A 288358-nucleotide genomic window follows, 5' to 3' on the forward strand; every position below is an offset into this window, starting at 1 on the left:
GATAGGAGATTCTATTATTTCCTCGTGATCTCAAAACTAAACCAGTGAAATCAGATTTTCATTTTTCCTATTAAGAATTGGCTACTTACCTAAAATAGATGTGCAACAAATGACCTTATTTGTTGGCAGTGGTTGCCCATAATTTATTCTCCTTAGCAGTGAATTGGCAGAATATTAAAAGAATTTATGCATACAATGTGTTTAGATCAGTGACTGGCAGAAAGAGAAAATCCAGAAATAGTGATCATTATATGACATTTGATTTGAAATGAAAAGACTCCTTGCCCTTAAGTGCATCAACAGTTCTGGATACATCCCCATATTTTCCAATGTAGCCCTTGGAATTCTCTTCACTTTACATTACCATTAAAGATACTTTTAAAAAGATATCTCATATATATATTTGTAGATCTCCTTTGGTAACAGTTTCTGACAAATTTTTATTTTAAAAACCAAAAATGGCAAACTAATGTTTTTTTGTACATTTATATTCATTTGATTATGTAAATGATTTTACATTTTTGATATTTTGAATTGTGCTTTAAAAGTATAATTTGACATTAAACTATTTATTATTAATGTTATGTGCTTTCATAAGTTTGAAAATGGTGCACTCAGTCTAATGCATTCGACTCCCTAGAGAATTAAAAAAATATATTTTTATTTTCTTTTTAACTGATATCTTAGTGTCATAAGTAAAAGAAATGCATTTTTGTTGACTGATGGTAGAAGTCTTAAGAACACATCCTATATATAATACTCTAATGACATGTAAAGCAACAACACAAGATATTTATAAGTCCCCAACACTCTCAAAAATCAATGTTAAAAATTATGCTTAATCTGAACAACCTTCTGAACAACAGCATGCCCTATTGTTCCTCCACAGTTATTTTGCACACAGCAGCCAGAATAATCCTTTTAAGATTTATGTTAGGACCATTTTTTTTTTCCTGCTCTAAACTCTCCAGTAACTTCTCTTATAAATAAATAAAATTCCAAGTCCTTTTTATGGTCTGTGACACATCATCTGACTCCCAGTTACCATTTCCAATTTATCTTTTACTATGCACTCCCCTCTTCATTCCACTCTAGATTTTCTGAGTCCTTGAACTTAGATGAAGTTGATGAGTAAGCTCTCATCTTCAAGTGCAAGCACCTGATGCATATTTTGCCTGATCCACTTTTCTCACATCTGTATGGTTCTTTCTCTCTCTTCATTCAAGTACGAGGTAGCCTTTGATCAGAAAACGGTGTATCTAAAACAGCAGCTACTATTACTCCCTGTCATTAACTCTTCATTGCGCCTATCACCTAGCCATGCCTATATGTAAATATATATAGTACATATGTAAATATATATGTATACACAAATATTTGTTCATTGTCTGTCTCTCTTATAAAACACAAGCTTTATGAGGGAATGAGATTTGTTTCATTCATTCCTATCTCCATAGCTCTGAAAAAACGTGCCTAGGCCCAGTATTAAGTAGGTACCCAATATAATTTTGTGAAGGAAAAGAATGAATGAAGGAAGGAAGGATAGAAGGAAAGAACAAATAAAATAAGGAAAGAAAAGGAGAAGGCAGAACTTGCTAGTGGCACAGAGTTCTCCAGAGAAATAGAACCAATAGAATACATAGGAGATATATGCCATGTATCATATATATTTAGATATACGTACTTCTATATAAAAAGATTTACGACAAGAAATTGGCTCATGCACTTGCGGAGGCTGGGAAGTCCCACAATCTGTTTTGGTAAGCTGGAGACTCAGGAAAGCCGGTGGCACATATTTGGTCAGAATCCAGAGGCCTGAGAACCAGGAGAGCCAATTATGTGAATTCTAGCTTAAATCCAAAGGACTGAAAACTGGAGGGCCAAAAGTGAAAGTCCTAATCTTAGGACAGGAGAAGACTGATTATCCAGCTGAAACATTTAGACAGAGAGAGAGAATTCTCCCTTCCTCAACCTTTCTGTTTTATTCAGGCCCTTAATGATTGGGGTGACCCACCCACACTGGAGAGGATCATCTACTTCACTGGGTTAAACCTCTTCTGGAAACAACCTCACTGACACACCCAGAAATAATGATTAAACAAGTATTTGGGGATCTGCTGGCTCAGACAAGTCAACACATAAAATCAACCATCACACACTCTCTAACAAAATTTCAATTGTTCTCTACTCTTTCCACTGTGTTTGCCTAACAAAACATATTCAACAATAAACACTCACTCCAGAACACATCTGCATCACCAGTAATTTCATAAACTCTTTCACTTTTACTCTATGTTGTGTGAATTATTTATTCTGATACATTATCAGTGAACTAGTGACCATTTATTTCAAATCTGTTATCATATTTATATAGTCACATTATTTTAAAAATCCCAATTCCACTTTTAATTATTGCGATTCAGCCGGTCTAACTACTATGCATATTTAATATAATTTTAGGTAATAGTGCAGTATTTGTATAACATTTTAAATTATAATGTAAATTTCATATGTGTTATTTTAGTTAAATTTTATAATTACCATTGCAGGAGATAGTATCTTAATGAATAACAGAAATGAAGTGTATAAAAAATAACATTTACATGGCAGACAAAAGACTTGAGTTTGTTATAGTAAAAGTTTAATTAAACATAAAACATGAGTAAAACATGAGTAGGGCAGATCCTTCTATACTGGGAATGTAAAAGAGTAAGTCAGTTAGGTTCCTGATCTCAAGAGAATTGTATCCTAATATGGGGAGAAAAATAGCAAGTTTAAAATAGCAACAAAAACAATAACACTATAAAATAAAGGTTCCCAACCTCTATGTTAGTATATCATGACTTATCCTGCTGTTACACTTGGTTGAAAGTGAAGCTGAACCTTCCATATAAACCCTCCTAAATATTTGCAAGCGGGATTCAGAGAATTCTTGTAGTTACAATAGGCCACTTCTATGCAGAGAGAAGCAAATATGAGAGACTATTTAATCTAAGAGAAATACAAAGAGCAGTTACCTCTGAAATCTACTGTATTTCCTGCCATTGGCTATTCATTTCTGTTAGCATACTCTAATGGGACAGTAAAAGAAAAATACCTTTACTTAGGCTAGAAAGAGAGTCTATCCTATGCAACTAAATGATCCCTAACTAAGAAGTGAATATCTCAACAGAGATACCCATAGTTTTAAAATTTATTTTAAAATTTCATAATTTGCCTTTGTCATTAGAAAAATAATATAAAACTTGTATGGCAATAAATAATCTATTATTTTCATATTCAAATTATGCTCTAAACTATGGAGATATCATATGCTATAGGCTGGACACTTGCATTCTTCTAAAGCATAATTAAACGAAAATATAATTGTGTTTAGAGATAAGGTTTTTGAGAGGTGATCATGTTGTGAGGGTGGAGCCCCCAAGAATGAGATTAGTAAGAATGAAAACCCAGAGAGATCTCTTGCCCCTTTCCACCATGTGAGGTTAAAGTGAAAAGATGGTCACCTATGAACCAGGAAGTGGGCTGTCACCAAGCACCAAATCTGTAGGTGTCTTGATCTAGGATTTCCCGGTCTCCAGAACTGTGACAAATAAATTTGTGTTGTTTGTAAGCCACCCAGTCTATGGTATTTTTTTATAGAAGCCTGAACAAATTATGACACCATAATTTATGTAACCCTATATTGTTGGTTATCTTCTTTTATCAAAATAATTACAGACATTCTGCTTTCTGCTCTGCTAAAGATGAAGAAAGTAACAACATAATGTCATTGCTACTTCAGCAACAGGAAAGACGGATAATTTATAAAACTAAAATTTATTTTTGTTTTTGTTTTAAACCCATTAGCAATTTGAGAACAAAAAGAAATTAAAACAAATTACAATATAGAAAAGGACAAGCCCTCTTGGGTGAAAAGAGACTTACAGTGGTTTTCATTTCAGATAGAGAAGCAAGAGGATGGGAAAGCAACTATTAGTAGAGGTAAAAGGAGAGTGGCTGAATTTTTAACAAATTTTTTGGCCATGACTTGACTGGTAAAATACTTCAGAAAACTTGGCAGTCCCAATCACAAAAAGATTCTGCACCTACCCACTAGCTTTCTCATAGGTCATCACTGAATGTTCACATGATGGATTTGGAGCAGGGAGTAAGAGATGGGAGAGATGACTGCAAAGGTACATCCTACAAGGTCAGTTGAAGTCAGATGATAGAACAGAACTGAGAAGTAGGCAGCAGCTGCCATTACCCATTAAGAGAAGGACTGGGGTCCTGAGATCAACCCTCCATAACTGCTCTCTACCTTCACTGTACACACTGCAAAAGTCTTCCAAGACTGTCTGCAAAAAAAGCAGGATATGAAATAGCTCCTATGGGACAGAAAGCTAGGAACAAGACTGGAGAACAAAGAGAAATCCCCAGCAAATTGAAACACCAAACAAAAAACCTGGAAAGCTAGGGCATATATAAATCAAGAATGACATCACAAGCAGTTTGGAAATTGGTGACTGGAGTGTCAATCACAAAATTGCTGAATCTTTCTGGTATTCTAATACCAAGACAATGGAAGGTCTTGATCACGTATTCAAATATTTAAAGTCAATGATAAACTGAATATAACCAAAGGAACATCAAAACCAGCTAAGCTACAGGTTAGAATGAATTGATGGCTAGCAGCTTACAGATGAAAAAGAATGCCCTTTTCGGGACAACAATTAATTTAGTTGCTACTATTCTTCTACATACAACATTAAGCATGCAATCAAAATTGATAAGTGTAGCAAAAAAATGTTACCCATTATGAAGAACAAAATCAGTCAATAAAAATAGAGCTAGTAATGGTTCAGGTATTGCTTCCTTGAGATGAATTTCAGAATTATCTTATGAATTCCCCTTAAAATATCTCTTTGGCTTTTTGAATTTTGAATTTTGATGAAAATAAGTATTCAGATATATCTGGGGAAAGTATTAAAAATAAGATATCTTCCTTTCCACTAGGATTTTGCCACACTGTATGATACCGTGTGACATGGTTTGGTTGTGTCCCCACCTAAATCTCATCTTTAATTCCTATGTGTTGTGAGAGGGATCCAGTGGGAAGTGATTGAAATATGGGGGTGTGTCTTTCCTGCACTGTTCTCATGTTAGTGATTGAGTCTTATGAGATCTGATGGTTTTAAAAACGGGAGTTTCTTTGTACAAGCTCTTTTTGCCTGCCACCATCCGTGTAAGATGTGACTTGTTCCTCCTTGCCTTCTGCCATCATTGTGAGGCCTCCCCAGCCATGTGGAACTGTGAGTCCAATTAAACCTCTTTCTTTTGTAAATTGCCCAGTCTCAGGTATGTCTTTATCAGCAGCGTGAAAACAGACTAATACACAGTGGAATACTAACAAAGCTAGCAGCATAAAACATATGGTTCTTTTTTTTTTTTTTTTTTTTTTTTGAGACAGAGTCTCACTGTGTCTCCCAGGCTGGAGTACAGTGGCGTGATCTCGGCTCACTGCAAGCTCCGCCTCCCGGGTTCACGCCATTCTCCCGCCTCAGCCTCCCAAGTAGCTGGGACTACAGGCGCCCGCCACCGTGCCCGGCTAATTTTTTGTATTTTTAGTAGAGACGGGGTTTCACCATGTTAGCCAGGATAGTCTCGATCTCCTGACCTGGTGATCCACCCGCCTCGGCCTCCCAAAGTGCTGGGATTACAGGCTTGAGCCACCGCGCCCGGCCAAACATATGGTTCTTGGAATAGTATGAGGAATATGTAAATATTTTATTAAACAGAAGTACTATTATATGATAATACTGCCCAAATGTTTACACTTTAATACTAACAAAATGAAAAAGACATTTTTATGTGATATTCTCAAGACTTTTAGTATCTTTATTTCATTTTTATGAAGTTGGACAATATACTAACTCTATCTTGACAAAAGACCATGTTGTAGTTTATTGAATTATGTTGTTTACATGCAGTTTTTACCTCAGGCAATCCTATTCCATCCCTTTTCTTTACATAGGGCTGTAGTGCAGCAGATTACAACATAGCCTTTATATATGTGCTCACATGTAACTTATATAGTACTTCTCCATTTGGGCAAATAATAATGTTTCCTGTTGTTCAACCAGTTGGTGAAATTGAACTTCATAAGAAGGCAAAGTCTAATCGTTTTATTAACTTTAAATAATTCAATGAGTAAAAGTGTTAATTTTTTCCATATTGTTCTTTAAATTTACACTATGCTTATTAGCTGAATTTTTCCTTATTTTTTGCTAATTATAGTCCCTAACAATATCATTATTTCCCTCACTATTATTTTTTACCTCATGGGATTAAATGAATTAGTACATTTTCAACACTCAATTATCTTTATTGTACAAAAATATTGTGCAGCTAATGAAAACATTTAGCTAGCTTTGTTACATAATCAAATCATTATGTTCTGCATTACATTTTTCAGTGCATTTTGCATAATAAGGGTTAGAATCAACTAGGGAACATACATTCCAATGCCATTTTAGAAAATGTTTGATTATGCATTGTGCTAAAATATTTTACTCCAACCCAACAGGCCAGTTTCCAAATTCATTTAACCTTAGCATCTATAAAAAGGCTTCCTGAAGCTATGCCGTTGAATATCAAAAGCAGGGTCATTCTTGCTTTGTGCATGTGAATGCTTCTTGACAAGGAAAAGAGATTGAGACAGACCTCTATTTCATAATTTCCACTGAAGTGCTTTCAGATGTTAACAATTATGTTTCCACAACTTCGATTTGAACTAATGACCTTGGTGTTGATGTTTCTATAACCCAATTAATTACTGATTCCTGATTTCTTGAGTTTTAATCTGCCCTTTAAATACTCAGTATAATAGCTCCAGGTAGTAAAATTAAAAGTGTTTCTTACTGATTTCAATGAGAATGCCTTACTCTGGAGATTGCTTCCTGTTGCAGGATTTGTAACCAATCAATCCAAAATAAAAGCTTTCCATGGAGATGATTAAGGAGTTTGAATTGCTTGTTGATCTAAGCAACTTACATTAGAATTTACTTTTAGACATTGAAGAGTTATACTATTCACTTTCTATTCAGAATAAAACCCAAAGTACCTACAATGCCTCTTCCCCTTACTATGCCCTTCAGACCCAATATGACCCTGGACCTTCTATCCTTGATTTAATTTCCTATTACATGCCCAGTCACTCTGTCTCAGTCACATTCAACACCTCACTGCTCTTGGAACGAAGGAGAACTTTTCCCATTCACAGCCTTTGCACAAGCTGTTCTCTTTCTCTAAAATGTCCTTCCTCTATAAATCCTCACTCTCAGTCCTTTCCTTCAAGCTTTTGCTCCATTGTCACATATATAAAATAATATATTGTAAACTAACGATGATCCTCAAACACTTATCAGCATTACTATGCCCTTTTTTTGGTATATTTTTCTTCATAAACATAATTATATTTTATCATGCCATGTATTAACATTCATTCTGTATTGTCTTTCTCTTAATAAAATGAAGTTCCATGAAAGGGGGTATGAGAGAGGGAAGGGTTTTTTCTGCAAGCAGTTGTTCTTGATAAAGAAAAGAATATGTTCATATATAATAAGAATTAAATAATTATTAGTTAAGCAAATTAATGAAGAATTAATAATAGTCTAAATGAAGTACTCAAAGATTTCCTATTTTTCTTTTTCCTTCTTTCTCTCCCTAAGTTTTTTATCTCCAGATGGAGGGTCACAGGATGATAGAAGTACAAAATAGAATCAATTAAGTTTTGCTCATAAATATTTCTGTTGCTTTTCACTCTAAACTTTGAGCTTAGAAAATGGAGGACACATATGAGACAGGTCTTGATTATGTCACTTTTCTGCACAAACTTTTCTCTCAGCTTTTCTAAAGCACAACGCCTTAAGATGAATAAGATCATCCTTTTGTCTGGATTTAACAGGAATTTTTGAAAAACTTCTAGCACATAATCATATCATTCTATAATCATTTATTTATTCACTGATATTAATCATTATTTTAGTAAATTATTGAGGAAGAGATTCATACTTAACCTATCTCTATTATATCTATATATCTTAGCCAAAAAAAATATGAATACTGAGCATGCCTGTCAATTCTATTGGTCTTAATGCCACATGCAAACTGCCCAGACAGTTCCTTAAATAGAGAAACTCTTGGAAAATTGATTTAGATACATGAGGCACTGTGAAGAGGAAGCAAATATGAGAGACTGTTTCATCTAAGCGATACAAAGAGCAGTTACCTGTGAAATCTACTGTATTCCTTGCCACTGGCTTTTAGCTCCTATGGGAATACACTAATTTGACATTAGAAGAAAATTACCTTTACTTAAGCTAGAAAGAGAGGGATTCTATCCCATGCAACTAAATGATCTCTACATAAGAAGTGTATAGAATCATCAGTGATAACTGTAATTTAAAAATTCATTGACCAAAATTTCATAATCTGAATTTTTTAATTAAAAACATAATAAAAACCTTGACAATAAATAATTTTCTATGTGGTTTTCATGTTTCAATAATGTTCCAGTCTATAGAATTGAATTGGAGCCTTAAAGCTCCAATCTACAGAAATATCATAGGCTAACACTAAATGTTTGTTTCCAAAATTCATTTGTTGAAGCTTAACACTAATTTCTTATTAGACCCTAATAAGAGTGTCTACTGAGTTTTCCAAAAGTAGTTCTTTCCCTTTGGTGAGTCTCTATGCTGGGAATTACACTGAATTTGAAACTTATGAATGATCTAGTCCTGAAAATCTCTCCATACCCATATTTTGTTGTTTGTTTGCTTGCTTGTTTCTTAATCGTTTCTCCCAGGGATATACTTGGCGAGGAATATAAAGATAGAATTCACGAATGTGATATTCTGAATCTTTATTCAAGATAAAGAAGTGCATTATTTCATTTCACCCTTTCAACTCCAAATAGCCCTCAGGACAAGGCAGAAATGACAACCCTGGGCTGGATGCACAGAGCACCTGTAATCTAAGTTGCTTTGTTTTTATGGAGCTTATTCCTCTAATCAGGAGCTGATTCTACTTTTACTATCTCATACTGAAAACCAAAATCTTCATTCCTTTCAAAAAAGAAATGAGAGAAAAGCTTTCCCTTCACCATTGAAGTCTACTATAACTCCACATCATCTCCAGTCTCTTCATTCACCATCACCAGCCTCCACCCAGATACACATGCTTCCTCACTAATAAGTTTGTGAAGTCCAACTATCGATTTATTTTCTCTTTTTCCATCAAGGAGAGAGAGAACAGTTTTTTGTAGTGTGTTTCTTTTTTCTGTTGAGTCACACACCCAGGATTGTCCAATAATTTCCTTAGTTTTGGATTTTTCATGTGGTACCTAAGAGTTAGCAGCTTTTACCACTTTGTGTTAGGAAGCACCTGTTGTGCCATCCATAGAGCAGAGTGGAAAAGACCATTTTTGTCCTGTTCTGATTGATTATTTCATTATTCTTGATGCCTTGAATTCCTCAGTTTGATGACTGGGAAACTTATCAGTAAATCATCTTAATCTCAACTATCTAATATTTCACTCTCTCCTATTAATTGGGAGGTAGGGGGCACCACTGCCTTTCAAAACCTTTTGCTCCTTCTCAGTATGTTGGGGTGTTATAACAGGATACCATAGACTGGGTGACTTAACATAAACGACAGTTCATGTATCGCAGTTCTAGAGGCAGGGAGCTTTAAGATCAAAGTATTTGAACAATTGAATGTCTGGTGAGGGTTTGCTTTCTGGCTCATAGTTGGCCATCTTTTCCCTTCTTTCACATATGGCAGAAGAGGAAAGAGTTTTTGAGGTATCTTTTTTAGAACAGTAATCCCACTCATGAGGGCTCCTCTCTTGTGACATGATCACTTCCTAATGGCCCCATCTCCTAATATCATCACTTTGAGGGTTAGAATTTCAACATAAAAATTTTGAGAGGACATGAACATTCAGTCTATAACATCTCCTAAGAGTGGAGATCTTGGTGCTTCAGTCTGTAAAAAACAGCCTGAGTCACCTTCAAGGTCAAGTGGATAGGCAACAGAACATTGTGTCTAAGGGTGTACCCAGGCTCTAAATCAGGCAGACTGAGTCCAAATTTTAGTTGTCACTCACAAACTGTGTGGCTGCAGAATTGTTACTTAATCTTTCTAATCCTCACATTTTCCCTTTGAAAACTGGGGAAAATAATACACCTATTTCAAAGGGTATTTCTACTACAAAATGTGATCTCAATTTTTAGGTATTATTATTTCTAATATTTCTATTATATGAATCTGCCCAGATTAATCAAGATTCCCTTCAATCATTTATTCATTGATGTGGTGGGAAAGGGGAAGACAATCAGTCAGATCTCATGGCAGAAATGTGTTTTATTTAAATATTAACCTTTTAAACTCATGAACACCTTGGCAATCTGATGAGTTGCCAATGCTCCTCATAAGCTTACACCATAAAATTGAATATAAATTTAGTATGATCCTGTATCTCCTGAAGCTCATCCATTGATTATTTACTCTTAATAACTCTTCATTTATATCCATAAGAAACCTGAACCACCAAACTAAGGCAGATCATTTGGTTTTATATTTTCAAATTATTTTAAAGGTCTCAACAAATTATTATTATGAAATGGGATTTAACTCTGAAAGTAGATAACCAATTTGTGTTACATTTGATGGATTTTACTGGATGCTGTAGTTAAAATGGTTAGTTCAGAATCTTCGTATGCGATTGAAATGACTTTCAAAAAAGCAATAAGCACCTAGTGGTCATAGTTGGCCATCTTTTCCTGATTATATTAGGAGGTGGGACCATTAGAAGGTGATCACGTCATGCCAGAGGAACCCTCATGAATGGGATTAGTGTTCTCAAAAAGATACCTCAAAGAACTCCCTTGAATCTTCTGCCATGTCAGGATGCAGGGGAAAGATGGCCAACTATGAGCCAAAAAATATGTATGTTGAATGGGAGGAAAAAAGTCTGAAAAATAAATAAAAGCAAATAATTAACATAAACTTTGGCAGTGGTCTTAATAAGTACTGTTTAAGATGGCAAATAGTAGAGTATATTTTTTAATAGTTACTTCTATTCACATGCAGTTTACTCTAAGCTTCCCATTAGCCTCACTTCATATGCCACATAATCGGGTCACAGCCCCAAGTGCAAGAAATTCTTATCTGATTTATAATTGTGTGAAAAATGGAGCAATTATGATGTAGAGACATTCAGAATTTACTGTAATTATCAATTTATTACCAGAAACATTTCCATTAGTTGTACAATCACCATTCAACTAGACTTTAATATTTGATAGTTCATAAAAGAAAAATCCAAAGATACTTGATCAGGAGGTTAAAATGGGTATATTTTATGGTATTTGGCTTTGGTCTTGGGATACAACTCCAGGAATGGAACTTATTAATTGTTTATAGCCATGAGTCTGTTAGAAACATAAGATAACAAGGCCTATATACAGACCTCTTCTCCCCTTTCCCCATGAGTATATATAACCACCTAACTCTGAAACAAAACCTTTCCCCATGAGTATATGTAACCATCTAACCTTGAAATTGCTGTTGTATGGTGAGGAAGAAGGATATAGTATCCATGTTCTCCATGCAAGTCATTACTTTTCTATAAAATATGAAGTGTTTTTCTGCTTTAAACATTCCCATCTCTTCTTTTAACAATTTTCTTGGTAGAGTATCCTATTACTTAAGGTTCTCTAGAGAAACAGAACCAAGAGGATGTTTATATATATGGTATATATGTATTAGTCAAAGTTCTTCAGAGAAACAAAACCAATAAGATATATATATATGTATACATATATGTATGTATGTACATTTACACACACAACATGCATACACGCATACACACACTATACACACACACACACACACACACATATATATATATAAACAAATTTATCATAAGGAATAAGAGAGTGGTATGTCCCAGATTCTGGAGGGTGAGTTGACAAGCTAGAGACTGAGACTAACTCATGGTGTATTTCCAGTCTGATTGTGAAGGGCTGAGAATCAAGAGAGTTGATGGTGTAGTTCTAGTCTGATTTGGAAGGGCTGATAATCAAGAGAGCTGGTGGTGTAGTTCCAGTCCAGAAGCCAACAGGACTGAGACCCAGCAAGAGGTAATGTTTGCTTTTTGAGTCACAAAGCAGGAAAAAGCCAGTGTTCCAGTTTGAAGGCTATCAGGCAGTAAGAATTCTCTCTTACTCAGGGGGGTCAGTCTTTTTTGTTCTATGCAGGCCTTCAACAGACTGGATAATGCCCACCCACATTATGGAAGGCAATATGACTTATTCAAAGTCCACTGATTTAAATATTAACCTAAGCAAAAACCAACTTCACGGAAATGTCCAGAATAATGTGTGACCAAATATCTGGGCACTATGGCCCAGCCAAGATGACACAGAAAATTAACCAGCACTAATATCTTCATTATTTGGGACATTCTTGTCTGCAAGAGACAGATATACAATTCAAATTAATATAAGAAGTGTGTGTGTGTGTGTGTGTGTGTGTGTGTGTGTGTGTGTAATCAATCAATAGTGTAGCCTAAGAACTCCAGGAGCTTAAATGATGGCATTAGCTCTCTTTCAGGTTCTTTCTTTCTGGGTATTGACCCAATATCTCCCACTGTATATTGGCTTCCGCTGAGTGTTAGAAAAGGAGAACAGGACTGAAGATGCACACATGTTTCTATAACCCTGAAGTTAAGTGATCCTGTATGAGAAAGAGTTTAGTGGTTGTCATGCTTAGTTGCCTCATAGCATCATTCAGTTTGCTTTTTTTCTTGGGAATTTCCCATAGTATTAGTCCTACCTCTCTTAGATAAAAGTTGAAAACTCACTTTCCCACCTTTTCTTGAAGTTTATCTATCAAACACATATACTCCTATTAAAATCTTGCTGTAGGAGAAAGTGATGTGAAGGAAGAGGCCCTAGACAGAATCAATTTCTAGTAATATTGGGAGTTATACATTCTGGCTCTCTGTGGCAATTCTGATATTTATTGTACGGTGTTATGGGCACTCAGTGATTACCTGCTTAGTGTCAACTATTTTCCAGGTCTTTACTGGGAAACTGAAAAGGGGGTTGCAGTGAGGTCTCTACTAGAGTGATGCTATAACATGGTTTGGACACTATTCTTGGTTCTGTATCTTCCAAGTCTGACTCTCTGTCCCTAGGTGAGACACTTTAAAATATTTATTTTCTCCTTAAGAAAGTTAAGTGTTTCTATTAGAGCTCTGAATGATGCAGACAGCTTTTCAATTTCATTATCTAGCTATTAAATTTGTATTAGACTGGAATTGGTTATATGTATACCTAATGCCAAAATAGGTAGTAAGGATAATGAATACAATGATTGTCTAGATTTTGGTCACACTCACTTGCGCCTGCGGTCAGAGAGGTTTAGCATTGTTATGGGCAGCTACACAAGAATCACATGTAGTGAAGGAGAGGCCATTCCACAGATGAAGAAGGATGCTATTTTTAGTAGAAGAGAGAGAAAAAAAATTCTTGACAACACTGAATACCAACATAGTGCTCAGTGACAAAAGTGACTAATTATCTATTAAAAATGTGTCCTTACCCTAAAGAATCAATTGGAGAATTTTTGCAGAAAACATGCAGGGTTACCTGCAAGAGTTGGTGCTATTCTGAATATCTCAGAGCTTGGGTATGAATTAACTGTGCTTTTTCAAGACTGTTTTATGGAAGTACAATGGCAGATAAAATAGACAATACAGATTTTGGAGCATCATATAAGGATACAAATAATTTAATAGGTAAGTACAGTACAGAGTGATTAATGCTTTGTTAAAGTATTGGCTGCTCTGGAAAAATACAGACAAAGCACACAACAGTGATTTTAAAGTCAAAAGTTTTTAAAGAGGTGACATTGTTCTAATTTTGGAGTCAGGCAAGAACTGTGTTCAGATTCTTGTTCAAAACCAGCCAGGTATATTTAAGCAAGTTATTTATTCATTTTAAGCCTTAGTTTTATAGTATATAAAATGGATAAAACAGTAACTTCTTTCATAGATATCATGATTAAATTAGATAACACATGTGGAGTCCATAACCTGGTACATGATGGGCACTCTATATGTGTTTGCATTTGAAAAAACTGGCTTTCTTTAATTTTTCTAGGTGAATGTTGTCAGGTACCCTGTCAAACGGATGTCCCTAGGCTCAAAGGTAAATTTTCGTCTTCCAGGCACTAAATGAGTGATCTAGAGAGAAGGCTGAAGTGAATAAAGCTAAGCTAAAGATTTGTGAGTTAGCCTGAAAGCCACAAGAAGTTATGGAATAACTTTAAGAAGGTAAGTGATATGATCAGTTTTGTGTTTAGCTAGATCACTTTGCTTCCATGTAGTCACTGACCAGAGAGAGACATAGTTATTGGGCTGGATAAGATACAATTTAATAATCAGCTGAATTAAACTAGTGGAATGGGACTACAGAGCTAACAAACATGAGAAGTATCTGTGAAGTTGAATTGGAGGAATTTAGTAATTGTATTAGATGTAATGTGGGAAAGTATTGAGGTGAGGGAATGGTCAATGTCCTCTGGACTATATTAGTTCATTCTCACACTCCTATGAAGAAATACCCAAGACTGGGTAATTTATAAAAGAAAGAGATTTAATTGACTCATAGTTCCACATTACTGGGGAGACCTCAGGATACTTACAATCATCACAGAAGGCAAAGGAAAAGCAGGCATCTTCTTCAGAAGGTGGCAGGACAGAGTGAGTGAGTACAAGCAGGGAAAATGTCAGATGTTTATAAAACTATCACATCTCCTGAGACTCACTCATTACCATGAGAACAGCATGGGGAAAACCACTCCCATGATCCGGTTACCTCCACCAGGTCCTGCCCTTGACACCTGGGGATTATTACAATTCAAGGTGAGATTTGGTTGGGGACACAGAGCCAAACCCTATGAGTCATGCATTCATGTAGAAAAATCTAGAAGATACTGCAGGTGTAAAATAATGTTTATATACAAAGTAGAGTTGAATACATTCAGTATGGAGGTACACATATGCCCAATAGGCTTTTGATGATTCTGTACATTAGAGACACATCTGATCTGGGCAAAAAGATAGGGACCAATCAGCATCTAAAGAGTAATTGCTGGAAATTCATGAGGTGTTTCTGGGAAGAATATGAAGAATGAAAAGAAAACAGTGTGCAGGACAGAATCATATGAAGCAACAACATTTAGGTGATAAGACAGCAAGGACTCTGAAAATATGGCTGAAGAAGATAAAAAATTGAAGAAGACAGGTAATTAGGAGAATATGCTAATAGGGAAGCCAAGTCAAAAAGTGAGCAACAGTGTCAAATATTGCTGAGGCATTCCAATAGGAGTATATTCAAACTCAATTGAGACATACGTAGGGTGAACAAGTCTAGAAATTTAATACAAAACATAAGGACTGTAGGTAATAAAATTGCTTTGCATTTGGAATTCATGCCAAATGAGTAGATTTTAGCTACTCTTGCCACAAAACAACAACCAAAAAAATTGGGTAACGATATGAGATGATGGATATGTTAATTTCCCCATCATAATAACTTTTTTTTTAACTATCTACATATATTCCATTATGCTGTATACCTTAAGTAGAAACAATAAAATTTGTTCCAAAAAATGAATTGAGAGGTTGATTTCTTAGAAAATGGATTCCTTAGAGAAAGAACTATAGCATATAAGGAGCAGACTGAAAAGTGAATGGGAGGTACAAAGGTGGAAACAGGAATTATAGAAATTTTATTTTCAAATTGTTCATCTGTGATTTGGAAGGACAGAGTAGGAGTTAAAAGGTGGAATTCTGAGATTTGTTTTGTTTTGTTTTTCCTTGCTTTTAACATGTGAATTATGTAGATATAGTTAAGCTGCTTGGAGAGCTAGAAGATATGACCGTGGTGAAAATATAGGAGGAGATAGAGGGGGTAAAATGTACAGAAGGAATCCAGACAAAAGTTGAGGTGTTGAGAATGGGATAACTGAAGGGATTAGCCTTAAGAATAATGTAGTTCTTCCTCTTGTAACGGCAGAGAAAAGGAAAAGATGGATTGGATGCAGAAAACCACTATCCCTCTATAAGGAATGCTAGGGCATTTTAAAAGCCATAAAAATTATTGCTTTCAGAACTGTATGCATTTTGTGCATATAAACTCCTATGATTAAATGTGAGTCAAGGGTAAAATTACTTTTTTAAAAAAGAAATTGTATTTTATTGACAACTTTTGATAGCACCTGTTTTTATTATGTGAAATATTGTATTTTTTATATTTCCAAAATGAATTATATTTTCGCTGCCACTGCTAGTTTCAAATGATTTTAACTTGAGCCTTGAGGCATTCTAAGATAATGCAAACCACCCATCAGTTTTCAAAGATAGTACTGTAGTACTTAGCAAAGTTGGCTTTTTTATGTGTATGTTGAGGAGTTGTGGAGTGAGCAAAGGGGATGGCTATTCATACATCAATATATCCGTTTCCAATAATGGACCCTGCGTATTAGCTGAGCACAACAATGAGAAAGAACAATAGCTTTCTGTTAAACTTGGAAATGATATCTGAAAAGCTTATAATTGTTTAAACTTAATTGTCTTAAATTTCCTATGATAATATTGGCATCAATGTTCTGTTAATATTACATGAATTTAGCCAGAGGCTATTTTGGGAGAAAAGAACTTGATTTTCACATTGGAGTGTACCTTACTTTAAATGAGAACAGAAACTCAGATTTGAATTGAAATGACATTGACATGAATATACCCCTATCAACTTGGGGGTTATATCTGTACTCCCATACTCTTTTACAATTTGCAAAGGGGCTGTTATTGCAAATGTTATTTTTTCCAATAAAGAGACAGCTCATTAGATCTCATTACTAGTCAGCAGCTGTCGCAGAATATAGATTTCCAACTTGGAGCAATACATCTTTTCACAAATGCTTTCACTGAATGTGTAAAAGATCTATTCCATCGTTAACCTATAGTGACATTATACATGGCTGCACTTACACCTTTGGCTTTTCTATAGAGCATTTCATAGTTTAGTAACTTTAAGTTGAATAATTCAAGTTTCATCTAAATGTAATGCCTGCTGCTTATAAATTCTAAAGGGATATTGAAAGTTTTTTTTTTTTTTTTTCAATTCCAACTGGTAATACGTTATTTTGAGATCTGGATAAAGTAAATAAATCAATAAATATGTTTTCAATACTACATTATTTGTGCAAGGACGTGGAGGATAGAAAAAAAATAAAGTAAAATCTAATTTATCCTGTGCTCAAAGAGCTTACACTCTACTTGGGGAAGTAAAATATAGACAGTAAAAATCTGAATGCATAGCGAATAATGTTTGAAAGCAAATGTTCAAAAATATCATAAAATAATGCACAATTCTTTGTAACATGCCTTGTACAGGAATAAATTCTCAGAAAAGAAATAAATCATTGTGGACATAACATGTCTTGTAAGGCTTCCTAGGGTTGAAAAAATTGCTTCATTTTTGCATATCTTGAGAGGTAAAGAAGTATATGCATGTGTGGTACGGTGTGCCACGTGTGTTTGTGTGTGTGTGTGGGTGACAATGGTAGGGGGGCACACTTGTGCAACAGGAGGCTGCCCCATATACTTTCCATATATAAAATGGGAAGGATATTCAGGTCAGAGGACTGACATAAATAATGAGATATAAGAAGACATATAAAAAGATGTGGCGACAATAGTCCATAATCGGACTGCAGAAAAGAATTATCTTAGTGTCAGAATTAGGTATTGCAGTTGGATAGGATATGTGAGGTTACACATTACTTTAAATACCAGGCCTGACTGTGGGACTTTTACATGTGAAGAACAGAAATTCTTGCTTACTCAAAGAAAGCACTGATTTCAGAGAAGAGTAGCTTGGAAGATAGAAATTTCAGCAGTGGGTGAGAGAACAGAAAAAATACCAGTCTTGAAAACAGAAGATAATGGGTGTATGAAAATCATGATGATATATTTCAATGGCTAAGGGGTAAGACATTTTACATAACTCCATAAAGCAAAAATATGATACAAATTTCAGAGATAATTCCAAAGATACTTTCTAACACTCATAGGCATTTTATGTCTATAAAATATTACGTTTGTTGTCAACACTATTCCTCAAACACTCTTCTCTTAGCCTCAAGCCATTATATGTATTGCAATATTTTGTACACACGAATATAGTATTTTCTACATTTTACTCTTTTGTTACTAACACTTTAAAAGCATATCCAATTATAGATTACCTATGTAATGACCTTTTTTTTTTTACTCATTCAAAAATATCTATTCAGTATCATTTGCAGGTGACTGTGCTACATTTCTTTTCTAATATTTAGTATTTTCATTCATTATATTCTAAGCTCTGCAGTGAAAACCTATTTTTTCCCCAAAGAATTAAGCAGTTACCTTGGTAGCTTAAAAAAAAAAAAAAAGATATGCACAACCAAGATTAGAACTTATTCTGCAAAAGCTGGGTTTGGTAGACTATTTTATCACATTTCAGCAGCAAAAAGCATTATAAAGTAGATAGGGTTGAATTGAGAAAAATCCATCCAGATTTTGCTTCAGTTACTCACAGAGCTGCTCTCCTTTTGAAATGCAGACTTTGAAAAGAAAGGAAAGGAAAGGGAGGGAAGGAAGGAAGGAAGGAAGGAAGGAAGGAAGGAAGGAAGGAAGGAAGGAAGGAAGGAAGGAAGGAAGGAAGGAGAAACGAAGGAGAAAGGAAAGGAAAGGAAAGGAAGAGGGAAGGAGAGAGAGAGGGAAAGAAGGAGGGATGGAGTGGAGGGGACGGTAGGAGAGTGGAGGGGAGGGAAAGAGAATGGAGGTGAGGGGAGTAGAGGAGAGGGGAGGTGAGGGGACTGGAAGGGAGTGGAGGGGACTGGAGGGGAGTGGAGGGGAGGGGAGGGGAGAAGGGGGAAGGGAAGGGACGGGATGGAAAAGCAGAAAAGTAGAGAAAAGCAGAAGGACAAAAAGAATAGCATTTCTGGCTTCACCCACTGCACACATCTTTAGAGTTCCATAAAAATCAGCCACCTATAGGATATACAGTGCTTTTTCAGGTATTGATAGAAATAATTTTTTACATTTTTTTTTTTTTGTATGTGGTGGCAGGTAGGGGTTGGGAGCAAAGGCACACAGGATAGAGGACAGAGAATAATTTGGTGGGTTTAAATACATTTACCTAGATGATGACTGTTGATGTTTTCTTTATCATTACAATAGATTACAACTCCTAGTATGTGTTTTCTCTTCACATTTTATTTTCTATTTCCGTCACTTTTTCTTCCCCTATATGTACTGTTTTGTTATTTTGTCCACTGGCAATTGAAATAAATGTATACTTGTATTAAGATTACTTTTGATGTAAATTTTTCAAATTTTTTTCTTAATTATCTTGCCAAGAATAAAGCAATTTCTATTGACTCCCCATATGAAATCTATAAAACTCAGTAAAATCTAGTTTTTAATAACATCCTATGTTCTATAGATATTGTATCTTTTAAATTCTGAATAATATAATTATATTAATTTTGCTATTTTATTTCCTCTTTAAAATTTATTAACGTATCCATTAGATGATATAGCTATATTATAATAACAAAAATAAATTTTAAACCTGGTTAAAAATATTTTCAATATTAGCTCTTTTATGCTCCTTTTTTTAAATTTTAATTTTGATTTATTTATCAATATACTATAGTATACTTTCAGATGTGGAGTGGACTGAAGATTTTAAAGTTCCAGATTTATTTAATTTATTTAATTTATCTAATTTATTCATGTAAGTCCATATTCATTACAATAAACTGTTTTTTAAAATTTGCTGAGTCATTCCTTCATTAAAGCAGACAAGAAAAATATCTTTGTAGGGTAAACAATTATCTATCAAAAGGTTTCGGTATTATTTATTTTATAAATCTTAGGGAATCACTAGTACTTAATTCTACTCAGTGGAGGTGAAGATCTAAAAGTATTTCAACACATCTTTTGTTTTGGCTGGTTTCAATCTTGAGAATTTTAAAAGCAAAACTGTGTTGATTTCATGTTCGTATAATTTTATAAACCATTGTACATTCCTAGGTATACATTTTGTCTATATGGAAATGTCAATCAGTATATATAAATCATTATATTCATTGAAATTTAAACTCACCAAAATATGCCTAGGTGTTGACCTCCTTTTATTTGTATTCTTTTTTTAAATTTATGATCTTTTTTATATTTCCTTCACTCATATGTTTTTCTTTTATGTAGTGATTATATCTTATTTTCCTTTGTTTCTATCTTCTCCTTCAAGAGCCATAGAAGTTAATCTTGCAATGGCCTTTATCATAGCTCTATTTTCTCTTACTGCTTTACTCACATAATTGATATACATTTGAATTCTAAAATTCTATGTTAAGTTTGTCTTCTATATCAACTTATTCTGCAAAAGGTTGATTTGATAGACTATTCATTCTGTCACATTTCAGGAGCAAAAATAATTTTAGAGTAGATAGGATGAGATTGGGAATAATCCATCTAGACTTTCTTTCAGTTACTCACAAGGCTGCTCTCCTCTTGATATACAGACTTTCAAAAGAAGAAAGAGAAAGAAAAAGAAAGAAGGAAGGAAGGAATGAGGGAGGGAGGGAGGGGGGGAGGGAGGGAGGTAGGAAAGAAGGAAGGAGGGAAGGAAGGAAGGAGGGACGGAAGGAAAAAAGGAAAGGCAGAGACAGAAAGAGAGGAAGGAAGGAAGGAAGGGAGGGAAAGAGAGAGTGATGGAAAAGAAAGAAAGAAAGAAAGAAAGAAAGAAAGAAAGAAAGAAAGAAAGAAAGAGAGAGAGAGAAAGAAAGAAAGAAAGAAGGAAAGGGAAAGAAAGAGAAAGAAAGAAGGAGAAAGATAAAGAAGAAAGAAAAGAAGAAAGAAAGAGAAAGAGAGAGGGAGGAAGAAAGGAAGGAAGGAAGGAAAAGAGAGAGTGATGGAGAAAGAAAGAAAAGAAAGAAAGAGAGAGAGGGAGGGAGGGAAGAAGGAAGGAAGGAAGGAAAAGAGAGAGTGATAGAGAAAGAAAGAAAGAAGAAAGAAGGAGAAAGAAAAAGAAGAAAGAAAAGAAAGAGAAAGAGAGGGAAGAAGGAAGGAAGGAAGGAAGGAAGGAAGGAAGGAAGGAAGGAAGGAAGGAAGGAAGGAGAGAAGGAAGAAGAAAAGAAGGAAGGAAAGAAAGAAAGAGAAAGAGAGAGGGAGGGAGGGAGGGAGGGAGGAAGGAAGGAAGGAAGGAAGGAAGGAAGGAAGGAAGGAAGGAAGGAAGGAAGGAAAAGAGAGAGTGATGGAGAAAGAAAGAGAGAGGGAGGGAGGGAAGAAGGAAGGAAGGAAGGAAGGAAAAGAGAGAGTGATAGAGAAAGAAAGAAAGAAGAAGGAGAGAAAGAAAGAAAGAAAGAGAAAGAAAGAAAGAAAGAAAGAGAGAGAGAGGGAGGGAGGGAGAGAGGGAGGGAGGAAGGAAGGAAGGAAGGAAGGAAGGAAGGAAAAAAGGAAAGGCAGAGACAGAAAGAGAGGAAGGAATACATCTATTTTTATTTATAATAGAGATTATATTCAACATTGTTTCCATGTGCAATTTGTTATCAGTTTTAATATCAGTTTAGCTACAATCTTTTCTCATATTAGTTGATTCTCCTTTCATTTTATACTTGTGTACTTGAATTCATTTTTCTCCAACAGTCTATGTTTCCTTGGATTTTGTCAAAAGCACAAAGTAAGTATTCTGAAATATATTGTGTTCAATAGTAAAAAATATTTTCAAAACTAAAAACATACTTAACCCTGAAAATGAATTCTGCTTTCTGTATAGCAAATATTTCTTTAACAGTTCGCAAGCTTCTTTCTTTCCAGTTAACTATGTTTGTTTGTTTGTTTGTTTGCTTTTTAATGAGTAGAGTTCTCTTTGACCTGGTATTTATACAGAAAGTGCTAACATTTTGGGATCCTTGTGTCTGGAATTTTTATCTGTTAAAATTTTATTCATCAGTGATAATCATGAGAACATGTGACATACTTCACTTTTCCTTTTATGTGATTCAGCCAGAGTCTCCTCTACTCAGCTTCCACAGTATTTAGCTGCATTCTCAATAAGAACACTATTTTCCAGTCTTTATCAGTTTTCTTCAATGTGATCACATCTGCTACATGTCTAGCAGAAAGTCCTAAACTTCTTAGCATGTGAATGGCACTCTGTCTCTGTTTCTAATGCTGAGGCAAGATCAGACCTTGGGGAAATTAGAAAAAGAAATAACTGAAGCTGTCATCTTACCCAGACATCTTTCCTATTTTGTTTACCCTAATTTCGTTTCTAAACTTTTAATTTTGTTACTATACTTTTCCCAGATGACAAACATGTATGAGTAATATATCACAGAAATCGATTCTGTGAACATTAAGATTTTTCAGTGGATAGTAATGACTATTAGGTTTTCTACCATTGGATCAGTTCTAGAATAAAATAATTCAAAATGTAAACTTTAGTCTTATCATTATCATTACAACTTTTTACATTACTTAATTATTAGATTGGTGCAAAAGTAATTGGAAATTGTTGGACGCAGATTTAATGGCAAAAACCGCAATTACTTTTGCTATAGAATTTAATGAGGTCCCACTAGTCAATTTTTGTTTTTGTTGCAATTGCCTTTGAGGAATTAGCCATAGTATTTTTTTCCCCACAGCTAATATCCAGTGCGGTTTTTCCTAGGTTTACATCTAGGATTCTTATAGTTTGAGGTCTTACATTTAAATATTTAATCTGTCTTGAATTAATTTGTGTATATGGTAATATATAGAAATTAACTAATAAGGAAAAATACAGCAGTAATTTTTGCACTTTAAAAATGTTGGGAAAAATTTCTCAGAAAATTGAGTGGACTGAAGATTTTAAAGTTCCACATGTAATTTATTCAAGTAGATTCGTATTGATTACAATAAACTGTTTTTTAATATTTGCTGGGCCATTCCTTCATTAAAGCAGACAAGAAAAATGTCTTTGTAGGGTAAACAATTATTTATCAAAGGCTTTCAGTATTATATATTTTGTAAATCTTAGGGAACCACTAGTACTTAATTCTACTCAATGGAGGTGAGGATCCTAAAACTATTTCAACATATCTTTTGTTTTGGCTGGCTTCAATCATGAGAATTTCAAAAGCAAAGATGTGTTGCTATCATGTTGGTATAATTTTATAAAATATTGTACATTCCTAGGTATACAATTTTTCTATACGGAAATATCACTCAGTATACAAAAATTCTTATATTCATTGAAATTTAAAAAGGAAAATAAGATATAGATGAATATTAAAATACTACTATATTAAATTTTTTTCACAACGATTGCTTTTAATTATTTATTTTTCGTGATGAGTATTTCATTTCCTTACATTAATTTAATTTTTCAACTTTTATTTAAAACTCAGAGGTACGTATGAGGTTTGTTACTTGTGTACATTGTGTAATGCTGAGGTTCGTGTTACAAATGATCCTGTCACCCAGCTACTGAGCATAGTACCAAATACATAGTTTTTCAACTATTGCCCCAACTCTCCCTCTCTAGTGATTAGCAACATGGGACATATTTTTATACATTTTTGGCCACTTGTATGCGTTGATAAGTGTCTGTTCATGTCTTCTGCCCCCCCCCCCCCTTTTTTTTCTTTTTTTTCAAGTGGAGTCTCGCTCTGTTGCCCATACTGGAGTGCAGTGGCACAATCTTGGCTTACTGCAAGCTCCGCCTCCCGGATCCAGGCCATTCTCCTGCCTCAACGTCAGTAGTACGTGGGACTACAGGCGCCCACCAGCACGCCCGGCTAATTTTTTGTATTTTTAGTAGAGGTGGGGTTTCACCGTGTTAGCCAGGATGGTTTCAATCTCCTGACCTCGTGATCCACCCACCTCAGCCTCCCAAAGTGTTGGGATTACAGCTGTGAGCCACCATGCCCGGCCTTTTTGCCCACTTTTTAATGAGGTTATTTGTTTTTTGCTTGCTCAATTGTTTAAGTTCCTTATGAACTCCAGATATTAGACCATTGTTGGATGCACAGTTTGCAAATATTTACTCCCATCTGTAAGTTGCCCATTTATTCTGTTTGTAGTTTCTTTTGCTTTGCAGAAGCTCTTTAGTTTAATTGGGTCTCAATTGTCAATTTTTGTTTTTGTTGCAATTGCTTTTGAGGAATTAGTCAAAAATTTTCCCACAGCTAATGTCTACAGTGGTTTTTCCGAGGTTTTCCTCTAGGATTCTTATAATTTGAGGTCTTACATTTAAATCTTTAATGCATCTTGAGTTAATTTCCATATATCCTAAAAGTTAGGGATCAAGTTTCATTCTTTTGCACAGAGCTAGTCAGTAATACCAGCACCACTGATTGAATAGGAATTCCTTTCACATTGCTTGTTTTTATTGACTTTGTTGATAATCAGATGACTGTAGGTGTGTGGCTTTATTTCTGTGTTCTGTTTTTCCGTTTCATTGGTCTATGTTTCTGTTTTTGTACTAGTACCATGATGTTTTGGTTACTGTAGCTTTATAGTATAGTTTGAAGTCAGATAATGTAATGCCTCTGTTGGTTTTCTTTTTTCTTATGATTGTTCAGGCTCTTTTTTGGTTTCATATAAATTTTAGAAGATTTTCTAGTTTTATTAATATTACATTGGTAGTTTGATAAGAATAGAGCTGAATGTGTAGATTGCTTTTGGCAGTGTGGTTATTTTAATGATATCTATTCTTCCAATCTATAAATATATAATTTTTTTATTTGCTTGTGTCATCTATGATTTCTTTGAGTAGTGTTTCATAGTTCTTGTAGCTCTCTTTTACCTGCATGTTTAGATATGTTTGTACATATTTTATTTTTTTGTGGCTATTGTAAGTGGGATTGCATTCTTGATTTGGCTCTCAGCTTGAACATTATTGGTGAATAAAAATGCTACTGATTTTTGAACATTGATTCTGTATCCTGAAATTTTACTGAAATATTTTTAATAGTTCCGGGGCCTTTTGGCTGTCTTTAGGGCTTATTGAGCATATAATCACATTGTCAAAGAACAGAGATAGTTTGAGTTTTTCTATTCCTATTTAAATTCCATTTTTTCTTTCTCTTACCTGATTCCTCTGGCTAGCACTTCCAGTACTGTGTTAAGTAGAAGTGATGAGTGGGAATTCTCTTCTTATTCCAGTTCTCAGGGGGAATGTGTCCACTTTTCTCCCTTAGTATTTAGAGTATCTTCAATTATAGACAATGATTTAGATTATTAGATTCAAATATAAACAATAATTAAGAAGTAGTGATTAAAAGTAGCATTTTAAAAGTTGCTATTGGATTAGCAAAGAAAAGAGATTAACATATGTTTGTCAGTTGGACCTCTCTCTTAGCTTTGAGAAAGGTTCATTAGCTTAGTTGATGATACTCTTCTTTTCTACTGGCATCATCCATAAGAAAGGAGATCAGTTAGATAATAAGTGCTCACTTCATAGTGTGTTATAATTTTCTTTGAGTTTAAACACATTATTTCTAAAATACTGTCCTAGTTTACTATATTATCCATGTCATTACAATTAGAGCATCCTGCACTTTTTATATCTTTACTTGAAACAAAATTGTTCATTTATTTTCATTTGAAGAACTGTGTTGGATTTTGGTCAATGAATAATGTATGTTTCATTCCTAAGGCAAAGTTATTTTTCACCTGTTGGAAATCACATAAATGCCAACCACTTCTTTTCAAAGCCTGATTGGAAATTATTTAATGACTTTTTAGTAGTGCTTAGCAAAACTGAGAAAATCGTATCTAATCTGTTATTCTCTGTTGTTTTGGGGAATTCTGTTTAACAGCAAAACACTGTTAATACAATAAACGTCATGTTTAAGTATTCCTGATTACTACTATTTGTCTCATGCCAAGCTATAAAACTGGTTTAAAGACTGTGGCTATGGTTTTTCTTGTCTGATTTGGTCTTGTCGTGCCTTGCCTTGTCATTTTTTTCTCAAATTATGGGGCATATTAGCATTCAGTTCATGAACAATTCTGTTGGTGAGAGTTAAGAAGACAAATTATAGAGCCAAATATTTCTTAAAATCATCTATATATCTGCATTCAGAAATAGCCTTTAAATGTACTATCCATTTGACCAGAAGTTTCTTTTCGGCTGCTCCATCATTGTAATATTTACTTCAGTGAAGTCATGGATTCTAAAAAGTTGTTCCAAGTTGTGTTAAGTATACAGCTAATCAATTGATAGATGGCAAGGCACTACAGCCTTTATATTTTCAATGCAACTACTGCTTTCCCAAACAAACATTTTCAGCTCTCACTTCAAAAATCAGTTTCCTTTTTCCCAAAGCATTTGAAATGTAGGATTGAAGGAAAGTTATACAGATCCATAGCTGAACCATATTTGAGATGTTTTGAACTCTAATTCTTTTTAGCATTTTTAAAATCAGAATATCTCTCTGGTCCAGTTTTTTTCATTATTAAACACATTCCATTGACTGTTAATAACAATCAATTAAGAATCCCTGTGGCATCCTACAGTCCACTTCCTAATCAAGAGCAGCCAAAATAATGTTGGCCATGAGCTCTGCCAAATAGACCATTAGCCACTGATAATGTGTTTCAGTTAAAACCTCTACTTATTATAAATGATTAGTTCCAACAAGACATAGTATCATGTTATTTGGATGCTTTGGTACCTGTGCTTATGCAGACTAATTATTTTACTTCAACTGTTTTCATTCTTTTACAGATATTGACTAAATTTCAAGGATAAATAATGAGAAATATTACAATAAATAATAACCAAAATACTTAAAGTATGGAATCCTTGACAGGGTAAGTACATATTAAGAGAATGATTTATAGGAGAAAACTAGTAAAAACCTAAAATGGTCATTTTATCATTTAATATAAACAAAAACTATTACACAAAAATTTATCCTGCAATATTATCTTCAAGAGAGGCTCTCTCATGTCAACTGAAGGCAAACAGAATAAATCACAAGAATTCAGGCTGCCAGATTTAGAAAAAAAAGAGCCATGTAAAAAAACCATTTACCCATGAGCTAGGAGGGATTCCAAGCCTATTGACACAATGTTTTTTTTTTAATATAGTGTGACATGCTTCCTCATAATATTTGAATCATGATTTAGCATGACCATCTCCCTTATTAGATTGTGGACATGTAAAGGGCAGGGACTCTGCAGTGTGTATTATAGCGTTCATTGTTTAAAGGTAGAGTGATATGCAATTGATGTCCTAAAAAGTAGATAGACCTTGTTTCCCTCATTCTACATCTACAAATAGAAGTTGGGAAGAAGTAGAGAAGCAAGGCCATGTTGTATTCCTTGGGGCTCACTTTCTGTGGTATCCAACTCACTTTCTTAAATCATTTTTCTTGAGAGAATTTGTATTTTACTTTATCTCAAGATTTAAAATAATTTAACAACTACAGCTGATGTTATTATGAATATATAGTCCCTAATTTAGATTTTAAATTCCATTTGTAAATATGCAGTTGCTCATTTCTTATAGGCAAAATGATGCATGTTACTGATTTGTTTAAAAGTATTCTATCTAAAAGGTAATGCAATACAAATATATTTAATTTATATTTACATATACCGTTTGAAAATGTCTTTATATATGATTCCCTCTTTTAAAAATATTTTGAGTGAAAAATATCATTTGAAATATGGCATCAACCACCTTAGTAAATCATTAACTAGCACCTTTAAGTAAACAACTTTCCAAATTATTGCCACCTCTAAGATCTTCCCTATGTACAGTCTATAAATATTAATATTTCACACATTGAATTCCTTATGGCCACTTCAATCTCAACATCTGAATTTTATCATTTCCCCAACAAATATAATTTTCATTTCACAATTCTGTCAATAGCACAATTATTATCTTAGATATCTAAAGGCTCAAATTTTGAAATTTCTTCAATCTTGTTAATTACACGTCCATGCACTTGGCAAATTCTTCCTTTCCTTTGCATTCACTCTACAATTTATCTATCCTTGAAGAACAATCAAATTGCATCTACTCTGTCATATCTTTTTCTTAGTGATAACCTACTTGTTTTGGTTTTGTATTGCAAATTTTTTAATTCTAAGGAATTTACCAAAGGGGAAAAAAAAGAAATTTAGAAGTCATTTCGAGTTTATGTACTGAAACATGTATTAAGACAAATAATTTAAAAATTGTTTTGGGGTTGTATTAATGGTTTACTTGGAGAAGATAAGGTATTCTACATTGTAAAAATATATATTTAATTTAACAATTACTTTTTAAAACATTTTTGGAAATAGAATTGTCTATAATATATATTTCTCTTTTAAGTACTTGTGCTTTCAATAATGTACAATACTTTTGTAATTTAAAAAAATTAGCACAGTTCTTAGTGGTTCTTGATTTGATTTTCCAAAACAGTCTTCCTTGAGAATGTTTGGATTTCCTTCTTTCTCTCTCTTTAAAGATGAATATGCTTTTAATGATTGCAGCCTACATAATTACAAATAAATAATTTAAAATTTGGGATTCAAATTTGATTAATAATTATTAAATCTTAATTAACTTTCATCAGTTTATGAACATTGGGCATTTATATTCCTTCTTCCTGCTGAAAATAAGAATTAAATAATTTATAGCAGTCATTCCAAGAGTAAGTGAAAAAATTCTGAGAATAAAAGCTGACATTATTAAAACTAGAGCAACCTAAATCTAAAGCTCAAAGATAATTATTAAGAATATTCATTTATCAAATGTTATGATATGAAAACTCTTACGTGGAAATGAAACTAGTTTAGAATATCATTAAACCCTTTAAAAATGTTTTTGTCATGTCATGGGCCTCCCAGAGCCATCCAACTTGTATACTAATTATTTTTTCTTGGCTACATGCTGTTTTAATTACATTCATTATTTCTGTCATTCTGCAAAATCTTCTGCATGGAAGTGTTGGTGGCCTGGTGCATAACCATTGCTTTTTCCCTGCTGTGCTAATGGCTTAAGTCCAAGCTGAGGTGCAAATGAAATGAGCTTAGAAGGCTAAATTTGGCCCCCAGTTAATTTGCTTCACAAACCTGCTACCTACTTTTTTTTTTGTTCATAAGCTGGCTCAATTACAAATCTATGTTCATAAAGAACCCCAAAGTTAGACTGAAACTTGTTAACTTTTATCCATACTGAGTATCAGTGATGTTGTCAGCAGGAAGTTCAACTAGAAGAAGAATAAAGAAAAAAAAATTCAAGTATATTATGATTCTTATTAGAAATGTAATAAATTTTAGCAAAGAGAAATAAAAGTTTAGGAGAAAAAAATCAGGAAAATTCAAGATAGAAAAAGTATGTCAGGGGCATTTTTGACAACTTTTCCTATGAATAATTTTCAGTTATATTTGGCTAAAAGTATTAATCTTTCCACTTTTCCACTTAATTTTAAACAAAAAGAAAGATAATTTCCATTGACATCAATTGCTTTCCTCTGTTTCTTGTACATTTCTATCCTTGGTGTGCACCATGATCCCTTCTTTTCTATTCTGTTTTCTAAATGGAATAGAAACATGCTCTGAAAGTTCCCCCAATCACAAATGGCCTATAATCATAATTTATGTCTGTGATAGAAAACATTAATAGTCATTACATTTAACAAATAAATATTTTTAAGTGAATGATTTGTAAAGGGTGTTCATCTATATATTTGTATCATTTATAGACTTTGTGTAGAAAGTTATAACATCTATTAAACTTTCAAATGTTAGCCTTTTAGGAATTAGAAAATAATTGGCATATACAGAAGATATTCTCTTCCCGTGTCAAGTGATTAGAAACACAAAAAGTAATTCTTTGTGTGTCTCTAAGCTGTGTATTATTCAATCCAGAATGTTTGATGGTTTTGCTTTTTGTTTCATTTGCTTTGCAAAGGCAGACTTCAGTGCACATTATTTATTATCACCAAAGAAAGATGCAAATTATGACCTCTGCTCTCTAGAAATTGACTTTCGAAGGTGCAAAACAGATAATCACACACATACAAATCATACAAGATTGTTGCTTTTATATTATGGTTATGTTCTTTTTTGTTTGTTGCTATTTATTGAAAACAGCAATTTAATGTATAAGAATAAGAAACTAAAAATTGGAAACACTTTTGAGAACAGCAAAACAGGTTCTAAGAAACTATTTACAATCAATTTCAGATATTGTTAATTGTTCTAATGAAATGGGCAGTAAGATTTAAAAGAAAATGATAAATAACATTAGACAAATCAAATAAAGTATTTAGAACAGTTTTCAGAATTCTGTTGGAATGGCAAAGGAGTATATACGTTTCTTAGAAGTTCAGGTAAGTATCCTCTTACAAAGTTGTCCATTGCGCCTACCTTTGTGGATTTCCATATGCAAGACTGGAATGACTACAGCATTTAGGGCACATAGCCAACAGACAAGATTAAACCCACTATGCAGCCTTAGAGTTAAAAGTATAATAATTTTCCTAGTTATGATGAATCAAATATCACAGCATGCTTTTTAAAATCTCCATGCTTCTTCAATACAGTTGAATTCCTTCAGGATATAATTGAAAATAAATAATAAAAAATATGACAATTAAATTCTCCAGAATTTTGTTTTACACTGTATATAGATATCTACAAATACTTGTGTTTCTATTTTATTATCTTTAATTGTTATCATTTATTATTTAATTTAACCCTAATTTTCTCTCAGGCTATGGCAGATTTAACTTATCTGAATTGTCATCAAGTGAGCTTCTTTCTTGAATCAGTACACTTGGGTATATCCAGCAAACTTGGTCTTCAAAGTTCTTTCTATAGGCTTTCACTCAACCTTTGATCTTTATCTAGTAAAAGAGACCTTTAACTGTGTATTTACAATCTCTTTGGAAAAGATCATATATGTCCTTTGAATTTGTCTGTTTTTCTCTAACTTCTCCTGCCTCAGTGCATAGAGAAACGAAAAGAAAAAAAAGAACAAAGAACAGAAAATCATGTACTAATGTGGGATTGCTATTGTTTGAAAACCTGGTGGTTCTTTTCTATCAATGGATGTTTCTCAAGAAGTGATCTCAATTTTTTCCCGAGTTTTGTTTGCAATCTGTCAGAACTCCCTTTTTTTTTTTTTTGGTCTTCTTTCTTTCTCTATCTATAGAACCTCATGGTTTTCTCTACCTGTACTCAGTCCCTCTAAAAGTCACAGAAGGTCACCGATAGTTTATAGTGGAGCCTCTGACCCAGAATATTTTTTATTATAAAGATTTAAAGTTATGAAAATCTCCCCTTAAAGCAGATTATAACTTTTAAAATCCATCTCCACTAGATATTAAACATTTTTATAATAGAAATATAAAATAATTTCCTGATTTTTCAAAGCCATTTTTTTTTCTTTCTGAAAACAACTTGATTCATGAATGCAATTAGTCACCAAAAAATGCAAATTTAAAAACCTCTGTACACACATTTTTCTATGTGGGTTCCTTAGAATAGATTATCATGTTTTATTATAATATTTCCCATGTACATTCCTATCTATTATCTAATTTTATCTAAAGCATTTCTGAAAGGTAGGTAGAGAAAGGTCATTTAATCCCCATTTTATAAATGAAGATAGGAGAGTACAGAAAAGCTAAATGACTTGCCCAAGGCCATATACATCTCTGCAGTAACTCTGTACTAGAATGACTTTGGAAAAAACAGGCACCAGAGCAGACAATGACTAATCTAGTCTCCCAGCAGGGGGATGGGCAGCTGAGACTGACAGCAATTCTAGAAATAAGCTAAAACTAAATATTTCATAGAAAACCAACCTTGTAAGTATCATAATTTAATTAAGCTGACTGGAGAAAAGAAGTGCCTCCCTAAGTTCAATCATTTGCAAATAAATGTCTTCACAAAAAAACGACAAAAATCAGTGGTTATAATATGGATAGAAACAGCACAAAGGGATGGCTCACAATGCAAAAACTCTGAAAATCTCAGATCCATGAAACAGCATAATTATATTCTAGATATATGTTATTAAAGCAATGTAAGACTTTTTTAGGACATAATTTTAACTAATCAGAATTCATTTTCTACTGTCAGTAAATCAAATATTTGAAGTAGAAGGTTTGCCTTTTAATATTATATCTGTATTTTATTGTAAATACAACACACAAAACAGCACTGATCTGTATTTTTAGTATTTTATCTATATGCTTTAGTTCAAAGACAAATCTTGTAACAATATTGTTATAGGTAAGAGATATTACATGCCAACTTATTATGTGCATCAAGAAGCTGGGGAGGAATAGTTTCAACCTTGGTTAAGGAATATATACAGAGGTGATACCAGTGGCTGCTCTCACAAAATGAAGTTGAGTAAACAAAGCCTCAGTCAACATGGAAAAAGAAATCAGTAGTTATGTAATATTTAAAAATAGAATGTTCTTAAATTCTTGTTTACCTCGAAAAAGCATCAAGCATGAATCAAATTGTATATGCCTTTGTAATATAGAAAAGCAAGGAGAATATGTGATAGAGGAAGAAAAAAGTTCTTCATTATTTTTATGATGTCAGAAGCCTCCATTTTCTTTTTTGTTTCTCCTTCCATCCTTCAAAGCTGTAAGGGAACTTTAGAAGTAACCAGATTCAAACAGGTTCAGGTGGAAAAGAATCTTGAAACTCATAAAAGTTTCCAATAATTGCTGACCACTCTGAATTTATTTGTATAGCTAAGCTAAATAAGAAGCCTATAATATTTAAGTGTATTTACTCATCAAATATTGTGGTGCCTAATTTTGCCTAATGCATGTCATGTACAATTAGATGTTATAGACATTAATCCTACAAAGCTGAATGTGGCCCTTACTCCCATGGAGCTTACATATTTTTTTGGATGAAAAGAATGAAGAAACCAATAATTATGTAAAAATTATATGTTAAAAATTGGGATAAGCCTATAAAGAAAAAGCATGAGTATTAGTAAAACATAGGACCTGAAAACTAGTCTTGAGCGAAGAGTCACAAATTATAGCAGGCAAAGGGAGAAGTGTGGGGAAGGGCAGATGAGATCACAAGAACCTTTCTGTAAAAAAAAAAAAAGTATGTAGACCCTTGAGTTTCAAGGAGCCTGTGTTGTTGGAACATTGGAAGAATCTTAGAAAATAAATTTACAAAGGGTTATAAGCTGGGAGGTGGTATAGCCCAGTACCCATGTTTACAGGTGACTCTGATATCCTTGTAACAATAAGGGCATAAGTATAGTGGAGATTTTAGATTAGTTCTTCCTGTAGTAGTTTACAAGAGAAATGATCGCTTTTTCAGCTGTGTGAAGGGGAAGGGGCAGTCAAGGCAGAATGAAAGAAATGTATTTGAAATACATATTGTGTATCTTTTGACAGGACTGACCTCATGAAAAAAGGCATTTATTTATTTTTTTCTGGAATAAAAGCAAAATGACTGAAGGGAAAAAAGTAGGAATTTTAATTCAGCAAAGTTAGTAAAAGGTTAGCAAGGCTTTGTACAAATCACAAATTTTGAAGTACTCACTTTACATATTCTGCATAGGAAAAAGCTTTTTTAAAAAATGGTGGGTAGCTTACTCAAAGTTTTTGTTCATGAGCATTCTTGCCTATGTTCGTTTCTATAATAATTTTTTGGGCACTGCAGGCAAATACTTATGCTGAGGCAGAAGGGAACATGACATGTCTCTTTTGAAAAAAATAATATTGATCAGCAAAATTCGGAGCATTCTATCCTAAAAAGAAAGACTAATGATATAAAATGTTAGTACTACTTCTTTCTAGTACAGAAGGTGCCTCTGTTACCACTGGGAAATGCATCCAAGTCACTCAGCACCAAAATATGTTAGCAGCGGTGAATCCATACACGTCTGCAGCAACCTCAGTTCTTGCCTCCTCAGAAGAAAGACTTTGACTGAGAGGCGTAAGACACAGTGAGATGCCTACGCAAGTCTTAGAGCAGAGTGAAAATTTATTGAAAAGCTTTAGAACAGGAATAAAAGGAAGTAAAGCATACTTGGAAGAGGGCCAAGTGGACAACTTAAGAGATAAAGTGTATGGTTTGACCTTCGACTTGGGGTTTTATACATTGGCATTCAGCATGCACAGCAGCCTTCCAGCACTTGGGAGGGTCCCGATGAGCAGTGTGTTTACTGAAGTTGTGTGCATGCTCACTTGAGGCGTTTTTCCCTTACCAATGGAATGCTCATATACCAGTTAAACTCCACCTTTTTGCCTCTTATTGAACATACCTGAGCCCACTTGCCCAACTCCTGAGATCCTATTGGGAAACTACTGATCACAAGATTAAGGATTTTTTCTGTCTACTGGGAGACCGCCTTTCTCTGATGCCAGATGTGATCAGTTATTATGTTAGAGCGACAGCTTAACAAATGCCTGACCATCACCTGTTGGTCACCTGATATTCCTGGTGGTGGGGGCGGTGGGGGGAGACTCTCTCCTGCCCTGCTCATGTCTGACTGACTGCCTACTGTAACACCTCCTCTCTCTACAAGGTGCCAAGTGTCTTTACTGAACTTTATGACTCTCTCCAATGCAATGGACAACATCTCTTCTCACCTCTTTTCCTCTCTCCCATTGCATCAGGGCTCAGTGCGCAAGCATTGCACAACAGAGACCAACTGCACCATGTTACGTGAACGCCATTAAAGAAAAATTAAGCAGAGAATATACCCAATGAGGCAAGCTTCTTTCATGACAGTTTCGGCAAACACAGAAGAGAAGTTGTGCAGAAATGGAGTTCTATTGGGATTTTCCAAAGGTCAGCTATCTCTTTATGTCCCTTAGGCTAATGGTCAGAACTGATAACATGCAAGTCTACATCAACCATCCATTCAGACTAGTAACTGAGAGCAGTAGAAGTTCAAATGTGTCCAGCACTTTGTGTCTGGGACAATTTGAAGTGCCTTATATGTATTACTTCCTCATGGCAAAGCTATGAAAGTTAGTTATTATTTTCATCTGATAGATGAGGAAACTGAAGTAAAGGACAATTAAGTGAACTTTTGCAGTCACAGAGGTAGTCTGTGACATAGTAAGACTTTGAATCCAGGTGGTCTGGCCTGAGCCCACCACACTCCCCACTGGCATCAGGAAATGCCTCCCTGAGGAAGGCTCAAAGGACATCCCAGAAAAAAAGAAAGAAGGAAAGAAAAAGAAAGAAAGAAAGAAAGAAAGAGAGAAAGAGAGAGAAATAAAAATAAAAAGAAATATGATGTGGGAGGAAAAAGAGTAGATTTTAAATAGTACTTGGTGGTGGAGTGGGAGAGGAAGGAATGAAAGCATGTACCTAATGAAATAAGGGTCCAAAGATGAAAACACAAAGAGCTTATTGGGAAATAAAAAGTTAGAGGGTAGAGATTTTGAAAGGTATAAGAAAAGAAATAATACACATTTTAAAATACTAAAACCATAAAGAGAAGAGTAAACACAACACACCAAATCAGTGCTGAGGAGGGCTTTGAAAGCCTCTTTCAGCACATAAATAGGAAAAACAAATGACAGTTTTCATGAAAAAATGATAGCTTTGGAAAAGAGACAATTGAATTTCAGTATTCTAATAATTTTTATTGAGATAATAGAATAAGTGGCATGGCACAGAAACAATATTCAGAGATACAGTAGAAGAAAGGTGTGCTGACCTGAAAAGAATCTCATATGTAGATTGCGAGTACTCATTATTCGTAAGGCTAACACTGTAAATAAAGCAACATAGATATCTATATCTATGTATATTATGAATACATATCATAGGTCTTATAAATGACATATAAAAATATGTTAACAGTTTTAAACTTTCAGGAAATAAAGAACCGCATAACCACTCAATCAAGAAGAAAAGGAGCAGATGACTATTCATTGAAGAAAAATCAAATTGTAAAAATGATTTTCAATGTTCTGGAGAGCTACTTTTTAAGGAACTAGTCTAGAAACCTGAACTTTTGAGCATTTATCCAAGAAACATATCATCAGAGAAATGTGTCTGGCTTTTTCCAAAGAGTTTCGGGAGAGAAAGTGTTTGACACGTCATAATTCTGGGCAGAAAAAATACATTATTTGGGTCTGTACAAGAGGATTTTTTGAACCAACATTCTAGTTAGATTATCTTCTTACTTATGGGACATGCACTTCAGGCCAAATTCTGACAGTCAATACTTACAGAAAGTTCCCATCAGAGATAACAAATGTGCTTTTTGTTAATATCTAAAACAGAATTTGGTAGAACCGTTTTGTGAATAAGCTTGTGAATATCAGATATTACAAATATAGAAAGTAAAGGGATGCACTCACAAAACATGAAGTTGCCTTTTTTGAACTGTACATCAGACAAACCTAGTTCCAATTCCATTAAAATCCCTAAGACTTAATTGCTTACTAAATAGAATGTTCACAAATGCTTGTAAATGCTTACCATATAAGGGCTTAGAGAATACACTCTGAACAAATGTTAATTGAATCAATGTGTGTTTAAATGTTAAATGTTTAAATGTGTGTTTAAACCAGAAAAGGCAATAAGTAAAGGCATACATATTCTGCTTTGTCTTCTTGGACTGCAAATTTGATTCCATTGTTTACTTTCATATTTTTATCCCATTTCAAACTTGGGTGGGCATTCTTTCAGTGTTTCTAGCTGTTCCTACTCAGGTCTTTATAAATTCTCCATTGTGCATATCTTTGTGTCTTCCACTATTACTATTACAGACACACACACACACACAAGTACACGCACTCACTCCCTCAGATCTAAATACCCATTGGAGATTTCCATTTGAGTCTTTTATTATCAAAGTAATCTCTACATTGTCACAACGTAGTTTGTTATCTTATTTTTCCTAGCTCCCCTCTCCTCATAATCAACTAACTACAACACATATACCGTTAGAAGCATATCTATGTTTTTAAAATGACTATACTTCTTAGAAATAATTTGAAACATTTTCCTATTCTTCTTTCCTATAAGAGATCAAGTTAAACAAACTCTTAACTTAACTTGATGTTTCCTTCTCCTTGTTTCTGTCACTACCATTGTATACCAAGCCACCATGAGTTCCCTTTGACTATAATGGTTTCACTGCATTCACTCTAGCATTCCAGAGAATCTCAAAAGAACCAACTTATTCTCCAAAGCACTGTATTCATTTTCCTGAACGTGGAGCCAAGTGGCATCCTTCTCATGCACTGGGTCAAATTCTCCCACCTGGCCTTCATCTGTTGGCCCTGTTTTACCTATATAATACAAATTTTTCTTGACGAGCAGTTTCTTTATTGTTCCCTGAGTCCTTGTGACATTTTTCTATTAAGAGGGTTCTAAGAGATGACAGGACTAGCTGTTTAGCAATGAACTTATCACATAGGAAGCATTTAATTAAGGCTAGTTTTTATTTTTCCACAGAGGTAGTGATAAGAAGACTTCAGGTGTTTGGCTTGTTTTCCCAGCCAATTTGTTGCCTGAGGTCGTGTCTTATACTTAACCACCACAGTACCTTACTGAGCACATAATAGGAATTTATTTTCAATTTCTTACCTTTATTTAAGTATCTAATTAAGCTGGATTTAAATGTGATTAATTTATTGATCCTCTAGAGTCTACAATTTCTTCCCAAAGAGAGGGAAATTCCAATTTCTCAAAGAAATAAAGTATCTGTTTTATATAGGAGATAGGATTATTTTATAAATATATATATATAAACATGCACACATGTATATATACACACACATATCACAAACATACATATATACATTATATATTATTTATTAAATATTAATGTTTCATTATACAATCTCATGAAAAATTCATTTTTATTCTCTTTTTATGACTATTTTCTCTTTTTCTAAAAAATGAATGCATCTTACCCAAAAATTCAATACACATTTTCACTAAAATACTATAAAAATGGGATTGATCTTCTCTAGTGATTATATATCATGTTCTTGTTTAGACTAGAATATTATGATTTATAACTGAATTCAAAAGTATGGGTTACAAATACATAGTAAATAATGAGAAAGAATATAAGCAGACATCATAAAGCTCTAACGCTTAGAAGACTAATGACTGTCCAAGGCAGTTCAGAGTAGATAAACGTAATTGTACAATTACACTGATGGATCTTTAAAGCACAGATCTTTGTAGACCATCAACATTGAGAATGAAAGAAAAACATAGCAAAAATATTGCATCAATAATGAATGATGAAAACCAAAGATACCAGAAAATTGCATTCACAGTATCGTTAGTATGCAAGCCAGCTTCCTAAACTAAGAAATGGAATAAAATAAGAAACATAGGCAAAGTCTTTGTGAGAACCAGAAAATATAAATGATTTTTTTGTATTTGTTGTATTTGAGACATGTAAGTAATTTTATTTATCTGATTAAAATTATGAAATAAGGTCATCAGCAAGTTATAAACAATATAAATGTATATGGTATTTTCTCAAGCTATTGTTTTCATCATTTTCTATACAGGTAACATATTCCCCATTATTAAATAAAACAGCAGAAAAAATGAACAGATTTATACACACACACACACATATATATATATATCAGTTTAAGAAGGTGGTTTATGCTATAACTGAGGAAAAATAGTAAACGAATAGCCTAGCAATAATACCTACCTAGCAAGATCACTCTGAAGCTAAAAAGAATAAGCATGTAAATCACTTAGCACGGTATCTACCATATGGGCTCAATGAACAATATCACATTATTAGTAGTAGTATTTTCATGAATTTATAATAAGAAAGAATAAAAACATGCAGTTAAAGTCTTTATTTTTGTAATAACTACTATGGTTTTGGTTATAGAAACAATCATATTTGAAAAAATGCAAATTTGATTTACTGCAGATTTATATCTGATTATGGCAAATCAGTAATGAAGTGGAAACCCAATTATCAGTTAGGTTGATAACTGAATAGAAGGTCCATACCATTCTATGATTTGCATAAACATTAGAGGAAAAATTGATACTATGATACTTCACAAAAGGAAGAGAACTTTTCAGCTAAGTATGGCAGGATCTGATCTCTCTTAGGCAATTATTCCATGCAAGATTTCATCCTAATGCCCTAAGGATGTCTTTCAGACTTCCAATTACAATATTTTTCAGAAAATCCAACTTAGAAGATGGAAGAACAAATCCTCTAGAATTTCCATATAGGAGAACAATCCACAGCTACTCAGTCCTTCTGCAAGAACATACAAGAAACATTTTCTACTTTGTGAAATTAAAATGTGAAATGGTGAAGGTTAATGGGTCAAAAGATTTTGAAGAGTCTCTGATGCCCAAGAACTTTTATTTCATTGGATCATAGCTCTTTCCTGGCTCTTGGCTTTCTGTGTCTAATTTGCATTGTGTGCCAAGGTTCTCTGCACCTAGCTCTTGATCCTCCTTCACCATCTGAGTACTGATGCATTTAGAGCACTTCTCTCATTAATGCCCTTCTTTGCCTTAGAACCCCTCCACTGCACCAAATTATGTTAAGTTGAAGGAATTTAGGTGCTCCTGTTACACTGGCCAAATGAATAGCTTAAAGGAAACCACAGGCCACTAATTGCCATATGCTGTGTTTTAGTTCACTAAGTTATAGCGTAATAGTTCATACCACAAAAACTCTTGAATCTCAGTTGCCTGAGGTTGCTTGGCATGAACAAAAAGAAAAGAACAACTTAAAATGCCCCCGGAAAAAACTCTCAATTCAACATTTTTTCTAATAACCTCAAACTCTTACACTTTACATCATTAAATATTTATTTTCACATATGTGAAAAATATTTATTTTCACATCATTAAATATTTATTTTCATCTATTCTTGTGTTTAATTATCAGCTGCTTTTTTAAAAAATCTTTTTTCCCACATGTTTTCTGAAGACATGGCAATTTATTAGAAAATAATGAAATAAATAATTCAACTTCTCACACATGGAGCCCTGTGAGAAACATATAGCCACACATTAGGTTGATTAGACCTTTAAAACTCTTTAAAACTAAGAAAAGGGTCACATGGAATTATTGCATTAGCTTACAAAGGATTCTTTTCTACATATTAATGATATCTGTCAAAAGATATTTTAAAACAATCTGTTTCAAAGTTCAATGTACTATTATGAAAAATTGATATTTGTTTCACAGTTTATTGTACTATTATGAAAAATTGATATTTAGTGATATCCCCTAGAACACAAATTTCACAAGAGTAGGAACCTAAATATTTGTTTCTCAATGGGTCCCTCAAAGAGTGCCCTGATACATAATATCTTTAGTCATGATTTGATGAAAGACTGACTTTTTTCTACTCTTGTATTCACTAGTCCCTGTAGCCATGAGCAAAGATGTTATTCTGGTAACCTCTAGTAAATTTATTTATAGTAATAAATGTATCCACCCTTGTTAATTTTGTGTGGTTGCTGTAAGAAATTACCTCAAACTAGGTGACTTAAAACAGAAGTTTATTTTCTCACAGTTCTATAGACCGCAAGTCTGAAATCAAGACATCAATGGGCTTCATTAACTTCCTCCAAAGGTTTTAGGGAGAATACTTCCTTGCTTCTTCCACCTTCTCGTGAATCCAGATAATCCTTGACTTGTAGCCATATAACTCTAATCTCTGCCTCTGTCTTCACTTGACCTTCTCCTCTTCTCTCTGTAGTTCTGTCTTCTGTGTGCCTCTTATAAGGACACTTATCACTGGGTTTAAGTTCCATCTAGATAATCCAGGACAATCTCATCTTGGGATTCTTAATTTAATTACTTCTGCAAAGATCTTTCTTCCAAATATGGTCACATTTACAGGTTCTGCAGATTAGGCTGTGGACATATCTTTTGAATGTGGGATGTGGACATGCCTATTTGTCACACAACAATACCCTAATATCAAGAATAGTAAAACTGTGCTTCAGCTGAAAAGACAGTAGACTTGAAATAGCACTCTAATAGAGTGCTAGAATTTCAATGAGATTGTCTAAGGGCTAACATGGAAACGGAGAAGGACAATCTCAGTAGCTGAGTCCTTGGAATTCTGCTCTGCCTTCATGTCCACATCAAACATCATATTTTCCTCTTACTTTTCATACTTTGGACTACCATTTAAATTATTATTTGTTAAGTTCCAATATGCAAATTAAAAAATGAAACCTGAACATGAACAACAAAAATAATCTTTTGGATATGAAGCTGATATTCCTCCTTTCTTAGTCCCAAAGTGACAAGTGACTGGTCAACTCAGAAATATGTATTTTTTTTTTTTTTCTTGGGGAACAATTTTCTTTCCTTGAGGTGAAACAAGAAAGAATGATTAGGTACATTGATATGTCCTAAAGTTGATCAAGACCCCTAGGAATTTCTAGATTAGCACCTTTTGAAAAGCTGTAAACAGTTTTTCAGCTTTATTTTTCCTTAGAGTCTGCAGTGGTACTACAAACCTGTAAAAAATTATACAGTGATGAAGGTCTTAGCTTCCATTTTAAATGATTATGGAGGAGATAGGACTTTTCTATTGCTCTTCAGAATCTTTTATCATCATTTTCTAGCAACAAAGATCAGTTTCTCACACAGGAACATGATCACTCACTAGTGGTATGCCCAAGGTAGCCAAGAAAGTTATAAGGTTTTGGTAAAATTCAGGTGAGTCTTTATTAATGATAATTTTACTCCATTTCCTGGCAACTCAAAAATAACTTTTTCTAACCATGATCTCACTTGTTATAGAGGTTTCTAGGCTCTAAATTTTCATACCTAGAATATACTCATCTCATTAAATGGCCAGGGTATTCAAGAATAGGTAATGTCAATAAAGATATCTCCATATTATAACTATATGGGGATTTCTCACTTAAGAATTCTAGGACATTCACCTCATTCACTTTTGAGAACATGTACTCAAGACAAGTTACTTTCCTTTTCTTTTTTCTTTTTTTTTTAACCGATCCCTAATCAACAGGCAAGGTCCTTGAGTCCCATGTCTTTGTGTCTAAACAAATCACCCTATCTTTTTTTGCTTCCACATATTCATCTCCTATTTGAGATGTCACAATCGCCAAAGTCCTGTATTCTGACTAATCTTTCTAAAGGGACAACTTGCATTATGCAATCAAAGTTGGGGCTGTGAACACATTGTTAAATTTTATAAGTAAAACATATAAACATCATTCCTGTTTGTTTAGAAGCCCTGAGTCAGGAAAAATTTAAAAATCAATAGGCTAGAAATAAATAAATGTAATATATTACATACAAGCATAAATAAAACCTCAAGCTAAGAGGAAGAACAAGAACATTCTTGTTCCAGTTAGAAATTGTGGCAGAAAGAAAGCCAGTAATCCCCCTCTTCTCTGATATAAAGAAACAACAAAACATTTTAAAGACAGACAACTTCATCTCCAGAATAACTGAAAAACTGATCACCAACTTAATTCCAAATTGTGAAGCAAAACTGCCTTACACAGTGAAATTTGAACAGGTCAAGAGAAGGTACTGAGAGTAAGTTCACCCAGTAAATTCTAAAATTTTACCAAATGAAGACTTTTCCAAAGCTGGGACTCCTGAACAGAATAAATATTACTCCTGTTCATCATTGATTTCAGTAGCAAATCAGTGTGTGTACGAGTATGGGTGGTTTTCAGTAGCATCCGGGCCCCTTTGTGTGACAGAATTGCCAACACTGTGAGGTTGAAGGATGAACTGCTTGACATGACACTTTTTCAGGAAATAGAATATCTCTGGCAAAGGAATGGAAAAATAGTCATTGGCAATCAGATTTGCACTGTTAACTACATTAGCTAAAAAAAATAAATAAAGTGAATGCTACATCAAAACACACACACACACACACACAATTATAATCTACAGAGCTTAACTATGAACCCCATAGATCTCTGCAAAAGCATACTAGGAGAAGACAAAAATTTGCAAAACAAATAACTTTGACTCAAAATTAATGATGTAAACAACCGAGTCTAGTAGAAGGAAAAATATAACTTCCAAAGCTGTGGGCATACTTTGCTAAAGGCATTATATATTTTATATTGATATCAGATAAGACTCCTGTATATCAAGTGGCTTTGGACTATGATAAAGTGACCATGTATTAGGCCACAGCAAAATATCCAAATCAATGTCGAATACAGCGACCTAATAGAGATCACGTTTTCTGAAAAAAATGCAAAGTAATAAAATTAGTAACAGAAATAGAAAATAAACAAAACATACAGCATGGAATTAAAAAAAAATCTGTATCGCTTAAACTGTGCTTAGACTTAAAAGGATTTTAAAACTAAATTTTAATAATTAAGGACCACATTAAAAACATTAAAATTCAAAACGTTTCTTATTTTGTAGAAGCCCGTTCAAACTAAGGACCAAAGTCCAGAAGCTGAAGAATAAAAAGAAATTTGGCAACATGCAAACCAAACGTTTTTACATGGAAATGTGAAAATTAATAAATACATATATCCAAAACACAAATGGAAACCAGGAAAAAGAAATGTAACAGACAAATGGCTTTATTATAGAAAGATCTTTTATAAGTAGTGAGAAAGACCAATACACAAATTAAACAATCAGGAAATAATGAGAATAAGCAGTTCATGGGGAAAAAATGGCTTATAAACAGATGAAAATAAGCTTAATCTTATGCGCAATTTCAAAATGCAGTTATGTTTAAATCATGAACAGTAAATTTTACTTGTATGATTGACAAAAATTACAACACCTAATGAGATATCATTGATTAAAAAAATAAGTATCTCTTAGATGGTAATAAAAAACAACACAAAGTCTTTGGAGAGTAATTTGACAGTATCTAAAACATTCAAACGTTTTAATCTAACAATTCAAGTTATTGAAATTTATCTGGAAAATATGCACATACAAATATAGAAATATGTCCATCAATATATGCAAGAATATCTTCTCTGAAGCATCAGTGAAACTAGGTTTGAGATGGGAGGGAAACTCTAGTGCATCCTTTGTTACCAGTTTAAATGCTTTTTATCAAGTGTGTGCCTTAAATCAATAAACAATTTAATAAATAAGCAAATACACAAGTATGCAGTAAGAAAATGAATAAATGGTAATCCCATTTTTGTGCATGTGTGAGAAACAAAGCAAGAACAAAAATTCAGTGGATATCAGGGAAAAGGCTAATAATGCAAACTCAGATTTGTCATGGCAGTGGGAAATGGTCTCATCAATTGAACAGTTTAGTGAAAGCAATGAAAGTTCACAAGCAATTTAAATAATGAGAGAGATATTGGAATGTTTTTTCTGCATTGGAACATGTACACACACATACATATAACCCCTACATGCACCTTTAGGATGTCTCAAGCACAGCAAAGACATTCAATCCAAATTAATATATAAATGTCTTTAAAAATTATATTTGTGTGAGTAGTTATTATAGCTGTCATTCAAATAAAAGGCTAGTGTGCTTTGGTTTTTGAAGATTCTCCCCCTTTCTTTCCCCAGTGTCCAACACACACGAAACAAGAATGACTGAACATAACTAATACTAGCCATAGAGGATTTTTCATGCTAAACAAGCCTTTGACAAATGGCATGTCTTTCAAGGTAGATAAATCTAGACCCAATGTTAGCAGGCATGAAAAACATCAGCCCATATTTATCTTTGACGGTTCCTATATTCAGCAGGAAAATGTTCTTCTTCAGTTGAATGCATTTAAATGATAAATAAATAGCTGTGAACTGAATCCTAGAAGAAAAGATAAAAAACAACAAAGGAAAAACAATCACTCTTGATTTCTTGATGTGACAAATTTGTTAAACATTTTCTTGAATTTCAAAATGATATATGCCATAAGGCTCTGTGGAAACCAAGTTCTTAGTTAATAAAAATGAAAAATTAAATGAAATAATAAAATAATATGTTTCCTAAACTGTGAATTTTCTAATCCAAATAACTTAGAGTTGAAAGGTACGCTAAAGACTGTTTAGCTGCCTGATGTTTAATTTACTTCTTCAAAATTGTCACTAAGATTTGATTGTCTAGTATGGTTGAATACCTAGTGATCATCTACAATCTGGGCCCTGTATGTATTCCAGCAGAAACACAGGTTTTACAGAATACATGTGTTCCTAGATCCCCCAAAATATCAAAATTCTGAAAATATTAGTAATGTTTAACATGAGAAGTAATATTAAATTGAAGGATTAGAGTCTGTCATTTACTTGCTCATCGATTTTCTTATTTACCTAGTTCACATCAATGTATGAATTATACATTTAATATTATAATAAATTATTATAATTTAAGGAAATTAACAAATCACTGTTGTCAGTGAAAGCAGATCTATTTTGTTGTCTGTATAACTATGCAAGAAGCCCCAGTACAATTGGAAAAAGAGAAAGTGAAGATACATTCAGTAAATAATAAAGAGAGATCACAAAAGATGCTCGGTATATCAGATGAGGGAGGGGAAAAGTAAAGAGAGAATAATAGTAAAAAATTATTTAATTTTATCAACTACCAGTTTTGGAGTTGATGGAGTGACCTCCTCAATATCACTTTTTAATCTCTCTGGTCTCAGTTTTCTTATATATAAAATAGGGTAATCAATATTTTATGGTTCTTACTAAGAATTAAATTACATATTCCTAAAAAAATATTTTGCAAGTTTCTTACAGGTAGTGAGCCCTTAATAATAATTAATAATTTTTGTCATCATCATCATCATCATCATCACTACCGAGAATCCTTGTATCTTTTCTCTCACTTAAAAAATATTTATGTACTGAGAACCATTAAAAAGTTAGTTTATTCAGTCCAGTTATCCCCAACATCTTCTGAGATAATCACCATGGAATGAGAATCAAAGTAGTGGATCAATTTTAAAAACTCAAAGAGAAAAGTAAAATACCATTTTTCTTTTATTCTACTCTAAATCCTTTTTAGTCTCCAACCAAATCTCCTAAAATAAAGTCTGCTTTTCTACTTATTTGTTTCTCCCCTTTCATAGATTCTGATCAAAACAAATCCACATTTTGTTCTCTTTTTCTAGAATATATTAAAATCCCCAAACTTCATAAGTTTGTAAATAAATTATATTAACTGATGAGGAACAGTACCTTTTAAATTTCTCCATAAAAATGCAAAAGGAAAAAGTTGATCTTTTCCACAGACCTCTTGATCTGACCTTGCTTATTTTATAGGAAGTATAGGAACCCCACATCCTCCACCTATTCTTTTGCAACAGTCCCAGGAGACAAGCAGCAATTGGTAAAAGTCATGAGCTGATGCGTTTTATGCATTAAAAGAAAACAACAACAATTATTTCTTTTTTTGCAGCCACCTCTTCCAAGATATCTGACAAAAGTCAAAGTCTTTACTTTAAAATGATAAAATAGTAGATGCACCAAGTGCATAGCAGCATTTAGAGATTTTTCCTTCCAGGTAACCCCTAGTAACCTCTGCTCCAGGTCCTGGCTCAGAATTCCAGACGGAGTTTTCAACAGCAAAATGAGTCAGAATGACTTTCCTGCTCCCCACCTCACCTGTCAGGTCAATTAGACAAGAACTAAAATGAATACTCATGGGAAAGAGCCCCTCAGATGGACTGCCTTACCTGAATGCCCTCAAACCTGGTGTGTCTTCCATTGAAATCATGTTCCAGGGAGCCCCGGGACAGAAAATACCAGGAAATTTTGCTGGTATTTTTTCAGAGAAATATTCTAGCAGTTTTCATAGTATTTCCTCCTTTGAAAGCTCTTTCAGGGCTTGCATTACATAACTGAGAACATTCAATTAGAGGTTAATTATCTTTACCACCTACTAATCCAGATTTTTTCAACATGGGTCCGGGTTCAAGGGTAAGCTTCATCACTGTACAGTACAAGACATCAGAACCTCTTGATGGGGAAGCAAAGCAATTAACACAGTGAAACACTGACTAGATTCAGACTTTTCATTTTTTTCCCATTTACTGCATGGCATGTCTTAAATTATTTTATTTCTATTTCTCTCTTTTCATTTCCTGGGGGCTGATCTTTGATCTACTATTTGAAGTTAGGAAGTGATAAAAGAAGAGAAGTACTCTTGGCTTTTGACCCACCCAAAAGCCAGAAAGGACGCCTTACGTAACTTACTTATATGAATTGGGAAATTTTGTTGTCTTAACCATAGAAATTATCATTTTTCATATTTCTTATAAATGATTAAAAACAGCTTAAAATTTCTTGTGTATACAAAAGCATGAAACAAAATTATTTAGTTAAAACGTTTGTTTATTTGTGTAACTGTGGACCACACTGCTTATTCATAGTTATTCACTACAAAGAAAAATTATTAGTATTTGAATGCACAGTGAATGATAGTTGGAGTTGAAACTCATCAAATCATACTTTGGTTAGAAAATAAGATTTTACTAAAAATGAAGAAGAAAAAAGGAGAAATGAGCTTAGAGAGCAACACATAGTTACAATACTGAATCTTTTCCCTGTCTGCAAAAGAAAATATTCTCACTGCAGTTGTGTATTCATTCCTCTCTCATATGGATGCTAAGCTTATTATGTTCTATTCTAATATTATCACAGTGGTGTATGGTTAAGGCCATATCTCCATATGCTGTAAACTACCACAGGACGAGAATCTGTAAGACCAGAAAGCTCAGAAATTAGTTCTTGGATAACCAGGAGAGAGACTTCTCTCCAGCCCTGCTTTCTAGCCTAAGGATATAAAAAATCTGAACGTGCTTAATGGAATTTCTGGTTGTGGGAGAATGATGACATTTGCTACATAGATGTAGAGAGAAAGGGAGAGAGGAAGAAATAAATGAATAGACAGACAGACAGACAGAGACAGAGAGGAAGCGTAGAGAGGAGACAGAAACAGACGGAAAGATAGGGACAGATAAAAGAAGGTACCTTGACCCTTGTACTCAGAAGTGTGGTTCATGAGGTAATAACGCCATTTGGGATCCTATAAATACAGAATCTTAGGCCTTAAGCCCTAATGATTGAGAATCCACAAATAACAAGACCAATAAGTGATTCATATATACATTAAAATTTGAGGATCATTGCAAGAGGAAGATGTGTCAATTTTATTATATTGTGAAATTATCTAGTTGTGTGTTACTCTACAGAGTTATTTCCTTTTTTAATTCTTGAAACTCTTAAATAACATGATTTATAATTTCTAGCATCTTCTAAAATCTTCTACAGATCATTAAAGAAAGGGTACTTATCCAGAAAAAGCAGCTCCTTAAGGTCATGTTGATGAAGCTGTAGTAAATAACAAAGGCAGTTCAAGAGCCCAGTGGATCTCCAAGAATGTTCACATGGAAAGTCTGTTCAATATTAAAGGAAAACATATTCAGTTTTGATTTTATTAAGGTACTTGGTAGGTGGTCTTCAGTGCCCTGGAGAGCTCAAGCACTGAGTAATCAAAACATATGTAAGATCAAGCTAAATTGCAATGTACATCCTAAGCAATCCTAGAATGCCAATGTATTTGTTTGCAATGAGAAATAATAGATATCATTTTCTCAAAGGCAAGCTCGTCCATTTAATATGAAGGCAATTTATAATAAAATGTGGTGTTGTAAGTAAAGAATCCCAGATAAAGAGATAGCAGGCAACATTACAAGTAGGTGGTTTAAGAAATGTCCTTTCATGTGGAAAGTTTTTTAACAATGAAGTCAAAAACTTTTAAGGCAGCTTTGGCCAACTCTTGTGTCTCCCTTGGAGACTTCTATGGACATAACCATTTTTGTATCTTTTTTCCATTTACCAGGGGTCTGTGCTATTTTCTCTTGATGTCTTATTTTACTTCTGTAGAATATTAATATAATTTTTTAGGCCACAGTTTTATTATAAGTTTTTTTTTTCCATGAGTTATTGGAGTACAGGTGGTATTTGGTTACATGGGTTAAGTTCTTTAGTGGTGATGTGTGAGATTTTGGTGCACCCATCACCCAAGCAGTATACACTGCACCATTTTGTAGTCATTTATTCCTTGTCCCCCTCCCACTCTCCCCCAGAAGTCCCCAAAGTCTATTATACCATTCTTATGCCTTTGCGTCATAGCTTAGCTCCACATATCAGTGAGAACATATGATGATTGGTTTTCTGTTCCTGAGTTATCTCACTTAGAGCAATAGTCTCCAATCTCATCCAGGTCACTGAAAATGCTGTTAATTCATTCCTTTTTATGGCTGCATAATATTCCCTCATATATATATGCACATGCGTGTGTGTGTGTGTGTGTGTGTGTGCATCCCACAGTTTCTTTATCCACTCATTGATTGATTGGTGTTAGGGTTGGTTTCACAATTTTGCAATTGTGAATTGTGCTGCTATAAACATGCATGTGTAAGTGTCTTTGTGAATAATGACCTCTTTTCCTCTGGGTAGATAACCAGTAGTGGGATTGCTGGATCAAATTGTAGTTCTACTCTTAGTTCTTTAAGGAATCCCCACACTGTTTTCCACAGTGGCTGTACTAGTTTACATTCCCACCAGCAGCGTAGAAGTGTTCACTTTTCACAGTGTCCACTCCAACATCTATTGTTTTTGATTCTTTGATTATGGCCATTCTTGCAGGAGTGAGATGGTATTGTATTGTGGTTTTGATTTGTATTTCCATGATCACTAGTGATATTCAGCATTTTTTCATATCTTTGTTGGCCGTTTGTATATATTCTTTTGAGAATTATCTATTCATGTCCTTTACCCATTCTTTGATGACAATATTTTATCTTTTTCTTACTGGTTTGAGTTTGTTGTAGATTCTGGATATTAGTCCTTTGTCAGATGTATAGATAGTGAGGATTTTCTCCCACTCTGTGGGTTGTCCATGTTCTCTGCTGACTGTTTCTTTTGAAGTGCAAAGGCTCTTTAGTTTAATTAGGTCCCAGCTATTTATCTTTGTTTTTATTAAATTTGCGTTTGGGATTTTGGTCATGAAATCCTTGCCTAAGCCAATGTCTAGAAAGATTTTTTCCAATGTTATCTTCTAGAATTTTTATAGTTTCAAGCCTTAGGTTTAAGTCTTTATTCCATCTTCAGTTGATTTTTGTATAAGGTGAGAGATGAGGATCCAGTTTCATTCTCCTACATGTGGTTAGCCAATTCTCCCAGCACCATTTGTTGAAAAGTGTATCCTCTCCCCACTTTATGTTTTTGTTTGCTTTGTCAAAAATCAGTTGGCTGGAAGTATTTAGGTTCATTTCTGGGTTCCCTATTCTGTTCCATTGGTCTATGTGCCTATTTTTGTGCCAGTACCAGGCTGTTTTGGTGACTATAGCCTTATAGTATGGTGTGAAATCAGGTAGTGTGATGCCTGCAGATTTGTTCTTTTTGCTTAGTCTTGCTTTGGCTATGAGGGCTCTTTCTTGGTTTTATATGAGTTTTAGAATTGCTTTTTTTCTAATACTGTGAAGAATGATGATGATATTTTGATGGGGATTTCACTGAAATTTGTAAATTGCTTTTGGCAGTATGGTCATTTTCACAATATTGATTCTACCCATCCATGAGTATGGAATTTGTTGTCATTTTTTCCATGTCATTTATGCTTTCTTTCAGTAGTGTTTTGGAATTTTCCTTGTAGAGGTCTTTCGACTCCTTGGTTACCTATATTCCTAAGTAATTTTTTTGAGGGGTGACTATTGTAGAAGGTGTTCAGTTCTTGATTTGACTCTCTTCTGGTTGCTGATGGTGTATAGAAGAGCTACTGATTTGTATAAATTGATCTTGTATCCAGAAACTTTGCTGAATTCTTTTATCAGTTCTAGGAGCTTTCTGGAGGAGTCCTTAGGGTTTTCAAGGTAAACAATCATATCGTCAGTGAACAGTGACAGTTTGACTTCATCTTCACCGATTTGGATGTCCTTTATTTCTTTCTCTTGTCTGATTGCTCTGGCCAGGACTTCCAGTACTATGTTGAAGAGGAGTAGTGAGAGTGGGTATCCTTGTCTTGTGCCAGTTCTCAGGGGGAATGCTTTCAACTTTTTCCCATTCAGTATTATGTTGGCTGTGGGTTTGTTATAGATGACTTTTATTACTTTAAGGTATGTCCCTTATATGCCGATTTTGCTGAGAGTTTTAATCATAAAGGAATTCTGGATTTTGTTGAGTACTTTTTCTGCATCTACTGAAATGATCTGCTGATTTTTGTTTCTAATTCTGTTTATGTGGTGTATCACATTTACTGACTTGCATGTTAAACAATCCCTGTATCCCTGGTATGAACCCCACTTGATCATGGTAGATTTTCTTTTGATATGTTGTTGGATTTGGTTAGCTAGCACTCTGTTAGGTATTTTGGCATCTATGTTCATCAAAGATATTGACCTGTAATTTTCTTTTTTGGTTATATCATTAACTGGCTTTGATATTAGGGTGATGCTGGCTTCATAGAATGAAATAGAGAGGATTCCATCTTTTTCTATCTTATGGAATAGTGTCAGAAGGATTGGTACCAATTATTCTTTGAATGTCTGGTAGAAATCTGATGTGAATCTGTCTGATCTTGGACATTTTTTTTGTTGGCATTTTTAAAATTACCATTTCAATCTCATTGCTTGTTATTGGTCTTTTCAGTGTATCTAATTCTTCCTGATTTAAGCTAAGAGGGTTGTATTTTTCCAGGAGTTTATCTATCTCTTCTAGGTTTTCTAGTTTATGTGCATAAAGGTGTTCCTAGTAGCCTTGAATGATCTTTTGTATTTCAGTAATGTCAGTTGTAGTATCTCCTGTTTCGTTTCTTAGTGAGGTTATTTGGAATATCTCTCTTCTTTTCATGGCTACTCTTGCCAATGGTCTATCGATTTTATTCATCTTTTTAAAGAATCAGGTTTTTGTTTCATTTATCTTTTGTAATTTTTTTTGTTACAATTTCATTTACTTCTGCTCTGCTCTCAGTTATTTCCTGTCTTCTGCTGGGTTTGGGTTTCGTTTGTTCTTGTTTCTCTAGCTCCTTGAGATGTGACCTTAGAGTGTCCATTTTTACTCTTTCAGTCATTTTGATGTAGGCTTTTAGGGCTATGAACTTTCCTCTTAGTACCACCTTTGCTGTATCCCAGAAGTTTTGATAGGTTGTGTCATTATTGTTGTTCATTTTGAAGAATTTTTAAATTTCCCTCTTGATTTTGTTGTTGACCCAATGCTCATTCAGAGCAGGTTTTTTTAATTTCCAAGTGTTTGCATGGTTTTGAAGGATCTTTTTGGAGCTGATTTTTTGGAGTCAATTTCCAGTTTTTATCCCACTGTAGTCTGAGAGAGTGCTTGATATAATTTCAATTTTCCTAAATTTATTGAGGCTCATTTTATGGCCCACCACGTGGTCTCTCTTGGAGAAAGTTCCATGCATTGTTGAATAGAATGTGTAGTCTGCAGTTGTTGGCTGAAAGTTCTGTTCATATCTGTTAAGCCCATTTCTTCCAATGTATAGTTTAAATCCATTGTTTCTTCGTTGACTTTCTGTCTTGATGACCTGTCTAGTGTTGTCAGTGGAGTATTGAAGTCCCCCAGTATTATTGTATTGCTGTCTGTTTCATTTCTTAGGTTTATCAGTAACTGTTTTATAAATTTGGGACCTCCAGTGTTAGGTGCATACGTGTTTAGGATTTTGATATTTTCCTGTTGGATAAGGCCTTTTACCATTGTATAATGTCCCTCTTTGTCTCTTTTAACTGCTGTCACTTTAAAGTTTATTTTGTCTGATATAAAAATAGCTATACCTCCTGGCTTTCAGGGTCCATTTGAATGAAACGCCTGTTTCCAATCCTTTTAGTTTATGTGAGTCCTTATATGTTAGGCGAGTCTCCTGAAGGCAGCAGATGGTTGATTGGTGAGTTCTTATCCATTCTGTGGTTCTTTATCTTTTAATTGGAGTATTTAGGCCATTTACATTCAATGTTAAGTATTGGAATGTGAGGCACTATTGCATTCATTATGCTCTTTGTTGCCTGTGTACTTTGTTTCCTTTGTTTTTGCTTTTTAATGTGCATTTTTGTTTTATAGGTCCTGTGTGATTTATGCTTTAAAGAGGTTCTGTTTTGATGTGTTTCCAGGATTTATTTCAAGATTCAGACCTCCTTTTAGCAGCTCTTGTAGCAGTGAGTTGGTAAAGGTGAATTCTCTCAGCACTTGTTTGTCTGAAAAAGACTTTATCTTTCCTTCATATATGATGCTTAGTTTCGCTGCATACAAAATTCTTGGCTAATAATTGTTTTGTTTAAGGAGGCTGAAGATAGGACCCCAATCCTTTCTAGCTTCTATGATTTCTGCTGAGAAATCTGCTGTTAATCGATAGATTTTCCTTTATAGGTTACCTGGTGCTTCTGTCTCACAGCTCTTAAGATTCTTTCCTTCTTCCTAACTTTGGATAACCTCATGACGATGTGCCTAGGTGGAGATCTGTTTGTGATTATTTTCCTGGGTGTTCTTTGTGTTTCTTGTATTTGGATGTTTAGGTGTCTAGAAAGGCTGGGGAAGTTTTCCTCGATTATTCCCCCAAATATGTTTTCCAAGCTTTTAGAATTTTCCTCTTCCTCAGGAACACCAATTTTCTTAGCTTTGGTTGTTTAACATAATCCCAGACATCTTGGAGGCATTGTTCATATTTTCTTATTCTTTTTTCTTTGTCTTTGTTGGTTTGGGTTAATTCAAAGACCTTGTCTTTGAGCTCTGAATTTCTTTCTTCTACTTGTTCAATTCTGAGACTTTCCAGAGCATTTTGCATTTCTAAAAGTATTCCCAAAGTTTCCTGAAATTTTTATTTATTTATTTATTTTTTTCTTTAAGCTATCTATTTCCTTGAATATTCTCCATTTACTTCTTGTATCATTCTTTGGGTTTCCTTGCATTGAGCTTTACCTTTCTCTGGTCCCTCCCTGATTAGCTTAACAACTAACCTCCTGAATTCTTTTTCAGGTAAATCAGAAATTTCTGCTTAGTTTGGATTCATTTCTGGTGAACTAGTGTGATTTTTTTGGAGTGTTGAAGAGCTTCATTTTGTAATATTACCAGGCTTGGTTTTCTGGTACTTTCTCATTTGGGTAGGCTCTGTCAGAGGGAAGATCTAGGTTTGAAGGTTGTTGTTCAGATTGTTTTGTCCCATGTGGTATTCCCTCGATGTAACACTCTCCCCCTTTTCCTATGGATGTAACTTCCTGTGAACCAAACTGCAGTATTGTTGTCTCTTGTCTGGGTCTAGCCACCCAGTGAATCTACCCAGTTCTGAGCTGGTACTGGGGGTTGTCTGCACAGAGTCCTGTGATGTGAACCATCTATGGGTCTCCCAGCCATGGATACCAGTGGAGGTGTTGGGAGTGATGCAATGGACTCCATGAGGATTTTTAGCTTTGGTGGTTTAATGCTCTATTTCTGTGCTGGTTGACCTCCTGTCAGGAGGAGGTGCTTTCCACAGTGCATCAGCTGTGGTAGTATGGGGAGGAACTGGTGGTGGGCAGGGTCCTAGAACTCCCAAGATTATATGTCCTTTGTCTTCACTACCAGGGTGGATAGGGAAGGACCATCAGGTGGGGGTGGGGCTAGGCATGTCTGAGCTCAGACTCTTCTTGGGCAGGTCTTGCTGGGGCTGCTGTGGAGTGTGAAGGTGAGATTCCCAGATCACTGGAGTTGTCTACCTAGGAGGATTACGGCTGCCTCTGCTGAGTCATGCAAGTTGTCAGGGAAATGGGGGAGAGCCAGCAGTCACAGGTCTCATCAAGTTCCCATGCAAACCAAAGGGCCAGTCTCACTCACACTGTGACTCCCATAACATCCCCCAGTCTGTTTCCAGGCAGGGAGCATAAGAGTTTGAAAACCTGTCCTAGGCTACCTGCCTCCCAGCTACAAAAGAAAAGGGTGTGGTTCTTCCCCAGCATGTGGAGTCTGTACAGTGGATTTGCTCCCTCTCCCGAGTTCTGGCCAGGAGGCTTCTCATCCTGTTCAAATTGTTGCAAAGTTCAGGTAGAGATTTGCTTCTCCCTTGTAGTTTTTCACCCCTGCTCCTCTCCTGTTGGATCCCTGCGGTGCCAGACAGGAATGGCCTGTTAGAGGACTTAGTGAGCTTCCAGGGCCTTTCTGCTGCTTCCTCTACCCCTGTATTTTGCTCAGGTCTCCAAATTGACTCAGCCACAGGTAAAGTTGGAAACTTCTCTGGCAAACAGACCTTCAGCTTCTCCAGTGGGAGTGCGTGTTCAGGAGAGGAGTATCTCCCTTTCTCACTTCCGCAGTTGGGGAACTCAGTTTTGTTTGGGGTCTCCCGGGTCCTGCAGGAGCAGTCTGCATCCTATAGAGGGTCTGTGGGTCCTCTTGGGATTGCTGGTTTTTTCTTGCAGTTGATGAACCTAAAGTCCATAATGTGAGCCCCCACACACTGCTCTGTCCAGAGTGGCAATCTAGTCCTGTCTGCCATCTGTCATGATGATACCTACCCAAATTAACTTTCTATAACTTAAATATAACTTACATTTCCTTAGATCAGGGTTTTTCAAAGTGAAGTTCTAGGTATTGGCATGCAAATTACCAAATATGTTAATGATTCAGCTTCCTGGCTTCACCCAGACCCACTGAATGAGAACTATTTGAAAAAGAACCTGGGAATCTGCATTTTAAACTTCCCCAGATCTTGTTTCTCTAACTAACTGTTTTTTAAGTCATGTGTTGGGGGCTCTATTCTGATTGCTTAATTAGAAACTAACAAACAATTGTATCTAACAGTTTAAAAGTACTGGTGGCTTTTAGTATAGGCTAACTTTTCCAATTACAATTGACAGTTTAATTCTTAGAAAACAAATTTATTTGTGGTTCTTAGAGTATTCCTCACCCTGAGGCCTTCAAGTAGTCGTAACAAATACATAATCATTTTATATGACCATAAAACTCTAAATATGAATCTACTTCTGCCTTTTTTCACATATATATATAAATTACATGTGAAGAAATTAATTCATCTATACATTATTTTGACAAGTATGTTAATCCACTACTGTATGTTAGACCCTTTCAGATTTAATCTACTAGGATTTCTGCTAAAGTTTTTATATTTGATTCCATTGTATTCCCTTTGTAAATTTAATTAACCAAACTTTTCTGAGTTTCTGCCATATATCAGAAATTTCCCTAAGCACCAAAAATTCACTGATAACTAAAACAGGGTGCTGGCAATAAGAATAATTTGATGCATTGTCTAGTTGCTATTTGTAGCATATGTTAATGGAAATAAATTTCTCCAAAACACAACTCTAAAGGACTTTTGCTTTTAGCTATTCTAGACAGCAGAATCATGCAAATCATCATTCAGGTAAGTTGTAGTTAACTTCAGTATCCATATTTAACAATATCTGAAGGAGTATTTTTAAAATGTCTAAAAATGATTTAAAAAATTGTTAGAAATGACAGGCTAGCCACTTATAAAGAAAAGCAGATTTGACTTAATGTACACATTGTAAACAATAAATTATAAGCACATGGTTCTAACACAAATTAATGATGCTTTATCACTAGAAACTAGTGATAACCCTTGAAAAGTCTGACCTCAACTAAGTTCTGCTGCAGTCTGGGTCCCTGTTTCTGTTGTCACTTTTCCAACCTAAGAAATCCCTGTGGAGTTATTGCTTCTTGCAAGTGGGCAAGGTAAGGCTGGGATGGACTGTCACAAGCCCTGTGTGGTGTGAAGAGATGTATCCTGCTTGGAATCGTGGTTACATGGATTTCTACTTTGAGAGGAACTTGGAAGCTGTGTTTATCCTAAGCAATCCTAGTGACATGTTCTCTCCACTCTCTCTGTAGCTTCTCTCCGGAAGGCGTTCAGGAGAAGCTCAGGTTAATTACATCAGTTCTAATATTCCCAGAGCAACTCAATGTTATACAGAATACATACAATAGAAATCTAATTACAATTTGGCATTCCATTTGATTTACTTATTTTTAAATTCTGGCAGAAGTTAAATAAGTTCAATAAATTCAATGATAAGTTTAACACTCTATATTTAAAATAGTTCTGAGGAACTAAGTAAAATGTCAATTTCCCCATGATTTGTTACTACACTGCATATGGTTTTCTATGAGACTATTAATTTTTCTGCCTTACAGCTGCTGTCCACATCAGTCCACATTTTTGTCCCCTAATTCCTTCAGATGCAGCTCTGAATGATGGGCTAAAGTTCCCTCTGACATGCCCAAAGGCATCAGAAGAGCCAGTTCCTGACAGAAAGCCAGGAAGATGGACCAGCCATCCATTTGTTAATGTGTCACACTCGAATTACACATGGCTGGCTGCAAAATTAAATTGCTCTTTCAGGATATCAGTGGAGACATAGATACAGCATTATATCTCTGTGTTCCTATTGTTTTCGGATCAGAAAATGCTTTACTTGTGTACCCTTGCTAAATTGTGTTCACTGAAAGTGCAGATTGAAAAGGGTATTGATTGCAGCTTTCTCCAGGCCTGTAGTGGGTCTGTGATTTCAGAACTGAACATTTAGAAGGAAAAAGCATGTGTTTCCAGCCTTGGCACCTGGAAAATTCTGGAAATCTTTAACAACAAGAACCAATAATGAGTGATATTGTTAAACTTCCTAGTAGTGACCTGTGCAGCTGTGTCCATTTTCCCCTTCCTAATCTAAAGTGATATATTCAGGCTTAGTAATTCTTCCATATAAAATACTCATGGCCCACAAATACAGTTGCATCCGTAATAACAGTTGCTCTTCAAACAGTTTGATCAAAGGATGAAAAGCATGACCTAACACATATCATTGGCAATGAATGTACACTGATAACTTCAGTGATTCAAAATTTCTCTTTGTTATGGACTGAATGTTTGACTCCCTAAAAAAAAAAAAAAAAAAAAAAAAAAATCATATGTTGGATCCTAAACCTCAATATGTTGTAACAGAACGTATAACCTTTGAGAAGTAGTTAGGTCATGAGGGTTGGAACCTTTATGAATAGGATTAATGTCCTTATAAAAGAGGCCACAACTGTTATTCTGCCTTTTGGCTAAGATCATATGTAAAAGCGGCCCCAGTTGCTCTCTACAAAGGTCTCTCACAAGTGAAGATACAAGAGCACAGCCATCTTCAAATCAGGAGGCAGGTTCTCACTGGACACCAGATCTGCTAGCACCTTGATCTTGGGCTTCCCAGAATCTGAACCCGTGAAAAATAAATGTTGTTTTAGCAATCCAGTCTATGGTAATTTGTTAGACCACCCTGAACCAACTAAGACACTCTGGATGAGTAAACACAGATAAAGTTGTCATCACTTGCAAAATATTTCAGTTTGGATTGAATTAATGTCAAAAACAAATTATTTCAGAGTGTAGAAATAAAAATCAACCAAATGAGAAAAAACAAAGCCTATTTATTCAGAGCTTGCTATAGCTAGGGAGTCAAACACCATGACTTGCATTTGCACAGATTCCAAGATAAGCAGGGAAAAGCTCTCGAGTGGAGAAAGAGAGAGACAGATTGAGAGAGAGAGAGAGAGAGAGAGAGAGAAAGAGAGAGAGAGAGAGAAGGTTCCAGGTTCCAAGTGGTGTGCTCTGTTTGGGGAATACTGGCATGGGAGCTGACTAGCTAACTAAAAGCAGGACATTCTATGTGATTGACTAGGGCAGAATATTGGTTTTCTCTGGTTGGCCCTGAGTTAGAAGCAGGGTTAGAAAGTAAGGAAGTTGGCAGTCATTGATTAGGTCATAGCTTTCTTAGATAGTTTCTGCAGAGCTTGTGGGTCAGAGTTCTGTTGTCATATATGTCTGGTCATTGTCCTTTTATATATTCATCCTCTCAGGAGTGTATATTGGTATGGTCATTCAGGAATTAAATTTAAGCAGGCTAGTTTCTACAGTGATGCAGCATTGACTCCACTCATGGGAAGATGGTAGGTAAACATAACATCAAATACTTTTTTGGGGGGGATTTTTCATGGATCATGTGCATGAGAGGCTAATGATATTAATATATTGAAGTAAAATTTGGTTTTCCTTCTCTCTCTCTCTTTTTTTTTTTTTTTTTTGAGACAGTTTTTCTCTTTTTGCACAGGTTGGAGTGCAATGGCACGATCTCGGCACCACAACCTCCACCCCAATATTTCAAGCAATTCTCCTGCCTCGCCTCCCGAGTAGCCAGGGTTACAGGCATGCACCACCATGCCTGGCCAATTTTTTTTTTTATTCATTTTTTTGTTTTTTTTTTAGAGTAGAGACAGGGTTTCTCCATGTTGGTCAGGCTGATCTTGTACTCCCGACCTCAGGAGATCTGCCCACCTCAGCCTAGCAAAGTGCTGGGATTACAGGCATGAGCCACCACACCCGACTGGTTTTCTTTTTTAAACAAGATTTTCATGTAATATTGAGAGATAATGAAAATTTTTGTTGCTTTTGAATAAACTGCAAGAAAAGGATAAAAAAGGAAGAGGGAGGAGAGACAGATTTGTTTTGCTTCATTCTGTCTTTATTGGGTCTTGTTTGCAAAGCTGAGTCTCACCTTTATCAATGCATAAAAGCTTTTGCTTTTCTGAAATTTTCTGAATTATCACTTTGGCTAAATTAATGACCTGTGGTCCTATTTTGTTATATCAAGTGTGTTAAACCTTTAATATTTGATAAACCTTCCAAAATCAAAATTTCAGCTTCTAAATTGAGCCCTTTTGAACTCATTAACCCTTTGAGATGCTAGATCTTCTGAAGTCCAAAAGAGACATTTGGCTTATTTTGGTATGCTAGAATCATACAGGAAGTATTTTCAAGTGTGAAATAGTATTTGACTTTCTTTCAGTTGTATTTATATAAACGTATTAGCGTCTGTTCCAAAATTGTATGAGATTCCTGTGATTCTGATATGTCTCAGTGTATGTTATCAGTGACACTTAAGATTGTTATGTTAAATTGTTGTATGTCACAAAAATAACCAAATTTCCTTGTCAATTTTGTTATTAGCCATGGCTTTTCTGCGACTTGTCCTCCACAATTATTTTACTTTGATTGTTTACAAAAAGCTGTTTCATAATCAGCTATAGGACAAAGACAGGTGCTCTTGAATGCAGGTTTCTAGTAATGTTGGAGATTGTGCCATTAGAATAGAGGGGAAAACTTTCATGGCTCACATAGAGCACTGATGTGTTCATGAATATCAAGCAGAATAGGAGTTACTCACATGGACTGAACCAATAGAAGACTGAAATAATCTTTTTACAACTTTTTGTTGAGAAGTTGACAATTGTTTTGCTTTTCAAAGTGAAGAAAACTTTTCTTTTGAGCTCTTGACACCCTTTTTTTTTTTTTTTTTTTTTTTTACTTTGTGACTTAGCCTCACTCTGTCTTCCAGGCTGGAGTGCAGTGGTGGGATGACCACTCACTACAGCCTCAAACTCCTGGGTTCAAGCAATCCTCCTGCCTCCACCTCCCAGGTAGCTGAAACTGCAGGTGCACACTACCATGCCAGGTTAATTTTTGTAGTTTTTGTAGAGGCAGGGTTTCACCATGTTGCTCAGCTCATCTCAAATTTCTGGAGTCAAGCAACCCACCTATCTTGGCCTCCCAAAGGGCTAGGATTCCAGGTGTGAGACACTGCACCAGGACTAGCTTTTAACAGTTGAGTAAAGTATTCTACTACAAGCATAACCTGGAGGATATTTCTTTCTCTCTACCTGATTTCTCCAGAATTTGGAAACTATTTGTGAGTATTCTTAACTTGTGGCAATATAGTTACTTGCATAAGTACAATAAGATACAATGGTTTTTGGGTTTTTTTGTTTGTTTGTTTTTTGCAGGATACAGTTGGAGACAATGGTTATTTTACCAAGGCTTTGACTGGAATTACATGTTTTTAGGCTGCTTTGACAAATGGAGGTTGACCTATGGAGATGGTAAAAGCCTCTTGGAGAAACTGGACTTGCACCTTCTTCTGTACATGGTTCTTGGCCTGTGGTAAGTAAAGAATGTCACTTTCTGATGGACCCAGGAACACCAAGTTATTCTGATATCTCAGTAAGAGATCTTAAATTCATATAGGTATCTACAGGCACAAATAAATCCTTGGCTAGACTCTAGAGGCTTTTATAAGGCCTAATCTCAGATTACAATAGAAAAGTTCCAGCAAAGACAATTAAAAATGTTTATATGACAAATAATTATTTTTGCTGCATTGTATGCCAATAATCAGGACAAATCTAATGGAATTAGAGTTTATTTTACAAATAAATTTGTTCTACTATGATATTTCCTTGGTAAGTATTGGAAAATAAAGAGAAAAAAATGTTATGTTTCAAGAGAAACTATAGTAAAACTGTTATTAGAGCCCAGTCTTATTTGCTGTTTTTAAATCTCTGCTAATGATTCCATATCTGATTTGTTCTCAAGGTCATTCACCTATAGCCCTTAAGGCTTCAGGTCAGTTCCATAGGTATTCCTAAAACTAGGACATTCATTCATTATGTTAGGGTTCATTTATCATATAGTGTACTGTTCACTTACGTGTTTGTACTAAAGCTGTGTATATATTCAGTAATGTTTTTGTTATGCACACCTTAGGACCCCAACCAGGCACCTGTGAATACATACAGACAACTGCAACAGTTTCATTCCATTTACTCTGTGAGCAACTCCTATTCCAACTATGCCCCCCATCACAGGAAGAAGTTAGAGCAGTCATTGGCCTTTTCCCATCTCTGTAGCTCACAACTCAGGAGTGAGATGTGCTGAAGCCCAAGGAGGAATTGAAACCACCTTTGCAAAACTATGAGAGTGGGAGAAATGTGACAAAGTCATCTCCATCTTGCTTCTGATCTTCAAGCTGTCCTTGGTATTCCTGGGTGTAGGCCAAGCTAACTTTGGGAGAAATTTAGTGTATAGTTTAACTAGAAAGCAAAAATAATGATAATTCCTCCCTAAAACTAACCCCTTGCTTAATCAAGGACTAAACACTGCCTCTCTTAAGACTAATAAAAGGCTGCAAAAATAAGATTATGGGAGGGACCTGAAATCTTTTAAAATGTAGGCATAGTTTCTATAATCATTTACTGCTTAGGAATCTTGTGGTCAGAAGTCACAAGATTCATGACTTCCCCAGTTGTTCCTATAGATAACATTACTATCGTGGAACTGAAAATTGATTTTTGAGATATTTTTCAGACTGACACCACTGGGACTCATGACTCATTACTCAACTGGTCCTGTAGTCTCACCAAGAGGTGGCTCAGCACATGAGGACTGTTTTCCACACCCCTATGACTTCATCCCCAGCCAGTCAGTAGCACTCATCCCCTAGACCCCTGCCTACCAAATTGTCCATAAAAATTTCAGAGAGACTGATTTGAATGCTGTAGCTCCAGTTTTCTTGCATGGGTCAGCCTTATATCAATTAAACTCTTTATTACAAAAAAAAAAAAAAAGAAAATGACTAAGGTGCTCGTAGTATCGTGGGCTTCCACTAAAGAGACCGGTAATCTAAACAGTTCTGAAAATAAATAAATAAACAAACAAACAAACAAATAAATACTTGAGTTTAATCTGGATCATGAGAAACTGTAGACATAGACTTTAGAGATGTGATTATGCTTTACTCTTAATTGTAGATTATGAAGGACCTATCTACTGTAGAAATAATGACCAGAATTCAGATGGGAAAGGACTCAGTGGGAAGTAAGGTCAAAGAAGACTTTCATGAAAAAGTACATAGCTGAAGCAGGGTGGACAAGGATGAGCCTTGCACAGGGAGAGTGCAGCTAGGGACATTGTTTATGTTGTGTAGATAAAATAGGTAAAGGTATCTACTTGGAGATGAGATTATAAATTTGATGATAGGTTCCTTGATAACAAAATGATAGCAGAAAGAGCAAAATAAAAGAAAATTGTAAAATATATCATGAAGACTATGAGATACAGTGCTGTAGACAAAAAAAAGAGGAAGTGAAGTTAGTGTAAGAAAATGTTGTATTTCAATTGGGTTGTGTTTTGGAGTTGATTGAAGCAGGCTATTCTAAAGTGGGGGTCCCCAAACCCTGGGCCACAGACCAGTAACAAAACTTCATCTGTATATACAGCTACTCTCCATGACCTGCATTACCACCTGAGCTTTGCTTTCTGGCAGATCAATGACAGCATCAGATTCTCATAGGAGCACAAAACCTATTGTGAACTGTACATGTAAGGATCTTGGCTGCATGCTCCTTAAGAGAATCTAATGCCTAATGATCTGTCAGTGTCTCCCATCACCCTCAGATGGGATCCCCAAACCATCCTCTCTACCTGGTCTGTGGAAAAATTTTCTTCCATGAAACCAGTTCCTGATGCCAAAAAGGTTGGGGACCACTGTTCCAAAGGAATTACTTGTAGGCAGGGGGTATATCCACCTACCACATTTTCAGAATGGGAAATCATGACAAGTATATATGTAAAATAGTACCCAGGGACGTGATATTTGAAGCTATAAAAGCAGTCTCCCCAAGAGAAAGATAATATAGAAAAATGCATAGACATCTTGAAACAGATAATGATCACACATAATGAGAGCAGAAATGAGAACCTATGGAGGTTTTAGAAAGATAGGAAGAGAAATCTTCATGTTATAGTGCCACGGGGTATTTGGAAAGTCTACAAAGTTGGAGGGGATGGGTGTCACGTAGTAGGTTAGAAACAATACAGAAGCCACTGTAAACAATGCCTTGATATAATAGGTTATAATAGTCTTTTTATATATGATATAATAGGTTATATATGATATAATAGGTTATAATAGTTATTATTAGCTAATAAACTAAAATGACTGTATTTTAAATAAAAAATGAAGTTTAAGAGTATCATTGTAAAGTTTACAGCTTTGGGTTATATGAAAATTGAATATGCAGAAGATGAAGACTGGCTCTGTATGTTTGGAAGCCTGCATGCTAAATTATTTATACATAATTAAAATGAACAAATCAAATGAAGAATTTACCATTCACACATCCCTAATAAATAAATAGCTGGTTATGTGGGAATACAGGAAAATATATTATAAATACAAATGATTTTCAAATGAGTAGCAGTTGACTTCATTCTTTTTTTAAATGGATAATTACTGATATCAAAAGCAGTTTGTGTAAATTTCACTCAAACAGTGAGTTGGGAAGAATTATGAAATGTGTAAAGCATAGAGTGATTAGAATATATTGTTTAGATAACTTGTGACAATTTTTCTAAGGATGAATCTCCACACACGTTTTATAAAGGGACTCTTTCTAAGCATTGAAACTCTAGCAATTATTTTGTTAGATCTGTGTTATATGATTATTTTATCTCTCACAAAAATTCTACCTAATAGAAGATTGGGAAGGGGTTGAAACAGGAGCTCATTTCAACCATTCTAGGTATCTCTTCTGAGAGTCTTCATCCATTATATTTTTTACACTGAGAAGTATATAATTTTACTCATTATACCAGATGTAATGACTTCATGAGAAATGATACACTGTCATTCTGTTGGTGGGTGTGAAAGTTGATGGGCAATAAGTAAGAGGTTATCACAATTTAAAATATGTGTACTTATGACCTAGTGTTACAGTTTTAGGAATTGAACTATGAAAAACTGTTAATGTGCCTTGTTTATGCAAAGTAAAATACTGAAGACAACTTAAGCATTTATTAAAGAAAGAATAGCCAAATAAACTATAATATGTCTATATTATAGATATAGAGTAGTTTTCAGCTATTTAAAAGGATGAGCCATTTCAAAAATGAAAATATGATCTGTTGCTGAGTAAAGATACCAGTTTTAAAAACGTATGTAGAAAATAATGCTATTTCAGTAAATAATGATTATTATGATTGCTATTATTTGAGATGAAGTCTCACTCTGTCTCCCAGGCTGGAGTGCAGTGGTGTAATCTCGGCTCACTGCAACCTCTGCCTCCGAGTTCAAGCGATTCTTCTGCCTCAGCTTCCCGAGTAGCTGGGACTATAGGCGCACGCCACCATGCCTGGACAATTTTTTTTTTTATTTTTAGTAGAGGCAGGGTTTCACCATATTGACCAGGCTGGTCTTGAACTCCTGATCTCATGATTCACCTGCCTTGTCCTCCCAAAGTGCTGGGATTACAGGCATGAGGCACCTAGCCCCATCATCAGTAAATTATTATTATATGTACAAGTAGAAAATTGAAAAAAGGTCTTGGAAAGATACATATCCAACTGTTAATGGTAGTCAACAATTGTTTTAGAAGGATAACTGAGGAAAGGTTTGGAACAGTTCACATTTTGTAATTAAATAAATACAAGTTTGTGTTTAATTGTTGACATTTGTATATTCTTAGAATTTCATTTTTGTTCTTATTGTGTTTTGTTTATAATTATTTTTGGAGATGAATTAATTTACAATAATGCACAAAAATCTTAAGTGTTCAATTCTATGAGTTTTGAAAAACACTTATATTTGGGTAACTCACTCTTATTTATGAAATGTGTATAATATAAGGAAATGTGTATATATATATAAGGAACACTTTTCTCATTTTCTGTCCCTTCCCAATCAACCTTCACCTCTTAAGCTTCTAATTATTTGCACCAAAATTTAGTTTTGCCTTTTGTAGAAATGTTTATAAGTGGAAATATACATTAAGTACTAACTTGTGCTCAGCTTCTCAAGTCCAAGATATATCTGAGATTCCTCTACCTTGTTGCATGCATTAGTCTGTTCTCACACTGCTGTAAATAAATGCCCGAGACCGAGTAATTTATAAAGAAAAGAGGTTTAATTGACTGTCAGTTTACATGGCTGAGGAGGCCTCAAAAAAACTACAATCATGGCAGAAGGTACCTCTTCACAGGGTGGCAGGGGAGAGAATGAAAGCAGGAGGAGCTACCAAACATTTATAACACGATCAGATTTCAGATCTCATGGGAAGTCACTATCACAAGAACCACATGGGGGAAACTGTTCCCATGATCCAATTACCTCCACTTGGTCTCTCCCTTGACACATGGGGACTATAGGAGTTATGGGGATTATATAATTCAAGAAGAGATTTGGGTTGGGACACAAAGCCTAACCACATCATTGCCTGTAACAGTAGTTTATTCCTTTTAATAGTTGATTAGTATACCATGGTAAGAATATACTCGGATTTCTTAGTCCACCGTCCTGCTGATGAGCATTTAGAGTGCTTCCAGTTGTTGTCTATTGAATAAAACTGCTTTAAAATAGTATCATGAGTCATTTGGGGAATATATATATCTATTCATATATATAGTCATATATATATTCATATATATTCATATATATATTCATATATATTTATATCTGTTCATATATATATGAATAGATATGTATTTGTTTATTTCTCTTGGACAAATAATTTGGGCATATATCTCCTTGGGCATATATTTTGTTTTCTCTTGAGTAGAACTACTGAGTCATAGAGTAGGTGTATGTTTGATATGAGAAATAACTGATAAGCCACTCTCCTAGGTGTTTTTAATATTTTGCATTCCCACCTGCAGCTGTTCATATATACATGAACATTTTATATCATTTTTGCTTGTTTGTTTCAGCTATTCTAGTTGTCCTAATTTGCATTTCCCTTATGATTAGTGATATTCCATGATTCATGTGCTCATAGACCACCCATAAGTCTTCCTTATGAAGTGTGTGTGCATTTATTTCAGTTTTAGAAACTATTTGTGTGTGTATGTGTATATATATATACACACACACACTATTTATTTATTTATTTATTTATTTATTTATTTATTTTTTGAGACAGTCTTTCTCTATTGCCTGGAATGCAGTGGTGTGATCTTGGCTCACTGCAACCTATACCTCCCAGGTTGAAGTGATTCTCCTGCCTCAACCTCCTGAGTAGCTGGGATTACAGTGCCTACTGCCATGCTCAGCTTATTTTTTTAATTTTTTTTTTTATTTTAGTAGAGATGGGGTTTCACCGTTTTGGACAGGCTGGCCTCGAACTCCTGACCTCAAGTGGTCTGCACCCTTTGGCCTCCCAAAGTGCTGGGATTACAAGAGTGAGCCACCTTGCCCAGCCTATTTATATTTTTTGAATGTAAGAACTTTGTTACATATATCTTTGCAAGTATTTTTTTTCACAATATGTGACTCACCTATTTATTTTTCTTGGTAGTGATTTTGATGAGAAAATGCTTTTGTTTTTAAAAAATGTCTATGTTTACTTTTGTTCTTTTAAAATTACTGCTGTATATAAACTTAGAAATATTTTTCTATCCCTGTGTCACAAAGATATTTCCACTATGTTTTCTTATGGAAGCTTTTTTAGATTTTATTTTTCAAGCATAATCCACCTTAAGTCAATTATTCTATATGGTGTTAGGTAGATCCCAAAGTTCATATATATGCATACATATATATACACATAATATATGTGTATATAAATATTCAGCATTATTTGTTGAAAATATTTTTCATTTTCTATTGAATATAGGAACAGACACTTTATTTCTTTGACCAATTTGCTTATCCTATGTCAATCTTATACTGCCTTTTTAGTCACCCTTAAAATCAGGTAGATTTATCTCACGATTTGTATTTTGTTTTGCCTTTATTTCAAGATTGTTTTGGCTGTTTGAGAATCTTTGCAATTTCATATGTATTTTAGAAATAGCTTGTAAATTTCTATTTTAAAATATACTTGAATTATCATTGGGATAACAGTTATCAATTTAAGAATATTGAATTTTCTGATCTAGGAACTTTTGGATATTTTTCAATGTATGTAACATTCATTTATTTATCTTAGCAAAGTTTTATCATTTTCAGCGTAAGAGTATTAAACAGGTTTGATTAAAATTATTCTTAAGTGTTTTATCATTTTTCTTGTTATTATGAGTAGAATAGTATTTTTCTGAGTTTTACCCTTTATTTGTTTCCTTCTAGTATACAGAAATATAATTGATATTTATTTATTGAGTTTGCATTCAGTAATTCAAATGCCCAATGCTATATTCCAATCTCATGCTTAGGATTCTTTGGATTTGTGTTTTTATAGCACTAGAGTTTTCACATCCATATTGCTGTAATGATGAATTTTCTTTTGTGATTTTGATTAAATAAGAACTTAATTGAGAGATATGACATAATATCAATGCTGTGCTATTCTAGTCTAGATAAAAGCTTAATCTGAATAATTTTGATTAATTACATTGCAATTCGTATAGTGTTGGATATCATATCTACGTATACACACACTCAAATATAAATATATACATATAATGTCATTATATTTACAACATGGTATATAAACATACTAATATATAAACACATTCATATACATGTATATCATGTATATGTTTATGAATATCATGTGCAACAAACACACACACACATAAAATAAACACTAAATCAATAACTATAATTATAGCTTACTGAGTAGTTCTTAGAAAACTGCTTACCTTTCCTTGTGTGCAAATAAATGTAACAATTTTAGTCTGTACTAGAAGGTTACTAATGTTAATAAATATAATTAAATTTATTTAGATTAAGCTAAGTATTTATGTATTTACTATACTAATTAATTTCAAAATACAATATTTTACTATCTCCCCAAAGTGTGGCCTTGACTGCTAATTTTTATTTTTCTAAGATAGTGCAGTTGAAAGTGTATTGAAAACCTTGGATATGACCTTTATTCAGGTTTGTTTTTAAACTAAGAAGATTAGAATTGCATATTGTTTTGCCTGAACTAGAGCTTTGGTGTTTTATATTGTTATTATTTTATGTAAATACCTTTGATGGTAGAAAGTCTTTATAAGGTTTTGATATGATTAGCTCCAAGGTTGTTTTCATAATGCGACAGAAATGTAATGTCAAGGGCTAAAATCCTGGTTATACAGTTTTTCTGCTTTTGTTTTCAAATATTTTTTATTTTATTAAGAGGATTTGTGCTTGCCCAAATACCCTCGATGCCTAAGTCTGTCACGTTGTCTTTCATAGGACTCTAAGACCACGTAATTAAAAATGGGAAAAGTTCTTATTGGAACAGCATTCCCATTATCTGTTTGTTTACTCTATGGTTAGACATTCTGTAGAATGTAATGAATACTATATTTCCTTCTCCACTCCTCCTGTCTCTCATGCTGTGATGATCCCTAAAAGAAAGCAAAAATGTGCTGATGTAATTACAGGTTCAGGGTAATAGCTATAGGAGTTTAATGCAACTGCATTATGCTTCTAAGGATATAAGCCTCTCAATTAATCACAGTTTGAATTATCCAACGGTTATTTTAATTTGTTCTTATGAATTGAAGATTTTTTCTTCCTTTCTGGTTTTAGAAATATAAAATGTGCTCTGTAGACATCTTACCTTTTCATTCAAAGTATATATTCTAAAGCTGGTGTAAAATTTTAGTCTATTTTTGTGAAAAATGAGGTAACACTTTTAATATGCATCTTAGCAACTAATACTGAAACACATTCTTACATCTTTGTGAACTTTACAAGTCATGACTTATTTAAAATATAAAGCCATCATTAATATCAAATGCTTTAGAGTCAAAGTAATGTTATTTTTATGGCATTTTCTTACACTTTGAACAATATGATAATGAGCAGGTAGTAGATGCAGAGTAGAAAGTGATGATTTAATGACACTCCTTATACCTCCATCCTTTAATATGGCTGACTTCTCTGAAACTGTTTAGGTTTATATCTCTTTGCTCTACATTCTATCTAGAATGTATATTTGCTAGTCATTGTTTATAAGTAGACCAAATCTACTTTCGCTGGCAGTTAGTCCCCACCCCAGCATAGAACATACTGTTATTCCTTTTGCTTTTAATATTCAACTATTTTTTAAAGTTTAAAAATGGAAAAGTATGTCTTTTTTATATTCATGGAAATATTAACCACCTATATGGCTATTTATTTTTATGGGAAGATCTGAATTTCCATTTGGTGTCATGTTATTTCTGCCTGAACATCTTGCTTTAACTCGTCTTATATTGCAGGTCTGGTGGCAATAGTCTCAGCTATTGATTTCCAGAAGGAGTTTTTGTTTGCTTTTATTTTAGAAAGTTATGTGTACTGGGTATAGTTTCTAGGGTGGCAAGGTTTTTTGTTTTGTTTTGCTTTTTACAACATATAAATGCATTGCTATAGTTTTTCTGTCTTGCAAAGTTTCTGACAAGTAGTTGGCTATAAATTTTATTTGTATTTCTCTATACATATATGTCTTTTTCCTCTGGCTGTTGTGAAGATATTTTTACTTGTTTTTGGCAATTTAATTATGAGGTGTCTTACTGTTTTTACATGGAGTGTTTACTTGGGCTTCTTTGCTTTGCGGATTTATATTTTCCATCACATTTGGAAAAGTTTTGACCATTAATCTTCCAAACTTTTTTTTTTTGTCTCTGTCTCTCTCTCTCTTTTCTTTCTGGAACTCCAAAATATTAGATTTTTCTATATGATTCTGCATATCACTGATGCGCTGTTTATTTATTTCAGCCTTTATTTTCTCTGTGGTTTTTATTTTCTATAGTTTATATTAGTATAGAGTTGACCCTTAAATAACACAGGTTTGAACTGCACAGGTTCACTTATAGGTGGATTTTCTCTCACTCTGCCACCCCTGAGACAGCAAGACCAAGCCCTTCTCTTCCTCCTCCGCAGCCTATTCAATGTGAAAATGGGGATGAAGACTGCTATGATAATCCACTTTCAATTAAAAAATTATAAATACAATTTTTTCTTCTTTGTGATTTTCTTATCTCGATCTTACTTTATTGTTACTGTAAAAATACAGTATATAGTACACATAACATAGACAATATATGTTCATTGTTTATGTTATTGGGAAGGCTTCCAGTTAATGGTAGGCCATTAGTAGTTAAGTTTTTGTGGAGTCAAAAGTTTTATGTAGATTTTCAACTGCACAGGGGTCAGATCGGTGGCCCCACGCCCCATGTTGTTAAAGGGTAAACTGTATTTTAAAGTCCTTCTGCTGTTAATCTAATCTACTGGTATGCCATTCACTATCTTTTCATTTTAGATACTGTGTTTTTCTTCATAGGAGCTCCATCTGGGTCATATAATATCTCGATGATTTTCTCTTTCTTCTTGAATATATGGAGTATATTTACAATAGCTGTTTGAAGGTCATCTCTATCATTTTGGGGTCTGTTTCTACTGATTATGTTTTACTCTACTTATAGGTAACATTTTTCTTCCTCTTGGTGTATTTTTATTTGACTCAAGACAATGTGAATACTGCATTGTTGCTTTCTGTATTTTGTTGGATTTTGTTTACCTAGGGCTCAGCTTTGCCTGGCAGGCAATTAAGTTACTTGGAATCAATTTGATACTATCAAGACAGCATTAAGGTTTATTTATTTATTTATTTATTTTGCAGGGCAAAACTGGACTTCTTTTAGTATGGAATTAATTAAATCTCACTCCTAAAATGATATCCTCTGGGACCCTTTCCAATACTTTGTGGACTATGAGGTCTTTTCAGTTTGGGTAGTGAGGGTGTAAACTGTCCCCAGCCCAGGTGAACTGCTGGATGTTTTTGGCTATTGCTTTCCAAAGTTCTTTGTCTAGCTTTAGGTAGTTTCATCTTATAAAGGCACAGATAATTACTTGGCCAAAGGTTTGAGGAAACCCTTCTTTAAATCTCCAAAACTCTTCTCTCTGATACTTAGCTTCTCAAATTCTCGTTGGTTTGGACTCTCTGACCCTTAGATTCTCATTCCTCAAGTAAGCACAACTATTAGGCTCTGTTGGGATACCCTCTGTCTCCACTGTGGCCTGCTAGTTACTTCCATAGAGTACTAAATTGTGGGGCACACCTTTTTGCTTCTTTTTTTTCCAAGGAAAAAAACTCTGATACTGCCTGTTACCCAATGTCTAAAAACATTGTTTCATGTATTTTTGTCTAGTTTCCTAATTGTTTAAGGAGAGAGGGAAAATCCACCCCATCGTGGCTGGGGTAGACATCCTGCAGGATTACACTTATGGGACCCAAACAGGGTTCTTATTTAAAATGACATTTATTCTACTTTCACTAATTGCCATTAAACCCAGAACTTTGCTCAGCTGCTTTGCAAATATTTACCTTCAATTTTTTAGAGGTTTTAATCCACCCTATGTATGTTTATTTATGGATAAAACTGATCTTTTGCCTTGAGATTGTGTTGCTGCTCAACTGAAAAGCCTTTGTATATTCTGAATATTGGCACTTAACTGCAGAGAAAATTGTGCCAAATACTTTTAAATCCTATTTTTTTTTTTTTTTTTTTTTTTTTTTTTTTTGCTTAGACTTTTCTCTGAAAAGTAAACCTAGAGCCGAGAATGGGACTCTGGAATCCGCATACCATTAATGACTGTTCTTTCTCCTAGCTTCCCTGAATTTCCGTGATTATCACGTAATTCATTTGAGATGTCCACAGTCAAGCACACTGTGAGCTTAATTCAATGTGTTTAGAAAAGGATCTGTCTCTGGAAGCTGGCCTCAGGAGAGCAGACAATGCGTTAGCACCAAAGAGTGTCCTCCCACTCCATGATGATGCTGCCCCTGCTCCAGGTAAGCAGTATGACCCTTTTGACTATCCAAGGTCTTTGGTATAACTGTATGTGGAAGCTCTACCCTAAACTTTCAGTTCTGTGGACCTAGAATGTTCTTTAAGGGAGATTTCTTAAAGTGATCTATTTACTTTAAAAACTCTCCCTTTTAAAAAATTGTAAGACACTAAAAATAAATTACAAAGAAGGTACACAGATTATAAATAAGCATAGGAAAAGATGTTTCACATCATTCACCAGGGAAATGCAAATAAAAACAACAATAAGATACTATGATAGACCTAGTAGAAAGGCTGAATTCAAAACAGACACCACCAAATACTGGCGAGAATGTAGAGCAGCAGGAACTCTCTTTCACTGCTGGTGGGAATCCAAAATCACACAACCACACTGGAAGATAGTGCAGAGTTTCTTAAGAAATTAACCACACTCTAACTATATGGCCCAATTATCATACTTCTTGATATTAGCCCAAAGGAGTTGCAAACTCAGGTTCACACAAAAACCTGCAAATTGATATTTATAGCAGCATTATTCGTAATTGCAAAGACTTGGAAGTAACCAAGATGCTCTTCAGTAGGTGAATGGATAAATAAACTATGGTACATCCAGACAATAAAAATAAATGAACTATTGAACCAAGGAAAGACATGGGAGAAATTTAAATGCGTATTAGTAAGTGAAAAAAGCCCATCTGAAAATGCCATATGCAAGATGATTTCAACTAGATTATATTGAAGAAAAGGCAAAACTGTGGAGAAAATAAAAAGATCAGTTCTTGCCAGGGGCTACAGTGAGGAAAAGATGAACAGGGGAAGCATAGACAATTTTTAGGGCAGTGAAAATTATTTCTATGTTACTATAATTATAGATACATGTCATTATACATTTGTCCAAACTCATAGAAGGCACGGAATCAAGACTGAACCCTTGTGTAAACTGTGGTTTCACCGATAATGATGATATCATAAGCTATCATTTCACTGATAATGATGTGTCAGTGTAGATTCATGAACTGTATAATATATTACCACTCTTCAGGGGAATGCTGATAATGGGGAGGCCATGTATGTGTGGAGGTAGAAGATATATGGGAAATCTCTGTATTGTCCCTCAATTTTTCTATGAAATTAAAACTGTTCTAATAAACTAAAGTCTTTTTAAAAAACCTGAAATAAAAATAAATAAATATAAAATATCATAAACCTATGTTTTAGTACTGTATGCTTTCCCAATGCAGAATTTCAGTTGTTTGGTTTCTGTGGAGAAGGTAGTTTGAAAACTGTCCACCCACACCTGATGGCACACAGGGCATGGAACTGAGCCTGCCATAAACATTCATGAAATGTTTGGTGTCTAAGGAAACAAGGTGTGAACTCTTAGGCACAGAGAATCTAACAAACAGTGAATAGTACAAAAGTATGTATAATACTTGGTTGACTTAAAACCAAACTTATTATGGAAATATTGTATGACAGTTGAGGACATGGGCTTTTCCAAACAGTATGATTAATATTCTAGCCCTCTTGAGGCCTTGATCATGATTCACATCTCTAAATATTATTTATGGTGCCTTCCAAATTGGGTTGTTAGAGAAACTGCACGACATAATTGTTCATGTTGTGCTTAGCACAGTATCAGTCACTATTAACACAATAAATGGTAGCTTTGTGAATAGAAATCATCATTGCCATCATTATCATTGTCATCATTGTCATCATCATTATTATAGTTATCACAAAATGTTAACTAGGTTAATTATATATTATTTATTGAAGTCCTAAGATATATTCCACTGTTCTATGCACAGCATTAAGCTTTTCAGAGTTAGGATCCATATAACAGAATATGAAGTTTAATATCTATAAATACATAAACACACACATATAGTTCATCAGAATTGTTTTGCATTGTCAAATGGTAAAACAAGTTTATGGTAGCTATTCATATTAACAATAACATTGTAAATTTCAGCAAGAAACATATAAATAAAAATTATTTAGCTAAATTTAGTTTTGAGAATGTTAAGTGACATCTCTCTGGAAAAAAAAAAAAATAGATACCTTTTTTTAAGTCCATAATGACAGGTTTGGAAGGGAGGGATATGCCTCTTGCTTTTTCCTGAATGGTGTACAGGGAGTAGAACACCTATGAAGATGGGAATCTGTTGAGAAGGTCTATCAGATTGAATGACTTGAATTCCTCTCTCTGCTCGCAGAAGAACTAGTGATCACATGACTGATAAGGCTCATTTGGGAGTTAGCATTTTGTTGAGCATTTAGTAGTTCACAAATACTTCTTCCCCAGAAATGGAAGAGTACATTCCTTTGCCCACACTTATTTCTCCAATTCTGTCCTAAGCTCCTCTGGTGCTCTTATCCTGTTAATAGTTGTCATTTGCCACTTTAGTTTACACTTTTGCTTTGCACTCTCCACCACATATAGCTGTAGGAGAGTGGAACTTCAGATAAGTTTAAACTTTATTCATTTTTGACAAAATTATTAACACCACACTAATCATTATAAAAATCTAATTAGATACTAAGATTAATTATACTTTTACCTCTGCCTTCTAATTACAGATCTTAATCAAAGCCTGGCATGGTGTTGAAAATATAATTCATTGTCTGATTGCCTGAGAATCCTCAAACACTTTTCCTATTTTTTGTCCTGCAAGATGATATGGTGAGTCTTCCATAAACTCATTTTCTATATGGTTATAAATGTCTAGGACCTATGTGTACAGATGTCCTTGCTGGGTCAGAGGAAAAGAGGGTCACATAAGAGCCTGTATTAATACGTTTTCACACTGCTGATAAAGACATGCCCAAGACTGGGAAGAAAAAGAGGTTTAATGGACTTACATTTCCACATGGCTACGGAGGCCTCACAATCATGGTGGAAGGCAAGGAGGACCAAGTCACGTCTTACATGGATGGCAGCAGGCAAAGAGAGAAAAACTTGTGCAGGGAAACTCCCATTTTTAAAACCATCAGATCTTGTAAGACTTATTTACTATCGTAAGAACAGGACAGGAAAGAACCACCCCTGATTTAATTACCTCCCACTGGGTTCCTCCCACAACATGTGGGAATTGTGGGAGTTATAATTCAAGATAAGATTTGGGGGGAGACATACCCAAACCATATCAGTGACTATTTGCTCCCTTTTGTAACCTTCTATCTTTTTATTTTTCCTCTCTTTCAGAGCCCATGACCTATATCCCCCTTCTCAATTACTGCTAAATACCATCTGTATAAGTTAAGATGGTCCAGAAAAACAGAGCAATAGGGTAGATAGATAATGGAAAGATAGATAGGTAAGAGAAAATTTATTATGGAAACTGGCTTACAAGATCATGGAGGCCTTGGACCCCCAAGACACACCCTCTGCAAGCTGGAGGACCAAGAAAGCCAGTGGTATAGTTCAGGGTGAGTATCAAGGTCTAAGAACCAGGGAAGCTAATGGTATAATTTCTAGTCGAGGATAAGAGAAGTTAGAGAAATGCACTCTCTCTCTTCCTATTTATTCTATTCAGGCAGATTATTTGATGCCTGACTAGTGGGGTCACACTTTTTTTTTTCTCTGCCACTTTCAATTGTAATCTCTTTCACCAACACCCTCATGGACCTATCCAGAAATAATGCTTTACCAGCTTTCTAGCATCCTTTAGCCCAGTCTTGTTGACACATGAAATTAACCGTTGATATAGTTTGGCTGTGTCCCCACACAAATCTCATCTTGAATTGTGGTTCCCATATTCCCCATATGTCATTGGAAGGATCCAGTGAGAGGTAATTTATTAAGGGGGCAGTTACCCTCATGCTGTTCTTGTGACAGTGAATGACTTCTCATGAGATTTGATGGTTTTATAAGGGGCTTTTCCCTGTTTTGCTTGGCACTTCTCCTCACTGCTGTCATGTGAGGAAAGACATTTTTGCCTTTCTTTCCACCATGATTGTAAGTTTCCTGAGGCCTCGACAGCCATGCTGAACTGTGAGTCAACTAAACCTATTTCCACTATAAATTACCAAGTTTCAGGTATGTATGTATTAGCAGCATGAGAATGAACTAATACAGTAAATTGGTACTGCAGAGAGTGGGGCACTGCTGCAAAGATACCTGAAAATGTGGAAGCAACTTTGGAAGTGAGTAACATGCAGAGGTGGAAACCATTTGGAGGACTCAGAAGAAGACAGAAATATGTGGGAAAGTTTAGAATTTCCTAGAGACTTGGAGGTGTCAGAAGACAGGATTATGTGGGAAAGTTTGAAACTTCCTAGAGAGATGTTGAACGTCTTTGACCAAAAATACATGAAATGGGCAATGAAGTGATATGGACAATGATAGTGATATAGACAATGAAGTCCAGACTGAAGTGGTCTCAGATGAAGATGGGAACTTGTTGAGAACTGGAGTAAAGGTCACTCTTTATGCAAAGAGACTGGTGGCATTTTGCTCCTGTTTTAGAGATCTGTGGAACTTTGAACTTGAGAGAGATGATTTAGGGTATCTTCTGGAAGAAATTCCTAAATGGCAAGGAATTCAAGTGGAACAAGAGCATAAAAGTTTGGAAAATTTGCAGCCTCATGATGTGACAGAAAATGTGATCCTCATTTTCTGGGGAGAAATTGAAGCTGGCTGCAGAAATCTGCATAAATAACAAAGAATCAAATGTTAATCACCAAGACAATTGGGAAAATGTCTCCAGGCATGTCAGAGAATTTCATGGCAGCCCCTTCCATCACAGACTTGGAGGCCTCAGGGGAAAGATGGTTTCCTGGGCTGGGCCCAGGGCCCCCTTGCTCTATGTTGCCTTATGACACAGTGCCCAGATGCTTCAGCTCCAGCTGTGGCTGCAAAAGGCAAACGTACAGCTTAGGCCATTGTTTCAGAGGATGCAAGCCCTAAGCCTTGGTGGCTTCCACTTGGTGTTGAGCCTCTGGGTACACGGAAGTCAAAAATTGAGGTTTGGAAATTTCCGCCTAGATTTCAAAGGATGTATGGAAATGCCTGCATATGCAGGCAGAAGTTTGCTACAGGGGCAGAGCCCTCATGGAGGACCTCTGCTAGGGCAGTGCAGAAGGGAAATATTGAGTTGGAGCCCCCACACATAGGCCCATTTGGGCACTGCCTAGTGCAGCTGGGAGAAGAGGACCACTGTCCTCTAGACCCCAGAATGCTAGGTCCACTGACAGCTTGCACCCTGCACCTAGAAAAGCCAAAGATATTCAATACTAGACTGTGAAAGCAGCCAGGAAAGGAGCTGTGCCCTACAAAGCCACAGGGGTGGAGTTGCCCAAGGCCATTGGAACCCATCTCCTGCATCAGTGCACCCTGGATGTGAGACATGGAGTCAAAAGAGATCATTTTGGAACTTTAAGGTTTAATGACTGCCCTATTGGATTTAAGATTTACATGGGGCCTGTAGCCCCTTTGTTTTGGCCAATTTCTCCCATTTGGAACTGGTATATTTACCCAATACCTGTACTCTCATTGTATCTAGGAAGTAACTAACTTGCTTTTGATCTTTTGATTTTACAGGTTCATGGGTGGAAGGAACTTGCCTTGTCTTATATGAGACTTTGGACTTGGACTCTTGAGTTAATGCTGGAAAAAGTTAAGAGTTGGGGGGATCATTGGGAAGGCATGACTGCATTTTGAAATGTGAGGACATAAGATTTTGGAGGGGCCAGGGACAGAACAATATGATTTGACTGTGTCCCCATCCAACTCTCATCTTGATTTTTACCTCTCATAATTCCCACATGTTGTGGAAGGATCCTGGTGGGAGGTAATTTAATCATGGGGGAGGTTACCTTCATGTTGTTCTTATGATAGTAAGTGACTTCTCACAAGATCTGATGATTTTATAAGGGGCTTTTCCCTGTTTTACTCAGCACTTCTTGCTGTTGTCATGTGAAGAAGGATGTGTTTTATTTCCCTTCCACCATGATTGTAAGTTTCCTGAGGCCTCCCAGCCATGCTGAACTGTGAGTCAATTACACTTCTTTTCATTATAAATGAAAAGACATACTCAGTCTTGGGTATGTCTTTATCAGCAGCATGAGAATGAACTAATAAAACAATCATACCATTGTTGTGGGCCCCCTATTTTATCCTTACTCCTTAAGGTGTTTTACTATTTGTCAAAGCTAGTGGTCATAAGAAAATATGAGATCTTCTCAGATGACCTCCTTTTAAAGTGTACCTGCGTGAATGGGTACACCTAAGGATTCTCTTTAGATGTATTTGCCTCATCCAAACACCTCCACACCTTAATTTTTCCTGCAACAAAACTACATGGCACATACTGAACTGTAATTGTTTTACATTCTGTGGCCTTTCTGTTTGCTACTGAAATTAGTCTAGAACTTCACATTATTGGCAAGTCATTAACAAAAACAAATTGTTATAAACTACTATGAGAGAATGGTACTTTTCAGAATTGTTTGTTGCAAGCAGTCTCTGATAAGTGCATGATCAAAATAAGACAGACTTTTTAGCTATATAGAAAAGTATTCTGTTATATTAAATTTTCACAAATGTTTTAAGCATAAATAAAAATCAACAAAACGTGAAAAAGAAGAAATATGATGAGAAATATGCAGAACCCAAATAAAGACAATGTGAGCAAATGAAGTGTTGCTGGGCACCTTCCCTATTACATATCTGGATCACTAACTACATTTTACTTGGTTATCTGTTTATTATGTTTCTGACCATTAAAACAATCTCTGTGAAAGTGAGTACTTTTTCTATGTTGTTTGATCAGTACCTAGCACAGGAATCCTTGGCTCAGTTTACAAACAGTATGAAAAAATAAAATGCTTAATATGTAAAGAGATCTGATAATCCAATAAGAAAAATAACTGCTTCAAAAACATAAAAGCCTAAAGCAGCAGTTCTAATATAAGGAAATATAACTAGTCAGTAACTTGTTCACCTTCAAAAGATAGCCAAAAATATAACTTTAAAGAATATAAGGTTCAATTTTAGGCCAGGTGCGATGGCTCACGCCTGTAATCCCAGCACTTTGGGAGGCCAAGGTGTAGATCGCCTGAGGTCAGGAATTGGAGACCAGCCTGGCCAACGTGGCAAAACCCTGTCTGTACTAAAAATACAAAATTTAGCCGGTAGTGGTGTCATTCACCTGTAGTCCCAGCTACTTGGGAGACTGAGGCGGGAGAATCAGAGGTTGCAGTGAGCCTAGATCTTGTGCCACTGCACTCCAGCCTGGGGAACAGAGCAAGACAGTGTCTCATAAAAAATAAAAATACAAATAAAAATAACGTACAATTTTGACCTTCATTTTTTTTTGTAAATAATTTATAAATATGTATCAAAAGAATTTAAGTAATTTAAAGCCTTTGACTCAGAACTCTATTTTTACGACTGTAACAAGTGGTGCCCAAAAAGTGTCTATATATGCACATATAATTTTCCTTCATATGCAAAGTTGGAACAACCTAAATATCTACCAATAGGATATTTACTGCACTATGCTGTCTCTATAATAATAACTGTATGAAGTCTATTAGAAATCATATTTTCAGAGAATATAGATCTATTTTGGAAATCCACAGAATAATATTAATTGAAAAATGCATAATGCAAATTTGTCTATATAGTATTGTCTTAATTCTGTATTATACATAAGGTTGTGCCAAATATGCTCACATAGATACAAAAAAAAACATTGGAAAAAAACCCACAAAAAGTTGACAGCTGTACTCTCTGAGTAATGAATATCATATTACCCTTATCTTTTTCTGTATTTTTATTTGTTCTACACTGACAGATGTACTACTTGTATAATTTACAAGGTCAATAATATTATTGCTAAATTCTATGAATGCTGCCTGGTGGTTTTGAGAATATGAAACTATGGATATTAAGAATAGCAGCTCAAATAAGCAGCATCCTACATTTTATTTTAAATAAAATAAAAGGGTGAAAAGGTGGATCTAAGACAATGTCTTTAGAAAGCAGAGTAGATTTTATTTTTATTTATTTATTTTTTTAAAGATGGAGTTTCGCTTTTGTTGCCCAGGCTGCAGTGTAATGGCGCAATCTCAGCTCACCACAACCTCGGCCTCCTGGGTTCAAGTGATTCCCCTGTCTCAGCCTCCCGAGTAGCTGGAATTACAGGCATGTGCCACCACGCCTGGCTAATTTTGTAGTTTTAGTAGAGACGGGGTGTCTCCATGTTGGTCAGGCTGGTCTCAAACTCCTGACCTCAGGTGATCCCAAAGTGCTGGAATTATAGGTGTGAGCCACCATGCTCTGCCTAGACTTTGAAGTTATGGGAGCATATACCCTAAATAATTTCCAAGTTTTTCCCAACCTCCTTTGCTAGAGGAAGATTGTTAATGGTTTTCTGGAAAACATTATTACTATCTTGGAGAAAAACAAAAATTTAAAAAGAATTACGCACCTGTGTTATTGTAAAACTTCTAATCACAACATTATTCTGAAGTTTGCTGGCATTAATACAGTTAAAGAAACAAAGAAGCAAACATTACATAAAATGAGTGCATCAACATGCAAGGAATCAAGGACACCCTGTTCTTACTAGGAGGAAAAATAAATGCACAATTCAAGAAAATTCCCCATGCAAAATCATGCATATTATAGATTCACCAAAAATAATGAAGGTTACATTTCACAAACTGAAGCTATAGTCATAGCAGCCTCAAGGCTCAAGCTAAATATAAGCACGAAAACAGTATACTTGTTGTAAATACAGCAATCAAGCAGTAGCAGCACAAATTATGCATAAGAACTACTTCAATCAAGTAAGATAGAAGGTGAAAAATCACCAGCCCTGATCGGCTTTAGACCTAGGAGACAACAAGTTAAAGGAAAATAGAAACAAAAGTGTCAGGATTATTTTGAAAAATCAATTATTAATGAAAGAATCAAATAACCCTATGTAAATATTTATCAAATGGCCAACTTTCCTAGGGGTTAAGTCATCATCATTAGGTTAGTATTATCATAGCCTACTCTGTGCTTACTACACAGGAGGTAGCCAAGTGAACTCTACATAAATACCAATGTTGTGGTAGTGGCAGAGTTGCAAGATTTAACAACTAATAATACCGATCTGGAAAGTCTATGTAGTAAGAAAGAGGGAGAAAATAAAGCAAACTGGAGAAAAGTGACAGTAGACAATTTTGGACATGGCTGATTTTATCAAGGCCTGAATCCTTTGACATAACATTCCTACAAATTGAAGTTACCCTCCAGGGCAGAAAAGCGTCTCTACTCTTGCTAATGTGATGATCATTTTCCCCAAGGCTTAGCTCTGCATTTACTCATGTTCTTTGAATTCACTCTCAGCTGTCACTGAGAAATGAGATAATTCGAGGACAGGATAACTCAAGAACAGGAGTTTGGGGTAAGGGAGAGGGAGAATCTATGTTCAGGAATAGACTCACAGCTAATAAGTCCTGTCGCTAGCATATACCATTTAAAATTATGAGGTGGACCCACCATGCCAACATTGAACTCTGAATCTGATATTGTAAGGAAGCAGATATTATTTACGTAATCATGAACTTCTGCCAACTTGACCACACTTTTTTTTTCTATACCTTCTGTAAATTCTCAGAAAAAACGAAACAAAAAACCTCCTACTTCTCCTTGATTTTTCTTCATCTCCTTTCCTCTCAGGGAATAACTTTCAATAAACAGTAATTAAATTCATGAGCAAAGGGAATTTCAGACTCCCTAATATTTATTACTTAAAAATCCCAGGGCCAACTAATGCTGACTGTATGCTGGGAATCTCACTTTGGTAATCACCCAAATATACCTGCTTTCTTCTAATCTCACACTCCTCTTACTAATCAGGTGAGAACTACATTGTTTTCTCCTATGCCATGCAAAATTAAAGTAGCCATAATTCTTTAGCCAACAAAGAAAAGTACCAAATTAGAAAGAAATTTTTGAAGACTCATTAAGCTTTTTTTTTTTTTTTTTAATTAGGGAACCCAAGTCTTAATAAAGAATAATTAAAAAAAAGTGTGCAAAATAACATAATAACAAAAGCAGTTAATGAATTCATTCAATAATTCAACAAATACTATATTCCAGGCAATACTCTAGACTCTAGGAAGCAAAAATAAATCAATCAATAAAAATGAGACATAGTCATTGCCCTCAAGGAGCCTGCAGTTGAGTAAGGAAACAGATTTATACAATTACATTTTGTGAAAAGGATTAAAAGGTGTGGGAGAAGACATGTGAGAATGAATCCCAACAAGGAAGTAAGGAAGGGCATACAAGAAAAGGTGACAGCGGAATACAGGGAAAGGTATCCAGGCTGAGGAGAATGTTAAAACCTTTACTGAGAATTGAAGGCACTATTTAGTTTTCGGATATCATCATTCTCATCATTTTGACTTTTTTCTTTTTCACTAGACACTCATCATTTATATCCTGGCATAAAGTGATATTTAGATACCTTCTAAAAATTATGATAGAGTTCCTATTAGAATGCCATTAAGTTTTATTACCTGAAAAATGGAGGTTAAGGAAAAGAACAGGGAATTGGGGAGATATTCGGTGAACAAGCATAATTCATCGTTTTCTCTGGACGAATTTATCTGTGATTAAGAATCAATTGCTTAATACTTTCAGTTTCTTAGCTTTAGTGCTTTTCACTTTGTTACTCTAGTCCCAGCTAAAACCAGGTACTCAGAAGTTGAATTTGTTTTTCTGCTAGGTAAGTTTCCCATCTCAAGATTCCAGTTCTCCTAAGCCGAGTCCACACCCACATGTTTTTCATTTGACTCTTGCTAGATAAGGACAAAGTTTATATTCACAGGCCTTTTCCTTCTTCAATATGACAACTCTCAGACCTCCCAGATGATCTGTGCCCTTTGGATTTAAGGCATGTATTTTTTTCTCAAAAGGGTCTTTCTATTATAAGTTTTTCTTTGATAGTGGACTGGAAGATTCTATTCCCAGCTGATGGCACAGAGTACAGGAAAGGCCAGGTGATTTAGATGTAGGAATTTCTTTAGTGCTCTTCTAATTTTTACCATATGCCTGAGCCACCCTGGCTGAACTTCAGCTATTAATGAACCCTGCTCTGAACTTTAGCCATTAATTTCTCTGTCATTCAGGAAGACATTTGGAGTTAGTAAACTCCTTTCTTTAGCTCTCCTTTTTGGGATGCTAGGTAAGATGGAGAAGAAAAGGCAGGGACATTTCAAGTGGTAAAAAGTGGGTAATATTGGAAGTCCTTACTCTTGCTCACATGATTACTATTCCTATAATATTTAGATATAATAAAATAAGGTAAAATATATAGTATGTATGTGATGCTCATGTTTATTTGTATTTTTGGGGCATAAAATATATAGAATATAAGAATAACAAGCAAATTTTAAAAAACAATGTTTTCCCTAATTCACAAAAAAAGTCTTTTGTTACATCCTGACACCAGGCTATGCTAAATGAAGAAATGTAGTAGCTATCACAACAATATCCCTTCTGTATTGTAATGATACATTTTGAGACGGCAGGGAAAGTGAGTTTGTTAGAGATGGTGAACTAAATAAGATAAAATTATAGAAATGCCAACACATTTACAAAAATGTAAACAGTTTTCAGTAATTTTAATTATAGCTCATTTAAAGTGTGTTCATGAATACATATTTTCTTGCATTTTGATAAAACCCTAAAGGCCAGATAAAAGCAAAACATGAGATAACTAGATGCAAAGAGTTCCAGAATTTTAAATTGATACATTTTAAATCAATTTATTTTGCTCTATGCTAAAAAATGGCAAGTTTGTATCTAAAAATATTATTTTATGATCAATTTCTTTTTTAAAAAAGCAAAGAATAGATTCATTAGAAGCCTATGTAAATTACCAAAACTGAAAAAAAAAAATATATGTAAGTGTGGCTACGTTTTCTTTTTCTTTTTTTTTTTTTTGAGACAGAGTCTTGCCATAGGCCAGGCTGGAGTGCAGTGGCACGATCTCGGCTCATTACAACTTCTGCCTCACAGATTCAAGCAATTCTCCTCCCTCAGGCTCCCAAGTAGCTGGGACTATAGGCACGTGCCACCACGCCCGGCTAATTTTTTTTTTTTTTTTTTTGTATTTTTAGTAGAGACGGGGTTTCACCGTGTTAGCCAGGATGGTCTTGATCTCCTGACCTCGTGATCTGCCTACCCTGGCCTCCCAAAGTGCTGGGGTTACAGGTGTGAGCCACCGTGCCTGGCCTAAAGATACATTTTTCAATCAATAATTTCAACATTTTGTTTTTGTATGTGTATGTTCTAAGCTTAATTGGTGACAGACATGTGACTTATACATCTCAAATCATGAAGCTCCTCCTCAATTTTTTAAAACACTATGTAATATTCCCCTGCACAAACATGCTCAAAGCATTTAACCACCTTTTTAACCCATATGGTAGCATTTTCTTAGTTTTAGTTATTATACACAATCTGATATAAACATTTTCCATATATATACTTGCTTATATGTATGAATCTTTAAGAATGGTTTCTTAAAGGTGTAATTGTTGGATCTAAAGATATCTGCACTTTACATTTTTACAAATGCTACCAAATCCAGTGATGAGTATTGCACCCTCATTTGAACCAATAACACCCCTGCAACTGGTATTCTGCCAGGGTACTATTAAGGAAAGGAGGTGAATGAAGAAGGTAAGAATAAACAGAAAAAAGGTAGAAAAATAACAATAAACAGAAAGAAATCTGGAGAGAAAAATTTGCAGCAGTTGCGAGGGTTTAAGAAATGCATGTCATGTCATGAATGTAAGTGCCAAATTTATAACTCAAGCCTCTATAATTTCCATGGGCTTCAGAACCACTATCTGCACATTTAATGCATAACATTTATTTGCATATTTCATTGAAAGTAAAAGTGAAATTTCCAAAACAAAATAAAAATCACCAGCAACCTCCTCCAAGTCCCTTTTTCATTCTAGTAAATGGTACTGCTTTCCACCCCAAACATCAGATCAAAAACCTAGATTTTTCATTGGCTCTTTCGTCTCTTTCACCTTTTGTACTACAGTCCATCACTCTATTCCATTTTTCTTCCACTTAAATATTTCAAGAATTTGTTCATTGTTTTTAAATCCTGTTTATTACTACCCCATATTAAGATTTTTTTTAACCTGGATGTCAGCTATTGTTGCTTCAGTTTTCATATGTTTATAACTTCTTGTTCTATTTATCCTTTTGCTAGCTTGGAAACTTAATGTTAATCTTTTCACAGTTAACTATGGAATTGTATCACGTATTCTTAACAAATTTTAAAATGTGTTACACATTAATTCCACCATCTGAAAGAGGTGAAGACCTTGTAAAACTTTAATCTGCCTGCATCCCTTCTTGACATATAATATATTGGTGCAGTATTTTACATTCATTTTTACATGATACATTTTATGCTGTTATTTTTATTTACATGGATAATATATGTTTTGCTTCAAACATATGTATTTATTATGCTTATTATTTATATTGTCTCTCCACACTAGAATGGAAGCTGCAAAAATACAGAATTCTATTTCAGTTGCTTAGAACTGTGCCTAGTACATAGTAGGTACTCGGTATGTATTTTGATGAAACACCTGCATTTATCTACATGTCTACCTATCCCTTCACTCGTTATTCTTTTCTGCATTCAGCTAAACTTTCTGGAGTAGTAGTATTTTTTCATAATATATCTCTCGTAAGTTTTCCATGGTGAGAATTTGTTAATGATAAAATAATTATTTATCTAAAAATGAATTTCTTTTTCCTGATTCTTGAAAGTTCTAAGTATGAGAGTTTTTCCCCCCCCCCCCCTTCCTCTAAGCACTTAGAAGATACTTTCCACTGTCCTCTGGCTCCGTTGATTCTATCAAGGCATCTGTTATTGACCTAATTATCTGTCTTGGTAGATAACCTGCCTGCTTTTACTGAAATATGTTGAAGTGTGGATGAATTGCGATCTCTCTCTCAATCTCCTCTGTTCCTCTTTTCCTCCTCTTTCTTCCTCTCTCCTTTTCTCCATCTCTCCTTCTCCCTCTCTATCTCCATCTCATAAAATTCTGCTTCTTATCTGCTAATTTTATATATGAGTGTTCATGTTTTCATCATTTCTGGAAAATCCTCAGACATTATCTCTTCAAACATAATCTCTGAATCATTCTCTTTATTTTCTCTTTCTGAGACTCCAATTCGACATATACTCCTTTTTATTTGATCCTGCATTTTTCTACCTGAGTCTCTAATTCCTTCTCTCTCTTTGCAGTATTCTGTTTAGCGTCTTTAGATTTATCTTCCTATTGCTATTTTCCCCTAGACCTGTGGTGCAAATTGCTGTTTACATTATCCAATCCATTGAGGGCCCAAGTAGAACCAAAAAATAGGAAGGGTAAATTTGCTTTCTCTTCTAGAGCTAGGACATCCATTTGTTCTTGTCCTTAAACATCCAAGCTCTTGGTTCTTAGGTCTTCAAACTCTAGGACTTCAATGTAGCGACCCCTCTCCCTAACCCACTGTGTTTCTCAGGCTTTTATACTAACACTGAAAAGACCGAATTACACCACGTGCTTGCCTGATTCTGTACCTTGCAAACAGTATATTGTGGTACTTCTTGGCCTCTATAATTGCACGAACCAGTTCACATATTAAATCCCCTCTTATATGTAATATTAGTTCTGTTTCTCTGGAGAACCCTGACTAATACACCTTCCCTCCTATGAGCCTAGTTTATTAGAATTGCGTGAAAAGAAGGCTGAGCTCTCTTGATACAGTTTCTTAACAGCTTTCTATGTCATATCTCTTTCCTATCCAATTTCCATATCGCTGCAGCCAGACTTGTCTGTTTACTAGAAATTCCACCCTCTTCAGTATAGAGTTTCACAAATCATTGCTTTCCAAATAAAACTAAAATTCATAACTTGTTTACCATGTCCTCAGTAATGTGGTTCCCAAGAGTATTTCTAATGTCATCTCTTAGCACTCAATGCACCTCTCTCTCTCTTTAGACATAGACTGTTTCTTTCAAGTTTTTTTTTTTTTTTTCTTCTTTTTTAGAGACAGAGTCTCTCCCATTGCTCAGGCTGGAATGCAATGACATGATTATAGATCACTGCAGCCCTGAACTCCTGGATTCAATCACTCTTCCTGCTTTGGCCTCTCAAAGTGCTGAGATTACAGATATGACCTACTGTGCCAGGTCTCCTTCACATCAGGTTCTTAAACATTTTATGTTGAATCTCGCTTCTAGGCACATTTTCTTCTATTCTAGTTTTCCTTGAAACGTAAGTGTCTATGCAATAGATTTTAAATGCAGTCTATGGTTTCCTTCAGTGGACAACATAGTCACTATGATATAAAAATCTTTAAATATTTGTTTATTTAAAATGTGTGATTTCTCATTTACATTTTTTGTTTTGGGTTCTCAAGTAAAAAGCAGTAATTTAGCCTTATAGACATGTAATAAAAATATAGACAGATAATATATACTAAATATACTATATATTTTTGTCATATATGTGTAATCTAGCTTGCTTTCTATCTACATACACATACACACACTCACACCCCCATACATGTGCACCCAATTACAATGAACACTTGGACTGTGGCATGATATATTGGATCTTTTGGGCCATGAATGCAGTGAATGTGACTTGCTGTTCCAGTTGTAGTCAGTATCAATTGCTAAAATGGTTAAAATGATTGATCATCACATATGAAGGGAAATTGACATTTTTAATGTGTCTGTAATTCAGACTGTGGGACTTGATAAAAGGAAATTGAAGCTGCAAAACCTTTTTAAAGTTGGAAACACACACACTGGTCTCTTTTTTTATGCACAACAATGGATATCCCCTTAGGCTAAACCTACTAAAGCTGTCATCATAATAGTAATAGACTCACAATGGACTTTAAGAGCTTGCTTGGTGAATCTAACAGGAAAGAACAGCTCTTCATTACTGAAGGTGTATGTGACAGTTCTTTGTTCTCTTGCAGCTGGTGGATTTGCTCTACACTTAGCAGCAGAACAATAGAGTTCCTATGAAGAAGTGGTTCTGTTTTTATTTTCAAACCTTATTTCCTTTTGTGATTTCCACCTTAGTCAAGCAAGTCAAAACAACACAAACAAACAAAAAAACCCAAGTCACCACCAATGCAGCAGAAAAGGAAAAGGGAGGCTAATGTTACCCTAAAGCACTATTGCAAGAACAAAGAAAGCATAATTCCATGTCATGGATATAGCCTGGAATGACACACTCACATGAATTACCTCTTTGAGTTTTTGACAGAGGAGAACAGAAAGTAGCTAATGAAGTCATAAGAGGCTTTGGGAGTCCAACTCATGAAACTCTTGATATTATGACAATGTTAAGACATGTCAGTCTTACTGTTTCACCCACAATATGAAACATATTTGTGATCTTTTTTAGTATGTACAATTTAGCCATCTTTGTTCTAAACACAGTAAAAATAAGTACTTCTTGGATGAAAAATAAGATTAAAACTTAATTTGTAAGATACCACATAAACTCTACTGATTTGCCATTGTCCTGTGAATTCAAAGCACAGATCTTGATGCAATATTAGTAATATTATGTCAATTTACAGTCTTATGTCAATTTGCAGATTTATGTCAATTTACAGATTTCCTGAGTTCTTCAACAATGGGACCAAAATCAGTTATTGTTTCCAGTGCTAACTTTTAAATATGGAAGAAGACTTATTCACTTACCTTGTGACTTTTGGAGGTAAACAGAAAAACATCTCCACTAAAATATATCTTTCATTATGTTATCGATACCTGAAATACCAACATGGAATTAGAACTGGCCTCAGAGGAGCTTTCTGTGAGTGAAACAGTTACTTTAGAACAACTGGATTCACTGCGCAAGGAGGGCAAGCACCTTAATATGTGATGTACATTGCCCTAGGCATTGAGAAATTAGTAAGTAGCCCACTGGGAAGATGTATGGAATTATAGCAAAGCTAGAGAAAACAAAGGTAATGGAAGAAAATGGTGGAAAGCAATTGCAGATAGATTCACTAATCATACAGTCAAGTGTCATACTGAATTTAAGGAATTAGCTCTAAACCAGAATAAAACGGTTGGCAAAGTGAGAGTGCTTTTGGAGTTTCCGAATAGAAAATAAAGTTTTTTTCAGATTCTATAGATAACTACAAGTAGAGATGAACACCAAGAAGTTTAAATGAGAGAAAGAAACACGAATGAATATACTAAGAGTTAATTTAGAAAGGAATCGGAATTTAGGAGATAAGCTCAATCAAATAATATCTGAAAAAAGAATCCTTGTTCTCTCCTCTCAGAGTGTCATGGTGGAAAGAGCTTTGATTTTGAATTTAGAACGACGTGGATTAGAATCCTGAATTTGTCTCATATTAGTGATTTGGTACGGGAAAGATGTTAACTTTATAAATCTGTGTCCTCATTTCTAACAGGGAGTAATACCAGCCCATACCTATTTTTGTAAAGATTCAGCATATTAAAATCTTCATTACAAGGCCACATTTCTATAAATTACTGATATGTAATAGAGGTAGCACTGCATATCAGTGGAGAAAAAAGTGGTTATTTAAAAAGTAGAAAAAAAAAAGAGAAAATTTCACACTGACCTTATACCACACACAAAACATAATTTTCGACAGATTAAAGGCCTCCATGTGAAAGATAAAGACAAAATGGTTTTCAGAAGTAATAAGGAATAACATTTCCATGACTCTTGGTGTAAAGATTTCTCAAACAAGATGTAAGATGAATTAACCATAACACATTGCTTGAGAGGTTATATTACGTTAAGACTAAGAGCTTATGTTTATCAAAAGATAACTATACACATCCATCAAACTGACAACAATTTAAAGGTTGGACAATAACCCATGGTGTGGATACGAAGCTATGGAAACTTTCACACATTCTTGGTGGAAGTATGTATTGCCAATTGCTTGAGAAAATGGTTAGCATTATCTAACAAAGACAAAACTATGCAAACTCTGTGACCTGAGGTTTGTATTTCAGAGGAGCTTATGCAAGTATTCATCAAAATCTATGTGCAAAAATGCTCAGAGTGACATTTTCATATAGCTAAAAGCCAGAGAAACAACCCAAATGTGTATAAATAGACACATAAATTGTAGGATATTGAATAATTTATAAAAGTGAAAGTGACCAAAGTATTTCTACATGCAAAACCATGGATAAATCTTTAGAGCAAAATGTTGTGTACAAGATGCCAAACTTACAAATATGTAGATGGAATGATTTAAGTCATGAACATTTCCAGAACAAGCAAAGCTAAATGGTCTTATTTAAGGATATGTGAATAGGTAGCAAAAAATGGAAAGAACAAAGACATTATCTCAAAATCAGGGTCAGTTATGGCTGTGATCACAAAGGAGCACACAAAGGGTTCTAGAGTACTGGCAATATGATTTTGTTTATCATTGGTGAATAATTTGACTCAAATTTATCTTGCGTTTATACGAAAAAAATTAAAGTGATATTTTATACAATTTTAAGTTAGCAGCCATCCAATATTAAGGTGCTTCTATAATAGACATTCGTATCTGTAGTGTATATTCTCTATTTTTTCTTCTATATCCACCCTCCACCCTTGTTCATCTTGAGAGGCTAACCTTCTTGGAATCATGGTGGTCTCTCTTGTCCTCCACGTTCTAGTGGTTTTGACTAATGCAAGATGCCAGCAGAAATGAGGGCAAGCTCAAGGTACTTTTTCCTCTACCTTTCTAGTACTGAAAGCTCCTAATAAGTAGTCCTATCCTACAACTATGTGAATTTTCCTCTTTATGGTTACATGCTGTTTCCTTCCCTTGTTATGGGAACCAGTGATGACACTCTGTTTTTATTTCCAAAATATTGCATCATTCCTTCCTGGTTTTCCTTAATCCTGCTCACACCATTATAAATAGACCCTCTACTCAATCCTGTATTTGAATGTTGTGTCTGTTTCCCACCAGTTTCCTACTGACACAATGCCCTTTTCCTTCTTCGTGATCTGATCAAAACGGAAAAGTGTCCCTAATCACTTTAGCTGAAACTTCACATTTTGATAATACCCACTGTTGGTGTCTTTTGCTTTTGTAATTAAATATTTCCTCTCCTTTTCATTTTATTCATAAGATCATATGAATCTTGAGAGCAGGATAATCTCATGGCCCTATTTCACACCATTTTGTTCATGACACGGCATTCAAAAAATGCTCTGAACATGTTTTGTTTATACCTTTTAATAAAGGTATAAATTGAATGACAGTAATGTCTATGGATAGTACATGATATAGAAGTTCAGTTTATATAGTTGTTGACTGATTAATCCATTATATTTAACCAATATAATTTGATTTGGCAATTGAGGCTAATGATTTTCATAAATACAAAAGTTCCTCAAGTCTATTACTTAATAGATGAGTCAGAATTTTCCTTAGTGATTCTTTCATCTGTATTATTAAATGTTTATGTTTACATGTTGTAACAGAATAATGCTATTCATCATCTTTTACATGCTATTACAAGAACATTATTATATTTACTCATATTATAGAAAATTCTAAGATTTTAACTGTGTATAACTTAATATTTCATTGTAAAAAGAAAATGATATTAATATTTCCATTATTTCATCAGGATATAATCAGCCAACATTGTCACATAAGCCCACATAGTATCTCATACTGTAGCAGCACAGAAATGGGTTTTATTTCCACTATATTAGGTATTGAATAAAACTGCATGTTGGGACTTTTAAATTAACTTTTAATGTTACTTTAATGAGACAGAATTTCTGCCAATCCAGTCCCCAAGGCAATATTATTTAGCAGTACTTTGTGTTTTAGTTTTATATTTTCAGGAATGCCACACTGCCATGGGGACTTATTAGATGCAGTTCTGGTTTGTTCAATAGACCTTCTTTCCTATATTAAGGCAGTCTAACAGAGAAGAAGAGAAGCAGATGATAAGCTGGTGACTATACCTGCTGAATGTACATATTGCTATAATTTGCAATTATGTATATTTATTTGATTTTGTCCTTATAGTTCAATCAGGTTTATAAATTAATTGGCCATAATGTCTAGGTCTTCAATTTTTAATTTTTCCCTTGAATAGGTGTAAACTTATGGGGAAGACAATATTGATTTGCGACTTTCTGCTATGGCTACCACCTACTTTTCAATCTTACTCTGTATCTATTATAATATAATAGAAGTAATATAATAATTTTTTAAATTATTGATGAAAAACTTTACATTTATACAACTGATTATAATGATTTTGATGTGTTTATGCAAATATGAGTATAAATTTAAAAATAATAAAAGAGTAATTTGAGGAATAGCACTAAAAAGACAGGAAATTTGCAACAGCCTATCTTCTGAAATTTTGAATTCTACTTTAATTTTTTTTTTAACTTTTAATTTCAGGGGTACAAGTGCAGGTTTGTTACGCATGTTAACTTGTGTCATAGGGGTTGTTATACAGATTATTTCATCATCCAAGTATTAAGCCTAGTACCTAGTAGTTGTTTTTCCTGATTATCTCCCTCCTCCCCAACTTCACCCTCCAAAACTCCCCAGGGTGTGTTGTTCCCTGCTATGTGTCCATGTGTTCTCACCATTTAGCTCCCACTTATTAATGTGCACATGTGCTATTTGGTTTTCTCTTCTTCTGTCAGTTTGCTAAGGATAATGGCCTCCAGCTTAATCCATGTCCCTGAAAAGGACATGATCTGCTTCTTTATTTTGGCTGCATAGTATTCCACGGTGTATGTGAACCACATTTTCTTTATCCAATCTGTCATTTATGTGCACTTGGGTTGATTAGATGTCATTGCTCTTGTGAATAGTGCTGCAATGAACATAAATATGCATGTGTCTTTATAATAGAATGATTTATATTCTTTTGGGTATATACCCAGTAATGGGATTGCTGGGTTAAATGGTAATTCTGGCTTTACGTCCTTGAGGAATTGCCACACTGTCTTCCATGTGGTTCGAACTAATTTACATTCCTACCAACAGTGTAAAGTCATTCATTTTTCTCTACAACCTTGCTAGCATCTTTTTTTTTTTTTTTTTTTTTTTTTACTTTTTAATAATAGTTATTCTTGTAGCTATTGGACGGTATCTCATTGTGGTTTGGATTTGCATTTCTGTAATGATCAGTGATGCTGAGCTTTTTTCCATGATCATTGGCCATGTGTATGTTTTCTTTTGAAAAGTGTTTGTTAACTTTGCCTATATTTATGGGGCCATTTGTTTTTTTTTCTTATAAATTTGTTTCAGTTCCTTATGGATGCTAGATATTAGACCTTTGTCAGATGCATAGTTTGAAAAACTGTTCTCCCATTCTGTAGGTTGTCTGTTTACTCTATTGATAGTTTCCTTTGCTGTGTAGAGCTTTTTAGTTTAATTAGATCCCATTTTCCAATTTTTGCTTTTGTTGCAATTGCTTTTGGCATCTTCATCATGAAATCTTTGCCTGGGCCTATGTCCTGAATAGTATTGCTTAGGTTGTCTTCCAGGGTTTTACATTTAAGTATTTAATCCATCTTGGGTTGATTTTTGTATATGGTGTAAGGAAGGCATCCAGTTTCAATTTTCTGCATAGGACTAGCCAGTTATCCCAGCACCATTACTGAATAGGGAATCTTTTCTCCATTGCTTGTTTTTGTCAAGTTTGTTGAAGATCAGATAGTTGTAGCTGTGTGGTCTTATTTCTGGGTTCTTTTTTCTGTTCCATTTGTGTATGTGTCTCTTTTCACACCAGTACCATGCTATTTTGGTTACCATAGCCCTGTAGTATAGTTTGAAGTCAGGTAGCATGATGCCTTCAGCTTTGTTCTTTTTGCTTAGGATTGCCTTAGTTATTCGATCTCTTTTTTGGTTTCATATGAATTTTAAAATATTTTTTTCCAGTTCTCTTAGGAATGTCAATGGTAGTTTAATGGGAATAGCATTGAATCTATTAATTGCTTTTGGCATTATGGCCATTTTTGTGATATTGATTCTTCCTATCCATGAGCATGGAATGACTTTCTATTTGTTTGTGTCATCTATGATTTCTTTGAGTGGTGGTTTGTAATTCTCCTTGTAGAGATCTTTTACCTTCCTAGTTAGCTGGTATTTCTAGGCACTTTATTCTTTTACTTTTGTGGCAATTATGAATGGGAGTTCATTTGTGATTTGGTTCTTGTCTTGATTGTTGTTAGTATATAAGGGATGCTAGCGATTTTTGCACATTAGCTTTGTACCCTCACACTTTGCTGAAGTTACTCTTCAACTTAAGAAGCTTTGAGCTGAGACAATGTGGTTTTTCAGATAGAGGATCATGTCATCTACAAACAGGGATAGTCTGATTTTCTCTCTTCTTATTTGAATGTCTATTTCTTTCTCTTGCCTGATTACAACTTCCAGTAGTATGTTAAACAGGAGTGGTGAGAGAGGGCATCCTTGTCTTGAGTCAGGTTTCAAAGGAAATGCTTCCAGCTTTTGCCCATTCAGTATGATGTTTGCTGTGGGTTTGTCATATATGTTTCATATATGTTTCATCATTTTGAGGTATCTTTCAATACCTAGTTTATTAAGAGTTTTTAACATGAATAGATGTTGAATTTTATTGAAAACTTTTTCTGCATCCATTGAGATAATCATGTAGTTTTTGTCTTCATTTCTGATTATGTGATTAATTACATTTATTGATTTGCCTATGTTGAACCACCTTGTAACCCAGCAATGAAGCCTACTTGATTGTGGTGGATAAGCTTTTTGATGTGCTGCTGGATTTGGTGTGCCAGTATTTTACTGAAGATTTTTGCATCAGTGCTCATCAAGGATATTGGCCTGAAGTTTTGTTGTTGTTGTTGTGTCTCTGCCAGGTTTTGGTATTAAGATAATGCTGGCCTAATAAAATGAGTTAGGGAGGAGTCCCTTCTTTTTAATTTTTTTGGAATAGTTTCAGTAGGGATGGTACACATTCTTTATTGTACGTCTGGTAGAATTCAGCTGTGAATCCATCTGGTCCTGGCCTTTTATTGTTTGGTTGATATACTATTTATTATTGCTCCAATTTCAGAACTCATTAATGATCTCTTCAGGAATTCAGTTTCTTCCTGGTTCAGTCTTGGGAGAGTGTATGTGTCCAGGAGTGTCTCTATTTCTTCTAGAGTTTTTAGTTTATGTGCATAGTGGTGTTTATAACATTCTCCCAAGGCTAGCAGTAGACAAGAAATAACCAAAATCAGAACTGATCTGGAGGAGATGGAGACATGAAAAACTAATAAAAAGATCAAATAATCCAGGAACTTACTTTTTGAAAAAATTAATAAAATAAATTAGCTGCTAGGTAGACTAATAAAGAAAAAAGAAAGAAGATTTAAATAAACATAATCAGAAATGATAGGAGGATATTACCACGGATCCACAGAAATACAAAATTCCACTGTAAAAATACCGCCTTTTATTATGATTTATTCAAATTTCTCATGCATTAACTTTAAAAAAAATTGTTGTTTCCATAGGTTTTTTGGAACAAGTGGTATTTGGGTATATGAGTAAGCTCTTCAATGGTGATTTGTGAGATGTTGGTGTACCCATTACCCGAGCAGTATGTACTGAACCCAATTTGTAGTCTTTTATCCCTCACTCCCTCCCACCCTTTCCCTCAACTCCCTGAAGTCCATTGTATCATTCTTATGCCTTTGTATCCTCGTAGCTTAGCTCCCACTTATGAGTGAGAACAATACAATGTTTGGTTTTCCATTCTTGAGTTACTTCACTTAGAACAATAGTCTCCAGTTCCATCCAGGTTGCTACAAATGCCATTAATTCATTACCTTTTAAATACTGTATATATATGCAGTAGTGTGTGTGTGTGTGTATATATATATATACTGAGTATAAAACATAATGAATAAATATATATATATTCAGCCATAAAAGGTAATGAATATATATATATATTCTATCATATATATATATATACACACACACACACACACACATACACACACACCCCCCAAAATTTCTTTTTCCACTTGTTGATTGATGGGCAATTGGTTTGGTTCCATATTTTTGCAACTGCAAATTGTGCTGATAAAAACATTCATGTGCAAGTATGTTTTTCGTATAATGACTTCTTTTCCTCTGTGTAGAAACCGGATAGTAGGATTGGTGGATCAAATGATAGTTCTACTCTTAGTTCTTTAAACAATCTCCACACTGTTTTCCATAGTGGTTGTACTCGTTTACATTCCCACCAGCAATGTAGAAGCCTTTCATTTTCATTGCGTCCATGCCAACATCTATTATTTTTTGATGTATTGATTGTGGCCATTCTTGCAGGAGTAAGGTGGTATTGCATTGTGGTTTTGATTTGCATATCCCTGATCATTAGTGATGTTGAGCATTTTTTCCTTATGTTTGTTGGTTCTAATTTCATTGTGAAAACAGTCAATTCTCACTTCTATCCCCGAGCCAAATAAATAATCACTAAGGAAGAAAAACTACATTCCTCTAAGCTTAAAGACATAAGAATTCTCTGATGAGTGAATTCAATGAGTGATGCAGAGAGAATCATGAACACCAGAGGGATTGCATGCATTTTGTATTGGTGGTTACATGTTGCACTTCTCAGTTGGTCTGTGTGTCTTGGAATGTGGGCTGGAGTGAAAGATGTGAAAGCAAAGTGGAATATTGACAAGTCATGTAGCTCTCAAACCTGTCGGAATCTGGCATATTTTCTTATAATCCTTTCAATGTAAAGGCACAGGTTATCACAATAATGTAATAATATTATTTTAAAGTAGTCAGTAACGGGTATTTCCAAGTGAGTGCTTAAGGGGAAAATGGCAAAGTCATACTCCTAAAATAACAAGAAATGCTAACGTTCTTAACTAGGAACCATGGAACTCAGTTTCTTTTGTCAACTTACTCTCTTTTTTTTAACTTAAAAAATTAATCAACTTTTTAAAGGCAGTTCACTTTTCAAGGCCTTTTGTTTTAAAAAGATTAATAAAAGGCAATATATTTCTCATCTGTTTCATGAGAGTGTTGCAGAGAATAATGAAGAATGTGAAATAATATATTCATTAATGTGAAGAACAGAGCTGTATTAGTGCATAATTTTTGTTTTTTCCTTGCTTCGTTGCCCATAACTAGCAAGATAGTGAAGGGTAAATTTATTAGGTTGAAAATAAAAATCATCTTTGCCTTTTTAAAAAGAATATCGTATATTTATTTTTATGTTATTGCAAAATAATATTATACAAGTTTCTAAATATTTCGACAAAACAACTTTCTAAGCATATGTGCATGAGTTATTATTTCTATTTTTGTTTTTGTCCGTAACAGTTATCTATTCAGCAAACAATCTCCAAATTATTTATTTAGCTGGTGATTTTGCTAGTCAGCCAAGAGTGCACACTGCCCTCATCGGGGAGATTTACCCAGTCTTATCTGGGCTGCCTTATGCATCTGCTGCCATCCTCTATGTTAGTTACATAGCTCTGCTTCTGGGGTGTGCTGTCTATTGGTTGGGGCACCTTGCTTTCCTCTCTCATCATCTAGCAGGCCAATTAGGGCATCTATTCATGGTTGCTGGGCAGGTTTCCAAAAGCCAAAAACATGTGAGGCACCTTGAGAGAGAAGCTCATAACTGTCCCAGTGTTACCTCCTCCATATTCTATTCACCAAAGGCTTAAAAGGCTGAGACACACTTTCCTTGTCTTCCTGGGATAGCTACAACATTGCATTGCAAGGGCATTGATAATGCGAAGGGAATCATTGAGGCCAATTTTGCAATCAAACACCCCACCATATTACGATACATTTAAGATCTTAAAAACAGCTTCTTTCTTTATTCATATGACAAATAAGAGAATACCCACATCCCATCTTGTTGGATATACAAACAGAATAGCTATCCCAGTCTTCCTTGAAGTTAGGTATGATCATGTGAAATCTGAGTGAATGTGATATGTGTCATGCTTACGTCTGGTTCATATAAATTGTTCACGTGTGATTATCTGTTCTTGTTTGCTGCCAACTGCTGAATGGAATAACTGAGCTCTAGCTCAGGCGAATGTAGAGACCAAATATGGAAGATGCCTGGGCCCCTAAATGACTACACAGAAACGTCTATATACCAACCAGGAAGCATGATTGTGCTTTATGTGAATGAGAAATAAGCGTCTATGTGTTAATCCGCTGAAATTTAGGAGATGATCTGTTACAGCAGCTGATATTACTTCTCCTCATCTATGTAATTTTGTTATACACAAATATTGGTACCCAGGATTCATTCTTTATTGGCATCGGTTTTAAATGGCTCTGTTAATATCTATTGGACTATTTGCTTAAAGAATTAGTACTGAAAGACGAGCTACATCTGCAAACCCTATAAAGATTAGTGTTAAAGGCAATTAGCAACGCAGTTTACTAATCAAGACATTTGCTTCCATATGCTAGGGCTGATGAGGGATTTCATTTTTCCTTATAATGTTGATATATTTTGCCTTAAAGATTAAACAATTGCGTTATTTTATGCTTTTATGTTTCTCTGTTATTCACTGTGATAAATCAAATATTAATGTGCCCTAAATCATTGGTTTTCATCTTTTTTCTTGCATATATTAATACTGGAAGAGTAAAGGACCCAAAGGGATGCCTGGTCCACGTGTTTCTGCTTCCTGGGGGCAAGAAAGCATCAACAGATTAATGGAAGCCACTGATAAAATACCAATTAAGTATTACCCAATTTTATTAAAAGTCAAAATTTAAAATATTAACTTATTCCTTAAAAACAGAAACACAATCATTTTATAAATATTTATATAGTTATATGCATTATAAAGATATAATTTATATAATCATTTTATACATATTTATAAATTAAGTTTAGCTCACAGACCCTTCAGGGAACCTAGAGGCAATATCAGTAATTTCTAATACTAAGAATTTCCTCTCTCAATCATAAATTAGATATAAAACCATACTATTAAAGGTAGCAACAATTATGCCTTTTTAGCTTTACAGATTTCAAAGGAGTTTACAGTGTAATTTAATTTTCTGTGTCCCTGTTGACACTTAACCTATGTGTGAGAGGTTGAGTTAGGGAAAATCTTCTATTTTACACTGTGTTTGCAAATAAATCTAACAATAAAATACTTTGATCTATTTTTGAAATCTGAAAGGGTTAACTGAGTTAATTCCACTAGAAGATTTTTTTTTTTTTTTTTTTTTTTTTTTTTTTTTTTGAGACGGAGTCTCGCTCTGTCGCCCAGGCTGGAGTGCAGTGGCCGGATCTCAGCTCACTGCAAGCTCCGCCTCCCGGGTTCACGCCATTCTCCGGCCTCAGCCTCCCGAGTAGCTGGGACTACAGGCGCCCGCCACCTCGCCCGGCTAGTTTTTTGTATTTCTTAGTAGAGACGGGGTTTCACCATGTTAGCCAGGATGGTCTCGATCTCCTGACCTCGTGATCCACCCGTCTCGGCCTCCCAAAGTGCTGGGATTACAGGCTTGAGCCACCGCGCCCGGCCTCCACTTGAAGATTTAGTATGAAATCTCTCACTAGAAAAAATTTGGTTACTTTTTACAGCTTGCCAGTAGGACTATAAGTTTATTAGACATAAAAAAGGCAAAGTAACAATGTCTATAGTTTGTAAAAAGTTCAATCAATCCATCCATGGGGCAATTTTACCATTATTTGATGTGCTTTCTTCCATAGAAAGCAGAATGTCCACTGACTTTTTCCAATAAATGACCAATGGAGTTTAATACAAATTAATGCAAGAGATAATTTCAATTATATTTGAATTGTCTTACATCTTTTGGATACAGCTATCATCATTTCAGAGCTATCAGAATTTCATCAGGTTATATCTAAACAGCCTGAATTCAATTATACATCTTAATCTTTGGACTCGTTTTTACCCCACATGCTGCCTGAGACTCACATGTGAGGTTTTGTGACAATGAACTTTGGTGTCAGATTTTTCTCTGGTTTTCTAAACTTGAAATAAGTGGTTTCTTCTTTCCTCCTTAACTGTTAACTATGAACTTTTTATTTTCAAATATTTTTAGATTTATAAAAATGTAAAATGATAATGGAGATTCCATGTATCCTACACTTGGTCTCTCCTATTACCGTCTTACCATGGTATAGTACATTTGACACCATAGAAATTAAGGAACTGATATAAATATGTATACATTCACTAAGGTCAATACTTCATTTATATTTTCCTAGTTTTTACTTGAAGTCTTTTTATTATTCCAGAATTCCAGCCAGGATTTCATATGACATTTAGTCATCATGTCTCCTTCGGCTTCTCTTAGGTGTGAAGTTTCTCAGACTTGCTTTGTTTTTGATAACCTTGACAGTTTTGAGAGCTACTAGTCAAGTATTTTGTAGAGTGCCCTTTATTAGGCATTTGTCTAATATTTTTTTTCTCATGATTAGACTGAGATTATGAGTTTTGTGGATGAAGACCACAGAGGCAAAAGTTATACTTATAGGAAGGGCTGCATCCTGTCAATATGACTTACCACTATTGATGTTGATGTTTATCACCTGGCTGAGGTAATGCTATTCTACTTTTCATATTTAAAGTTACTCTCCACTCCCCCGCCATTTAGTACTCTTTGGAAAAAAGTCACTGTGCATTCATGAAACATAATTTTCATAATTATTTTTAATGTAGGTCCATCTGTTTAAAAATTATTTTAAGTAGTAGAACTACATATAACAGTCCCTACTCTAATTTTATTTAGGTTATTTTCCAGTATTCCTTCTATTTCTGTTTACCTATTATGGAGTCATAGTAACAGGTTTTGTCTACATTGTTCCGCAATAGTGGATATAAAGTAAATATGTATGTGCTTCAAAACCCACAAATATTATGTGATCAAGAAGATAGTGTTCTGTTGAAAGTTTAGTTTTGGCTCAGGATGTGCCAGAGAATAAGTGAGTGGCTCAGGATTTTTTGATTTTTTACTTGCTGGAGTTATGTGGTTGTTAGGGTCTTAAATAGGAGATAACAATAAAAGAGAGGTACAAGATACTCTATCTGATTTTTTTGATGCATTATGTTTGTAAAATATAAGAAAGCTTTGAAAACTGTTTCAAGGTTAGTGACTTAGTGAACTATAAAATAACCTACTCAAAGACAAAGGGCAATGGGATAAGAACCCAGGAACCATGGAAAAATATGGTGGGAATGTTGAACATGTTTTTTAAACAACCCATTTTATTAGACTAGAAGTTCAAGAGCAGTGTATGCTTTCCATTGGAGAGTAAGGAACTCACAAGTCTAGCCCTCTTGTTCTCTAAAGACTAGAAATATGGTAGATTACTTAAGTTACAAGGAAACAGCTCAGTTTTCCAATTACCAAACTGAAATACAATTCTGAGTTTAAAAAATAATCAATTATAGAAATACACAATAGAAGATGCCTGGTTTTGCAGAATAAAACCCCTCATATTTTTGTTAATCATAAATTCAGTATGTATCAGTATTGTGAAACAGCTGCTAGAATTTAGTGTAAGTTAGACAACATTAATAGATGAATAATAGTCCCCTGTCTTGAGTCTGTACTAGTCAAACCATACCTGAAGCTCTTCTTAGTTCAATATGTCACATCATTAATAGTAGTAATGACAATGATGATAATAGTATATTATTATACCTGTAAGACACTTAAGAGTATAAAATTTACTTTCAAATGTGTTATCCCATTTTAGCACAGATCTTGACAAAATTTTATGCATCTATGGACCTACGAAGACATGATAAAATAAGTGCTGTGGAGAAAAAAAATTAAAAGATTTAGGCAGTTTGTTTTTTAATGTGTGGTTTAAAATGACCCATTCATGGAATTGCAAGATCAAAAGCATTTTCATAATAGAAGATATTATGATTAGCCTTTCTCAGTGTATTGACACTTGCAGTGTGGCACAGAAGTAACAGTGAGTAAAGTGCCTAATGTTTTTGCTTGAATAAAAGCGGTGGTAACACAATGTACTAATAGTCATTGTATTCTTTAGAGTCAGACTCTCATAGGAAGAGGTAAAAAGGCCAGTTTTGTTTAAGAATGTCATTGATGGCACAACAATATTAATTGTATAAAATATCAACTCTTTGAGTGAGTCTTTCTAATATTCTGTATGATGAAATGGGAAGTACACATAAAGCATTTCTACAGCATACTAAAGTGAACCAATGTTTTCCAAATGAACAATGTGTGATATTTTAAAATTTTAACATTATGCATGGGTAAAAGATCTACTCAAAATGCAAGTTAGGCCAATGAATTGTAATGAAACAATAAAAAAATTTATTAATATAGTTTTGGGTTTCATATTGCAACCTTTATGAAACTATTAGCCAAGTTTGGATGTGGTATCAAAGATTAAGATCCACAATTACCTGAAAAGGCAACTAAAATACATGTGTCCCTTTTCAACTACATATTTGTATGCAGCAAGATCTTCATCAAAATAACATACAGTAGATTGAAGGCAGAGAAGATATGAGAAATTAGAATCCAACTATCTGAAGACATTGAAAGAATTTGTAAAAAATGTAAAACAGTGACATTCTCATGAATTTTTTTTTAGAATATATAATTTCCCATATTTAAAAGTAGGCTAGTTACATTAACAAGTAACAGGATATTAGTGTTATTTTATATCAATAAATAATCAAATATGTCAAAATGTACCAGTAATAATTTTTAATACGGTGAATGTCAGTACATATAACTCATATACACAAAAGCTCTTTGAGGTTCTCAGAAATGGAGTATAAAGAAAGTCCTGTTACTAAAATGCTTGAGAACTCCTTGCTGAAGAACATCTGATAAATGAACAATGAGACAACAAGATAACTGTCATAAAGTGCTTAAGATAATAACTTGGACCCCTTTTGTTTTTACCTTCTCAGCATCTAATTCTTGTTTTGTTTTGTTTTTAATAGAAGCACCCCACTTGGCTTTGAAGAGCCATACTGCTTCTCTGTTTTAATTAGGGTTTATCTTAACTCCTAGCTGACGGATAGACATACTATCTCGGCATAGCCAATAAGTATACTCTATAAGCCCATCTCCTCATCTCTGAGCCAGAGCGATTAATCAAAAATGAACATAAGCCAATGAGATTCAATTCTTAGACATTTTAAGGAAACATTGGAGAAGCGGCAGATTCTTTTTGTTGGGGTTGATAAGCCAATTGGCTTTTTGGCTAGAAGTGCTGTTGGCATCATTGTCAACATTTGGAGACATCTATCTCAGAATGAAAGCATTGCAGAGGAAAATAGAGAGATGGTGTGAGGTATAACTTTAATTCCATCATTTTTGAACCTGTTCCAAACCATGTCAATTTTGTGAGGCAGTAAATTTCTTGTTTGCAAAAATTTGCTTGAGATGGATTTTTCTCACATCTGTAAATATCCTATCCAGCATTCCTTCAGAAAGAATAAGAATCATGATTAAACAACTATATTCTTAATTTAAGGAAGAAATTTCTGACAATCAGTATTTTACCAGCTATGGTTCAAATTACTTCATGGTATCATGTAATTTATTTTTTAGACGTAATCTTGTTCTTCTGTCGCCCAGACTGGAGTGCAGTGGCATGATCTCAGCTCACTGCAACCTCTGCCTCCTGGGTTCAAGCAATTCTCCTGTCTCAGCCTCCTGAGTAGCAGACATTACAGGTGTGCACCACCATGCCCGACTAATTTTTCTATTTTTAGTAGAGACGGGGTTTCGCTATGTTGGCTGGGCTGGTTTCCAACTCCTGACCTCGGGTGATCCACCAGCCTCGGCCTCCCAAAGTGCTGGGATTACAGACATGAGCCACCACGCCCGGCGTGTATTAAGTAATTTTTGAGTTGGAAGGAAATTTGGAAAATAAAGGGCTCAACACCTTTGTTTTAAAAGTAAAGAAACTGTAATTCAAGTTTTTCATGTTATTTCTGTATCACTAATTAACGGTAAAGAAAAAAATGATTTCATTGTTACTATACACATGTATAAACATCCAATGACAGTGTTTCAGTGATTGTACAGCTCTAAAGCATTCCAAGAAATGCTCGTGGACTGAGTCGTATGAGTTTTAGAGACCTATATAAATTCAAGATTATACAAGTAATATTAAAGCAGACTAAATAAAATTGAGAGGTAAAGGAATGATGCAGAAACTTATGGCAAAGCCTATAATTGAAAATTAAAATGTAATGATCATATTTAAGCAGTCAATTTTGCCTCAGATCTATACAATCTTGTCTTCATATTATTTCTCTTGGTCATTCAAAATTCAGTTCTAGGGATTATTCATAAGAAAATGTTTAGATTATACTCTGTGTGTGTGTGGGTTTGTGTGTGCGCATGTGTGTCTCTCTGCGTGCGTGTTCATTCCATGTTTAATATAATATACATTGTAATGCACTTTTGGCAAATGTAGCAGTTTCCTTGAATTTATACTCTACATTGAACTATTTTCCAATACATAAGATTTTTTTAGGGAGAAATTTCGGAATTATTTCATTCTACTAGTTTAATGTGGATTGCGTTTAAATCAACACAAGTTATTTAGATTGTGTTGTGTGTGTCTAAATGAGTCATACATTACTGGACTGAAATATACAGTAGTTTGAGCACTTGGCCGATTCATGCACTACAGAATGCTATTACAGCACATATTATTTTATTTATATTCTATTGCCTTGCATTTTTTCTTTTATGCGCCTCTGATTTGAATATAATTTTCTTTAAATTACAAAGGAAATAATTTATCTTTTGACAAATACACTTTATTCTTCCTAGATATTGATCATTTCAGTTATCCCAATTGAATTTTCACTAAATTAATTTCAGTCTCTTGAAAGGAGGGGCCTTAGATTCTTTATAAAAGTTCAGTATAGATGATTTTTCTACTCACTAAAATATGATAATCTGCTAGTACATGTATGCTAATCTACAAAAAGACCAAATTAATTTCCTATTTGAAAATATAAGAAACATAACAAATTTAATGAAATGCAAAAAATAAGGCTTAATACCTTAGGGCACAAATTTAATTTATTTCAGGTTTACCCAGCAGTGCTACAATTCTGTTGATGAAAGGTGAGGCTAAACTTTGAAGATACAGTTACAGTAAATAAAATTGAGAAAAGGAGAAAAAATCCAAGTGAAGAGGACAGAGGGTGAAAAAATACTACCGGTAATTCTATGTATTTGGCTATCTCCTAATTTAGATTCATGGTTCTCAAACTTAGAAATCATTGGAGGGTCATTTTAAGTATTCAATTACATGGGCTGTATACACGGACATTCTGACTCAGTGTGCTATGGTGAGGGCCTGGGAACCTGTGTTTTTTACAAACACACTTGAGAATTCTGATGGAGAAACTTAAATGTTGCATTGGCAAAACAAATTTCTACAGCTCATATATGAACTCCAACTGAATTATATAAATTACATAAATTAGTATTCCAACTTTCGAAAAGGTAGTAAAAGGTATTCAAGAAATAATTGCCTAACTGAATGTCAATTCTACGTGCTTGATTTGCCAAATTCTTCAGTGGAAAATAGAAGAAATAAACAAAACAAAACAAATGAGAGAGAGAAATGCACTCCTTTGCTTAAAAAGCAGGGTGAAACATGAAACACCTTTTTCTCATCTTAGTGACTTCTGTCTAAGACTCAATCCCTTATAAATTGCGGTTGTACTGTAATTGATTTCATTCTTAGCAAAATATCAAATCCTCTTGGGGAAAAACAAAGGAAAGTGAGATTAGCTAAGGAAACAGGAAAAAAACATTCTATTTCAATGATTAAAATTTATGCCTCAGGAATTAAGCAGGCTTGATGCTTTCCTGGATTTACAGCATTTCATTTGTTACTGCCATTAGCTTTAACTGCTTTGGGAAAATTTAACAACAGAGCTATAGCATGGCTTACAACCATCATGAGCTTCAAAGTTTCAAGAGCATGCGAAACATTTCCTTGCAAACTCTAATAGGATTACATGGATAACTTCCTTGAATATTTATTTCCACTACAAATCAGGTAGGATACATTTAACGACATATTTAAAATGTTGTCATCTTATGGCTGAAGACAATGACAGAAACGTGTACATTTTTAAAAAATGAATTGCAAGCTTTAAAACTTTCTTGAAAATGGGAAGCTATTTCCAATACGCATAGTGTCTTCATTCAACAAATTGAAAAGCAAAATTTATGAAATAATAATATTGCATACCAGTTTAGCAATGAATTCAGAAAAATGAGATTAAACACAATCATATAAGCATAAATCTAAAGTGGCCTTCCCAATATTTCATAATATTTGCTATGAAACATTTTTCACTTGTGAAATGGCAATTATGATACACAGTAGGAATGCTATCTCTCTCAATTCTCATGCATAAAAAATACACTGCTAATGCATAATTAATGCAAATAATGAAATTGGAACAAGATCCCAGGCCTTGTTCAGATTAATGCCAATTGCCTGAATTGTACATGTTCTAATAATTTATATTAGATTTTGACTGAATTTCTTTAATATTTTCCTACTTAAACATTTTTAATGTAAAAAATGATGACATATTTTAAATGCAGGCATTTATGTGTGTGTGTGTATGCATGTGTGTGTGTTTGTGTGTAATTTTAAAGTCTGAAAACTTGCTAGAGTTTACAGTCTGCCTGGAGGTGACTTGAATAAAGTTGTTAACTAATGAAAAAGGTAGTTCTTAATGTGAATCTGTGTATGCTCATCACTCTCCTGAAGGACATTTATTCAACTTGAGTTTCAAAACTAATTGGAAGTCATGGTAGGTTGATAAATACTGGAAATAAGGCTAATATTGCCATAGCATTTATTACTATTTCATTAATTTTGTAGTGAAGAAATATCTGAACGTTCTTTCTCTGTAAATAGTACATTTCTCATTACATGAGTGAACCACAATATTTATGGAAAATTGGTCAGCATTTGAATAGCATCCTCATGACTTTATAATTAAAATCTTGCTCATAATTAAAAATGGAACAACCATTATTTAAGAATTGTAATGTAAAGAAAGAGTTATTCTAACAAAATAGAATAAAATGTTTTTAAAAACAGAACTGTGGTTTATAATGCATATTTTTACTTTTTCCTTTTACTAAATTTGACTTCTAAAAGACATATTTATTCATTTATTTAGCTGCTGTTTAACTGTCCACTTGTGTTAGTCAGCTTTGTTGCTAAACACACAAGCCATGTTTGTTTTATAATAATATTTATTCCCTGCCTCAGTGTGTGCTGGTGACTGTAGGTTATCTGTGGCTACTGTGGCTTTGATTCATTCAGGTCGGCTGTGCTCCACAGTTCTTCCGTTTTAAGACCAAGGCTAAAAGACAGGACCACTTAGGACATGCCCCTTCTTTTGGCAGTGGGAATTAACAATAGATTAAGAAAACTCTACAATCATATTTCAAGCTTCTCCTCAGATGGGATGGATGTATATCAAATTGACTTATATTTCATGAAGCAAAGTATGTCACAAATTAAGCCAATCCTGAAAGAATGTGATATGTACTCCTGAGGTGGGGGGTAGGATAAAGGCATGTGGATGCGTATTTGCAAACACTAATCAATCTACCATATCACTGTGGGGTCTTTTACATGGCCGTTTCCCTAAAGAGAGTTTCAGCGTAGAATAGGTGGTTTCCAAGCAGACATGTATTATTCAAAAAAGCCTCCCTTTAGATTCATCCTATCATACTATTTGTATTCCGGACATGTTTATTTTAGAAAAATTTAAATCTTATTTCTGTCTGTGATTTTATTTAAGCTATATCTTCTACCAAATTCCCCACTGTAAATGCTTTCTGATGCTGATTCAGATTGTATTTTCATAAATTATTGTAATTCTATACATGGGAGACATCTCAAATTTAGAATCTTTACCAGAGAAAAATCAAACCTGATTTATGAGGATGAAAACTTATGCATTGTCACAATGTTAGAGGAAAGCTGAGAGACATTAGATTACTTCTGACTCAGTCTCTTTTTGCTGCTCCAGGATGAGATATTTTGCTGCCTTCACGCCAGCTATTGCATCCCCCCTCACCCACACCAGACAGCTTGAACAGAACCTTTTCAGACTTCCTTCAAGGGGTAGTATGGTTAAGCTAATTACAGTTGTTCTGTGTGTTGGCATCCAGGTAGAGCTACAAGTAATAACACTTTGTCTAGGGTCATTAACTGTAAGGGGATCTGATAACTTTAATGTAATGCAATAAATCATTGTTTACTCATTAGAGATTACTGCTGATACTTTTTACGAGGAAATGAGAAACCAGGATTCCACCAGAGCTTCTGTTTCCAACATGGGTCCAAAGCAACATAATCATGTCCAGCTCCACGTGATAAACCCTGCTTCATTCTCCCTTGTTCCTTGATGAGTCCACACTTCTGCTTCTTAGTGTGTTTATTTCGTTTAAATTACGAAGATTACAGCCATGTCTCTTGCTTTATTTTACTTAAATTAACAAAATTCTAGATGTAATTGAAAGATATATCATGTTATCCATTAAATCTGATGAACATCAATTTAATAAAAGGAATATTTCAGCCCCTTCTCTGGGTTACAAACTCAGCTAGTAACTATTGTCCTTTATTTTGGCTTGTGTAAAGATCTTGATATTGATGACTCAATCACCCATTGTTGTAAGAAATTCTGCCTCTACTCTTTTTACAAAGTTGTAGGGCTGGCTCTCACACACTGGACACAGTCATGGGAAAGGGATTTGTACCAAATTCTACATGCATAAACTTTAATGATGCCAAGTAGACTTGCCAGAGTGTTATAGATTACCGAGAAATTTAGATTATCAAATTATGTTAGTTATGGATTGCTTCTTCTTTCAAGCTCATTTTGTTAATTTATTCAAATATATCTCTGCCTCATAGATAATTTTTTTATCTTAATTTTTTGGTCTTTCTACCTCTCCATATATTACAAGTATATTAATAAAACCTACAATTATACATATTTTTGTTTTTCACAACTTAAAATTATCAATAATATCCATTTTATTTAAGTTGATGGTCATCAAGTATTTTAAATACAATTTCACCCCATGACAATGATTTTTTTTTTTTAATTTTAGAGGAATAAATGATCGTGTTCACAAAAATGTCACCAAATATTTTATTTTTGTTTTATTTATGTCTTCCTAAAAAGTTAAAAGGACTTAATAAAAGTGATTAATGCTTGGTAAAAATCTTAAAAATTAATTAATACAATGGAAACATAAATGTCATACTGACTCTTTTGAAAGTTGTTAAGGTTAAATATATTTCTTATATCATATTATCAAGGAAAAGCCAATTTAAACAATAAAATAGTTTTCCAGACTTCCTTCATGGCTAAAGAGAGAATGTTTCATCTGCCTTTAGCCAGCTTCATTGGAGTTGCCCTCATTTCTTGCAAACACAGATCCACAAGGATACAAATATTGATTTCTGTATTATAGAGTCTAGTTTTTTCTTCTTCTGACCCAGGTCAGCAGGGTTTTTTTAGATATGATAGCTGTGGGAATACAGTTGTTCAAAGCTTGACCTTAGGACTCCTTATGAAGGACTTTTAGGTAGCACTTCTTGCAACTAGGTTTTAATAACACCCCTGAAACAAAGTCCAAGGCACTAATGCCACCAACAAAAAGAGTTAAACCTTTTTAGACTGAAGTCTACTCTCTGTTTGTCTCTATGCTACTCCATGTCTCCCACAGTCCTGGGAATCCAAGTTTCAAGAAGTTGTGCTGTTTCCTATTCAACCGTGGGAGCTCCACATGGTGCTACAGGGGATAACCAGGTGATATAGCCAGGTCTGGACCATGAAGCCCTTTACTCTTCCGTGGGAGGAATATGAAGACTCGTTCTTAAAATCCCTATAGTTGGATCTCTTTTTCCTTCATTCTGTGTCAGTCAGTCACCATTCTCTAAAAATTGTTGAATGTTTCCTCCAAGTTGTACTAGTTTTCTATTGTTGAATAACAAATTACCACAAATTTAGCAGCCTATATTGCCACTCGTTTATTGTCTCACAGTTTCTATTGGCAGTGAAGCTTTTGCTCAGAGACCCATACACTGAAATCAAGATGTTCACCGGGGCTGCAACTTCATCTGGAGCTTGGCATCGTCTTCCAAGACTATGTAGGTTGTTAACAAAATCAGTTACTTGTGATTGTAGGATGGATGTCTGTTTGTATTTGGTTTTGTTTTGCTGGATGTTTGCTGGGGATCACTCTCAGCTTAGAAGCCATTAGATAGTTGCCCCATGGGCAGTTCACAACATGACTCTTGTTTTCTTCTAGGCCAGCAGGAGAGTATCCCTGTGATACCTTACCTTCTTTAAAAATGCCCATCTAGTTAAGTTAGTCCTGCCAGGATAATCTCTCTTTGGAGTAACTCAAACCCAATTTATGATTAACCAAATTATGAGAGTGCTTTCCCTGCATATTCATGGGTAACTACCAAAATTGAGAAGAGGAGATTATACAAATCAGGGAGCAGAAATCTTGGCGGCCATACTGGAATTCTGGCCACTTCAGTATATACCCTTTGTCTGAATCTATTGTTTTATTGGAATTTGCCTGTTTTGTTTTGTATGAACACACAAATTATTACTATATCACTATATGGAAGGTTACATTACACTAAAATATTATTTGAGATAATCCCTAGGTGATGAGATTTGAGGGAAGTATTGCCATTTTCATTGGACACATTTGTTTTATATGCTTTAATTTTGAGCTTTTATTAGCAGTTGCTGGTAAATAATTAACACTTGGTTTCTCAAAAACCAAAGCCCTGATTTGGAGCATTTGTTGATTTCTGTGGTATAAGTACTCCCACCACGGCCAGTTCCAGGACACCAGTATGATGTTACTGAAAGGACAGTTAGCAGGAAGTGCACAACATTGACACTGGCAAACTGCCATGATCAGCTTCAACGTATCTATTATTATTATATTTATCATAAAAATGAATTCTTTTTGTTTTAGAAGAAATAGATATTTTCCTTGATAGCATTTAGATTTGATAGAACTCTATGTAGAATCGAAAGTTATTGAAATACCACCTAGAAATATATCAAATAAGTAATACTAGCTTTTACATATATTCCGTTTGAAAGACAATAGATTTGTACATAACTGATTATATTGACTCTTGATTGAGGCAGTTTAAATGCATAGTAATTAACAGTTCAAGCATAGGATTCTCCTGAGAACTCAAACCTCTTGTAGTCATCTGGCACACTTAAGAAAAAGTCTAAGCTCTCTGAAAGTCAAAGAAAATTCTTTCTTAAAACTCAATATAATCACAGAAATACTATTTTAAAATATTAAATAGTTTTACTTTTATTAAATATTATTACTTTAAAAATCACAATAGTGTCAAAATATCTGAAAACAGAAAAACTGAGGCCAAAAGCAATTATAAAACATGTACAATTTGAGATCATTTTAATAAGCACATAAAGCTAACAATTAAGATAATGTTGAGTTTGTTACTCAAAGATATAAAACATTATAAGCAATGGTACAAATGTTCAGCTACTTTTTAGGAAAGAGATTTTTAAAACATGGAAGGAAATTACTAACAGTAAAAGGCAAGTTGCAGTTTTATTGAATTCACCAAATGCGTTATATCAATCTTCTGCCAATATGTCAGATTTACTTTAGTAAGAGTAGAATATTCCATTGATGTGAAGACAGATATAGAATCAAAGAGTAGGTCTCTACTACTAAGTAGAGACATTATCAAATCCCTGAAGTAGAGGCTTAGCTATGTGTAATCATTTCTAAATTAAAAAGAGATAAATTTCAGGAAATGATAAGATCAAATATTCCTCCCTAAAGGGTAAACAAGTTTACAGAACTGTGACTGGCATACTCAGTATTGTTTCCAGGAATGGAAGTATAATCAGTCATTATATTCAAAGCACTCTAGACTAAAACTTGGTGCAATCTATAAAACAGGAAATGATTTGGGGAAATGTGGATAAACAAGTGTCCAAAAATGACTAATGAGAACGTCAACTCAGGAGGGACTAAGAAAAAAACTACTCATCAGGGATATGACTAGAGAAAAAAGATAACATTTCAAGTAAGTGTTGGGTTATTCAAACCTTTTATAATTCCTAGGGAAAATGGTATGCTTGAATCAGATTAATATTCACTGAAGTCTATGTAAATTTCTAAGATTTTGAAAATGAACTTGAGGATGTGCTTCCAATCAAGTCTTTTTTCAAATCATTGAAGCTCCTGGTGCTGTGACAAATCTCTGGTCACTCATAACTGGGAATAAAGTTCTCGTCAGTTCCTGGAAGACAGTCACTTTGGCAGCCCTGTAACAACAACAAAATGCTTACAGTGTTGCCTCTTATGAAGATTATTAACTGGCATAAACTCAAGGTCATCTCTGTGTTTTGTTTACCTTGACCGATCCCTCTCCAATTCCCTAATTTTGTAAATTAAGATTATGTTACCATCTCCCTATTATAGATTCCATTATGTCACAGAAAAATTTAATGCAGTAGCTGCCCCTTATCCATAGGAGGTACATTCCAATATCCCCTGTGGATGACCGAAACCATGGATGGTACCAAACCCTACATATACTATGCTTTTTCCCTTACACATACATACCTATGATAAACTTTCATTTATAAATTAGGCACAGGAAGAGATTAACAACAATAACTCATAAATAAAATATAACAATGAAAATAATATGACAGCATTCTTATTCTTGCACTATGGAGCCATTATTAGATAAAATAAGGGTTACTTGAACCCAAGTGCTGTGATATAGTGATAGTCCATCTTATAACGTAGACAGCTATTAATAATAAGTGACTAGTGAGCAGAGAGTATCTAGAGCATGGATACACTGGAAAAGGAGGATTCATATCCAGGAACACAGCAAGACAGAACAAGATGTCATCATACTCCTCAAAACTGTGTGCACTTTAAAATATGTAGTTTATTTCTGGAATTTTCCATTTAATATTTTTAGACCATGATTGGCCCCACATAACCAATACCATGGAAATATAAACTATGAATAAGGTAGGAATACTAAATACATTCCAAGGCTTTAGCTCATTGGTCTAGCATCAGTTTAGTTTCATTGCTGGTAACTTGTAGATCATTTATGGCCTACTTTTTCTTTGGCCAAATTCTTATTTTAGTGAGTGGATACCAGCCATGGCCTCTAAGGCCTAGCCATTATTTTTGTACCAGGAAAAGTATTCTGCCTCTGAAAACCAGCCCCCATTTTTGCATTTTCTTTTCTGAAAATCCTGGAAGCTGTGCACTGAATGCTTTCTGTGAATATTTTTGAAGACACTTTCTGTTTATATTGCTCATCTAATTGTACTTTTTATATTATTCATTATTGAAGCATCCTTTCTCAGCTTCTGCAGGTTTATGTGGCCTTTACATACCATTTTGTTCTTGGTCTAGCATAATCATGAATTAGTAGTACATCACAATTTTTCTTTATCCATTTTCTTCCACAAATTCTACAAACAAACTTGAGATTCAGGATAGTGGTTGGGATAGTGGTTGGGTTAGATTCACGTATGCTCTTGACAGAAAATTAAAAGAGCTGGGCGCGGTGTCTCAGGCCTGTAATTCCAGGACTTTGGGAGGCCAAGGTGGGTGGATCATGGGGTCAGGAGTTTGAGACCAGCCTGGTCAACATGGTGAAACCCCGTCTCTACTAAAAATACAAAAAATAGACGGGTGTGTTGGCAGGTGCCTGTAATCCCAGCTACTCGGGAGGCTGAGGCAGGAGAATCGCTTGAACCCGGGAGGGAGAGGTTGCAGGGAGCCGAAGTCATGCCACTTCACTCCAGCCTGGGCAAAAAGATCAAGACTCCATTAAAAATAAATAAATAAATAAAATAAACAGACTTTAGTAGATAATTTTCTGACCAAGTTCCTTTTAATGCAGGCTCCTATTTCAGAACCAAAAGTTGATCTAAAGACTTGAAGTAATCTTAGGATGACAGGTGTAAGACAGAGACTGTGTGGCAAAGAAAAGTATATTAGAAGTATCTTTCTTGCATTTCAACAATTTAATCCCAATGATGTTAACACCGAGCAAAATCCTCAAGTTGGCCAACTTATGTTTGGCTTGCTTCTTACTGCTGTTTCACAAGCTCTCAGTTCTCAAGATACATGCTGCTTACAAAGTACCTCGTCTATGTCTTATTCCTTTAATATAAGGCTCTCAACAGCAGAGAATAGGAATCCCAGCTGAAGAGCATTCTACCATGGAATCATGAGGGGTACCTGAATAAAGGGTGAAGAAACATTCAATTCTAAGGATTGGATGGGCCCCTCTCCTTTCGCTATTATTCACTCTACCTGTTCTATTGGTTGTTATCTCTGGTTAATGGTCTATGAGGGCAGGATCTGTGTCTATCTTGTTCACCACTTTATCACCGATCCCTCATATAATATATGACCTACAGACTGGAGTACAAAGGAATATCAAGTTTCAGAAGCTACCTAGCCCTGTTCACAAAAATTTTGAAAATTCTTTATATCATGAGTAATGAAAATAAACATAATACCCATTAAAATCAAGCATGAGATCTGAACAAAAAACCTCTTTTTGTAACAAACTTCAACAGAGCTTGATGTGAAGAGAGAAATAAAATAGGATATTTGATAAAGTGTTAGTTTCATTTTTAGAGAAAATATTTTATTTTCAGGTCACGAACAGAATGAGAACCATAAAGTCCTCATGTAGTTAGAAAACAGCCAGAGAATTAGAACATTACTAAACTCCGCAGGATAACAAATGCTAACCCTGAGGATACAACTAAATGTGAACAAACAATACCTCAGACAACCTTTACAGTGACACACAACATAAAAGGCAGCTAAGATTTTATTTAATGCAAATTTATGAAAATTTCATAGGAATGTATGACATGGGTAATTAAATTTAATGAATGTTTATCTGCCACTCTTTCGCAAATCCAAAATTGATAGAACAAACATAGTGGGCAACTAAGAAAGGTCTTGTTTAGCAACAGAGAAAAAGAAATTAAAATAAGATTATACTTGGAGAACATAAACTTGTGTTTTGAGGCCCACTACGAAGTTTATGAGCTGAAGAGATAATATCATCAGATGCATTTTAAATTGTTTGACTCAAGAGACAAATAAATACCTTAAATTGTTTGTTGTGTTTGGTACTGCCTATGCCTTTGGAAAAGAGAGATCAATAAAAGAAGCAAACAATCAGGGAAAGAATCACTGGGGTTGTTAAGAAATGTAAGTCGAAAGTTAGTGACAGATAAAGTTGATAGTGCTGTATAAAAGCAAGGAAAAAATTCAGCTTCCACACTTACTATGTTCACACATGTGGAAGTCTTAAAATACTGTGCGATAATGTCTGTGCAGCATCACTAATCTTTTTAAAAAGACAATTGAATAAAATTACATGATATTAAAATGGTTTAGTTATGATAACTGTAAATGTTGGAAGAAAGATTATCAGTGCAATGTCTGGTTCACCACCATCAACCTCCATGAAAGAATAATGAGCTCAAGATCTCTCTCCAACTGGCTTCAGAACTGTAGCTGAAACATTGTTCTTGTTATGGCTGGCAGCTGATTGTAGCTGCTGACTGCTAAAGTTTCCCATAAGTAAACTGGTGCCTGATGCCCTGGTGGGTTCCCAGGAATCATGAATGCCAAGAATATTTTGATTCTGCCGAGAGAAAAGGGTGAAAAATGAATTGTAAAATATCCTACTCATAGTGAACAAAGTCGAAATGACTCGGATTCTCATATGAACTGTTGATCTGAACCACCCAATAAGGCAGAAATCAGGTAAAGGTATGAACATTCCTAGAAGTACTATCAAAATTATTAAAAAATAACCCTTCTATCTAACTTCAAGAGAATTGAAGCTATCTTTCCTTTTAATAAAAATGAAAATTGTTTAGCTTTCTGGTGTCTATTCTCAAACTTTCCAATGTTTCTTCTCGTACTTATTTTGCTCTCAATATTTTACAAAAGCAACTCTCCTTCAGGTCTACTCCATGTTACTCCAGCAGATGACTTTTTTTTTTAGACGCTTTCGCTCTTGTGACCCAGGTTGGAGTGCAATGGTGCAGTCTAGTTCACCGCAAACTTTGCCTCCCGGGTTCAAGTGATTCTTCTCCCTCAGCCTCTCAAGTAGCTGGGATTGTAGGCACTCGTCAGCATGCCTAGCTAATTTTTGTATTTTTAATAGAGAGGGGATTTCACCATGTTAGTCAGGCTGGCTGCGTGTGAACTCCAGACCTCAGGTGATCCACCCTCCTCAGCCTTCCAAAGTATTAGGATTACAGGTGTGAGCCACTGTGCCCGGTTGATGATTTTTTTTTTTTTTTAGTATAATGGCCATATTTGCCACAATTGATCACTCATTTTTTTCATGAAATACTTCCTTAGCATGGCTGCAGGAATATTCATCTGCCCCTCTTGTTTATTCTCATGGGTCAGTCATCCTTGGACTCCTTTGCTAGCTTCTCAACTCTTCGACTTCAAATATTGGAGAATGTCAAGGCTTAGTCCTTGGAAATGTTCTATTTACACACAAGTCTAAGGTTATTTCATTCAGTCATATGCCATTAAAAATCATCTGTGTTCTGATCATTCACAAAATATGTATATCTAAACTGCTTTCCTGAACTCCAGGTTTCTGTGACCAATCACTTAATCTGCTGTATGTCTCAAATTTGGTATCTTTAAATCTGAACTTGAATCCTGCTCTGTCCACAGACTTTCCTATCTTAGTAAATAGCTTCATCTTTCAATTGCTCAGGTTATGGACCCTAACACTATCTTTTACCCCTCTGTTTCTCTTAAAACCTACATCCAACCCATCAGACAAACCTTCAAAATATACCCAGGATCACTTCTCAGCACCTACTCTGTTATACCGTGGCCCATGTTCCTATCGTCTCCTGCCTGAACTATAGCACATCTTGTAACAAGTTTCCCTACTTCTGCCTTCATCTTTCTACAACCAGAATAGCTCCTAGTATGGTTTGGGTCTGTGTCCCCATCCAAGCCTCACGTCAAATTGTAATCCCCAGTGTTGGAAGAGGTGCCTGGTGGGAGGTGATTGGATCATGTAGGCAGATGTTACCTTAGCTGTTCTTGCCGTAGTGAGTGAGTTCCCGCAAGATCTGGTTATTTATAAAAGTGTGTAGCACTTTCCTCTTTTCTGTTTTTCCTCCTTCTCTAGTCATGTAAGACATGCCTCCTTCCCCTTCACCATCTGCCATGACTGTAAATGTCCTGAGGCCTCCCCAGCCATACAGCCTGTGGAACTGTGAGCCAATTAAGCCTCTTTTCTTTATAAATTGCCCAGTCTCAGGTAGTTCTTTATAGCAATGTGACAATGGACGAATACAGCTCCTATTTTAAATTGTTCTAGTTACACTATTTCTTTGATCAAGCCTCACGGGTCTTTCTTTCTGATGCAGAGTACAATATAAAGCCCGTATAATACAGTTTGTCCTCATATTCTACATCTCTGCCCTTTGACTGCTTGGCTTTTGAGTTGCCTAGGACACATTACTGTTTCCCAATGCTCCAAAGTCAGGAGTTACACACCAGATTTTCCATCTACCCAAAATATTTTTTCCAAGATATTTACATGGTCTGGATGCCCTAGTTCTTAGATTTCAACTCGGAGATGCCTTTTCTTTTTATTATTTGTAAAATACCACATTCATTATACTTACAAACATCTAATGGCTTGCGTGTTCATATATTTATTTATTTCTTGTCTATCACGTCAACATTAAAGTCTGGGAGGACAAAATGTTTTTGTTGGTCTCCCCTTATTGTTTTCACTGCTATTCCTAGGACCAAGGACAGTGCCTAATAAATAATACATTCTATATGAGCATGTATTCAATGAACGAATGAATGCACACATGAATGAATGAATATCTACTCAGCACAAGGATGAAAATGCCCTCTTTATCTCTTCTTTTTTGTTTTATACTAACAAGTTTTTTAAAATTAAAAATGTAAATATTATTTTATTAAATGCTTAATGCAAAGAAAGAAAAACATAAAGAATAATCAAATACTAGTTTGACTTGTAGTCAGATAAGTATCAGACATCATCTTTATTCTTAAAGTAACTTGTGGTCCCTTTCTGAATTAAATTTCCCTCCTTAAACTTAAAAATAACTACTATTCTGACTTACGTGATTATCATTTCTTGCTTTTTTCCCCTATATTTAATATATATGGATGAGCTCCTAAACAAAATATTACAGTTTTCATTTTGTCTACTTTTGTAAATTAAATTTTATAATACGCATTTTTGTAATTTGCCTTATTTCACTTAGCATATTTTAAAGATTTGTTACGGTTTGGATATGTGTCCCCTCTGAATCCTATGCTGAAATGTAACCTCCCATGTTGTAGGTTGGTCTAGTGGGAGGCATTTGGGTCATGGGGGTGGATCCATTATGAATGACTTGGGGTTCTCCCCATGGCAATGAGTTAATACGAGATGGTGAGATCGGATTGTTAAAAATAGTCTGGGACCTCCCCCTTTCTCCCTTGCTCCCTCTCTCACCATGTGACATGCCTGCTACCCCTTTGCTTTCCATTGTATTTAAAAACTTCCTAAGACTTCACCAGAAACTGAGCAGATGTGGGTGCCATGCTTGTACAGCCTGCAGAACCACAAGCCAAATAAACCTCTTTTCTTTATAAATTACCCAGTCTCATGTATTCTTCTTTTGCAACACAAAATGGACTAACACACTGTTCATGTGTTCAAATATTTATCTTCTTCTTTTCACACACCATTCTTCACTTTTAGGTATATCAATGAACAAAACAAAGATTGTAACTTCATATGCATCTCATTCTAGCAGAAGAAGACAAATAGTAAGTAATAAACAGAGTAAGCAAAATAAGTAAGATAAATATGTGGTATATCTCAGGTGAAAATTGTAAAACTATGTAGAACAGAGTATAGGCAATCAGCAGGAATGATGGATTCTCAGGGGGAGGATGAGAGTTGGCTGTATTAAATAGAGTAGCCCAGAAATTTTTAGCAAAGATTTGAAGAAAGTAAAGAGGCTTATGGATTTACAGGGAAAAGAACATACCAAGCAGCAGAAACAACTAGAATAAAGAACTCTCTGCAGGAGTGTGACTGGACTATTTGAGGAATAGCAAGGAGGTTGGTATGGCTGGAGTGGTTACTAAGAGAGAGATCAGGAGATGAAGTCAGAGACTAAATGTGGTCCAGAACCCATAGAGCTTTGTAAGCTATGGTAAGGACTTCAGCTTTTTCTCTACATGAAGTGAAGAATCACTGCAGCATTTTGAGTGGAGAAGTGACATGGTCTGCCTTGCATTTTAAAATAATTTCACTGTTACTACAATGAAAATCAATGGTAAGGGACAAAGATAAAAGAAAGTATGAAAGCAGTTTGGAGCTTATGAGCCTGACAGAATTTCTTGGCAAATTGGATGTGTGTGTGCAAGAAAGAGAGAAATCAAGAATGGTTCCAAAGCTTTTGCCTGGAGTAACTGAAGGATGCAATTTCCATCCACCGAGACAGTTATACCTATCACAGTTCCATTTAACACTGGCCTATGTAGAAAGCTGATGGATCATAGAGAATGATAGTGGCCTATCATGAGCTCAATCAAGAAGTGTCTCCAATTGCATTTGCTCCTTAATGGAGACGGGAAATATAGTTCTTGACACCTGGAAAATTAGCTATCAAGCTGATTAATGCACTTTTTTCTCAATACCAATAAACAAAGAGCATCAGAAGTCACTTACTTTCAGTTAGCAGCATATAACTGCACTGTTTTGCCACAAGGCTTCATCAATTTCTGGGCTTGACTCCATAATTTAGCTCAGTGTGACCTTAATTATCTTGCTTCCTATAGGAAATCATGCTGGCCGATCCATTGATTGTCTATGCTGATAAAGTATATTGATTGGTAAGTACTAGATATACTAGATAACTTGAAAGATACATGCATGGTAGACAGTGGAAAATAAACTGAAGGACTTTTAGGTTTTTGCCACTGAAATACATTTTCTGACTTCAATTGTCTTAAGAGTGTTGTAATGCTTTCTCCAAAGGGCAAAATAAGTTGCATCTTTGACTCCTTAACTCTAAGAAAAAGGAACAATGCATGCTTGACCAATTCAGATCTCCTTAACTCTGAGAAAAAGAAACAATACAAGCTGGACAAATTTGGATTATATATATGTGTGTGTGTGTGTGTGTGAGAGTGTGTGTGTGTGTGCAATGTCCCTCTTGTCAGATTGCGATACTCTGCGGACACTATGTCAAACACTGATGGGGAATTGCACTGTGAACCCATAATGTTTGTTAGGAAAACTCATGCTTTCCGAGTTAAGAACCTGAACTTCTCATACTGAACCCAGTGTCATCTCATTCACCAAGTCATAATGTTGGGCATGTCTGGGATTATGTGGAAGAATCATTACAGAAGAGACATAGAAAGTAAGTTTCTGATTCTGATGTGAATATTCAGTGTGAATGAGGAAACACTCAATGATTGGTTATTTTTAAAAAGACCTATTTTATCAATGTCAGCCATTATATTTTACTATATTAACCTCAGTGTTTGCTCATTGAACTTGTTAAGTAAGATATTAAAAAAAAAAAAACATACTTTGCATGAATTTTCCAAAAAGTACCACCCTTCACCCTCTCTTGCTTCTCCCCGACTTCTCTGTTTAATATGACTGCAGGCACTGCTGAGTACCTTATCTACCAGGTGCAGAGAACAATATTCAGTCACCTGGTGATAAGCCAGTTACATTGGATCTCTTTTATCATGGAGAACACAATAGACAGAATTTTTCCTCAGTGAGTAGATTCTTTTAGCAGATACTGATTTGAGTTTTCTGCCTACTTCTGCCAGACACAACTCTTCAGTAGTTAGAAACTTTATTATTACAATGTTCTACACAGTATTTCTTCTGACTAGGAGCTCAGCATACATAGAGAGAAGAAAGGCAGAAGACTGATGCCATAATATTCAATGATTTTTCCCTATTATATACCCCGTCACCCAGAAGCAACTGACTAATAAGAAGGGTGAAATAAAATATTAAAGACTCAGTTATGGCGGCTCTAGCTGGGAGACAATACTTTTTGAGGTTGGGCAAATATACAAAAGGATGCAGCTTCCGCTATATGATGTTTTTTCTTCCTTAGCCAAAATAAATGGATCTAGGTACCAAAAAGCGAAATGGGGAATGGTGCATCTGACTCTTTCACATAATGACCCACAAATGCTGATAATAAATTTATTCAGGATGTGCTCTGCTGTTTTATATCTATTGAGAAAATAATATATACTCTTTTCCTTTAAATCGATAAGATGTAGTATTTAAATACTATATATTTTTAAGGAAAAAGCAAGCATTTATTTCTATGATAAACTCGAATATTACCATTTTGGTAATCCAATTTCTAGGAATTTACCATCTAAATGTGTTATTGGCCATTTTTTTCTTTATTGTTCCTTCTTTGTTAAAATTTTTATCATTAATATTTAGGCAACACTTAATTTATACAATTAATTAAAGCATGTTCTTTCATTTTCCCTTCTTTGAAAGAATGAGGTTAAAGTTGAAATTATTACTCTTAAATGTGAAATGTCCTATCAAACCATATGAGCTTGTTCTATTTGTTTATTTTGAGGAGATATTTTTAAATTACTTAATATGATTAATAATTATGTTATTCAAGTTTTCTACTACTTGTAGTTCAGTCAATAAATCTGTTACCTATGTTAAAATTCCCCAAATTTATTGGCATATTATTGCTTGTAATAATCTCTTATGTTTTATGTCAGTTTCATAGATTTGTATATCCTCTGTTTACTCATGCCTTGTTCATATTTTGTTCCATATGCCAAATGTGTCCCAGACTTTCACATTCTAAAATGTTTACATACACAAACACACAACCATTTATACAATCTATCCCACAAACCAAAACCTACTTCTCACCTGAACTATTTATACAATCTATCCCTCAAACCAAAACCTACTTCTCACCTTTCACAAACACCTTTACAAGGTAGGGAACATTGTTGGATCATATGGTAGCTCTCTTTTTAGAGGAACCACCATAATGTTTTCCTTGGTGGCTGCACAATTCTATATTATTTTCATTAATGTGTAGGGATTGCAGTTTCTCTACATCCTTACCAACGCTTATCTTTTGCTTTTTGAAAATAATCATTCTAATAAGTATGAAGTAGTATCTCTTTGTGATTTTGCTCTGCATTTTCCTGATGATTAGTAATGTTAAACAGTTTTTCAAATCCCCGGTGACCATGTGTATATGACTTTGTGCCTATCCAAGTCCTTTGCCCATTTTTTAAACAGATTATTTGAGGGTTCTTTGTTTTCGCTGTTGAGTTGTAGGAGATTCTTATGTGTTTTAGATATTAATATCTTATTAAATAGATTGGTTTGCAAATATTTTCTCACATTCTATAGGTTGCAGTTTTACTCTGTTGACTGTTTTGTTTGCTGTGCATAAAATTTTTAGTCTGGTGTAGTCCAACTAGTCTATTTTTGGCTTAACAAAAAACAAAATCCTGTGCTTGTGGTGTCAAAAAATTTTAAAAATCTTTGCCAAGACCAGTGTTAAGAAGTTTTTTTCCCTATATTTTCTTCAAAAAGTTTTACAGTCAGAACTTGCATTTAAGTCTTCAAACCATTTTGAGTGGATTTTTGTGTATAATATAAAAGAGGGATCCCATTTTATTCTTTCACATGTAGATATCTCGTTTTTTCAACATCATTTTTTTGAAGTGGCTATCCTTTTCCCATTGTGTATTCTGGACACACTTGTGGAGGACCATATATGCATGTGCTCATTTCTGGGTACTTTATTCTGTTGCATTGGTCTATGTTTCTGGCTTTATGCCACTACCACTCTCTTTTGATTATTCTAGCTTTGAAATCAAGAAGGATGTCTTTAGCACTGTTCCTCTTTCTCACTTTGTCTATTTGGGATCTTTTTTGTTTCACATTAATTTTAGATTTTTTTTTCTGTTTCTGTAAAATATGCCTTTTGAATTTTGATAGGAATTGCATTGAATCTGTAGATCACTTTGGGTAAACATTTAAACAGTATTAAGTCTTCCAATCTAGAAACGTGAGATATCTTTTTGTTTGTATCTGCTTTCATTTTCGTGTTTTATAGTTTTTAGTATGGAAATCTTTCACTTCCTTGGTTAAGTTTCTTTATAAATATTTTATATTTTTATGCTATTATAAATTGTATTGTTTTCTTAATCTCCTTTTTGGATAGTTCATTGTTAATATATAGAAATACTGGTAATTTTTGAACATTGATTTTGTATCTTGTGACTTTGCTGAATTTGTATATCAGTTTTAACAGTTTTTAGGGTTTTTTGTGTGTGATGTCTTTAGGGTTTTCTATATATAAGATCATGTCTTCTGCAAAAAAAGACAATTTTACTTCTGAATATGGAAACCATCCAAACATCTATTGACAGATAAACAGATTGTTTAAAAAGCGGTATATACATTCAGTGAAATATTATTTAGCAATTTGAAAATGGAGGAAATTCTACATCTTGTGAAAATGTGAATGAACCTAGAGGGCATTATGCCAAGTGAAATAACCCAGTCACAGAAGGATTAATACTGCATGACTACACTTATATGAGGTATCTAAAATAGTTGAACTCACAGAAGCATTGAATAGAGTGGTGGTTGCCAGGTATTTGGGGAAAAAGAAAGTGTGGAATTGTTGCTTAATGGGTTCAAAGTTTCAGTTTTACAAGATGGGTGAATTCTAGGGATCTTCTATATAACATAGTATCTATAGTTAATAAAATATTGTTCTCTTCATTTTTTGTGTGTGGGCATGTGGGTAGGATAGGGATCCAATTTCATTCTTTTGGAGGTGGACATCCAATTTTCCCCACACCATTTGTTGAAGAAACTATTATTTTCAACCACTTCAACTCTGTCACCTATCCTCTTTGTTAAAAGGATGGATCGCATGTTGTGTTCTTACCACCACCACACACTCACACGCAAGAACATGGGGGGACATTTTTTAAGATGATTAATATGTTTAATTCCTTGATTGTAATGGCAATATCATGTGCATATGCATATGTCCAAACTCATCAAAATGTACACATTAAATATGTGCAACTTGTGTGTGTCAATTACACCTCAACAAAAATTTTTAAAGCTAGGGTACAGTAGTGAGCAAAAATATACTGTATGTTTGATCATATAATGGCACATTCAAAATCACGTAGTGGGATAAAGATGATCTGTTGATCTGCTTCTCAGGATTCTGTAGGTAAACTAGAAGATCCTTATTGTTGCTTACTCCTAACCTACCCATGTGTCTGCATTTAAGAAGAGGGTTGGAGAGGCCAAATGGCCCAAGATGTTTTCACTCATATGCCTGGCAGTCGGTTGGGACATCTTGGTTCTACTCTATGTGGCCTCTCTTCTATGCTAGGCTAAACTGGCTTCCTATATTGGAGTCTAATCATAGCATTCCAAGGAGCAAAGGTATAGTTTGAAAGACCTCTGTGGCCTAGACTCCAGAATTTGTCATTTCTACTACATTTTATTAATCAAAACAACTCACAAAAATACCCTAGATTCCAGAAGAAGGGAAACAGTCCCCATCTATTGATGGGAGAAGCTCAAAAAACAAAACCAAAAAAAAAAAAAAAAGAAAAGAAAAAACAAAAACCAAAACAAAAAAACTGACATTATTTAGTCTACTATAGCCTACCTTCTTATCAAAATTATTTATATACTCCCTATATGGAAAATGTGTTCACCTTTCCAAATATCCCCAAAGTCTCAGAGAATCATGGCATCAAGTTTAAGGATTTTAATGTCATAACCTGTAATAGGTCTGGGTGAGGCTTCTCAGATGTGACTTCTCTGATGTTACTTCTCTTGAGAGATCTGTGAAATAAAAAGACAAGATATCTACTTCCCCACCCCTAACATATAATGGGAAACAGGAACGGAATAATGACTATGGTAGACATTTCCATTTTTTAAAAATGTGGGGTGAAAAGGGGGAATACAGCAGTCAGTGGTCTACAGCATTCCAGCTCTTCTGAAATTTAACTGGCATGCACCATCAGCTCTCCCTACTCTTAGAACAGGAAACAATACTGGAGGATGATTCATTTTCTCCTCAGTTCTTGACTCTGCCCTCTAGGCTTTGGGCCCATGACCTATGGCTCATGGTTCAGCCCTCTAGAGACATTCTTCCTTTTTTAAAAAATAAGAAATAGTTTTTCCAGAGGCCTCTGTTCATTTTGATCTGTCACTGTTCCTTCTATCTCAAGCAGATAATGTTTTTGTTGTACCTTTATCTGAAAATCTTCTAGTTTACAATGACATTTCCTCCATGATCCAAAAATTAAATCCATAATCTATTTTGAGACAGACCTTTTTCTACTTGAGCAATGTGTGAAAGTTGTAAGGTACAGTGCTTTGCTACGATTTGAATGTGCCCGTCCAAAATTCAGGTGTTGTCAATCCAATAGTATTAATATGTAAGGTCTAAAAGAAGTGATTAGACCATGAGGGCTTCTCTCTTGTTAATGAGATTTAGGCCCTTATAAAAGAGGCTTCACTCAGCATTTGCTTCATTTGCTCTTCTTCTCTTCTGCTATGTAAGGATATAGCAAGAAGGTCCTCACTGGATGCTGGGGTCTTGATCTTGGACTTCCCATTTTTTCAGCACCATGAGAAATAAATTTCTGTTCTTTATAAATTACTCAGTCTCAGATATTCTGGTGTAGCTGTACCAAAAACAAACAAACAAAAAAAACAGTCAAACAAACAAACAAAAGCTAAGACACACCCTTATGATTCTCATAATAAATTCTTTTTTTCAGTTGAGAGGGTCTACTAAGTAGCAATCTTAATTTTTTGAATCAATCTTAACACCATGAAGCCATTTCTTATTTGAAATATCTCTTTTATTAAAAAAAAATGGAGAAGAGAAACAGATTTATTTTCCAACCCAGAATATGTACTGAGTCTCCTGAAAATTTTCCTTGCTCCTTGAATTTTAGTTTATCTCTGTATTCTCATACCATATCATATAAAGCTATCAGATGCCAGTTTACAGTTTTGACAACTTACGTGCAAAATCCCTTGACCAGATTCACAAATTTACTAGGTACATTTCTTATCTTGCAAGTGTTTCCGGTGGCATTGTTGTAAATTGCTCTTCTATTAGACACTACAGGTCACCTTTTCTCAAGCCTTCAGTAGCAATGGACACTCAGAATCCACTTACTCTCTCCTTGATAATTTTGTAGTCACTTTTTACCACCCACTCCCAAAACCAAGGCCACATGTTTTAAATTTTGTAATGGCAGCAACCCAGTTTTAGAGACCAACAAACTACCTCAAAACTAAGTGGTTTAAAACTACAATTACATATTAATTCTCAGGGTTCTATGCATTGTCTTGGGGTGTCCTCTGCACTGGCTTGGTGGGAAGGTATATTGTAGCTTCATCACATCTTTGAGAATTAGTTGCTGGATCTTAGCTGGGACATTTCAATTCTCTTCTCAGTGGCCTCTCATTTTTTAACAGGCTGGACTAGATCCTTACCTGCTGTTTCAGGATGGTATTTTTAACAGGGTAAAGATGGAAATTGCAAGATCTCTTGATGCCTAGACTCCAGATTTCAAGCATATTCTATTCGTTAAAGTAAATCACAAGGTCAGCATAAATTTAAGATAATGGAAAAACAGGCCAGACACAGTGGCTCACACCTGTAATCCCAGCACTTTGGGAGGCCAAGGTGGGAAGATCACCTGAAGTCAGGAGTTTGAGACCAGCCTGTCTAACATGGTGAAACCTTGTTTCTACTAAAAATACAAAAAATTAGCTGAGCATGGTGGCACACTCCTGTAATCCCAGCTACTCGGGATTCGGAGGCAAGAAAATCCCTTGCACTCAGGAGGCAGAGGTTGCAGTGAGCCGAGATCATGCCATTGCACTCCAGCTTGGGCAACAAGAGCAAAACTCTGCCTCTGAAACAAAGATAATGGACACAATACACTCCACCTCTAGATAGGAGGCACGGCTAATGCAAAAGAATATACAAACTGAAAAAATAATTTGTGCTCATTCAGAGGAAACATTTGGAGGTAATTGCCCAAGTTGAAATTCTGGCTCCATTAATCATGGTACTGTATTCTTGGATTAACTATTTAGTTTCTTTCTGGCTTAGTTTTATCATTTCTAAAGTTGAACTAATAATCTTACCTGCCTCATATGGTTGTTATTGTGGATTAAATGTGAAACTGTATGTAAAGTGTTTACAACAGGGCTTGATATACTGTCAACACTCTAAAAATGCTTGCTGTTAGTATTTCACTTGCTGCTTCCACTTCATTATCTCCCATTCAGTCTTTATTCTTCCATAATAATGCTGCTTCTGTTATTTTACTGAGTTAGATTCTGTAAAGGTCATCAGTCATCCCAGATATGTTGAACTGTTTTGTCATAAGTTGTTAATAATATTCCATTCCTCTGGAAACATTTACTGATGTTCCTGACTGCCCTATAGCAGGACCTTCCAAGGTCTCCTGTTTCTCTTCCTACTCTTTTATTTTAATTGTTCCTCAGTGTTCTGTCCTTCTGTCCATTTTCTTCCTTTGTTCTCTCTCACTGGTCAATTTCATCCAGTCCCATTGTTGAAACTATCAACACATATTAATACTATGTGAATATCTATCTTTCTCAGTATTACTTCAATTTCTAGCTGCTCACTTGGTATCTCAGCCAATATGATCTTCAAATCCACTAAAAATGTTGTTATTAAACTATATTGCATTCTGTAATCCAGTCATGGGAATCTATATTGGCATCAATGCTACTACTCAAAGTTGAAAAATCTTGTTTTCTTTTTCCTGTCACTTATTCTATACAGCTACCATTTCCACATCCAAAACATCAGTCTTGTTAACATTTCTCTATTGGTCTATTAGTCCCCATCATTGGTCTTTCCATCCACACCAATAACCCATCTTCCCCTCTGTCGCTTCAGTTATTTGTGTATATATCTCTACTAGAAAGTTTTTATTACAACTCATTGAATGTACAATTAAGATGAAAAACTGGCCAGGTGTAGTGTCTCACACCTGTAATCCCACACTTTGGGAAATGGAGGCAGGAGGATTGCTTGAGCCCAGGAGTTCAAGACTAGCCTGCACAACATGGTGAAACCTAGTCTCTACAAAAAACATACAAAAAATTAGCTGAATGTGGTGGTGAATGCCAGTAGTCCCAGCTACACAGGAGGCTGAGGTGGTAGGCTCACCTGAGCCCAGGGGATGTCAAGGCTGCAGTGAGCTATAATTACTCTACTGCTCTCCAGCCTGGGCAACAGAGTGAGACCTTGTCTCAAACAAACAAACAAACAAAGGTGAAAACACTTTGGGGGGAATTAAATTTCCTTCATGATCTGTCCTCACCTATATGACAACACTCTTTCTCTACTCTCATCCCTTCCCCTCCCTTCTATTTTTATTCTAGTGACCTAGGTATATACATAACCAGCTCTGAATGCTTCTAGTATTGTCTCAATCCCAAGTTTCTTTCATTTTTTGCTCTTTATTCTATTCTGCCTGAAGTATGTTTCTCTGCTTCCTTCACTTCTTTATTTGAGTGTGTGTAGATTAAATATCACTCACTAGAGTGTAAACTCCATGAGAGTAGGAGAATTTGTAATACATTTTTGTGCACATGACACCTAGCAACATGTTTGTCTTGTAGCATGCTTGAACACTGGATTTTAAATTGATGAAAAACTCTTGGTGGAGAGTCCTTTTATACCCAGTGGTCATTTGTTTCCCCCTCAGAATTCTCAAAGCATTTCATGCTTCTTTCAAAGTTTTTATTGTAGCTTACTTGAATTGTACTTAGTAAAGAATATTCTGTCTTATCCACTAGCTTCTGATTATCTCCATGGGCAGAGGCTGAGCTTTACTCATCCTGACATTGTGGTGTTTAGTATATAACACCACACATGTAATGCTGAAGAAATGAACGAATGCCCTCCCAGCCACATGTCCTGGAGTTCGCCAATTATTTCTTTGGTCCCTGAGTTACTGGCCACCACAGTAACCAGCAACCCAGTCATAATCCTTATGATGGCCTTCTCTTTCAACCACTGATAATAATAAAGCATTATAATAAATACGTAAAAATATTAAATGAATTTTATAGAAAGTAGTGTTTGAGTATATGTGGGTATAATTAACAAAAGTAGTTATTAATTAATAAGTCAGTGCCAACATCAAAAAGCGCATAACTAAATGTGTGCAGTAGTAATTTATTTTATGTGAAAATACTAAAAATATATAGAAATATCCAACTAATAGTATTATTTCAAGGTGTTGGAACAATAGTTATAAAATAAAATCAAAATAATGTTTCTGGCATTGTAAGCTAAAGATCTTGATATACATATTAATTGAATATAATTTTTAGAATATTAAGGGCTGAAATTGCATATTTAAAATTGTGTAATTCCATTCAGCCTTCTTTTAATGTGGAAATCAATAAAAACAAATGTAAAACGTGTATAAGAAAAGAAATTTAGGCAGAATGCTTTTGTTTTAATCTCAGAGAAAATGAGTTCTAATAGTGTTCTCATTGGGAATACAATAACTGTATTTATATAATCTTGAAAAGAAAGAAATGGGTGATGGTCATAAAACTCTCTTCATGGTCGAGCACTGTTAATTTAAAAGCAGGAAGTCAAGGATTAAAGTTAATGAGGGGGTGAGCCTCCATGCAATTTAGTTAAACTGTTTAACACAAAAGCTGGTAGAAATGTGGAAAGAGAGTACTAGAGGGACCAATAGAAGAAAAGGCTGTAAATCAGTCTATGAAAAAGAAAAGAGAAAAACAGAACACCCTTTTAGAGGAAATGAGAATCACATAGTTTCATCAGTTGATAGATTAGAGCAATCAAAGGGAAGGGAATTGCCAAATTCAGTCATTTGATAGATTGGAGGAATCACAATAAAGACATAAAGGTAAATTTGTATTTCTCATGAGGGCAATTAAAGTGGATTATTAGGTACTCCCATGGCTGTTAAATATTATGTTGACTTTAATTTTTCCCTGGGTGCCTGAGAATGTGTCTTTTCTGATCATAGAAGGAGCGAAGTTACTTCTAGACCTTTTTTTTTTCAGACTGCCTGGAAGTCAAAACTGTATTACTCTCTGGGAGCAAATAGCCATTTTCAGATTTAGTAGTTGCTACAGCAGTAATAAAATTTTCACTACCCACATAGAGTAAATTGAGTCGAAGTTGAACAAGACCCTCAGGTAGAAGTAATGAAGTAATCTGTAAAAAGAATCTTTTCATTTCATTCCTTTATTTTTATGCAGTTATTTAATAACCATCACATGCGTACTGTGAAGTTATTTTAGCCTGTTATAGTCCAGTGCTTAGCTGTTAACATTGAATATAGTGAAGAGCTTGAAAAACCAGTGATTTTCAAGATTTTCAGGGTTCTTGAAAGACTTTGAAGTCCTTATCTGGGCTTTTCATAAGAACTTTTTAACATCAGTAATATTTTAAAGGCCTCCTATAGCATCAAAACATTTTTCAGTCAATTCTAATTACGTTTTGTTTTAAACTAGCTGGTTTTGTGTTAATAAATATAATTTACATAGGATGGGTGGTGTCATGCACGTCCGTGTGAAGAGACCACCAAACAGGCTTTGTGTGAGGAATAAAGCTTTAAAATCACCTGAGTGCAGACGGGCTGAGTTCGAAAAGAGAGTCAGCAAAGGGAGATAAGGGTGGGGCCGTTTTATAGGATTTGGGTAGGTAAAGGAAAATTACAGTCAAAGGGGATTTCTTCTCTGTCGAGCAGGAGTGGGGGTCACAAGGTGCTCAGTGGGGGAGATTTTTGAGCCAGGATGAGCCAGGAAAAGGAATTTCACAAGATAATGTCATCTCTTAAGGCAAGGGCCGGCCATTTTCACTTCTTTTGTGGTGGAATGACATCAGTTAAGGTGAGGCAGGGCATTTGCACTTCTTTTGTGATTCTTCAGTTACTTCAGGCCATCTGGTCGCATACTTGCAAGTCACAGGGGATGCTCAGAGGCCTGACAGCTGGGAAGCAATTAAAAAGTAAAACCCTGAGTTCTTGTACCTAGAAAAATGTTGACAATTGGAATTTAGGAGATCTTGCAAAAATCAATGGTTTTGCACTGTAGGAAGATTTTATGAGGCCGTATTCTACCTGAATGCAGTTCTTTTCCTGCTGAAGCAGGATAATTTCCTTGACTCCTCTGCAGGCTGGAACTGGAGTGGATGGGCACTGGCAGGGGCAACCTCTACTCACTTAAACCCACTGTGCTCAACCCCTCATGGGAGGGAGCACACAGGTGAGCAGGTGCAGGAGCCAGGGCGAATACTTTTGGGCACTAGCAGGAACAAATTCCACACTAGCCCTACGGCAGCACATAAAGGGATGCCCACGACGCCTGAAGCTTCAGAAGGAGTGTTATAGTCAGTGCTCTTTTAGCTTTGCCATCCACAGATGGCTTAAGTGTTCACAGTTCAGTGGAGGGTCAGTGGGACAGCCTTTTACGTCCGCACCTGAGTTCTCGTCTGGGGTCCAGGAGGAATGAGGTTGCATAAACAAATTGGAGATGATAAATGTGGGGGATTTTATTGCCAATGGTAGTGGTTCTCAGCATGAAGGGAAGCTGGAAAGGGGCCCAAGTGGGGAGGTAATCTTCCCCCAGAGTCCAGCTGTCTGGACTCTTCTCTGAAGCTACTCTATTAATCTATCACTCTGAAGTTAAGCTGGTTCTCTCCGACATCCAAACATAGTCTCCAATATCCAGCTGCTTCTCCGCTTCTCTTCCCTCTGCCTGCAGAGTCTGAGGTTTATGGACACAAGATGGTGGGGCGGGGCAGGCCATGGGCAGTTTTGGAAAAGTCAACATTTGAGTGGGAAAACAGGAATGTATGTTCCCACTTTGGGCTGCAGTTCCAGGCTTAAGAGTGAGGCCTTCACCAGGCACCCACCCTCTTCTGCCCAAAATTTCCCTGTCTCCTGTTCCTGTCACTGCCAAAGACAGGATAGACTATAAAACAGCTATCATCATAGGATAGACTATAAAACAGCTATCATCATAGGATAGACTATAAAACAACTATCATCAGAGGGCAAACCAGACACCATGAAGATAAAGAGAGTTATGGTGCAGCATAGTTTAGATGGAGATTAGTCATCCCCAGGTAAGAGAAGCACTCAAATTATATGAATTTCCTGAGCATGGAAGAAGAAAAGTTACCTTTATCTAGATCATCTACTTTCATTAAAGAGGGAGCATGAAATTTAGGAATATTAACTTCCATAGAATACAGTAGATGTAATTTGTATTTCAGCTGTTAACATTGTGCAATGCAGAAAGACAGAATTATTTACAATTGCTAGGGAAAGTTTGATAAACAGAGATAATAATTCTGAATCAGACTAACTTGAAAGAAAGAAGCAATCAGATTACAATGAATGCAGGAAGGTAAAATGGGAAGGGAATAGAACTACTTATGTCAACTACATATGAGCAAATATTTTACCAGCACTTATGAGGAAGGATCAGAAATTAACCCACATATTATATTATATATGTAATTATGATCAATGTATAATTGTTTCTGTATGGTTCTTCTTCTTTACTGTTGAATCCACAAATCTCATTCTGTAATTTATTTATTTTTATTCATTTGTTTTTTGGGGAGATGGAATTTTGCTTTCATTGCCCAGGCTGGAGTGCAATGGCACAATCTTGGCTCATTGCAACCTCTGCCTCTGGGGTTCAAGTGACTCTCCTGCCTCAGCCTCCTGAATAGCTGGGATTACAGACACCCACCACCAAACCTGGCTGATTTTTGTATTTTTAGTAGAGACAGGGTTTCACTATGTTGGCCAGGCTGGTCTAGAATTCCTGACCTCAGGTGATCTGCCCGCCTTGGCCTCCCAAAGTGTTGGGATTACAGGCGTGAACCACCCCACCCAGACCTGTAATTTATTGTTAAAATTAACTCTTTTGAATAAAACATCCATATTGATTCACATAAGATCTTGATGACATTAATTTGGACTGGCAACTGTATTCAAGATTTTACTGCCAAGCCTGATCAACCTGGGTGAGCCGTTCCTGTACCTACTGATACCTACCTAAGGCTTTTTCCTTTCAATGTATGCGTTGCTTTACTTACTTTCAAACTTACTTTTTAAAAATCTTAGCTAGAAGGTGCGAGAGGAATGTTTTCTTACTGCATGCTGTGGCATATCTATATAAACCAACACACAGTTATATGCTGTTATGCTTCACGTGAATCTTTGTAACAATTCCATTAATCGTGTTTGCTTGTTTGTACATGGATGATATGGAAAGCTTGTCTATATTACATATCTGAGCAACTTCACATTTTATTTTTTATATTTGCAGTTGTAAAAATAATATATCTAAATTATGTTAAAATACGGAAATATATTTAGGAAGAACTATAAATTCCCAAGTGAGATCTCTCTAATTCCCACTGCCTTGCTCAGAATAACCTCTAATGTTAAGTCTATGTTTATTTATTTATTTTTTCTGTGATGGAGTCTTGCTCTGTCTCCAGGCTGGAGTGCAGTGGCACGTTCTCTGCTCACTGCAACATCCGACTCCCAGGTTCAAGCGATTCTCCTGTCTCAGCCTCCCAAGTAGCTGGGACTACAGACGTGTGCCAACACATCCAGATAATTTTTGCATTTTTAGTAGAGACCAGGTTTCACCACATTGGCCAGAATGGTCTCAATCTCTTGACCTTGTGATCTGCCTGCCTCGGCCTCCCAAAGTTCTGGGATTCCAGGCGTGAGCCACAGCACCTGGCCTGTGGGTATCCTTCAATCCTTTTAATCTATTAAAAAAAAAATTTCCATCCATTTTACAGATGTGGAAACTGAGTCATAAAGTGATTAAGTAACTGGCCCCAAACCACACATTTAGTACGTCATGGAACTCATAATTAAACAGAAACAGCTCATAAAAAACACAGGTTTTTGTTTGTTTTTGAGATGGAGTCTCACTCTGTCACTCAGGCTGGAGTGCAGTGGTGCGATCTCTGCTCACTGCAACCTGCACCTCTCGGGTTCAAGCAATTCTCCTGCCTCCACCTCCTCCTCCTAAGTAGCTGGGATTACCGGGGCATGCCACCATGCCCGGCTGATTTTTGTATTTTTAGTAGAGACGAGGTTTCACCATATTGGTCAGGCTGGTCTGGAACTGCTGACCTCGTGATCTGCGCCCCTCAGCCTCTCAAAGTGCTGGGATTACAGGTGTGAGCCACCATGCCTGACCTAAAAAGTTGTTTTTAACCAACTGTTTCATACTTTCTGTCTCATATTTAAAATTTTACAAATATATTTTAATGTAAGTATATTATACTATCTGTAATGTTCTATGACATGATGTTTATGCTTAACATTTTGTATATAAATAAAATAGCCTATTTTCGTTGTTTCCCATATTCGAATGTTATTCCAAGGTAAGCGTCCACCATATATTATTTCACCATATAAAAATTAATGAGCATATAGACTGTTAACACTTTTGACTTAACTGAAAAACTTCCAAGTTAATATCTTTGTACAAACATCTTTTCTTACATTCTATTTGACTTTCTGGAGGAATTAGTACATCTGAGATTATTTTCCCAATTTTTCACCAAGGCTTAATATTATCAATCATTTCTAGCATTTTGTAAAGCCAATTTGTGAAAATAAAAATGGGATTATAATTTTTCTTTTACTTGTCATGATAATATTTGAGAATGTTATTCATTAATGTGCAAATTAATTATTTGAGTTTTCCTTTTCTTGAATTATTTCTATGTGTGTTTTTCTTCTTTGTATTAGTTCAACTATTTCTTAAAATTTTTTGGAGAAACTCTTTATTTTTTCCACAAATCTTTGTTCTGTTGTGTTCCACCGTATGCACACTATAAATAGAATTTCCCCAACTAATCTCTCTTGCTACTTTATTAATGATTTTTGGGTTTACTTTTAATGTTCTTCTTCAGTTAAATTTGTCAGTCATTTCTTTATGTTTGGTTGTGTATATTCCCATTATCATAAGAGAGATATCAAAAACCCTTCATGGAGGTGGTAACTGCATAATTTAGTTTATACATATAAATATAATTTATTCACACCAAATGGTATTCAAGAGGAGGATTCTGGATATAACTCACAAAGCAAAGAAGCAGAGATGAAAAGTCTCATAGTGTATTTAGGAAAAATTTTAACCATTTGGTGTGCTGGAACTTAAAATGTAAGGTACGCAGTGGCAACAGATGGGGTTGAAAACGATACTGAAGGAATTATGTGTTATAATAAGAATTATGTGTTATAATAAGGCACTTGGAAATGTACCTTATAGCAATGAGGAGCCATGTGTGGGGATGTGGAAAGGTCAGATTTGCGTCTAATAGAGGACCTTGACAATTATCAGAAGGATGAATTTGAGAAAGTCATATTGACGACAAGGTGGTGACCTAAGGAGTTGTAGTCATAGCCAGATGATGTTCACTCAAAACTAAGGTGCCAGTAGTTGGAAATTGGAAGTGGAAGAAATAAGGTTCTCTGTATCTAGAACTAAAAAGGTACTAAATAATAATAATAATAAACAAATTAAAAAATAGCTCTTTTATGTTTTAACCTTTTAGTCTAACTAAAATTTTAATTCTTGAAGGTTTTTAGGTTCCTGTTGATTTTGATGATATATTCAGGACTCATAAAAAAATCCTCCATGTTCAACAGTATATCACAGAAAGCTCATATCACTATGATATTTTCAGTTGACAGTGTTTGGAAATATGTTACCTCCATTGGTACATTTTGCATAATGTTGCACATAAGATTTATCTTTGATTTATAAATAGATGCATATAAATTCATGATTTTTTCCTTAATCATTAGTAAAAGGGAAACTGGCATTTTCTGAAGCTCTACTATGCAACTCCACTACTTACTTTATATAGACTGTCTTTAATATGAAGACAACACTATGTGAAAGGTAATATAACTATTTGACAGGTAAGAAACAAAGTTTCAGAAAAATGAGCAAATTTCTAATGGAAAACAAAAGATACTGGATTTTACTCTAGATCTTCAGTTTTAAAATAAATCGTTAGGCCTAATCAATAAAGCCTACATCCCTAAAATTTAAACTTTAACTTGACTACCTTAATATAATAATACTTAGTACTAAAAATAGCAGTCAAAATGATTTCCAATTACGTAAACTCATTTTTAGGGTCACAAATCTGAAAAAGAGGAAAATTTACTTTAAAAAATATATTTCTACTTTTTCTAGCATTTTGGCCATTTGAGAACTTAAACAGTGTTAGCCTCTTGTTTCAAATTCGACCAAGTATGACATAAGTTAAGTTGAACCCCCATTACCTTATCATTTATCTCCAGGGCAATAACAGAGCAAACAAATAAATAAAAATCTTAAACTATTTTTTAAATTGAGTAACATCACATTTTATATCAAAGCACTTGGGAGATGGAATTAAATTATATTTTAGTATAAAAGTATGAGAGATGACTTTTCTACTTTATCCTTAAATTGATTTTCTTGGTGTGATTATACATGTCCTCTGGAATATATACATAAAACAAATACAAGCATCTCATTGAGTGGTAATTTTTACTAACATTACTAAGTTAATTCATTTAGAGGGAAATTTCTACTATAAACTTAACATGTCTTAGGTTCAAAATATTAATACTTTAAATTAATTTCATGACTTACAGCATTAAAAAACTATATATGAGTACTCAAGATCATTGCTGACATATTCCCTCCCCTACTGAATCTACTCTGCTATGTTTGGCAGTCTGTGTCAGACCCTAGTTTGATTGGTAGATTATCCATTTTTTTCCTTGTCATGAGGTTTCTCTACTTTAATCAGTCTTCAAATTAAATAGATTTTATTGCACCTGGAAATAAATAACAGCATGTAGCAGTTTTGTCTTAAAATAGATCATACCTAAGCTATGAAACAGAAGCATGCTTTAGAGCTTACTATCTTCTGTTCTGATTGGTGGAATGTATCTAAATGTCTTAATTTGCATGAAATATGCATATGTATATATATATACACACACACTGTAATTAAGCAGTTTTAAAACCAATTTTAGTTCTGTTTGAATGATATTAATAGATCCCTGCTGTATCTTGCAGGGTTTTGGTTTTACATACATGAAATATTTTTCCACATCAATGGGGCTAGATTGATATTGCATTTTTTATTTAAAGAATCAAAACAATTTATGTACTATATAGCCGTTCAGAAAATTTTCTCTTAATCTCTATTTTTTCTTAAAGTATTTTTATTTTTTATTTTTTTTTTTTTTTTTTTTTTTTTTGAGACGGAGTCTTGCTCTGTCACCCAGGCTGGAGTGCAGTGGCCGGATCTCAGCTCACTGCAAGCTCCTCCTCTCGGGTTCACGCCATTCTCCTGCCTCAGCCTCCCGAGTAGCTGGGACTACAGGCACCCGCCACTTCGCCCGGCTAGTTTTTTGTATTTTTTTAGTAGAGACGGGGTTTCACCGTGTTAGCCAGGATGGTCTCGATCTCCTGACCTCATGATCCGCCCGTCTCGGCCTCCCAAAGTGCTGGGATTACAGGCTTGAGCCACCGCGCCCGGCCTTCTTAAAGTATTTTTAAATGAACTTCTAATGAAAATCTTATAAGAATATGAATTAGGTGAAGGACAAATTAAAAATATAATTAATTTTAAGACTAATTGCCATTCATGTTTAAAATACTGCTACTAGACTCTTTAACTTGTTGATTTTCTTCTGATTTATTTATTTAACATGTTTTAAATGTTTATTTCATATAGTATTTGGAAAGTATTTAATGATGTAAATAATGATGTGAATATGAAGTACAGCAAAGTACTCGCATACTTTAAGTGGTCAAAGGACAATGCGAATCACTAGACCTTTTTCATAATCGTTTTTTATCCAGACACAGAATGCATTATAGGAGAAAACACAGAAGAAGAGTGATTGATGCCATCTCCATTACCATCCAGTTCCAAAAAGGACGGCTGATTTATTTGTTGAAAACAACTTGAACATTCTTCTTTCATTTCAGTTGTAAAAGGGTCAGGTTATTCACTGAAACCTAGCCTTTGGAGACAGCAAATAGAATTGTAAATGACTTTGACAAAACAACTTAAGTGACATGGAAGAAATGTTACCAAATTGCCCCCAGTCAAGGGGAGTTTTGAGAAATAAGGAAAGGGAAAAACAAACAAACAAACAACAACAACAACAAAAACAAGACAGGTAATATGCAGAAGTGGCTTCGAAAGAATGGCAAGACATTTAAGTTTTGTGTTTAGCTAGAGAGACATAAAGAAAACTTTTTTTTTTTTTTTTTTAGACAGAGTCTCGCTCAGTCGCCCAGGCTGGAGTGCAGTGGCGCGATCTCGGCTCACTGCAAGCTCCGCCTCCCGGGTTCACGCCATTCTCCTGCCTCAGCCTCCCAAGTAGCTGGGACCACAAGAAAACTTTTTTAACATGAAAAATTGTGAGCACATTTACAAGCAGAAAGTTAGAAGTCATTGATGACAAAGATGTTTTAGATCAAGCAGAAAAAAAAGAATCATCAGCTAGAACAAAGTTCCTGATTATATAAACTGGAGTAGGGGTCGTAGCATTGGGAGATGAATTAACCTTCAACATGGAGAGAGGGATTCCTCTTTCGATTTTATAACAACAATATATTAGTCATCTATTTTTACATCTCTAAATCAGGAGACAGGAACAGCTGAGGAAATAGAAAGTCAAGATGGTGGGACTCTCCACTGTACAGATGAGAATTTCTTAAAATAAATACTGTTTTCATTCTTTAAGATGAGATTAATTATGTCATACCCAAACTATGCTACCAGGACTTAAAGAGTACAATCTCCCAATATTTTATGGTTTAAGTTTATGACCTCTTCACACTTTCAATGAACACTTTATATTTTCTTTTGACTCAGCCCAAATGTTATCAAATCAGAATGGGAAAATGAGTTATTCACTGACACATGAAATGGAAAGAAATTTTTCTTATATATTTTTTTCAAAAGTATTTTCCTAATACACGTGTTATAAAATTTTATTTTTGACGTCTTTCTTTTTTTCTTTGAAATTAATTAAACTTTCCCTGAGATGAATGACCTTTTTTCTTTAAGAACTCATTTTTGCTCACTGGGAAAAAACCCTAGTCTCCCCCAGAGTGAGTATGGTTTCTGTTGTTAATGAAATCTCAGCATATGTAATCTATTTTCAGGTTCTAAAAACATTTGTTCATCCTTATTTACGCTTGTTACCTATTTATTTTCAGACATTATTTGAAGTGTTTGGTGTGTATGGTTGTATTACTCACTTGAAGAAAGTTAGTAAAAAGCAACATTTTAAGAGCTGATTTAGTGCCTGTTTTGTGATATGAGGAAATGTATAACTCAGACCAATTTCTTTGTGTTTATTTTGGAGGCAACTAGAGAAGTTTTAAGAATATTTTCCACAGCAAATTTTATTTCATCCATTTTGGTTACTTACCAGCACTTGCTATGTCTGATAAGAATGATTTCAGTATGGGAATCAATAATGGAGCAATATAAGTATACTCCCTATGCAATCATACTAGAATTTGCTGCTGACACCATGTAAATTTACACTCAGTCTTTCTTCTCTTCTTGGGACACAGCAACAAGAGATTGGTACAATGGCTGTGTCTATACAACAATGTAACATCTTGTGATTTCCATCCATTAAATCCAGTGATCTAGATGGTTTAACATAAACACAAAGCATTTAAATTGTTTGATTTTTAAAAATACCACAGACAACCAGACAAACTACTTTTTTTTATCTTAAAGGCATTCAGAACAATATGCAGATGAGAGTGATTAGCAAGTTATATTTTATGATAAAAATTCAAATAATTTTTGCTTGTTAGAGCAAAGTGTGTGTGTATATTTTTAACATTAAATGAAAATGACACAACTCTAATAATGATCAAACTAAAAATTGAAAAAGTACAACAGTTAATACCAATATTAGCATATTCCTCTATAAAGCTGAAATACACAAATCAACTTCTACATCATAGTTTATTTAGATTTAAATTAAGATTAATATAAAGCAAGCACTTGCAAGACAATAACAACGTCTTCAGCACCACAACCAACCACAGCAGTTGTATCAGTAATAAATAAGGTGAGTCCCTAGTGTGTGGGACTAGTAAGCTATGAAATGAGACTTTGGATTCAGGAAGACCTCCTTCCAATCCAAGCTCTTCCAGCTATGAGATCTTAAGTATGTAGCAATCCTTTTGAGTCACAATAGCGAAATGGGGATAATGTAATTAACAACTGGAGCTTTTGTAAAGACTAAATGATATGTGTGTGCTAAACTTCTATTATAAAAAAGTGTCTGGAGCATGGCAGGCTCCCCATAATACCTGGCTATTTTGTTCTCTTTTCTGCTTTTTTCTAAATGATTTAGTGTTGATGCTCTCCATCAGCCCTAACTGCAAAGAAAGAAATAAAAATCTTGTTTAAGACAGCATGGTTATTTGCTGGAATTTTAGAGAAAACAGACACTCTTTATCAGATGTAGAAGTAGGACATCTTAAAAGTACAAGAAAAAAAAAAAATATTTGAGTTTTAGCCTGAGGCCATATTTCCATGTATCACTTGCTGATTAAAGAATAATTTAAAAAAAAATATTTTAGTTTTATTCATAAATTGATTCCTAAAGACTTCCACATGGCTTGATATTGAGAGTTCAACATAAATGTCAGCCTTTCTAGTCTATCTAATCTGTGATTGTACCCTCTGACCCTGATACATGATGAATTATAACTTCCTGTTCCATTTTATTCGTGCAACTATTGCCAGTCAAAATTGTCATATTTGTTCATGTATTTATTATCTTAGTGTCTATGTTCCCCATCTAGAATACGATTGAGTGGCCTTACCTGCTTTTTAAAAATCTATTATATGGTGATAATCATTGTTGAATAAATTAGCAGATGACAAATGTTAACAAGTTTTTGAAAGCAGATGATAAATGCTAATATTTATTGGGAACTTAATATGTGCCAATAACCATTTCAAACATTCTGTATATATTAACTTATTCATTCCTCACAATTACGCTCATGAGGTGAATACTATTTTTTTTTTTTTCTTTAAGATGGAGTTTCATTCTTGTTGCCCAGGCTGGAGTGCAATGGCGCAATCTCGGCTCACGGCAACCTCCGCCTCCCGGGTTCAAGCAATTTTCCTGCCTCAGGAGTAGCTGGGATTACAGGCATGCACCACCATGCCCAGCTAATTTTGTATTTTTAGTAGAGACGGGGTTTCTCCATATTGAAGCTGGTCTCGAACTTCTGACATCAGGTGATCCGCCCCTCTTGGCCTCCCAAAGTGCTGGGATTACAGGCGTGGTCCACCGCGCCAGGTGAGGTGAATACTACTATTACTCACACTTTACAGAGGATCGAAGAAAGAGTGTGGCTTGCCAAATGCCCTAAAATGGTAAATGTAGATTAAAATGGAAACCCAGCTGGCTTTGGGGCCCATGGACTCCAGTGCTGTGGTATGCTGTGATAATTTTGTTTCTCCTGCCACAGGAACATTTTCTATGTGCTATAAATATCCGCTTGTAAGATAGTGTTAATCTAAAACTGCTCTGTATTTTAGCATTTAAGAAATAACATTTTATCCCAAGAAACTTTCACCATTAAAAAAATGTAAAAAAATTGTCATTCAGTAGTAAAATTTCTGAGAATAATATTTGATAAAGCAAGTTGTGGTTTACTTTACCAGTATTTGCCCAAGTTTAATAGATTCTAAAATGCTGAGATCAGTTTCCATTGTTAAAACACCGAGATGGGATATGTTCAATAAAAATTTTTAGAATATTATTGGAAAAAGATAGATTTGATGACAACTATGAGCTTTAATTTCAGCTCTCACGTTTATAAACATTATGGATTTATATGATTAACAATCATTTTAAGTCCCTCAGAACCTTATTTCTTTTATCTTTAAAACGGCTGTGATGATGTCTGACTTACGAAGATCAAATAAGGAACATGCCTTGCAGTGAGCTGAGGTCTGGCCGCTGCACTCCAGCTGGGGCGACAGAGCGAGACTCTGTCTCAACAAAAAAAAAAAAAAAAAAAGATACGTGCAAAATGCGTAGCACAATGCCTGGTGCATAATAGACAGTAAAGATTAGATTCTATTTATTAGGGAAAAGTAAATGGGTTAAACTCTTCATTATATACAGCTTATTCCGTTCTTTTACTATATTCAGTCAATCAATAATTGAGCTGTTCCATAATTAAGGTAAAGTACTTGTGTTGATAATATGGAACAAAATAGACATTATCTTTGTCTTCATGGAGATTACATACTAGTAGGGAGAAAAGACATTTAACAACTAATCATAAAAGTAAATATATTACATAATGTGATATAATTTGAAGGAAAAACTAGTTACAGTGATTAAAAATGTGCTGGGGAAATAGAATACCTCTATTGAGGTACAGCATGCAGTTGGGGATTGAAATCGTTTAAAGAAGACAGTGTGTCAGGCTTATCATGACTCAGCAACAGGGTGGCCAATACTTTTAACTTTCAGGCTTACAAAACGACGATTTGATATGTATCTGATTTACTGGTAAACATCTCAAAATTAACAAGATAATTTTTTATTTTCCTTGTTTATGCTCTTCTTTTAATCTTTCAATAAATGACTCCTTCGTCTACCCAGTTATTTATGAAGTAAGCTAGGAAGGAACACTTTTGATTCCTATCCCCAGCCTCCACATCTTATCTTTTCTCAAACCCCAAAGACTGTCTCCGGTGCATATTTCTGATAGGTTCTGGGACTGGAGATCTAGGTTGTGGCAAGATTATGTGGATCAAGCTCTATATTCCATTCTAAGTATTTGAACTCCATTTAAAAGGAGGTATAAAGCCACTTAAGTCTTACAAGCAAAGTAGTTCAAGATTTACTTTATATTTTTAAGATATTACTTTGACTACTATGTAAATAATGGATTGGAAGAGGTGAAAAACAGACTGGTTGGAGGATATTGTAATAGTCTAGTGGAAGAGACTACTGTGGCTTAGGTTAAGGGAGCAGCAGTCATGAGGGAGCAATGTTATCTATTAAAAATATACGTTGGAGACAGTATCTGGAGCTTGGTAAAATATTACCTGGGGAGGTTAGGGATAGGGAAGTGTTAAAAGTGCCCCTTTTAGCCTCATACATGAAATAACTGGGTAAGTAAACACATTACTCATTGAAAGATTAAAGAGAGAGTGTAACTATGGAAAAGAAAAAAGTAGCATGTTAACTTTGAGATGTTCAAGAGTAATTCAGATGGATATCAAACACTGCTTGTTTTGTAAAGCTGAAAGCTAGAAAGAGTGACCTGAGCTGGAAATAAAATTTTGGAAAACATTAACTTATCTGTAGGAAGCAGTTAAAGTCATGGGAGTGAAGAGACCATCAGGAACATAATATAAACTGAAGAATGACATAGTTATGGACTTGAGTCTTGTCTTTGGATTTTACAGAAGATAGCTCTGAGACAAGGATTTAAGTGCATGTAGTTTATTTGGGAAGAGCTGAGAACACTCCCAGGGGAGGGAGAAATAAGACAGGGAAGATAAAGCAGCCAATAAAAAGTGGATTATTTAAACCAGTTACAACTTTAGGGTTTAATCCTATGCTTCATCTCTTAGAAATAAGATAAAACACATACCCCAGAATTATCCTATGGAAGGGGCATAGGAATTAGGGTATTTTTAAAACAGTTTTAGTGAAGTACAACAAAAAACTGTACATAGTGTGTAAAATTTGATGAATTTGAACATATACATATACCCATGATACTATCATCACAATCAAAGTAATTGAACTTATCCATCACCTCTGACAGTTTCCATGTGCCCCTTTGTATTTCTATTGTTGGTGTTGTTGCTGTTTTTAGAATCACAATGTGATATCATCTCACATGTGTTAGAATGGCTATTTAAAAAAAAAAAAAAAAAAAAAAAGATAGCAAGTATTGACCAGGATGTGGAGAAATTTAAAACTCTTCGGCACTGTTGAGAATGTAAAATTGTAGAGCCACTATGGAAAACAGAATGCAGGTACCTTAAAAAATTAAAAATACCTTATGATCCAGCAATCTCACTTTTGAGTATACATCCAAAGTATATGAAATCAGTATGTCAAATAAATATCTATAATCCTGTATTCATTAAAACATTATTCAAAAGAGTCAAGGTATAAAAACCTAAATATTTATCAATGAATACATGGATAAAGAAACTGTCCTCAATTTAGGGTGTATAGACTCCAGAATGAATCTTCAGTACATTATACTAAGTGAAATAAGCCAGACAAAGAAGCACAAATACTGCATGATTCCACTTACATGTGGTGTCTAAGATAGTCAAACTGAGAAGCAGAGTAGAATGGTGTTTGCTTTGACAGAAGGAAATGGGGAGTTTTTGTTCAATGAGAGTAAGTTTTTTTTTTTTTTTTTTTTTTTACTTTTACGCTTAGAAGTACATGTGCAGGTTTGTTATATAGGTTAACTTGCATCACAAGGGTCTGATGTACAGATTATTTCATCACCCAGATACTAAGCCTAGTACTCAGTAGTTACTCTTTCTGCTCCTCTCTCTCCTGCCACCTTCCATCCTCAAGACATTCCCAGTGTCTGTTTTTCCCCTCTTTGTGTCCATGGGCTCTCAGAACATGTGGTATTTGGTTGTCTGTTTCTGCATTACTTTGCTAAGGATAATGGACTCCAACTCCATCCATGTTCTTGCAAAGGATGTGATCTTCTTTTTTATGCCTGCATAGTATTCCATCGTATATATGTACCACATTTTCTTTACCCCGTCTTCCACTGATGGACATTTAGGTTGATCCTATGTCTTTGCTATTGTGAATAGTGCTGCAGTGAACATACACATGCATGTGTCTTTATGATAGAATGATTTATATTCCTTTGGGTATAAACTGGGTATAATCCCAATAATGAGATTGCTGGACCACATGATACTTCTGTTTTTAGCTCTTTGAGGAGTCACCACACTGCTTTCCACAATGGCTGAACTAATTTAAACTCCTACCAACAATGTGTAAGCATTCCCTTTTTCCAGCAACCTCGCATGCATATGTTATTTTCTGACTTTTTAATAATGGCTATTCTGCCTAGTGTGAGACGGTATTTCACTGTGGTTTTGATTTGTGTTTCTCTAATGATCAGTTATATTGAGGTATTTTTGTAATGTTTGGTGACTGCATGCAAGTCTTCTTTTGAAAAGTACCTGTTCATGTCCTTTGCCCAATTTTTAATGGTTTTCTTCTTATAAATTTTGTAAGTTCTACATAAATAATAAACAAATAAATTTAAGTTCCTTATAGATGCTGGATACTAGACCTTTGTCAGATGTATAATTTGCAAATGTTTTCTCCCATTTTGTAGGTTGCCTGTTTACTCTATTGAGTTTCTTTTGTTGTGCAGAAGCTTTTTAGTTTAATTAGATCCCTTTGTCAATTTTTGCTTTTGTTACAATTGCTTTTGTTTTCTTTGTCATGAAATATTTTCCCATTCCTATGTCCAGAAAGGTATTGCCTACGTGTCTTCCAGGATTTTTATAACTTTTGAGTTTTGCATTTAAGTCTTTAGTCCATCTTGAATTAATTTTTGTGTAGGGTGTAAGGAAGGGGTCCAGTTTCAGTCTTCTGCCTATGGCTACCCAGTTATTCCAACACCTTTCAATGGGTATAAATTTTCAGTTATACGAGATAAATAAGTTTTAGAGATCTGCTATAGAATATACTACCTATTGTTAATACACTTAAAAACATGTGGTAAAATGGTAAATCTCATGTCAATCATTCTTATAAAATAGGAAGAAAGAAGCTAGAGTATTCTGTCACTAGGATGTCTGCTCTCAAAAAGTGTTAATTACCTGGTATTCTCTTCTGTTGCAGGTGAGTAAAGGGGCCTTCTTTGTTTTTAAGGATATTGAATTAGCAAGCGATATAGTTTCTGATCAAAACAAGAGTTGTTTTGGCTCTTCAATCAAAGTGAGTGTTTAGGAAATTAGGGTTTCCAGATATAATACATGCAATATTTGGGATATATTTATACTAAAATATCATTTGTTGTTTATCTCAATATTTGAATTTAACGAGTCATACTTATTTTTGTTGTTTTGTTTGCTAAATCTTGTAACCCTTATTGAAATTAGTTGACAAGTAAATAGAAAACGAAGAAGCTGTGACATGTGAGGAGCCCATATTTGTTGTGTGGAAACAGAGAGGTAGAGTAAAAAGAAACAAATTTTTTGTTTTGTGTTTTGAATAGGTGATACTACAGTAGATATGAATGCTGAGAAGAAATACACAGTTAAGAGTGAGATGTAGATGAAAGACAGGGAAGAGCGTAATAGATTGAGGTAGGAAAGGCTTCAGGCCATTTGAATCAGTGGATGAGGATGAGTTCACTTTCGATTTGGAGGTAAGACACCTGGATGATGACAGAAAGGATGTAGAGAGTAAAAATACTTCTTAAAGAAATGAAGGAAAGTGACAGGAATTTTGCTAAATGGGAGCCAGATTTCCATAGACATAGTGGAATAGTGGAAATGTTTTGGAGACAGGGCAGAAAGGAAGTATGGGGCTGGGGAGGGTATAGAGCAGTGAGCTGACAGATGTCGGATCATCAGAATAACTTGCACTGTACGAGGGGAGTACAGTAAACAGGAAGGGGAGACAAAATGAATTCAGACTAGAGGGAAAGGGCAGGCTTTAACCTAATACAGCAAATACGCTCACTAGTATAGTGAAAATCTTTTTAAAAAATATATTTAGCAGCTCTTTTTGAAAATAACATTCTCAAATATGTATCCACACAGACACACATACTTATTATTTACTTAAACATAGGTCATTTACACAAAATTAAAATAGTTTAAGTTTTTCAGAGGTTAATCTTTTTTTCAAGTTAACTAGTGTTTAAAAGAATAAGTAAAATCCTCTGTAAATATATTGTAAATAAATTAACATCTTCATGAAAGCTTTTAGCTTATTTAATTTTTTAACAATTTCATGGTGATATACACTTCTAATGGACATATAACTGTGGTAGAATTAACTATTGATTTTGAAATACAGAGTGATAGTTGATAGGAGGTAAGTTAATGGATATAGTTATATAACGACCAGTTGAGTAAATCTTTTTGGACATAAAAGATAACAGATTCTACTTACTCTCTTGAAACTACAGAGGTATAACCATAGTTATGTGCTTTGGGGTATGATTAATGAGCTCTGTCTTTGGCTGTATTAAGAATTGAGTGAAAGTTTAACTACCAAAGAACACATGTATCACTCTAAGAGGAAGCTGCACTGTGTAGGATTCCCTTGGAGATAGTAGAGAATCTCAAGAAAAATAAGCACTGAGAAGTCAATAGTTGGATGTCTTCTAGGTAAAATCGTCAACTAACTATGTAATGAATCATTGCAAATTGAAAACTAGAAGCAAATTATAGATTTTTTTTTAGTTGTAGGCATAAAAATAATTTATTAGCCAAATGATGCACCCTAGTCTGAAAATTTTATAAAGAAAAAAAATGGCAGTTCAATAAAAATTCATCAGAAATTATTCCGGATCTTATTTGTAGAGCTCTATCTTTATCTTTAAAGAAAAACAAACAAACAAAAAAAAAGAATTAAAAAACATAAAAATACAGAAATGTGTCAACATGTATTTTTCATTTTTATATTTTACATTTTGAAATATTTGCTGCATGTTAAGGTATGTGACCTATTTATGACATATTTTTAAGCTAAATATAATATTATTAATAAAATATTTTAAAAATTATTCTAGACAACTATCAACAAAATACTTTTGCCATAATATTCAGCCAGAATATTTTTTCTCTAGTACGTAGTTCTTTCTAATGACTTTTGAATAATTAATTCTTACTAATTCTGCCACCAGATATAATAGCAATAAACAGATTCAACTGTAAATTTAGTGAATCATCATTCCAACAAAACTAAATATACAGTTATACTAAATTAAAAAAAAAAACCCTACTGTTTAATATACCACAGTGTTGGCAGGAGTTGAAAGTGTTATTGATGCACCCTATGTGGGGCTTTCATAGGCAGCTGGCACCTAACTTTGTTTTCAATGCTATTTTGTCTTTCAGATGTCTATAATCTTTCAAAGCAATTATAAACAAGGTAATCAAAACACCACATATATAACAAATCAATCATTTAATCATATGGCATTTTTTAAAAGATGAGTAATTTATTTATTAGACACACACAACCACCTCTAAACCAGTTATTGGTTTAACAGTGAAACCCTGTCTAAGTTCTCAGTGATGGTGACCATTTAATTTCACAGTTTCAACTAAGGAAAAATTCACATTCCAGCTCAACCCTGCTTAAGACATACTGCACAACTGTAAATTACAACTGAAGTTGAAATATCCAGTATGACTCATTCACTTTTCTATCTCAGGCTATCAACAGAAGATTATTTTCTTGAAGTACATGATTTTATTATTTTTCAAAAATTGTAACTGTGATGGCTATGTAAAGTTGGGAAATTCAGAGGATTAGAATAACAACACACTAAGTAATAATTGTTTACAAACTGCCTATTTACTTTATTCTATGCTTTATAATGCATTTTTCGTCTACCTTATAGTGTTCTCTTTGGTCTCTGATATGGTTTGGCTGTGTCCCCCCTCATATCTCACCTTGAATTTGAATAGTCCCCAGGTGTCAAGGGCAGGGCCAGGTAGAGATAATTGAATCATGTGGGCAGTTTCCCCCATACAATTCTCCTGGTTGTGAATAAGTCTCAGGAGATCTGACAGTTTGAAAAATCAGAGTTCCTCTGCACAACTTCTCTTGCTGTTGTCATGTAAATCATGCCTTTGCTTCTCCTTTGCCTTCCACCATGATTGTGAGGTCTCTCCAGTCATGTGGAACTGCAAGTCCATTAAATCTCTTTTCTTTATAAATTACCCAGTCTTGGGTATGTCTTTATTAGCAGCCTGAGCACAGACTAATACAGTGTCTATCCAACTCATTTAATAAATCATACTATTCTAATATGCTTACTTAAAAAAAATTTTATTCAAATTATGACTAGATTTCATATGAATAATAAGCTACCTTGAAATGTCCTTGTTTCATGTAATCATGCTATTTGTTATTAAACCAGTGCAAAACAATCATAAGTATGCATAGCAAAAGTCAGGTTGTTGACCATAAAGAGACAATAGAGAAATGAAGAGGAAGGGAAAGGCTTTGCTTTAATGATCTCAAAGTGATGTTTAGTTTAGCTGAGAAGATGACATCAGGATACTTTTCTGCGTTAGAAAATAAGACTGTATCAGACTGAAGATGACAGGTAATTAGATGTCGAAGTCCAGTTGGTTTTGTCAATTGAGAAGCCACATCAGGGGGATGAAGGGAAGGGGAAGAATAAAGTCAGGGTGTTTATTCTTCTGCATCCTTCCTGAAGGGCTATCTGTGCCTGCCTGGATCCTTCGAATGGTCCTCTGTGCACAGCTCTCTTTACAGTCATCCTTCTGGGTTGATAACTTGTCCCTTCTGTTGTCCTCTTGTGCCTGCTACCTCTAGTCCAAAGTTACAGCAGCCTTTCTTTGTGATTTAATATACCCAATCCTACCTTTGTAAATAGTTACTTTGTAAATGAACCCTCTTTAAATTTTTAAAATTTGAGTGTGGTTTTTATTCCTGTTGGGACATACAGCTCTTAATTCTTTTGGCAATTGTTTCTGAGAGGCATTTGGATGGAAAGGAAGTATATTTGTGATAGAACACAAATATCAAAGATGTATAAGCAAAGTTCAACCTTATTAAATTATTCAAATCCTCTGTATCTTTACTTTTATCCATTTAATCTATTATGCTCAAAGACCAATAGTTCTGTGTTTAAATCTCCCTATACATTTATGTATTTGTTCATTTCTCTTTGAATTTCCAACTGTTTTAAAAATAGATGTTATTACCATATATTTAAATATACAGAGAATCTTGATTCATAAATCCTTATTATGAATATTAGTTTGACTTTTCCTCACCTTCTTATTTCCATTTATTTCTCATGGATATGTAATTTCTTTAGGTATTAATATTTATATTCCTTTCTTTTTTTTTTCTATCTTGACTTGTATGTAGTTTTCCATACTCTTATTCTTAATTTTTAGCATATTTCATCTTTAGATTTGTCCCTTGTACGTAGCACACAATCCAAAATCCTTTACTTCTTTTAACAATAATAATAACAACAAATACTTACATAAGGTTTCTATTTGTAGGCGCCATTCTAAAGCTGTTTTTTATTTATTTTAATTGAATCACCAGGACCCTATGGATGAGTGTATTATAATCCTTTTACAGGTGAGGAAACCAAATTACAGAATTTAAAATAACGTCAAACACGAGCAAGCATTAGAACAGCTTTGAACCCTCAGGTTGTCTGACTCCAGTGTTCTTATGCAATATACAATATGTCTATTCATAATCAGAAATTTAAATCAATGGATGTCATAGCTGATACATGTGGTCTTTTATCAATTATATTGTTTTGGCTTTTCTTTCAGTGATCATAGACAAAAAAGGTATCATATTTTAGCTTCTGCTATTGAAGAGGAATTTGATGTGCCCTTATACTAACTTTCTCAATTTAAACAATGATAATTTAATTTGGGTTTCTAAGAGCAGGGAGTAATTATTTTTAATAATACTCTGTTAAATATAATATTTAAATTATATTACTTCTTTAAATAATTCTTTTTTTTTTTGCTTTGGTTTTCCTCAGTTAAGATTTTCACCTATCCAAAAGACCTACATTTAAGTATTTCTAGTGTTCATCTCCTATATATTCTTTAGGAATTTTAGTGCTATTCTAATAGAATTTTTAGCATTATTTTATTTTTCTTATAGGTTGATTATCTATGTAAACATATATTATCTCTACCTGTATGTCTATGTCTACATATATATGCAATATAATTGGAAAATAATATAGATATACATAAAGTAATATAAATATTCTTATTACTTATATATTTAATAATGAATTCTCATTGGCCTTTACATAAACTATATGAGCATGAATATAGAATTTTAAGATTATAAACACATTTTTTTTCAAAATTCTATGTTTCTCAAAACCAGTATCTTCTCATTCAGCATTTACTTTTCAAAAGGGAAAGTCTAGCACAGGTCAAGTTTTTATTTGTATGCACTCTGGATTTGAAATTTTTTTTTTTTTTTTTTTTTTTTTTTTTTTTTTTTTTTTTTTTTTTTGAGACGGAGTCTCGCTCTGTCGCCCAGGCTGGAGTGCAGTGGCCGGATCTCAGCTCACTGCAAGCTCCGCCTCCCGGGTTCACGCCATTCTCCGGCCTCAGCCTCCCGAGTAGCTGGGACTACAGGCGCCCGCCACCTCGCCCGGCTAGTTTTTTGTATTTCTTAATAGAGACGGGGTTTCACCGTGTTAGCCAGGATGGTCTCGATCTCCTGACCTCGTGATCCGCCCGTCTCGGCCTCTCAAAGTGCTGGGATTACAGGCTTGAGCCACCGCGCCCGGCCTGGATTTGAAATTTTAAGCAGGTAAGGTTTACCTTACTTTTTCAAGTACATGAAAAGTTATGGTGTTTTAAAAATTATATTAGAAAAACTGTTAATATTGAGGAATAAAAACGTCGTTTCCTTTTTCATGTCAGGAGGTTTTTTCATACTTCAATTTATTCTGAATTCTTTTTTAATGACCATTTTAAGGCCTCTTTCTTGTATTTCTTATTTATTGAAACTTTATCATTTCTCAATAGCACTCAAATAGGGTGTATGTTCTTATGTGAATATATGGAATATGCACATATATAGAGAGAGATTTATATATATATACACACACATATATATTTATATATACACATACAAACAATATCTGTAACTTGTACCGATAAATTTGTAAGTTAGCTGTGGCTCTTGATCCAAAATTTGACTCTAATGAATCTGTTACTAGAAATGCACATTTCATGAACACTGCAGATTACATATTCTAACAGAGTTGACTAGTTAGGTCAACACATGTTTATTCAGAATGAAGTAATAATGAATTATAAGCCATATATAAATATTGACAGTCATCTCTACAATAGCCATTAGTAAGCTACCTGGTTATACAAAGAATCAGGGTCAGCTCAACTATCTACTTCTTTTCTCCTCAAATGCAAGACAATAGTTAGTCCTCAGAGGTATTATTTATAACAATAAAATTATAGATCTTCTAGGACCTAAACTATGATCATTTGTTCAGAGGTGGGTTCATCTTTTCTTCCTACTTTCTACCTAATGTAAAACATACGTGTCTAGAGTGAAGACTCTGATGAACCTTTAATTTTTTTTATTAAATTAAGGCTTGTATACATTGAACCTTTATCATTATTTTGCTCTGCAAAATGAGTAGTCCACTTATGAATTTTAGAAGAAAAATCTAGAACATTCTCTGTAATTATTATACTTCTTAAATGCAACCATTGTGCACTATTAATTTTTTTTTCTGACACATAGCTGTGGGAATCTCAAATCTTGCTCTAATATTTGAAATTACATTTTCAGCTCTTGAAATAACACATGGAAGTTATAAATACAGAGGATGGCTGTCATAAATCAATATATAGGAAAACATTAACATAGCATGATTAATTGTTTATAATATGTATGCTTAGATTTCAATTTATACCAAGTTGCAAATAAAATTCTGCACTGACAGCAGATCTTGAATAAAATGCTGATTGAACTCAATAGATAGCTTTCATGCTTGTAGTCTTGTTTACTATGCCATGCTATATATATATGTTGAGCCATAAAAATGATTGAGTACAATATTACATAAAAGACTTAATCAAGAGCTAAACATTTAGCTTAATATAATTTTCATATGTATATAAATTAATGCCTAAGATACTAAAATATGTCTGAGTATATAAAATGCAGTGGGCTTTTGTTGAAAAATAACATTCTGCTTCTGAAAAATACTATTGTTTCACTAGGATAAATCCTTAAAAAGAGATTGCTGCTCAATGTGTGCCCCATGCAACAATCACTGGTGTGGGTGTAAATTTATGTAACCTTTGAAACTTCTGTGTACAAAAATGTGCTCTATACTTTCTAAGTAATCTTGAAATTTTTCTTAAGCTTTGATACGGTATATGTTATACGTTCGATATCTATATGTTCTGAAACCCTAGATTAACCCTCACTGCTTTTAGCAAGCTGCCCACTATTATCCACTATCATCTTCTACATCTGAACAATACCAGTTGCACATTCCCAACAATCTAGCATAAAATAACACAGTAGTGCAGCAACAGTCATACACACAGTTAGTAAAAATTTCATTAATAATTTGTATGATTTGTTATTTTTTAGGCAAAAAGTTGAATATGTGTGTAAAAGAATTATTATAATGATGAATCTGGGAAAGCAATATAATCTGGAGGACAATAATTGAAAATGGAATTTACTGGATTCAATTGATTTGAGCTCTAAGTGAGATAAAAAGATTATTGTAGAGGAACATTGAGCAAATGAGCAAGAAGAATGGAAGCAGATGGTCACAATTTTTGGTTGGCACAGTTATTGGTAATACTGATATTCAGGATAGGACCACAGCAGTGAGAGCCTGAGACGGAGTAGCAGTGATATTGAGGCCTGAGTGTAGAATGGGTCATTCATGTGGATAGAATATACTTCAAGCACCCTAATTAGTATCTGTTCTCATTTTATCTAGATTCCACTTACCTTACTTACCTTTAATTTGTTAAGCCTCTACTTTACTTTTCTTTAGGTCATCTATGTTAGAATTTGGTTACATTTCTTTGTTTAAATGCAAACGCTATTAATGTGAGTGCTTAATTTTATTGGTTGTTTCTGATTTTGTTTATCCTTTGAGAACAAGCTTTCTCCAGTGGATGGCTACAGAACGTGTGCTCCCTTTCATTATTCTCTGGAGAAGATGTCCTCTTGTGTAAACACCATGTTGGGTTTGCCTGTTTCTTCAGTCTTACAGCCTGATGAGCTCTTTGTTGTTGTCTTTGCTGTACTGCATTCATTCTGAAAAGTGCATGCAACTCTCTCTTACAGGAAGACTTCCTGGCTTAGTTTAATTTTAAAAATGCATTTTCTCCATTATATTAAATCATGGGACATTCTGTGTTACCCTTTTTAATATTCCTTTGGCCATAATAGTTCAGAGGTTTTACCATTTAATTACTTCACCACTTCTATCAAGAGAATTAGATTTGCTCTACTGAATGGTTTCAGGGTTTCCTTCAAGCAATGCCAACAAGTGCACTGAATTATTTTGTTGCAGCAAGGTCTCATCAAGTTACTGAACGTCTTTATTATTTTTTGGTATCATTGCTTTTTGTAATACTGATGCTTTTTATGGCTTTAATTTGGGACAGCTATCAGGAAAGATTGTACTTGATAAAACTAAGATGGCCAACTAGATAAAAAAACAAATTAAGAAAAGTTCTGAATTAAAAACAAAATGATAATCATATTCTTGGTAAAGAAATTAAGTATAATGAAAATACAGCTCACAAAATTATCCTTCTGAGAAACAAATCTGATTAGGTTACTTTACTGGTTAAGAAAAAAGTACAAAGATTTCCTATTGCCTGGAGCTGTTGTCTATATATCCTTTTTTTCATATAACTGTATTAGTAAAACAATGTTGAACAAGCACTTCCAATATATGTATATGCATTTAAAACTAAATTATAGTCATACATTATTCTACAAATATATCTTAATAATATACATATCCATTTTAAAGGATTAAAAAAAATGTACAAATTAAAGTATGTGCCACTCACATTCTAGAGGTTCCTCTTGCATAAACCCTGGCATAGGTCCAGTGTCCTCTGACAATCATGGACAACAGATGTCAGCAAACTATGGTCTGCAAGTAAAATCCCATCCACCCCTTGTTTATATAAATAAAGTTTTATTGAACAGCAGATATGCTTGTCTGTTAATTCATTGTGTATGGATGCTTTCACACTGCAACAGTAAATAATTATGGAACAACATGTCCCACAAAGCCCTGACCTATCTTCTAGATAGAAGTTCTGTCTTTGACTCTGTCAGCTCTAATATTCCATTTGTAAATATCGATAGTTCTAGCCTTGGAGTATTTCTTCTTGCTTTCAGAGTACACACTTGTCAGACAACTACAACTTTGTGCTTGTTTTTTTTTCCTCTCCTTTGGAATGCTTTCATGAAGGTTTTTCATTTAGTTCTTCATAATGTTTCTCATTTTGATGGAAATGTCTCTTCCCTGTGCCTTTTGTGGGGCTGTCAATTGTGGGCAACAAACTTTGTCTGTCTGGTTGGTTATAAAACTTAAACTAGGCAAATGGAACTGTCTCAGAGATTTGAACCTCAAGAAGAAACTCAGGGAGAAAATGCAATTAGAGTAGTTATTCACTAGTGGTGCCCTAATTGAACAGTTCACAAAATCCCACTACTGCAACCCCCGAAATATCTTTATTTACATCTTTCACATGGTCTGGTAATTTAACTCTTCCTTTGATTTTGTAAAATATATGCTATCTTTCTAATATATTTATGTTTTACTTAGGCTAGCCCTTTTCTAATATTATTTATAAATGGAACCAAGTCTATTAGGATCCAATTTTCCCATTAGAATTTACTCAAGTTCTTGCAAGAAAGTTATTAACTACCAATAAGAATATTTAGTATATATAGCTTGCCATACAATTATTTTGATAAAATTTCAAACCAATTACAAGTTACAAGAGACTCAAGAGAATCCTCTTTTCTGTAGTTGCTTAATTTTACTACATTTGGAAAAGGTGTGGATATGGTCAATAATATTATAGTTGTAAAACCCATTTACTTACTGTACATAAGGTATTGGATTGGGAGAATCACTGCTACTGAGTAATCAGAAGAAAAGCTAGTACAAATTATTTAAAGACAACCTAGCAAATGATGGTTTTCTATAACCTTTAAGTGGCTTATTCTTAAACAAAATAGCATAGACTAGATGTAACATAGACTAGAAATCTTTAATTTATGAGAAATAATGTAGACTAGGGGTCTTCAAACTTTTTCTTTAAAGGGCCAGATAGTAAACATTTTTATCTTTGCAAGCCACACATTATCCAACTACTCAGGTCTGTTGTAATACCAAAGTAGTCATAGACAATATATAAATGGACAAGCATGGCTGTGTTCCAGTGAAACTTGATTTGCAAAATCAGACAATGTTCTACAGTTATGTAACCCCTTTTATAGATCAGAGTTTCAGTACCCGTATGGGCTTCTTTAGCTGAGGCGTCGATTGGTATGCATTATTTTAATGTAATTTTAGTTCATTTGTTTATGAACTACAGTTCATATGCAAATATGACTGCCATAGTTAACTGAACAAACATTTTTGAGGCCCCATTCTGTATCAAATAATGTGTCTAAGCTCAGGCCATGCTTCAAATCATTGTAGAGGGAAAAGCCTGTGTCCCAAAGCATTGTTAAATTTAAGTGACTCCTCAGATAACACACTAGAGAAATGTCTATTAGGACCCCGAATGTACATAAAGATGACCTGATGGCAATAGGAATCTGTGTTCTGATTTTTTTTTTTTTTTTCTGAAGGTTTCGATGTATGCATCCCAGAATCTATATTAGCCATTCTAAAACCTAACCCCAAGGCCTCTTTTGCTTTACTCTATTAGAAGTTTACTTTGCTTGTGTCGTAGTTTGTTTGTTGGCTTTTATATCTTAACAGAAATATGAACATAGATTCATATTTAAATTTAATAAAATGTTTGTATGATTTTCTCTTGAAATGCACTATTATGATACTTTTCAAACTTGACAGTCCTTATCGAGGCAAGAGTTAGAAGCAAAAATACTAGTTACAACTGAGCTTTGAAATTGTATTGTCTTCAGATTTGCTGGTATACTTTGAGAAGCCTTCTATCACAGTTGCTTTTACACTCTAATCTTGCCATTCAAATTATGAATGTAAACAGACTCAGAGAAAGCTATATTAAGGGTCAAGATAGGGGAAGGAGTAATTGCTTTCAACTCCATTTTAGAAGAATTTCTTATCAATAATAATTGTAAACAAGAAGGTTTCATCCTGTAAACAGTCAAACACAGAAGCGTCTTCTTTGGACCTATGAATAGTATTCTCTCGTTTTTAAAGATAATCTTGGCCGGGCGCGGTGGCTCACGCCTGTAATCCCAGCACTTTGGGAGGCCGAGGCGGGCGGATCACAAGGTCAGGAGTTCGAGACCACGGTGAAACCCCGTCTCTACTAAAAATACAAAAAAATTAGCCGGGCGCAGTGGCGGGCGCCTGTAGTCCCAGCTACTTGGGAGGCTGAGGCAGGAGAATGGCAGGAACCCAGGAGGCGGAGCTTGCAGTGAGCCGAGATCGCGCCACTGCACTCCAGCCAGGGGAACAGAGCGAGACTCCGTCTCAAAAAATAAATAAATAAATAAATAAATAAATAAATAAATAAAGATAATCTTATAGCTGTAATCAGGTTTTGATTTATTTGATAACATATTTTTGATATTTTCCATTATCGTCATTTTCTTTCTGATAAAACAGTTCTCATCTTGTTCACTCCAGTTTTGTACCTTATTGATTTGTTGTCCTTGGGCAGTGTTTGTGTGTGTAAATTGCAAATTCTCAGTTCATTATATTGTTTTGTTGGACTTACATCCTGAATTTTTTAAAGAGTAATCTTTATTTCTAGCAGCTTGCGAGAGTAGTCAGACACAGGAGCCACTGGGTTGGAGTCTGTCATCTAAATGTGTATCTGTCTTCTTCATTGGGCATAGAGATCAGGGTCACTGCTAAAAGAAAAAAATGATATGTCTTATCCAGTGAAGAATGCAATTAATTTCCCTCCAGGATTTATTGTCAGGTGTAAATAAGAACAAGATCAACTCAAGAGAAATGGAAAATTCACAGTAATGATTCTCCTTCATTTTATAAATAACCAATGTATACCTTGGTGTTACATGATGGTTTTCTTTTCATTGCCTATCAAATATTTACAAAATACTTTTATGTAAAAGCAGTTCACATTAAAACAAAATAATAAAATTGTATTGTATTTGTAACATTCACAAATAAATCTTAAAACTTAAAATTTAATATATTTTTAACATTTACAAATAAGCTCAGAAAAAAGTCATATAAACCAAAAAGCCACTACATTAAATCTGAAAATAAATTACACAATTACAGTCCATTGCTCTAAAAAGTAAAACAAATGATAAATTTAATTAAAATAACATATGCAGTCACATTTTCAGTGTCATTTCTTACAGGAACATAAAATTTAGTTATTATTGATACCACATGAGTCAGTAATTAGAAATTGTTTAAGAAAAATCCCCAGAATAGTTGTAACCATGCTCATATAATACTGCAAATAACCTTTTAATTGCATAGCTCACAATCAGGTTAATTGTGGTACAGGCTTGGCTTAGCAGCTCTACTGTGAAGTTGATACCTATAGTAAACATTGCATGGTTCAAGATTAAGTGTTACTTAATACTATAGATTCAAAATGGCTCATTATAGGTTAATTAAATGTTTCTTTGGTGAAGAATTTTCTTTTTTATCATCTTAATATAGTTATTAATTTTGTTTTAATCCAATAACATTGATGGTCAGGAGGCTGAACAAGATGACAGTCTGCCACCCCCTTCACATGCTCTGCAAGGACACCAAGTTAACAACTATCCACACAGAAAACACAACTTCATTAGAACCAAAAATTAGGTGAGCATTCATAGCATCTGCTTTTAACACCAGGTCACTGAAAGAGGCACAGAATAGATAGAAAATAACAATTCTGAATTACTGATGCTACCACACATCCCCAACCCCCATTCCACCACTGGCAGCAGTGTTGTGGTGCAAAGAACATCTCTGGGTGCCAGGGGAAGGAGAACACAGCAATTGTGAGGCACTGAACTCAGTGCTGTTCTGTCAGAGCAGAAAGAAAAACCAGACCAAGCCCAGCTGATGCTCTCTCATGGAGGGAGCATTTAAATCAGCCCTAGCCAGAGCGGAATCATCAATCCAAGCGGTCTAAACCTGAGTGCCTGCAAACCTCACCACTGATGGCTACAGCACTCTGTCTCAAAGTAAACTGGAAAGACGATCTAGGCCATAAAGACTGCAACTCGTAAGCAAGTCCTAGTGCTGAATTAGGCCCAGAGACAGTGGACCGAGGGTGGGGTTGGGGCACGTGACATCCTGAGACACAGGCTGGAGCAACCTAGAGAGTGCTGGAATCACTCCTGCCATAATTCAGGCTGCACAGCTTGTGACTACAAAAAAGACTGCTTCCTTTTGCTCCAGGAGAGGAAAGGAAAGAACAGGGAAGACTTTGCCTTGTATATAGGATACCAGCTCAGTCACAACAGGATAGGGTATCGCTCAGAGTCCTGAGGCCCCATTTGACGTTCTACCTTCCAGGCGAGATTTCTAGACACACCTTGGTCCAGAAGGGAACCTACTACCTTGAAGGAAAGAACCCACCCAGTCCTGACAGCATTCATCACCTGCTAACTGAAGAGCCCTTGGGCCCCGAATAACCAGCAGTGACACATAGGTACTACATTGAGGACCTTAGGTGAGCATCTGAAACTTTCTGGCGTCAGGTAAGACTCAGCACATCACCAGCTATAGTGGCTATGGGACAAAACTCCTTCTCGAGAAAAGCAGAGGGAAAAGTAAAGGTCTATTGCACTTTAGGTACCAGCACAGCCACATGAAGATAGAGCACCAAGTGGGCTCTTGACATCCCAATTTTAGAATTGATGCTTAGACAGCATTTCTGGACTTGCCCTGTGCCAGAGAGGGTAATCCCAAGCCAGACAGTATTCATCACAGCTGATTTAAGAGACTTTGGGCCTTAAGGAAATATTGATAGTAGTATGGCAGCACTGCTCATGTCCTGGGATGGCAGTGGCTATGGGATGAGGCTCCTCTGCTTTTGGAAAGAGGAGGGAAGAGTGGGAAGAATGGCATCGTGTGGTTTGAGTTTCAGTTCGGCTGCAATACAGTAGAAAACAAGGTAGACTTCTAAGATTTTTGACTCTAGTTGCTGACCCCCAGATGATATTTTTGGGCCCACCTGGGGCCAGGGAGACTTCACCACCCTAAAAGGAAGAACACAGACCTGGCTGGATTTGCCACTTGCTGACTGTAGATCCCCAGGTCTTCAGCAAACATAGGTAGTAGCCAGGGAATAGTTATAGCAGGCCTTGTGAGAGACCCAGCTCTGTGATAGCTTTAGGTCTGACCTGGCACAGTCATAGTGGTGATGGCCAGAGAGGTGTTTGTGTCACTCCACCTCCAAGTTTAAGTGGCTCAGAACAGAGAGAGATACTTTGTATGTTGGGTGAAAGCAAGGGGAGGGAACAAGAGTCTCTGTCTGGTAATCCAGAGAATTCTCCTGGATCTTGTCCAAGACCACTAAGGTGGCACCTCTATGAGTCTGCAAGAACTACAGCATTACTGGACATGGGATGCACCTAAAGAAGATACAGTTTAGATCACAGCACCTAAATTCTGTTAAATATCTGGAGAGCCTTCCCAAGAAGGACAGCTACAAATAAGTCCAGACAGTGAAGGCTAAAATAAATACCTGAATCTTTAATGCCCAAACACAAATGAACATCTGCAATTATCAGGACAATCCAAGAAAACATGACCTAACCAGAAAATCTAAATATGACACCATGGACCAGTCCCAGAGAAACAGAGATATGTGATCTTTCAGACAGATAATTCAAAATAGTTGGGTTTAGGAAACTCAAAGAAATTCAATATAACACAGAGAAGGAATTCAGAATTCTATCAGATACATTTAACAAAGACATTGAAATAATTAAAAAGCATCCAGCAGAAATTCTGGAGCTGAAAAATGTAAGTGGCATACTGAAGAATGCATCAGAGTTCTTTAATAGCAGAATGGGTCAAACACAAAAAAGAATTAATGAGCTTGAAGACAGGCTGTTTGGAAAGACACAGTTAGAGAAGACAAAATTAAAAAAAAAAAAACAATAAAAAATGAGGCATGCCTACAGGATCTAAGAAATATCCTGAAAATGGCAAAACTAAGAGTTATTGGCTTTAAAGAGGAGATAAAGAGAAAGGGGTAGAAAGTTTATTCAAAGGGCTAATAACAGAGAACTTCCCAAACCTAGAGAAAGATATAAAAATACAAGAAAGTCACAGAACATGAAGCATATTTAACCCAAAGAAGACTACCTCAAGGCAATTAAAAATCAAACTCTCAATGTAATTGATAAAGAAATGATGCTAAAAGCAACATGATAACATAAACAATAGCATACAATGGAGCTCCAATACATCTGGCAACAGACTTTTCAGTGGAAACCTTACAGGCCAGGAGAGAGTGGCACTGAAGGGAAAAAAAAAAAAAAAAGTTTACCTTACAATAGTATATCTGGAGAAAATATCCGTCAAACATGAAGGAGAAATAGACTTTCTCAGGCAAACAAAAGCAGAGGGATTTCATCAATAACAGAACTCTTCTACAAGAAATGCTACAGGGAGTACTTTAATTAGAAAGAAAATGACATTAATGAACAATAAATAGTCACCTGAAGACATAACGTAAAACTCACTGGTAATAGTAAGTACACACAATAAAACAGAATATTATAACTCTGTAACTGTGGTGTGCAAGCAGCTCTTATCCTAAACAGGAAGACTAATGGATGAACCAATCAAAAATCAAAACTACCACAACTTTTCAAGGCATAGTCAGTACAATAAGACATAAATAGAAACAACAAAAAGTTGAAAAGTAGGGGATGAAGTTAAGGCATTGATACGGTTTGTTTCTGTATCCCCACCCAAATCTTATCTCAAATTGTAATCCCCATGTGGTGGAGGAGGGGCCTGGTGGTAGATGACTGGATGATGGTGGTGCATTTTTCCCTTGCTGTTCTCATAATAGTGAGCATTCTCATGAAAGTTGATGGTTTTAAAGTGTGGCACTTCCCCACTTGCTCTCTCACCTGCCACCATATAAGATGTACCTTTCTTCCCCTTCCACAATGATTGTAAGTTTCCTGAGGCTTCCCCAGCCATGCAGAACTGAGAGTCAATTAAATTCTCTATTCTTTATAAATTATTCATTCTCAAGTAGTTCTTTATAGCAGTGTGAAAACAGACTAATACAGGTGTACAGTGTTTTATTATTTATTTTTTGCCTGCTTGTTTGTTTATTCAAATAGAGTTAGGTTGTTTACAGATTAAAATAGTGGGTTATAAGATAGCATGTACAAGCCTAATGGTAACCTCAAACAAAAAACATACCATGGATACACAAAAAATTAAAAGCAGGAAACTAAATCACATCACCAGAGAAAATCACCTTCATTAGAGAAGGACAAGAAGGAAAGATAAAAGGATGAGAAGACCATAAAACAACCAGAAAACAAATAGCAGCATGGCAGGAATAAGTCCTTACTTGTCAATGATAGCATTGAATGTAGCTGTACTAAACTCTCCACTCAAAAGACATGGACTGGCTGAATGGATAAATAAACAAGACCCATGAATATGTTGCCTACAAGAAACTCACTTCACCTATAAAGACACACTTAGACTGAAAATAAAGGGATGGAAAAGATGTTCCATGTCAATGGAAACAAAACAAAGCAGGAGTCACTATAGTTATATCAGTCAAAATAGATTTCAAGACAAAAACTATAAGAAGACACAAAGAAGGTCACTGTATAATGAAAAAGAGGCCAATTCAGCAAGATGACATAACAATTTTAAATATATATGCACCCAACATAGGAGCATACATATATATAAAGGAAATAGTAGAGCTAAAGAGAGAGACAAGTTCCAAAACAATAATAGCTGGAGACTTCAACATCCCACTTTCACATTGGACAGATCTTCTAGGCAGAAAGTCAAGAAAGAAACATCAGACGTAATATGTTCTATAGACCAAATGGATCTAATAGATATTTAGAGAACACTTCATCCAAGAGCTGCAAAATACACATTCTTTTTCTCAGCACATGGATCATTCTCAGTGATAGATCATATGTTAGATCACAAAACAAGTATTAAAATATTCAAAAATTAAAATAATATCAGGCATCTTCTTTAACCACAATGGAATAAACTAGATATTAAAAAGAAATTTTGGAAACTATACAAATACAAGGAAATTAAGTAATAGTCTCCTGAATTACCAGTGAGTCAATGAAGAAATTAAGAAGAAAATTAAAAAATTTATCTAAACAAATGATAATGGAAACACAATATACAAAAACGTGTGAGATACAGCAAAAGCAGTACTAAGGTGGAAGTTTACAGCTATAAGTGCCTACATCGAAAGAGAGGAAAAATTTCAAATGAACAATCTAACAACGCATCTTAAATAACTAGAAAAGCAAGAGCAATCAAAACCCAAAATTATCAGAAGAAAATAAATAAGAATGATGAGAGCAAAAATTAATGAAATTGAAACTTAAATAAAAAATTAAAAAGATCAACAAAACAAAAAGTTGGTTTTTTGAAAACTTAAACAAAATTGACAAACCTCCAGCCAGGCTGACTAAGAAAAAAATTGACAAACCTCTAGACAGACTGACTAAGAAAAATAAGAGAAGGTTCAAATAAATAAAATCAGAAATTAAAAAGGAGATATTACAACAGATACTGCAGAAATTTGAAGAATCATTAATGGCTACTATGAGCAACCATATAACAATAAATTGGAAAATCTAGAAGAAATAGACAAATTCCTGAGTATGTACAACCTACCAAGATTGAACCAGGAAAGCAATCCAAAACCTGAACAGATCAATAACAAGTAATGAGATAAAAGCCATAATAAAAAGGCTACCAGTAAAGAAAAGCCCAGCACCCAATGACTTCATTGTTGAATTCCACCAAACATTTAAAGAAGAACTAATACCAGTTCCATACAAACTGTTCTGAGAAATAAGGGAGGAGAGAGTGCTGCCAAACTCATTGTATGAGGCCAGTATTACCCTGATACCAAAATCAGACAAAGACACACAAAAAAAGAAAACTATAGGTCAATATCTCTGATGAATATTGATGCAAAAATTCTCAACAAAATGCCAACAAATGGAATTCAACATTAGAAAGATCATTCATGATGACCAAGTGGGATATATCCCTGGGATGCAAGGATGGTTAAACATAGGCAAATCAATCAATGGGATATATTATATCAACAGAATGAAGAATAAAATCCATATGATCATTTCAGTTGATGCTGAGAATGCATTTGATAAAATTCAACTTCCCTTCATAATTAAAACCTCAAAAGAAAACTGGAGATAGAAAAAAAAAAATACCTCAACAAAATAAAAGCCATACATGACACAGCTAGTATCACACTGAATAGGGAAAAAACTAAAAGCCTTTCCTCTAGGATCTTGAACATGACCAGGATGCCCACTGTTACCACTAGTTTTCAAGACAGTACTATAAGTCCTAGCCAGAACAATCGGACAAGAGGCAAATATAAAGGCACATAAAGTTAAATACCTTGGAATTAACTTAACCAAATAAGGGAAAGATCACTACAATGAAAACTATAAATGAAATTAAAAAGGACTTTGAAAATGAAGAAAAAAAAAATCCACATTCATGGATTGGAAGAGTTGATATTGTTAAAATGTCCTTATGACCCAAAACAATCTACAGATTCATTTAATTTTAATCCCTATCAAAATACCAATGACATGCTTAACCAAAAAAAAAAAAAAAAAAATCCTAAAATTTATATGTAACCACAAAAGGCCCAGAATAGCGAAAGCTGTCCTAAGGAAAAATAACAAAACTGGAGGAATCACATTACCTGACATCAAACTACACTACAGAACAATAAAAACCCAAACAGCATGCTACTGGCATAAAAACAGACACATTGACTGATGGAACAGAATGGAGAAACCAGAAACAAATCCACATACCTACAGTGAACTCATTTTTTGACAAAGGTATCAAGAACATACACCGGGGAAAAGACAGTCTCTTCAATAAATGGTGCTGGAAAAACTGGTTATCCATATGCAGAAGAATGAAACTAGACCTGTATCTATAGCTATATAAAAAAATCAAATCAAAATAGATTAAAGGCTTAAATGTATGACCTCAATCTATAAAACTACTACAAGAAAACATTGGGGAAAATCTCCAGGATATTGATCTGGGCAAATATTTTTTGAGCAATACCCCACAAGCACAGGCAACCAAAGCAAAAATGGGCAAATGCTATCAATCACATCAAGCTAAAAAGCTTCTGCAAAGGAAATAATCAACCAAGTGAAGAGACAACCCACAGAATTGAAGAAAACATTTGAAGACTACCCATTTAACAAGAAATTAATAACCAGAAGATATAAGAACCTCAGACAACTCTATAGAAAAAAAATCTAAAAATCTGATCAAAAGTGGGCAAAAGATATTACTAGACATTTCTCATAAAAAGACATACAAATGGCAAACAGGTATATGAAAAAGTGCTCAACATCATTGATCAGAGAAATACAAATCAAAACTATAATGAGATATTATCTTACCCCAGCTAAAATGGCTTATATCCAAAAAGCAGTCAATAATAAATGCTGATGAGGATGTGGAGAAAATGAAACCCTTGAACACTGTTGCTGGGAAGGTAAGTTAGCACAACCGCCATGTAGAACAGTTTGAAGGTTCCTCACAAACCAAAATTAAGCTACCATGTGATCCAAAAATCCTACTGCTGTGTACATACCCAAAAGAAAGGAAGTCAGTATATCAAAGAGATATCTGCACTCCTGTTTGTTGCAACACTATTTACAATAGCTAAGAATTTTTTTTTTTTTTTTTTTTTTTTGAGACAGGGTCTCATACTGTCACCCAGGCTGGAGTGCAGTGGCACAATCTTGGCTCACTGCAACCTCTGCCTCCTGGCTTCAAGAAAATATCCTGCCTCAGCCTTCTGAGTAGCTGGGATTACAGGCGCCAACCACCATGCCTAGCTAATTTTTTGTATTTTTAGTAGAGACAGAGTTTCACCATGTTGGCCAGGCTGGTCTCGAACTCCTGACCTAGTAATTTACCCGCCTTGGCCTCCCAAAGTGCTGGGATTACAGACGTGAGTCACCGCGCCCAGCCACCTAAGATTTTGAATCAACCTAAGTGTCCATCAACAGACGAATGAATAAATAAAATATGGTACAGAATCACAATGCAGTACTATTCATTTGTTGGGGTCCGCGTGTTCCCTAAACAAAGGAATGAACACACAAGACAACACAAGACAAGACAAACATGGCGGCCGCCCCCAATGGCGCGCTCTGCTTTATTTTATACAGTTGTTTGTGGAATGTTACCAAGTCACAAGACACATTGTTTTTTTTCTGACCTTTCCCTGACTTCCTTTGCAAGAGCAGGACTTATGGGGAACGCCCTGCTTCGTTTGCGAGAGCAGGACTTATCGGGAACACCCTGTTTGTGAGCACCTAGTCCTCTACATTCATTCATAAAAAGGAATGAGATTCAGTAATTTTCAGCAACATGGATGGAACTGGAGATCATTAGATTAAGTGAAAGAAGCCAGACACAGAAAAACAGACATCTAATGTTCTCACTTATTTGTGGGATTTAAAAATCAAAACAATTGAACTCTTAGTCAGGGGGCAAAAGAATGGTTACCAGAGGCTGGGAAGTGTAGTAGGAAGCTGAGGTGGGAGGAATGTGGGGATGGTTAATGAGTATAAAAAATGCCATTAGAAGTAATGAATAAAACCTCTTATTTGAAAGCACATTAGAGTGAGTATAGTCAATAGTAACTTAAATGTACATTTTAAAATAACTTAAAGAATGTGATTGGATTGCATGTAACTCAAAGGATAAATGTGCTTATTTTACATTACACGCCCGTATCAAAAAATTTCATATTCCTCATAAATATATATACTTACTATGTACCCACAAAAATTAAAATAATAATCACAATCATAAGGAATAAAAAAGGTCCATTTAAGGGAAAATTATAGAAATAATACTCAAGAGGTACATGTGCTTCTTAAAAAGGAAAAGTATAGTAAAATGTTGAAAATAAAAATATGATTTTAAGAAGGTGCAAAGAAAGACACAGTGCAATTGTTGGCTCTCAAAGCTGAACTGCACTATGTTATATGCTTACAACAGGAAGGCCACTGATGACTTCCTAGGATGTGGAAGACCCGCAGAAGAGATGTTTACTGAGAGTGTTCTTTGTGTCTGCATAGCAGAAATGAAGTTTTTGACTACTTCCTTTTCTTGTTTTTTTGTTGTTGTTTCAAAATGCTTGGGAATTTTAAAACTGGAAAGAAAAGTTAGCCCCACTCATGTCACAGAAGAAATTGTGTCTCAGATAGGTTAAGCAATATCTGTTAAGAGCTATCATCTAGTCTGGCAGTGTCCTGATAGTACTTGCATGCCTTTACCCAAGGTCTGCGGATTTTATCATTATTTTTTAGAAGGAATTACCTATGTAATATGAAAAAATAATTTATTACTATTTATCAGGGAAATATGTGTTTATGAATGTGTGAATGGATGTGTGTGTGTGAATGGGTGTGTGTGTGTGCATGCAGTGTAGTTGGTACATGTCGAAGTTTACTCATGTGTACTGGAAACAGAATTCCTCCCCTTCAGTCATTAATAAAATGTGCACACAAATGAATACCTATAATGAATATATATAAGTTATAGAAAAATAATTTTAAAATACTACTTTCCCAAACTTTATTGTTTGGAAAACAAATAGGCTATTTGAGGATGGTCCCTAAGACTGTTTTAATTCTCACTCAAATTATTCAAAATTCAATAACTTTACAATTTCATGTATACCATAGGTTGTCACAGATCACTTCCTGTGATAGGAGCATATGAATCAAGGGAAATATGAAAGAAAAAGTGCTTGAAAGGAGGAAAATTCTGATGAAGTATGCATTATGAAACAACATGTAGATAATTCACATGATTAAGTCAAAGAAGAGAAAAATAATCATTGGTTATTTGACATTAGGTCAAATGTTTAAATTTGAAAGTAGCACAGTGATTAATTTCCATAATAAGATAATTTAAAATTCCATGTTCTTTCATATGCACCCAGTGGAACTCCACATAAAGCCCTCCGATTAAAAATGCAAGCTCATTTAGTTTCTTCTATACGTACCCTTTGACCTACCTTCTAAAGAAAATCTTCTGTAAGTTTTAATAGACTGATACTCTCACTTTAAAAAAAAAAAACCTTTTAATGTGGTGGCTAATGTTTTCATAATAGCAATTTTATATATCTTCATCTATATCTATATATCTGCAGACTTCCTTAATCTTTATAGTGGGTAACAACAGCTTCCTTTATCTTGACTGAGAAGGACTAAATCTGCTCTGTGGGATTAACCAAGAAGAATACGTCATACAAATCTTTTGTCCCTTTACGGTTGTACAGGGTCTGTTACGCTTTCTTGCAATCTCCCTGTTGGCAAAATTAAAGAGCAAAGGCAGACTTCCTGAGACCTGAACAATGAAGTCTCAGGCAGTAACAAGTACAGTACACTGAACACACCACAGAGTTCAGTTGTTAAACCCAACCCTATAAGAACTGTTTAAACCTACAGTGAACTTTATTCTTTGTGGAAATGCATTAAGAGAAATTTCACTAGTTCTCTTCAAATTCCTCTAGAGAAAATGCTGAATTTATTCTCTGCATTAAATCAATTAAATAATTGATTATTAGATTTCCTTTTTATAACTTTTTTTTTCGTATTAATGTAAGGCTGGAGAGAACGAACACAAAGGCCCTTTCAATTATTCATATGTTATTAGTTTAATAATATTAGAATTTCAAGGTACTCTTTACGGCTGTCTGGTTAGGAGGGAGCTGAATATATGGATGGCTAGATCATTGGTTGTTTTAAAGCTATGCATTGACTATGTCATACCATGTCAGTTTTGGCTACGTAAAGATGTCTTTTTTCATAACTCTGTCTCTTAGACATGGTTGACCTGTTGACCTGATATCCTTGGTAAAAGGAGCTCTCCATTATTGCTATGCTGCAAGATAGAGGAGTTTTTCTGTATTTGCTTCTTAAGACTCCATTTAAGTGGGAATGGCATGGAAGGCTCAGCTGTGTCATTTACTAGCTGAGTAGATAGTTGTGTTATTGGCCCCAATTATTCATTCCTCCCTGTGCAAATTTCCTTTTTCATGTATGTTGTCATGTATGTGCGTCATGCCTGGAACATACTTAACCCCTGAATTTTTGTTTGGCCATACAGAGTGGACATAAAAGACCATAAGCAAGTATTGAGTCAAGACCTTAAGTACCATTTACATTTTTATTTGCAGCCTCATGCCTCAGTCATTGTCAAAAAATAAAGAAAGAATCAAAGAAGCAAGCCTAGGTTAATTTGCTAGTCTTAGAAAGAAGATAGACTTTTTAGGTAAAGTCAGTGTCCCAACCATGCCTACCCTAGATTAGCTGACAGCCCCCACTACTTGCCAATCTCTTGTCACCGGGGAAAATCCTCTCAAGATTAGTAGAACTGCCCTGCCCAAGTAAGCCAAAATTCAGCCAAAGTGTACATGTATGACAATAAAGTATTATTGTTTAAAGCTATGTTTTAAGGCAGTTTGTTACATAGCATTGTTGTGGCACAGCAAATTGACGATCTAATAACATAAACAGTATATTATATCCAAATATTTATAAATCTATCTTTTCATTGATCTATCAATCTAGTGCTTACATATTGAATATAATATGTACACAAAAATATTTATCTGTGGCATAAATTGGCAGCATTAAAAACATTTGGATGTTTTGAATAAACAGAGGAAAAAATAAACCTAAAGATTTCCAAAAGCAACTGAAATTAAGGGTATCCTTTCTTTCTTTTCTTTCTTTCTTTCTCTCTCTCTCTCTCTCGCTCGCTCGCTCGCTCTGTTGTCCATTCTGAATGCAGTGGTGCAACCTCAGCTTACTGCAATCTCTGCCTCCTGGGCTGAAGTGATTCTCCTACCTCAGCCTCCCAAGTAGGTGGCACTACAGATACCCGCAAATATGCTTGTCTATTTTTTGTCTTTTTAGTAGAGTTGGGTTTTGCCATGTTGTCCAGGCCAGTCTGGAACTCCTGATCTCAAGTGCTCCTCCCACCTCGGCTTCCCAAAGTGCTGGGATTATAGGCATGAGCCACTGCACACAGCCTGTTGGTTTTTTTGGGGACATATCCTACGACAACAAAAAGAACTAGAAGAAAATACACCTTCTAAAGATGAAACACCCCAGGAAACAAAAGTGAACTTTTGTTAGCAATGTGGGGTTGCAGTACTCTAGTAAGAGAGGATGGCAGCAGAAGCAATGGACCCAATTTGCTTTAAAAAAATAAACAGCAACAGAGTTCCAACAAAAATTACAGTGCCAAGACACATTTGCAAGTGGCAGCCTGTCCTGTACACGAGAGGAAAAATTTATGAAAACTCGTCTCTGTACGTCAAATCATATTATAATATCTATTGCTGTGGTCTGAATGTTTGTGTCTCCCCAAAATTCATTTGTTAAAATCTCAATCCCCAAGGTAACTGGTTAGAAGGTAGAACATTTTGGGAGGTGAATACGTCATGACGACAGAGTCTTTATGAATGGGACTAGAGACCAAGGGATCTCATTCATCTCTTCTACCATGTGAGGACTCAGAAAGAAGTTACTGGCCGGGCGCGGTGGCTCAAGCCTGTAATCCCAGCACTTTGGGAGGCCGAGGCGGGCGGATCACGAGGTCAGGAGATCGAGACCATCCTGGCTAACATGGTGAAACCCCGTCTCTACTAAAAATACAAAAAACTAGCCGGGCGTGGTGGCGGGCGCCTGTAGTCCCAGCTACTCGGAGGCTGAGGCAGGAGAATGGCCTGAACCTGGGAGGCGGAGCTTGCAGTGAGCCGAGATCGCGCCACTGCACTCCAGCCTGGGTGACACAGCGCGAGACTCCGTCTCAAAAAAAAAAAAAAAAAAAAAAAAAAAAAAAAAAAAAAGAAAGAAGTTACTATCTGTGAAAGAGAAAGCAGGCTATCATCAGACAACACATCTGACAGCACAAGATCTTAGACTTTTCAGCCTCCTGCACAGTAAGAAACACGTTTTTGTTGTTTATAAGGTACCTAGTTGATGGTATTTTGTTGTAGCAGCCCATGAAGATAAAGACACCTGTATTCTACCAGTTAAACCTTTAAATTCCCTCCAGTTCAATCTAATGCATGACCTTCTCTCTATGTTCCACTTAGGAAAACTCATCTCAGTATAGTAATTAATAACTATAAATGTAGACAAAATAAAAGGATAGCAGGAAAAGAAAAACAACAAATAGAGCAGAAAATAATTTATCAATAGATTATTACATCTGCATTGGATATTTGCTATTTGCCCTTCCTGACACATGCTTCATTCTTTCCTAATCTGTTCAGCACCCATGGAGGTTGGTCTTTGTGAATTGACTTAGCAGTTCTTTTCTGTTTCTGTAGATTGAGTTTGGTCACAGGGCTTGGTGGGAGCACTGGCTGGAGATCTTTGCAGGGAAAGATTAAGGTGAGGACATTTATTCCTTAGCTCCCTTCCAGTTAGGACACTCGTGTGCTGTGTTCTCCTACTAAAGGTTACAGCTCCTGTTATGTAGCCATCTCTTACAGCTACCAGTGTTTTCTCTGGGTTTCAGAAGAGTTCCATTCCTTTAGGCCTAAGCAGTATGTTTCTTCTACTCTTGTGAGCCTCAGGTGCTTCACCATCTTAATTCACTTGGTATAATAATCCTTTCATTAAACTCTCCTCAGTTACCTCATTTGAGTAGATCATCTGTTTCTTATTGGGAGTTTAACTACTACAACTACAAAGCAGAAAAGCAACCACTTAGCAGAAGGTAATGACATAAAGACTGATCAAAATCCTGAAAGCTGTATTGAAAAAGAGAGATAAAGTGGAAAAATCATAAGAAATAATAGACACTGCAGAAAATTCAGCAAGGGACATGGTAGATATAAATGATAAAGCTAGGACAAAATAATTGAAAATAAATTAGTGTTAAGCTCTTGAAGAGAAAGTGATAGGTTTAGAAGTCTGGTCAGATATAACTCTGTTTGCTTTTTCTAGATTCCCCACACCCCCACAACCCACACAGAAGTATATGAGACAGAACAAATATTTAAAATTATAATTCGAAAAACCATTTCAGAAATTAAACAGAGCTTAAACTTACATATTAAAAAATACAGTGAAATAAGATAATTGACTCAGATTGTCAATGTCAATGTACATCTTAACTTCAAAAATAAGAAAATCATCATTTGGAAACAAAACCAAATTTCAAATTTATTATGAAGAAAAATAGAATTTTGCTACCCTCAGAATTCTTTGCAGTTTGCATACCAGATGGCAGTGATATAGTTTGTCTCTGTGTCCCTACCCAAATCTCATCGCAAATTGTAAACCCCTCATGTTGATGGAGGGAACTGGTGGGAGGTCATTTGATCATGGGGGCAGTTCCCCCCATGCTGTTCTTGTGACAGTGAAGGAGTTATCATGAGATCTGATGGTTTAAAAGTGTTTGGCAGTCCCCTCCTCACTCTCTTTCTCTCTCTCTCCTGCTGCCATGTAAGATGTGCCTTGCTTCCCTTTCGCCATCTGTCATAATTTTAAGTTTTCTGAGGCCTTCCCACCTATGCAGAGCTGTGAGTCAATTATACCTCTTTCTTTTATAAATCACCAAGTCTCAGGTAGTTCTTTATAGCAGTGTGAAAACAAACTAATACAAACAGGAACAAAGTCACAAGGCACTAAAGGCATCAAAGTGGAATTATGGATTTCATATACAAGAAAAATATTCCTCGGTTATAAAATCTGAACATATAAGAAGCTTGCAAATATGTTTTTTCCAGGGGGTTCTTCTTAAGAAAACTACTGAAAGAAGAACTTTATGTGAAATCTCAGGAGATTATGTGAAAGATGACGTTGTGAGCATTAAATATGTGAAATTGGGTAATACATTCTAAATTATATTTCAGGATTAGAGTGACACAAAAAAGTATAAAAATGATACGCCTCAAAATACAGAAATATTTAAACTAAATCAAAAATGTGGAAGAAAAATAATAGGAATAGAGTAAGTAAAAACAATACCTCATCCAAAGCAGCTGGAAATTAAATGATGTAATTGAAGGTATCATTGGCAGTGCAAAGCTAAATAATAATGAAAATAATAATATTGACTAAAACCAGATTCGGATGAGAGGGAGGGGAGAAAGCATTACAGAAAACAAAATAAAATGATGATTTTTCTTGATGTATACTTGATAAAATATTAAGGGCTATAAATTAAGACATAGTCATAAAGATAAAAACACTATAACTGCATATTACTATTTGATATTTTTAATATAAGGAAATGTGTATATTAAAAAAACTGAACACAAAAAATCAACAAACCTTAAAAAATTAATGTGACATAAAATCATATGACCAAACATTGAAAAAGCTAATAAACATGAACAGGCTAAATTCACCTGAAAAAAAATAATTTCTTATTATTTTACACAGAAAAATTCCATATGAAACATATCTAATAAAATTAGTTTGAGGGAAGGTGTAGTGGCTCACACCTGTAATCCCAGCATTTTGGGAGGCCGAGGTGGGCAGATCACTTGAGGTCAGGAGTTCAAGACTGGCCTGACCAACAAGGCGAAACCCCGTATCTACTAAAAATACAAAAATTAGCTGGGAGTGGGGATGCATGTCTGCAGTTAATCCCAGCTACTTGGGAGACTGAGGCAGGAGAATTGCTTGAACCCAGAAGGTGGAGGATGCAGTGAGCCAAGATTGCACCGCTGTACTCCAGTGTGGGTGACAAAGCAAGACTCCAACTCAATAAATAAATAAATAAATAAATAAATAAAATAGATTGAAATTAGAAGGATAAGCAAAATACCCAAGCAAATGAATAAATGGAGTTCTGGGACTATATCAGAGAAAGTAAAAAATAGATAAAATCCTGTAAGTAGTATTATATCATAATAAGTAAAGTCTTTAGTATATTAAAGGAAAAACAAAATAACATAAATAACATAAATAACAGTTGATTTTAATTCTTTCTCTTGGAGGTCAAATGGAAAACTATAACAACATAGAATTAAATCACTTAATAATGTAGTACATATTGAGTTATATATGAATATAAATTAATATGTGTAATTTGATTTTTTTTGTGTATATATATAATGTATAAATATACAATAGATTATATACCTAAAATTTGTATCCTAAAATTGAAGTTATTTATTTTTTTCAGAGTGCATTAGTAAAAAATAATTACATATTAGACCACAGATAATGCCTCAATGTCTATCAAGAAAAAAAATACAGAAATTATGCTGTGACTACAGGGCTATAAAACTGAAAATAGTAATACAACAAAAAATAACATCATATTAACTACAAACTTTAGTACTATTTTTTAAGGGTAAGTATTAGTTCATGGAGAAAACATAAACCAGCATCACAAAATATCAAGGAAATAATGCAAATGAAAATAAAACCACTATATTTAAGAATTTGAGATTGTCGGGCACGGTGGCTCAAGCCTGTAATCCCAGCACTTTGGGAAGCCCAGACGGGAGGATCAGGAGGTCAGGAGTTCGAGACCATCCTGGCTAACACGGTGAAACCCCGTCTCTACTAAAAAATACAAAAAGCTAGCCGGGCGAGGTGGCTGGTGCCTATAGTCCCAGCTACTCAGGAGGCTGAGGCAGGAGAAAGGCGTAAACCCGGGAGGCGGAGCTTGCAGTGAGCTGAGATCCGGCCACGGCAGTCCAGCCTGGGCGACAGGGCGAGACTCTGTCTCAAAAAAAAAAAAAAAAAAAAAATTTGAGTTTTTTCTAAAGCAAAGTTCAGAGGAAAATACGTAGCCTGAAATATCTAGAGCAATAAGCAAACAGAACAATATAAAGACAAATTGATTAATATCTAACTCAAATATTTATAAATTTAAAAATAAGTAAAAAAATAAAATGAAAATTGATTGAAGATTACTAAAACAGAATTTAAACAGTATGACAACAGAAAAACTAAAGCAGATAATATAATAAAATTATGAAATTGATGAAATCAGCCAATAAAAATGAGAAAAAACAAATACCTTTAAAAATGGGTAAATAGAAAATAACCACAAAGAGAAAGAATATTTCGTGTGTAGTTTTATATCAAATCGCATTGCTCAATTCTGTGTAAATTCATTTGAAAACCTGGTTGAGATTAATATTTATCTAAGATAATATAGTTTATAAAATTGACTACAGAATAGATAGAAAATCTTAATGAAATAATTTCTACAGAATAATTAGTAAAACCTTTCAAAGACTTGTTCTTCAAAAAAGTACCAGTCCCTGATAGTTTGACAAAATTTTTAGAGCAGAGAATGGTAATGTTAATGCTAATTGATACATTTCAGGGCATGGGAAAAGGAAGTCTTTTACATATAGTTATGAATAAATACAAAGTGATTGTATTGCCCCCTAAGACAATAAAAAACTGCATAATTCACAAGTTTTTGTACATTCTTATTTATTAAATCATTTTACTAATAGTGTAATATAAAGATCTTTAAATATCATTTAGTAGAGGACAGATTAAGTACATGATGAAATATTTTTCAGTGGAATACTATGTAGCTATTAAAGAAATTAGGACATTGTATATGTATTGATATTAAAACTCTCAAAGTCATTCATTCATTAAAATATTTACTCAAAATTATTAATTTAGCATCTGATATGTACCAGACATTGACGTACATGCCAGGAAACACTGAAGTGAATAAAGCAAACTTTTCTACTCTTTTGAAATTTGCCTTTTAGAAAAAGGAGATAAAAAGTTAATACATTTATGGTAAGTTAGACAAAATTGCTCAGAAGAAAATGTAAAGAAAAGAGGAGCATGGATTATCAGGGTGGGGCGTTAACATTTTAACAGGGTGGCCAAGACAAACCTGAATGAGAAGAAAACTCTGAACAAAGACTTGAAGGAAATAAAGAAACAACCATGTGGGTGTTTGGGGGAGGAATATTCTAGGCAGAGAAAATGATGCAAAAACATTGAGTCACTAAAGTGTCTTGTATGTTAAAGGAACAGAAAGAAAATCCATGGGACTGGAACAATGAGAACAAGAGCAAGATCATTAAAGATGAGGTGAAAGAATTAATGATGGGGTGCAGATGACACAGGCTCTTACAGGTGAAGAGTAAAGACATTGGCTGCTGTATTCAGAGTAGACTTCAGGGAGCTAGACAGCTGGGAGACCAGCTAAGAAATGAATGCAGTAATTCAGGGGAGAGGTGATGATAGTTTTTACCGGTATGTACTGGTAAGTAGAAATGTCAAGCAGAAGTTGACTTCTGGATATATTTTGTAGTAGTGCCAACGGGATTTGCTGTTGGAACTAATGTGAACGTGAAAGGGAAAAAAGGAAAAGGTGACACCACTTGTCTGAGCAAATACAATGAAGTTAGCAGTGACTGAGGTGAAGACAACTACAGATAAAACTGGTTTGGGAGAAAGTCAGGAGTCAATTTTAGAAAAGTTCCTTTTAAGGTGCCAATTATATATTGAAACACTAATGTCAATTAGGCAGGTAGCTGTATGGGTTTAGAATGAAAGGAAGAGGTCTGTCCTATAAATCTATAAATTACTGTGCAATGCTACCTATTGTATAAAAATAGGATGGGTAATATATAAGCAGATCTACTTGTATTGGTATTAAAAATCTTTGGAAATCTATGTAAGAATTCATGAATAGCCTGCTACTTGTTTGAGGGGATGGAACTGGGCAAATGGGAGGGCAGGATTTGTTGGGAGATATTGTTTTGCATACCTTTTTGCAGGAAGTATTTTATAGTATATATTTTTACCCTTTAGAAAATGATCAGACAGGTAATTGATGATCCTATTAATTGAAAGTAATGGAAAATAAAATTTAAATTGAATAAAAACTTGAAGTACAAATATTGCAACCAGAAATAAAAACAAAATATTTATTGAATGAATACTTGTAACTTTGTTTTGATAATTTTACTTAACGATGCTTTAAATACAGTACAGTATATCAAGCATAATTTATTCAATTTTCATATTGTTTAAAACTATCTCAAAATATTTCTGAATAATTTTGTTTGTTTGTTTGTTCGAGACAGAGTCTCACTCTGTTGCCAGGCTGGAGTGCAGTGGTGCGATCTCGGCTCGCTGCAATCTCCGCCCCGGGGTTCAAGCAATTCTCCTGCCTCAGCTTCCCGAGTAGCTGGAATTACAGGCATACTCCACCACACCCAGCTAATTTTTTGTATTTTTAGTAGAGACAGGGTTTCACCATTTGGCCAGGATGGTCTCAATCTTCTGACCTCAGGTGATCCGTCCACCCTGGCTTCCCAAAATGCTGCAATTACAGCCGTGATCCTCAATGATTTTTAATGCTTTGAATTGGGTCACCCTAAGGAGATGTTTAATGACAGATAAGAGTAATTGTTCTTAGTCTTATAGTTGTTAAATAATGAAAACCCAAATCAAACTTTCTTTAAAGAAATACAGATAATTTTTCAACTCAGCTACATAGTTCCAGGCACAACTGAATTTCATTGCTCAAAAATTCATTAGAAATATTTCTCCCTTCCTCCTGGTTCTTTTTCCTGGATTCGGGTAGCTCTTTTTTCCTTATATATATTGGTAGAGATGGCTTCTTATATCTCCAGGATTCCATGTTCTTACTCTATGAGAATTCAGAAGGGAGATGTCCTTTTCTATACAGTTCTGGCTAAATTGTCAGAAAGGAGACATTATGCCTAACCCTGAGTCAGTGTTCGTGTTCAGAATTATGGTATACTCTACTTCAAAAACTAGAATTCTGTGCCATCACTGAGTGTAAGGGAGGAACTGTTCCCTAAGGAAAAAAACATGCAAGGGAGAAACCAAACTAACTCATGGTCACTGTAGTTATCATCTTATAGTTCAATGTCTGTGAATAGCCTCTCTAATAAATTGGTACACATTATTCCATTACAGTAGAGTAAATATTCGAGTTTTCTAAACTTAATTATCTTCCTTCTATACTTACTTCCTCTCAGTTTTTCTCAGACTCCTGTGTCCAAATTAAAGGAAATTATGATTTTTTTTTCCAAGGCGGTGTATGCTAATCCACTGTATGCCAAGCCAACAGATTTACATTTTATCTGCTAACCTGTTGTATACAAATCGATGTTCATGAACAAGAGAGATATAATCACTATGAAGTTTGAAAGTGATTATTCTGGTAAATCTGAATAGTATGAATGAAGTGTAGAGAACACAAGTAGGGCTTTGTACTTAGAATGTGAGGTAGTAAATCCAGGCTTAAGATTATAGTCAGAGAAATGGAGATGAATAACTTTTCTTTTCTCCCTGGAAGAGAGATTTAACTACACATGAATTCAAATGTTACCAATTTAAATGTGTTCGCATAACCTTCGTAAGTGAAATGAAGCTCCTTTCATTTCGAAGAGCCAAAGGCAATATGCTCATATTTGCAGCAATCACTATAACAAAACATTTTTCCAATGGAGCCATACTTTAAAGAATGACTCTTATATTCCTTCCATAATGGATACTGCCCCTTTAAGTAGCAGAAACAGCTTTAGAGAATAATAGTCATTATTATGATTGTCAATCTATCCTAGAGCTGCTATTCTGCATTTTGTTGTTTATTGTCATAAATGGCACTTTCAGCATGAGAATTCTGTTTGTCTCAAGCCAGACTGGCAAAACCCTGATGGATGGGAAAAGGATAATATCCCAGAGAAAGAGAAAGGGGGGCAGGGTTATGGGGGGAGAGAGAGAGAGAGAGAGAATGCTTGATGTTACCTACCAAAAGAAAATAGTAGGAAAGAGAACTCTTAAATCGATCTAATAGTATCTATCTTAAGTTAATTTCTTAAAAACTGAACTGTAATTAAATGACAACTTCCTTTTATCAGTTCATTAGAAATAATGTCAAATCAGTATGTAGAGAATTCACTCTACCACAGCCCTGATATCACATCTTTGAAATAATTTATTTTTATTGTTTGTCAGTAATTCCTTCGATAACATGCAGTTGATATGTAGGTTTAGGCACTGATGGGGTTGAAGTCACTACCTCAAAATACGGCTACTTAGCATTTGTGAAAACAGGAGAAGCAGGAAGGTCATCTACTGATCATTTCCTATTCTTCTCTCTTAAAACAGGCCATAAAACCTAGAGAAAAATATTTTGACCTTTCCTAAAGCAAGCAAGTCATGTGACAGGTACTCATCCTACACCTGGAGGAAAGGAACATACTTTTTCTCTGAAAACACAGGGACACAGAGAAGAAAAAAAACAGGCTTTTTTTTTTTTTTTTTTTTTTTAAATGTAGTTTTGCTCTTGTTGCCCAGTCTGGAGTGCAGTGGCGTGATCTCGGCTCACTGCAACCTGTGCTTCCTGGGTTTAAGCAATTCTCCTGCCTCAGCTTCCAGAGTAGCTGGGACTACAGGCACGCGCCACCAGGCCCCGCTAATTTTTGTGTTTTTAGTAGAGACAGGGTTTCACCATGTTGGCCAGAATGGTCTCCATCTCTTGACCTCATGATGCACCCTCCTGGACATCCCAAAGTGCTCGGATTACAGGCCTGAGTCACCGCACCCGGCCCAAACAGGACTTTTTAAGCTCCTCGGAGTTTATTTTCAATAGACTCTACCCTCTGTCCTCCAATCATACTTCTTCACAATTATCCACTTCTTCATCGCACTTAGCACAAAAATACACAAGTTTACCTGTGTCTTTGGGTCTTCATTTCTGAAGGCTCCTGTTTGGTGTGTGCTTTCCTCTAGTTAATCTGTCTTTTGTCATAGAAGCCTCAGCCATAAATCTAAGATGAAAAGAAGAAATATTTATTTTCCCCTGCAGCACCATTTTAATTGATCTGAAACCATCACCTCATTAGACTGTTGAGTAAACAAGTAAAATACTCAAAGCCTTTGAATTTTTGTTTTGAGCAATTTGTAATTGACTACAAACATGCACCTCATTTCCTTGTCAATTTATCTGTTAAATGTATTTCTCAATATTTATGAAGTAGTATTTGAGAATGCCTCATGAACAAAAATCCCATAAAATATCATCTTAAATGTTTTAAAAATACTAAATCACCATAATGTAAAAGTTAGCTGATTTTCCTTAAGAATGAGCTACAGGTTCATCTCAGAATAATCTCTGTCTGATCATTGGTTTGTCGTCCAATAGTGAGGACAAGTTCTCAGGGCTTTTGGTTTAATTCTCATACATTATACAGGATGAGATTCTAATAGCTCAATATCACTATAGTACTGCTATGCAAGATGTTTTTTCAATAATGAAGAGTAAAATTTGAACACCTTTTCTAATGAGGGAATATTTGTGCCACTGGGAAGTAGACAGAGCAAAATACATATACTCCTCAAAAAAATAATAAAAATGCCCCAAAATATTGATCATAGGTTGATCTAGGAGGCATATTTAGTGAATTGAACAGGATGCTCATGGTTGAAAACACTAGGGCCAGGAAATATTACATAATAAACAATTAAAATGAAGGAGATTATGGAGGAGATGGAAGAAGTTATTTCATAAGAGGGGAATAAAAGAATGTGCTTTGAAGTGGAAACAATCTGGTGGGAACTTCTGTGTCGTATTATTATCCACATTATTTGAGTTACATTTAGTAATCTGAGCCTCTGTCCCTATGCCTGGAAAATGGAATAAAAGGATATCAGAGACTCTTTCAACAGTTTAAAAAAACCTAACTGTAAGCAAAGTGCTAAGCTCAGTCCAGAACATTATAGTAGTTTTCTAAGGGCTTATTCTCTTTCCCTATAAAAGACAGATAATGGAACAAAGTTTTCAAAGAGTCATATGTAAGTAGGTAAACTACAGATTACAGTAAGTGAAAGAGCTTTCAAGTTTGGGTATATATGCTTTTTAAGAAACTTTAATGGAAGACTTATATGGCTTGAGTTGTAATCCCAAATATGGGACCAGTCTGGTTAGACTAGGAAACAATTTAAACTTTTCAATTTTTACAACTCCAAAAATTAAAGAATGTTTGGTAAAGAAATTCTAAGATCCCATCCATTTGTAATATTGATGACTAGATGATTATATATATTTATTTTATATATATAAATGAATCCTAAATACATATGTGTATATATATTTATACATATTTACTTATATATAAATACATATATATTTAGGCTTCATTAATATTGATAATTAGAAACTTCCCTAATTCCTGTGAAAATTTTAACAACTTGGAAAATAATATTAGTTTGGTCATAACTAGTAAGTTATATAACTAATATTCCTTTTTGGGGAAATTTAACTTAGATTTTACATAATAGTTATAGAAAATAAAGAACAAAATTCAATCTATCATATACTTTACAAAAGTGAGAATAAAATAAGTCAAATTGATAGACTTTGAGAACACTAAAAATCGTTCAGTTAACAAATAACAAAAAGAAAAATTAAATGATATTGGATATTCTTACTAGTTTGGATAAAGATTACTTTATTGTGGGTTTTGACTTCATTAAGATAGTTTGCAGATAATTAACTTGACAATGTTCTTTGTTATTATTACTTTAGAATTATCACTACTTTTTAAACAATTATAGAAAGACGCTTATTGAGGAAAACAGAATATTTGTATTCTAGTTATAATACGTTAGCACACAATGGCTTATTTTCTCTGACTTTTTGTTTTCCAATGTACAAAAACTTTTAAAGTCTTCCAGTTTTAAAACTGATTTTTTTCCTTGAGCAAGAGTTCAGAGTGATTTATAAAATTAATTTTAATGACTATTTTCAGAGTGCTTTACAGTTTTTAACTACCTACTACTAAATCAGTCTGTTAATCATTTGTTATACCAATTAATGATGGGCTATGGGTCAATGATTTGGTAGATATGGTGTTAAGCAAAACTTTTCCTCAGCAGTGTGAATCTTCTTACATAGGCCCATGATTCTATGTCCATGGTATGAGTGTGTGTAGAAGGTACACTACAGAGATAAATGGCTCAACTCTCTTTGACCCTGGAGCAAAATAAATGAGAGTAATAAAGTTCACCCCTTTGAGTTTTGCCTTGTTATCAAATATTCCTCAAATCATGAAGCCAATAAAAGTGAAATAGTCTGTCAGGGGAAAAACAACGACAAAAAATACTTTCTATCTTTCCCTTCAGGCACTTTAAGAAAACTTCAATTTTAGATGTATGAATGAAATTACTTCTAAAAATTAGAAAATTCTATCAGCTCAGAAAACATGAGTATCTTTAGCAGAAAGTTAGACTTTCACTCCAAGAATAATAGTATTGTACTGTTTCATGATTTTTTTTTGTCTTCACTATAAACTGAGATACAGCGTTTGACTTCATTTTTGCTGTTTTAGTTTCTTTTCAGTTACATCCACATATTAATAAAGACAAAGAAAAGAAGAAGAAAAGGTTAAAGGACTCCTTGGAGAACTCAACATTTGTCTTCACCAGGTAGAATAAGATCATAGCTGAAGAATCTTCAGCATACTTTTAATGCATTAAAATTAAACTCCTTAGTGTATATATCAATACTTAATAAATGAAGGAAAGAGTGCCAGAAACCAGGGCCTATTCCAATGCTGAACTGCTACCATGGCCTTGGAGACTGAAAATCTCCCTCTGCTGTCCTTATTTCTCTTTTAGGCTCTACTTTTGATACGATTTTTGTAACTGTTTTACTAGGGTTTTCCTTCCCTTGGGCCTCTGTGCTCTTATCAAACTAATGTCATGTTTATTGGTCCTGCTCCCAGGCTGCCTAATCTTCAAGAAACTTGTGTGAACTGAGGCCAATTCCCACCACGTTTATAAGCACTTTGACTTTCTTTAGAAGCTTCCTGCATCTCTCCCTTACTCCTGCTCTTCTTTTTTTTTTTTTTTTTTTTTTTTTTTTTTTTTTGAGACGGAGTCTTGCTCTGTGCCCCAGGCTGGAGTGCAGTGGCGCGATCTCGGCTCACTGCAAGCTCCGCCCCCCCGGGTTCACGCCATTCTCCTGCCTCAGCCTCCCAAGTAGCTGGGACTACAGGCGCCCACCACCTCGCCCGGCTAATTTTCTTGTATTTTTTTTTTTAGTAGAGACGGGGTTTCACCGTGTTAGCCAGGATGGTCTCGATCTCCTGACCTCGTGATCCGCCCGTCTCGGCCTCCCAAAGTGCTGGGATTACAGGCTTGAGCCACCGCGCCCGGCCCCTGCTCTTCTTTTTATATCACTTTTCCAAACCTGTTCTATTCTAGATTCGCATTTAAGGAGAAAACAGAGTGTCTTCAACTTCCCTTTCCACCTCACATTTTCCCGTTATCTATTAATCTGCATCTGCTACAATCCATTATCAGTCAATGGTCCTCTACTCACACCAGGGCTTATTCCCTTTCTGTCTCCTTCACCTTTTTGCTTCAGGTTGATACCCCTATTTCTTCATCTTCATTGTCTGTCTCCTCTTGATCCATCCCCTCAGTGTTTGTTGTTTACCCAAACAACTTACTTGAATTTTACCCTTCAGACAGATCATCCATTGGCTTCTCCTTGATTTTCTTCAATTATTAACTGCTTTTTCCTACTTATATATCTCTGTTTTCCCTGTAGTTTAAAATGTTCTAAATGTAAGTCTCCTCAAACATATAATTTCATGCCAATTTTATCTTCCTTTTAAAATCTCCCCTTTATCTAAAAATCGTATCCAAAAATCATAGCTTTACTTATCATTGCTATGTGGATAATTTCCTTGTAAATTTATATATTTAACTTCTGTTTCTATTCTGAGCCCTAGTGCCAAATTTTCAAATGCTACTTCATTAACTTCAAATTCACACCTTTTTCCTCCAACCTCTATTTTTATAAATAGTGTGCCTTCACACTACTCCCACTCACCTCCCTACCCACACATACCCACTAAACCTTAATCAAAATATCAGAGCTCTGATTCCATTCCTCTTTCTTCTTGCCCCTGTAGCCAATGAATTACCTAGACTTGTCAATGCTATCATAATACTACTTTTCTCATCTTCTAGAGGTCCATGGAGTACCCAAGGACAGGAAATAGAAGAGAAACAGTTGTATAAATTAATTTGCAATTCCTTCATGCTCAGTAATGTGCTTCTCATACTTTTCCTAAGCATGAATAGAAATGAATACTTATGCCCTTTTACACTTACACCAAGGGCCAGATGTTTCTTTTTTAATAAAGTAAGGAACATTTTTAGACTGCTATTTGACTTAGAATTTAAATTCAGATCTTTCATTTATTTTCTGAAGGTGTTCATTAAAGAATATTCAAATAGAAAATATATCCTTTAATCTTATTCTTTATAATGTCCTGAGACAATTTTTGGTGGTATCTGTAGGTATTATTCCCCCTTGATTATATCAAATTCTAAAGCCTCCTATTTTCTGAGCTCCTCCTAAAGTTAATATAACAGGTAGCATTACAATTAATTGCAGCAAACTTACAGATAAAAGTTAACCAAGTATGAATACTGTTTTTGTTTTTGTTTTTTTTTTGGATGGAGTCTCCTCTGTGGCATGATCTTGGCTCACTGCAACCTCTGACTCACTTGTTCAAGCGATTCACCTGCCTCAGCCTCCCAAGTAGCTGGGATTACAGGCACGCACGACCATGTCCAGGTAATTTTTCTGTATTTAGTAGAGACAGGGTTTGACTATGTTGGCCAGGATGGTCTTGATCTCCTGACCTCGTGGTCCACCCGCCTTGGCCTCCCAAAGTGCTGGGATTACAGGCGTGAGCCACCACACCCGGCCAGATCCCTTAGTCTGAAATCAACTTAGAATTCAAATTTAGAATTCAAACAAAGTTTAGAGATTTCACTATTCATTTTAGATTGAACTATCTAACCATGTACTTTAGATGACCATACATGTTACCAAAATAAAAACCTTGCTTCAAAGCACTGTAAAAAGGTAACACAATTGCAAATTTTCCAACATATTTAGTTGTTTTGTTGTTCTATAAGAGCATTTGTAGCTAAAAGTCTTTGTAATTATTATACATCTTCATTTAAATTCACCTCAGAATTCTATTTTAGTATCAAAGTGCTCTGACACTGAAAGCTTCTGGAATGTATTCTTTTAAGGAATCACCATTGATCCTATCCTACAATTTACTTACTGCTACAAAGTAGAAATTATATTTAATTGAGCTGAATGAGAGAATCACACAACAAAGTGCTCTGCTTTATTCAATTCCCAGATATTTCTTAAGTGGTATGACTAATCAAATATAATTGTTGGTAGATGATACATATTAATTTGATACACAGTTTTAATCTAAAACACATATTTTACCTGCGTGCTAATTCAGAACATTTTCAGGCACCTAACCTATAGTTTTCAACTAATGGCAAACATATCAGATGGAGGAAAATAGTTCACACATATTAAGAATTATGAAATGGTATTAAATTAATAGGATGAAAATTTCTCCCAGTCAGGTATAATTATTCTGCATTTTCTTCTTGTTTATGATACCATGAACAAAATATATATTTTTATACAAATTTATTTCTTTTTTTCCTTCCTTCCTTCATTCATTCATTCATTTAAAAATGGTACCAGTTGACATGCAGTATGCTGGGATCTAAGCTATTTACTGGGAATACAAAGATTTTACAGTCTATTGGTATTGTTAATATTGATAGTTTATTTTATGTAGAAAGTCTTCCTGGACCTACGCCAGGATAGCTGAATTCTATTATGTTACATGCAGTTACACCATTCTCAATTCAGCATCTGATAGTTCTGATGAATCTTCCATTTATTTCCACATGACTTATATATTTACTATATCTGTTGCCACCACAGTCATTGATCCTCTTGTGTCAGTCTCTATATAAGAATTTTTTTCTCAGCCCTCTGGATGAAGACTTAAGTTGGTGTTATTAGATACCTTACCTAATCACGAGGCCTGCTAAGAGATACTACTGCCTAGATAGTAGATCAAAGGACAACCTCCCACAATTATCTGGTGCAAACTTCTATAAAATATATACCTGTTTCAAGTAGTTTTGACTGACCAGGATAATGCTGCAACCTTTATGAGTGAATTGCTCAGTGCCAAAGCAGTAATCATACAGCAATGCTGCATGGACATGCTAATGTATATTAGAAAACAATCTACGTCACTAGAATCCATGGAACTCACAACCCTTACCTGATCTGAAACTGAGAATTACAATCTAAATATTTATTGAAAAATTGTTTTCGCTGGACATTTTCCCTTTGGGTTGATACATGAACTCTGAGCTTTAAGTTGTCAATTATTTTTGTGCTTAGGTTGTACCATCTAGACTAGATAAAATCTATTAGAGATCTTTTGCTTTCCAATGGTGTTGCTATTATCTAGAGTGCAATCATTTGTAAGGTCGATCAATTTTATTGCCCTAATGAATGCACAATTAGTTCTTTACATTAAAGATACTCAGATTTCAAATGCCTTTTACTTACATATATATAAATCCCATATTTCTGTGATTTAAAAATTAGGTCAAAATTTGTATGTAGACACTTCAGATTTTTATTTTGTCTTTTGAATACATTAACTATTTAATTCTGACCCAGTTGACATACTTTTCTCCTTAGTCAAAAGCAGAAAGATTTGCCTATAGCAATTTCCATATCTCTTCTCTTGCTATATTACATATAGAAAGAAATGATTAAGGTAGTTTTTTAAAGTTTCATTTCATAACTTTCCAATGGAAAGCAATATGACTCTTTTCAGGTTTTCTTCACATTTCTCAGAAATTCATATCTGTCAAATTCAACATTTGATCTTTAATTTCTTGAAGCTATTTAATACTGACATATGTGCTAACTGACTATCTTCAATTCTTCAGGGTTTGGTTTCATCTATTCCATCAAGTATTTTAAGAAGTTTGAAATTCTCCCAGGATCATTTTTCTAAAGGAACTTACAGAAAGACAATACTAGCAGGATTTTATTATATACCATCTGAAAGAAAAATTAATTTTGCCTCAGGTCTCAAATGTAAATGAGAGCTCTATCATATAATGAAGGTTTGTCTGAATAACCTAATTGAATCAAGATAAAAGAAATATTCAGATATTTTATGGCAAAGATGTGCTTTTCTCTAAATGATTAAAATTTAACATCTAAAATTTATCCAATTTACTAGTTACACAATTTTCACTTCCTTTTTGCTTATCCACGGTATATTCCTTATCATATCTAGCACAAATGATAAAATGACACCATTTTACCTTAGAATATGACAGTTTAGTAAATAGATTTAAATGAAAAATGGCAAAGACTGACTTGGAGATGTACAACAAGATCAATCCCTGAAGACTGGAAATTATATTGCTTCATTGTCATTCATTTTTTGGCACAATAATTCTGCCAAAGAACCTATTTTATTGAATGACGTACTCTTTTTACTTAATAATTAGATTCCATTGTACTATAAATATAAAAATCTCCCTTGGAGTTATGGTGGAAGAATACACAGACAGTGAATAAGTTATCTTTTCTTCCCATGACTTTTATGCACAAATACCCAACAACTGCCCAACATGAAAATATGTGCTTTCCTGCATCTAATATCAAACTTTGCACACTAAATGCAGTCAGATTTTTTTTTTTTTTTTTTTTTTTTTCTGAGCAGGGTCACTATATATTATCTGGGACACATGTTTGATATTATCTGGAAAAACAAAAACAATGAGTCAATGACTTGAGCTCTACTTGACACTGAAAAGGAGTTTGGCTCCATAAACTGTTTCTGAGAAGAATATTTCACTCTGAGTATAGCAACTAAGGTTCCATTATTAATGTAAATAAACGAGAGGAAAGAGGGAAGCCTTGATGATTGCAATGGTAAAAAATTAAACAACCCTGAGACTGTTGATTGGAGTTGACTTTAGTAAGTGGCTGGGAATGCAGACATTTGATCCAGCATACACTATTACCAGAATTCACACTGACCAATCAGTGTCCTCTCCTAAAATGTATTTGCACTCTGAGGAATTACAGTTTCCCAATGGCACCTTTGAAACCTCATAACTTTCTGTAAAGGTTTTTTTGAATAAATGCCATGTGGATTTTAGAGTAAACTTTAAGCAATTTCATTAGCCAAAAATACACATTTTTTCCTTCTTCAGCTAATATATAGATGTAAATCATTTAGAGGAGTTATTCCGATCCTAGACTACACATTCATTTACATGTTAAGTTGCAGATCCCAATATAAACATGGCTAATCTTCCTGGGCATCAATTTTATTTAATAATAGTGCATTAGTATGAATCTCCAGAACAACTTTCACATATGATTGGAAATCACATTTGTCTGCTAAAACAATGAAGAAAAATAAGTAAATTAGACTTTAGATTATTTCTGACTATTCTGATGCTAGGATATTAGTCATAATTCAAAAGAGAAAGTTTCCAAAATGAAGATGTAGACAATCTTTGCAAATCAGTTTACAGATTAAATCTGTAGATGCGTTTTCTTCTCAGTACTAATGGCAGCATGAATACAGTGACACATGGATGTTATGCTGACACTGGTGTTATTATTGCTATGTATACATATGAACACAGGTGGTCCTAGACACAAATACATTAGTGCACACATATATACACAAATTAATTATTCCTATCAATTCAGTCAGGTAATTTCTACTAAGTATTATATTTATTGTACCAGTAGAATCCCACCTGCTTGCTACTAGACCAAATTATTCAAATAAACTCGTAATTTCACTAGCTTCCAAAAAGAAAAAGGAAAAATTAAATGTGAGTGAAAATAGGAAGATCTTTAGAAATGTGTTTTCTACTTTCCAGAAGTATAGTTTTGCAACAGAGTAAAAATGAGATCACAAAAAAAGTGATTTGAAATCTTTATTATTTTTCATGATTTCCAGTGAACTAGCTTATTCTTCATAAGAAAAAGCATACACTTTGGCCTATCCAATTCAGAATAAAAGGAATTAATGGACAATTAAAACCTAATAATTCAAACCCATTATTGCGTTGATACTGGCTGATTAAATACAAATAAAGAACACGTTGGTTTTATCTATTTTTTTTTTTTTTTTTTTTTTTGAGATGGAGTCTTGCTGTGTTGCCCAAGCAATCTGGTTCACTGCAAGCCTCGCCTCCTGGGTTCACACCATTCTCCTGCCTCAGCCTCCCCAATAGCTGGGACTACAGGCGCCCGCCACCACGCTTGGCTAATTTTTTGTATATTTAGTAGAGACGGGGTTTCACCGTATCAGCCAGGATGGTCTCGATCTCCTGACCTCGTGATCTGCCCGCCTTGACCTCTCAAAGTGCTGAGATTACAGGTGCGAGCCACAGCGCCCGGCCGTTTTATCATTTTAAACTGGAAACAATTTAAAGGTCTAACAATAACAAATGTCAGAAAGTATTTGAATCCACTTTTCTTTTTTTTTTTCATTTTGGGATGAGGTATACATACATAACCCCGTATGTGCAGGTTCAATGTATACGTTAAGGCTCATAATAGTTTTTTTTAAAGATTAATGCTATTTGAAAACTATCTGCTTTGCTGTAGCTTCAACACTTTTCTTTTTTTTTTTTTTTTTTTTTTTTTTGAGACAGAGTCTCGCTCTGTCGCCCAGGCTGGAATGCAGTGGCCAGATCTCAGCTCACTGCAAACTTCGCCTCCCAGGTTTACGCCATTCTCCTGCCTCAGCCTCCCGAGTAGCTGGGACTACAGGCGCCCGCCACCTCGCCCGGCTAGTTTTTTGTATTTTTCAGTAGAGACGGGGTTTCACCGTGTTAGCGAGGATGGTCTCGATCTCCTGACCTCGTGATCCGCCCGTCTCAGCCTCCCAAAGTGCTGGGATTACAGGCTTGAGCCACCGCGCCCGGCGCTTCAACACTTTTCAAAAGAAATATGAGAGTACTTATGTTTTTTCAAAAAAAAAGTTTTCAAATGTCTTCTTTTTATTCCTAAAAGTAGTAAAAGAAAGAAATAAAATAAAATAAATGAAAATGGTGGGATTCTGCTGGGCTTAAAGCAAAAAAAATTATCTAAATATGAAATTGTTTCATTTTTACACCTACATGATGACTGCAATTTCACAACAGAGAAAAATTCCTCTTGTTTCTTTATCTTGTCTATGCTTTCCAGGCTTCCGGAAGGATTTATCTGGGCATCATCAGACTTTCATCCTGTTAATTGCTCTATTTTACATATCACAGAAGAAAAGTGTACTCTTAACCAGCAGCCAAAGTTAAAGGAGAATTGAAGCCATTTTGGGTCAGTGGCCAGCATCAATCTAGGCTTGGGATACTAGTATTCTGTCCCAATTACAGCTCTCTCTGCCAATCTTAGACTTTCCTACATCATTTTAATATGACTTGGATGTGACAGATGTACATGCTTTTGTGCCCAGACTTTGTCTTGGAAAGAAGGACATTGTCTTCTGGAGAGCAAAGAGAGAACACTGGTTGCTAATGCTAATTAAGAGTAGAAGAGCAGAATTGAAATAATGTAGCCAACTTTTAAAAATGGACATATGTATTTCCAAGCATTTGGCGATAATTTATAGTCTCTATCACTGGAAATGATCCAGCAGGGAGAACATCAGGGATAAGGGGACATGGGGCCACCTGCCTATCTATGTTATCATTGGCAGGAAGTAAAATTTTTCTCAAGGGGTCAGCATTAGCATCTATGGTTCTCAGGACCACAAACCAGTGGGTCAGCAGAAAAGTAAGTGAGCAGACATTTCACATAGACAGAGCCCATTAGTATTTTATTTTAAAAAATTCACTGGGTCAGAACTCCTTAACAAAACAAAAATGATCTTGGTCTCTTTGTGGATAAACTGTAACTCTTTTTAATTTTTAAATCAATATCTACCTTAAGGTAAGTAGATAAATATTTAAATATTTTAATGGATCAATTAAGTTAATGAAAGAGAATTAAATATTTGAGAGAAATAGAGTACAATTTAAAGTACATGCAGTACTTCAAACTATAATTTTAAAATGCCAAGTATCTGCCTTAATGAACACATAGTATCACATATTCCAAAGCAATTTATATCTTGTGATACTTTGCCTAGAGCTGAGAGCCAAGAAACTTGGTTTTGAAGAGAACAACTTTCTTCTCTCAGACACTCCAAGTCCAAGAGAGAAAGGACCAATGCATTTGGAATTTCTTGGTGTGTTCTGTCTGTATATTTTTTGTGACCGCCTAGTGGACTTGATATGAGCAGCAATAGATGAGTACATACATGGTGCTGTCAGTCATCCTACCCTTCCTGGCTCCCACAGCCATCATCCAACATATCCTTGGAATACAGAAAAAGAAAAGAAATTGATTCTTTCACATTATCCCTTCTTATTCTGCTCAGTTTGTTCTCTCCTCAGTTTGAACATTTATTTTGCTCAAGATCTATTGAATTCAATTTAACAAATATTTATTCATTTATTGCTCTCTGTCTGTGGAAGGGAAGTAAGCTATTTACTAGAGTATGAGTCTATGCCAGGTGGCATTTTAAAGATAATTTTGGTTAAAAAATTCCATTCTATTCTCACAGAAAAAAAAAAAAATACCTTATACCAGCAATTGACAGTTATTTTTCAAAGGATATTTATTGAGGGCAACTAATGTAGAATACACTCCTAATCTCTTGTTTCAACATAACATAAAGACAGTGTCATAAATCTTCTTTCATTTCAAATAACCCAGAGTGTTCATTCAATAATGTACAGTTGCATACATGGCATCTCCTGATGCTTTCTCTAGCAACATCTCAAACACATAAGTTGTGTTTAAGGTATAGTCTATTACATTCTTCTCCCAACCTGGTCCTACTCTGTATTCCTCATCTTAATCACCACTCATTTACTCATCCAAGCCGGAACTTGGTTAGTTTTATTTTTTGCCTTTTCTTTCATTTTTACACATCAAATAGCATAATGAATCTTATTAAATTACTTTTCAAAATGACTCTCAATCCCACATTTTCTTTTCATTCTTACAGACCCTTGATTAATTGACATCTTCATCATTTCTAGTCTGGACTACTATAGTTAACTTTCTGCATGTAGGTTTTCAACATTCTAACATGCAAAGCAGCTAGCATTATCTTTCTAAATGCAAATTTGATAATGTCACACCCATGATTAAAATAACTCAATGTTTATTCATTATCTGTAAAATAAAATGCTATTTCAGAGCTGAAAGGACAATTCCCACCTTTATTCTTTCAATTCTCTATATCCATACTTCCACGTGTCAGCCATACTAAATTATTTGCTATACCACATAAATTCCATCTGTTTCAGGATCTTAGATTATGTATTCAGCTATCCCTCATCTCACCTCTCCTCTTTCTTTTTCCATCTGTCAAATTTGTATGCTTAAACCAGGTAATAGTAGAGTTATCATATATATGGACTTCCCTGGGTCAGTACCGTTTTATGTCCATTGCTTCAGAGTACTCATTAATAGTATGCCCTTTCACTCTCTGTTGTGGTGGCCTGGATGGTAAATTAGATGAGTCCCTTAGTCAAAAGTCACCTTCTCTCTAAAACACGCCTTTAATTATCTAGAAGCAAGTAGTTGTTCTTGAAACACTGTAAATATTTCTACATGGTGTAGGTCAAATGATAGTATAACAAATAATGTGCTTAAATGTCCTGACAAATACATTTATAATAGTAGAAATAACAGCTAATCTTTAATGTGTGCTTAGTGTGTTACTTCAAAAAACATAGGACCTTATTGTGAAAATTTTTTTATACTTTACAGGAATCCAGAAAGGAAGGCACTCTGATAGTCTTTGTTTTCCAGATGAAGAAATTAAGGCAAAGCAAGTCTGGATAACTCAGCCAAGGTCACTCACCTGATGTGTGGTAAGAAGTAGTGCTGCCAAGTAAACCCGTGCAATGGTTTCCAAGTCCACACTATAATGAAGTACTATCTATACTCATCTTTGTGACCCTATTGCCTTAGGCTAAGTATCTAAAAGATGCATAACAAGTGACTTCATAAGTGAATATTATTTTTTAAATAGAGGAATGTTATTTCAAACGTACCAGTGAAATAAATTCATACAGTCTTACTTTTCTGGCTGTGTCAAAATCATACTTTTCTTTTTATTTTATAAAATCCCTCTGTTACTGATATGGAAATTATCTTCTTGACCTACTGACCCAACAGCAAGAACAATAAGTGACTACCATTGAAATGATTCAATTTTACAGATAGCTAAATAATTATATAAAATAGTTTTTGGCAGTCACAGTAGCTAGCTTTGCCACCCTTTCTAAATTTAGAGTTCTTTATGTTGGTTTTCATTTTTACTTATTTGTTTACTTGATTTAATAACAGCAGTAGATTAGGCATTGGTATGGTATTGGATAATCTTGAACTAAAAATAAATGGATGAAGCAATTTTTCCATATTGTATGCCTCCTGGGGAATGAAGGGATTGCTAAGACTTTGACATAATTCATGAAAATAAGTGACTATAATTACCTAAGTGGATATTTCACTTTTTACATGGGAGAAATCCTGCCTCAACAATTGGTGATTTCTTGAACTCTTAAGCATAAAAACAGGGCAATTCCTTATTTTTCAATATAATTAGATTTGTATGTTAAGCTTTAAAAGAGAAAAAATGCTAATGCATACTTTGGAATTAAATGTAATTCTGGGTAATAGAAAATATTTAAGGAATGAGCAGAATTATATGCATTAAAGAAGAATTAAAGAAGAATCTTTACAAAGCATACCAATACTCAATACTCCTACTGTAACTGGTATTTGATTTTTTTTTTTAATCAAATGAATTGGCTGTGTGTTGCCTGTGTGTATGTTTATGTGCATCTATGTAGACACATATGCGTGTATATATATACATATATACACACAAACACATATATATGTGCGATGTGTGCATGTGTGTGTGTCCAAATATATTTGAAGTTTTCTTTGGATCACAGCACAGCAAAAAGAAGCTGACATACCTTGAGTAATGGGCAGACAGTTCCTCAGATCAATTAAACAAAATGAGCTTTATAAGAAAAACATTAAGCAAACTTCTTCCTGGATTATTTTTCTAAAAGAAAATTTCTTTTGTAATTGATAGCTTGAAACCTAATTGAAGTTTATGTCAAATATTTGGCAGTGCTTCAAGGAAAATGATGTGCTTCACCTTGATTCTCTAATTGAGATGCGTAGGGGTGCTTTTCTTCTTTTTTATCTGGAAGTGTTGTGGTGACATTGTCTACATGGGATGTTTCAACTTGGGTTCTTGCTTCTTTTCTTGCTGAGTGCTAAATTGTTTTTTAGTCTATCTGGCAATCTGTTATTTTTTTTCGCCCCCCACAGGGTTTAGTATTTGTCCTTGAAGAGTTGTCAACTGCAAAACGCAAAGAAAATTGTATACCCAATTAAAGTAAGGCAAAACACAACTGTCAAATAAAAGCCATTAACCCCCTGAGTACCATAATTTCTGGTATATCTGACAGGTTTCTTCGCAGCGCCTTCAACTCTAGTCATTTCCAATTCCCTTCCTTTCTTTTCAAGATACTGCTTATGGGACAGTTTTACAGTCTGTAATGTGTAATGTCAATAAAGTTTTGTCAACAGTTATAATCCAAATGTAAGCAGCGTATTTACTAGACCCATTTTCCTAGTGAATAGTTTATTTTGAAGTATAATAGTTAATCCTTATTTTACATGTAGATTTTATTAGTATTCTTTTTTTTTTCTCAACATGTATACTGAGTTCCTACTGCTTTCCAGGGACTATGCTATCCACTGGATACAAAACATCGAATAAGGCAGAAAGGTTACTGCCTTTCTGACTTTACACTCTAGTGAGATATATAAGCAACTAATAAACTCTGATTTAACTACAATTGTTTTAAGTGACATGACAGAACAGGATAGGGTGCTATGAGAGCAACCAGTTTTTAGAGAACAGCCTTGGGCTCACTCTAAAGGCTAAACAGAAAGGGATTAAGCTGTTGAGAGATGAGGAAATGCTTCATGTAAGGCTTGTGTGAGGCTATAAGAAGGAAACAGGGATGTTAATAATGATGATGCTGGTAAGGGGGAGTGGGAGGGTGAGGAGAAAGGTAGCTAACATTTGTTTTGGGCTTACTATTCTCAGTTTTGATGGCTCACAGCTATAGGTTACAGAAAAGAATGATGCTAATTGGCTTTAAAAATAAGAAAGCATATTACCTCTCATGTAGTCCAGAAGCAGGGAACATCATATAGGTTGGAATTATCAAAAACCCAGGCTTTATATCTCCTGCCCATTCAAATCAGTGTGTGAACGTGGCTCTTGGGCTGGCTCTACTCATGGTTGGAAAGTGGCAGCCGTATTTCCAGGCATTATAGCCAGACATGACAATATTCAGAGGAAGACATTTTTCTTCATGTGATCTCTCCTTTTAGGAGAGAAAAATCTTTTCCAAGATGACCTGAACTTACTTTCTTTTATGTTTTTTTAAGGCAGAATGGGGACACATTGTCTACTTCTAAGTGAATCATTGAAATGGAGAATGGAATTGACAAATGATATGATAAAATTAGGAACGGAAATTTGCGAGTCAAGCCCCATGACCACTTCAAATATTCTAAAGTATCTTCATGCCACTTAATGCATAGTTTGAAAACTCTAGATACATTTCTTAAAGGAGTCTTATTAGTTAAAACATATTTTCAGTTTTAAAATCAATTTTTATAATAATTTCATGGCAACTATTATTAACATATCTGCTACTTAAATTAGTAAACAGAATTTGAGAAAACTAGTATTTTCGGAATTTTATTGTTGACGTTCATTTAAGCATAGCATTCTAAATATGAAGAAAAGGTGACTGATTTTATTGGAAGTCGTACATTTTATCTTCCTTACCATTCACTGTGACAATGAGTATTATGTCACATTGTCTTTACCAACATGAGACATTAGTCACAGAAGAAACCGAAAAAAGGAGAAAATTAAAAATATCACAAAGAAAATCTTTGTATTGACTATTCCTGACTACCTTCTTATAATATTGATAGCATAATTATAATAATAGTCACTGTTCATTGAGACATAAATGTCTGGTGGGTGTTAGACATTTAGTATCTTAACTTTCATAAAGTCACTATGTAGGGTGTGTTTTTACTCCCATATCAAAAATGAGAATCTTGGGGTTCAGAAATTTAAACACAGCTGACCAGTGGGAGAGGCTGGTAGGATTTACACTTATCTGTCCTTCTCTAAAGCCATTCTCTTATTACACGAACACTATGCCTGGCATTGTCTCAGCCCTGGAAATTTCCTGAAGAATCATAATATGGCTTTAACAATCAATCACTTTTGGAAATCCCATGATAAATGTTCACCTATAAGTCATCTGTCAATAAAACTTTAAGAAGTTTAAATTTCTGCCTTTCTTGGATAGCACCCTAATTAAAGTAGATTTACCATGATTTCTCTCTTTCTGGCAACTTCAATTTGAAAATCTTGCTACTTTTCTTTAATTATCTTAAGCTTAGCTTTCTAAAGATTGAACAGCACATGAAAAGACATTTATTTGCCATGAATTTTTATGCTTCATGCTTGGCTTAAGTGGAAGAGTGTATTTTTCTTGTAGGAAAGTTAAAGATATTTCTGATTTGGGGTAGAGTATAATGGTCTTCATTTTTTATTCTGATATATTTTCACAAGTTTTTATGTATCCATTCACTAATGTCCTTTTGTATGAGATATCTTTCATTTTACTCTTTTGAAAAGAAATAGTAATAATATAAGAGTAACTTCAAGTGAGCTAAACAAATCAGAAAGCTTCAGTCTAGCTCATTTTCTTTTGGTTAAAGTCATTACTTTTCCTGTTGTGCACCTACTCTCCCATAGATTTATTGAGGATGTGACTATGCTGGCTGAGTCCCATTGCTATTTCCGCAGGTAGGTAAGGATATTTTAAGATACAGAAATGATAGATTAAACAGATAGTCTTTAAGATAGATGAGGCATATAGAAAACAGTAGGCTATATTTCCCTTCCCTGGGGCTGGTCTACTTTGGCACTGAGTTTATATTTCAGGGAAGCCAGGATTCTAGCTCCTCGTTCCCATAATGCCTTTTAGTTAGTATGATTTAATAAATAAAAATACAAGACACCAATTAAATTTGATTTTCACATAAACAATGAATAATATATTAGGAAGTATGCCCCATGCAATACTGTGAACATTCAGAGTAGCCACCTAATGCCAAAGTAATATAACCCTTACCACAAATGACCAAAGGGCCAGGACTATGACCTTTTCATTTATACAACTTATCAGATTCCCTGGAGTGGGTAAAGCAGCAAATGTTGATTGGTATTGGTGATTGATAGACGATGTGGGTCCCAGTGATAAGAGAAGGCAATGAGAAGGAGAAAAAAGTATTTGCTTGATAAATGTCTGTTGAACTGAATGCATTGTCTCAGATTCTGATAGCAGAGCTTGAAGATATTAATATTTATTTGTACTCCCAAGAAGCAGTAATTAACAAAAGTTGCTAGAGCACCTAAAAGCTCTGGGAAATGACACCATATCAGTAATGATTATCATTGCCATCAAATGTCTAATCAATTTCACAATGTTAGCACAAAAAGACTAATAATATCACCAAAGAGCATTCAAAAAGCGGATTTTTAAAATATCACCTAAAACATTGTCTACTATATACTACCTTCGTACTTTGGGGGAATAAGATAAAGGTTATCACTAAATAGCCAAAAATAATAATTTGCTTGATTAAGCAGCTGACTACGTAGCAAGTACTAACTTAAAGAATTCTCTGGAATAGTTATCCAGAATTTATAGGAAATTATCTGGTATAGGTTTTAACAAAAGCAGAGCTTTTTTTGGTGTTCTTTGCAAATCTTAGAGAAATATATACTGACAATACCATTAAATGTTGTGACAGTTTTTCTTTTTCTATGTGTAATTCAGAATCTGGCTGAATAGTTCATGCATTTTGCTTATGTGATATGTTTTGATTTGTATCTTTTAAGATGTAGAACCAGAATCAAACTGACTCATGATCCTTCCTAGGCATCCATAGCTCCTGTCACTAACCCTGTGACATTTCATAGGCAGTTAGTTCAAAAATTTACGCACACACAAGTATCCCAAGTATATCTGAAATATTGGAGGCAGCGGTGGGTTATGCCTGACTACAACCCAAACATTGTTTTCACAACAATCTGTGACGCTTGTCTGGACTAACCACTTGCCATTTGAAATCGGAACCTTGGAAAAGTGTCAGAGTTTAAAATGTAAATAGATCATCAACCATATGTGAATATTTCTGAGAGAAAAAAGTTCACAATTTATGAGTCCTAAACATTTTCTATGATGTTATACTTTCTTCAGGCAACATTTGCCTTTAATTAAGAAAAAATAAAATAAACATTCCCCAAAAGTTCAATGTATTTCTTTTAAAAAAAAGTATTACTAATAAGCCATGGTAATATAGAATTAAAGGGAAATGCATTATTTTAGATAAAGACAATCAATTTTTTAAAAAATAAATATTTAATTCATTGATAGGTATAAGTATAGTGTTATAATATTCAAAATACTGATTGAGGAAGAGTCATTCTGAATCATAAAAATGAAGTTACAAGGTATACTAAACAAAAGCAGAAAATTTATGAGCTCTGAGTCCAGAAACTAGACTCTATTTATTCAGCCTCAGTTTCCTCATCTACACATGAGAGAACTGACATAAATATTATTTAATATTTTCATAATACTGGGATCTTAAAAGCAATATTGTTAAATTTAAGCAATACAATAGCTTTAACTAGATCTGAAAATACATTATTTTTATTAATGAGAAAGGTTGTTTAATATGGTATTCATATGATTATTCTTGTGTGATGCCTTTTTAAATGAAGGCTCTTCTAAAGTCTTGAAAACTTTAAGAGTAATTAATCTCTACTGAGTCTGACTCTGTTAATCATTTGTTACAAAAACACTTGAAATAAATAGCACAAATATTCAGGTATGAGGAGCCTCTGTGTTTTCAACCTTGCGTCCTATGTTGTAGTACAACGACTCTGGATATTTCCAGCTAAGTGTGGAAAAACACATTATAGTTTATGCTACTGAAGAGTCAGGTGCTATGTTACTCAGTAAGGTGTCTCTACAGAAAACAATCAGTAAATGGCAAAACAGACTATTTTAACCCTAGAATTCTACAATAACAAAGAAATAGCATCTCTAACTTCCTTTCCTTGTCACTTAACTGGGAATAACATAAATAAAATAATGTAATAAAATATGGTGGAAATAAAAGTTACATTATATAGTGAATTAATCTATCTCATAGTCTGGGCTCTGCCTTATTCTTGACAAATAGTGGGATTGCACACATCATGATTCAAAGTCAGTTTCAACATATAGCTTGCTTTGAGTCCTGAAATGTGAGCAGAAATAGCATATGCCACTTCACTGCAGAAGCATTAAGAGTCTGTACTTTGTTATATATATTTTTTCCTCTGCTGCAGGCAAAAAAAAAAAGTGTTCAAGAAGATAGTGTCCCCTCATTAGCCTAGGTTCTGAAATAAGGACAGAGTGAAGCAGAGCTTGCAGATTACAGACTGTCCAGGATAACAAGTGCAACATATAAAATGTTTTAAGTAACTGAGGTTAACCTAACACAACCTACAGACTCATGTGAACAAAAACAATTTCCAGTTTTTGCTTTTTACAAGATAAAAACTGGGATAGGTTGAAAGTAAAAGTATAAAAAAGATACAGAAAAGTAATAAAAAAAGTCCTGTATTAGAAGCCCAGATTAATGGTTATATACTTAATAGCTGGTAATATAGAACTAAGGGGAAATGCATTATTTTAGATAAAGACAATCAATTTTTTTAAAAGTAAATATTTAATTCATTGAAGTATATAACAGATGTAAGCTTGTATTTTTACTTCATAATATAGCCTCAAAATAAATATAGCAAAGTATATGTAATAACAAAAAACCTGGCAAATCCTTCATTATAAGGGAAGATGTTAAAATAAGTTCCTTAATATATCATAGATCAAGCAGACAATTATTAAGCAAAAATTAAGATTTGAAAAACAAGACTATCAAGATTTTTTTTTTTTAATTAAATGGAGATGGGGTCTCACTATATTGTGAGGCTGGCATTTCATGCCTGAGTTCAAGTGATCCTTTTGCCTTGGCCTTCCAAAGTGCTAAGACTATAGACATGAGCCCCCATGCCTTTATATATTTATTTACTTATATTTTTTAAAATTATTTTTCTCAAAAAAAAGATGGGATCTCGCTATGTTGCCTAGGCTGGTCTCAAACTCCTGGGCTCAGGTGACCTTTCCACCTCCGCCTCTCAAAGTGCTGGAATTACAGGTATGAGCCACTACAACTGGCCTCAGTACTTATTTAATGGACATATATGGAATAAAAAAAATCATAGAATAAAATACCTTCTTTTCAAATCCTTAGGACAATATACAATTTGATCGTATACTCATTTATAGACAAAATCCTAATAAATGTTAAAAAACTGATATTGTATACATAAGATAATCTCTAAGCTAAAGTCAATTTGGTCAGTAAAAATTGAAAAACATGGCAAAAATGAAAAAACTTATATTCTTAAATGAACTTTAAGTTATTCACCAGTAAAAAAAAAAGTCAGAATACAGATTTTAAAATAAACCCCAGAACAGAATACTAATGATACTATGCCATTTTAAACCTCACAGGAAGCAAATAAAGGAGTAATTTCATGGCAATTAATGTATATACATACTTATATTAGAATGGAAGAAATGTTGAATATTAATGACATAAATGTTCAACTGAAAGTCATGGCAAGGAATAAGATAATTCATCATAGACACATAGAAAGAACAAAGTAGCAAATACAACACCAGAAATTCATGAAATAGAAAACAGAGACACCAATTAGAGAATCAGCAAAGTTAGTTCTTTGACGTGACTATAAAAGTAATGTTTTTCAGAATGAGAAAAATATCTACAGATGCAACATAGGCTCAATATTTACTTAGAGAATGCTACAAAGAGCTTTCAGTTCCTATATTTGAAATTTTAAAGGAAGTTAAAGCCCCTTCAAGTGTTTTCCTAACAGCAGTTTGCATAAGGGTGAGATAATATTACCTAAATCTTCGAAAGAAAAACTAGAATGTAATAGGCAACAAGCTTCTGGCATTCACATAGGTCTTTGAAAAACTTGTGTTCCCACTATCCAGAGGGAATAGACATCATAATATTAGAGCATTAGATGGAATTGACAGAAATGTAGCATTGAAGTGTTGGGATAAATTATTCTTGGACAAAACACTAGTTTGGACCCACCCTTAAAAACTTTGCTTCATAGCTAACTGAAACCAAACAAACAACAACAACACACCACTAAATCTCTATTTATAGAAATATTGTAAGACATAGTAATAGGTAACTTAAAATTTACTATTTTCCATAACTGGCGTCAAATAAAATCATGAGGTATGCATAGAAGCAGAAAAGCATTATCTTTAACTAGGGACAAAATATTCAATAGAAAGAGACCCTTTCTATTGATGATCAAGCTAGAAAACAAGGATATTAAGCTATGGTATGTACTGTACATTCAAGAATGCAGAAAAAAACAGGAGCTTGCTAAGGATAGCAATGGAATATTAAAAAGAACACTCAAAAGCAAAAATGTAATGTCTGAATTTTTACAAAATAACTTGGTTAGAATAGAAGCAGATTAGAAACTCAGAAAAAAAATGAATTTGGTTATACAGTAATAGAAACTATCCAAAATGAAGTATACAGACAAAGTAAGGACTGAAAAAAATGGCATTAAAGTATAATAGCAGTTGTTTTAAATGTGTAATTGATGTCTCAGAAAGAGAATCAAAGGAGTGATTTGAAGACATAAATATTTACCATTTTCTAAAACTGATAAAAACTCTAAATCCACAGGTGCAAAGAACTTAACAAACCTCCAAAGGAACAAACAAAGATACCCCCAGGAACATCCTAATCAAACAGCTGAAATTCGTTGATAAAAAGACAATTCTAAAAGTAGACAGAGAAAAAGACAAATTATCTATAGAGAAAGGAATGTAAAATATATAGTATATTTTTCATCAGAAACTGTACAAACTACAATATTGAATAATATTATTAAGTGCTGAGAATAATAGATCAATATAGAATTCTTTGCCCAGAAAAAATATATAATAACAACTAAAAAATAAAGGCTATTTCAGACAAACAAAAGCTGTGTAAATTCACTTCTAGCAGATTGTACTCTAAGAAATGATAAAGGAAGTCCTCCAAGTAGATGAAAAAGTATAGCAGATAAAAAATTTGTATCTAAGTAAAATATGTGGGGAAGTAGGAAATAAGCTTTTAATATTATAATTATTTTAAAAGATAATTGACTACTTAATGCAAAGATAAAGTCTATGGTGACAAAAGTAAAAAAGGCAAAAAAAAGATAATGAAAGTATACTGTCATAGACTTTATGTTACACGTGAATTGGCTTAATATTATTTGAAAGTAAACTGTCATAAATAAAGATATATATTATAAATATCAAAGCAATTATTAAAAAATTAAACATAAAAATACAGATACAGGATCCAAAATAGAGGTAAAATTAAATCATAAAAATTTTAATTAATTCAGCGGAAAGCAAGAAAAGATTTAAAAGTAACAAATGACTGAAAATATTAAATAAATAGCAAACAACAAATTATATAAATCCATTAAATTTAAAAGGTCTAAATATCCCAATTAAAAAGCAGATTTGCCTGGTAGATTAAAAAAAAGAAAAGACCTGACTATTTTAATATCTGTAAAAAGTTACTTAACTTATGAAGATAAATACATGACTCAAGTAAAAAGTTGGAACAAAGTATACAATACAAACATTAATCAAAAGTAAGCTGGAGTAGTTGTGTTAATATGAGACAAGGGCATGTAAGAATGGTAAATGTTACCAGAGATAGAGACATTTTACAATGAAAAGTAAGTGAAGTCATCAAGACATGACAATTCTAACTGTGTATGCTACTGATAATGAGCTTGAAAACATATGATGCAAAATGAATAGAAATGAAAGAGAAACCGATAAAGCCGCATTTCTTTCTCGGTAATTGATAGAACAAATACAAGAAAAGAAGAATACAGGAGACTTGAACAATGCTCTCAACCAACTCAATCTAATTAGCAGTTTTAGAATACTATAGACAGCAACATTAGAAAATACCTTAAATAATACATGGGACATTCGCCAACTTAGTTTATATTGTGGGCCATAACACAGCTCTTAATAATTTCAAAGTATCCAAATCAGATAATTGGTACTCTGAACATAGTGGAACTAAATTATAAATTAATAACAAAAAGACCTCTGGAAATGCCTGAATATTTGAAAATTTATGAATGAAAGCATAACATATCAACACTTGCAGAATGTATTTAAAGCATTTCTAGTATGCTTGTATTTTTTTTACAACAGTTTTAAGTAAGTTACTTAAGCATTTACTTTAAGAAATAAGAAAAATAAAAGTGCCCCAAATAAACAGAAGAACAGAAGAAATAAAGTTAAGATCAGAATACAAGAGCATTGTGAACAAAACCCACAGAGAAAATCAATGAAACCAAAGGTTAATTCTTTGAAATGTTCCATAAAATGACAAGCTTTTAGTCAGACTGATGAGGAACAAAACTACCAATTAACAATTTGTGTTAATATATTTCACAACTTAGTCATTATATGCAACATATTCTACAACAAATTGCATGGAAGATAGAAATCAGTAAAACTCTTTCAAGAAGAAGTAAATAAATAGCTTCGTATTTATTAAAGTAAGTTGTAGGTTAAATTTTTCTCACAAAAGCAAAGAAACAAACAATAACAAAAATGTTAAATTCCAGGTCCACGTGGCTTCACTGACAAATTTTATGAAACATTCAGGTAAAAAAAATAATACCCCTTCTCTTGTAGACGTAGTAGAGGAGAGAGTACAATTCATTTAATAAGTCCTGTGTTTTCTTGATACCATTACAAGACAATGATATTACAAGAAGAGAAAACTGCAAACTAATATCCTTTGTGAACACAGTCACAAAAACCTTTAATACAATTTTAGCAATAAAAACCCTCAATATATTACAAAAAGAAAATAATTCAGGTGTAATTTATCCCAAGAAAGCAAGATTTATTAACCTTCAAAAATCAAGGAATATAATTTACCATCTTAACAGGCTTTCCAAAAAAGGAAATCCATGTGATAATATCTACAGAGGCAGAAAAATCACTTTAAACAAATATTACCTATTCATTAAAAAATACTCTCAGGAAACTAGAAATAGGAAGTATCTTCCTCAAATTAATAAACAGTGTCAACTAACATCATGTTTAATTTTGAAATACTAATGCTTTCACTCCTTGTATTTTTTACCCATTTTGATGGAATTTAAAAAAATCTCTGAATAATATCAAATAGCTAATATTTGTTTTTGCTCATCTTTGTGGCAGAAATCGCTGTCTCTAACTAATTAATTTTGGGTGATGATTATTATTTATTTCTTGTTTGCTTGGGGTGTACTGTGTTCCTTTTCTTCTAACTTCTTCAGGTAGAATTTAGCTTATGTTATTTCAGACTTTCTTTTTTTCTGATAAAAGCATTTAAATACAAAATTATCCTCTTGATGGCAATACCTAACATTTAGTAAATGTTTATTAGATGCCACACACTTTCCTAAATGCTTTATGTGTATTAACTGATTTAATCTGCATATTCTTGGACCAAATTATCATTGTATGTACAACTCCGTCTTATTATAACATAGTTAATGCACAAAGAGCTTGATACATGTGTCCAAGCACACACACCTGGTAATGCGAGAGCTAGAATTTTAAGGTTAGGCTCTGAATCCAGAGCCCAATATGCTATCCTGCCATTTGGTATATTGATAAATAGGCCACCAAAATAATATCACTGGCAGAATTTCTTTATCTGGTATTCCAGCTTACTATGCTTTGTTCTGTGGCTAAATTTATTCCATTACTGATTTATTACTTTCACCTCTAATATTTTATTAATATACAATATTTTAAGCTGAATATATTTTATGACTTGTCTCTTTTATTTCCAGTAGCATCCCTTATTTCTTGTGAATTATTTAATATGCAAAATATAAGCTATTGTTTTTGTGGTTTCATTAATTTTATTTTCTTTAGAAATGTCATTCAGTTCAATGTATTCCATTGAATGTGCACAGTCACTGCTCAAGTTTCTGATCTTTTTTTTTTTTCTTCTTTTTTTGTGAGCCCGTATTGTATGTTTTATCAGCTAACATAAATATTAAATCTCATACCTGGGGAAAGGAGTGAAAGGTGAGACGAAGGGGTGTGGGTAGTGTTCAGAACTATCTTGGGGTAGTTGTCACAAATATTATAATAGGACTTAACGACTCCGTGTTTAGTTTCTCCGTCCCCAGCCCAGAGATCCTGCCTCCTTGGCACTCCAGCCACAAGACCTACTTTTTCCAAAGAAATGTCTATTAAGAGGGAATTTGTTACAAGCTCCCCACTCCCACTGGGCTCCAAAGCATCTCTTAGACAACACTGAAACAGAACTAGTATTTTTCTGATTTGCAAAACAGAAGAGAAGTCACAGAAAATATTTTACTCAAGGTGAGGTTGAAAATGAAAAGACACACATTAAAAAAAAAAAAAATCTGATCCAAACAATGCTACTTTACTGACATCTTGCACCCTTCAACATAGGCCTACCATTTCCTCTGACCGTATACCCAACCACTGGTTTATTGGCTTTCCTGGTATTTTTCGTGTGAATTTTTCAAATCCATTAATTTCCCTATTACTTTGGGAATATTTTTAAAGTTTGACCCAGAGAGGAGCACAAGCAGCCCACACATATTTTCTATTTTGTTAAATTGGAAATTAATGTGTAAAATTTTATTTGTTCTAAGAATATCTTAATGAATGACTTAGATCAAATAAATGACTTAGATCAAATAAGTTTAAACCTATGTATTATTATATGCAGTGAAAATTTAAAGTAATATTAACTCATTTTTTCTGGTTCCAGAAATGTAGTGTTAATGTGAAATTATAGTTATCTCTAAGTCTAACATTAACATTTCTTGAAATGACTATATTCATTATATATAGAAAATATAAAATGAAGTCTGAAAGCTCTTCAGAGTAGACCTCTTAATGAGTTCAAGTTGTCAAGAAGGTGTTTAAGCTTTAAGATATATTTTGTCCATGTTACATTATCCAGAGAGTTTAGACTTTTTCACCAGCTCTGCAAACTTTTTTTGATTCTGCCAATCTTCTTCATATATACTAAAATAAAAACAACTAAATTTTTAAAAACTAAGGAACTCATTTTCTAAAATCTAGTTCTCTTAAATTTACTATTAGAACTATTGAAATTAGTTAACAGATAAGGCATCACACTTAATCTTATTTCAACAAATTCCAAGAGATAATCTTTGATCATTTTGAGATATGTCAAGAAGTCTGCCATATCTAGAAAGATAGTCCTTTTCTCCCTTATGCAATTTAAGATTATATATGATTCTATTAGACCAGATATCTTGTTATTAGCAGAGCTGTGCAAGCTTATTTAGTCCAGGTTGAACTCAATTCCCCATGGTGAAAGAGTTCACACATGTTCCAACTTGACTACAAGCTCAAGAGAAAACTAGCCAAGTAAGGAGTATGATGATACAACATAATCCATGACACTGAATTACTTGAATCAGTGCAAAACACTGCATGGTAATCAATTTGCTTTTCAAGGATGTAGAAAAAGAATGCAGTTTTTTTGTTGTTTGTTTTGTTTTTAAGTAAGATTTAGTTCTTGCATATCAGAGGAGTGCAAGGGTCTTTTCTTAGTGGAAACTTTAAATCATAGGATTCTATCAAAGTCCATTTGTGTGCAAGGATTATCTTTTATCTCTGACCTAAATGCTTAGCCAAACGTTAAAAGTAATATTACATAAGTATGAGAAACAAAGCCTATTTCAGGGAACATGGCAACTACCGCAGTGATCGTTTCGAAAAACAACCTTCAAATTTGTTAACACTTCTCCTATCACGTCTATGTTTCTCCCTTCACGTCAGGCTCTGTTGCTGCTTAACCAACAGAATATGGTAAAAGTGATAATTTGCCAGTATCTGTGCTCAATCCTTAGGAGAATGACACCATCTAGTTTCTGACTCTTGGAATATTTGTTCCTGTGAACTAGTCCCCAAGCAGTGGAAAAGCCCAAGCTCCCAACCCCATGGAGACGCTCAATATCCAGCATCAAATGGCCAAGTTGCAAGACTGAATCATTTAGAAGTGGATCTTCTAGCCCAGGTAAACTTCCCCAGCTAACACCATGTTGAGTGAAGTTTAGATGATTCCACCAATCCCTGCTAAAATTATAAATTTGTAAGCAGAATAAATCATTTTTATGGGTAATAGCATTGAAATATTCATGTAGCTTCTTGCACAACTATGGATAGCTAGAACAATTACATTCTTGATGCCTTTATATTCTACACAGGTTTCAGGCATTTGTGGAAATGTTCATTTTATGTTGTAAGTTCTAACTAAAAGAGACACATGTAACATCCTGCTTCCTCAAGTTAGCACAGTCCTTGTAAAAATCAGCAGCCCCTTTTAAAAGCAATATTTTGGTGAAGGACTTTCCTGTACAGATGAAAAACTGAAGACAAAATATTCAAGTAACACAGGAATAAGAAATAAAAGGATGAGGAATTACAGAACTGCAGAGGCGGCTTCTGATGTCTTAGATTATTTAAAGTCAAAGAATAATAAAGTTAAATACCTACCTTCTTGTCTTGAGGAAAAGAATGATGTAAATAGAGTTCTCTAATTGTAAAAGGGTCTCATTTCTTTATCTGCTGAGCTAAGTGAATAGAAGCTAAAGTTTAGAATTTGTTGCTGCAAATGGCCAAATTGTAAGTTCAGATAAATTCACGATCTTGGTCTAAGTTGTGTGTAAATATAGGATATTGGCCAAAAAGAGTAGAACAAAAAAATGGAGATATTTAAGAAAAATCAAATGATTCAGAAGACCTCTGAATTCCTTAGTTCTTCCCCCAATTAATAACCCTCAAGAACAGAGCACCTTCTCCCTCATTTACAGAAGCTATTTGCTTTTCCTTTCCTTGAACAGGTCATTCTGCCTTTGTCTGAGAGATCACACTTTGTAGGATGGAACCGACAATGCCCCTTTTTCTTCCCTTTATTATCACTGTACCATACCACTGTATCACTGAATTAGTAACTAGCTTTATATGAAAACTTTTTATGAAGGCAGTCAGTATGTGCAAAACCTAACTGTAGAACTGTGATTATTGCAGGAACTCACTTAGGTGCTGCATTGTTAAGTCTTTATTTACTAGTGACTCTCAGTGCAGCAAATAAGCTGCACCTGATGTTGTCCTCATGCTTTCCTGGATTGAATCATTTAAACTTGAAACTAGTGGTTGTCAAGAATGTTGGGGGTAGGAGATCAGAAATCATGGGGTGAAATAGAGAGAAATAATTCAACATAGAGAATCTAAAACCTTAGGAAAAAACTTTTTGTATGTGAACCCTCATTCCAACCTTTGCATCTGTTTTACAAGAGAATATAGAGAGCAACTGTATTATTTTCCCAGGGTTACTGTTACAAAATGCCACAAACTGTGCGGCTGAAAGAACAGAAATTTTCTCTTGCAGTTCTAGAGCCTAGAAGTTCAAGATCAATGTGTCAGCAGGATTGGTTGCTTCTGAGGGTTGTAAGAATCTGTTCCATGCCTCTTTCACAGCTTCTGGCTGTTTGCTAACACTCTTTGGCATTCCTCAGCTTGTAGATGCATCACCTAAAGTTTTGCTTTCAATTCCTATGGTGTTCTCTCCATGGGCATGTCTATTCTTGTAAGCAAAGTGCCCCCTTTTCATAAGGACACCCATCATATTGGATTAATGATCTAATCTTAACTTGATCATATGCAAAAACCCTGTACTCCAAATAAAGTGACATTCATAGGTACTGGAGATTAGGACTTCTAATATCTTTTGAGGAGCACAGTTTAACCCGTAACAACAAGTAAAGATGTGAAAAATATTTTGGCAAGCAAAGCACCAGTCTATATTTATAACAGATTATTGACTTCATCTCTCTGTTCCTGGTTATGTAACTCTTAGAACACAGAATTCAGTACACAAGGATGAAATAATCAGTTCAATTTCATTGTAGTGCAGGATTTGAGTAAGTGGCTGTTTCAAACTCCAGTTCTCTAAACTTTCTTCAGTTATCTAGAGTTGGTTTTGTTTCTTTAAAAAATACAAATTGATGTATAAAGATTGTTGTTCCTGTTAAAACTAGAAATCAACTGGTAATTCTGAATATGGAAAAGGAAACTGAGTTTTGACAGAAAATTTTAAGGAGGAATAAAGTAAAAGTCAGAAGTGTGACTGTGTTTGAGAATACAACTACAAAGGATGTGCTAAAAAATAGGGTTCTGGGCTGGGTGCAGGGGCTCATGCTTGAAATCCCAGCACTTTGGGAGGCTGAATGAGCAGATCACGAGGTCAGGAGATCGAGACCATCCTGGCCAACATGATAAAACCCCGTCTCTAGTAAAAATACAAAAGTTAGCCAGGCATGGTGGTGCCCACCTGTAATCCCAGCTATTAGAGAAGATGAGGCAGGAGAATCACTTGAACCCCGGGAGATGGAGGTTGCAGTGAGCCGAGATCATGCCATTGCACTCCAGCCTGGACAATAGAGTGAGACTCCCTCTCAAAAAAAAAGAAAACAAAAATAGGTTTCTGGGCATTATAGGTGGATAGCTGTGGTTCCAATAAAAAGAAGCTTAGCATATTGGAAAAATGATTTGTATTGAAAATAATATAGTGTAAGAAACTAATATTAGTTTTTTTGCACTTCTATATTGGTGAGAAAATATTACACATTTAGCCACTAAGGGAATCTTTAGCATATATTTGTCTTGTAGCTATACTGTAGCTGCTCTGGCAGTATTTGTTGAATGAATGAATGAAAGAACTAATGAACTAGTCAATTTCTTTTTTTTTTTTTTAACGGAGTCTTGCTCTGTCTCCCAGGCTGGAGTGCAGTGACACGATCTCGGCTCACTGCAAGCTCCGCCTGCCGGGTTCATGCCATTCTCCTGCCTCAGCCTCCCGAGTAGCTGGGACTACAGGCACCCGCCACCACGCCTGACTAATTTTTTGTATTTTTAGTAGAGACGGGGTTTCACTGTGTTAGCCAGGATGGTCTCGATCTCCTGACCTCGTGATCTGCCCGCCTTGGCCTCCCAAAGTGCTGGGATTACAGGTGTTAGCCACCGTGCCTGGTCGCTAGTCAATTTCTCAAGTAAAATATACAATAGAATATGTCATTGCTTCTCTTATTGCTTGGCATAGTAAAACAGAATATAAATGACTAAATGATGCTATTTAGAGAACTATGCAGGTGGAAGATCCTAGCAAAACACAATTATGGAAACTGTTGATGGCCCAGATGAAAACTTAACTGGGAATGTGGGAGTTAGGATCCCGTAGTAATCATTGATATTATCCCAGTAAGGGGATTTCCCTATTTTGTACACATATACAAAAGGAAAATCAAATGTAAAATCATAAAAAGTAATTGAATTTTGTCATGGCATTGAAAAATGATTTATAAAGAATCACTGTTTTCCTTGTGGGTTGCCATTTATTGTTATTACACTATTTATCAAACAAAACAGAATACTGTAAATAGCAAGATGTGAAACAGATATGTGATACCTTAAAATAATAGAATACTGAAGTAGAAAAAAGTAAATTAGAAAATTATACTCTAACCTCTGTTTCCACATTATAATGTTAATCAGAACAGGTAAAAAGAAAATTGAAACAAAGATAACCTGTCAACATTAGCACAACTTCTAAGAATTACAGGTTTGACAACTATTGCCATTATCTTTATGTTTTTTGTATGATTTCTTTATGAGTAATAGTTTTACACCTATATAATGTAGACAATATTTTAATCCGAATGTCCCCAGTTCACTACTGATGATAGCCACGAAGGGCATTGTGAAATCTTCTCTTCAGATAGCGTCTTGCACATTTCTAGCAAATGTGATTTTACTCTGTTTGTCTCTTTAAAATTGAACTCTATAACAAAGTTACCAAGATTGTGACTTTGCTTAAGGCACTAAATTCCACAGGCACAACTGATGATGTGCCTAATGTATCCTAGCTTAAATCTAGACTGATAAACAATGAGGAACAAGCACTGCAGGACACGAACAAATTGCAAAACTTAACATTAATGTCTGTTCCTGAAAAGCTCCAGCTACCACTACATTAACTGAAAAAATAACTTCAGAAAAAGAAGCTTCATTTACCAATTAGTTCTGCTGAGTCATTCCCACATGAGACGGAAGAGCCAATAGATCTTCCTTAGAAGAAGCAGACCAGCTGTGCAAGTCCTAGATAGGAGAGATGTGGAGAACTGGGCCAAAGCAGATATTTTCAAAATAATGTGTTACTCTAGTTGTTCTGTTATGGATAATCATAGGGTATGCTATACTTAACTTACTTCCAGTGAAAATATTTTGATTTCGTTTTTTTGAAAATTCTGAAATTAGAAGAATTCCAGAAGTTTTATGCAGTTTATTCATTTAAAGTGTTTTTTTATTATTTTCTTCTGTTTTGGGGGAAAATAAATATACATTTTTAATAAATAAGCAAGGAATCTAAAAGAAAATAATTTGAAACACATGTGATCCTTTGTCTTTCTACCAGCCCACAATTACAGTATTCCATGGAAACGAAAGAAAAAAAAAATACAACGCAGACCATCTGTTTATTCTGAGCATCCATGACAGAGTAAGTATACACACTACACTTCAATGTCACTAGAAAAAATTCTGTTCTCTTTTTTTTCCTGAAAAACTGTGGGATAATTACACATACAGGCCGTATATGTTATATATACGTATTAAACATTGTTATTAATATAAATTAGATTTGCCTAGCATTTTAATAACACTCACAAATACTTCAGGGTGATTTTTTTCCCAATAAAATCTAGAATGTATGTATGTAGGATTTAGTAGCATATCCTTAGAGCATGTTCATTATCATTTTGATATTTTTCTTTTATTTTAGCAATGCAATCTCACCTGATTTATTTACTCTACAAAAGATCATTTTATATGCGTTCTGGGAAGATGGTGGTATAATTTTCATGTGCTCTTTTCCTTTACTTCCTTTACTGTTTTTAAAAGAGGTCTCTTATATATGACAATTTTCTATGGGTAATTTGACATGTATTTGTAGCTTCATCTATCCTAAATATATATGCACCCAATACAAGAGCACCCAGATTCATAAATCAAGTTCTTAGAGACCTACAAAGAGACTTAGACTCCCACACAATAATAGTGGGAGACTTTAACACCCCCACTGTCAATATTAGACAGATCAACAAGATAGAAAATTAACAAGGATATCCAGGATTTGAACTCAGCTCTGGACCAAGAGGACCTAACAGACATCTACAGAACTCTCTACCCCAAATCAATAAAATATACATTCTTCTCAGCACCACATTGCACTTATTCTAAAATTGACCACATAATTGGAAGTAAAACCCTCCTCAGCAGATGTAACAGAACAGAAATCATAACAAACAGTCTCTCAGATCACAGTGCAATCAAATTAGAACTCAGGATTAAGAAACTCACTCAAAACTGCACAACTGCATGTAAACTGAATAACCTGCTCCTGAATGATTACTGGGTACATAACAAAATGAAGGCAGAAATAAAGATGTTCTTTGAAACAGATGAGAACAAAGATACAAAATACCAGAATCTCTGGGACACATTTAAAGCAGTGCCTAGAGGGAAATTTATAGCACTAAATGCCCACAAGAGAAAACAGAAAAGATCTAAAATTGACACCCTAACATCTCAATTAAAAGAACTAGAGAAACAAGAGCAAACAAATTTAAAAACTAGCTGAAGATAAGAAATAACTAAGATCAGAGCAGAACTGAAGGAGATAGAGACACAAAAAACCCTTCAAAAAATCAGTGAATCCAGGAGCTGGTTTTTTGAAAAGATCAACAAAATAGATAAACGGCTAGTCAGACTAATAGAGAAGAAAAGAGAGAAAAATCAAATAGACACAATACAAAATGATAAACGGGATTTCACTACCAATCCCACAGAAACACAAACTACCATCAGAGACTACTATAAACACCTCTATGCAAATAAACTGGAAAATCTAGAAGAAATGGATAAATCCCCAGACACATACACCCTCCCAAGACTAAACCAGGAAGAAGTCAAATCCCTAAATAGACCAATAACAAGATCTGAAATTGAGGCAGCAATTAATAGCCTACCAACCAAAAAAAGTCCAGGACCAGATGGATTCACAGCCGAATTCTACCAGAGGTACAAAGAGAGCTGGTAGCATTCCTCCTGAAACAATTCCAAAAAAATAGAAAAAAGAGGGAATCCTCCTTAACTCATTTTATGAGGCCAACATCATCCTGATAGCAAACCCTGGCAGAGACACAGCTTCATCAAATTCTGTGCTTAACAAGCTGATCACTGCCTATCACTACTAGTGTACCACATTATCCCCAAATTACTGTTTTCTTTAAAAAATAAAATGTCAAACTAGCAATATTTCAATAAATCAATATCTGAGTACTAAAAATGTATATTTAGAACTTGGTGATTAATGAACATTTTACTCAATATCTGTTGGACCTCAGATCTGTATTTCATTGTGTGAAATAAAGTATAGCTGTTAATTATACCTAAGAAGTAGTTATACACACTTCAAATAGGGTTCAATTATAACAAGATTTAGATAAAAGCTAATAATTTGAACAAACTTCAAGCTGAAAAAGGAAGATTTAAGAATGAAAGATTTATTTTCGTTATTGAAAAACCATTTTAACATCTTAAATTCAAAAGATTGTAATATAATTTTGCATGCATGCTTTCATTTATTATTTCCCATTTATTTATTCATCTTATATGCATTAAGCATCTTTTATATCCAGAACTATAATATCATTGAAAGAAATTTAAGAGTGCTACTGAGGTGCCAAAGAGAGCTTCAAAATCCACTTCACACTTATTTTGATACAGCAAGTTAGTACACTAATCTGTTGGAATCCATTTTCAATATTTGGAATTTTGCATCACAGTATTATTTTTAGAAATGTGGTGGATAGCTGAGAATAAAAAATAGGTCTTTTTTTTGCTAGCAAAAATTTTAATAATTGTAACCACATCAAAAATGTGGGGAAAATTAAATATACTGACAAAAGTCTTATTCCTAAACAAGGTTATATCCTATTTACAAATAATCATCTAAAGCTTTAACACAGGTCAGATACTGAGAATTTATTTCACTATCTTAATTTGCCAACTTTAGACAAATAATAATAACAAATATTGAATAAACTCAATATAAAGACAGTTTACAGCTTCAGAAACATGTCAGTAGTAGAACTTTATTTTTCTTCTAAATATACCCTTTTTCTTTTTTTTTTTTTTTTGAGACAGAGTTTCACTCTTGTTGCCCAGGCTGGAGTGCAATGGCACGATCTTGGCTCACTGCAACCTCTGCCTCCTGGGTTCAAGCGATTCTCCTGCCTCAGCCTCCCTAGTAGCTGGGATTACAGGAGGCTGTCACCACACCCAACTAATTTTTTACATTTTTAGTAAAGACGGGGTTTCAGTAAGTTGGCCGGGCTGGTCTCGAACTCCTAACCTCAGGTGATCCACCCACCTTAGCCTCCCAAAGTGCTCAGATTACAGGCATGAGCCACCACGCCTGCTAATATACGCTTTTATATTTAGGATAAAATTCACTATTTATGGCAGGGGCTATATAAAAGTGAGTTTCACTGAGGATGCTGAGAAATGGTGATACTTAAATAATACATGAATGTATAAACTTACTATATTTGGAATTGTGAACAAAGCAAAGCAATTACATTTCAGAATTTTTTGTGCTCAATAATTTTGTGACATACCTTTCTATGGAATTATGCATGCAGTGAAAAAAAAAAGTATTTTAAGATATCAGCAATAAAACCCCCTTGCTATGAGGTATACAAGAAAATGTATAAAGTCAAAGCAGCTTAAAAAGAAGAAACTATTGGAAATATTAATCTTTGAAAGACCAAGAAAGAAATAGGATTAGAAGTAGATTAATCTTTGAAAGACCAAGAAATAAGATTAGAATTAAATGACTAGTTTAATCATTTAAAAAGGAATTAAACTTTGTGCATTATTACGTGAATATACTCATGGTACAAACTATCAATCATATATTAGGCAATGGAGAAAAATATTGTTGATTCTCAAAAGGAATAATTCCACAAACTACATTTTTACCAGAATCAATTAAAATTAATAATGTATATTAATATTGTATACAAAATTACCCAAACATGAAAAGTTAAACATACATGTTTTATATTTATATATATATATATATATATATATAAAATTCCCAAAAAATAAAATAGTTTTTAGCAATGTGACTTTGACTAATAAGCATTAACACTGTTGTCATATAACCAAAGTTAGAGGAAAGTTTTTATTATCAAATATAGAAGCAATAAAGTAAATTTATATTATATACAAGTTGAGAATTTAGAAAACACAAAAATAAACATGAGGATAATGGGATCAATGAATTTGAAAACATGAAGATGAAATAAATATAATAAAAAGTAGAAAGTAGTAAAGAAGGCTTTAGTCATACGTGAAAAAACTGTGACTCAATTGACTACATCAATGAGAAAATAGATGATCTTACAAATATGAAGTCAAAATATGTGGCCACGCCTTGCATTGTGTAGTCGGGGCTTCCATAATGGTGTTGGCTCTACCCTTCTCTGTATGTTAAATTTTGTTAAATGCAAGTTATACTTATGGGTACAATATGGCTATAACATCTCTGGGATCCCCTCCTAGACATGAAAACATCTAAATGTGTATTTTTTGTGTCTTTTTTGAAGAGTAGGAAAACTAGTCAAAGACACCCCCTCAGTATACTTTCTCTCATATCTTTTCGGCCGTAATTGTATATCGTGCCTATGTATCTTTCAGTGGAAAGAAGAATGAAACAAAGATGAATGACAGCTCAATCAGGATTCAAGTCTCCAAACCAGGTCAGAAGTGCCTCCCCTGAAGCATTTCGCTATTCAGATGAGGCTGGATCCTTAAACAATACACAGACAGTGGCTGCCATAAGAAAAACCAGTTGATGATTAAAACTAAATTCTATGTATTAGAGAAAAAATTTTGTCCATTTGTAAGCACATATGAAGTTTAATCAGGTAAAATACTCAAATGCATATTATGGATGAATGTGTAATACAGAAAGGATAAAACATTAGAATGGCATATAAGCTGAATAAAGTGAATAAAATAGAAGAGTTTAAAAAGACTAACTATAACTAACATAAGGAGAGGAATATTTAAACAAAGAAAATTCTGTCCAAAATTATTTCTAAAACTATGCTTAACTATTGCAGATAAATGTTTAATTTGTTCAAGAGTTAAGGAAAAGATTGAAAGCATCCTGATTACTTATCAACATTAGCATATCTTATATCAAAAACATCACATAGATTTTTTAAAGTGTAAAATTACAGTCCAACCTCACTTATGACTATGGATGAACCTAATTAATCTGCTAGGATTAGGTTTAAGTGAAGGAGCAAAAAATGCAAAATTGCAGTCACTTGACATAGAAGTGTATTTCTCTCATATAAATGAAGTCCAAATCTAGGCAGGTTGGGACTTGTGTGGCAGCTACAGAAACACCAAGGATCCAAGTTCATGGTATCATGGTACCTTTCTGCTCCACTGTCCTAAGTGCCTGAATGGTTGCTACAGCTCCAACCATAGCATGCAGATTCCAAGCTGGAGAAAAAGAAAAGGGGGAAGAATGAAAGTGTACCTCTCCTAGACAAATGAAGTCTGTTCCAGATTTCCCAGAAGTGACACAAAATACTTCCTGTAATGGGTAAGCACAACTGTGTTGCAAGGCCACATCTCAATTCAAGAAAGGTTTAGGAATATAATCCTTTAACTGGACACATTGCTGCTCAAATAAACCCAAGCTCTTTAATAAAGAAAACATAGAAATTTCTGCCACATGTGTAAAAATTTTTATAAGAAACTAACAAATCTAATGTGGAAATATATTTAAAAATTAAAACATGATTCAGTTGACTTTATTCCTCAATGCAAAGAAAGTTAATATTCTGAAGTCTGTTGATAGCATTTATCGCATCATTAAATCAAAGAAAAAAAATATTTCAAAAGATTGCATTTAGCTAAATTCAACATCAATTCCTGGAAAAATTATAATTAAAACTAATATTTAACATAAACAAAATATTTAAAAATAAATAACCAATGCTATTCTTAAAAGAAATAAACTTAGTCATTTATTTTATGCCTGAAACAATTCAAAGATGTCTATTTCATTAATATTATGCATCACTCTTCTGAAACTGCTTTTTATTTAATACTTCTTTAAACTTTTCTTATTATTAACACAAATGAAATAATTATATAGGACTTTGTCTGATTAGAAAGAAAGCTTTTCATGGGATTCTTGCCTATTTTCACCCAAACTCTATGGAGGATTTACTTCTTTAATTTAGAATCACTGCTCAAAATAACCAAATTTAAAAAAAGGAGAGGGAGCCACAATCATAACTATTATGGAAATATATATTTTCTCCACAAAATTTGAAAGGCAAAACTGAAAGAAAAAGCATTTAGATTATTGTATAATAATCTAATAATGTACTAATTGTATATTATACAATGTACTAATTTTATATTATTGTATAATAATCTAATAATGTACTAATAGATTATTGTATAATCTATTAGTCCAAAATTAAACATTATTTTTTATATTCATAATAAAAAACAAAAACAACTCCATGCATGATATCTTCTATTATTTGCCTGGTACTATTCTAGGTACTGGAATACCATAAATAATACATTATTTAGCATCATGTTCTCTTTGAAGCACACTATTAAGGGGCATCAATCAAACTTTTCAAATAACAATGCCAAATAATAACAAAATACAGTGTTTGTTAAAGGATACTTAGTGGGCAACTTGAATTTGAATGTTCAGCAAGTTTCTTCCTGAGTGGACATTCCAGTTGAGACCTGAATGACTAGGAGGAAGAAATGCTAATATCTGAGTTAAGAAGATTACAGCAGAAGAACTATCAAGTATGAAATCTTCAGGTCAAAATAAATTGAATTCATGAAAGAAAGGGTAATGTTTTCTTATAGGAGTGTACGAGAAGAAAAACTTTTTGAAATTATGAAAATTAAAAACCAAGAAAATATAAATATTTTCAAGAGAAGCAATTGACAGAACAAGAATCGGATATGAAGTAGATATTAGGGTTAGCAGATAGGGACTTTAAAATAATTATAATTAATATGCTAAGAAATCCAGTGGAAAAGGTGGAAGACATTTATAAACATGTGAAAAGCCAGCAGACAGAAGCATTTATAAAAAATCAAATACAAAAACTGAAAACAAACAAATCACAATATTGGAGATGAATAATTCCTTTAATTGATGTATCAGTAAACTCAATACAACTGAGGAACAATCAGTGGCAACAGAAATCACAGCAGGATTCTTATGTAAAAATTAATAAGCTGATTCCAAAATTATATAGACAGTCTAAGGATATAGAGTAGCCAAACAATTTTCTAAAGATAGGAACAAAGTTAGAGACCTTACAGTACCTGATTTGAAGGTTTCATAATCAAAACAGTATTATATTTTTAAAATGAGAGTCATATTTCTCAATGGAACAGAATCAAAGGCCCATAAGTGGACAAACATATGGTTGATGCATTATTTATAAAGTGTAAAGGTAATTCCATGGAAGAGAATAGATTTAATAAATAAGGCTGAAACATTTACAAATCCATATTAAAATAAACTTTAATCCATACCTCACACCATATACAAAAAAATTTCTGCAGAAATCACAGGAGAATATGTTTATTACCACGTGTTAGGTAAAAAATTCTTAGCTAGAATATCATTCATATGAATTATATAAGAAAATATGTCTAAATTGGACTTCATCAAAATTAACAACTTCTGCTCTTAAAACGGTACTATAAAGAAAATAAAAGGAGAATCCACTGTCTGAGAATAAATATTTGCAAATGATATATTTTATTCAGACTACTTACATTACTCTTACAACTTGATAATAAGAAAACACAATGTAAAAGCGGAAGGGAGTAAAGGGTTTGGAAAAATACTTCACCAAGAAAAAACATATGAATGGCAAAAAAAACATATATGAAATGATAATCAACTTCTTCAGTTTTCAGCAAATACAAACTGAAGACAATGAGATTCCACTACGTACCTATTAAAAATACTAAAATTAAAGAGAAAGCATGACAATACCAAGTGTTGGTGATGACATGGAATAACTGAATAATTCATACATTACTGATGGGGTTGCAAAATTGTGTAGCCACTTTGAAAAAGAGCATAGTAGCTTCTTATACAAAGTTATATACACTTACCGTACAAGTACTCTATAATATACAATCACATTCAAGAGAAATTGAAACATGTTTACACAAAGCCCATGCAATATTGTTTATATTAATAGTAGTCTTATTTGTTATAACCAAAAACCTGGGAAGCACTCAAATATTCATCAACCAGTGAATGGATAAACTGTGGTATATTTGTACAGTAGAGTACTCAGTACTGAATAAATCTAAAATCATTATGCTAAGGAAGGAAATCTGTCACAAAATGGTAGGACATGATTTCATTTATATGATATCTTTAAATAGACAAAGCTATAAAAATGAAAATCAGATTCAGGGTCTGGGGGTCTGAAGAAAAAAACTGACGAAGAAGTGTAAGGGAAATTTAAGAGTGATGGAAATCTCTATCTTCATTGAATAGTAATGGCTACTCAACTTTATGTATTCATCAAAACTAATAGAATTGCACTGAAAAATGAATTTTACTATCTGTGTATTATACCTCCAAAATACCTCCTATACTTGACATAAACACACACATGCATACACACATACAAACACACACACACACAGAGGGAGAGAGAGAGAGAGAGAGAGTTCTGCTTATTCTAAGTCTACATATGTCCTCTGAACAAGTGTGGCCTCAAATGCAAAATTCACTCTCTCATTATCCAAATTTTTCTCCATTTTGCCCACGAATTTCTCTCTGTCTTGTGTATGCTCTTAAAAACTTGTTGTGCATATTTTGATCCATGTCTGCAGCTACCCTTACTGGAGGCAGAAGTCAGGTGTATTTGTTCTATATTCTCTCAATAAACTAAACTATATTACATGCATCCAATGCAATGCCATTAGCCAAACCAAATTATATAGGAAGAGACTGAACAAAAGACCTACGGAATTGTCTATAGACATGAGGTTTTCCTCAATCATATTTTTGGCTTGTTGTACATGATTAAAATGAAACTATCTTATTGCTGTTTCAGAAGGAGTCTGATGGGATATACCTGCTAATATGCCTAGAATGTTATTAAGATTTCAGAAATAACTGCACCTGCAAATCAATTAGCAGTGGCAGGGTAATTATCAGAAATAGAATTTCATGTATGACAAAGAATGCATCTGTACTTTGATCTGTTGTTTTTGCCACTGGATTAGAATGGTTTGTTTTGTTGTTGTTGTAAAAGCCAAAAATATGAAAAAGAATTGTTAAGAGGTAACACTATTTAATTTTTGTAATCAAGTCTCTATTCATATTACACTTTCTCTTATATATACATAATTGCTATCCTCTGTGTATTTATAAACAAATCAAAATATTCATTGAAATCCTATGTCATTCAGTGTGGTGGGCACCAGAAATAAAAAAGATTTAACGAAAAGAAAATGTTTCCACCCCTAAAGTAGCTTAAAAAATTCTGTAAGGAAACTTCCAAGCCCACAGATAATTCTAAAACGGTGTGGAAGGTGATATGATAGAGGTTAGAACAAAAGAGCTTTGCTTAAAATGCCAAAATAAAATACAAGTATTTCACAAAATATTCAGTGGAAATGTGTTTTTCCGGACATTAAATTATTCCTCAATTTTCCCCTGAAAGACTTACATGGAAGAGATCCTCCCACTCCCAAGAGATCACCTGAGATCACTCTAAAATAGAGGTCTCCAAACCCTGGGCAGCGGAATGCTGCTGGTCCATGGCCTGTTAGGAACTGGGCCACACAGCAGGAGGTGAGCCACCGGTGAGAGAGCATTATTATCTGGGCTCCGCCTCCTGTCAGATCAGCGGGGCGATAGATTCTCATAGTAGCATGAACCCTATTGTGAACTGCCTATGCAAGGGATCTAGCAGCTCCTTATGAGAATCTAAAGAAAAATGTGCTTGGATCATCCTGAAACCATCCTTCTAACCTATTCATAGAAGAACGGCCTTCCATGAAACCGGTCCCTGGTGCCAAAAAGGTTGGGACAACTGCTCTAAAAGATCAAGATCCTTCCTATCCATTGGAGAAAAGGGTCACTAAATGCCTCATTGATTCCACCAAACCCAATGTTAACGTGTCGTGTTTAAAAATATCTACTAATATTATCACTCAGCACACAAGGCTAGTTATTTCTGGGCTGTGGTCTGAACAGATACATTGAAAATGACAGCTGCAGACCAGCTGGAAATACTGTGAATGAGATAGTCCTTAATAGCTTTTGTTTATTTGTTTTTTGCCCGTGGTCATAAACACTGACTTAGGCCAGTGGTGTGCTGGGGCTGGCTTGTACCAGCTTCTAGCAGCTAACTGTACATATCTCATCCCAGGTCCATGATCAGTGATGATTTGCAGTCAGTACAAAAGAGGGGACATTTTACAAAGATGAAAGTTGAAAAAAATTTAAAGATCATTAAGGATGTTTCACAACACTGACATTTTTTCAGCAATATATATTCTACTTGATGGCAGAATTCCCATCATGAAAATGTATCTGAAATGAATATGAAGACATAACATCGCTTTTCCAAATTAGAATATATTCTGGAAAACCTTCAAAAAAACACTTATGGAGGCCATATGTTTAAAAAAATAAAAAAGGCAATTATCCTATGGCATGCAAAGCACTTTGAACTCTGAAATAGATGTGAGCTGTATGAAAATAAACAAAATTTGCAAGTCAAAAAGTCTAAAAATCTCTATAGATATATGTTACATCCTTTATATGTCCATATACATAGGTGTATATTATTTAAACTTTATATAATTGAACTTTGAATGATCATTATCTGGGACCAACGTCTAGGAGGCAAGAACACATACAAAATCCTTTAGGGCAAGGATCTGCAAACTGTTGATCCCTGGGCCAAACCTGGCCTGTGGCCTATTTCTCTTGAGTCTTAACTAAGATTTTTATGTGTGTATTTCTAAAGGATCCTAAGGAAGCAAAAAAGAAAACAAAACAAAATAAAGCCAAACAATGAAGAATACATGACAGAGACCATATGGCATTTGTGAATTAAAATATTTACTACTTGGCCATCTGCAGACAAACTTTGCCACTTCCTACTTTAGGGCAAGGAAAGTAAAATGATGGCAATTAATTATAGAACTAGAGAAGACCGGTTTTTCTAGTAATATAGATGACTTCAGGATGTAACTAAGTCATTACAGAATTGTGGGGTAAAGAAAGTTACTCAAAATGAACCCTTTTCTGAGAGGTAATGTTTTCACAACTTTACTAAATCAATTATCTTTTGGGTCAGCTTCTAGGGCTTTGCTGTCATCATAATATCTAAAAGGTGGACAATCAATTTGCTTTATACTAAATCAATTCAAAGGAATGCTTGTCTGTTAACCCACACAGTCCTTAAAGAGATAGCTGCGTGTTTTTGCAGAAAGCACTTTCTAGAAATTCATAAAATAGTCTCCAAAACCATTTTATAAATCCTTTCAACAAGGAGTAAAGCATGCTCACTAAAGCAGCCAGGGTTTGAGTTGCGTTTTACCATCTGCTGGTTGTATGACCTTTGGCAAAATAATGGAAAATCTCTTTCCTTCAACTCTATTCCACATCTATATAAAGTGTAATAAAGTAAAATCTATATATAACATTGGGCTGTAATCAGGATTAAATAATGTTATAACAAAAAAGCACAGTCACAGAATTAAGTGCTCAGTAAGAGTTTGCAATTATTACCAACAAAGGCATCTCCAAGTTAGACCTTCCATTTGTAGTTACTGATGCATTGAAATCTTTCTCTCTATTGATGAATCAGTTTAGTTAGATAGGTGTACTTATGTTCCTGAATCAGAAATATTTTTTTTTCTATTTGCAATGTAATTTTAAAAAGAATTCAGAATGTGACCATGTTTGATTCTCAGTTAAATAATACATATAACTGGCCAGGCGCAGTGACTCGCGCTTGTAATCCCAGCACTTTCGGAGGCCGAAGCGCGTGGATTGCCTGAGGTCAGGAGTTCGAGACCAGCCTGGCTAACATGACGAAACCCCGCCTCTACTAAAAATACAAAAAAACTAGCTGGGCATGGTGTTGCATGCCTGTAGTCCCACATACTTGGGAGATTGAAGCAGGAGAATCGCTTCAACCCGGGAGGCAGAGGTTGCAGTGAGCTGAGATGGTGCCACTGCACTCCAGCCTGGGTGACAGAGGGAGACTTTGTCAAATAATAATAATAATAAAAATACACATAACTTTTAGAACTGGTACTTGGATTTGCTGAGAAGGTATATATTTTAGGAATTGACTGTTAAATCATCCCTGTCTTTGAAGAGTTAAGAAATGCCTAACCCTTTCAGGTTTCATTCCATAATGACAGAAATCATGAAACTCACCATTACTTAATGTATTGGTGTTTTCCCTTTCTATGACGTTTGGATAGTCATAGTTCTTTTTGTGATATGGCTAAGTGCTTAAATTGTTTAACTTAAACTGTCTGTAAAGCCTCTGACAATGCATGAAAACCAGAGACTAAGACATCATTATTATCCTTTCAGAGCTTTCCAAATAATGTTGAAGAGAATTAGATTGGAAAAATAAGTCAGTCTGAAGAAGTCTGCTCATCTCAGGTGCTGTACCTCAATATGACTCATTCAGGAGAGAATTTAGTAAGTCCCCAGTACCAAAGACAATGTCACCTTGTTACAAATGACCATAATTGAAGCTTGGGGAAAGCTTCATAAAGAAACATGTCCTTGCCTGGCCTGATTCTGCAACTGAAGGGAAACAAGAGCACAAGGTCCTTTGTGTATTCGAATAGAGTAAACACCATCAGGCCATTATAAAGGGGTCATAGATTCCTGCATTTCTCTGGAGTTTTGACCATTTGAAATGAGAAACCTGTCAGGTGATGTTGAGTATTCTGAATTTCAAACTCTATTAGATTTCCAGGGGAGTGCAGTAATAAGTAGTTTTAAGTTCAGCAGTGCAAGGCAGCGCCACGTGGCTTGGATTCTGTTAACATAAGAGTGATCTGGTTAGATGGAATGCTCCCTGGGATGAAATTTTAGTTTTCCCTTTTGGAGTTGAAAATAAAAATAATGCTATTTTCTCTCTCACTGAGGTGCTCTTTTGTAGGCTTTTCTGGTGAAGTTACAATAAACCCATATGGATGAAATAAACAAGTTTCCCATTCAGATCCCCTGTGTATAATCCACATCAACCTAATGTTTCCAATTGACTTAAAATAAAATTCAGATGTTTGAAATCTATAACCATGGGAAGAAGGGAAATAGGAAAAACGTACAGAATGCATAGAAGACACAAGAAAGCATATAAAATTGCATACTGCATTTTCACACTTTATGACAACTTGAGGTCAAATAATATCTTAATTCTGTGTGTTGAAAACTGGTGGTTAAAACGAAATGACTTAGACTACATATCTATTCCTTGGGGAAAATAAACAAAGTTTGATTAAACATCTAGCCTTGGTTTTTCTTGAAACAGTAGAAATCTAAAAATACTATCATAAGACACAGAATTTGAGAACAGGAAGGGATTTGGAGATGATCTATTCCAACTCCAGCATATTACATTGAAGAAATCAAGGCACAGTCCCAAGTGACTCTGGTTTGCCCAAGTTCTTTTTAAATATATTATATCTTTTATAGGGAAGAAGACTTTCCTCAGTCCTCTTAGGGTGCCTGGCTGGGGACCCTAAGTCTGAAAAGAAAACTGACAAAGACAAATTAACAGAAGAAAATATACAAATGTATGTAAGTTTTACATGACATGGGAGCCTTCATAAGGAAATGAAGATCCAAAGAAACAGGAAAACCTGTGTATTTTTTATGCTAGATTTGATGACGTGGATAGTCATGGAGAAATACAATTGGGTAAAAACGTATAGTCTGATGGTGATAAACTGGGGGAGACATAGTATGGCCTGTTTGTTCAGATTCTTCTCTGTGGACCCTTTGTCCTTAGAGGTCTTCTTTTCTTCTCAGTAAAAGAAGGACCTCAACATGAATTCTTATGACCTGCTTCAGAGGAAGGTCACTGTATTAGTCTGTTTTTATGCTGCTGATAAAGACATACCCAAAACTGAGCAATTTAAAAGAAAACGAGGTTTAATGGACTTACAGTTCCATGTGGCTGAGGAGGTCTCACAATCATGGCAGAAGGCAAAAGGCACATCTTACATAGCAGCTGACAAGAGAGAATGACAGAACCAGGTGAAAGGGGTTTCCCCTTATAAAACCATCAAATCTTGTGAGACGTATTCACTACCATGAGAACAGTACGGGAGAATCACCCCCATGATTCATTTATCTCCCACCGGGTCCCTCCCACAACACAACGGAATCATGGGAGCTAAAATTCAAGATGAGATTTGAGTGGGGACACAGCCAAACCATATTGGTCACAAAATCCTTCCAAGGTTTGATGACCTTCTTCAGAGGAGAAGGGTGGAGGAAATAGGGACTGGCCTTCCTCCTTCTACTGTTTTTTCAAAAACCAAGGTGCCATATTTTATGATAACGTTTCCTGAACCCCATCACCTTCAAACAAACATAATGGTATTTAAATCTTCATAAAAAGGTAGGTTTTTGCATGTTAGTTCAAAATGATTTATTTTATAATTTTAGTTTAACTTTGAGATGTGATATATGAAATTTGATTATTTTGCATTAATTGAGTAAATGCAATCTTTTGTAGCACTTTGGGAGAATTAATAGATATCGATGACCCTATTAATTTAGTTTTTTTTTTTTTTTTTTTTTTTTTTTTTTTTTTTTTAACCAGCATATACAGTAGGCAGATAGGCCTGAATTTTTATTTTGGTTATGAGTGTACAACTTCTAGAAAAAAAACAAAACAAAACAAAACAAAAAAACGTTGTGACATAAGATATATTATTAGCTTATTTTTTATTTTATTGAATCTTTACTTCAAAATTCAACATATTTATAGGAACAACTGGTTATCTGTTTAAAACAAACATGCACCTTGTAAACATGTACTCTAGATTAATTTGGAATATTCTAATTAAACTAGTGCTTTTGGATTTATCAACTATGTGTCAAAAAAGGTCTCATTCAAGTTTTCTAGATTGTTCTTCTTAAGTAATGTTTTTATTCCAAATAACAAAGAAATAGAATCTTTCCAAAGTAAGAAATATAAAACCATTATTGCTATTGTTAGCAGCTGAAAGAATAGAGTGACAAAAATGACTTCTCAATTTCATTTCCAGCTGATTACTGAATAAACAAAATCTGATCGATCTGTCAATACAATAGAGTATTATTTTGCCATAAAAAGGAATAATGTAATTTCCATATTATAGTATGATGATGAACCTTAAAAACAGTATGCTATGTGAAAGAAGCTAGTTACAAAGCATATCCCATACATGGTATGATTTTATGTGAAGTGTTTATAATAGAAAGAAAGTAGTGGTTGCCCTGGATGGGGAGTGATCTTTAATAGGTACAAAGTTTCTCTCTGGGGTGATAACAATGTTTTACAATTAGGTAGCAATGATAGTTGTGTAACTCTGTAAATATACTAAGCATTGAATTTACAGTTTAAATGGTGGAATTACATGGCATGAAAAGTATTTCTCAGTAGAGCTGTTTAAGAATCACAGCTTGATGAATGACCTTCACCAGAGGCAGTCAAATCTGCAATTCAATTTTTCTCACTGGTGAATGACAACAAATAGGAATAATTGTGTACCTCAGAAACATTACAGTATTTGTCTATATGATTACAATACCTAATTTTTTGACATACAAGTGAACTCCAAAATAAATTATATATATATATTCAGGGGTCATATAATTTCTGATGTTGCTGAAATTTGTATATTGTTTTCCTTTACCAATGTAAGATCTGTTAGTGAGGGGAAATGACTGTCTGGTTTCATTATTGTTTATAAGTTTATAAATGGGATATTTAATTCCGTAAAAAATGGAGCTTGCCAATCTTAAAAGGTAACAATTTGATTTAATTCAAGGTTTTGAGGTTTAATTGATAAGTAATGTGATGAAAGTCACGCTTAGTAAAGTCTATCTGCATAAATTTTGTGTTATCTGTTGAAAAACAAAAATTAAGCTGAATTATCTAAATTTTTAATATTCTTGATAAACATTATTTGAAACATTTGATTGTTTTTTTCTTCAAAAAACTTTTAGGGAAAAACAGTTCCAGAAATGCATGCTGAGACCCTAAATTTGCTAGGTACAGTAATATTTTTCAGATTCAATGGATTTGATGTGCTGAACTTGATATGCTAAATGTGAATATTGATACCCAAGTTATAATAGTGGTTTTTAATAATTTAAATCTTGTACAACTGGTTTAATACTTTTTCAAATAGCCCCTTGCCTACTTTTTCATGAAAGCAGCTGACTAGATCTGCTCTAAAATGTAAAGTAGGCCAGTTTCATTGTGTTTAGCTGAAGTATATCCCAGAGAGAAACATAATGCAGTAAAGCAACCTCCTTAACACTTACTAGGAAAAATATAACATTATCTATATGTTATGTAAAAGACTCACTTTTGACAAAAATTTTAATTCCTCTCTTCCATAATGGATGAATACAATCACATAGGAAAACTGACGAGTAAAAATTATCCTCTGTCTTTTCTCTTGTCTGCATCATAGCAGAAATATTAAAAAGCTAATAAAGTACATTTTACATAGTAAGACTATTTTACATAGTAAATTTACATTATACGTGTATAAGAAAGAAGAGATAGGATTTATCATTTGTAGTAGGCTAAGTAATGACCTTTAAAGATATCAGATCCCAAAGTCTGGAACCTGTACATATTATCTACTGGGAAAAATGGTCTTTGCAGAAAAAGATCTTGAGATGGAGAGATTATCCTGAATCATCTAGGTGGACCCTAAATGCAATTACAAATGTCCCTATAAGGATGAGACAGAGGGACAAAGACTTAAGAGGCATTAAGCAACTTGATCACAGAGACAGAGATCGGAGTGATGTAGCCACAAACCAAGGAATGCCAGCAACCACCAGAAGCTGGAAGAAGCGAAGAACCCTTGAGTTTCCCAAGAGAACACAGTCTGGTGACACCTTGATTTTGTATTTCTGGCCTCCAGAACAACAAGGGAATACATTTCTGTTTTCTTAAATCACCAAGTTTGTTTTAATTTGTTACAACAGCCACAGGAAACTCATATATCACTCATGACAAATTATTCCTGAACTGAATGTTTTAGACACCTTTTTGCCTGGAGGCAGTAATTTAAACAGATGATCGCAGGAAATCCCCTAAGGATTTTCGGATTAAAGGAAATCTCAAAGCAATATAGTGCTAATTCCTTATCTACTTTTTCAATTTATCTTTGTTCTAGACCCTTGACTTGAATACCCCCAGAAACAGAGAGTTCAAACCCCTCAGTCAATACATACCACCTATGAACTGACCTGTTTCCTAGAAACCACTTGTGTGTGTGTATGTTTGTTTGTGTGTGTGTTAACGAATCTGAACTGAAACACCTCCTTGTGTTTTTTACCTCTCATTGGTTAGTCCTTAAGAGGCACATTTAACATGTTTAATTCGTTTCCCAATTTATTGGCCTTTAATTATTTGAAAGCAGTTCCCCAAATCTTCCATTTTTGAGACTAAATGTTAGAAATTAATCATTAATATATAATTTGATGTCAATCTTTAACTCAGTCATTCTTAAGTGGTTTATCAGGACCTGCAACATCAGAATCACCTGGAAACTTAATGAAAAAGCAAACGTTTTGCCCCATCTCAGATATACTGATTCAGAAACCAGAGGATGGGGCCTAGCAATCTGTTTTTAACAAGGCTTTGAAGTGGTTCTGATATTTGCTGAAATTTAAGAGTTGTTGGTTTTACCTATCTATACTACTAGCATTTTTATTATTGAGGGTCCTGAAGTAAACAGAACTACAGTGTTAGTAAAAGTAGATAATATTCAAGCTTTATGCCACAATTTTAGTTTAATTTTAAAATAAATGAAAAGACCTTAAAATGGCATTTCCCAAATACTCAGTGTTACTTGTTTCCATTGAACTTCAATTAATTTTCACTGTGTAATCTCAGAGCATATTTGAATGTGTGCAGTTCTTTCCCCAGGAAAACTTCAGTGTCTGTTCATAAAGGTAATGATCAAATCAATTAACAACACAGAAAGGGGTACTTTTGAATTTGTAGGGTGGTAGCAGGTGTACCAATAATATTACATAAATATTAACTTAGACACTTAGTAGGTTAATCAACTGATAGCTGTGAAGTTTATAGTGCTGACCCGATTATACTCAAGTCAAAAGAGGAATGTGTTACTTAAAGGAAAAATCAAACCATCCAGCTCATTCCATGACAGTAGAGATTCATTTTGTACGTGTGTAAAATTCAATAATATTCCATTGTTGAGTTACATCAACAAATACTCATTCAATTTTAACTCCGTTCCAGGCCTGTAAGTGCCAGGAATCATGCAGGCAATAAAATAGACAAATGTCCCTGCTGTACTATAGTGGCAAGAATATAAGTATTTATAGTTATTAAGGACATACGATGTGTCAGGCATTGTTCTAAGCACATCACAAACTGTGGGGGTAAGTACTATTATTATTTCTTTAAACATTTTAAGAAACAGGTGCAGAGAGATTTACTAGTTTTCCCAGCTAGTAATTGGCGAAGCTATGAATAAAACCCGTTGGGACTATGGATATTATATTCTTCGTCACTGTACTTTATTGCCTCATAATTCAGAGAATTTAAAAAATGTTCTTGGTTGCATGAATGGAAATATCATGGCCTCAGAATAGTGAACCATTAGAAGAAAAAGTATCAATAAAAAATAGTCACTAAATAATGAAACCTTAGGTTAAAAAACTACCTAATTTTCCATGGCAGCTACCTAGTGTGGTAATGTGGATCACTTCAAGGTAGCAAGTTATAGAATAATAGTGAGGAAACATTAGTACCTTCAAAACAATATGATTTTTGTTTTGTTTTGTTTTGTTTGAGGAGAACTCTAGTTAAAAAAAAAAAAAAGCTATGCATATAGTTTTATTTGGAAGAACTTTGTACTTAAAGGGAGAATGATGCAAGCAAAGGCGCCAAGTGGTAACAGCAGATTACTTAGAATTTAAGTTCCTAGGTGTTTCTTGAACCTAATCTGATTGAAAAAACCCTCATTTTTAAACAACAAATCATGTTTAAAATATTAATCAAAGGCTAAGAATTCACAGGAAAATCATGGGAGGAAAGAGGACAGAGACCTCATAGGCAAGGGAGAAAGCACAGTTTGCAAAAGCCCACACTTAATTCTGTAAATGCTGCTGTGGACCTCTGATAATGAGGCCACTTCTGTCCTACACCCTGAGTCGACTCAATAATGTCAGTGTTGAATTTCAAAGTTAAAGCAGATGTTTTATTCTACTGAAATGATAAGGCCAAGCTTGACAGTGTATGGATAAAACTTGGGATAACTCAAAAAGTGACAGTGAGAACATCCTAGGAGAATATAAAGCTGATTTAGAGAGGAAGGTGGAGAAGAATAAGTACTTAAATATTAAATAAAATATTCAGTTTAATGGAAAGAAAAAATGATAACATTGAGCTCCTAACTCCAACCCTGCAGCAGTTGTTGCTGGTCTCTGGATAACACCAAGAATACAGAGACCACAGACTCAAGCCATGATGTACCTGTGAATATTTGTATTTATTTTGGGCCCTCAAGTTGCTAACATTGGCATCTTTAGCTCCCTCTTCTGAAGCAAGTATGAACAAATTTCAGATTCACTTCCCTGTTTCGTTAATACTGCCTCCAGTAGCATCCCTAATATCACCACTTTAAGAAACTGCCTTCTTTACTTCTTACACAACTTATCTCTTTGACACAGCACATCATAGCAGAGTAGCTTATCTGTAAAGCACAGGATCATACAGACAGGTCTCCTCATTCACTCTGCTCCCGACCTTATCCCTCTTTTCGCACTGTGTTGTACACCAGCCCAACACATCTTATCTTCCACTGACTACTACCATGATTTTCTGTTCATCAGTGCTCCCTCTTTCACATCACACTTAAACTAGCCTTCCCTGGCAACTGCATTCTCAGCTTTGATTTCCCTCTGTGTTTCCTAGCACAGTACCTTGAAACTAATAGGCAAACAGCACATATTTTTGAATAAATTAACAAACCAACAAATACACTCACTTACCTACACCTACTTAGGAAAACTGGACAGCTTTAGAGGCAAAGACACCAAATGAGTAAGGAGCATTGTTACTCTAGCCCCCCATGGTGGTGACTTAGTAAAGGGTATAAGGAAGCCATCTGCAGGGTTAGAAATGTTCTCTGTTTTGTTTTGGGTGTTGGTTATGAAAGCCTATACAATTGTCAAAATTCGTTAAATCTTAACATCTCTGCAGTGAATTATATCTTAATTATGCATCCATTAAAAGTGAAAAAGTGAAAATCACAACATCCTGACCTCGACAACTCAGCAAGCTCATATTAAATTAGGCAGAGGTTTCCCAACTACTGGTGGTGAATTCCAGATGCACTCAGTTATTGGAGGGCATCCACAAAGCTAGAAGTAAACTAGGCATTCTCTGTAGATCAAATAAATATGTTGACATACTATAATTTTTAAAGTTTAGGAAGATTCACACTGTTGCAATCAAATTAAATAGAAATGTATATAAAACTGTTTATAGTTTATTTCTAATTTATTTTTAAAAATCAACTGATAGTAATATACAGTGGTTATATTTACATTTGTTTTACATTACAAAGGGTTATACTGTTGAGATGCTGAGAATGATCTAGCTCAGGTAAGTACAACTGTTTTGTTAACTATACAGAATCGCATGCATCAAAAGTTGCCATGTTCATCAGTGACTTTGGAGACTTGATGATTACTTGCACCCAAATATTTCAGTTTCAGAAAGGAAAACATGTTCAACTGCTTAGCAGTTTGGCGAACTATAATTGACAGGTTTCTGGCACTAAAAGAGACAAGATGGTATGTTTTTAGAAGTTCTGACATTATTCAACATACATTTTGCTAGCATGTGTATAAGGGAAACACTGGCAAATTGAGAAACAAACGGGAAATAATTTGTTCTTCTCAGTTATATTCTACATGGAACACGGAAGACCTGCCTTTCTCTCCCAGTTGTGCCACTAATCCACTCTGTGCTAATGTGAACAAGTTAGTTAAATTCTTTGTGATCAAGTTCTTCATCTGTAAAAACACATGAGATTTAAACATTCTATGAGAGTCAAATGACTATTTTCCTACGATATTTTTCATGTGCCCTGATCTACCCATTTGGCTAATGCATGGGTATTACTTACTATGTATTATCAGCAAAAGCTGTCCTGCCTCAACATTGTAATATAGCATTGGAAAACAAGTTGTGTTCCGGTTTGACTTTTACTTCTTTACAGCTTCATTTTAATGAGAAACATGCAATCCCTCAGCCTCTGAAAGCAGAGCCAGCATAAACTGAATCCACCAAATAAACAGAGAGGTAATAACTGATGCTCATTCTGGAGGCAGTTACAGAATTGTGGATTTGGTTTGTCAAGTAAGATATTTTAAGTGCTATTATCACATTTCCAAGTTGAATAATCTGAAAGAAACTTAATCCCAATAGAAGGAAAAACAGCTGCACCAAACAATTTATTTAGGCAATCATTAGGTCTTTGTGCACTGTTTATTCTAAATAAATTTGAATAAAAACATTGTTTTAATAATTGTACTTGTTTTAATAAAATGAGGAGCTCATTTTTTTCTTTATTTATAACTTAAAAATAGCAAGATAAAGAAGCTTTCTTTTCTGTTTTCTAAAGATGATAAAGTCTAAGAGAAAATTGTCCTCACAATTAAATATTCTATAAGTGTAGTTTTTAAAAATGTACTTATACGAGTACATAGCAAAAGTTTATTTTGCTAAAAATATGTGCAATACATATGTGCAGAAAAGGTAACTGATTTATTTTAAACATAAATTGCCATGTTGTTAATAGTTAAATTCAAGACAGATGATAATACATTCTAAATTTTCTAGATTGAAAATAAAGAGAAGTTACCAGATATTTGTTTCACATACCCTAAAACTACCTCTGAAGACCTTAAAGATCATAATATATTTTAATTGGATTTAGAATATCAAGTACTAGAATTATCCTTCCTCTTGGCTTTATAGAAAAAATTTAACAGTTTTATTATATTAGGAAGTATTTTCTTGTTGTATAAAGGTTTACATGTTTATTTAAATGTTTAGGGAATATTTGTATAATGTCCTAAATGAAGCTTTTTTAGAGAAAATATTTTTGACTAAGAAAATTTGATGATAGTACTGATATTACCTATTTAAAGGTAATAGGCATACTTCATAGAAAAATGATTATCACAGCTCATCTGCCATAATCTTTAGAAAGCTAGATATCAAATACCAAATAAATCACCTTCAGATAAATTGAGAATCAACTAGTTCTTATTATGCAGTGTTTGAATTTATCTCACAGAAAGAAATGTAATTGGCCCAGAGTAATTTTTCTTAGCATCAGTCTTGGGTTGTGTCTGCAAAACACACTTGATGTGGAGTTATAAAAATTATAACGTCACTCACAATAATACGGACTATCTCCATAGTTAATTTCTGTCACTTCTCCAGGGCTCCAGGATCTCCAGCTATCGCTGGTTCCTCAGCATCTTAACGTCTCTTTTTATATTTTCTATAGCATTGCCTACATGTCATCGATTTTTCTTTGGAACCTGATTTCAAAGTTTTTTCTGCTTCCTGCCTAGATCCTGATTGACACAGTGGAGCATCTCACCAGAGGAATATAATTTTACAAACATAGGCGGGACTTTCAGGAGGGAGGCTAAATCTGGACACTAGATTTCAGAAGCATGACATGCAGTGGGAGGTGAAGTCAAGAGAATAATTTTAATGACCCAGGTGGAGCATGTAGAGTATGTTAAAAGGCCAAAGAAAGGAGATATAGGGAAGAGACTAAAAAAAAAAAAAAAAAAAAAATCATGGCATGAAGAGAATTACTAGAAAGTGCCACTTAAATGAAGAGCGGGGGAGTTACAAATAGGAGAGAATTATCAAAAGTTATAAATAATAAAGAAAGAGCAAACTGTATACATGTTCAAAAACAATCATCGAATCGGATGAGTAACATGTTCCTTTTTATTGCCAGAAGGTTTCAAGAAAACTAAAACTCTGGAAAACATGATTTATACAATAAAGCGAGTAAAAAGCAAAGTTAAAAAGAATAATCTTTTGTAAGTCCTGGTGTTTGTGGGAAGAAGAGAGGTAGAGTACTGGGCTTGCAGTAACTAATAGAAAAATAGTATTTGGTGGGAAATAAAGGATAAACATTTTAGGGAACACAATTCATTGTATAAATTTTCAATTTATTTTCTTTTTTTGTGTGGTATGGGGGTCTCACTATGTTGCCCAGGCTGTTCTCAAACTCCAGGGCTCAAGTGATGCCCCAGCCTGTTTTCCAAGTAGTTGAAATTATAGGAGTGTGCCACAGAACTTGGCTATTTCTGTCTATTTCTGATATTAAAGACTAGGGATATATATATATGCTCTCAGTCCAGCATATCTTAATCAAAAACCCCTTATTTTGGAAAAAATACCTTTGGCTAACCCAGCTTCAAATGCTACAATATTTGACTATAGAGCCTCAGAAACCATAATAATCTATTTTAAAATATATCCAAAAATTATACCCTTGGAATAAGTAACATTCCCTTAATTCAACATGATGATGTTGACATTTTTGATCTCATAACATGGGTCAAAAGCCTCACAAATCTATGACAAGTGTTCACTGGCTTCTTCACACACACATGAATGCACAGAAATGCAAAATACTGCCGGGCTCTTCTAACCTGTCAGGAAAGCACTCCTTTTGTTTTAATCAGGCTTTTGTCTGGCCCAGGAGACCTATTTGATGCTGTCATCTAGACTGGTAGAGACCTTCCAGAAGTCTTGTTCATGTTCTAAATAAGTCAACTGACAATTTTTTATCAACATCTGTGACTTCTTTGCACTAAAATATCTTGAGATATTTATGTAAAATGTATATGACCAGGCTGTTTCCCAGATCATCTGAATTAAAAATTATTCTGATGGGCTCAAGAATCTTCACTTTAATGAGGTTCTTGGTATATTTGTGTGCACAAAAAATTCTGAGAAATATTGCTCTCGGCTAGATACAAGCGTAGACGAATGAAGTAGCTGGAAACCTTAGTTTGACTAGCAGTTGCTTCTCTGCTTTAGTAGACCCTGACGTATTTTGTCTCCTTTGAATAAAACTTCTATTAAATTATGTCAAATTAAACCTAAATTAAACAAACACCAATTATAAATTGTCATTAAACTAAAAAGTAAAAATACCCTGCTGTCCAGGAAACAGGATACAAGTTATGAAGGAATGGCTTGTTTTAGTCTCAAATCTCTCTCTTCTGTGGCTGGATTCCTGACATCACTTTTGGCAGTGTAACAAGTACAGCTAGAGGAGACAACACAACTGTGACAATTACCGGTGGAGCAAATGGAAGTACTCTAATGTGTTAGCATTATTCAGCAGGCATCTGGCTTTTTAAAATTCCTAGATATGAAGGTTCCTGGGGACACTTCTACAGACCACAGATATGAATACCATGAAGGTAAAATGCTGAAACAGAATTATTTTAGTGATTAGTGACAATAGCAAAATGTCTTTAAAACAATAACTCTTTTACTAACAGTACAATAAACAAATGTCACCGCTAAAAGTTAAATATTTGTACATTTAGGAGAAGTTAGGTAGCTCTAACTGATGAATGCACTATTAGTTTTATTACTTATCTTTATGGTTGTCAGGGTCCATTTACTTGAATAATACATATAAGCAGAGTGTGCTGATTCTAATAAACGTATCTGCGGCTTCAACGCCATGTGCAAACCATCTGAGCTACTCTTTACAGTTGATGTTAACCAGAAAACCTTAATAAAATAAAAGCATATTATTCTTACAGTTACTCATAGTTTATTCATTTTGAAACACATTCTGCCCTTAAATACTTGCATGCCCATCTTGTTGAAGATAATGGGATTTGTCTTGGGTAATAAAAGTCAGAATATGGCTAAATAGACATTATGGAATTTATACCAATTTATAAGCATTTATCTTCATTACTGTATAAAGTGAAGACAATTTGGCTTTCTGTGATCAGTTTTTGCCTTGCCTCTCCAAATTTTTTTTTTTTTTTTTTTTTACAAAATATGGTACATAAAGTATAAATTGATACAATGTATCTGAACAATAATTAACTCCATTATTGCTGTGCCATCTGCCCTTTTCATGTACCATCATTTCAACTAAGCACTTATAATAGTGTTCAAGATGTCTAGAGTGTGTGAAGTTAAGTTATCAGAGCAAAATTGGTGGTTTAATAAGCAATGCCAGTGGAAGAGAGCCCTGGGTGCTAATTGGGCAAGGCCTCTCCTTTTCCCACTGCCTTTCTACTCCCTTTGAAATAGTGCACAACAATCTGTGAAGAGTGAACGTATGCACAATGGAGCAGAGTGCCTCCAGCATCCTTCTGTAAATTCCCAATCCACAAGCCTCACTTCTTCTTTTATGCACCTCTCTCTACTGTATAAGTCTATCACCGTCTGGTTCACCTTTACAATAAAGACAATTCTCCAGAGAAAAGAATTCATCACCAGAAATGATACCAGTCTATATCATACACATAAGAGAAAGGATGGCTTTAGTACATTAGCCATACACAACATTTTAGCTGGTTAATGCTTTCTGGCTACTTTTTTCTCAAGAAATGTTTCATCAACTATTTTTTAATGTTTGCTGCATTTTTAGGCTTTTTTCAATCTGTTGTCGTCCTTCTACTTACCTAATTTATTTATTTATACTCTTCTTCTATTTATTCCTTCCAAAATTATTATTTAATATTACTGAGAGAGCTTAAATTAAAAGTAAGGAGGGACTGACATTCTTCTGGTTAAATGTCAAATGTATAAATATATGACCTTTGTCTTTATGTGTTAATGTAAGGTAATTTTAAAAGTATTGTAGTCAAGTTCAACTGATAGACTATCTGTCAACACTCTGCAAGGGAAATCAAAGCCTACATATTCTACATTAATCATCTGTAACCTGGTACTGAAATATGAAAGATTTTCAGGAGCTACCTTGTATTTGAAATGCTTTGTTGGAGTTTTGTTTTGGCATTTAGGGAAACTGAGGCTTGTTTAAGTCTTTTAGTCTTCTTTTGCCTAGAAACCAATGTTCCACTTTTGTGGATAATAAGAATCAAACATCTTTAACTTAAAGGCAGGCCTAGTTCTCACAACAATGTGAAATAGAAAATGATTGCCTTTGGCTTCCTGTCCCCTAGGGGGCTTCACGTTTTCTTGGCATTATTCTGTGTCCTATAGGAAACCGCTACCAGGAAAAGAGCTAAAATTGATGCACCTGGAGCGATAAGTGATGCATCTAATCAAATGACTTTTATTATTCTGCAACAACTTGCGAGCTTCATACTGATTATGATCTGAATCATCACTAATAAGAAGACAGTTATTTTTATTTTGGAGTGAAATATATCTCACTTCAAAAAAATGTAATTCGGCTAGTGAGCTACATCAGCTCCACTCCTTGCTAACAAAGAAGGCTACATATGCATACTATGTATGTGCAATTCCATCTGCAATCAAAAGCAGGTGATATTTCACTTGATGCTCACAGTTGTGTTCCTACTTGTAGCTGCAAGATGAACAGAGATATCCGTATTCTTACTGTGACATAGTACCTCCTTCGCATTTAGGAGAAAGTTTATAGAGAATTCTGGCAAAATTCGCATGCCAGAATAAATGTATTTTCTAAAAAATGCATTGTTCTATTTTTTCAAGACAGTGTCTTTTTTTTCAGGGCTAAATATTTTTATCTGAATGTAGGTAATGTTAATATCATCAGAATAGACCCATTTATAGATTAATAAATCCATCTCTTCTCAGTAGCCTCCTTGCTGCTTCTGTGGAGCAAACTATTCTAAAATATGTTTATAAATCAGTATTTAGGGATCAGACTTAGAATGAAGCAAAAACCTTATTTTATTTTATTTTATTTATTTTATTTTATTTTTGATACTGAGTTTTGCTCTTCTCACCCGGGCAGGAGGCCAATGGCACAGTCTTGGCTAATTGCAACCTCTGCCTCCTGGGTTCAAGCAATTCTCCTGCACCTGCCTCAGCCTCCTGAGTAGGTGGGATTACAAGCACCCATCGTCACGTCCAGCTAATTTTTGTATTTTTAGTAGAGACGGGGTTTCACCATGTTGGCCAGGCTGGTCTCGAATTCCTGACCTCAGATGATCCACCGACCTCAACCTCCCAGAGTATGGGGATTATGGATGTGAATGACTGCATTTTTAATGGTAAAATGGCTACATATTTTAATATGTAAGTATAAATATCTTTGAGCTGGACATGATGGCTCACGCCTGTAATCCCTGCACTTTGGGAGGTCAAGGCAGGTGGATCATTTGAACCCATGAGTTTGAGACCAGCCTGGGCAACATGGCAAAACCCTGTCTATATAAAAAATACGAAAAAATTATCTGGGCATGGTGCATGTGCTTGGAGCCCCAGCTACTTGGGAGGCATTTGAGCCTGGGAAGTTGGGGCTGCAGTGAGCTGTGATTGCACCACTGTGCTTCAGCTTGATCAACAGAGTAAGACCCTGTATTATCCCCCATCCCGCACAAAAAGAACAAACATCTTTGAATGAAATATCTACTTTTCTCTAGAATAATACATACCCTTTTAATATATATGTATACATTTCACCCGTATTAATCTATTTTATTATACCATTGGTTAAATATATAAAAATGCCTATTTTGCTAAGAAGAAATATTCTGAGAAACTAGAATTAAATTTAACTTTACAGTTACACTGTCTTTATTCAGGATAATTATTCATTTTGTATGCTTCAGGATATCATCGATAACTCAAAATGATGATTCTTGACTACTAGTAATATGCACTCAATATCAACACCTGTAAAGAAGTCAAGATAGTTTCTAAAATGAAGAGTTTATAAAGACCTTCCTTTTTAAGAACTGTTAATTTGTAATCTTGAATATTCTTTTAGAAGCATTAATTGTCAAGATGTTGAAAAAAACTGTTTTACATAATGTTGCTGCCTATTCTGAAGGAGCAACTTAAAATCAGCATTATTTCCTTAAGTAGCTATTCATTTTTTAAACGATTAACTATTTAATAAACATTGTGAGTTTTTTCGATGCCAGAGGACACTTACAGTAGTTCATAGTCTCTATTCTAACCAGAAATATCTTTAATTCAGACAGGGCAAAAGGTAACTTCAAAGATAATACATACATTAGGACAATTTTGCAAGTGCTTAAGTGATTATTTAACATGATTCATTGTTGTGATCGTATTATAAATAGATTATACAATGAATTAAACTTAATAAGTAAAACTAGTAACATCTCTTTTACAAATTATAATTAGTGGCCTTAAATTTGAAATAGCATTTGTGGTTCACACCTATAATAAACCAGGCAGCAATGAAACACTGCTACAAATTGATACTAAATTCTACGCCAACAGTATGAAAATTCTCTCAGTGTGTTAATGGTAACTCTTTCATTACCTTCCTGACAATTTCAGTTTCAGTGGTTTCTCATGTGTAAGACAAGTTCCACTGTCAGAGGCAGGCAGAATTCTTGGTTATCCCATTCCTCCTTGTGAATCTGATTCAAGCTCCAGGAACAGTTGTAAATTTTACCTTTTATATGATTTTTTTTTTTATCTCCAGTTCTTATCTATCTCGATATTTTTTCCAGAGTCCACAGTGTTAACATTTATACATCTTCCTTTAGCCTTAATTTTATGTCAATCAGTGTTAGATGTAAATATGTAACTAGTATACAAACTAAGTTGTAAACTAGCTTTATAATCCAGTTTATATTATTTTGGAAGAGTGTAAATTTTCCATCTCAGATTTCAATTGCTTCCACGTTTCCTAGTGCCATGTTGCAATACTCTTACTTTGACTAGCAAACATTAGAGTTGCAGTGATCAAGGCATTTTAAATATTAGAAGAACAAATAATATTCATTTGTACATCAAAATTTATATTCTTGTGACTTCTAGGTTCTAAAAAAATATACAATAAATTTCTAGGCTTTCTATTTTATCAGCAAAAACATCTTCATTTCCTTAGATTCTTTCTTTTCTGATTTTTAGAGCATCATCCTACTTGGATTTATGTTACTTCTTTCAATTGTCTCCTAAAATATGTCTGGGAGAAATGAACATAGATTCCAAATGTGGTTGCCAAGAACTGTGAAGAGTGATATTTCACCCTAATTGCAAGCTGAAAGTTAGCCTGCCATAGTATCTTGGGTGCTAACAGAAGACACGAGCCTCCTATATAAGAGACAATGGACTTTATTCCTCACTGCAAAATGAGCAGTTGAGCTTTATATTTTTGTCAATCCCCCTTGTACGCAAAGTCAAACAATGGTGATGGCAAGTGGCCCAAGTAGATGCCGAGTAGGCAGAGAGATTTGTATTACAGGTAAGAAACACCAAACCTAGGAAACAGCAATTTTTATATTGGGCTGCAAGTGAACTTTTCACTGGAGGGAGACATCCTTCTTATATTGGACAGACAATGAATCTTCCTCTGCTGCTGAAGAAGACACTATCTTTATCTACCAAGACTCTTTGCTATGCAAACGTCCTTGAAAAGATAGTACAGAAAAAAACTGTCAGTTACTTTCTTTGCAAGACGTGTAGACGTATGAACTCTCTCCCAAGGGTGGTCTCATTAACTTAGAACAAAATGAAAGTGTAGGTATCTTTTTAAATGTGCAAAAAGTGATAATAATTTGCAGACAGAAGATATGCTCCCATACATTGATATAATATAATATAATCAATTCTGATTCTTACACATGACAGTGTCAATTGACATACCATTGCAGTAATATTTTGTCTAATTCTTCGCTGCCAAATAGAAATTCAATAATGTAATTGCATTTAGACCCAATAAAAAATTTCTCATTAGATCCATACAATTACACAATGTTGCACAGGTTCAGTTTTTCAAAAGACCGTGTCCTAGCTAGAGTAGCAGATACATGCAGCTTCTTTTCCAGCACGTACCACACCAGTCAATCGTCTCCCAAAAGTCTAATCCTGTAGCATTGAATAAAGGGGTGTTCACTCTTTGACCAGAAGATTTCATGGGACCATAGTAGGACATTTGGGAAGAGTTTTATTTTTAAAATTTTTTACGATGACTATAGATCATTTTAATAGTTTATATTTCTTTCATTGTCTGATGCCTTCAGAACCATGGCAGCACACAGAATACTTTAACATTTAAAAATAATAACAATAAATGATATGTATAATAATGTTTCAGTTAAGCTCTTAAATTAGCACATAGGTTAATAGAAAGTTGTAGGAATGAAAAACACATGTCCCTGGAGTGTGAAACAGTCTGCTCCAAAGCAGACAGATTTCTACTTTGAAATAGTTAAAGTAATATTTTATGTCTCAAAAACTTTCACAATATGCTTTGGACTTGATTGCTTTGTCAAATGTCTCCAATCTTGTGAAAATATTCCCTGATATTTAATTAACTGAAACCTTCTTCTCTTCAGATATAACCTCAATTGTAATTAAAAATGCATGTGTCAACATTTCTAATTAGTGGTGGTAATTAATATTTATTGAGGGTGCACAGGGCAGGTGGTGATGTTCTAGACCCTGGAGTAGCATGAGCAGAATTTCAGAGAAAAATACATTATGGCTGCATATATACGGCAAGGCGTACTCACAGGGTTTGGAAATTAAAGGATGAGGAGTTAGTTTAGTAACTGTCATGTCGCTCCAAATATGTCATGATTTGACAATAGAGAAGCAAGCCAGGATGAAAATGATATGGCCAACATTTTCCCCTCTTAAATTTGTATTTCACTTCTTGCAATTTGATTATCTAAAGCCTATAACTAATTAAGATTTATAACAAACTCATTGAGGCAGCTGTTTGGAAAAGAAAATGATGATTTTGGAAAAACATCAGCTACAAATAGGGTTGATTATTTGTTTGAAAAATCAACAAACACTATGAATACAGAAAATGCTGAAATAAGTAAGCTATAATGGCAAACTCTATAGGTTCAATAATGGTATGTTTTTACTGAGTCTTAATATCCTGTGATCATTATCTGACATTTCACCCTGGAGATGTTTATACTATGAAGTACTTTGAAGTTTCATGCATGAAAAAGTACTCTGATGCTCTTTAGTTTTATTAAAATTTGAATGAAAAAAAAAAAAACAGAACAGAGCCAAGAGCAATAATTATTAATATAAACCACAGAATGTATATTCAAAACAAAATTTGATGATAATATAGCACAAAAGCTAACAAGATAGGCTGGAATAAAACAAGGTACAATATTGTATTTAGGACCAAAGATTAAACAAATAGTATTATATATCAAAACAAGTTTAATTTTAATCATTTGAGAATGCATTTTTAAAGCACAAAAGTATTTGAAATGATAACGGAATAGTTTCATGTACTCTGTAATTAAAAGGGATATAAATAGAAAGCATAGTATTTAAATGACACCAGAATCAGGATAATTTTTAAAAATCATAAACTTGAACACTTTAAAATTATATAGACATACATTATGTATGTATAATGCATGTATATACAAACACTATATATACTTGTAATTAAGAACTGTGAAAAGCAAGTGACAAAAAGCAAACCTAGGAAAATATGAAATAACAAACTTACCCTTAAAATTCTATTGTTATTTCTAAAGAAAAATAGTAACGCTGAAATAAGAAAAAATAAACAAGTGGAATTCATGGTAGTTCACAAAAGAAAAATACAAAAATGAACAATAAGCATACAAAAAATGTATTTACAGTCAATTAAAACCGAAAAAATAGAAAATCCAACTTAAAATAGCAATGAGGTTTTTTTGACCTAATACATTAGTACATGTTAAAATGTTTCAAATTTTGTTTTCATGTGTTGAGAACCTGCCATATTTATATGCTGTTGATGGGAAGCTGAAAATTAGTACCATCTCTTTGGTGGACATTTGAGTCTATGTATCAATTATACTTCTAGGTATTTCTCTGAGGAGTTAATCAGCAACTAGCCAAAGCTGAAGTGACAAGAACTGGAGTATTTAGTGCCCTGAATAGCAAAAACCTAAAAACAATCAAAATGTTAGTTATGAAGTACTCATTCACTGGCATAATATGCAACCATATTAAATATTTAGGTTATAGTGCATTGATGTGGAATATCAATGATACATTAAATGTGAAAAACAGATTACAGAAAAATATATAGAGCAAAACCTAAGCAGTGTTTTTCAAAGCATGTTAGTGGAATATAACTTCCACAGAAAAGAGTTATGTAATCTGTGTAATCAAATGGTTTGGAAAATGATGCATATTTTATCCTTTTTTTTTAGAGAGTCACAAGGCATATATTACAGGCTCTGAAAAATTTGGCCACAAAACAATTTTGTTTAGCCCAAATTGCTTGCTAAAATTATTTTGGTTTTTTTTTTTTGCATAATTCCTTGGAATGTGTCTGGTCTGGTACTCCTATTTCACTTTGGAAAATGTTGCTGTACATGCACAGAAATAAAAATCTGTCAAGGGAGATACCAAATTAACAATGGTCACCCTAGAGAATGAGAAATTTAGAAACTTTAATGTTCTAGTTTATACATTTCTCACATTGTACCATATTTGTTTTTTTTTTTTTTTAACTTGGGTAATTAGAAAAATAAGTTTAAAAGGAATGAGTGAGTGAAAATGAACAGAAGTGCAGGCTTCTGGTTTAAATAGCACCTTCCATACAGCCTTGTAGACTCCCTGCTTAAATATCTAATAAACTTTTCAAAAACTTACCAACTTACAGAACATCTAAAACTATACCTTACGGAATTATTATAATCAGAATCTTTGGAGTATTTACCTTAACCATAAAGTCATGGGCCTGAATATAGAAAATACATTCATGTTTCATTTTATGAAATATAATGGCACTGTCAGCCTCAAAAATGGTATTAATTTTGTTTCTTTACCATTGCATACTTTCAGTCCCAGAGTCCCAGCTTTGATACCAACCAAATGCTGCTACTTCCTATAGCATGCTTTTGGAATGGCCAGAGCAGTGATTATGTGCTGCATCTATCTCCTGTAATTTTTAAATCCATCTGGACATGGCAAATTTCTGGAAACAAAGGTCAGAAATGAAGTTAACCAGTGGTGATTGCATCCAGTCTAAGGTGTCGTTTCCACCAGTAATATGTGGTGGTCTGAAAGAAGAAGGCCAAACTACTGAGAGCCCGCATTGTATGAATTAAAGATGATCAAGGATGCCATAGTTCAGAGAATTCAAAAAACAAATAATGAGGATAGTAGAAAAGATACACTCAGTTTAGCAGAGGCACAGCAAAACTGCCAACTGAGCTGGTTGCTACATTAATCTGCCACGCTCCATTTCTCCTGCTAGTGGTTAACCTAAAAAGAGACACTGAGTAAGGTAAAAGGCATGCCATACCCCTTTAATTTACCAAATATGGGGCCTATGAATGAAATAAATAAACATGGGACCTTTGAAAGGGAAAAGAGAACATCAACTTTGTGTTCTTCCACTTACCTTTTAGGATGGTGCAGGAACTATAAGAAAACTTTGACAGCTACTTCCTACCTTCCTTTCTTAACATGAAGTGAAGAAAGTCAGCCATAATGAGAAAAGAAAGATGAGGTAAACATGTCAAAAACGTCTGCCTCAACTATAGCAAAATAAATGTAAATGGAAGAAAATGAAGCTGGTTAAGATGAAGTAAAATTTGCAGGAATCCTAAGCTGTGGGAGTGAGAGACTCCATTGCATATGACAGAGGGCACCAATAACACTGCACATGTTCTTCCACTGAACACATAGAGCTTGACTCTGATGTACAACAGGCCCTATTCTGGATGTTGAGGACACAAGGATAAGCAAAGTGAATTCTGTTTAAAATTATGACGTGGAATATATAAGGAACTTCTAAAATACAGACAAAAACCACAGAGGTAAAAACTCAAAGGCAAATCATAGATATGTGTGCAAGAAAAGGTGACCAAAAAAGAAAGGATGATAGATCTTCAAACGGTGGGGGTGAGGGTGGATGTGAAACAATTCCCTCAGGAAACAGAGTCAGTCATCCAAGAAACAAGGTATATTTTCTTTGGATTAAAAATAATAATACATATAAGGGTTTAATATTCCACCAGAAAATAAAAAAAGATTCAAGGATGAAGAAATGCATTATACGGCAAGCATTTCCTCAAACTTCAGATCATTTCAAGGACACCCTCTCTTATTATAATATCTCATAAACTTTGACCAGCACAATAAAACAAAAAACATAAAAGTAGCACAGGAATTGAAACAAGTTTATAAAACATTATTCTTTGTAAATTATTTTATTTTTTTCCTGAGGCACGGGAGAATCAACTGGAAAATAAAAAATCATTAGGATCACTAATTAAAGTGGCTAGTCACAAAATAAATATACACTATCAAGAGTTTTCTTAATTTCCTTACAAGCCAGCAATAATTTTTTATAATTTTTACCAAAGGGATTTAATCCACAATAATGATAACAATGCAAGCACAGTAAATTCATTTTGTTTTGTTACTATATATGATACATATCTAATAATAGTGAAAAGCTAGTATTAATCAATGTACCCAGAACTATTATTTAGCCACAAATATCCGTTTTTGAAAAACTTATTATAGGCTGGGCGTGGTGGCTCACGCCTGTAATCCCAGCACTTTGGGAGGCTGAGGCGGGTGGATCACGAGGTCAAGAGATCAAGATCATACTGGCCAAAATGGTGAAACTCCGTCTCTACTAAAATACAAAAGATTAGTCAGTCATAGTGGTAAGCGCCTGTAATCCCAGCTACATGGGAGGCTGAGGCAGGAGGGAGGCAGGAGGGAGGCAGAAGTTGCAGTGAACTGAGATTGCGCCGTTGCACTCTAGACTGGGCAAAAAGAGTGAAACTCTGTCTCAAAACCAAACCAAAACAAAACAAAAAAACAAGAAAATAAAAACTTATGATAATATAGCCCAATAGACCAATATTACTTAAGAATAAAACAGGAATATCACACGTTTTATATTCTCTCATATAAATTTATAAAACATACGTTCATAGAAAAAATGAAAAGCTTTCAATCTTAAATGGTGAGATTAAAGGCCATTTTTATATTTCTTAACAATAATCATGTTCTACTTCAGAAAAATGTGTTATTTTAAAGAAAAAGCTTATGTACTTCTAGAAATGGAAAAGATGGAACTTGAACTAGCTATAAAAAACATTTTTTTAAAAAAAATTAAGTAGTAACCAACAATCATTCAGTAGCAAATAGTCTATTGTGGCCCTTTTAATACTAATAATTCTTTAATAGAAACACAATTGTGCTGATCATAAAAAGTAATAACTCCAATAACTTGGCTCTGGTGATAGTATTGTGGAGTGTGATCATCCGAATATCATGAATTTAGAGTCATTTTGACAAATGAACTGCATGTTCACTGATAACCTTGATGGATAATAAAGTATATGACAACTATGTTCTTGAAGGAGTAGCTGGTGAAATACAGTATTTACCAAAAAAATCCCAGGAAATTTTCAAGAAATATTAAAAGAACCAGCTGGAAATGTTTAAAGAACATCAAAGTTCAGAGAGGGGAAAAAGTCATTTGGCTTTGTCTATGTATTAGGCCTCTCCAGAGAAACAGGATCTAGGAACTAGTGTATCTGGAATTTGTTCCTTCTGGTGGGTTCTTGGTCTAGCTGACTTCAAGAATGAAGCCTCGCAGTGAATGTTACAGTTCTTAAGGATGACGTGTCCAGAGTTTGTTCCTTCAGATGTTCAGATGTGTCCAGAGTTTCTTCCTTTGGGTGGGTTTGTGGTCTCGCTTGACTTCAGGAGTGAAGCTACAGACCTTCGGGGTGAGTGTTACAGCTCATAAAAGTAGTGCAGACCCAAAGAGTGAGCAGCAGCAAGATTTATTGTGTAGAGCAAAAGAACAAAGCTCCCACAGCATGTAAAGAAACCTGAGCAAGTTGCCACTGGCTTGGGTAGCCGACTTTCATTCCCTTATTTGGCCCCGCCCATGTCCTGTTGATTGGTTCATTTTACAGAGCAATGATTGGTCCATTTTGCAGAGTGCTGATTGGTGCATTTACAAACTTAGCTAGACACAGAGCACTGATTGGTGCATTTTTACAGAGTGCTGATTGGTGTGTTTACAGACCTGTAGCTAGACAGAAAAGTTCTCCAAGTCCCCACCCGGCCCAGAAGCCCAGCCAGCTTCACCTCCCACTAGGAGTGCCAGAAGCAGAAGGTGGTCATCCCCACTCATGCAGTCAGGCAAGAGTGTGATTCCTCCCTTCCTCCCACTTTCTCTTCTATTCAGGCCCTCAGTGTATTAGATGATGCCCAGCCACACTGGTGAGGGCCAACTACATTGTTCACTTCCTCATCTCAAATGCTAATCTCCTCCAGAAACACCCTCACAGACCCAGAAATAATGTTTAACCAGACATCTGGGCACTAGTCAGTTGAACCCTAAAACTCACTATTACAGTCTATATTTTTGTATTATACCTAAGTTTGTGCATATTTTCTTCTAGGAGTTAGCTAAAACACTGATGAGGACTACCATAGCTTAAAACAAGTTTCGAAACCATATAGTTAGGAAGACAAAGACATCAACCATCGCCATTTCTAGCACAGTTCTCCTCCCGACATAGAGAAAATTGTTGAAGTAGAAAATCTGTCTTCCTGATCTATAACATGATTATGTGTTGGTATGTAGTTATTAATTTATTATGTGCTAAATAATTTCAGACTTAGGAATAAATCCCTTCAAGTCTAATTTGGCTGTTTGGGTATCCTTAAACAAATATAAATCTCCTCTCTGAATGTCATACTAAGAAACAATTTTAATTCTAAATTATTTGTATTAGGATAAGATGGTTTTATAAGGTTTTAGCTTAATAAAACATATGCTCCTATATATATATATTCAACTTCTTATTCTTGTTTTCACTTCTTTCTTATGTATCTTGATACTGGTTTTTCTTCTTGTGTAGCGTTAGAGATAGATCAAAATCTTTGCTTTTAAGAACTATTTCAATAAAATCTAATACTCCCCAGTTTTTCCCCAGTGTTTAGCCATGAAGGGATTAAATTTGCTAGAGTTTTGTAGGATATTCTTGAAATATATAACTTGTTCAGTAGACCTCTCACTAAGTAGAAAATTATCTTTTGAATATATAAAGAATGTATAAATTGAGAACATATCAATTCTGTTCCAATAAAAAATACAGTCTGTGACAAAGGGACAACAAATAAACAATCAATTTAAAATCCATATGTGTGAATTGCATTAATCATGAAATATTACATTTGATTTATTTTAATTAATTCTAACTTTTAAGGGCATTATATAAGATATATAATAGCTCAGTATTATTTTCCCAAATACCAAATTAGCAATATTTGGAACTAATTTTAAAAGATGTTCCTTATTAACTAAACTAGAGAATAATTTATTTCAGTTATATTTTTCCTTGGGGATTTACAGAAATTGTCTTTAGAGAATTTAATCCATGAAAACTATGATGATAATATGTTAGAACATATTCATTAAATTCTGATTTGCCTTTAAATGTTTCAACTAGTTGCCCTTCAAAATTTCTCATCAACTATTCCATAGTAGACTAAATTCAAATAGGAATGTGATACAAATTTCAATAATCTCTTGTTCATGGCACCAGGAGGCATAAATGAAAATTTAAATTGAAAAAGATCTAACTGGGGGCGGGGGCAGTAAAATGTACAGAACATTTACCGTGCACAGACATATAAGACTGGATGATGGCCAAATCAGAAAAGACACCAATTCTAACCTACCTGTGCCCTCCAAGCAGAGTAACTGGTATAGCAGCAGCCCTACTTTTACACAATATTGGCAAACTCTCCCTACAGCAACATATAGTAAAGAAACATAGTACATCTGTTTATATAGTACACAGCAACATACACTACAGCAACATATTGTACAGACAAACGAGTTAACTTGAAGCTCATGAGTATTAAACGAGAGGATTAAATAGAGGGTGGGTACAGAAAGGAAAACTAGGGGGCTGCTTACTAAGGATGAATATCCAAATGGTGCCAGTTTAGTCAAGAGTTCAACATCAAAATATCTTATAATGTTGATATTGTTGTAGCATTCTGTTTCTTTCATGGTTTTCTGCCTTGTATTTGCTTAGTAGACTTTATCAATAAAATATTGTGATTAAGTCATTTTCATCTTTCTCTTCATTGTTTCTACAAAGAGGTTGTAAATTTTGTTGCAACAGAAGAAAAAAAAATCAACATAGTCATTGTAAATTCCAAAGTAAATGGCTCCAAAAACATTATATGCGATTCAGTTTCTTAGGTGGTACTGTATTACATCTGCAGAGAGAAATAAGAACCTAAATGAGAATTAGCAAATTACTTCTTCAAGGTTTAAAATCATTAAATAATGAGAGCAAAGATGTAAATTATCTGAGCCAATAATCAACAAGTGGTAATAATTGGTGAAGGTGCTTTAGCAGCAAAAGAGTGAAACAAATGCACTATTTTTTTGTGTGTGAGGTGGTATTTTCATTGATTAAAACAAATACATACATCCAAACATTTGACTTGATATCTCCCACAATCACAGTTCCTAAAATGTCTTCAAACCATGTCACTTTTACCACATTAATTTGAAATAGCTACATTCTAGATAAAATCAGCCTTGCTTTTTTTTGCTTTTTGTTTTGTTTTGTTTTATTGTTTTTGTCTTCTACAACCTTGCTACTCAAAATACTGTATGTAGATTAATTAGAACTGTAGAAGTGCAGAATTTCAGGTCCCAAACAGATCTGCTGAATAGATCCTTAATTTTAACAAATCCACAAGTGATTCAAATATACATTAGATTGAGAAAAATTCAATTTAGAAAAACTGTTCAACAATACTATTAAATTTTTATAGAGAAGTCTAAAAATGTAAAGGTTGTTGATATGAACAAGAGACAGGAAAACACTGTATAGAAGAGGGTGGTTCCTCAGCAAAGGCCCCACTCTCAAGCCTGAAGACCCGTGGCCCTAAATGAGGACAGGCATTCCTGTTTTTGCACCCAAAGAGTTGCCTTTTGGCCCACTATGCCTCCTATCCTGCACCCATATAAACCACGAACCCTAGACTCCAGAAGCAGACCAGCAAGTCAGCAGATCAGCAGATGGACGGACATGAATGGAGTGCAGAACGACACCGCAGAAAAAGAGAGAAGAGAAGAAACAATCAAATGCCCAGAGGAGTTTGGCTGGGGGTGGTTGGAGAGGAATCCGCAGCTGGGCAGCCTGACTCCAGGGGAAGATCACCTCCCGACTCCATCCCTACATTCCAGCTCCCCATCCACCCCATGAAAGCCACCTCCATTACTCAATAAAACCGTGCATTCAACCTTCAAGCATGTGGGTGACCCGATTTTTCTCGGAAGCTGGGATACAGCTTCTCAGGATACAGAAAGCTGTCACACTGGCCCTTGCCGAAAGGCGGAGGGTCCATTGATTTGAGTCACTCAGAAGCCTCTGTGGACAGCAAAGCTGAAAGAGTTTTGTAACACCAGGGTTGCAGACACCCACACCTAAACACTGCTGCGGGATTGGAGCCCAAAGCACTCGCTCCAGCCTCTGCATCTGCCTGTTTGCATGCTCCCTGGACTACAAGGGTTTGAGCAGTGGGGCTACCTAACAGGCCAGCCACACCTCTCTTGCACATCCTGTGAGGGGGATCAGGGAACTCTCCCGTTTCACTGTCACCATTTATATGTTACATTCAAAATTATTTTTTCAAAATAAATTAATATTCTTCCGGCAGCAGGGAGAAACTTGATTTGAAAATATCCACTCTTAACATTTCAGTCCCCACAAACGGAACTACCTTTCCTTGGTCTTGTCATACCTGGCTCTGCTCTATACTATGAGGGTTCTTTATGCAAATGGGCTTGACAGTATGAATGTTCAAGCTGTATACACCCAATTCTATAAATAGCCACACAGTGGCCACCCTCAACCCTCTGGTGCAACACTTCAATGCAGTAGCAAGATACAAATGTCTGGAAGATGGCTCCAGTTACTCCTTTTAGACTTAGAACATGGTTCCAGACAGGTGTGGGATATAAAAGGACATAGCTTAACTTCAAGACTGGAGCAAGGCACAGTTAAAGGAGGACCAGAGCAGAAGATATGGATAAAATGGGGCCCATGGCCAGGCGTGGTGGTTCACGCCTGTAATCCCAGCATTTTTGGAGGCCAAGGCAGACAGATCACGAGGTCGGGAGATCAACACCATCCTGACTAACATGACGAAACCTCGTCTATACTAAAACTACAAACAATTAGCCGGGCATGGTGGCATGTGCCTGTAATCCCAGCTACCAGGAGGCTGAGGCAGGAGAACCGCTTGAACCCAGGAGGCGGAGGTTGCAGTGAGCTGACATTGCCCCACTGCACTCACTCCAGCCTGGGCAACAGAGGGGACTCCCTCTCAAAAAATAAATAAAATAAAATAAAATAAAATAAATAAAGTGGGACCCATGTCTGATGCCCAAGCTTCCTCGGTCTGTGGTCATTACTCTTTGTGAAGCTCATGTAAGATTTTGGACCAATAACTTAGGATGCATTTAAAAATCCTTTATATAGAAGTGACTTTTTAAAAACAATAACACTTCTCAAAATGCACCCAAATTAGTATTATAATTTTATAAAGTTCTGTACAAATAATGGTCTAAGAGCAGAAAATTCCCTTTAGTGTAGAGCAGTGAGAGTCTGCAAGATACATCTCCTTTAAGTTGGAAATGAATTAAAAATCTTCCCCGTTTGTTAAAGTAACTTAGAAAACTTCCTAAATCCAAGTTTCTTTCAGTCTGAGTTTCCTTTTCCACACACACTCTGGTTTATAATGTATTTCACATTTTTATCATGAGATAACCCTCATACCTTACTGTGGTATGTGTAAATACACTTTCAATCTAAAATACATAGTTAAGCACTGAAATATAAGAATCAGAGAAAAGATCAGTGAGGAAAATAAACTGTATTTCCTATAAGAACAAAAACAGAACGCTAAAAATCTCTTTTCTCTTAAATAGGTTATTTTAATTCTGAGCTGTACATTCATCATTTCTTTCTTAGACCTTTAGGATAAAAAGCGCACACATCTAAATCTGAATATTAACATTCAGTAAATATTTAAATTAGTACTGAAGAGAAGTATTCTGCAAACCCAATAGAGTGTGCTCACCCATTCATAACTTCTTTCAGCTCTTTACTTTGTGTCTAAACACTGTTTTCCATAATGCTTAATATATTTACAATAAATATAAAACTTGGTTAAATAATTTTCTTTTACTACAGGGCTGAAATTAATTTCAGTTTGTCCCAAGGAAAGTTAAAGTGTTGTAGACTTTTATTTTGAAAAGGCGTGTAAAGCATAATGCTAGTCATAAGTTTAACTGAATCAAAACACAAAACAGACACTTTCATAATGTATTCAATCCCTAACTGAAATTCAACATCATTTAGAAATTAAAATTTTTAGATGCCATAATTGCTTCAAAAACCTTTTGTGCATTATATGTTAAATATTTGACTGCATTAAAAAGTCTTTAACTGATTGTTGTTAAATCACTTAGACATTCTCAGCAAAGAACTTTATATGCCAAGTAAGTCAATGTTGCAATCTATTATACCAACAAGTAAAAGCCATCAACATTTTTGCAGCCATCATCATCCATGCACTTCAAAAAGTTAATAGCTCAAATATTTTGTTTTATAATTTAAATCTTCTTTACCTCTTCCCCTCAAGATTTTTTTGTTACAAGTCTCTCGATGGAAACCTTTAATCTAAAAAGAATTATCATTTCACTTTAACTGTGCCTTCTCTGCCTGTCTGATTTATGCTCTAAACATATGCACTGTGATGCCTTTGGAACTAGGTTATGGCCTTGAGTTCTCAAGGGTCAAGTGCATGGCTGACAATTTTTCCTTACAAGTGTGCTGGCCATATTGATATGTGATTATAAAAGGTCCTTTTCATAGTATTATGTTACACATTCATTTTGTGTGTGTTATTTTTTAATAAACTTTATTTTATAACAGTTTCAGATTTACAGACAATTTACAAAGATATTACAAAGTTTCCATATGCCTTCCATCTAATTGCCCCTATTTTTATGATCTTACATGAGTATAGTCCATTTGTTATAATTGATGACCAATATCAACATATTACTAAAGTAAATAACTTTGTGAAGATTTTTCTTTCTTTTTTTTTTTTTTTTCTTTTCCTCCAGGATTTCATTCAGAATACCATGTAATGCTGCCTGTCTCCTTCAGCTACTCTTGGCTGTGGCAGTTTCTCAGAGTTTATTTTGATGTCATTGACTGTTTTGAGAAGTAATGTTCAAGTATTTTGTATAATGTCTCAATCAGAATTTATATTGTAGTTTTCTCATGATTAGACTGTAATTATGTGTTTTGGAGGAGGAAAACCACAGAGGTCAATTGCTATTTTCATCACAACATACCAAGGGTACAAACCATCAACATTACTTAGCAATCACTGTTTATATTTACTTTGATCATCTGGATGAAATAGTGTTTGTCAGGTTTCTCCACTGCAAAGTTACCTTTTTTTTTAATTCAACTCTTTGGAAGAAAGTCACTTTGCACAACCCGTACTTAAGAAGTAGAGAATTGTTTTCCACCTCCTTGAAGGTAGAGTATCTTTATAATTATTTGGAATCCTGCACAAATTTCTCTCTCATTCCTATTCATGTGTTTATTCAGTCATTTTTATATCAGTTTAGATTCATGCATATTTGTTTTAAACTTTTACTTAGAATCTGCAACTACATTATTTTATTGGTCAAATTATTCTAACTGTGGCCTCTGGGAACTCTTTTAGTTGGATCTTGTGTCACTTTCATATAGCCGCATCAATGTGTTACTTGTTTTTTTTTTTTTTTTTTTCTTATTGTTTTGTTTTGATCTTATCACTTTCTTACTTTACAGCACTATAAACTCCTTCAGACCTAGCTTGTATGTTTTCTGCCCCATCTTAGGATAAGTCTTTTTTTTTTTTTTTTTTTAAGAAACTCTGCTTTATTTTATTGGAAAACAATATTAGAAACCAAAATCTAGGAGCTAGGTGTACCCATTACTACTAGGATATCATTGTCTCTACACCCTCTCAGCTGACAGAGCAAGGAAATATATGTGTGTATACTAACCCCTGTATACACACATATCTATAAATATTTCCTTATGTAGCCATTCATGTCTATGTTAAACCGATTAGTGTTAATCTTCAACACTAATTCATTACAACATGGATAACTTTAACCTTCTTCCTTTGCTTATCTATAAATTCTCATTCCAGAAGTGGAAGAAACCGGGCTCCCACCATCTTCCATCCATTTACTTAATTGTTCAATTCCAGTATACAGGTATAACAGTGTCAGAATTTTCAACCTCTACTCCTGAGAGAAACACTTTACTGTTTCTTACAAATAGAACACAGTGCTTATATGCAGTTCTTTTTGTCTTTTGGTTTTCTACCTCAGTTATATGATCAGTCCAAGAAAAGTCATTGATTTTCAGTCTGTTCAGATTTCTTGTTTTGTTTTGTTTTTTGTGTGATGAACAAAGTGACAATTTCCAACCTCTTTCCATATGGAACTGAAAAGCTATTTTTTTTTAATAATTACATTTATTTAACTTCATACAAAAACAAACATTCCAAAGAATGAGAAATTTAAAGTTACATTCACTTGGAGTATGTGATTTTAACTAGCATTTTCCCCAAGGTAAAGAAAATGAAGCTGAAGTGTGGAATTTTAGATATACACAAGTTGCTAGAAGAAAAAGTTCTGAGTAGCCTAAAGTAAGCCTGGATGCTATTTTTTTGATCTTGATAGTAGACCAAAATGTTTTGAGCATATTGATTCATTTTGTAAATGAATTAATTATTCATTATGTTGTGTATTAAATGTTTAGTTAGCATTTAAATATATTGATGTGAGATATACAAACCATCAACCTGACTTAGCCATCATGTGAAACAGTTTCTTCTTTAATCATCATATATTGAAGGAGGATATTTAAAAAGATGCTCTACTCTTTGCTTCTCAGTGGGCACAGTTCTCATAGAAGCATTCTGGTTTGGGGAAAAATAATATTTTTTATGACTTGATGATGCAGGGTTAATGGTAGAAAGCTCAGGTTTCTGGGCCTTCAGCTAGAGGACAAACAAAGTTTATTTTAGGAAACTAATGCTTAATCATTCAAACTAATTAGCCATAGAAAATACAAAGAATGAGATACGCTTTGGATAAAACCACATTGTAAAACATAAATTATACATGAAGATAGAACTTTTAGAATATTTGTCAGCAGTATGTGCTGTCTATATACATTCATGTGTATCTGTTTCATTGAAATCCTGGGCCTCAAACTTAAAGACAATTTAGCATAATTTTAAATATGGGCCATGTTCATACTATAACAATATTGTTATAGTTGATGAATATGTGGTTACTGAATTCTAACCAGCTAAAAGAAAAATGCATGAGATCTCAAATATTTAACTCAATTCTTCAGGACCAGGTTTAAAGTTTCACAAATATTCGTAAGTCTAAACTCTATTGTTTGTATTTCAAAAATCTTAAACGAAAGGAAACAATTTTAACTTTAGAAATATTTTGGTCAAATTAATTCCACCATAATTAAGTACACAAACCACTGATTGTGAAACACTTTTAACATTCTTGGAGGGAATGAGATAACCTAAGTTTCTCATGCCGATGTGGTTTTAATATTTTATTCTCCTTCACTTTTACTCAGTCTATAAACACCAGCCTTTCAAGTTACCATGATGAGAACACAAAGCCCTTTATTATTATTGCAAGAGTATTTGAGGCAAAGTGCAATAGAATTGAATGTTTTAAAAATATTTGATAAAATCAAATGTATTTTTAAAGATTATGAAAGGTCTAGCTAAGTTCAAAGGTCATACTTTGGTGATAAAATACACCGCTTCAAAGTGAAAATAATAGGCTTTCATTTATGGAGGTATTAGTGGTTTCATTCTTTTCAAATATATTTCTATTTAAGTTAGAAGAGTAGGAAATAGAGAGAGTCAGAGATATAGGTGAAAGTTTCCTCAAAATATAACATAAGAAATTTGGTCTTTAGTGCAGTTTATGAAAAAGTTGAGATTTTTGTCTTTTTTTTTTTTTTTTTTTTTTTACTTCAGGGAATTTAGCTTTAACTTAAAAGCCCTTTCACTGGTGAAAATTGATTTTTTTTCTTAATCTAGAGGAAACGAAATATGTGTAGCCCAGCAGAGGAGGGAGACGAGGTCAAGGGGTAAACAGTTTGATGCGGCACATCTTGAGCTCAATCCTGGGCATGTGATCTCTCACACTTATGTCCTCCCAACAGGGAGAATCCAACAGTGGTTTAGGCTTAAAATGCTGAGAAAAACTTCAAACAAATGTCTAAGAGAGTCCCTAGAACATTTAAACTTTTCTATCACAGTCTTTGCTGTTCAATTATTTTTCTTTTTAACAGGACAGACGTATACTGGCAACTCAGCTGCAATTTTCTTTAAGATAGCTCTTTCATTATAGAATGAGTGGTCATTAATTAAGCTCTGAATCTGATCAAGTCACACTTTTTTTTTTTTTTAAGATACCAAACTCCAAGTGGAGAAAATCTCCTTGCATTTATTTTATTCTTGTTCAAAGATTCAAGTGGGCATGATTTTCTGTAATCCCACACAGCCCTTCATAGCTAAAAGTTAGTATTTCCAACTGGTTGCTTTGAGATTCCATACATATGGCTTAGGAATGAAGTCCTTCTCCACAATTTCCATATTGAGAAATAAATTATGGACACTATCTCTAGAATTCAGTTTCTTTAAATAGGCTGAAGATTTCTTCTCTTTTTCTCCACTACGTTTCTATGCTAGTACTGTGTTATAAGTCTGAGGGCACCTCAAATTAGGCATAATTCTAAAATTGAAGTGCCATTCATGTTGATTAGAAATGTTATTTGATTTGGCTAAAATACTCATGTTTTTTACTTTAAAAAATGTATATTTTGTCACTTCTTTTGTTTTCTATTTTAATTAAAGTTAACATTTTTTAGAAGAAAAAACTTTCCCCAAACTACAAACGAACTAACAAACTAACAAATCAAGAAATAAACAATTTTTGAAGTGACATTCATCTTTTGGATTTTGTAAAATACTAGCTTGTCAGAAAAAATTTCCAATTTTTATCCAGATATTTTGCACTCTTTTGCACATAGCCACAGGATAATTACAAGCATTACCTACTAGCATTTACTACCAAATATAGATTGTTGAAACTTCAAGCAGGAAACTGTCATAAACACTTTAATCAACAAGCCCCTTGAAGTAAAATGAATTAAGGCAGTTAATTAAAAGAGACTCACTGGGCAATATGCATCCTGAATATCTCTATGTAAATTATTATGTCAACATAGTTTCTTCTACAGTTTTTCAATCTTGCTTTTTTTTCTGAAGTCTGTGAATTAACATATTAGCGGTTAAAACTATGCCTGAAGTTTATTATTTTCTCCTTCAAACCATTATTTTTCCCAGTATGTACTTTGTTTGCTTTTCTCTTCTCCTTTAGCACTTTAAATAATGACCTCTTCTTCCTCATTACAAACAATATTTGTGAATCACATCATTAATTCGTCCACAATTTTATAGGATTTTTCATTTTATAAAAATCACACAATCCAAAGGTGTTAAATAGAAAGGCAAATATCTTTCAGTTTAAATCAATTATGCCTCTGCATAGCCTAGGCATCCGTAGGCTAGCAGTCTCATTGAGGTTTCTCTATCACTAATCCAAGGAGTTATAACATAGTTCTCTTTACTCCATCTACCATTTCAGAATTTTGAGGTCTAGGAGTACAGATGGAAAATGAATGAAAAAAAGGATTTCATAAGGTATAAACATTCATTATTGTTCCCAATATGCTGCTTATTTTTTAGATCCTGCTGGGTCCTGCCAGAAAAACAGAGGGTGTTCACTAAGGGAGCACACTTAATGGAAAATTCGTTGCATTTTTCCTAATGCTTAAATTGGCAGTCTGTGTGTCATATGCTGAACACACAGAAATTCATATACGTGCATGGGGCAGTTCAACACAATCCGGGAAATGTTCATAAACTTGATTTTCATATGTATTTAATATCTGATATGAGAGAACAAAGAGAATACATCTTTTGTAAATAATTAGATCCAGTGTGATTAATGATATGTGCATGTTACATATTTATATGTACACACAAATAAATATGTATGTGTTCACTATATGAATATATTCCATTTGTTTAATAAGACTTATTTACTTAGAATCTAAAAATAAGGTGAAACAGATCTTAATAACCAAATACATGTTTAAGGAGTTCTATTCAATATTTAGAATAGATTTTAAATAGAGTAAGTATGTTTATCAACCTATGATTTTCAGAACACAGCTTTGACTATTGTTCTGGATTCATAATAATTATTGGAAACATTTTATCTCCCCTTTATAATTGACATGAATTATGCTAAATTATAAGTCTGAACTACCTTAGAAAACCAAAACATGCATTATTTACAAAGAAAGAAGCATTTCTTTCTAGGAAAATTAGTACTGTTACTACAAAACTGAAGAAGAAAAGTAATGTTAATAAAATCTTAAGTTTATCTTCATTAAATATTTTTATTAGTTTCATGTTGCTTCAGCTCTTTCGTTGTTTCAAATATACATATCCACATTATTCTGCTTACCAAAAGACACTTACCATGAGAAAGATAAACTCCTCTTTCATTCTGAATACCTCATTTTTCATAGTGTTTATTAGACAATAATCAAGTGCACATGAAATTCTCAATTCAAAGGAATTTTTTCCAATCTCACCTTAAGTAAAGATGTATAAAATATGTAAAGACATTTCAGGAGTACAACAGAATAAATATTTTAAATAAAGAATACAATGCCAAGAATATGTGACATTTAAAAGAAGGAACAGAAAGATAAATATCAAAATATAGGAATAACTCAGACATATTGCAGGTTCAGTTCCAGGCCACCAATAAGGTGATCATCAAAATAAAGTGAATCACATGAATTTTTTTCCTGCAGTGTGTATGGAAATTATGTTTACACTATACTGTAGTCTATTATGTGTGCGATAGCATTATGTCTAAAAAAAATACATTCCTTAATTTAAAAGATCTTATTGCTAAAAAATTCTAACAATCATCAGATCATCTATGGAGTGGTAATTATTTTTGCTGGTGAAGGGTGTTACTTCAATGTTGATGGCTGCTGATTGATCAGAGTTGTGACTGCTGAAGGTTGGGATGGCTCTGACACCCAAATTTATATTATAAAATAAGACAACAATAAAGTTTGGTGTATCGATTGACTCAGCTTTTCACAAAATATTTCTCTGCATCACGTAATGATATTTGATAGCATTTTACCCACAGTAGAACTTATTCCAAAATTAAATTAAGTCCTCTTAAACCTTGCTACTGCTTTTTCAACTAAGTTTATATAATATTTGAAATACTTTGTTGTCATCTCAACAAGCATTTTCAGTAGATTCCATCTCGAAAAACCAATTTCTTTGCTCATCCATAAGAAGCAGACTCCTCATCCATTCAAATTTAATAATGATACTGAAACAATTCAGTCATATCTTCAAGTGCCACCTTTAATTCAAGTTATTTTACTCTTTTCATCATGTCTGCCATGACTTCCTCCATGAAGTTCTCAACCCCTCAAAGCCATCCATGAGAACTGGAATCAACTTATTCTAAACTCTTGCAAATGTTTATATTGTGACCTCCTCCAATGCATCACAAACGTTTTCAAGGGCATCTAAAATAGTGAATTCTTTCCAAAAGGTTTTAGTTTGCCCAGATCCATCAGAGAAATTCACTTCATATGGCATTTGTAGAATTACAGAATGTATTTCTTTTCTTTTTTTTCACACTTTAAGTTCTAGGGTTCTTCACAAAATGGAAAAAACTACTTTAAAGTTCATATGGAACCAAAAAAGGAGCCACATGGCCCAGACAGAATGTATTTCTTAAGGAATAAGTCTTGAAAATCAAAATTATTCCTTGGTTCATAGGCTGCAGAAGAGATATTGTGTTAACAGGCATGAAAAGGAAAAAAAAAAATCTTCTTGTACATTATCAGACCTGTTGGGAAACTAGGTGCATTGTCAATGAGCATTGATATTTTATATCATGAGCAGTAGATCAAAACAGAGAGCTTAAAATATTCAGTAAATCATGTTGTCAACAGATGTGCTGTCATTCAGGCTTTGTTGTCCCATTTATAGAGCACAGGTAGAGTAGACTTAGCATAGTTCTTAAGGGTCTTAGGATTTTCAGAATGGTAAATGAGCATTGGCTCCAGATTTAAATCACTAGATGCATTAACCCCTAACAAGAGAGTCAGATTGTCCTTTGAAGCTTTGAAGTCAAGTATTGACGTTTCCTCTCTAGCAAAGTCCTAAATTATATTGTCTTCCAAAAGAAGGCTGTTTCATCTACATTAAAAATCTTTTGTTTAGTGTAACCACATTCATCAATGATCTTAACTAGATCTGAATAACCTGCTGCTTTACCTTGCACTTTTATTTTAAGAAGACAGCCTTTTCCCTTAAACTCATGAACCAACCTCTGCCAGCTTCAAACTTCTTCTGCAGCTTCCTCACCTCTCTCACCCTCCACAGAATTGAAGAAAGTGAGGGCCTTACTCTGGATTAAGTTTTGACTTAAATGAATGATGTGGCTGCTTTGAACTTCTATCTAGATCACTAAAACTTTTTGTATTCAGCAATAAAACAGTTTCACATTCTTATCATCTGTGTGTTCACTTTTTTTTTTTCCCAAGAATTTTTCCTGTGCATTTATAAGTTGACTAAGTGTTTGGCACAAGAGACCTAGTTTTTGGCCTGTCTCAGCATTTGGCATGTCTTTCTCACTAAACTTAGCCATTTTATCTGCTTTTGATTTAAAGCGAGGGACAAGACTCCTTCTTAAACTTGAACATTAGAGACCATTGTATGGTTATTAATTGGCCTAATTTAAATATTGTGGTATAGTAGGGAATTGGGAGGAAATGGCCCATACGTAAAGCAGTCAGAATACACACATTTATCAGTTAAGTTCACCATTTTATATGTTTGTGGTGCCCGAAAACAATTACAGCAGGAACATCAAAAAGTATTGATCACAAATTACTATAACAAATATAGTAATAATGTAGAAGTTTAGAATATTGCTAAAATTTCCAAAATTTGACAGAGAGAACACATGGTATTTAAAAATGGTGCCAATTGACTTGTTCAATGCAGGGTTGCTACAAACCTTCACTTCGTAAAAAATGCAATATCTGAGAAGTGCAATAAAGCCAAGCACAATAAAAAGAGGTATGCCTGTAAATGGAAACTAATAGGTACTTTCTAAATATGAAATTTCTGGTAATAGCTTATGGTTAAAGCAATGGTTCTCAAAAGGAGGAGATTTTCTTTCCATGGATCATTTGGTGATGTATGGAAACACATTTAGGTGTTGCAACTTGAGGGTGGAGAATGCCACTGGCATCCATTGGATAGAGTCCAGGGATGCTAATAAATATCATATAATGCAGAGATTAGCAAGAAATTAATTATCTAGACCAAAATTGAAATAATACAGAAGATACAAAATCCTTGTTTAAAGGGAAATGAAATTTGACATTGAAATAGGGTGGTTTCGATATTGTTAAACAGCAGCAGGATTGTAAATCTCAGACTATAGAACTTTAATCTAATTTGATAGAGATGTCATGTGTTCTTTTTATTTAAAAATATCTTCATTTTTAATTAATGAGTAAAAATTGTATACATGTATGGGTATAATATGATGTTTTAAAGCATGTATATATTGTGCAGTGATCAAATCAGGCTAATCAATATATTTATCACCTAAAGTATTGATCATTTACTTGTAATGAGAACATTTTAAATCCCATCTTTTAGCTATTTTTAAATATAAAATAAATAATATTATTATTAACTATAGTCATCATGCTGTGCTCTAGGTTACCAGAACTTACTCTTTCTAACTGAAACTTTTTGCATCCTTTGAGCAATGTCTCCCCTTTCCTGATTCACTCTCCAACCAAACCTAACTTCTATGAGTTTGACGTTTTTAGATTTTACACATAAATGAGATCAGACAGTATTTATCTCTCTGCACTTGGCATATTTCACTTAGTATAATGTCCCCAAGTTCATTCATGTTGTATAAAATGGCATAATTTCCTGCTTTTTTAAGGCCAAATAGGATTCTATTCTGTATCTATACCATATGTTTTAATCCATTCATCTGTTGATTGACACTTTGATTGGTTTTGTGTCTTGACTATTGTGAATAATTCTGTGATGAACATGGGAGTGTCAACCCCTCTTCAACATATTTATTTCAACAGATGTGCTGTCATTAAGCAGATGTGCTGTCATTCAATTACTTTGGATATGTTCCTGAAAGCACAATTGCTGGATGATACGGTAATACTATTTGTAGTTTCTGAGGACATTTTATAGTGTTTTTCAAAATGGCTGTGCACATTACAATACCACCAACAGTGGGAAAGAGTGTCCTTTTCTCTATATACTCACAACATTTATTGGCTTTAATCATTTTGTTAATGGGTATAAGGTGATATCTCATGTGGTTGCAATTTTCATTTTCCTGATTATTAGATTTTTTGAGCATCTGTCACATATATGTTGGCCATTTTTGTGTCTTCTTTTGAGAAACATCTGTTCAGGTCCTTTGTCCATTTTTCAATAGGGTTATTTGTTTTCTTATTATTATATAGTTTGAGTTCATCAAATATTTTGAATATTAGCCTCTTACTCAATGTATTATTTGCAAATACTTTCTTCCAATCTTTAAGTTGTATCTTAACTCTCTTGTTTCCTTTGTTGTTTGGAAGCTTTTTGGTTTGATGTAATGTAATTTGTCTATTTTTGCTTTTGTTGCCGGTGATTTTGGGGTCTCATCTGTGAAATCACTACCCAGACAAATATTATGGAGTTTTTTTCCCTGTGTTTTGTATTTTCTTCTAGTAGTTTTGCAATTCCAGATGTTATATTTACATCTTTAATCCATTTTGAGTTGATTCTTATATAACGGGTAAGATAAGGTTTCATTTTTCTTCTTCTGCACATGGATATCCAATTCATAACATCATTTACTAAAAATATTATCCTTTCTCCATTGTGTGTTCTTGGCACCTTTGTCAGAAATTAATCGACCATAGCTGTGTGGATTTAGTTTTGGGCTTTTAATCCTATACTATTGGTTAATATGTCAGTTTTTATGACAGTATCATGTTGTTTTGAATCTTATAGCTTTATAATGTATTTTGAAATCTGGTAGTGTGATACCTTCAGTTTTTGGGTTTTGGTCAAAATTACTTTGGCTATTTGGGGCCTTTTGTGGTTCCATACAAATTATAGAATTTTTTTTTTCTTTTTTTTTTTTTTTTTTGAGACGGAGTCTCGCGCTGTCACCCAGGCTGGAGTGCAGTGGCCGGATCTCAGCTCACTGCAAGCTCCGCCTCCCGGGTTCAGGCCATTCTCCTGCCTCCGCCTCCGAGTAGCTGGGACTACAGGCGTCCGCCACCCCGGCCGGCTAGTTTTTTGTATTTTTTAGTAGAGACGGGGTTTCACCGTGTTAACCAGGATGGTCTCGATCTCCTGACCTCGTGATCCGCCCGTCTCGGCCTCCCAAAGTGCTGGGATTACAGGCTTGAGCCACCGTGCCCGGCCAGAATTTTTTTTTTTCTATTTTGGTGAAGAATAACAGAATTAATAGGAATTGCATTGACTATGTTGATAGCTTGGGCAGTATGAACATTTTAACAATACTAAGTCTTTCAATCTATGAACATGGGATATATCATTTATTTGTGTCCTCTTCAACTTTTTTCAACAATGTTTCATAGTTTTCAGTATATAGCTCTTTCACCTCCTTGAGTCAGTTTAATCATAATTAATTTATTTTTATGCTATTACAAATGGGACTTTTAAAATTTCTTTTTCAGCTAGTTTATTGTGAATATAGAGAAGTGCTACTGATTTTTGTGTGTTAATTTTTTATCCTGCAACTTTACTGAATTTGTTTATCCATTCTAACAGTTTCTTGGTACAGTCTTTAGATTTCTTGTATATAAAATTGTGTCATCAGCAAACAGAGATAATTTTACTACTTTTTCCATTTGGATGTCTTTATTTATTTTTCTTTCCTAATTGCTCTGGCTAGAACTTCCAGAATAATGTTAAACAGAAGTAATAAAAGTAGGAATAGTTGTTTTATTCCTGATCTCAGAAGAAAAGCCTTCAACTTTTCACTAAATATGCTGTTAGCTGTGGCTTGACATATATGATCTTTATGGTGTTGAAGGACATTTCTTCCATACCCAGTTTGTTGATAATTTTAATTATAAAAGGATGTTAAATTTTGTCAAATGCTTTTCCTGTATCTATTGAAATGATCGTGTGGTTTCTGTCCTTCACTTTGTTATAACGGTATATCACATATATTGATTGGCATATGTTGAACCACTCTTGCATCCCAGGGATCAATCCCATTTGATTGTGGCGAATGACCCTTTTAATATACTGTTGAATATAGCTTGCTAGTATTTCATTGCGGACTTTTGCCCTTATGTTCATCAGTGATGTTGGCATGCAGTTATCTTTTTGTTTTGTTTTGTTTTTCTTTTCTTTTTTTTTTGTAGTGTCTTTTTCTGGTTTTGGTATCAGTGTAATGCTGGCCTTGTACAATGAGATTGGAAGCATTCCCTTCTTTTAGATTTCTTGGAATAGTTTGAGAGGAATTGATATTAGTTCGTCTTTAAATGTTTGGTAGAATCCAGTCACAAAATCATCTTATCCTGCGTTTTTCTTTGATAGGAGATTTTAATTAACAATTCAGTTTCCTGGGTTGTTAATGGTCTGTTCAGATTTACAATTTCTTTTTAATTCAGTCTTGGTAGGTTATATGTTTCTAGAAATTTATTTATTTTTGAGGCTGTTCAATTTGTCGACATATAGTTATTCATAGTAGTCTCTTAGATAATTTGTATTTCTCTGCTATAGTATCTTCCCTTTCATTTCAAATTTTATTTATTTGAGTTTCTTCTCTTTTTCACCTAGTTAGTCCAGCTAAGTGTTAATCAATTTTTTTTAGCTTTTTGAAAAACTGACTCTTAGAAAAACTGACTCTTAGTTTTGTTGATGTTTTCTATTGTCTTTCTAGTTTGTTTCATGTATCTCTACTCTGATCTTTGCTCTCTCCTAACTTCTGCTAACATTGGGTTTAATTTGTTTCTTCTGGTTCCTTAAGGTGCAATGTTATGTTGTTTATTTGAGATATTTCTCCTATTTTAATGTAGATGTTTATTGCTATAAATTTTTTTCTTACAACTGATTTTGGAGTTTCTGGAGATTTATCTTCTTCTTTCATTTGATTTGTATTTTCCTGTTTTTTCACTTTTCTTGACCTTCTGTGTTGGTTTTTGTGCATCCTGTGCCTTGTAAAAATAACTGACTCTCTCAGTCTTGTCAGACTGTTCTCATACAGGATAAAAATTCCACTAATCTGTGAGGCCAGATAATTTAAGATACCTCTCAAATCTTTGTGTTTGTTAAAACTGCTATCTCTGTATTTGGTGGCCCCCAGGGGATTAGGATTTACCATGTCCCATCAGAACCTTAAGACCAGTAAGGTAGAAGCCATACCCTCTTGATGTAGCTAGAAAGACTGAGTGTTGGATGTATGTTCCACTTCCTTCTATCCTCATGGTGAAGCTGAGTGCAGGCATTTATCTCCCAATCTCTTTGTACTCAGCCAGGGAGAAGATCTGTGGCAAATGCCTGTATTTGTGTTTAGGCTACACTCTGTGATCCTGGAGACATAGCTGCTGGAAGTGGATCTGTTGTATGTCCACCTCTTTGTTTTTGTAGTTAAGGGCCACTCAAGATAGAAAGCCCAATCGACTCCCAGAGCTAGGTCATTAAAGAAACAGTTCCTTGTGAGGCAGGAGAATAGGGTCTGGAGGCAGGGAACCTAAGGACGATGAACACTGACTTCCTAGTACTAAGTCAAAAGGGAAACCCAACTTTCCACACCCATGTAACAAAAGGACCAGAGTCTACTCCCTTTACAATGCTCCTGGCCCTTTTCTGTATGGCACATGAAAAATTCAAAGTACCTCTAATTGGTACCTTCCTGCAACCAATCAGATGTTTGCATAGGGTGTAACTTTGTAACTTCACTTTAGTCTCTGCAACCAATTAGACTTCTCACAAGCTGCTGCCTCATTTACATAGGGCATAAACCAAGTAACCAATGGGAGGTCTCTAGAGGATATTTAAATCCCAGAAAATTCTGTAACCAGGGCTCTTGAGCCTCTTGCTCTAGCCCATTTCCACTCTGTGGAGTGTACTTTTATTTTAACAAATCTCTGCTTTCATTGCTTCATTCTTTCCTTGCTTTGCGTGTTTTGTCCAATTCTTTGATCAAAATGCCAAGAACCTGGACAACTGATAGTCACGACGCTCCACCAGTAACACTTGGGTAGGAGTTTTAGATATTATGACTCGTTATACAGAGAACTTTCTTTCAGGAAGAATGGGTACACCTGGATTTATCACTGGAGCAAGCTGAAAGAAAGCCTCTGAAGTGCCAAGCTCCCGTTTGGGCTGCCTGAGAGCTACTGTTTGCACCATTAGCTCCCCAGTGCAAGGTTGTTAGAAGCCAGGCCCCTTGAGGAGCCACTGAAAGAGTATGCAATAAACTCCTACCAGAGAGAAAATGGGAGCTGCATCTTTAATCCCCTTTTCTTCAATGTTCTTAGGAAGTTTCGCCCCTGGATGTGTTTGAGCACCTCTTTAAAACCACATCTCTATTCTGTGATCTGGGGAGGCTCCTGTATGTCTAGTCTCTTTTGCTCCCAGAGCTAAAAGTTTTAACATGCAGTCCCTCGGGTGGTATTTTAAAAGTTGCAATCTCTGTTTTGTAGCATAAATCTCTTCTAGGAAGAAACAGTGAGCTGTATTTTAAAAGCCCCTTTCTGTACTACTTCCAGAGGATAAAGGCCCTGGAAGTACTTGCATGCCCTTATAAAACTTTCCCTTTTGTCTGTTGTCTAGAGAGATTCAGATGTGCCTACTTCCTTCTGCTCCCAGAGCTAGGAAGTTTAGGGTGTAGTCTCCCAGGTGGAAGCTGTAAAACTTGAAGGTGCATCATGTGTAGGCAAACTCATTCCAGAAGGGATTTAGTGACCTGGAGTTACCACTAGTGTGAGCTGGCGGAGAAGGTTCTGGAAGTGATGATCTTCTCACACTGTTGGTAGGTTACTGTTTGTTTGCCTCTTTAACTCCCCAGTGACAGTTAATTAGAATCCAGGCTGCCAAGTAGTCACTGGAGAGTGTATTTTATATTTATTCCAGAGAAAATCAAGCAACTGCATTTTTAAGTACCTTCTCTGCACTACTTCAGAGGAGCCATGCAAGTGCTCATACCATGCAAGTGTGCATACCCTAATAAAACCCGCACATTTTTCCTGTGATCTAATTATTATTGTTAGACTAGAATATACTTAATCCTCTGTTCTTTCCAAATCGGTTATATAAGAGCAAAACTATGAGGACCTTAGAGTTAGGGCAGTATATGTGAAATCCAAACCCTCCTATCCACAGGGAGAAGCTGAGTGTTTGGATTTCTTTCCTGGTTGCACAGCTCTGTGCTCAGTATGCGGTCCATGCCCCCAGGGTTCTCAGCCATTCCTACCTGTTCTATATGGATGTTTTGTCAGTTGCCTGATGGTCAGGAGTCTCTCAATCATTTTCTCACTTTGTAGAGGGAATTGATCCATGAATAGATGTTTATTTGGTGCATTCAAGTATGTAAGGAAGTGTAGATCCTCTATTCCACCATGTTGCTGACATCGCCACATACAATAAGTTCTTAAATACAGCAAATACCTGAAAATAGCTATTAATGCATATTCCCTTAGTAACTAAGTGTCAGTTTGATTTTTATAAGTGTAATCAAAATCAAGAAGGCAAAAAAGATACTGAAGCAAAAAACTAGTGCAAAGTGATGAGTAAACTCAAAGCTAAAGCATTTGGAAAAAAAAGAGATTCGAGAAATAAAAATAATTTACTGACTAAGTGAGGATTCTAAGAAGATGGCAGAGTAGGAAGCATCAGGAATCTGATGCTCCCCACCTAAGCAACAATTGCACTGGTCAAATTTGAGGAAACTATTTTGGAACTCTATAGTTTACTGAAGAATTATAACTTCCATTGGAAGGCTTGGCTGAAAAATTGCAGTTAATTTTCATCAATACCAGCCCTTAGCAGACTAACAGCTACCCATTCCCCTCCTCCAGCCTGAAGGCATGCAGCTGTGAACTTTTCCTGGTGCAGCTCTTGCATAGCTTGTGTAGCCAGGGTGAATCAAAAGGACCTTGTTTTTTAAACAGCAGGATTAAGGATCCTGATCTATTGCTGATTGCTGCTTCTGATCACAAAGGCGTAGACAAAGAGCAGCAGTTTTTTTAACTCCACCCATTCTTGCTACCTTCTCACATGCAGTTGAAGTGAATTCCATAGAATTCAAAGTTCTGGCATCCTTCTCTCCTCCTTTATTTTTCTGTTTTCCCTTTTTGGAAACAAGATATTAAAGATTAAGACATTTAAAAATGTAGTATATGAGGAAATTTATAAATGATCATTGAAGCCCATGGAAAGGCTCAAGAAAAACCTGAGATTACTTTAATTTCATACCTCAGGCCAATCCTTGGCACAGATTCAGCATACGAAATCAAACAAAAAAATAAACCCCAGAACAAAAATCATCAAACCTTAGGAAAACAGAAGAATCTGATTTCCAGAGTTACCGCATTATTAGATTCAAATGTCTAGTTTTCAACAAAAACTACAAGACATGCAAAGAATCAGGAAAAAAGTCTCATTCAAAGGTAAAAAACACAATAAATCAACAGAAACTGCAACTGAAAAAGACCAGATGGCAGGTCTCTAAGGCAAAGATTTGAAACAACTGCGAACTAAAGAAAGATGTAGATAATGTCATCAAACCAATGTATGAATAAACTGAAAATATCAATAAATAAGTGAAAAATCTAAAAAGAAACCAAAAAGAAATTCTGGAGCTGAAAAATACAATAACTGAATTGAAAATTTTACTGGAGGAATTCAAATGCAAAATTGTATAGAAAGAAGAAACAATCAACACATTTGAAGATGGGATAATTAAATTTATTATGTCTAAAGAATAGGAAGAAAAAGATCTTTAGAAAGTGAACAGGCCTTAGCAATCTGTGGGACACCACCAAGTGTGCCAACTTATGTGTTGTGGTAGTTACAGAAGAAGAGATGGTGGGGGAGGAAAGGATATTGGAAAACAAAATAATGGCTGAAAACTTCCCAAATCTGATGAAAGACATAAATATAAACATCTAAGAATTTTAAGGAAGTCCAAGTATAAAAACTCAAGAAGATCCATACCAATACACATTATAATCAAGCTTTGAAAAGAAAAAGAAAATGAATCTTGAAACCAGCAAGAGAGAAGTGTGTTGTCTTGTATAAGCGATCCTGAATCAGGTTATCAGCAGATTTCTCATTAGAAAGCTCAGAGGCTTTCTAGAAGCCAGTGAGCTGATATATTCAAAGCACCAAAAGAAAAAAAAATGAAAGCAAATTGTCAGCCCAAGAGCTAAATTGTCTGGCAAAATTGTTGTTTCTTTTTTTCAAAAGTGAGGTAGAAATTAAAGCTTTAATAAGGAATGAAATGTTAATACATGCCATGGCATGGTTGAACCTTGAGGATATTATGCTAGGTGAAATAAGCTAGTCACAAAAGGACAAATATTGTATGACTCCATTATATGAGACATTTACAAGAGTCAAAATCATAGAGACAGAAAACAGAATGGCGATTGTCAGGAGCTGTGGGAGAAGAGAATGGGAAGTTATTATTTGATGGGTAGAGAGTTTTCATTTTACAAGATGACAAGAGAGTTATGTAGATGGATGGTGGTGATGTTTGCATAACATTATGAATGTATTTAACACCACTTAAAATGGTTAATATGGTAAATCTTATGTATATTTTACCACAATAAAAAATTGGAAAAAAAATATACTGAGTATCTAAACATAGAAATGTTAAGTTAATACAAATATTTTGAAGTTCTTTGTTGTTGTTTTTTAAAATGATGGTAGAGCCAATCATCACTGCAAGCAAGCTGGTAATGATGGTGAATTGTGGTAAACAATGATGCATTTTTTTTTTTTTTCCGCTTCTCTAGGATTTTCAAGTGAAGAGCTGGGACTAAGGAAAAAAGGGATTCACAAGGAACTACTAGAAGTCACAAGAAATTAAAAACTAATAGAAGTTTCATCAAGGAACAAGAAATCAACATAATTTAATACAACAGACAGTTCAAGATAGGTAAGAAGTGCAGAAAGCATACAAGCGATTTTAAGAGTGGACTTAAGTAGAGCCTGAAGCATACACAATTTGAAGGATAAACATTAAAGAAAAAAATTAAAATTTTAAACATATATTAGGTACAGGGTTAAAGGAGACCTTGTGAGAGAAACCCTAGAAGCTTATTTTTAATTACCTCTTCAATAAATCTGCCTCTACTTTTGAGATAAAAATACCAGTGTATAAGCAGGTAGAAAAGTGCAAATCCTGGATGAACCAACTAAACAGATGTTTGTCATGACTGTACTTTCCTAATTAGAAACCAAGACCCAACCATGGTTTCAGAAAGAAAAAAAATATATATATCTGAAGTCCTAGATCTAAAATCCTACTTATGTCTGTTCCAGAAAGTATAAAAAATATCATTATTCATGAAATTTGAACATGAGACTTAAGAGATAAATAAGCCATTGCTGGAAAGACAAAGGAAACAAAGGTGGTCTTTTCTGGGAGAGTCAGAATTTCAAACTTCATCGCCAGTCATACATCCCAGGAGGAGATAACGGATCTGAAATATCTTTCTGGGTAATGAGAGAAATGTTTTGGGGCACAGTAGACTTAACGGCTCAAGAGGAGTACCACTGCCGGGAGAGAGTGTCTGAGATACCAGAATCAAGCGAAGAAAGAAGTTAACTTTGAACAAGTTAACTTGTTCAAGAAGTTCATTTTGAACAAGTAGGAGAAGTATGGTACAGAGGCAGAGAAAAAATAATTTCATAATTTTATTTATTAAAAACCTTGAGACTTGAAAGAAAATAAGAAAAAAAAAAGATATTTGGTTACTATTTTATTTTAACCAGTAAAAAGGCTCATTGGTTAGTTATGCAGATATATATTATGTCTCCTCTATGTTAGTATTCTTACCACTAGAAATATTGCAATAAATAGACATAGGCCCTTCTCTCGGGGAGAGTAGCTTATAACTAAGTAGACTCGGACATAAACAGATTTTGAAACATAAGATATGAAAGTGTTAGAAGAAGAGAATATTTGCATAATTTTTAAATGAGAGAGGACTAAAACAAGATCAAATATGTGACAACCATAAAGGGGAACATGGCATATTTACATAAAATACTTTTTAAGTTAAGAAAAAAAGCAAAGTGAAAATGAACAGATTGTTTATTTTAAAAGCAATCCAATGGTCAATAAATGTGTAAAAATAAGTATACTAGTAGTCAGAGAAATATGCATACAAATTATGAAATATAATGTTTCCCATTAAATTATTGAAAGATAAATAGAAGAACTGAAATAATCCAGCAATGGCACAAACATGATGGTGGACACGAGAATATGAGTGCTCTTTTATACTCTTAGAAGAGGTATAATTTATTGTAAGATTTTTGGAATAAACCCTTTTAATATATATTAAAAGTAGGCCCCCCTCTTAACTTAGCATTTCTTCTTATGGAAGTTCAGTAAAAATATAAAAGAAGCAGTAATAAGACACATGTACAAAGATATTTATTGTAGCAAAAAAATTGAAACAACCTGAATTCCTAACGATAGTGGGAATATTGAATTAATATTGGCATACCCCTCTACTTTGATATAAAATAAACTATTACATAAGATATACCTATATAAAATAAAATAAGGTAAACCCACAAAATATTTTGTATAAACTGTATATAAAAATATATATGTATAATAATCCTTTTTAATGAGTCTGTAAATATGCACATGTATCTTTGAATTAAAAGAAAATAGAAATATCAAAAAGTTAATCTTATTAATGATTAATTCAGGGAGTTGGATTGGGAGAAGGAGGAAGAAATTATGACAAGTTTCTCATTTATACTTGAGTTTTAATTCAGACTATTTATTTCATTTAATAATTCAAGTTATTAAGAAGAGACTACTAAATTAATGAAGTAAGTCCTTTATAGGAAAAATCAGGAGTGTTATCAGAATAAAGACAGAATCTTAACCTTTCTTGGGAGGACAGCCATTCTGTCCCTGAGTAAGTGAGCTGTAAGTTGAATCTGAAAGATGAAAAGGAGTTGGTAAGGCAAAAGGGAGCCACAGGGGCAGAGCAAGAAAGGGAGATTGTGAGTGGTACAGGCAAAAAGAACAGCAGGCTCCAATAAGGACCTTTTTCAAGGAATTGAAGAATTCAGACTGTTTGGAACAATGATGGGAGGGGTGCAAATGAGAGAACACAGCAAACAACTTCTTGCCTTTAAAGTGAGAGTTGAGTTAGGCATTGTTAAAGGAATCAAAGCCACTGTGGTTTTGAATTTGATTCTTGACTCTGCATTTTTAAAAACTCATTAGGCTTCAATTTTCTCTTCTACTGAATGAATATTGTAAAACTTACCTCAATGTTCGCTTTGGTGAAGAGTAAATTGTATATGTGTAAAGTGAAAACATATTCCTTCTACATACTAGATGTTTCTTAGATAGCAGCAACAGCAATTATTGTAATATCCTTTGTTCCAGACTATTGTTAAGACTGGGTTTGGTTTTATGCTAGGTTATAGATCATGTCTTTTGGTTTTCCTACTTCACAAAGTAACTTTTAATGGGGTTGTCGTGTTTAGCAATAAGCAACGTCTATGAAACTAGGTGGTCAGTATCCACCTCAACTAATTAAACAAGGCAGAAACAAACCAGAAGCAATACTCATGATGACTATGATGTTCTAAGAAGCCATTTTTTCCTCTAATTCTTGTAATAGTTCAGTAAAAGCAGCCAAATGAACAATGCAAGAAATGTCTCTAAATTTAAACCCAGAGTTTACTGCAAATCAGGGTGTGCAGAATCTTTCTATTGATTGTGGTGTAATTGCCATACAAACATTGTTCTCCTTAACAACATCTTTTATAGAATGGTTAATTTTTTTTCCTGGTTGGACTCTGCATTTTAGAAACTAAAAAGAACAAGGCAGAAAAATCCATCTTTTTGATTGAGGGAAAATTGCAGAGAAACATATAAATGTTTCTGTTTTCTTCAGTCACAAATGTAGAAATGCATAGGGATCTGGAGAGCAGAACTTGACGCTATAAACTAAGACCTTTCTGCTTAAATAGTCAAGGCAGAATGAATATAATGTTCATGTTTGTAACAGAGGCCAAATAACATAAGACTGAAAATTATATTGAATTTAGAGATGATCATTGGTGATCTTTGCTAGAGAAACTATGCTGAAAAATTGCAAAAGCCATAATGGAATGCTGTGGTGGACAAGGAGAATTGCTATTCCAACTCCTCTTCAAAGACAGATTTGCTGCCCAGCAGCAGGGAAGGTGGTCAGCATGCAGCCTCTAGAGTCAATCCTTTGGGGCTGCCCATCAGCTTCAGAGAGCAGAAACCAGGCCATGCCTTTCCATGGGCAATACACATTAGATTGCTGAGCAAGGTACAAGTATTTTAAGTCCAGTGTGGGATATTCTGACTGGTAATACCTTCCAAACTTCCTCCTTGCATTGGCTTACATTTTGGCCAGCCAACCCACAGCTTATTGTCTCCCTCTGCTCAATCCTGCATCTTCTCACATCCATTCACAGGTGTTGATTCACAATCAATACCTCGCATGGCAAACTTTGTCTCAGCAGCTGCTCTGGATATTCCAAACTGTGAGAAATACAAATACTTTGAGGAATGGTAGGTTGATGGGAAAGTGAAGATGAGTTTAGGTACTAATTTCACTAACGTTTATCTGTAATAAGGAAGAGAGAAGATATGTTAGCTTCAGGAGGAAATGGGATTAAGGGAGAGATTTCATTATTTTTGTTTTGGAATGATGGGTAAGGGAAAGACCTGAGAGAGTAAATGTTAATGGAAAGGATCCACTACACAGAAGCAGTTCTTTGGAATGTCTCCTGAGTTCAAATTACACTGTGATAATTTGACTGTAAAAGAAAAATTCTGTCTCTCATTATGTTTTTCAAAATCAGAGATAAACCTGCCTATTTAAAATGAGATCTCTCCTTTTTTGGAGGAGGAATAGATTTTGGGATAAGAGAACTGTGCTTACTTGTCAAATTGAATTTAGGAGTAAAATCCATGTGTTTCTTTATACCCCTTAAATTGACTTTTATACGTTCTGTACTTCATTCAGCAACAGTCATAAAATTTTGGGCAGAATTCCACAAAGCACGGGAAATCTCAGCCATCAGTTCCATAAACAAAAATAGACATTCTACTTTACTCTCTACGTGTGTTTTTAAATTTATTCCAGAAAGAAAAAAATGAATTAAAAAATTTAAATTAATGTTGTTATGAATTTTCCTTAGTATTTTTTTAGAAAAGATAATTTACTTCATAAAGTAACATTTGTGAATGACAACATAAATAGAAATGGCCCTAAGATAATGTACCATTACTAATTGTCCAACCTTGATAAAAGCATTCTGATAAGATTATTCTTATCAATCTAAAATCATTTGTTCTTGACCTAGAAGTTAAAATGAGCTCCTCTTGACTATAAGTAAAACAGGTCACAAAGCACTGCTCTCTGATCATAGGGAAACAAGCTACATAATAACAAATATATATGATACAGAAAAAAACTGAACATGATTATAATACATAGTATAAGCAATGAGAAATTAGTATTTTATGAACAAAATTCCGATTCACAGTACTATTGTGAAAGTTAGTAAGTGCTTAATTTTAATAAAATCTTTGCTGTGATATAGGTGTTACGTTTCTTCCTCATTTTATTTTTAGTGATGCCTAGGAAATTGCTAGGAAAACAGAAAGTGTGGAGATTTCACACGTATTTATTGAAATTGGAGGTGTGATTTCATACTAAAAACAACAATGAATGAAATGTATTAACAATAACTGTGTCCTAATAACCTAATTGATTATTTTAATTGAGGGTGGAATTAGAACCACCAGTGCCTTTTTGGCCCTGAAATTATGCGCACTCATGCATGTATGCATGTAACAATAGCAAACAACTGGTTGTTTACTCCAATGTACCCTGTAGTAAGATCCTCACCTTGACTCTTACAGGAAGATAAAGCATTACTTACAGAGAACATGATTGCTTTACAGGAGTAGACTATGATTCAGAAATCTGGGAAAAAATTTACCTTGAAACTATATACATGTAATGCTTTCCTGTGGCATGGAATCATAAAAGCCATAAAAAAACTGAATATCTTTTTATAAGTTTACAAATCTGAAGAGATATTAAAACCAGTCATTTGTTAGACAATGTACTGCAATCAGTAATTATCTGAAATAGTATATGCAGGTGGTTTTATATATATATATATATTTACATATTTTATACATATACTTTATGCGGCTCTTGCAGTCTATCAAGTTTTTAGTTATATAACATGATGACAATAAAACAATCTACAACATAATTGTTTTAAACTTCCTTGTGTCATATTCACTGTTAGTAATAAGCCCAAATTGCTTGCTTACCAATATATAGATAAGGATGCTTTCATCAGTGCATATGTTAGTAGGGGCAGATAAATAGATTAAATATTCTAGAGCTTGTAACATTATGAACAGCTAATCATATCCCTTCCCAAGCAAACTTTTTGTATAAGTGTGGGAAAAAAAAATTATATAGTATATGTGAGTACAGTCGTCCCTCAGTAATCGTGGGGAATTTGTTCTAAGACATTCAACAGATACCAAAATTTGCATACACTCAAGTCCCTCATATAAAATGATGTAGTGTTTGCATATAATATATGCACATCCTCTCATACACTGTAAGTCATCTCTAGATTATCTGTAATATCTAATACAATGTAAATGTTATGTAAATAGTTGTTATACTGTATTGTTTAGGGAAAAATGACAAGAAAAAGTCTGTACACTTTTAGTACAGATGTATTTTAAAAATTTTTTAACCTTTGATTGGGGCTAAATGTGTGTATATATTTATATATATACACACACAGTTATATATAAAATATATATAAACATATATATAAAATATATGTGTGTGTATATATACACACAGTTAGCTCCAATCAAGATATATATATATATGCATATATATACACACACACATACACACAGAAATATATGGAGCTAACTATATATATATATCTGTGTGTGTGTATATATCTGTGTAACTGTATGTATATATAGATATATGCACATACACACACACAGTTAGCCCAAATCAAGATACATATATGTATCATGCATATATACACACTCACAGATATATATATGCATGCATATATATATATCTCAATATGCATGCATATATTTATGTTTACAAATTCACTTTTATGTCTATCAACATATACAGAACATGTGTCTTTTTCCTCTTATATGTGATCATGCTGCTGTGTTTCCACTGTGTATTTTAGAAAGGTGTATTAGTCATGGTTCTCTAGAGGGACAGAACTAATAAGATAGATGTATATATAAAAGGGAGTTCATTAAGGTGTATTGACACACATGATCACAAGGTCCCACAATGGGCTGTCTGCAAACTGGCAAGCAAGGAATCCAGTCTGAATCCCAAAGCTGAAGAACTTGGAGTCTGATATTCAAGGGCCAGAAGCATCCAGGATGGGAGAAAGATGTAGGCTGGGAGGCTAAGCCAATCTAGTCTTTCTATATTCTTCTGACTGCTTTTATTCTGGCCACACTGGCAGCTGATTAGATTGTACCCACACAGACTGAGGGTGGGTCTGCCTTTCCCAGTCCACTGACTCAAATGTCAATCTCCTTGGCAACACCTTCACAGATAAATTGAGGAACAATACTTAATCATATTTCCATCAAATTAAGTTGACACTCACTATTAACCATCACAAAAGTCTTTTCCGAAGTTTATGAAAGCAGATGCTATTTATATATTATGCTTGTGTTTACAACTCAGCCTCGGAGGCCATACCAGCCACAAAATGTACTATGATAATGATACTTTCTTATTTAATATCTACTTTCTTAGCAATTGACTAGAGTTGTTGCAGAATCAGTCTAAAATTTTATTGGGTCTGTTCCAAGATGGCCAAATAGGAACAGCTCTGGTTTGCAGCTCCCAGTGTGATCAATGCAGAAGATGGGTGATTTCTGCATTTCCAACTGAGGTACCTGGTTCATCTCATTGGCACTGGTCAGAAAGTGGGTACAGCCCATGGAGGGTGAGCTGAAGCAGGGTGGGGCATCGCCTCACCCGGTAAGCACAAGGGGTCCAGGAATTTCCCTTTCCTAGCCAAGGGAACCTGTGACAGACTATACTGGGAACACTGGGACACTGCCACCTAAACACTGCACTTTTCCAACAGTCTTAGCAAATGGCACACAAGGGGATTGTATCCCACGTCTGGCTCAGCAGGTCCCTACACCCACAGAGCTTTGCTCACTGCTAGTCTGAGATCAAAGTGCGAGGTGGCAAGCCTGGTTGGGGGAGGGCTGTCTGCCATTGCTGAGGATTGAGTACATAAACAAAGCGGCTGGGAAGCTCAAACTGGGTGAAGCCCACTGCAGCTCAAGGAGGCCCGCCTGCCTCTGTAGACTCCACCTCTGGGGCAGAGCATAGCTGAACAAAAGGCAGCAGAAACTTCTGCAGACTGAAACATCCCTGTCTGACAGCTTTGAAGAGAGCAGTGGTTCTCCCAGCATAGTGTTTGAGCTCTGAGAATGGACAGACTGCCTCCTCAAGTGGGTCCCTGAACCCCATGTAGCCTAACTTGGAGACACCTCCCAGTAGGGTCCAACTGACACCTCATACAGATGGGTGCCCCTCTGAGACAAAGTTTCCAGAGGAAGGATCAGGCAGCAATATTTACTGTTGTGCAGTGTTTGCTGTTTTGCACCTTCTGCTGGTGAAACCCAGGAAAACAGCGTCTGGAGTAGACCTCCAGCAAACTTCAACAGATCTGCAGCTGAGGGTCCTGACTGTTAGAAGGAAAACTAACAAACAGAAAGGAAGAGCATCAATATCAACAAAAAGGACATCCATATCAAAACCCCATCTGTACCTCACCATCATCAAAAAACAAAGGTAGATAAAACCACAAATATGGGGAGAAACCAGAGCAGGAAAGCTGAAAATTGTAAAAATCAGAGCACCCCTTCTCCTCCAAAGGATCGCAGCTTCTCACCAGCAAAGGAACAAAGCAGGATGGAGAATGACTTTGACGAGTTCACAGAAGTGGGCTTCAGAAAGTCAGTAATAACAAACTTCTCCGAGTTAAAGGAAGATGTTCAAACCCATTGCAAGGAAGCTAAAAACCTTGAAAAAAGATTAGATGAATGGCTAACTAGAATAAACAGTGTAGAGAAGACCTTAAATGACCTGATGGAACTGAAAACCATGGCACGAGAACTACGTAATGCAATCACAAGCTTCAATAGCTGATTCACTCAAGTGGAAGAAAGTATATCAGTGATTGAAGATCAAATGAATGAAATGAAGCTAGAAGAGAAGTTTAGAGAAAAAAGAGTAAAAAGAAATGAACAAAGCCTTCAAGAAATATGAGACTATATGAAAAGACCCAATCTACATTTGATTGGTGTATCTGAAAGTGATGGGGAGAATGGAACCAAGCTGGGAAACACTCTTCAGAGTAATATCCAGGAGAGCTTCCCCAACCTAGCAAGACAGGCCAACATTCACATTCATGAGATACAGAGAACACCACAAACATACTCCTCGAGAAGAGCAACTCCAAGACACATAATTGTCAAATTCACCAAGGTTGAAATGAAGGAAAAAATGCTAAGGGCAGCCAGAGAGAAAGGTTGAGTTACCCACAAAGGGAAGCCTATCAGACTAACAGTGGATCTCTAAGTAGAAGCCCTACAAGTCAGAAGAGAGTGGGGGACAATATTCAACATTCTTAAAGAAAATAATTTTCAACCCAGAATTTCATATCCAGCCAAACTAAGCTTCATAAGTGAAGGAGATATAAAATCCTTTACAGACAAGCGAATGCTGAGAGATATTGTCACTACCAGGTCGGCTTTACAAGAGCTCAGGAAGGAAGCACTAAACATGGAAAGGAACAACCGGTACCAGCCACAGCCAAAACATGCCAAATTGTAAAGATCATCAACGCTAAGAAGAAACTACATCAACTAACGGGCAAAATGACTGGCTAACATCATAATGACAGGATCAATTTCACACATAACAATATTGACCTTAAATGTAAATGGGCTAAATGCCCCAATTAAAAGACAAAAACTGGCAAATTGGATAAAGAATCAAGGCCCATCAGTGTGCTATATTCAGGAGATCCATCTCACATGCAGAGACACACATAGGCTCAAAATAAAGGGATGGAAGAACATCTACCAAGCAAATGGAAAGCAAAAAAAGCAGGAATTGCAATCCTAGTCTCTGATGAAACAGACTTTAAACAACAAAGATCAAAAGAGAAAAAGAGGGCCATTACATAATGGTAAAGGGATCAATTCAACAAAAAGATCTAACTATCTTAAATATATATGCACCCAATACAGGAGCACCCAGATTCATAAAGCAAGTTCTTAGAGACCTACAAAGAGACTTAGACTCTCACACAATAACAATGGGAGACTTTAACACCCCACTGTCAATATTAGACAGATAAACAAGACAGAAAGTTAACAAGGATATCCAGGACTTGAACTCAGCTCTGCAGCAAGCAGACCTAATAGACATCTACAGAACTCTCCACTCTAAATCAACAGTACATTCTTCTCAGCACCACACCAAACTTATTCCAAAATCGACCACATAGTTGGAAGGAAAGAACTCCTCAACAAATGTAAAAGAACAGAAATCACAACAAACTGTCCCTCAGACCACAGTGCAATCAAATTAGAACTCAGCATTAACAAACTCAATCAAAACTGCACAACTACGTGGAAACTGAACAAACTGCTCCTGAATGACTACTGGGTAAACAGTGAAATGAAGGCAGAAATAAAGATGTTCTTTAAAACCAAAGAGAAAAAAGACACAACATACCAGAATCTCTGGGACACATTTAAAGCAGTGTGTAGAGGGAAATTTATAGCACTAAATGCCCACAAGAGAAAGTAGGAAAGATCTAAAGTGAACACCCTAACATCACAATTAAAAGAACTAAAGAAGCAAGAGCAAACAAATTCAAAAGCTGGCAGAAAGCAAGTCAATAACGAAGATCAGAGCAGAATTGAAGGAGATAGAGACACAAAAAACCCTTCAAAAAATCAATGAATCCACGAGCTGTTGTTTTTAAGAGATCAACAAAATGAATAGACCACTAGCAAGACTCATAAAGAAGAAAAGAGAGAAGAATAAAATAGACATAATAAAAAATGATAAAGGGGATATCACTACCGATGCCACAGACATACAAATTACCTCGGAGAATACTATAAACATCTCTATGCAAATAAACTAGAAAATCTAGAAGAAATGGATAAATTCCTGGACACATACACCCTCCCAAGACTAAACCAGGAAGAAGCTGAATTGCTCTGAAATTGAGGGAATAATTAATAGCCTACCAACCAGAAAAAGTCCAGGACCAGAAGGATTCACAGTCAAATTCTACCAGAGGTACAGAGAGGAGCTGGCACCATTCCTTCTGAAACTATTCCAATCAATAGAAAAAGAGGGAATCCTTCCTAACTCATTTTATGAGGCCAGCATCATCCTGATATCAAAGCCTGGCAGAGACACAACAGAAAAAGAGAATTTTAGACCTATATTCCTGATGAACATTGAAGCAAAAATCCTCAATATAATACTGACAAACCGAATCCAGCAGCACATCAAAAATGGGGAAAGGATTCCCTATTTAATAAACGGTACTGGGAAAACTGGCTAGCCATATGTAGAAAGCTGAAACTGGATCCCTTCCTTACACCTTATACAAAAATTAATTCAAGATGGATTAAAGACTTAAATGTTAAACCTAAAACCATAAAAACTCTAGAAGAAAACCTAGGCAATACCATTCAGGACATAGGCATGGGCAAGGACCTCACGACCGAAACACCAAAAGCAATGGCAACAAAAGCCTAAATTGACAAATGGGATCTAATTAAACTAAAGAGCTTCTGCACAGCAAAATAAACTACCACCAGAGTGAACAGGCAACCTACAGAATGGGAGAAAATTTTTGTAATCTACCCATCTGACAAAGAGCTAATATCCAGAATCTACAAAGAACTTAAACAAATTTACAAGAAAAAATCAAACAACCCCATCAAAAAGTGGGCAAAGTATATGAACAGACACTTTTCAAAAGAAGACATTTATGCAGCCAACAGATACATGAAAAAATGCTCGTCATCACTGGTCATCAGAGAAATGCAAATCAAACCACAATGGGATACCATCTCACACCAGTTAGAATGGCGATCATTAAAAAGTCAGGAAGCGGCCGGGTGTGGTGGCTCACGCCTGTAATCCCAGCACTTTGGGAGGTTGAAGTGGGCAGATCATGAGGTCAGGAGATGAAGACCATCCTGGCTAACACGGTGAAACCCCATCTTCACTAAAAATACAAATTTAGTCGGGCGTGTTGATAGGTGCCTGTAGTCCCAGCTACACAGGAGGCTGAGGCAGGAGAATGGTGTGAACCCAGGAGGTGGAGTTTGCAGTGAGCTGAAATCATGCCACTGCACTCCAGCCTGAGGGACGGAGCGAGATTCTGTCTCAAAAAAAAAAAAAAAAAAAAAAAGAAGTCAGGAAACAACAGGTGCTGGAGGAGATGTGGAGAAATAGGAACACTTTCACACTGTTGGTGGGACTGTAAACTAGTTCAACCATTGTGAAAGACAGTGTGGCGATTCTTCAAGGATCTAGAACTAGAAATGCCATTGACCCAGCAATCCCATTACTGGGTATATACACAAAGAATTATAAATCATGCTACCATAAATGCTACTAAAAAGACACATGCACATGTATGTCTACTGAGGCACCATTCACAATAGCAAAGACTTGGAACTAACCTGAATGTCCATCAATGATAGACTGGATTAAGAAAATGTGGCACATATACACCATGGAATACTATGCAGCCACAAAAAAGGCTGAGTTCATGGATAAAGCTAGAAACCATCATTCTGAGCAAACTATTGCAAGGACAGAAAATCAAACTCCTCATATTCTCACTCATAGGTGGGAATCGAACAATGAGAACACTTGGACACAGGGTGGGGAACATCACACAATGGGGCCTGTAGTGGGATGGGGGGGATGGGGGAGGGATAGCATTAGGAGAAATACCTAATGTAAATGATGACTTAATGGGTGCAGCAAGCCAACACGGCACGTGTATACATATGTAACAAACCTGCACATTGTGCACATGTACCCTAGAACTTAAAGTGTAATAAAAATAAATTCTTAAAACATCAGCAGCTTTTTCCATTTTTTAAAAATTAGTATTTTGATTTTGTATTTTTGATTATATACAACCAAGAATGACACACTTCACTCAAAGTGAGTCACTTTCTTATTTAAAAAGAGTCACACTTTTATGAACATTAATGGGGCTAAAGTTTGGCTCCTTACAGCAGATTGCTAGACTGACAATATATTACATTTTACATTTTAAATATTTTACATTTGTTTAGCTTAAATATATTGAGGATTCTTAGATTAGATTATGAATGTTCTTAGAATTTGAGATATTTAATATTTTCTCCTTTTCTTTCTTCTACTTTGATACATGCTACAATGCTTTCTTTTCATATTAGTTTCCTATTTCTTCCTCTTTTTTTTTTTTTTTTTTTTTTTTTTGAGATGGAGTCTTGCTCTGCCACCAGGGTAGAATGCAGTGGCACAATCTCGTCTCATTGCAACCTGCAACTCCCGGGTTCAAGTGATTCTTCTGCCTCAGTCTCCTGAGTAACTGGGTTTACAGGCATGTGCCAGCATAGCCAGCTAATTCTTGTATTTTTAGTAGAGACAGGGTTTCACCATGTTGGCCAGGAAGGTCTCAATCTCCTGACCTCATGATCAACCCACCTCGACCTCCCAAAGTGCTGTGATTATAGGCATGACCCACCGCGCCCGGCCTCCTTGTATTTTTTTTAGATAGTGGTAAACGAAACGATATCCCTGGGGCTTAATAGATTTGGCATAATATGTCTTCAATAAATATTTTCAATTAAATAATTATATTGTTAATCTATAGTCTTAAATATCTTATGCACTTATTATCAACGTTCTAGGTAAATTTGCGACTGATCTCAAGGTATTAAATTGTACTAATTTTTCTGGCCATAATTCTCTGCCTCTCATTACTAGATGTAATTCTCACCTCAAAAATCTCAACTCTGCTTGTGAAAAGCATGAAGAAGCAGCACGGAGGGGAAAGATACATAAACATGCTTTAAGAACTCAGAATTTTTAACCCAGGGACATGAAGATTCTTGGAAACCTAATTCCCTTCACATAAGTTTCTGAGTTTATATATCAATTATATGGAATTTTACTTAGTCTATATAATTTTAAAGAGCAAAACCAGAAATAATAGTTAGGAATGTAGGGATAAATGTTCTGCTCTTTATATGAAAGACATTTCTAAAAATTAGACATTTCTAAAAATTAGATCTTATTTATTTTTTAATTTTTTTTTTTTTTTTTTTTTTTTTTTTTGCGATGGAGTCTCATGTGTCACCCAGGCTGGAATGCAGTGGCGCAATCTCGGCTCACTTAAACCTCCACCTCCTGGGTTGAAGTGATTCTCCTGCCTCAGCCTCCTGAGTAGCTGGGACTACAGGTGCCCGCCACCACGCCCAGATAATTTTCATATTTGTAGTAGAGACAGGGTTTCATCATGTTGGTCAGGCTGTTCTTGAACTCCTGACCTCGTGATCCGCCCACCTTGGCCTCCCAAAGTGCTGGGATTACAGGCGTGAGCCACCACGCTCAGCCAGAATTAGATCTTTTAAAAATGAAAGTTAATACATCAGTAGATAATATGCTTTCTGACATATTATAAACTTGTGGGAACATTTTAGAGAAGTGTAAAATATTAATGGTGGATTAAACCAGAAGACAACTTCAGAAATACCCCACCACAAACCAAACACAATCATGTTTTTTGTTCCTCTCCACGAAACAATAACTACCATATCTGCCCTTCAAAACTTCACTATTCCTTGCCTAAAACTGCATTGATTATTTTAGCTCACCTTTAAATATATACTCTTACTCAAACCTTTCTAAACCCTTAGAGAAAGGCAGCAGTCAGCATTGATTTAGCCTGGTAGGTTAGTTAATTTTTACAGTCTCCATTGTCATTTAATTTAAGAATTCTGAAAGTTAATCATCATCAGCTTTCTCATCAGGAATCTACTAACTTGGAGCTTTAAATCATTAGATCACAAGATAAACATATTTTGCTATTAGCTGTCTCCTGCCTATCTTCCTAGAGTACCCTTTATCAGCATCTATAGTTTTATGTTATCCACAAACTGGTTAATATTTTTTAACATTGGACTTGCATGGACATGAGCTCTATTACACCCACAGTCGTGACCAACTTCCAATCCGTAAAATGTGACCTATTTAAGTAATTTATATTACTTTGTTAATCTAGCTGACTCCTAAAAACACAATTAGGCTGGAGAATCAGTTTATACTGTCATAGCAATCAGAAAGCAAAGTAGTAGTAGTAGTAGTAGTAGTAGTAGTAGTAGTAATGTGTGTTTCCAAATGTAACTTTCAGTTTTTGAGTTAGAGTTATTTTTAAGTTGTTGTGACTATGGGTGTACTTATTGATATTTTATTGAAGATTTGATTTGTATAAAATAATGAAAAGAAAGCAACTAGGAACTCAGTACATTTTATTTTCAGTTTCAAATGTTGTTATATAAAATTGAATAAACAAAATTCTATTGTTAATTATAGCTTAATACAACTTGGGAGAAAATAAAATAAAATAAAATAACAAGACCGGATCATAGAAAAAAACAATGGAAGTGCAGTTTCACACTGTAAAAAACAGGATACAAGTATATTTTCCTTATTTTTTTCCCAAATTTAACATTGAATTTATACTAGAATACATGGAAATAGTGTTATATGATAATGTGTTGTCATTATTTTTAATAGTAGTTATGCTAACAGAGCTATAAATGCCTTCCTATTGTAATTTCTGATCATAGGTATATATATTATTGTTTATGTGCACTTAATCAGATCTCACAAACCTCTTCCACAACAGAAGCCAACAACAGTTGTGAGAATTCCTATGACCATGTGAAGGACAGGAAATATGCTAGTTCTCTGTCTCATACCTAAAGAATTCACTATAGGGGGAAAAAAAGGAGAGTTGGGTTAATATTTGTAAAAGTGCTTTATTTATTTAAAATAAAGAATATTGAAGAGATAATCAAATAGTAATTTAATTTATCTTATAGAAAACAGTAGTAAGAAATTGAACTGAATTTACTAGAGAATAACAGATCAGTCACCAACTCTTTCAACTAAAGTCTACTATTTTGCATTAGAAA

Source organism: Theropithecus gelada, chromosome 4 (genome assembly GCF_003255815.1).
Source record: "Theropithecus gelada isolate Dixy chromosome 4, Tgel_1.0, whole genome shotgun sequence".
Classification (NCBI taxonomy): Eukaryota; Metazoa; Chordata; class Mammalia; order Primates; family Cercopithecidae; genus Theropithecus; species Theropithecus gelada.